This window comes from Xyrauchen texanus, chromosome 12 (assembly GCF_025860055.1).
Source record: "Xyrauchen texanus isolate HMW12.3.18 chromosome 12, RBS_HiC_50CHRs, whole genome shotgun sequence".
Taxonomy (NCBI): Eukaryota; Metazoa; Chordata; class Actinopteri; order Cypriniformes; family Catostomidae; genus Xyrauchen; species Xyrauchen texanus.
This window is the reverse complement of record NC_068287.1, coordinates 35,143,260-35,415,089: the sequence shown is the minus strand read 5'-3', so window position 1 is coordinate 35,415,089 and position 271,830 is coordinate 35,143,260. Positions and strand designations below refer to the sequence as shown.

Sequence of the window (271,830 nt, the reverse complement as noted above, 5' to 3'; positions counted from 1 at the left end):
TATATATATATATATATATATATATATATATATATATATATATACACACACCACCTCACTGCTGCTAAGCGTAGCTTGTTCTTCACATGGAAGGGACTCTTGTAGGGTTTCTGCACTGGAATATATATATCTTGGTTAATTTAAAATTGATCAGAAGAGGGTGCAAATGTAACGGTGGGCTGGAGTAAATGTCCAGTATCTACCTTTCAGAGAAAACCCCAAAGTTCTCCAGAAGAATAAGAGCCCACCATCTCCGTATGTTTGGAAAGTCGCACTGGAAGACAAAAATAGAGAAATCTTGATATTTCAACTGCTACAACATCATAGAGGTCAATTACTTGAACTGGTAATACAGATGTAAAATCAAAGGGTGCTCCCAAGACAAGATGTAGAGCATACTGGAAAACAGTAAAAATGAAGGAACATTATCTCTGTAAACGTCAAATTAAAAAAATTCTTCCTTGTTCCCTATTTAACAACTTTAAAAAATTTAAATAAAAACACCACCACACCAATCATTGGTTTAATTATATCAAAACAATACCTCACCATCAACATGAAGACTCCACAGTCTACACCACCAATCTGTTGGGGGATATCCTAAAAAAAAAAAAAACATGAGTTTATTAAGGGTTTGAAAAAAAAAAACTGTAAACTGTCTCTGTGGCACTATTAAAATGCCTGTGTTTGTTCTGAGCGACCTGCTTAGACCCACCACAACAACATTACTTGAATAATGGTGAGTTGGGGGCAGGATCTCTGACTGTTTGAACGACTGCAGATGGGGGGTGTATTCAGAAAGCTGTTTTGAAAACATAGTTTATTTTTGCAAATCCATTCATTGGCGGTTGTGTTGCAGAAATGACATATTAGAATGACAAGTAAATCATAATGTGATAATCTCAACTAAACAATCTCATTACAAAAGAGCAGTGATTAGTAATTTGTTGTAAATTACTTTGAGTAAATTACCCAACAATGCTCCTCACACCATGAGTCTTTTATTTACAAAGATATATATACAGTGCATCCGGAAAGTATTCACAGTGATTCACTTTTTCCACATTTTCTTATGTTACAGCCTTATTCTAAAATTGATTCAGTTCATTATTTTCAATCAGAAAATCAGAAAAGACCAATCAGGCCTGTAAGGTGGAGTGGCCAAACGGAAGCCACTCCTCAGTAAAAGGCACATGACAGCCCACCTGGAGTTTGCCAAAAGGCACCTGAAGGACTCAGAACATGAGAAAAAAAAATTCTCTGGTCTGATGAAACAAAGATTGAACTCTTTGGCCTGAATGGTAAGCGTAATGTCTGGAGGAAACCTCATCACCTGGCCAATATCATCCCTACAGTGAAGCATGGTGGTGGCAGCATCATGCTGTGGGGATGTTTTTCAGCGGCAGGAACTGGGAGACTAGTCAGGATCGAAGGAAAGATGAATGCAGCAATTTACAGAGACATCCTTGATGAAAACCTGCTCCAGAGCGCTCTGGACCTCAGACTGGGGTGAAGGTTCATTTTCCAACAGGACAACGACCCTAAGCACACAGCCAAGATAACAAAGGAGTGGCTACGGGACAACTCTGTGAATGTCCTTGAGTGGCCCAGCCAGAGCCCAGACTTTAACCCAATTGAACATCTCTGGAGAGATCTGAAAATGGCTGTGCACCGACACTTCCCATCCAACCTGATGGAGCTTGAGAGGTCCTGCAAAGAAGAATGGGAGAAACTGCCCAAAAATAGGTGTGCCAAGCTTCATACACAAAAAGACTTGAGGCTGTAATTGGTGCCAAAGGTGCTTCAACAAAGTATTGAGCAAAGGCTGTGAGTAATTATGTACATGTGATTTTATTTACATTTATGCATTTGGCAGACACTTTTATCCAAAGCGACTTACAGTGCACTTATTACAGGGACAATCCCTCCGGAGCAACCTGGAGTTAAGTGCCTTGCTCAAGGACACAATGGTGGTGACTGTGGGGATCGAACCAACAACCTTCTGATTAACAGTTATGTGCATTAGCCCACTACACCACCACCACTATTTGTATTTTATACATTTGCAAAGATTTCAAACAAACTTCTATCACGTTGTCATTATGGGGTATTGTTTGTAGAATTTTGAGGAAAATAATGAATTTAATCCATTTTGGAATAAGGCTGTAACATAACAAAATGTGGAAAAAGTGAAGCGTTGTGAATACTTTCCGGATGCACTGTATTGTATATTACTGTAAAATTATTTAAAATATTCATTTTATCAAGTTATATTCATAGTTTAACATTGAAGAATACACAACATGACATTACAATTAGAAGTTTAAAACATCATAAGACCTTAAAAATATTGAAAGCAATAAAGGGCTTATAATATTCATGTCAATGTGAGAAGATATTTACTCCTAAGGAAATCAAAATGCTGCACAATGACTGACAGAATGGTGTTTTTTGTTTGACTACTGTCTTTACTCTGTGTGTAATTCATAGAATGAGGCATCTGCATGTTAAAACTGCATTTTATAGTAATTAAACTGTGTGCAGGGTTAAGCGGGTTTTCATTAACTGGAATGTAATAGAACAGAATGGATGTGTGCATCTGTGTGCATCTGTGGAGAGGCGTGTACATGTTTGTGTGTGCTTGATTAAGTGTAACCCGAAGGCCAAGAGGAAATGTCTATTTTTTCCTTCTTTTCCTCAAGACAGATCTGGAAACCACAGTAAATGCACAAACCAATGTCAGCACTTGAAGGCTGTGTCTATTGTGTCTATGTGTTTGTGAGTGCCCTGACATAAAAAAAAAACACTATTCGAAGCAGGCATGCATATGCACACTCTATCATCCACCCCACCCTGACACACTTGCACAGACATACATACACCCACCCACAATTTTTGTAATTGTCACTGAAACTGCACTCTGAGTCCAAAGGAAGTGCTTTGAGAGAAACAGGAAGTGAACTGTAGGTCGTGGGGCTGAATGAGTTTTGAAACTATATCACGTCAGGAGAAAGATTAAATAACTGGAATGCTTTTTTTTTATCAGGTCAACAGCATTCTAGAAACACCGACAATAACTCACCGACTAATGGCTTTAGTGGTCTTAAAATCTTGGAAACCACCCAATGTCTCTCTGCTGTTTAGCTGCGTGAGCTCTGGTCTTAAATCTTTTGCAAACGAAGTCTGGTCTGGTGCTTGTGTGCCAGTCTAACTGCACCCACCAACGGGGATATAGATCCTTTAATAACTAAAGAGTCTGGCAAAGTCCTGCTGGCAGACAACACCTGTGTTGCCAAATTATATGAAATTAATTTACCTCAAATCATATGAAATATAAACATGGACGTCACACACTAGATTTGATTGTTTTCCTTAACTATGATTCAGGGGTGACTTTTATGAGGAATAATCAATTATTAACAGTGGTGTACTGACTGCAACTTTTCGGTAATTAGAACATCAGGTTTCATCTCTTTCCTGAGAGACAAATAAGGGGTATTAAAATTTTACGAGTATTTGTAGATTGATATAGATTATATTGGAAAAAGAGAGTGAGAAAGAGATCCTGAGTTAACCCCAGACCATAGCTCTGAGTAAATAGGCTTCCTCTGCAGTCTTGTTAGGCTGTAAGTGGCTTATGCTGTGAGTACAGCAATGCAGTTGATGCATTCTGGCCTGATATACTGTAGGTTGTGCATACATACTGTACTCACACAAGAAGGGCTGGAGTGCAGGAGGAAAATTAACTTTACACGGTCCCTTGAGATCTAGAGATGCAAGCTGCATGAACACACACACATTTTCAATTGTAAATTAAGTGGGCTACTTATACAAACTTGCTCAGACTTGTGCCACATACGTAACAAAAAATGGAAGACTCTTCTGTTTGTAGATGGATAAGACACTATATATCCACTGACTGTTCTCCCTGAGCCTGGACATGACCAACTGTCCTGCAAACAGACTTCTAACACATTTAGGGTTATTTCATGAGCAAGCTCGTTCAGTACTTCAGTGCCAAAAAAACAACAAAACAAAAAATTATAATAAGTAAGTACAATTAAATATATAAATAGGTACTGATTCCAAATTACATTACAAAAAATGCAATCGGTAACAATCTTATAAATTACTTTTGGATTACTTTCATCCTGTTTCAATTTTATGTCAGACGTATTTGAGTAGGATTTTACCATTTTAAAAAAAAAGTACAAAGAGGAAGAAATGTATTCCTTTCTTAATTACAAACAAAAAGAGCTCCTTATGACATTTTTAAAAAGCGCATTAAACATTACATGAATGAAATAAACATTAAATCTAACAGCAATGACTAGAGTTTATAATTCAAAACAATGAGACATCAAGTTAATTTTAATTGCATAAAACAATAGCAGCATTACGAACATTAATAACCATAAAATCAACCTAAAATGATCATAAAATGAAGAAAAATGAATGACCATAAAATCAACAGCAACGACTTGCCTAGGTCAAAGCTTCCATCTAAACACTTTTAACCCTTACTGCTTACTAATAGTCCATTGCCTATTCCAAAGCTGATAGATATAGATAGATATACTGTGACATGCTATATGACATTTAAACCTATTTTAACTATTATTTTAGCTATTTAAAAAGACAAACAGACAGACAGACAGACAGACTGTGACATCAAAAAAATGTTAGTGCTGTTTGCTGATGCAAGTATAACTATAAATAAATAATGTTTTGATTAGTTGTTCATTTTCATGGTATTACTTCCTTTTCATGGTATTACTAAATTTCCGCAGAAATTTAGTTTTTACAAATTGAGGTTTCACAATACTCAAGAAGGGAATGAGAGCATGTTTAAGTGGCTTACATTCTAAGTCTTTCAAAATCTCAAATCTTGGAAAAAATTTTTTTATCTTAAAATCAACATCTGCATCTAGGAAATGCTTAAAGGGCAATAAATTGCAACGTACTATAAGACGCCCAAGACAGCGCTACAGGGAGACAGGAAGGACAACTGATCATCCTCGCAGTGGCAGACCACGTGTAACAACACCTGCACAGGATCAGTACATACGAATATCACACCTGAGAGACAGGTACAGGATGACAACTACAACTTCCCGAGTTACACCAGGGGCCTGTACCATGAAGCCGGTTTAGGTGGCTAGCCAGCTATGTTCCAGTTTAGCTTCCGCCAACCCTGGGTTTTAGGTACTATGAAAGTAGCTCGGCTTTAATCGGTGTTCGTTGCCATGGTATCTTACGCTGCACGGCTAACCTGCTCCGGGGCAGGTTATGTTCTGGATTCAAGATCTCAGACTGAAGTTTGTCCAATCAGCTGTGAGCAAAGAAACATAGGTGACGCAGCTAATTCCCAGCGTCTGTTCTCTGCTGCAATGGCTTCACCTTTTCTCCCAAATCCTGTGGACATCTCCGCGCAAATTGTTAGACGAGCACTTCGTAGAGAAAGAGTTTTTAGGGACAGACAAAATCCATTTGACTTTCCCGATACTTACTTGTATGAAAGATACAGATTTTCCGCGGAAGGAATGTCTTATCTTTGTGAACTTCTTGAGCCGCACATAACAAATGTGACTCGTCGAAGCCATGCCCTTACTGTACCGCAAATGGTATGTATTGCGTTGCGTTTTTTGGCAAGTGGTACATACTTGTATGCGGTCGGTGATGCAGAGAATCTAGGGAAAAACACGGTCTGTCGGACCATTCGCAAGGTGGTCCTCGCTCTGCAGGGGTACATAAATAGCTTCATTGTGTTCCCTGGACATTTATCGACCATGTCCATAAAAGAGGGATTTTATAAAATTGCCGGTAAGATATCTTGATTGGGTGACATATGAACAAATTTAACCTTTCACGTTCGTTTTTTTTCTTCTGCAAAAAAGCACATTTCATACTTAGAAATATATAATGCAATAGTCTACAGTAGCTGTTAAGAATGATTTTAAATATATATATTTTTAATTCCTATGATAGGATTCCCTAGAGTCATAGGAGCAATAGACTGCACACATGTTGCAATCTCCACAGCTCTAGGAGAACATGAGGCAGATTATGTGAACAGAAAGTCCTTTCACAGCTTTAATGTTCAGGTATTTGAAAAATGTGAAGTTATTTTTATTTGCATTGAGATCAATCTTTAAATAAGTAACTAACAGATAGGACAATTATTTACTGTACATTTCATCTGCAGATGACTTGTGATCATGAATGCATGATCACAAGTTTGGATGCCAAATGGCCTGGCTCAGTGCATGACTCACGAATTTTCCGTGAGTCTATTTTGTGTCAGCGCTTTGAGGAAGGCAAGTTAAAATTGGTACAGTACACCTTAAAGTTTTAATTTGAAAAGCTTACACAATTTTTCCCTTTTCTGTTCTATGACAGGGCTTTTTGATGGCCTGTTGGTAGGAGATCGAGGTTATGCATGCCAGAGGTTTTGCTAACCCCTATCCTGACCCTCAGACAGGGCCACAAAACCGCTTCGATGTGGCCCTCAGTAAAACCAGGGTCAAGATCGAGATGACCTTTGGCATCCTAAAGGCACGTTTCAACTGCCTTAGGCATTTAAGAGTGTCACCAGAGCGGGCATCACAGATAGTGGCTGCATGTGCCATTCTGCACAATATAGCCACTATCAGAAAGGAGCGAGTACCACCACAAAACCAGCTTCTCCCTGATGAAATTGACCCCATCACAATTGACCACCCAGCTGGCGCAGCTGTCAGAGATGCAATCACAACACAATATTTTACTTAATAAAAGCACACTGACACTGCTGATAGGTCTCAAACTGTTTTATTGGTCATGTGGCTAGGGAGGAAAGAGAGAAAGAAAAATGACATTAATAAACATTCATAGTGTTCATACAGGGTAACTTGGTTAAAAAAAAAAAAAAAAAATTCACATACTGAGATCTGTTTTTTCCAGCTGTTTGATCTCCAATTTAATTTTTTTAATTTGGAGCCTCCTCAGCTCACAGTCCAGCTCCTTCAGTGAACAGTCTAGTTCTAGACTCCTTTTGTAAAGCCCATTGAGGTAGAGGCTTCAGTTTCTGGGGCAGGTTGTGAAAAATCCTACAATAAAAGAGATGTGTAAGAGCCAGTCATTTAATTATGACATTCAAATGTGTGCTATAATAAAAAGCCCAGTGCATTCACCTCAGCAACTGTCTCTGAAGACACAGACAGAGTGTCTTCATCATTTGGTTCACCCTATAAATTGAAGGCCAATTTAAATCAAAATTGTTATAAAGCAGGTTATGTTCATTGTGTTCTGTCTGGTGTACTGACCTCTGTGCAGGAGACTGTGTGCATGTGTGCTGGCTTCAACAGGGACACTGTATTTCCCTCTACTGTGCAGAACATAGAGTCAGCCATATTTAACTTTTTTTTTTTTAAACATTAGTAATGCATTGCACACACATACCCAGTGTCACTTGCTTAGAGGAGCCAGCACCAGGGTCAGACTGTACAGCACTTGCAATCCCATCCATAATCGGCCGCCCCTTGTTGTTACTCAGTGCCAACTCCTCCACCACAGTGTATTCTGGAGGAGGTGGCCCTCCCCTAGTTTTCCTTATGTCACACTTTTTTCTGTTTGCTGCAAACAAGTGTTTGTGATTAAATGTTCACAAAAGTAATAAAAGGTTTTGGTAAATACTCACCACTTTGAATTATATTTTTATATTTTGTTTTGATCTGCTGCCAAGAACGTTTGGAGTTGGGGTTGCATCTAAAAATCAATGAATATCAATCTTTCCTAGGATGTAATAGCCTAATACATTCACACTTTCTACACACACACACACACACACACTTATGTATGCATGTATATATATCAGCACGAATACACATTTTAATTTTAGCATTTAATAAATTTTTTATATGATTATCCTACATAAATTTACATTAATTGTTTAACTTAGCCTACGCATTAACGCAATCAACAATCTTCCTCCAAGATTGTTCTCTTGCTTTGGCAGCAGATACAGTGTTACTGCGTGCTTGAAAAACACTCCTATTCATATTTCTGAATAATAATCTCTTGCTCCTGCGCGGAAAAATATATAGCTCTCGCTATATCCATATCGAACGCGATTGGTTGTTCATCTTCTTCTTCTTCTTCTTCTTTAGAGTTTATCGGCAGCTTGCATCCATTAGCGTTGCACTACCGCCATCTTCCGGCTTTATTTCCTGTCATGTCCAGTTACATCATATTCTTCTCATCAGTCCTGTTCTTGATAAAAATAATAAAATATTTCCTCTGCTTTGTTCATTCTCCCCACTTTCCAGTATTTCCTTCATTCCTGTCCCTATTGCTCCAATTTTTCCTAGCTCTTCCATCATATTTTTCCTCTGTTCTTTATATTGTCTGCAACTCAACAACACATGCTCTATAGTTTCTGCAACCTGACAACAACCACAAAAACCAGTTGGGTGCTTCCCTATAATGTGTAGTGTGCTATTCAAATTACTGTGACCTATCCTTAATCTGGTCATAACTACTTCTTCTTTTCTATTCCCTCCCCTATTCTTCACAGCCCCAACTTTACTTTGAATAGCATATAAATGTCTCCCTTTAGTTTCCATATCCCACTGATGTTGCCATTCTCTAATGGCTTCTTTCCATATTATACTCTTTCCTTCAGACTTTGACAACTTAATATTTTCTTCAATATTCTCTTTTTTAACAGCTTGTTTGGCTAACTTGTCCACTCTCTCATTACCCACAATGCCGATATGAGCAGGAATCCAAGTCAATTGAATCTCATAACATTTCCCCCTTATTCTTGTGTATATTATCAATACTGAATACAGTAAATCCTGATGACTATTAGATATACCAGTCATGAGACTGTATAAAGCTGACACTGAATCACTTCCAATTAAAGCTTTTTTAATTTTGTTTTCCTCAATCCATTCTAGTGCCATCTTAATAGCGTATAATTCAACTGCATACACACTCAGATCATTTGTGGTTCGTCTGCTTATCTCACCTCTTTGGTTGAAAATGTAAACTGCAGCTCCAGTCTTTCCTGTTTCTGGATCCTTTGATCCGTCTGTATAAATCTGAATATACTCTTTATATTTAAAATCTATATTTCTATAAAATTCCGCTACCAGATCTATACTATTACTTACTAATTTAACTCGAAGTAATTTAAAATCAACTTCCATGGTTTCTAGCTTCCATACCGGTGTATCAGGCCATATTATAGTTGGGCAGAATTCCTTTTCATACACTCCCAATTCTCTAGCCGCCTCATCTCCGACCCACCCAAAACTGAACTTTTGTGCTCTCTCCCTTTCCCAATTATCTTGTAATATTATTTTAGTTGGATGACTATCTCCATGCCCTTTTAGATTTACCCAATAATTTACAAGAAATTGTTTACGTCGGATGTTCAATGGCATTTCTCCTGCTTCCACCTGTAGAGCACACACTGGTGATGTTTTAACTGCCCCTAGACATAATCTCAGTGCTTTAGCCTGCATTACATCAAGCCTCCTAAGTACAGATTTGGCTGCTGATCCATATGCCACACTTCCATAATCCATCCTTGATCTTATTAGATTTACATATATATATTTCAGTGATTTATACTCTGTTCCCCATTCTAGACCTGTTAAACATCTCATTAAATTTATTACTTTTTTACATTTGTCTTCTACATTTCTAATATGTTCTACCCAAGTTAACCTTGTGTCAAAGTGTACTCCTAAAAAGCGGAATGTTTTAACTCTCTCTAAATTACTTCCATATAGTTTTATATTAATATTTTCCTTGATTTTCTTCCCTGTAAAAAACATCACTTTAGTTTTCTCTATAGAAAATTTAACACCCCACTTTATTCCCCACTTCTCCACCTGCTGTATCCCTTCTTGTATTTTTTTAACTACATGTTCTGTATTTCTTCCTTTTTTCCATATTGCCCCATCATCCGCAAAAGTGATCTTCCCATACCTATTGGTATATTCACATATATGTCATTAATCATTACTGAAAATAATGTGGGACTTACAACACTCCCTGAGGAGTTCCGTTTTCTATAACATGTTCACTTGATAAGTCTGCCCCTATTTTAACCTGAATTGTTCTTCCTTCCAGGAAATCCTTTATCCAGTTAAGAAAATTTCCTCTAATTCCCATATTATACAATTTAATCATTAGTCCCTCTCTCCATAGCATATCATATGCTTTTTCTACATCGAAAAATACTGCCACTACTGTCTCTTTATTTACTTGTGCTTTTCTTATGTTATCTTCCAAACACAATACTGCATCCATAGTATTCCTTCCTCTTCTAAACCCACTTTGACATTCAACCACCATACCTCTTTTTTCCATAATATACATTAACCTCTCATTTATCATTCTTTCCATTAATTTACTGACATGAGATGTCAGAGCAATAGGTCTATAACTTGTGGGTTTACTAGCTTCTTTCCCAGGTTTTCTTATCGGCACAATAATTGCCTCCTTCCAGCTCTTTGGTAGTTTCCCTTCCTCCCACACTTTATTGTACAGCATCAACAACTTATTCTTCCCCTCCTCACTTAACTGTTTCAACATGCTATAACAAATGTCATCTTTTCCTGGTGCAGTCTTCCCAGTTTTGGCCATTGCTCTCTTTAATTCTCCCATGTTAAATAGTACATTTTGTTCATCCTCCACTTTCCCCATCTTCATAAGTACCTCTACATTTTCAGATTTAGTCTTCTCTCTGCCTCTCTTCCTTTCTTCCGATAAATTATTAGAGCTGTGCACATTGACAAATGTATTTGCTAACATTTCAGCCTTTTCCTTATTTGTCACTGCAATTTCATTTCCACTACTCAAAACTGGGTAACTCCAATCTCTCCTTACACCACCCATCTTTTTAATCATTGTCCACACCTCTCCAATCTGAGTTGTATTCCCAATTGAGCTACAATACTTCCTCCAATATGTTCTTTTTGCCTGTCTAATTGTTTTCCTTACTATTGCCTGAGCATATTTATATTGAACCATGTGCATAAAGTTATGAGTTCTTTTCATTATTTTAAATGCTTTGTTCCTATTTCTGACTGCTTCTTTACATTCCTCACCCCACCATGGTACGATTTTCCTCTTTATCTTACCTTTACTTTTTGGAATAGACTCCATTGCCGCTGTTATTATACCTTTCTTTATTTTATTTTCCAGTATCTCTATATCATCATTATACTCAATCTGGTTCAAACATCTATCACTTTCTTTCTGAAAATGTTCCCAATTAGCCTTCTCAAATATCCATCTTCCTCCTCTTCCTTCTATACTTTGAGATAATGAAATATTAATTTTACACAATACTGGATAATGATCACTTCCTATTGTCCCATCCTTATAGACACTCCAATTACATATCGCTGCCATACTACTGGACACCAGTGTGAGGTCAATTACAGATTCCTTCCCAGTACTAACCTCTATCCTGGTTTTACTTCCATCATTTAAACATACTAAGTTTTTCTCATCCAATAACTCTTCAATTACTTGTCCATTACTATCCATCTTCTCACTACCCCACAATGCATTATGCGCATTGAAATCCCCACACCATACAATATTATTATTGTCTTGCCCCTCTATTTCCTCAAAATTGTTTATATCTAATTTCCTACACGGATTGTAATAATTTATAACTACAATTTTTTTCCTTTCACCCCATGTTTCTACCACTACATATTCTTGCTCCTTTCCTACACCTAACACCCTATGCGGAATCCCTTGTCTTATAAATGTTATACATCCCCCTCCACCACCATTTTCCCTATCTTGTCTAACTGATACGTATCCATATATTATAAAGTCCAAATTAGGCTTTAACCAGGATTCCTGAATGCATATAACATCTGGCTTTTCTCTTCTACTCCTTATAAATTGCTTAAAATCCTGCCCATTTGCGATCAGGCTTCTTGCATTCCATTGAAGGATTAGCATTACAAAAATTATTAACCTATACATGTTGTCTCTTGACTCGACTGTACACTGAGTTCATCCCTCACTTCTTCCCACTTTAATCCTGTCATATCTAAGTGATGTATTGCTGCTTTAACAATAATCTGGATTCTTTCAGTTTTAGACCTGACTTCAGCTGTAGCATTTATCACCCCTGCTATGAATGTCACTATTTTCTTCTTCTCTTCCCATTTTTCCTTCTTTTCTTTGTGATCTTCCCTACTCACCCTTTTTATACTTTCTCCACTCTGATTCTTCTTTTCCTGCTCTGTTCTCTTAACAGCCTCAACATAAGAAATGTTTTCTTTTGATTTTATCTGTTGTACTTTAACTTCTTTTTTCATCACTTCACATCCCCAAAATGCCACACTATGATTCCCTCCACAGTTACAACACTTTGGTCTTACTTCTTCCCCACACTTTCCATATTCATGATCACCACTACACCTAGCACACCTCCTCTTTCCTTTACATACATTAGCCATATGTCCAAATTCCTGGCAATTATAACATCTCATTGGCTTAGGTACATACTCTCTTATGCTGTATCTCATAAATTCTTACTGCACTTTTAACTGATCTATTCTTCATTCTCAAGTTCTCCACCAACTCTTTCATATTTACAGTAATTGGAATTCCATATATCACTCCCTTACTTCCGCCATTTATTTTCTCCCCCACTCTTACTACTTTTACTATTTTTATTTTTCCAACACAACTCATCTTCTTTGCTTTTTCCATCTGTACTTCATTATTACATCCTACCAGTAGATTTCCATCTCCCAAAATTCTTGCATACTTCACTTCTCCTACTTTTTCTCTTATTACTTTAGTTAACTTAAGTGGATCCATTTTTTTAACTCCTCCTTCTCCCTCAAATCGTACCACTACATTAAACAATCTTATTTTAGGTTCCTTCCCTTCATCTTCTTCTCTTTCCGTCCCATTTGAACTGACACATTCTTATCCCTGCGCATTCTCCCTACTTCCTCCCACTCACTTTCCCTCCTCTCATCACTACCATTCCCCTCTGCTTCACTGTAATCCATACCATCCACCTGTATCCCTGCCACCCCTAGCAAGATTATTGGTTTAATGATCAACCAGAAGCTGTGAGACAGCACCGCTACCGGACCTATACAGGCCGTCGGCCGATGCTATCCCACACCACTTCCTAATCGACTCACCAACCAACAAGGTCGCACTTCGTTTTCCACCCAGTGCAAAAAAATTTTATTCCTCAGGTCTTAGATCCAGAATCAAGCCTTGCCAGCCCAGTCGACGGGAGGGACTCTGCTCCGGTGTCCAAATAAAATCAAAACTCTTTCCTCGTGCCGAACCTTCACCGGCCAACTTCAGACGTACAAACACGCAACCTCGTTCCCGCTGTCGATTGGTTGTTCAGTGTCGACGTCACTCTTTTATGTGCACGCGCATGTGGAGTAATCATAGCTTAAGGATCAAAGCCTGAGTTGACAGAGAATGTTGATGAGCTGCGTCATGGTACCAATAAAGCCTGATTGCATCGGTTTGGTTTTGTTGACTCAAAACCAATCCTGTAACCCCGAGTTTGTTCAACTACCATCATGGTACAGGCCCCTGGAATGCATAATCCCTCCATTAGTGCTCAGACTGTCCGCAATAAGCTGAGAGAGGCTGGACTGAGGGCTTGTAGGCCTGTTGTAAGGCACCGGAAGCAACGTTGCTTATGGGCACAAACCCCCCTTCACTGAACAAGACAGGACTGGCAAAATGTGGTCTTCACTGACGAGTCGCGGTTTTGTTTCACCAGAGGTGATGGTCAGACTCGCGTTTATCGTCGAAGGAATGAGCGTTACACCGAGGCCTGTACTCTGGAGCGGGATCGATTTGGAGGTGGAGGGTCCATCATGGTCTGGGGTGGTGTATCACAGCATCATTGGACTGAGCCTGTTGTCATTGCAGGCAATCTCAACACTGTGCGTTACAGGGAAGTCATCCTCCTCCCTAGTGTGGTACACTTCCTGCAGGCTCATCCTGACATGACCCTCCAGCATGACAATGCTATCATCCATACTGCTCGTTCTGTGCATGATTTCCTGCAAGACAGGAATGTCAATGTTCTGCCATGGCCAGCGAAAAGCCCGGATCTCAATCCCATTGAGCACATCTGGGACCTGTTGGATCAGAGGGTGAGGGCTCGGGCCCAGAAATGTCCGGGAACTTGCAAGTGCCATTGTTCAAGGACACATTATTCAATTTCTGTTAGTCACATGTCTGTGAAATTTGTTCAGTTTATGTCTGAGTTGTTGAATCTTTATATGTTCATACAAATATTTACTGAAATGTTTGCTGAAAATAAAAGCAGTTGAAATTGAGAGGACGTTTCTTTTAAATTTTTCTTCCTTTTTTTTTTTTAGTTTTGAGTTGACTTTGAGTTTATAATAATGCTTTTGAACCAACAAGAACAATAAACAAATCATTCTCGCATTCGTCCACAAATCTTGCAGTGCATTAAAGAAAGTAATATGAAAGGTAAAATTCATATTTCCACTTATAATAACATTCTGGATGTATTTTAGTATTCATTTAGAGTAAATTCGATTAAGTCACAGTTTCTTTCACACCACTTTCAATAGATATATCAAAAGATCAGTTAAACTGAGCAGAGCGCGTCTCCAAAGACACTGCTATACCAGTTATTACCAGCAGATGTCGGCATTACTACTAATATGACTGCGAAAATAAACTCCTAAAGATACAAAACTTTCGCCAGAACTAATTTGCCCATGACACATATTGAGCTCACTCGAACTTACTCAACACAAAGTTCGGTGTAATGCAGAACATTAGACCTTTTAATATCAATGTTTAGGAATAAGAGAAAAAACAGATTTGAAAATCATAACCATTGATTATGTAATAGTAGGGTAGACCAAGTACCTAACAAAGTAACACCTTATGCTATACCACAAAAATACTACCTTTTTTCACATGAGATGCCTTTATCTGTCTACCAACAAAGTATATGTCAAAAACCGACATAAGTTCCTATTTTCCACAATTACTAAGTGAAGCCAGCCAAGGTTTGCATTAGTTACAAATGTCCTAATGCTGGGTTACTGTTATAACACTCATTTGTAATGTGCTAAATAATGCGTTAGGCCTAACATAACTGAAATATACTGACACATTTTATACTCTGTGATATATATATATATACATGGTCTTCCAAACCCTGAAATGAGGTATCCTGTGACATTATACAAAAATAAAGATTTGTGTCTGTCTGTCAGTCTGCCTGTCAGTCTGCCTGTCCTGTATGTATAATGTATGTCTATCTTGTTTTCTACCAAATAATACATGAATTAATCTGTCTCTGTCTGGCTATCTTATCTACAGGGATTGGGAGGGTTACTTTTTAAATGTATTCCACTACAGATTACAGAATACATGCTGTAAAATGTAATATGTAACGTATTTCATTAGATTACTCAAGGTCAGTAATGTAATCTACAGTAAATACTTTGGATTACTTCTTCAGCACATTCTCTGAAAAAAGCCCAAATATCTTGTGCAATGTTGATTCTAAAACAAAATCAAACAAATTGATCTTGTTTTAAGAGTTTTTAGAGGATTTATGTACAGAAAAACAATACAAAGAGTTTTGCCCTAATATCAAAGGTCTTTCTAGAGAAAGAAATTCTGATCTATCATATATTGATAAATATATATACACTGGCAGTCAAAAGTTTGGAATAATCTACAGATTTAGCTGTTTCAGAAGGAAATTGGTACTTTAATTCACTAAAGTGATATTCAACTGATCGCATAGTCAGGACAGCTGAAAAACAGCACTATCACTATATGAAAAAGTAATTTTTAATCAAATCTAGACAGGCTCAATTTCCAGCAGCCATCACTACAACACTTTATCCTTGAGTAATCATGCTAAATTGCTAATTTGGTACTAAAAAATCACTTGAATTTTATCAAACACAGTGGAAATCTATTTGGTTCATTAAATGAAGCTTAACGTTGTTTTTGTGTTTGTTTTTGAATTGCCACAGTAAGCAATAGACGGACTTGTCTCAAGGTCAATATTAGGTCGAAAATGGCAAAAAAGAAACATCTTTCTCTAGAAACTCATTAGTCAATCATTGTTTTGAGGAATGAAGGCTATACAATGCTTGAAATTGCCAATAAACTGAAGATTTCATACAAAGGTGTACACTACAGTCTTCAAAGACAAAGAACAACTGGCTCTAACAAGGACAGAAAGAGATGTACAACTAAACAAGAGGATAAGTACACCAGAGTCTCTAGCTTGAGAAATAGATGGCTCACATGTCCTCAACTGACAGCTTCATTAAATTCTACCCGCTCAACACCAGTTTGATGTACAACAGTAAAGAGAAGACTCAGGGATGCAGGTCTTATGGGAAGAATTGCAAAGAAAAATCCACTTTTGAAACATAAAAACAAAAATTAAAGGTTAGAGTGTGCAAAGAAAAACAGACATTGGACAACAGATAATTGGGAAAGAGTGTTATGGATCTTAAACCCATTGAGCTTTTGTGGGATCAGCTAGACTGTAAGGTGCGTAAGAAGTGTCCTATAAGACAGCCACATCTATGGCAAGTGCTACAGGAAGTGTGGGGTGAAATGTCACCTGAGTATCTGAAAAAACTGACAGCTGGAATGCCAAGGATCTGCAAAGTTCTCATTACTGCATGTGGAGGATTTTTTTTGATGAGAACTCTTTTAAGTAGTTTAAGAAGTTCTGAATATTTTCAAATTGTAATAGTAATTTTTCATGTTATTTATGTCCTGGCAATACATTGTGATCAGTTGAATGCCACTTTGGTGAATAAAAAGTACCAATTTATTTCCTTAAGAGCAAAATCTGTAATTTTGGTCACCACTGTATATATACATTCTACCGGTCAAAGTTTTGAAACACTTGACTGAAATGGCTGGAAATAGCATTTTAGTTTAGCATAAAGTTTAATGTTCAGATTACAATTTTCGCAAGGTTAATTTCAATTTTTGCTTGTATTAATGTACAGAGTTGGGAAGTAATGGAATACATGTAATGGGATTACGCATTTAAAATACAAAATATGAATAACTGTATTCCACTACAGTTACAATGTAAATAGTCGATAATCAGAATACATTCAAAAAGTATTGAATACTTTAGAGATTACTTCACATTGTATTGCCCCTTGTTCCGTTTTATATTAGTTTATTCAGTTGGAAACATTTAATCTTTAAAATAAAGTGATCTGAGGAGCGTTTGAACAGGGCTGAAACACTTTCCTTATGATGTGTTACATTCATACGGGCAGACAGAGGGCTGTAAATCCAGTAAATACATGATTGCAAGGCTATATGGTCTGTCAATTTTAATGCGGTTTGAGTATTTTTACAAGGATGCTTATATGAGGAATACTAACCAATGTCACCCGTAGAATCATTTAGAAGCTACAAATAATATATTTTCTGCCTGATTCTATGAACATAATCCACAAACGATCGGAAGATGTTTTTGTGTACACTCTGAGAGATTTTAAAATAAGTTTGCAGCATAAATTGCCATTTGAATACTTAGCATTAAATCCAGGTAAAATGGTATTTCTGGCCATTAGATGCACCTGTTATGAGTTGAGATTATATTTTATAATAAATTCTATCAAGAAAATCCACATTTGATTTTTTTCCTCTAGTAAGACCTTTGATATTAGTACAAAGATGTATTGCAAAAATATTTCTCTTAATATGATTTTTTGCATTTTTCCCTGTAAACAAATCCAGTAAATCCTTAAAACAAATTTACTTGTGAAGCTACACTGCATAAGATATTTAGGCTTTTTCAAAGCATGTTGTTTTTATAAAAGTGCATTTTGTTTTATTGTACTGGCAGATTATTTCCAAGGTTTTGTACTTATTTATAGTCAAAAACAAGTGAAAAAATCTGCCAGTGACGAAAAAGTAATCCAAAGTATTTAGATTACGTTACTGAAAATAAGTAATCTTAACCGAATACGTTAAAAATTACATTTTGAAGCATATATTCTGAAATCTGTTGTGGAATACATTTTAAAAGTAACCCTCCAAACCCTCTGAATGTAACGCATCATAAGAAAGTGTTTCACCATTGTTCAAGTGCTCCTTGGATCACTCTAGGTCCTCATGGTGGCGTAGTGGCTCGCCTCAATCCGGGTCGTGGAGGACGAATCCCAGTTGCCTCTGCGTCTGAGACCGTCAATCCGTGCTTTTTATCACGTGGCTTGTTGAGCGTGTTACCGCTGAGACATAGCTTAGGAGACCTGGCTGGAGTCACTCAGCACACCCTGGGATTCAAACTTGCTGAGCTACCAAGCATGGATCACATCATTACTAATATTTTGTATTTTAAATGCGTAATCCCATTACTTGTACTCCCCAACCTTGCTTATCTAAGATTTCTGATGGAATTAAAGATGAACAAAACTCTTGAAGGTGCATTTGTTACCATATTTGTTATGCTGTGTGGAGTGTAACAACTGTCCCGTACTGAGCACCTTGCATGTTAGCTTGATTTTCTCAGTAACCTTGCATCCTTGCATGTCCCAAAATATGTTAATTTTAAGTAGACAAGTCAATAATGTCAACAAGCCAAGTTTCCATTCTTGGTCAGTCAGTCCTTTCATGGAGCGGACTTTACTCCATAAAGTGTTCTCCAGCACATCCCAAATACTTTCAATGTGGTTAAGGTCAGGAGTCTGTGGCATCCAATTCATGTGTGAAAATGATTCCTCATGCTTCCTGAACAACTCTTTCACAATTTGAGCACGATGAATCTTGGCATTGTCATCTTGGAATATGCCCATGCCATCAGGGAAGAAAAAAATCCTTTGATGGGAATATCTGGTCATTCAGTACATTCAGGTTGTCAGCTGACTTCATTTTATTGCTGCATCACGTTGCTGAGCCTATCATATCTATCATATCATCTAATATCACATTTACCCTCCTAGTTTTCATTGATGCAAAATCATTATAAAGGGATTAATGGAAAGGAGGAGGCAAGAACTGGCTTGATAATGTAAAAATAGTTTAATGAAGAACTAAACAAAAATACAAACACGCAAAGGACAATTGTCCGTAAATCTCTCTCTCTCTGTCGCACAGCAGCTTCCAGTCAGCCTTTATCCCTCTCTGAGTCTTAATTAGCCTGATTAGGGGCCGGCTCCGGGCCTGGCCCGCCCTCCGCCCTGTCACATTCCTCCCTCGTTCTCTCAGGATGGGGACCCCCAGCATTCCTCCCCATCTGCCGGCAGGTCATCCCCATCTACCTGGATGAGGGAGGGGACAAGGGGATGGAAACAAAAAAAAGGGTGGCACCTACACGCCGTAACGGCGATCGGATCAAATGAACAAAGCATTTTAAAAAGTGAGAGAAAGACCAACACGGAGTGGCAGTGGAAGAGAGAGAGGAAAAAAAAACATTTACTCGTTGATTTTCCGATATGCCATAGCTTGGTCCTCGGCCACTCCTCCACCCTCTAATGGACAACAGCTGCACCTCCCCGGACGGATCGGTGGAAGACCTCCGGCCCCTTGCGGACAGAACGCCCCACTGCGTTTTTGGTGGACGGTAGGGGTTTCCCCGCCCCTGGCAGCGGTAACCGCTCCAGGCGGTTAGTTGGGAGCCCCTCCTCCCCTCACGGTCAGTGGCCGTTCCTCCATTTCCAGGCGGCCGGGCTCCTCCGTCCTTCGCTGGAAGGCCGCGGCTGCTCCATTGGGGTGGATGGAAGTGGCGAGGATTCTACTACGGCGCATCCTTCCTCCTTCCCGGATTTCGGCACCAGTATAAAGGGGTTACTGGAAACGAGGTGGCGAGAACCGACTTGAGATAAATAATATTTTAATACGAAACCGAAACAAAAAGACAAAAAGGTGTCGGACAGCTGTCCGTAAATCTCTCTCTCTCTCCTCTGCAGCTTCCAGTCAGCCTTTATCCCTCTCTGAGGCTTGATTAGCCTGATTAGGGGCCGGGTGTGCGGAATCACGAACCGGCCCTGCCCTCTCCCATCGCGAACTTACTTGCTCTGTGTAGGGGCGATCGATCAGATACCCTGTCGTGCCGCCCCAGAGAGCATTGCTGCCCTAGGCGCCAACCTCTATCGCCTATCCCAGGATCCGCTACTGCATAACACTGCCTCCAGAGGCTTGTACAATGGGCTCTCTGCATGTCAGGTGCATCGTTTCTTGCTCTTCCATTCCAGTCTTTATTCTCCCTAGCAAATTGAAGCTGTTTTTTTCGATTAGCCTCACTAACAAGTAACTTGTGGCCACACAGGTGTTTAGTCCCAGCCTTGTAAGTTCTCATCGCATTGTGCATGTGGAAATGCTCTTACTTTCACTATTAAACATAGCCGTGAGTTGTACTGTCAATTTTTTATATTGTGACTTCACCAAGTGTTTTAGTGATCAATCACGATCATTCAAGATTTTTCTCCGACCACATTTCTTCCTTGAAGCTGATGGTTCAACACTATCCTTCCAGGTTTGAATAATGTGTTGTAGCATTCTTAACTTAATTCCAGTGATTGCAGCAATCTCTTAGTTGTCTTCTTTGCTTGATGCAGGCCAATAATTTGCCCCTTCTGAAACACAGTTACATCTTTTCCACATCTTATCCATGGGATAAGTCTTCAGAGATGGTTGTTTAAGAAATGAGAAGCTACACACTGCATCAGTTAGAGTTAAAAGAATTGTTGCCAACTAAACATATTCATCTCTGCAATAATGATCGATTAAGTATCTGCTTATTTAAATCCACAGGCGACTTGTTTTTTTTTTGTCAGGGCAGTGTAAATGTTCACACTGATAATGACTGTTCAGACGACTTGCACGGGAACTATTCAGTGTTACAACTGTACTCAGTTTACCCTAACACAGAACATTAGACCTTTTTAATTTAGAAATTAGCATAGAAAATTTTAAGTTTTATTTACACAAGAAAACTTTTTTAGCGTCATGGACTTTTTCATGACCGTGATAACCCTATATTGGGAGTGTCACACGTTTTCACGTGTGACAGGAGAAAGAGAGGTCATTTAATTAAAACCCTGCACAAACCACAGCAGTAATGAACGAACACAGTAAAGATAATTGTCATTCGAAGTCAAGAGTAGCCTACTGAACGCGAGGAGCTTGCGGCTCGTGACGCGCGAGAGGGGTGCGACTCAGCGCGTCGTGTCACCGTGGGAACCAGGAGACTGACAGGAGGACAGGGGAGGGGCACGCGCCAGTGTGAGTGGACTCTTTCCCTGGCACATACCCGTCCACTCAGAAACAGATCGCGTGGCGCGCACACTGTCTCACCTCAGCTTTATAAAGGACTGGTTTCAGGCAGCGTATGGTGATCGTTCAGCGCCAGGCGGGAAAACAGTGCTGATACTGATGATGATGGAGGGGCAGTGCAGTCGCTGTAAGATCGTGGTGGTCGGTGACACTCAGTGTGGGAAAACGGCGCTGCTGCATGTGTTCGCCAAGGACAGCTATCCAGAGGTGAGCTGATAATATCATTACATTAAAATATAAACTGAATGAAGTTAACTGAGTTAACGGAATTGAGACGAGTCATGATAGCCGCCAGAGTATTTTTTTCAGTTAATATATGACGGTTGGGCTTTCACAATAGGTCGTTACTGAAAAGTTTTTTTTATTTTTTATTTTATGATCCAAGTTAAAGGAATAGTTCACCGAAACACACTCACTTTCATGCCATCCCAGATGTGTTGGTCTTTCTTTTTCTGCTGAACACAAAAAAGGTTTTTAGAAGAATATCTCAGCTCTGTAGGTCCTTTAAATGCAAGTGAATGGTGACCAGGCCACTGAAGCTCCAAAAAGCACATAAAGGCAGCATAAAAGTAATCCAGAGGACTCCAGTGGTTAAATGTCTTCTGAAGCAATGCAATCACTTTGACTAAGAAAGAGATCAATATTTAAATCCTTTTTTACAATAAATTTCAACTTTCACATTCTAAAAGTGAAAGTGGAGATTATAGTAAAATAGGATTGAAATCTTATTCTGTTTCTTCTGAAGACATAGATTTAAGCACTGGCGTAATCTGTGTTCTGCAGAAGAAAGTCATACTGGGATGGCATGAGGGATGGCATTGCTATCTCTAGTGATAAGATAATTTTCATTTTTGGGTGGACTATCCCTTTAACACAATGTTATGAGTTAAATTACACGATGCCCAGTGCACGTGAAAGGGGCAGTTCACACCGAACGCAATAAAGCTAGACAGTGGTACAAAAGCGAGTCTCAAGGCATGTTTTTTAACAGTTGAAGTTCTTTCGAATTTTAGTCAACGCGGCGTCCTTCGCGAGACTCTGAAAAAAACAGCGGTACGCTGCATAACGGTCAAAGATGTCCGTCTAGCCCATGTTTGCATAAAAAAAAAAAAAAAAAACTAAGTAAAAACAGTGTGGATGGACTCAAGAACGGGTTTGGTGCATTCAAAAACAACTTGATTTAGCACAATGGGATGGAACAGAACATAGGGATCTTATTTTTCAAGTCAAATTTTTTGTTGACACGGCATCTTAAAACATAGCACGAACACTAAAAACACGTGAGACCACAGGCATCAGGACCCCCTATCTGAGGGTTGTTCCCTCTAAAATATCATTAAAATATGTGTATTGTAAATAATATAATGATATATTCTTAAAATAGTTGTTTAAGAAATAAAATAATACAAATGCAAACGGGGCAACAACAAAAAAAAACCCTTGGTGTCCCCTTCAAAAATTGCTCTTGAGAATTGTTATGTTTATTGCCCCCCTAGAATGGTACCTGTGGGTATCTACTGGTAAAGTGTCTTCTATTGGTGGCTTGCTATGTCTTGCAGACACATTATGGCCCAATACACTGTATGTAATGGAATCCAATACAAACCATTAAAGGGATATTCTTGGTTCAATAGTTAAGCCCAAGTGACAGCATTTGTGGCATACTGATATATTGATTACCACAAATTTTTTTAAAAATTTTTTACATTCACTTTCATTGTAAGTGCCCTATGCCTAACTGACCCTTTATTTTTAAAAAGGAAGAGTCTCTCTCTACATATATATATATATATATATATATATATATATATATATATATATATATATATATATATATATATATATATATGTATATTTATTTATTTTTGTTGTAATCAACATTATGCCACAAATGCTGTCAGTTGAGCTTAATTAAATCCTGATGTAAAATGGCCAAACAAATACACTAATGGTATCTGTAAATGAATTAGTACATAGACCAACAATTGAAAACAATAGCCCAGATGAAAAGCAACAACCAAAATATTTAAACATTGTTACAATATATATTTTTACCATAATGTCTCGCTGCACTGTAAATTTACTACATGTGACTCTGGTAGTCAAAGTAAGTTGATATCCAATAGTATATGATCACCAGTCATGTGACTTTTTTTGCTTTGACTAATTGAAAGATATTTCATTGCAGAGTTATGTGCCCACGGTGTTTGAAAATTACACGGCAAGCTTTGAGATCGATAAACACCGCATCGAGCTGAACATGTGGGACACATCAGGTGAGATCTGTTATACAGCCATGACATAAATCAAACAGTGACTCACAGTGACTGAAGCATCTTTTGGCTAGTTGGAGAGTGTTTATTTAGAAACCTCATTATCTGATAAAGAGTCCAAAAGACAATGTTATTGCTCAAAAGCTTCTCTTTCATTGCTCATGTCGTTTTACTTTAGTTTCAACTTTGTTGAAGGTGCTTCTCAAATTATTTGAAGAAATTGCTGACCTGTATTGAGGTCAGAGCTATTCAACTAAAGTTGGAATGGTCCTTTGGATGCTTTTTTAAGTTCCTAAGGGAATGTTTTCCTTTCCTGATGTTGTTATTGCTCTGTAGAGTTAGCTGGGTCAGACTGTATCCCTGTCAAGAGAAAATCTTCTCTTTACTGTTACTTTATTAAGGATGCTATTAAGGATGAATGATTGAGACATTAAATAGATCTTGTTTGTGATTTTCATACAGTAGTGCGAGAGTGTGTGACACATTAGAGAGAGATAAAAACAAAAGTTTACTATAACAAATCTTGGTGCCAGCCATGTCCACATATAGAGTACATTCCTGTCCCTGCTTGTAGCTGACCGCTGACCGCTCCCATGGCCTGGGCGACACCTTGTGTGTTTCTATGAGAGAGAAAATGAACATGGTTATTTGGTTCATGACAGTGACTCTCTGATCTCTGCTGCTGAGCCTTTTCAAGAGTGTTTCAGCACCATTTTCTCAGACATGTGGCGTCTGAACCACAAAGAGTCAGGTATCAGAACTGTCATTGCTTTGAAAAAACAATGCACAATAGACAATACAGGGTTTATGAATATAAAGTGGGATATGATCCTTTTATATTGCTCTTGTTATTGAGTTCTGGAAGGTATGGATGATATATTATATAAATGGCTTTATGTGCAGTCTACCTTCTCCTCTGTGCAGGGTTCCCACATGTTTTGAACGATGCATTTCTATTACTTTTTCTTGGCCTTTCCAGTAATTTGTAATTTTTGGGCTTTAAAATCCTTTCAATTCAGACAGATTTGGTAATGAATAATTTTGACAAATTTATGAACCACTTTTCATAAATCTATTTATTAAAAACAACCAACTCAATAGAACCATTCACATGTCTCACAAATGAATCATCACTATAATTTAAGCACAATTTATTCTACACACGAGCAATATACTATATAACGCATCAAAAATTTCTGAGTACAGCATAAATGGAAAAATACAGAGCCCCTTGGAGGACAGGGAGGTAATTTATTTTCAGAAATAGTTTTGCATTCCCTCGCAATACAAATTGCATTCACTCACAATTATGTTGGGTTCCATCCCTTACAAAAATTAACCATGGTTTTACTACAGTAACCATAGCAGATGGTATTAGTAGTAAAACCACAGTAACCAAAAAAGTTACAATGGTATTACTGCAGTAACCATATTTTGCCCATGATATTAGTAGTAAAACCATACTACAGAAAAACAAAACTATGGAAATAAAAATTATATTAATTCTGCCAAAAAACATAGTTACTATAGTTTTACTTTTAATAACACCATGGTTAATTTGTTGAACAAGTATTGTTTTTAAAACCATGACTTCCACCAAAAACAAAACATGCCCTCATAAATATTAACCATGGTTTTACTATAGTAAACCTGCAGCAACCCTATAACTTTTAGTGATACGAATCATGGTTTTAAAAAGCATTGTACAAGCACCACAGATTAACCCAAACTGACTTTTCTTTTGCTAAAATCGTTTTGTGCTTACTGAAATGCGAAACACTGCCCCCAGTGTTGTTTGGCGTTTGGGCACTGTGAGCTCCATTTTCTGTGAAATGTCCACTGAGGGTGACCAAAAGCGAGTTGTGAAGAGAGTTGTTTTCAGCTGTACAGGCTGTAATACAGTAAAGAGGATTGCATATTTTATAAACTGAACCCCCCAACTGAAACCCTAAACCTAACCATCAGTGGAGTAAAAAATATAATGTTAGAGTATGAAATGCACAATTCCAGTTGCGCCACAGGGGAAGGTAAACACACTGGAGCCGATACAAAAATTGGCATAATGTGGCCTAAAATAAATTCCCTCCCTATCCTCTAAGCTGAGGCTCCATAGAAAAATGTACCAAAAATGAGCCAAAAAATTATGACCACTCACAGGTGAAGCAAATAACATTGATCATTGTAACACAGTTAAAGGATGGGCAAGGAGGAGGCGAGAACCGGCTTGTCAACATAAATAATATTTTAATGAGAAACTTAAAACAAGGACATAAACACACACACACTACGGACATGCCCGTAATTCTCTCTCTCTCTCGAACCATCGTCACCGGCTGCCTTTAGGAACATGATGAAGAGTTCATGGTGTTGCCCTGCCCTCCGAATTCCCCAGATCTCAATCCGACTGGGCGTCTGTGGGATGTGCTGGAACAACAAGTCCGATCCATGGTGGCTCCACCTCACATCTTGCAGGATTTGAAGGATCTGCTGCTAATGTATTGGTGCCAGATACCACAGCATACCTTCATGAGTCCATACCTCAGTTCGTCAGCGCTGTTTTGGCAGCACGTGGATGACCAACAGCATATTAGGCATGTGGTCATAATGTTTTGGCTCATCATTGTATATTCACTATAGAAATGTCAATGACTTTTCAATAACTTCAAAAAAATCTGTTAATTTCCATGACTTTTACAGGTCGGGATAACACAATTTAAAAATTTCGCTGATATTTCCAGGATTTCTATGACAGTGAAACATTGTCTATGAAAACAAACCAACAAGTTAGCTACAACTCAAGCCACGTCTGTGTTCACGGCTGTGCGTGTGTGTTTGGACAGCACTGTCAGTGTAGATTTTAGCACACTTGGTGTTAAGCTACACCACTGCTGACACACACTCGCCCTGACACACACTTCAGGGGATTCTCAGCAAGTGTGACCCATAAATCCCTTGCTTTTGCATGTTTCCCCACCCTGCTATAAAAGTCCTTTACGGGAATTTTTTTCTTGTCATCTCCTTTTTTTTAAGCTCCTATGGGAACATTTTTCTCTCCTGCAGTTGCTGTTGGTCTGGAGTGTTTAGCTGGGTCAGACTGTAACCCTGTCGAAGCTCTCTCATACAGAGTCTGTGACACAAGATTTCATGTTTCAGCATGGGCCATTGAATGGTCTCCATTATCACGAATTTCAAATGGTTGTGAACTCTTTCATGTTTAAAAATAAGCTGGCTATTTTTTTGTTTGCAAAAGTGAACGTATATTTAGATAGTTTGTAATGGCCGATAGTTTCTTTCCAAATTGACCTACAAATAATGCACTCTAAGATGTTCTGACAGATGTTCCTTGTTGGCGCCATTAGACATAATTGAAGGCAAACAGAATAAAAGTTTGTAAATACTAAGCTGAAGCATTTTCCCAATAAATTTCCATATGCATTACCATTAGGTACATTGTATAAATTCTGCATCATTAGCGAAATAATTGCAGAATTAATGGCTGTTTTATGGTTGTTAATGAATAATTGTTGTTAAGAATTTTAACAACAATAATTTTAAAAGCCTATTGAAAATTGTAAAGGGATTTAGACGGGCAAGGAGGAGGCGAGAAGCGGCTTGACAATATAAATAATAGTTTTAATGATAAACTTCAACAAAAGACACAAACACACACATAATGGACATGCCCGTAAACTATCTCTCTCTCCCGCACCATCTTCCGCAGTTGGCCTTTATCCCTCTCGGAGGCTTGATTAGCCTGATAAGGGACCGGGTGTGTAGAATCACGAGCCGGCCCCGCCCTCCGTCCTGCCACAATCGTCTATTAATCAATTTCAGCACAAATGCATTCAGTAAAACAGGGTGTCTATACCAGGGGTACTCAACTTTGGAAAGCCAGGGGGCCAGAAAGCAGGATTCCTTTAGCTTCGAGGGCTGCACTCTTTTTTAAATTATATAAGAATTATTTTTTAAATATAATAAGGAAAGTAGATTATGCTAAATATTCTATTTAATACAGTGTGGTTCTTTGAAAAATAAAACTGTGAAATACATCATATTATTGAACATATAAAGGCCTTTATGGTGTTTTAATTGTTTTTAAAAGATCCAAACTTATAGAAGTAAGCTATTTTACTGCAGCAAAATGCACCATTGAGGAATCGCTGCATACCTACTTGCCGCCCATCACCACAAAAAATTACAATGTACAATTAAAACTGACTGGTTTCTTAAGGTAGTAATGGAAGCATCAGATTTATTTTCATTAATAAGCGGGTGTGGAAAAGAAACTAAGCGTGCATGTATAAGTGACAGAGTGCTCACAAACGCTTTCTATCAGCAGACACACAGAATGGCGCCACACTCATGTTAAGTAGCCTATAATCAGATTTATGTTTGCGTCTTTGTAGTTTAACTCATTGTTTTTATCCATTTTACATTTCTTTTCCTCTATAACGGTCCAGCAATTTACCCTCAGAAAACAGATGTGCATCCTTCACTTTCTTGCTTGTAAAGATGGAGCATTTTTTCTATAGAAGAACATTACATTTACTGCATAAACCATGATAGTGTGTTAAATTATAACAAGACAACAAGCATGATCCGCCAATCTCCCTGTATCTTCCACACTGACATGTCAGTTCTTGCCGGGAGAACATGCAGGTACTGTACATTCACCTGAAATCTCATCATCCCCAGTGTAGAGTTGTGTTATTTCCTGTATTCAGGTCATACAGGTTCCTGGGCACTGCCATCTCACTGGACCTGAGGTGGGAGGCCCACATAGACTCAATTTTGAAAAAGGCTGAGCAGAGGTTGTACTTACTTCACTAGTTGAAAAAAGTTCAACCTGCCACAGGCGTTGCTCATACAGTTCTACTCAGCAGTCATTGAGTCTGTCTTCTGCACTTCAATAACTGTCTGGTTTGGTTCAGCTAACAAATTGGACATCAGATGACTACAAAGAATAGTTCGGACTGCTGAGAGGATTACTGGCGCTCCCCTACCCACCCAACACTAGAACTGTTATCATCCAGTGTGATGATAAGGGCTGGTAAAACCACTCTTGTCCCCATTCACCCAGCACACTTCCTCTTCAAACTGTTGCCCTCTGGCCGGCGCTACAGAGCTTTGAGCACCAGCCACGCACAAGAACAGTTTTTTTCCTCAGGCCATTCACCTCATGAACAGTTAAACTGCCCCCAAATACTTTCCTTTTGTCAATCCAACCATGTGCAATTTTCAGCCCATCCATTCCTACTTATATCCATATTTCATTTGTATTCGTTAACATACATTACATCATTTGCATGTAACTGTATATCTGTATATAAAATGTTCAAACAACATTATAGCTCTATTGTGTATTTCTCTTTTTTTAATCTGTTATATCTTAAATCTGTAAAATATGTCATGTATACTGTATGTATATATGTTTAAATGTATATGTTTGTATGTATGTATATATGTTGCATTCTCTTTGCGCTGGAAGCTTCTGTAACCATGACAAATTCCTTGTTTGTGTAAGCATACTTGCCAATAAAGCTCATTCTGATTCTGTATTCACACAGGGTGTTATTATTTTACTAAATTTCAATGAAAAATTAAGGTTCAATATACCACAATCTATAATGTGAAGTTTAAATGAACTCAAATCTATTGATGTATTGAAAATACACTGAACTGAAAATATATTAAGAGGAAATTGCCACTTCTTAAGTGTATTATTTAAATGATATTTAAACAGTAGGCTGCATGCATACAGTGCATGCTTCATTCGTCAATTAAGAACATTTCTTAAAAATTGCTACCCTACTATTTTTGGAACATCAAACTAACATATGGTGCATTCAAGTACTCCTGGGAAGTTCATACGTACGAGGTCAGAAATGGTAAAAATGTGATGTGTGTTCAAGTGCTTGTGTCGGAAAGAACAGACCCGTTTTGCAATTTCATATTTCATCCTCTCATTTTTTACTTACTAGCAATGGCAGAAATCTTTTTTTAGCTCTAATTCAACAAAATGAAGAGCAAAGCCATGAGTTATGTGTGTAATGTATGCTTTATCTATCTAGTTTATCATTGTAGTGCGGCTACGATTGGAAATGTTGTTTTGTTGATAAAACAGTTTTATTGTTATTCTTCAATGAGTACAAAAAATGCATCAAATCTAAACTGCACAGCCAAAATCCTCCAGTAAAACTGAATTATTACCAATAACAATTTGTTTCCACCATGATTCTTACATAAACACACCCCCAACTTAAAGAAAATCCCAAGCAATTATGATTTTGCTGTCCCATTTATGTGCACTTAACTAGCAAATACAAAATCTGACATGACTTGAATGCACCAATACTAATTTTAATAGATCTCTAGTATAGAGTATGTAGGCTACTGTATACTGTGCACAGAAGTAGGCAAATGTTCTGTATACCCAGATGACTTTCTTCATTTGTCAAAATGTGCACACAGCACGCAGTACTACATCCCACAATGTAATGTACTTGACATGACCTTCCACTTCCAGTGTGATGAAGTAAAACCAAGCCAGAAGTGATATCAAATGGTATTTCTAAGATATCTTTCTTGACTCAATCATTTTCCCAATGTTAATACATACTTACAGAAAGTTTTGAAAAGTTTGTATTTCCAAGCTGATGACTGGATGCAGATTTCTGAAACGCAGGATGGCAGGGAACACTCATTCATATTTATGAGTAAAGCTCTACCTGATTTGTTAGGGTTAGGTTTAGGGCTTGGGTTAATACTGGGTTTTAGTTTTTTTTTATTTTATTTTATTTTCTCCCCAATTTGGAATGCCCAATTCCCAATGCGCTCTAGGTCCTCGTGGTGGCTTAGTGACTCGTCTCAATCCGGGTGGCGGAGGTCGAATCTCAGTGGCCTCCTCATCTGAAACTGTCAACCCGCGCATCTTATCATGTGGCTAGTTGAGCGTGTTACCGTGGACGTAGCTCATGTGGAGGCTTCACCTATTCTCCGTGGCATCCACACACAACTCACCACGTGCCCTACCGAGAGTGAGAACAACATTATAGTGACCATGAGGAGGTTAACCCATGTGACTTGCTTCCCTAGCAACCGAGCCAATTTGGTTGCTTAGGAGACCTGGCTGGTGTGGGTTATAGTTTATATATATATAAAAATAAATGTGTTTTCTGCCCATATAAATAACTGCTTTACCACACATTACCCTTTGGTCTGTTCATATATGTGAAAATGCAAACACGCATCAATATAAACACACATGTACACAGGTAATCACACTTTCTCTGATGCATCTAAATTAGGTGTATGTCAAAGTGTGTGAGAGAATATGTGTGGTGCTGCTGATCTAACTGTCACCTTTGTGCTGAAGGCTACATCTACAACAACTGGTAATGACATCCCATAGTGTTCTGCTTCACACACTCTCACACACACACACACACACACACACACACACACACACACACACACACACACACAGCGCTGCACAGCTGGCAAGAGGTGAACCCTGGGACTGAAGAGGAGATTGTTTACTGCCAAAGATTCAGGTCAGCATTTCACACAGACACACTTTTTAACAAGATACAAATTATGTCTAGCACTACAGACGAAGTCACAGTATTAACGGCTCGAACACAACACACAAAAAAGACAACAACAACTGGCCGAGAACTCAAGAAATGACATTTAACACCCACTACAAACAAGACAGGAAATGTATAACATTTGATTGTTAGATTGGCAGAAGACATTGACCATGCATGACGAGGTTTGATTTAACAAATAAATCCAAAAGGTGTGCGTGTGTGTGCCTCTTATATAGAGAACTGAAAAATAAAATCTGCATCCTTGTCCCTTTTGACTAGCACAAACACAAACTCGGGGATATACAGTGCCACTGAAAAGGATTTCACCTACGCCACACTTAAAAATTATTGAATGTCTTTGCATTATATAACAAAATATCAAACCAAGATTTCAGAGTCTATGTAATTTAACAGGGCCTGGGTTCAAATATTTTTAATTGGGCCCCCTCTTCCCCGGGCCTTTAGAAAAACAAAAAAATGCATTTCACAAAAAGAAGTTTGTTGGGTTTATATATATATAAAATAATTTGTATTGTATTTTTCCCAAATTAAGACACTAAATATTTCTATACTTTTGTTTGTGTATGTGGATATGTGGCTTGTGGAACATCAAATGCAATCAGATTCAGACATTTTTCAAAGGGATTGTTTACCCAAAAATTCAAATTCTTTCATCATTTACTCAAAGATTTTTAGAAGAATATTTCAGCTCTGTAGGTCCATACTATGCAAGTGAATGGTGGCCAGACCTTTCAGACTCCAAAAAAGCACAGAAACGCAGCATAAAATTAATCCATATGACTTCAGTGGTTAAATATATGTCTGGTGGTGTAGTGGTCTAAGCACATAACTGGTAATCTGGTAATCAGAAGGTTGCTGGTTCGATCCCCACAGCCACCACCATTGTGTCCTTGAGCAAGGCACTTAACTCCAGGTTGCTCTGAGGGGACTGTCCCTGTAATAAGGGCTCTGTAAGTTGCTTTGGATAAAAGTGTCTGCCAAATGCATAAATGTAAATGTAAACTTTCACATTGTGGAGATTTATAGTAAAAAGGATTACAATATTTATCTGTTAAATGTGAAAAGATCCAAATGAAAGTGAAAGGTGGCTGAGATAATAGTCTGCCTTACATCTCATAATGTGATACGGATTAGAAACAACATGGGTGAACAAATGAGGACAGAATTTTCACTTTTGTGTGAACTATTTCTTTAAGTGTCCAAAGTTGTCCAAATACGTTTGTGGGGCCACTGTATCACAAACAAGTAATAAAATAGCACAAGTAGCCGTTCTTTCCATTCCAGTCTATCTCTCAGAGCACTTTTATTAGATTCTTCTTATCCTCATTTGCACTGTAATCACTGCATCTCTAATTGTCTTTCTGAGTTGCTGACCATATTCTCTTGGCTGTGGTTGACAGATCTGCCAGAGGGGATTATGGGACTTGCGGCTCATTGGGTGGCTCTCCTGAGACCAGCCTACAATAACCGATAGCTTTGATCAACACTTTAAACACTCATTGTCAATCTCACACTTGCTCTCCCTTTACCTCTCTATGGATTTGTGTCCTCACTCGAGGGAAGGACAGCAGAGTGAGAGACAAAGGCAAAGTTAAAAAGAGAAGATGAGCAAAGACAGAGGGGATGCCATCCTCTGTCTGTTTTTTCTTTGTTCTGCAGAACACAAAGATTTTTTTATGTCAAGTCAATGGGGACCAACGCATTCAAGCTCGAAAAAGGACATAAAGACCACATAAAATGTAATCTATGTGACTCCTGTGGTTTAATCCATATTTACTGAAGCCATACAACTGATTTTGAGTGAGAACAGACCAAAATGTAACTTCCACTATATTTGACATCTGCAGTCTGCTAGGCACGATCATTGTTTGAAGTTTGATTACACTTCCTCGCACTTGGTGCAAAGTGCTGTACAAGCGCTGTTTGCATGTTCACATGCTGCACACATGCTCTCCAGATGGCAAGATTTATAGTGAAAAAGGAGTTACATTCTGGTGCGTTCACATTCAATACAGTTCATATCACTTCGGAGGACATGGATTAAACCACATGAGTCAAATGCGTTACCTTTAAGGCCCCGATACAGTTCCAGAGAAAATTCTTCTTTATTCTGTGGTAAAAAGAAGTTCTAAACAGCCGAGCAACAGTATACTGTTTACAAACATTCAGACACCTGCCACTCTGCTGTTGGAGGCATTTAGAGGAGCATTTAAATATGAGTATGCTCAGTAAAACCTTAACGAATGTGACATTAATATTATTTTATGCCTCATTCTATGAGTAGAATTCACTCCAAATCAGTAAAAGATGCTTTTTAACCACTCGATAATGATTTAAAGTAATACATGTCTATACGCAGAAAAAAAGAATTCATGATGCTAATGCGCTAACAAGATAAAAGCAGCCATAATATGCACCAATTACACTCTTTTGTTGTAATTTAAGATGACACTGATACTACAGCAAAGATAGGTTCATAAAAGAGTGTTAATATTCAGAATACAGACAAAAGAATGATGTTAAGAGAGGCTTATCTTTGGGCAGATGTGTGAATGGCTTTCGCTGCAGATGGCACATGAGTGAATGGGCACTTAAGAGTATTCAAATAGATTTGAATCCTTTTGTAGACTAATTAAACAAAAACAAAAAAATCACATGACATGGTCTTGCACGCTGGTGTGTTCATAATGAATACTGACTGAAAGCATAAACAAAGTAGTAGGTGGAGCTAGACACACCTACTGATGACGTGAACCAATGGCAGCAAGAAGGTGTTAAGCAGCCGGTTAGAAGCTTTCCTAAAAGTTCAACAAGCTGTTACGTACCACCAAAACGAATGCAAAAACACCCTCTATTTGGCGAGATTTTGTTCTAAATGACGTGTCACTCGTTTGTTCTTTGAGTTTGTATGAAGTATATCTGGGCCTTAACGCTGCGTTTATCTCCCTTTTGGAGCTTTGAAGTTTTGGAGCCCCTTGACTTGCATGTATCAATATATCCACATCATCCATCCATCCATCTTCAACCGCTTATCCGAAGTCGGGTCATGGGGGCAGCAGCTCCAGCAGGGGCCCCCAAACGTTCCTATCCCGAGCCACATTAACTAGCTCTGACTGGGGGACCCCGAGGCATTCCCAGGCCAGTGTTAAAAAGTAATCTCTCCACCTAGTCCTGGGTCTTCCCCGAGGTCTCCTCCCAGCTGGACATGCGTGAAACACCCCGGGGGCATCCTTACCAGATGCCCAAACCACCTCAACTGGCTCCTTTCGACGCAAAGGAGCAGCGGCTCTACTCCGAGCTCCTCACGGATGACTGAGCTCCTCACCCTATCTCTAAGGGAGAAGGCCGCCACCCTTCTGAGGAAACCCATTTCGACCACTTGTACTTGTGACCTAGTTCTTTTGGTCATAACCCAGCCTTCATGACCATAGGTGAGGGTAGGAATTAAAATTGACTGGTAGATCGAGAGCTTTGCCTTCTGGCTCAACTCTCTTTTTGTGACAACGGTGTGATAGAGCAAGTGCAATACCGCCCCTGCTGCCCTGATTCTCCGGCCAACCTCCCGCTCCATTGTCCCCTTACTCATGAACAAGACCTCGAGGTACTTGAACTCCTTCACTTGGGGCAATACCTCCTTCCCTACGCACTCCATTGGTTTCCTGCTGAGAACCATGGCCTCAGATTTAGAGATGCTAATCCTCATTCCAGCCGCTTCACACTCGACTGCAAGGCGATCCAGTGAGAGCTGAAGGTCACAGACCGATGATGACATGAAGACCACATCATCTGTAAAAAAGCAGCAATGAGATCTCCAGCCCACCGATCCGCACCCCTTCCCCACCCCGACTACGCCTCGATATCCTGTCCATGAATATCACAAACAGGATTGGTGACAAAGCGCAGCCCTGGCGGAGACCAACCCCCACATGGAACGAACTCGATTTCGTGCCGAGGACCCGGACAAAGCTCTCGCATTAGACGTACAGGGATTGGATTGCCCTAAGAAGGGACCACCTCACCACATACTTCCGCAGCACCTTCCACAGTATCTCCCGGGGGACCCCGTCATACGCCTTCTCCAGATCCACAAAACACATGTAGACTGGATGGGCATATCCACATCAAATCTCCATAAAAATATCTACTTGTGTTCCGCAGGAGAAAGAAAGTCATCCAAGTTTGATATATCTTAAGGGTGTGGAAATGAGAGAATTTTTGGCTGAAGTATTCTTTTAATCGTACAGCTTAGTTCACACATAGCATCAAAACAGAACTTTTCCGGTAATGTTAAACCTCCGGATAATTTGCTGATATTGTTCTATAATACCTGACCTCTAAAAAAAACCTTGTTTGTGTGAAAACATCATTAATACATGCATAAAATAGTGATTTTACCAAAGGTAATGGGTGATTTTAGGCATGACATGTAATGCACAATTTATTTTCAACAAAAATGTGTTAACTTTTGGTGGTTTGATTTAAATAATTAGTCTTAAAAAACTGCCTCTGTAATGGCAATGAAAGGTCAAATCGAGCGCATGTGCATTGCATTATGGGATACAGTTTTCCGTGCGGTCAGTGTACTTTCTTGTATACCAGGGAAGGACTGGGACGAGAAATCGGCCCAGGATTTTACATAGAAACTGGCCCAAAAGTTGTTGAGCCGGAGGGTGGGGGGGGTGGGGGGTGTCACTGTCAAAACTTGACAGCCCATTTCAGCTTATCGTGGCCCATTCAGCCCCGTTTCGCAGCCGGCCCACAGGGAAAATTCCCGAACTTCCCAATGGCCAGTCCTCGCTTGTTGTATACTGCACATTTTGGCATATGTAGTAAGTAATTTTGGTTACCATGTATACAGAAAATTTGCAGACTGTGCACAGTACACATTCACATACTATACATTGCAGAAATTATAAAGAATGTGAAATGAATTTGCTCCCTCTACATGTATCTTCCTCTCTCTGTCCTGTGGTGGAATTAAATTGACCTCTCCCTCCCGCTCAGGCACTCACTGCAGGAGCAACAACAGTCTTTATTATCATCTGTCCTGCTGTATTACCCCATGTACATAATTTGTGTGTGCCACAACATTTGTGATCACCAGTAGCATTGCTTTGCTCTTTGAGTAGAAGATCGATGTTATCATAATGAAGTGTTTTCATCCTGGCCCCTCACTGTGTGAATGTGTGCGTGTGTGTGTGTTTTGCAGGGTCCTCGTATTATGATAATGTACGGCCTCTGGCATATCCAGACTCTGATGCTGTGCTCATCTGTTTTGATATCAGCAGACCAGAGACCCTGGACAGCATCCCTAAAAAGGTCAGAATCTCGTCTCCTTGCCTCTCTTTTAATCTTCTCTGTTTTCCTTTCCTCTCTCTCATGATGAGACAAAAACATAATATATAGTGTATACTAGTAACAGTGCATTTTATAATGACATTGTGAAGTTGTTGTGAACATGCACACATTCTTCCCACCTTAGTCTCTTGCTTTGAAAACACAATGCAACTGTTGACTAAGAGAAGTTTTTGTTTGTGGGTTTTTGCAGTGGGAGAATGATGGCACAGTGGAGTTATGCAAAAACACAAGCTTTATCTGAACACAAATGTCAAAAATGTTGCTGTGATAAGGGTGTAGGTCTAGTGCTGAAGGGTTTGAGTGTGTTTCAGTTTTGAGTCTATACACGTCTGTATCTGTCTGGTGAGAATGAGATATTCCCATGATCTAGGTAGGATGGGTGGGCGGTATGATGAACAATATATATCACAGAATGAGTCATTTTATATCACGGTAATGGTATATATTACAATATGCAACCAGATCTGACTTTGACCCAGAAACACATTTTAAGTTTTAAGCTCTGAAATAAAAAGGAAAGTCTTAGCCAACATTTAAATGATTATATCTTGATTTGGAGTAGAAACTAAATGGTTCATTAGAAAGCTGAGACACTCAAAATGTGTTTTTGGGTCAAAGTGCCTCAAAACGATGGAACAGGTCACAGTATCATCATGAGCAGGTCACAGGTTACATAATTTGAAGCTTTCGCCTTTTATATCATTATAAACAATGCTGAGTAAAAATAAAACATTTCTGATTAATCGCAATCTTCATTTGAACAATCCTGATATCGATTCTTAATATCCCAAGATCAACCTTTACTTTTACTTTCAAGTTCACTTCAGTTTTGGTTGTGTTGATAATTATACCTAAATAAATAGCAATTGAACTGCATAATTTGGGTCCCGTTGTTCATTTTTAATAAATATTTTTGTAATGTACCAAGTTAAAATATTGCTTATATCATTTACAGAATTAGCTTTAAAAAAATTTTTAAATAGAATTTCTTACATATGTAAGAAAAATTGACATTGTTACTGAAATATACCCAAATGAATTAGAATCGAATAAAGTTATATCGGAGTCACAATAAGAGCTTGTGAATCAGAATTGAATCAAATCAAGAAATCTGTATCGATACCCAGCCCTACTTATAAATTTAATATTTATAATATTTTAATTTAAGTTTGCCTTACAAAAGTAAAAAGAATTTATATATATATATATATATATATATATATATATATATATATATATATATATATATATATATATATACACTCACCTAAAGTATTATTAGGAACACCATACTAATACTGTGTTTGACCCCTTTCGCCTTCAGAACTGCTTTAATTCTACGTGGCATTGATTCAACAAGGTGCTGAAAGCATTCTTTAGAAATGTTGGCCCATATTGATAGGATAGCATCTTGCAGTTGATGGAGATTTGTGGGATGCACATCCAGGGCATGAAGCTCCCTTTCCACCACATCCCAAAGATGCTCTATTGGGTTGAGATCTGGTGACTGTGGGGGCCATTTTAGTACAGTGAACTCATTGTCATGTTCAAGAAACCAATTTGAAATGATTCGAGCTTTGTGACATGGTGCATTATCCTGCTGGAAGTAGCCATCAGAGGATGGGTACATGGTGGCCATAAAGGGATGGACATGGTCAGAAACAATGCTCAGGTAGGCCGTGGCATTTAAACGATGCCCAATTGGCACTAAGGGGCCTAAAGTGTGCCAAGAAAACATCCCCCACACCATTACACCACCACCACCAGCCTGCACAGTGGTAACAAGGCATGATGGATCCATGTTCTCATTCTGTTTACGCCAAATTCTGACTCTACCATCTGAATGTCTCAACAGAAATCGAGACTCATCAGACCAGGCAACATTTTTCCAGTCTTCAACTGTCCAATTTTGGTGAGCTTTTGCAAATTGTAGCCTCTTTTTCCTATTTGTAGTGGAGATGAGTGGTACCTGGTGGGATCTTCTGCTGTTGTAGCCCATCCGCCTCAAGGTTGTGCGTGTTGTGGCTTCACAAATGCTTTGCTGCATACCTCGGTTGTAACGAGTGGTTATTTCAGGCAAAGTTGCTCTTCTATCAGCTTGAATCAGTCGGCCCATTCTCCTCTGACCTCTAGCATCAACAAGGCATTTTCGCCCACAGGACTGCCGCATACTGGATGTTTTTCCCTTTTCACACCATTCTTTGTAAACCCTAGAAATGGTTGTGCGTCAAAATCCCAGTAACTGAGCAGATTGTGAAATACTCAGACCGGCCCGTCTGGCACCAACAACCATGCCACGCTCAAAATTGCTTAAATCACCTTTCTTTCCCATTCTGACATTCAGTTTGGAGTTCAGGAGATTTTCTTGACCAGGACCACACCCTTAAATGCATTGAAGCAACTGCCATGTGATTGGTTGATTAGATAATTGCATTAATGAGAAATTGAACAGGTGTTCCTAATAATCCTTTAGGTGAGTGTATATACAATGGGCCGACTGATTCAAGCTGATAGAAGAGCAACTTTGCCTGAAATAACCTCTCGTTACAACCGAGGTATGCAGCAAAGCATTTGTGAAGCCACAACACGCACAACCTTGAGGCGGATGGGCTACAACAGCAGAAGATCCCACCAGGTACCACTCATCTCCACTACAAATAGGAAAAAGAGGCTACAATTTGCAAAAGCTCACCAAAATTGGACAGTTGAAGACTGGAAAAATGTTGCCTGGTCTGATGAGTCTCGATTTCTGTTGAGACATTCAGATGGTAGAGTCAGAATTTGGCGTAAACAGAATGAGAACATGGATCCATCATGCCTTGTTACCACTGTGCAGGCTGGTGGTGGTGGTGTAATGGTGTGGGGGATGTTTTCTTGGCACACTTTAGGCCCCTTAGTGCCAATTGGGCATCGTTTAAATGCCACGGCCTACCTGAGCATTGTTTCTGACCATGTCCATCCCTTTATGGCCACCATGTACCCATCCTCTGATGGCTACTTCCAGCAGGATAATGCACCATGTCACAAAGCTTGAATCATTTCAAATTGGTTTCTTGAACATGACAATGAGTTCACTGTACTAAAATGGCCCCCACAGTCACCAGATCTCAACCCAATAGAGCATCTTTGGGATGTGGTGGAACGGGAGCTTCGTGCCCTGGATGTGCATCCCACAAATCTCCATCAACTGCAAGATGCTATCCTATCAATATGGGCCAACATTTCTAAAGAATGCTTTCACACCTTGTTGAATCAATGCCACGTAGAATTAAGGCAGTTCTGAAGGCGAAAGGGGGTCAAACACAGTATTAGTATGGTGTTCCTAATAATCCTTTAGGTGAGTGTATATAATAAAACCCACTGTTTCTACCACAATGAATAGCTACAGTTATTGTTACTGCAATAAAAAAGTGGTCACTTGGTTTTATCCTCCCACTTTCATAAAATAAAAGTGATACAAAATGATAAAGATTTGGAACCATTCTTACACTGTTTGAAGGAGAACGATAACTAAATTATTATTAATTTACAGCACCAGTTGGTGGACACATCAAGGCCCAAATATACTTAATGAAAAATCGAAAATCTGACTTTTGTGTTTGTTTTGGTGGTTCGCAACAGCTTGATTATGTGTGATTATTCTGGCTGAGAGCGGCAGCGTGCACGCTTTCAAAGTTCTGTCTCGCCCACGCATGTGCTGTATGTGTGTGCGCGAAAGTGATCGCCACACGTGTTCTGCCGCTCTTATCCAGAAACATCAATGAAGTAAGTACACTTTTGAAAGTGCGTTCCCCAACTCTACACATTTTTAAATAGAACAAATGTTTTATCAGACTCACATTACTATGCAAAGCCATTTCTGACTGAAAATGTTGACTATATCAAGACAAAATCAAATATGCTATTTCAGGATATTTAAACTAATATGACAGATGAAATAGACCATGGGAATTGTACAACTCAGTCCATCACATATTTGTAGTGCAACCTCTGTGTGTTACCTGTACATTTATGCATTTGGCAGATGCTTTTATCCAAAGCAACTTACAGTGCACTTTTTACAGGAACAATCCCCCCCAAGCAACCTGGAGTTAAGTGCCTTGCTCAAGGACACAATGGTGGTGGCCATGGGGTTAGAACCTTTGACCTTCTGATTAACAGCCCTGTGCTTTAGCCACTACGCCACCACCACTCCTGTAAAGCTGGCACTTGCAAATGGCAAAAAAGTCTGAAAATACAATGAAGAACACAAGTGAGGGGAGAAGCCTCTATTCACCTATTATGTATACTAAATATAATGCGAAAAGAACAACACGTCAGCTCAAGGAGAGTTTGTCCAAAAAAAATTATAATAATAATAAATCTGGTTGTAATGACTAACGCAGCTTTCACTTTCTTTAGTCTATGTTTGAGTGTAAAAATCAACAAATAATTGGAAAATGTCAACAGAACGCAATAAGAAGTGTGTTGAAGGACAGTTTTGTCTTCGTACACCTAAAGCATATGCTTTCATTCTGAAACCACTTTGTAGTTTGTTCAGCAGGAAAGTAATCATAAAATATAGAGATGTTTTTGTTACATTTATATTGACAAATTGTGTTTTCTTAGTTGTGAAGGTTAACATAAGCTTAAAATATTGATGTTGAATTTATGGATGCAATTTTAATTCAGATTCAACCTGTTATGGACTCAGTCTTGAATCCGACTCGGCCCTTTTTGGACTCAGACTTGACTATGGTGGACTCAAACCCAACACCAGCCCATTCACTCTTTTGTTTTACATGCTGCTTCACACATATGCCATCTGCAGTGAAAGCCATTCACACATCTGCCCAAAGATAAGCCTCTCTTATCATCATTCTTTTGTCTTTATTCTGCCCATTAACACTCTTTTATAATCTTTGCAGTTGTATCAGTGTCATCATAAATAACAATAACAGAGTGTAATCAGTGTATATTATGGAAGCGTATAGTGTGTTAGTGCATTAGCATCATGAATTCAGAATGTAAACAAGACAGATTGCAACATTTTACTGCATATAATTACTTTCAATTCTTCATTGAGTGGTTAAAAGCATCTTTTTCTGATCTAGTGTTAATTCTACTCATAGAAAGAGGCATAAAGTCATTGATAACACATTTTGATGTCACATTAGTTTAGGTTTTTCTGTGCGTCCTCATATTTAAATGTACTTCTAAATGCCTCCCATAGCGGTGTGGCGGTTGTCTGAATGTTCGCAAACAGTGTACCGTTGCTCAGCATTTTCTATCTTCATTTTACCCCTGAACGAAGAAGAACTTCTCCAGAAGTATATCGGGGTATTCAGTCTACATGTAAAAATGTCAATCATGGTTACCATGTTAAATGTTATTAAGTGAAAATCACGGAACCTCGTTTCTAACGGGAAGACATGCAGGCTTGAGTGAGGTTTGAGATGCCATTTACTTGATAGATGTAAAACGGGAGGTGATGTCTCTCTCTTTGGCGTAGGCCCCGTCCAGCAGTCCAAGGTAGTTGTACCCGGAACCGTCATGTCCTGCCGGAGATAGGAGGCAGGGGCGAGGAGCCTACCCCCCTGCGGGACAGGGCTCAACTGGTGGTGGTGGGGAGGTGGAGGTTGCAGTGTTAGCACACCGAAACAGCAATGTGATAGATTGTGAGCGGACTTGTAAAGCATTGGCTTTTTTTTTGCGATTGGCTAGGAGTTACCCAGCTAATGATGTGATGATGTGCACCTGCTGGTCTTCCCGCTAGAACTACGCTCCACTTCCATTTATTATAGTGACAGAGATCTGAAGTAATGATTTCAAACACCACTCCAAATGCAATTCATCTTGGAAACCCCTCCTGATTCTGCATTCCTCAATCTTTTAACTTCTTACTGTTCGGTGTCCCTGCACACCAAACACATTGAAAATATTTTCCACCATAGACCACAGCATCTCACCTCTGATCCCTCCCACGGCTAAGCCACGGGGGTGGAGTTAAAGCCTGATGTGGAATGCTGAGAGGCCAACCATGGCCTCTGATTGGCCGGTTAAGGGTGGCATTTAAGGTTAAAGATCACAGTGCAGTTTTGATGGATGGCTGAACACATTCAGAATCTGTGAAATAGGTCCATAGCTGACATAGTTGAACCATAGCAGTGGCCAGTAGACTACACTCAAAAAACATCCATGCATTCTCACACACAGCCTGTTTTTATAACTGGCTCTGGATGGTTCTGCATTAGCAGGAATGTTCCTGAAAAGAGCCTACTAAGGGTCATTTTGAACCACAATACCTGTAAGCGGAGAGATTTGGAGTTGTTGTTGTTTGCAGTGCTGTAGTAAAGGTGTGAATACAGTCTCATTTTTAATTGTTTGTATCAAATCAGATTACAGCTGGACAATCTGCTTCCATTTACATTTACATTTATTCATTTGGCAGACACTTTTATCCAAAGCGACTTACAAAAGAGGAAAAACATCAGTGAATTATCTTAGGGAGACAGTGGTACAAAAAGTGCCATATTACAAAGTTTCACTATCATCATAATAGTATACAAAACAGATTTAAGTGCAACAAGAAATGTAAATATATATATATATATATATATATATATATATATATTTTTGTGACCGGTTAAGTGCTTTTGGAAAAGATGTGTTTTTAGCCGTTTTTTGAAGATAGAGAGTGAGTTAGCTTCCCGAATTGAGTTGGGAAGGTCATTCCACCACCGTGGTATGATGAAACTGAAAGTCCGGGGAAGTGTATTGGTGCCTCTTTGTTTTGGTACGACAAGGCGACGTTCCTTAGCCGACCGCAGGCTTCTGGCAGGAGTGTAGCTCTGCATAAATGTTTTTAGGTATGCTGGAGCAGACCCAGTGACTGTTTTGTATGCCAGCATCAGGGCCTTGAATTTAATACGTGCATGAACCGGCAGCCAGTGGAGAGAGACAAAAAGTGGTGTAACGTGCTCTCTTAGGTTCATTAAAGACCAGACGTGCTGCTGCATTCTGGATCATTTGGAGAGGTCTAATAGCACATGCAGGAAGGCCTGCAATGAGAGCGTTACAGTAGTCCAGTCTAGTTATGACAAGGGACTGAACGAGCAGTTGTGTGGCATGTACAGGGAGGAAGGGTCTTATCTTCCTGATATTGTAGAGTGTAAATCTACATGATCTTGCAGTCTTTGAAATGTGGTCTGTGAAATTTAGCTCATCATCAATGGTTACCCCTAGATTTCTGACCGTTTTGGAAGGTGAAACTGTAGTTGGACCCAGCTGCACCTCCCCTTTCCAGGCCACCTCAAAGGACCTTTCTGAGAGATAAGAGTTGAACCAGTCAAGCACAGTTCCAGTGATGGCCAGTTTAGAGAGGGTGGAGAGTAGGATCTGATGGTTGACTGTGTCAAAGGCAGCAGAAAGGTCCAGCAGTATCAGAACGGATGATCTGGATTCAGCTTTCGCCTGTCTCAGCGACTCAGTGACAGACAGCAGGGCAGTCTCAGTGGAGTGTCCACTTTTAAAGCCTGACTGATTGTCATCCAGCATCTTGTTCTGTGAGAGATTGGCAGATATCTGACTGAAAACTGCCCTTTCAAGTGTTTTTGCCATGAATGGGATGAGAGAGACTGATCTGTAGTGTTCTATCTGTGTGGGGTTAAGTGCAGGTTTTTTCAGCAGTGGGGTTACTCGAGCCTGCTTAAATGTAGTGGGAAAAGTGGCTGCAAGAAGGGATGTGTTAATTATGTGTGTAAGTGCCGGTAGGATGGACGGAGAGATGGCCTGGAGAAGGTGTGATGGAATGTGGTCAAGGGAACAGGTTGTGGGGTGATTGGAGAGGAGGAGTTTAGAGACCTCAGTGTCAGTTAAAGGAGAGAACATAGGGAAAGAAGAGTTGCATACAGGAGCCAGGTGTTTGACAGGATGTGGTGCAGTGAATGTATTGCTGATGGCTGTAACCTTATCAGTTATCAGCTTCCCATATTCTCTTACTCTCTCAGACAAATTTACATTACATTTCAGTGTATTAATTTAGCAGATGCTTTTATATAAAGTGACTTACGTTTGATAATTTGCAAGTACATTATGCACTAATGCACCCAGAAATTCTTTCTTTCTTTCTTTTGTACATTTAACAAATGTTTTTATATAAAGCAACTTGATGAAAATGACAAGTTCTTTGTTTTTTTTCAGTGGCTGGTTGAGGCTCAGGAGTATTGTCCTAATGCGAAGTTGGTGTTGGTTGGCTGTAAGCTGGATATGAGAACAGATGTCAGCACCTTACAAGAACTGTCTAAACAGAGGCTTATACCAGTCACACATGATCAGGTGAGCACAAACACACACACACACACACACACACACAAAGAGAATGACATTGGTGTTTAGGGGATGTGGCAAGCATAATAAACCGATAAATCCTATTTATAAGAGCATATACACACACTGAGCACGTTATTAGGGTCACCTGTATATCCTTATTCATTATCTAATCAGCCAATCATGTGGCAGCTGTGCAGTGCATAAAATCATGCAGATACAGGACAGGAGCTTCAGTTAATGTTCACATCAACCATCAGAATTGCTTTTTTTTTAAGAAAGGACAGAAGAGTCAATATGATTTTTTTTGGTAATCAACATTATGTCACAAATGCTGTCGACTGAGCTTAACTTGTATTGAACCCAAATATTATTTTAAGAGGTCCTGTGCTGCAACAAATATATTTTTAAATGTACAAATATTTCATAAGTCTCTTGATTAACATGAGCTCATAAAATCGGCATGTATAATTATAAAATAATTAGTTTTAGATTAAGTAAACAAAACTGTGCAAAAGTTTTAGGCACATAAGATGCTTCACAAAAAGTGGAGTGGTGGTGGTGTAGTGGTCTAAGCCACAGTACTGGTAATCAGAAGGATGTTGGTTCGATCCCCACAGCCACCACCATTGTGTCTTTGAGCAAGGCACTTAACTCCAGGTTGCTCTGGGGGGATTGTCCCTGTATGAAGGGCTCTGTAAGTCGCTTTGGATAAATATTTTATATTTTCAGCTTTAATGGGTCAATAGGAAATATACATTTTAGACTCACAAACAGTACTTTTGTAAATAGAAAAGATTAGAATAGAAGAACAGGAAGCCCTGCAACAGATTCCATGGTCCCCACTGAGCCCCCATTGAATATTGAGTCAGTCTGAGATTACATGAAGAGACAGAAGCAATTGAGACAGCATGAATAGATAGAAGAACTGTGGAGAATTCTCCAAGAAGCTTGGAAAAACTGTGTCCAGGTGTACCTAGAAGAATTGGTGCTGTTTTGAAGGCAAAGGTGGTCACACCGAATATTGATTTAGCTTTTTTTATGTTTACTGGACTTTGTATGAAGTTAATTGATAAATGAAAACTATCTATGTCATTATTTTTGAAGACATCCTCACTATGTAACAGTTTTTGCAAATGCCTAAAACTTTTGCACAGTACTGTATTTAATGTCACACTGCTGTCGCTGCTTAAAATGTCTACCCTTATATTGTGCTCGAGGCCTTTTTGTAAGCAAGTGCACACACACACACACACACACATAGTACACAAAAGCAATAAGCTATAGAGAGGTAGAGGAGCAGTAAATGTTCCCTCTATTTACATCAAAGCTTGCAGTCAACTGACTGTAGAACTGTAACCTTTTATTAAAAAACACATATCCTTATTTCAAAGGAATGACCTACAGAGAGCAGAATATATAGAGAGAGAATAGATAGATATACAGGGAGAGCAACATAAGCTGTAATGAACAAAGAGTGAAAGAAGGAAGGTCATGAAAAACCTGCTGAGAAAAAGAGAAAGCCTTTTATTTTTTGCCTTGACATTTGGTTCAGCCTGAGAGAGAAAGTAAGTAAGAGTGACAGGGAAAATGGGATAAAGAAAATGTTCTGTGATGTGTTTTTGATAGAGAAATGAAAAAGTAAATGCTCTTGGATACTTCTGACACAAGACAATGACCCTAACCCTGTCTTCCTCTCTTCATCTTAATCGTCCTGTCATCTCTTTGCCTCTCTCCATATTCATCTCTGTTTATCCTTCTCTGTCTCTCACTTTCTCACCCTCTCCTTCACGATCCACACTTTCTCTTTCATTTACTCAATCTGTTAACCTTTTTCTTTCTTTATTTCAGGGGAGTCTACGAGCACGGGAGTTGGGAGCAGTTGCGTATGTAGAGTGTTCTTCCCGTATGTGCGTGAACAGTGTACGAGACGTCTTTCACATCACCACGCTTGTGTCTGTCAGATGTGGCCCCGCCCCAAGCTTCAAGAGAAGCTCTTCACGGCACACTCTCAAGCACGTATCTAATCAGCCTCTACTGCCAGTCAGCTCGCAAGCCACGCCCGTTGAACCCGCCCCTACCCTCAGGGAGGACAGAGCCAAGAGCTGCACAATCATGTAGATTTAAAAGCACAAATGCACGCCCTCATGCACATCTGTACATGCACACACAGTCACAGTGGTGTGTATGAATTAAGAAGATATGTGCAGAAAAGAGACAGGCTCTCTGTATTTATGGAACACTGAGGGCCATATTTTCTCATATATGGCCCCTAGGACTGTACAGTTGTGTGAATATGTTATACAGAGGAGTTCTATTTATTAACTTTCACTTTGCTTTTATTTTTATCATTGTGATTTACGTTGCAGACCTAAGTGTCACAAAGTGTGTAAAGCAGATGAAAAAGAATAATAAAAAAAAAAAGATTTGGAATTTTATGTGTGGGCAATGTCTGTTTGAATATTTACATTCAAATAGTTACAATTATAGTATCAGATGGTAACACCATTTTTACATGACATTTGAAATAATCGTGTTATTCTCTACTTTTGATGTCAAACCATGAACAGGCATGCGTTCAACGCATGCACACATTGGATGAGCCGGTAAAAACTCTGGGTACGGTGTTTACATGCCACGTGAAATCGCCGTAATGGGCAAAAATCTACCCGTGTCGATTGGGTTATTCATGAGCTGTTTATGGCCTTAACGCTGATAAAGGAACGCTGTTTATTGCATTTACACGACTGCATGGGTTGTCGGCTTATTAAGCATAACTGGTTTAAGAGCGTGCACGTAATCGCACTCAATGTCATTTTTCTATTCTCATTTGCCCATTTGGGACACACAGAGAGCATGTTTACATGCACACCAATACGCTGATTACTCCCAAAAATCTGGCGAGGCAAGGCAAGAAAACCGAGTTTACATGAGATTTGAAATAATCGTGCTATTCTCTGCTTTTGATGTCAAACCGTGGCTCATTCACATTATGCCATGCAAAATTGCCGTAGTGGGCAAAAATCTATCCATGTCGACTGGTTTATTCTAACACGGTTTATGAACTTTTGGCCGTTTATTGCGTTTACATGATCACATGCGTTGTCGGCATATTATGCATGCTCGGAGTAAGAACATGCTCAATGATTAGCATTAGTGTAAGCAGAACAAAGACATCTGTGACTTCTGCTGTACGCTCTTTTACATGTATGACAGAACAATCAGTCATGTTCTGTAAAATCAAAAAGACTTCATTCATAATGAAATTCCAATGCAAATGAAGTGAATTATCTCAGGAATAACGGATTGTCATCTGAGTTTCTTTAAAGGGTTCATATCATGAGGATAATAAATTGTTTAGATAAAAGAGTTCATTGTTCTATGAAAACATACAGTGACTTTCATAACATTTTCCACAACTTGTGACAGAGGAAAACATTTGAGCACATGCACAATACCACTCACGACTATTTTTTTGCAGAAACTTGGCCCGTCCAGTCACAGTTAAGTAGTAAGGGAAAAGTTGTAGGACTGAATAATTATTCATTGAAAAAGCAATCGAGTATACAACTACAGATGTAGGTCAATTATAGCGTTCAGTTTATCTGTAAAATATCTATTGGTTGAGTTTTGTAACCAATCACAGATATGTCCATTGCTGGCTTTCTGTGTATTAAATTGATCAAAATGAATTGCAATGACAATATCAAGTGCAGCCCTAGCGGTTAATGAATCATCACAATATGATTTAACTTTTGTACACAGGCTGTTATTGATGGATGGGATGGTTAAAAACTGTATTGGAGCCATTTGCAAACCAGCTGCTCCTGGCCAAGTGCTGCTTCTCATTTCACATGAGTAGAGGGAGTTTACATCAGAGTTTTAAAGGCACAACAGCTCAAATAAATACATAAAAGTTGGGTACACTTTACCATCATGCCATAACAGATATGTATATCTTTCTTTCTTCTAAACAAAAAAAATATATATTTAGAAGAATATTTCAGCTCTGTAGGTCAATACAATGCAAGCGAATAATGACAAGACATTTCAAGCTCCAAAAATCACATAAAGGCAGCACAAATGTTATCCATATAATTCTAGTTTAATATAATGTATGTATTCTGAAGAAATTCAACCATTTTGGGTGATAAACAGATCAATATTTAAATCCCATTTCACAATAAATCTACACTTTCACTTACAGAATGTGAAATTGAAAGTGGAGATTTATAGTAAAATAGGACTTTTCTCACCCATAACTATTATACCACTTCAGAAGACATATATTAAACCACTGATGTCTTATGGATAACTTTTATGCAGCCTTTATGTGATTTTTGGAGATTGAATGGTCTGGTCACCGTGCACTTGCATTGATTGTATGGATCTACAGAGCAGAAATATTCTTCAAAAAATCTTCAAGAAAAAACAAAATACACATCTGGGATGGCATGAGGGCAAGTAAATGATGAGAGAATTTTCATTTTTGGGGGAACTATCCCATTAAAAAAAAACTTCACTAAAATTGTAAGTAGTTCTCTAGAAAATATTTAATAAATGTATTTCATTTAAAAATTAAAATACTTCAATTTTATTGACAGAAAATTATTTCAATTTCAAATGCTGTCCCTCAGTTTGTAAAAACAAACAAAAAAATCGTGATTACAGAAATGCACTTAAAATGAAAGTATATGCGGCACAGCATTGCAACGAAATAAACGTATGTATTACCATAATACTATGGTTAAACAAGAAACAAGTATGCTTACACATACAAGGAATTTGTCTTGATGACAGAAGCTTCCAGTGCACAACAAATACAACAACAAGACAGAGCTAATAAAAAATATAATACAAATTAAAATAAGTGAATAGAAATATAATGTATATATAAAACTACACAATAAGACAAATAATTTACATATGTACAAATACAAATCTATTGTATAAAGATAGTGCAAGGGAATGTAATGTGCAGAAGAGGTAGGATATGTTAAATCAACTTAATGGACTAAGCTGGTTATTGCACATAATTATTGCTCAATGTGGCAGTTTTAACTGTTCATGAGATGGATAGCCTGAGGGGAAAAAACTGTTCTTGTGCCTGACTGTTCTGGTGCTCAGTGCTCTGTAGCGCCGACCAGAAGTTCAGTTCAAAGAGGTAGTGGGCTGGGTGAGCGGGAGTGATTTTTCCAGCCCTTTTACTGTCGTTTGTAGTCTTCTGATGTCGTATTTGGTTGCTGAACCAAACCAGACAGTTACTGGAGTGGTGGTGGTGTAGTGGTCTAAAGCACATTACTGTTAATCTGGTAATCAGAAGGTCACTGGTTTGATCCCCACAGCCACCACCACCGTGTCCTTGAGCAAGGCACTTAACTCCAGGTTGCTCCGGGGGGATTGTCCCTGTAATAAGGGCTCTGTAAGTAGCTTTGGATAAAAGCGTCTGCCAAATGCATAAATGTAAATGTAAATGTAATTGCAGAAGACTGTATGTAAATGTAATTGAGTAGAACTGTATCAGCAGTGCCTGTGGCAGGTTGAACTTCCTCAACTGGTGAAGGAAGTACAACCTCTTCTGGGCCTTTTTCCCAATGGAGTCAATGTGGGTCTCCCACTTCAGGTCCTGTGAGATGGTAGTGCCCAGGAACCTGAATGACACCACACCACTGCTGCCACAGTGCTGTTCAGAATGTTGAGGGTGGGTAATACTGGTGTGTTCCTCCTGAAGTCCACAAACATCTCCACTGTTTTGAACATGTTCAGCTCAAGGCTGTTTTGACTGCACCAGACAGCCAGCTGTTCAACCTCCCTTCTGTATGCAGACTCATTGTCATCTCGGATGAGGCTGATGACAGTATTGTCATCTGAAAACTTCAGGAGCTTGACAGAGGTGTCCTTCGTGATGCAGTTGTTGGTGTACAGGGAGAAGAGAAGTGGGGACACCACACATCCCAGGGGGCACCAGTGCTGATCGTACAGGTGCTGGAAGTGAATTTCCCCATGCAGTCTCACTAACTGCATTAACATGATACTAGTGTCATCAAATCACTTTCTAACCTTGTCAGTGCCAATTTTTTAATCCAGTATTTCAACTCCTGTCATGACCATGTAAAGCCTCTCAAGTAGATATCATAAGTAATTATATGAGTTGGCAAAAAACATACAACTTTTACTCCCATAGAGAAAAATAAACCAACAAACGATTTTATTAAACATTTTCCTCAATTTAACCCCTAACATACACTGTAAAAAAAATCTGTAATGTTAATGGTAACAGACTGTAAAAATGATACAGAAAAAACTTTAATTGATTAACGAGTATTAACTGTAAAATATAAAGTATTTTTATGTATATATATTTTAAAAGTCAATACAGTAGACAGTACAGTAAATTTTTAAGATGTAAAAAGTATAATTTTCCTGTTTAATTAAAGGTCAAAATGTACATTGTTTAACTACAGAGTATATGTACTTTTTACAGTAAATTATTGTTAAAATTACAGTAAAAAAACAATAATCAGGCCTTCCCACAATTCCCTGCATGACCCATCATATTTCATTTTATTTTATGGGAATAGTTATGTTTCATCTTATTTTTAATATCAGTTATGTACATTGGGGTTCTGTTTTATATTTAATGTAGTTTAGTTCGTGATTGCTGCATTACTTTAATTTCACATGTGTTACTCACATGTGATGGTGTGTTACACTGAGCTCTGTATCTACATGTTTAATGGCCATTGCTCCTGCAAGAGGCACTATTGATGAAATTCATGTCTTCATGTGCCCTTCTGTAATTTTTATGTTATTTAACAATACCTTATTAGTAAAAAGTTTCAGAAGGTTAATATTAAGTTTATGACTTTTTTTTTTACTGTAAATCTAACATAATTATTATTTTTTTTTTACAGTGCCAATGTGGTCATGAAAATTACAACAGTTTTAAACTGTAAAATGTACACATTGTTCTGTAAAGTTGTTTACATTTTTACTGTATTTTTTACATATTTATTCTGGCAACCACAGCTGCCAGTTTTTTGTTTTGTTAAAACAACATGATTTTACAGTTTAGATCTAAACATTAAGTGTAACCCCTTACCCAAACCCAACAATGGTTGTCGTAGGAATTATTACTTGTTGTCATGAGACTGGGCTAACTACCTAAAAGGGACAAAACATAACTATTTGCAAAGTACTGTTTATTTTGATTCAATAACTTGAATAGAAGCAAGAAGAGGTGATTGTTCAAGCACAAATTAAAAACATTTATATATTGCTTTACACATTTCTATTTGAAAAACATTCATAATCCAATCTCAGAAAATGCAGCATTGCAATGTGCTGGATACAACAAACTGTTTGTAAATTCTCTTGGAGCCAGTTAGATGCACAAAAAACCACTAGTGCTTCGTTTATCAGAAATACGCAGTCATTGCCAAGGCAACTGTGTACTGCCCTTGTGACATCACAAATTTAGTGTGAGGGGAATGCTGTTGCCGTGGTTTCTGAAGGCCTTACGAAGAAGTCAGTTCTCTTATTTGAGCAAATAGAAAAATACATTTGAACATGCATGCATACACAGACACAAACAGAGGTTATACATCCAACCCTGGGTATAGTGTTAAAAGTGACAGTTGTGATAGAATGAGTTTTGTCTGAGTTTAAAGTGATAGTTCACCAAAAATGTTTTATCATTTACTCACCATCATACTGTTCCAAACTCAAAATTGTCATTTTTTGGTGAAATATCCCTTTAAACACTCACTTTTAAATGTTGTTTTTATTGAACATTGTTCACAAATGCTCAAATGCTGTCTCATGTCTCCAGCACACATACAAACAGAAACATGTGGCATGCATTTCTGGGAGCAGCAGGTAGATGAGTCTGCCAGCAACAGTCATGACCAACTGAGCCCCACAGCTCAGCCTGAGAGTAAGAGGATTATTCAATGTGTGTGTGTATGTTTGACTGCTCTCTGAATATTTAAATACGCATTCTTCCCTTCAAAGTGCTAACCAGTGTTTTGACTGTTGAATGTGAAATGCTCATTTCCCAAGCAAAAAAAGGAACAAATCTCAGGAGCATGTAAACACACACTGTATTTAAAGTGATTCACAATCCAAATATTTTAAAGTCCAGGCTGATCAAGTGTGTCTCTAGGGTGTGTTTGTGATAGAGTGTGCATATGTGTGACTGGCTGATCGTGTTGAATGGCAAAATCCACTTTTGTCTGCAGCAAACCAAAAGAACTGACAACAGGAGCGGGTTAACATTCGCATTTGTATTCCGGCCTCAAAATCTGTATTTCAATTGAGTTCACAGGTGCAACAACAGGCAAAGCAAACACAGATCTAAATATGAAATCCTCAGTGACAAGGTGACGTTGCTGTTCATCTGCCGTGCTCGGATTGTTTATGAGTTTATGTGCATTTGTTTTGTTACTCTTATGCCACCCCACTGTCTCTAACTTTTCTTCCTTGTAGTGTGATTTATGCTCTATTCAAAATGTAATGAGTTGCCTCGCTGCCTACGGCCTACATAAGCATATGTCTTCTGAAGGCACGGTCACGCACCTTCACATGGCGAAATTCGAAATTCGAAATACGAAATACAGTCATCTCAAAGCGATCGTGGATTTCACGTGGAGTTCATGTTTGTTGAACTTCGACAGGCAAATTTGTTGTGTTGATCAATAGGATGTTATTTGGTTTGGCAGTGACCTTTGTGTGGGCAGCTACATTGAATATTCACTATGGACAATGCTATCATTTTAGTGGCAAGTTTCTTTTTAACTTTACTCTCCAGAGTTTGAATTGCAGCATTAAAAAGAGGCTGCTTGGCAATCCGATTTTTACGGGTTTCACACACGCTTAACATCCGTCCACGGCTTCTTTGCCTGCGAAAATTCGCTGTGCAAAGGTAAATGTGACCGCTCCTCTGGCTATCTATCTATCTATCTATCTATCTATCTATCTATCTATCTATCTATCTATCTATCTATCTATCTATCTATCTATCTATATATATATATATGTGGCAGCGGGGGCGTGGTCAAGCGCCCGTCCGTGAGAGAAAAGCGGTAAGGGCGCTCACACCTGAGCTAAATTATTTCTAACACCTGTCTCTAATTGCAGTAGCTTGAGGAGCGCGGCATAAAAAGCAGCAGCAACAGAGCCCAAAGGAGAGCCCGACACAAAGGCCAAGAAGCTATTGTCTTATATTAGTGTGTGAATTAGTGTGGGAGAATTAAAAACAACCTTACCTGAACCCTGTTGCTGTTTCCGTCCCTTCCTCACTGGAAACTTGTTACACTGGTGCCGAAACCCGGGAATTTGCAGGAACAGTGGTCCAAAGCTATGGAACAGAGTCGCCCCATAGAGTCCTCCCAGCTGGCGGAAGTCCTCCAGTCCCTCGCTACGCTCCATCAGGCCCACCAACAGTCTCTGCTTGAGCTCCGACAGGACCAGGATCGTCGGTTCTTTGAGATCATGCGGGCTCAAGCAGAGGACCGGCTTGCCATCCGAGCCTCTCAGCCAGGAGGCTGCTCCAGACGCAGCCGCGACCCCGACACCAGCGCCACACTGCCCCCACCCGCGCTACAGAAGATGGGGTCGGCAGATGATCCAGAGGTGTTCCTGGAAATTTGGGGTTGGCCGCATGACCAGTGGGCAGCCCGCCTCGTCCCTCTCTTGTCCGGGGAAGCACAACTCGCGGCACAACAACTTCCGGCAACAAGCCTCCTGGCTTATACCGACTTGAGGAGAGCCATCCTGCAACGGGTTGGTCGGACCCCGGAAGAAAGTCGCCAGCTCTTCCGGGCCATGAAACTGGATAAATCCGACCGCCCGTTTGCGTTCGCCCAGCGGCTCCGTGATGCCTGTCGGAGGTGGCTGCTTGCGGGGGACCGCGACGTCGAGGAGCTCATCGATCAAGTGGTACTGGAGCAGTTTGTCCAGCGCTTGCCCCGGAAAACGGCGGAGTGGGTCCAGTGCCACCGCCTGGTGTCGCTGGAGGAAGCCGTACGACTCGCGGAGGACCACATGGCGGCGATTCCAAGGACGGATGAGCCCTCTCTCTCTCTCTCTCCCCTTCCCCTGTGTCTTCCCCTGTTTTTCTCCCCTCCCCTCTGCCCTCTCGCTCTGCTCTCTCCCCAGGGTCCGTTCCTGCCCCCCGCAGGCGCGGAGGATTCACGAGACCAACTTCCCGGCTGTGGGAGAACCCGCCTACCCCTTCCCCGTCCTTCAGCCACTCTCCTCCTCAGGTGGGGGCGCCCGCCAGCACGGGTGTGGCCGTGGTGCCTGGGCCGGTCTGCTGGAGGTGCGGAGACCCAGACCACTTCCGGGATCAGTGTCCGCTGATGGAAATAGGGACGGTGGTGCGGGTCTCCGACTTCCCACAGGCTGCCCCCGATCGGGCTAGAGCGTACCGTATTCCGGTAAGGATCCAGGGGGGTACATACCAAGCATTGTTGGATACTGGCTGTAACCAGACCACCATCCACCAACGCTTGGTTCAACCCGGGGCTTTTGGATCTAAACTGGTGAGGGTGAGGTGTGTGCATGGGGATGTTCACAAGTATCCCATGGTGACTTTGGCGATTAAATTCAGGGGAAAAAACCATAGTGTGGAGGCAGCGGTTAGTTCCCGCCTCACCCATCCGCTAATCTTGGGTACTGATTGGCTGAATTTCAAAGATATTTTAGAGGGTATTTGTGCGGATGGGTCCTGCATAAAGAGGTGTGCGGTGTGCGATGCTTTGGCAGGGGAGGCGGAACCGGGGCCGTCCTCGGCTGCTCGGAATGACGAGGGAAGGGGCGAGGTGGCCGCCCCTCCTCTCAGGGAATTCCCTGAGGGGGACTTCCCTCTAGAGCAGTCGCGGGACGAAACCCTTAAACATGCTCTTGGCCAAGTGAGAGTAATTGATGGTCAACAGCTCCGGCCGGGCGTCGCCATTGCATACCCATATTTTTCGCTTATTAAAGATTGGTTGTACAGAGTGACGCAGGACGCTCAAACAAAGGAGGAAGTGACACAATTATTGATTCCACGGAGCCGCCGGGAAATGGTTTTCCAGGCGGCTCACTATAATCCTATGGCCGGTCACCTCGGGGAAAGAAAGACACTTCTCCGTCTAATAGCCCATTTCTATTGGCCGGGCATTGGTGGTGACGTCCGCAGGTGGTGTGCGGCGTGCCGTGAATGTCAGTTGGTAAACCCACCGGCCACCCCAAAAGCGCCTTTGCGCCCCTTCCATTGATCGAGGTCCCTTCGAAAGAATTGGAATGGACCTCGCCGGGCCATTAGAACGGACAGCACGCGGACATCGCTTTGTGTTAGTCCTAGTGGATTATGCAACGCGATATCCGGAAGCAGTGCCCCTGAGCAACATCTCCGCGACGTAGTGTTGCAGGGGCACTCTTCAAAATAATCTCCGGTGGGGATTCCGAAAGAAATCCTCACCGATCAGGGCACAACGTTTATGTCACGTACACTTCAGCGAGCTTTACTGAACTATTGGGCATTAAGTCGATTCGCACTAGCGTTTACCATCCGCAGACTGATGGCCTAGTGGAGCGATTTAATAAAACACTAAAAAATATGATTCGTAAGTTCGTACACGAAGACGCTAGGAATTGGGATAGGTGGCTCGACCCCCTGTTATTCGCAGTATGGGAGGTCCCACAAGCCTCCACGGGGTTCTCACCGTTCGAGCTGCTGTACGGGCGACGCCCACACGGGGTCCTCGACGTCATCCGCGAAGCTTGGGAGGAGGGACCTTCTAATTGTAAAAATGAAATTCAATACGTTCTTGATCTTAGAGCAAAACTCCACACACTGGGGAAATTAACACAGGAGAATTTGCTCCAGGCTCAAGAACGCCAACGCCGGCTGTATGACAGGGGTGCTCAGCTACGGAATTCGCACCGGAGATAAAGTGCTTGTATTACTCCCAACATCGAGCTCGAAATTACTCGCCAAGTGGCAAGGACCCTTTGAGGTCACACGACGAGTAGGGGATCTCGATTATGAGGTTAAACGTACCGATAGAGGGGGCGCGCGTCAAATATATCACCTCAACCTCCTGAAATTGTGGAGAGAAGAGGCAGCCTCTGTGACGTTGGCAACGGTAGTTCCGGAGAGGGCGGAACTCGGACCGGAGGTAAACAAAGCCCGCAATCTCAACACCCCGGTTCCTTGGGGAGACCACCTCTCACCGTGCCAACTCGCAGAGGTTTCCGAATTACAAAAGGAGTTTGCAGACGTGTTTTCTCCTCTACCGGGCCGCACAAACATCATACATCACCATATCGAGACCGAGCCGGGCGTGGTGGTACGTTGCCGCCCCTATCACTTGCACGAACATAAAAAGAAAGTAGTTCGAGAAGAATTGGACGCGATGCTTGAGATGGGAGTAATAGAAGAATCCCACAGTGATTGGTCCAGCCCAGTCGTCCTTGTTCCCAAGAGCGATGGGTCTGTACGTTTCTGTGTGGATTATAGGAAAGTCAACGCGGTGTCTAAATTTGACGCGTAACCCAATGCCCCGTGTTGATGAACTGCTCAATCGGTTAGGTACGGCTCGATTTTATTCGACCTTGGATCTAACGACGGGTTATTGGCAGATCCCCTTGACACCAATTTCCCGTGAAAAAACGGCCTTCACCACGCCGTTCGGATTACACTAATTCGTGATGCTTCCTTTCGGTTTGTTCGCGGCACCAGCCACGTTTCAGCACCTCATGGATAGGATCCTCAGACCGCACACTGCTTACGCCGCTGCCAATCTAGACGATATCATCATTTATAGCAATGATTGGCAGCGGCACATGCAACATCTGAGGGCCGTCCTGAGATCGCTGCGGCGGGCGGGGCTCACGGCAAACCCGAAAAAGTGCGCGGTTGGGCGTGTGGAGGTACGGTATCTGGGGTTCCACTTGGGTCATGGCCAGGTGCGTCCCCAAATTGACAAGACCGCGGCGATTGTGACTTGCCCTAGACCCAATACCAAAAAGGGGGTGAGGCAGTTCCTGGGGCTGGCTGGCTATTACAGAAGATTTGTGCCTAATTATTCGGATGTCACCAGCCCGCTGACTGACCTCACTAAAAAGGGGGCTCCAGATCCGGTCCAATGGTCGGAGCAGTGCCAACAGGCGTTTACACAGATTAAAGCTGCACTTTGTGGGGGCCGCTTTTGCATGCACCTGACTTCTCTCTCCCTTTTGTTTTGCAGACGGATGCTTCAGACAGAGGGCTGGGGGCCGTACTCTCGCAGGTGGTGGAGGGAGAGGAGCGCCCGGTGCTGTACATTAGCCGGAAGCTCTCCTTGAGGGAGACTAAGTACAGCACCGTAGAGAAGGAGTGTTTGGCCATCAAGTGGGCGGTCCTCACCCTCCGATACTACCTGCTGGGGCGGGCCTTCACCCTCTGCTCGGATCACGCCCCACTGCAGTGGCTCCACCGCATGAAAGATACTAACGCCTGGATCACCCGTTAGTACCTGGCCCTCCAGCCTTTTAAGTTCAAGGTGGTCCAGAGACCGGGGGTGCAGATGGCTGCCGCTGACTTCCTCTCCAGAAATGGGGGGGGAGTGGTAGGCAGGCCGGATGACGCCCCGGCCTGAGTCGGGCGGTGGGGGTATGTGGCAGCGGAGGCGTGGTCAAGCGCCCGTCCGGGAGAGAAAAGCGGTAAGGGCGCTCACACCTGAGCTAAATTATTTCTAACACCTGTCTCTAATTGCAGTAGCTTGAGGAGAGCGGCATAAAAAGCAGCAGCAACAGAGCCCAAAGGAGAGCCTGACACAAAGGCCAAGAAGCTATTGTCTTATATTAGTGTGTGAATTAGTGTGGGAGAATTAAAAACAACCTTACCTGAACCCTGTTGCTGTTTCCGTCCCTTCCTCACTGGAAACTTGTTACAATATAATTTAATCTTGGATGGATTTTTCACTGAGCTAGTCCATATGCCAAGGATACACTCCACGCTGGCTAAATTAGGAAAAAATTAGGTATCTTAGGAAGCAGCATAATTAACATGTCTACCTTTGCATCAGCCTAGTGCCTACAATGCCTTAAAAACTCCATAATATCAAAACAAAGAATGTACCTTTTAGTTCAATGTGTTTGCACAGATTTTATATTTTATTATTCATGCTTTTTTTTTCATAACACCTCTAATTAAAACAAAACTCTAAATGTGTATATTTATATATTGATATAACTACATATTGTTATATAAACAACCGTCCAGTAATTACTCTGAATTCTTTGGTCATTTTAAGTCGGAGATGACATGACACAAATTAATGACTTGCGCTTCTGTAAGTTATTGATTCATTCAAAAGAATGGCTGATAAAAATATATGTTCTGCATAAAGTGCTGTATCTTTTGCAGTGTAGATTCAAAACAACCAACTAACAAGTGACATTTATTCAAGAACCAGACTACACTGGCAGTGTTGGTTGTAATTCAATTACAAAGGCCTTTGTGGATTCCGGGGCTGCCGGAAACTTTATGGATTTGGAAATTGCCAGACATCTTCAGGTGCCACTTACCAACATTGACAACCCCCTGATGATCACGGCATTGGATGGAAGGCCCCTGGGTTCTGGTCGGATGAGCCTGAGCACTATTCCTGTACATCTTCGGGATGGGGACACCAAGAAACTATACAGTTTTATGTAGTCAAGTCAGTAGAATTCCCATTAATCCTTGGTTTTCCTTGGCTAGCCCCTCATAACCCCCAGATTGACTAGTCCTCTGGCAAAGTTGTCAAATGGGGGCCTAACTGTGATAACATATGTCTCTGCTTCATCTCTTGAATTTCTTGTTTCTACCGGGGTTACCGCTGGGCTGTAAAAGACTACTCTGCTGTTATCCGGGACACCTCCAGAGTTATCCTGTGTTCCCCCTGACTATGCAGACCTGTTAGAAGTGTTCAGCAAGAGGAAGGCCTCGTCCTTATAATTGTGCAATTGACTTGTTACCTGGAACGTGCCCTCCAAGGGGAGACTATTTTCCCTTTCTCCACCAGAGAGGAAGGCCATGGAGGACTACATCCAGGAGGCCCTGTCATCTGGCTTTCTAAGTCCTTCGACTTCACTAGCAGGAGCTGGATTCTTCTTTGTTGCTAAGAAGGATGGGGGGGCTCCATCCCTGTATTGATTTCATGGGTCTCAATAAGATTACCATAAACAATCGTTATCCTCTTTCATTAATATCTACTGCTTTTGAGTTGCTTCAGGGGGCTACTGTATTCACTAAACTGAACCTTCACAATGCTTATCATCTAGTCCACATTCATGCTGTTGATGAATGGAAGACAGCTTTTAATACACCCACAGGCCACTATGAGTATAAAGTGATGCATTTCAGTTTGGTAAATGCTCCTGCAGTATTTCAAGCTTTGATTAATGACGTGTTAAGAGACATGCTGAACAGATTTGTATATTTGGATGATAATCTTATCTTTTCCAAGGACCTTCAGGAGCATGTGCAGCATGTTCACCTAGTACTCCAGCAACTCCTGAGTAACCATTTGTTCATCAAACTTGAGAAATGTGAATTCCATGTTCAAAAGGTTTCCTTTTTGGGCTTCATTGTTTCTACTGGTCATATCCAGATGGACCCTGCCAAAACCAAAGTGGTTGAAGATTGGCCTCAACCCACCTCCATCAAGCAGGTACAAGGTATTCTTGGCTTTTCCAGTTTCTATCGAAAGTTCATATGAAATTTCAGTGCCATTGCTGCTCCACTTACAACCCTCACTAGGAAGAACATTAAGGGTTTCCAGTGGACCGAGGAGGCTGAAAGGGCTTTCTGCAAATTAAAGGACAAATTTGCTTCAGTGCCCATTCTCATTATCCCAGATCCTGAGCTGCCCTTCATTGTCGAGGTGGATGCCTCTGAGGTAGAGGCCAGAGCTGTACTTTACCTGCGGGCCAGAAAAGACAACAGATTGCATCCTTGTGCCTTCTTTTCACACCAGCTCTCTTCTACTGAAATAAATTATGATATTGGGAACAGGGAGTTATTAGCAATCAAGCTAGCATTGGAAGAATTGAGGCACTGGTTGGAAGGGGCCAAACATCCCTTTGTCGTATGGACTGACCACAAGAATCTAGCTTCCATCCAAGAAGCCAAGAGACTGAACTCTCGCCAGGCCCGATGGGCACTATTCTTTATGTGCTTTGGCTTTGTTCTCTCCTATCGACCAGGTTCTAAGAATCAAAATCTTGATACTCTCTCCAGGCAGTTTGACCCACCCAACTTGATTTCAACCCCAGTGACGATCTGGGCGACCCCCCACCAAGAATCTGGCTCCAGTTAGATGGGGAACAGAGACCATAGTTAGAAAAGGACTAACCCAGGTAATGGGCCATCTGTCCATCTCTTTGTACCCAAAAGAGTGCGCTCTAATGTTTTGCAGTGGGGACATTCCTCATCAATCACAAGCCACCCAGGAGTCAGTTGGACTCTAGAGTTAATTTGCAGACACTTCTGGTGGCCAAAGATCGCTGATGACGTCAAATCCTTTGTTGCTGCCTGCCAATTTGTGCCCAGTATAAGGATTCCAGGTCTCATCCACAAGGTCACCTGCTTCCCCACCATGTCCCTGCTCAGCCTTGGTCACATATTTCCATGGACTTTGTAGCGGGCCTATCACCCTCCCAAGGTAACAAAGTGATTTTGGTAGTTGTGGATAGATTTTCAAAAGCTTGCCATCTTATACCATTGCCAAAACTTCCATCAGCCCCACAGACCACTGAGATTGTATTGCAGGATGTCTTTAGGTTGCATGGCTTTCCCCAAGATGTGGTTATAGATCGTGGCCCTCAGTTTGCATCCAGGTTCTGGAAGGCCTTCTGCCAGCTGATTGGGGCATCAGCCAGCCTGTCATCTGGGTTTCATCCCAAGTCTAATGGACAGACTGAAAGAAATGACCAAGCGATTGAGACAACCAAGAGATGTCTAACTTCGTCCAACCCAAAGTCCTGGAGCAAACACCTGATATGGGCAGAATTTGCCCAAAATATTCTTCGCGATTCCTCAGTGGGTATGCCTCCTTTTCATTGTCAATCAACCACCTATGTTCTCTGAGCAAGAGTCTGAGGTGGGAGTTCCAGCTGGCCAACAGCTGGTTCAACATTGCCGCAGGGTGTGGAGGAAGGCCCAAGCAGCGCTTCTGAAAACTTCACAGCTATAACAGCAACGGGCCAACCGTTGCCGCAGACCAGCAAAATCTCTATGTCCAGGGCAGAATGTCTGGCTGTCCAGTAAGGACCTTCCCCTCAGAGTTGAAGCATGCAAACTGACTCACAGATTAATTTGTCCCTTCACGGTTTAAGGAAAGTAAATCCTGTTTCCTACCGTCTCCTACTTCCCAAGTCTTTGCGCATACATCCCACCTTTCATGTTTCGCGCTTAAAACCTGTCAAATACAGTCCTTTGTCTCCTGCCACCAGGCCACCCCCACCACCACAGATCATTGATGGCCAGCCAGCATACAGGTTCAGGCAGAGATTGGACACTCGCCTGGTTCAGACGGCAGTTTCTAGTGGACTGGGAAGGATATCCCAAGGACTAGCCATATCCTGGATAAGAGATTGATCAAGGACTTTCATCGTCTCCACTCAACCTGAGCTGTTGGGAACATCAGGAGCGATTCCTAAAAGAGGGGGCTCTGTAATGTTTTGTCTGAAGCTCCTTGATTTCACCACTAGATGGCATTATTTAAACCCAGATTACTTCTCCTTTTGTTAAACGGTTGTAATGCTCTCACCTGTGTTGAATCACTCCAACTGATAAACCCTATTTAAGGCCACACTGCCTTTTTGTTCTTGTTTAGTCATGATGTTTGCCTAAGCATTGCCATTCCTAAGGATTTTTTGGGTTTGAGATTTCCTGTCTTCTGTTTTGTTCTTGGATAATCTGTTTTTTGTGTTACCTTTTGTGGATTGTGGACTTCTGGATTTATCTTTTGCATTGCCCCTCAAGGAGAGATATTTGAGGTACCCTGTAGCACATTGATCTAAAGTGCTGCCCAAGACTGTAGTTAGTGTTTTATATACATATAGATTCAGTAGTAGCAGTAGTGCTGCCGCTATACAGTTGTGGCCAAAAATATTGGCACCCTTGGTAAATATAAGCAAAGAAGGCTGTGTAAAATATTTCTTTATTGTTTATCCTTTTGATCTTTTGTGCAAAATATTTACAAAAATCTAACCTTTAATTTAAGTAAACTAATTGATAGTGGGAAATATTTTTCTCCAAAACACATTTGCCACAATTATTTGCACCCCTAGAAATTCTTATGAGTAAAACATATCTGAAGGATATTCCCGTTCATATTTTACATTTTTTAGTACACTTGGGTGAGTAGGAACCTGAAATTGTTCAGCCATGAGTTCTCATGAGGTTTTAAAGGGTTATAAATATGAGGTTGCACAGAAACCAAATTCCCTCAGTCACCTATAACAATGGGTAAGACCAAAGAATAAAGTTATATGCAGCAAAAGGTTGTTAAACTTTGAAAAAAAGTGGCTGTAAGAAAATGAGTGAGCTTTATTGCCTAGAATGCTTACAAGGAATTTGTCATGGTGACAGAAGCTTTCAGTGCACAGAGAATGCAACCATATACACTGGCGGCCAAAAGTTTGGAATAATGTACATATTTTGCTGTTTTGAAAGGAAATTGGTACTTTAATTCACCAAAGTGGCATTCAAAAGATAACAAAGTATAGTCAGGACATTACTGATGTAAAAATCAGCACCATTACTATTTGAAAAAATATATTTTTGATCAAACTAGAGAGGCCCCATTTCCAGCAGCCATCACTCCAACACCTTATCCTTGAGTAATCATGCTAAATTCCTAATTTGGTACTAGAAAATCACTTGCCATTATAACAAACACAATTGAAAGCTATTTTATTTGTTAAATGGATCTTAACATTGTTTTTGTGTTTGTTTTTGAATTGCCACAGTATACAATAGACTGGTATGTCTTCAGGACAATATTAGGTAAAAAATGGCAAAAAAAAGAAACAGCTTTCTCTAGAAACTCATCAGTCAATTTTTTTTGAACATTGAAAGCTATACAATGCTTGAAATTCCCAGAAAACTAAAGATACTGGCTCTAACAAGGACAGAAAGAGATGTGGAAGGCCAGATGTACAACTAAACAAGAGGATAAGTACATCAGTCTATAGTTTGAGAAATAGACGCCTTATGGGATTAAGTGCAAAGAAAAATCCACCTTTGAAACCGAAAAACAAAAAGAAAAGGTTAGAGCAGGCAAAAAAATTGCCCCGACATCTATGGCAAGTGCTACAGGAAACGTGGGGTGAAATGTCACCTGAGTATCTGGACAAATTGACAGCTAGAATGCCAAGAATCTGCAAAGCTGTCATTGATGCACATGGAGGATTTTTTGATGAGAAATCTTTGAAGTAGTTTAAGTAGTTCTGCATTATTTTTATTTTTTTTTTTCAAATTGTAATTTTTCACCTTAATGTCCTGACTATTGTGATCAGTTGAATGCCACTTTGGTGAATTTATTTCCATAAGAGTAAAATCTGTACATTATTCCAAACTTTTGGCCGCCAGTGTATACTGTATACATACATAACATAAAAAAAATAAGATGTAACAGATAAAAAGAGAAATATACAATGGAGCAATAATGTTGTTTAATAATTTATACACAGTTATGTGCAGGTGAAGTAATGCATTGAAAATACCCATTTCCACCATCTTGACAATAATTAAGTTCCTATCAACTGGAGATGTTAAGAATTGGCCTGGAAGAGGATGTGTGTCTATATTGTCTCCATGCATGGTGAGGAAGGTGGGGAACAGTGAAATCATGGGGTCTTCAAAATGGCTCAATATGCCTTCGACCAGACTTATGCTTGTGTGTGTTCGCTTGAGATTTGTGACAGTTCCATTCACGACTGATGTTGGAAACTCATATTTATGTCTGTGTGTGTTGGTTGACTGGTCATTGTAACTTCGTGAGGGTGCTTGTTGAACACTCACTATGCAGATTGAGGTTTACAGACACTAGAGTGATCTGAGTCTACAAGCACTCTTTGCTCTCTGTGTGTGTCCACACAAACACACACTTACTGTTTCTAAGTAAATACTGGTGGGGAAATGTTTGATTTGGTGTTGCCTTGGAAACTTTCTGTTCGTATATGTGTGTATGTGCATAACCTGACGTTGGAGTTCAGATGCTGAATGATGGATAAGAATTTTTATGTATTTTCCAGACTGATTTAGCTGCTTGTTTTTTTAGTATGCACAGAAAGTTTATTGGTGTCGCCCAGGCAACAGACCAAACCTGGTGTTGCAAGATACAAAACAAAAAGAGTAAAAACAGACAAAAGACAGAGAGATGAAAATAACATCTTTGAAGAGTGACACACACTTAACATGCACAAACACTTTTAACATCGAAAAGCAAATATTTAAATGTCCTCTCCCTCTTAGCCACGGTGCTGATTGGTCCACACAGATGTTCTCGCTGTCTCAATCTCAGAGACATGAGCGGTTAAAGGTGAAGGTTGAGTGACATTTTTTTTCTTTAGGAATGGAGTCTGTTACCAGTCTGTCTGACTCCTGAGACCGGTCAGGAGCGGGTCAAGGGTTAACATTATTCTGTTTGACGGTGTCAGATCATGAAACAAAGAATAAGAGTAACAGTACAGAAGCCAAGACATGACTGAACATTACATAAACACACACTGCACAAACTGACTTTAAAATGACTGGGGGGGGGAGGGGCTTGGGGGTGATGCTAATGTTAGTACTAATTAACATTCTGTGTGTTCAGTCCTTTTGTTTTGGAGAAAATTCCAAACAACTGTTTTGTTTGGGTCAAAAAATACCCAGCACACCTCTCTTTGGAATATATTGTGAACATGAACATTGACATGGCTTATTTTTTACACTAAACACAAAGATTTGTAAAATCACCACCTATGTCAGTGGTGAAGGGCTGTAAGCAAGCCTGAGTAACTAAATTAGAATGTTTTACTTAAAATTACCAAGGTTCGTTTTTAGCTGAATTCACATGCTCAACTTCCGCCCACATCGAGTTATTCACTCCTTAAGCGTTTTTGATAGGGATGCATGAAAATTTTTGGCCTGTACCGATACCGATTTTAACAAAAAAAACCTATAAGGCCGATAAACGATACTGACATTTTACAACTTGCCTTATTTTGACATCAGATCAATGTCAAATACTTAAAAAATTTACAAAGAGGTACAAAAGCTTTTTCACTGTTCTAACAATAAACAATTACCACTGGATATTGAATCTATTGAACATGGATCTTCTCGAGAGCCACAGTGAAAGATACAAAAAATAATTAAATATAATAACTTGATAGTGGTCACTACAGTGGACAGCTATTCAAAACCCATTTTCTTATATATGCATGAGTTTTGATGGTCTGGTTGCACATCAGCCACCCATTGGCCAGCTATTGCATCATCCCATACATTGCCACCCATTGGCCAGTCATTGTAAGTGCAACAAAATTTTCTCAACTCCAAGATGGCCGACGGAGTGCCAAAACGCCGGCTGGCGTAGGAATATCTTGCCAATCCTTCTATAGAAGGAGACCCTCGCAGGTAAATCAAATTAGGTAACATCAAGTAACTACTAAGGAGTACTGCAATTCTAAAAAAATGTAAGTATTGCATTTATTTTTGGAGGATATCTCAGAAGTCAAAGTATACTAGTTTCAAAGTGTTTTGGTTGGCTTACATCATCATGTAGCCTATAGGTAAGTGCCGATTTCACAACTGGCATGTCCATTTGTGTCATTGTTTCCCACATAAATGGAAGAACAATAAAAAATATTTATTTGACATGTTCTTAGAAGTTATTTCTCCATTTAATTTCTTTGAGTTATTACAAAGTGTGTTACTAATTAATTATAAATAAACCATCTGTTTTTCATATTGGCATTTTCATGGGTATTACCGATGTTTTGATGGTTTAAATTTGGTCAATAATTGGCCGATACGTTGCGGCAGCCGATACATCAGTGCATCCCTAGTTTTTGTATCCATCTTTTTCTGTAAGCACACATTAGATGGATGTTAAGCTCCAAAAATGGCCAAAAAGCACCATAAATGTAATCATACAACTTGTGCACTTTATTACAAGTCATCTGAAGCCTTACGATAGCTTTGTGTGAAAAACAGACATAACATTTATGTTATTAAGTGCATATTCGTATGTAAACTTGCTTAGTCAAGACACGTCATGCCAAGTTTGACATGAATGATACAAAATGCCATGGATTATTTTGTAGCTCGATACCAATTGAACCCCTTTTCTAATGGAAAAGAGCTGCTTGGACATTGGCTAAACATCTCATTTCGTGTTCCACGGAAGAAAGCAAATCATACAGGTTTGAAACAACATGAAGGAGAGTAACTGATGACAAGATTTTAATTTAGGTAAGTATTACTCTTTTAAAAGCAACTTAATATGATGAACTGTTATACACAGAGAGAGAGAGAGAGAGAGAGAGAGAGAGATCTGACCGCTGTGTGCCTAAAACTGAGACGAGGCTGAATGTAATTAGCTAGAACACCAGACATGGCCTCATACATCTTGGCTCTCAGCCAATCACATGCCCCCTGCTAGGTGACTGACACTGCTGGACTGCAGGCGGGGTCCCATATTGGCCAACAACTGCTGTTTTACAATATGTCCTGTTCCTCTGAGAGCAGGAGAAAAACAACACTCATTCACACATCAGACCTTTCCTCTCACTTATGATCACTCTACATGGTTTTCTTCCCTCCCCTCTGTCAGTCTGCAAGTAAAAAAGTATAGAAAAACACCAGGGAAATTAACGCGAATCAGTCAGCCTTCACACCTATGCTTGAACACAGCCTAAATCATCACCTGGAACTGTCTTTATAAACACACACACACCCACACCCAATTAGATTTGCCCTGCGCAAGGCTCTAGTTCAATCACACAAGTTCATTTCTGTTTGCTTTAGATCACACCATTGCTACAAAAACAAAGAGACAGATACGGTGTGCAGTATTGTGCTGCAGGGTTTATAGTATTGAGTTGACACCCACAGCTGCAGTCAGTGGGCAGCAGCTGCTGTCATACAAAAGTACACATTTGTATGCTTTGGGACAAAAAAATATAAAACTGAACAACTCTCTCTCTCTCTCTCTCTCTCTCTCTCTCTCTCTCTCTCTCTCTCTCTCTCTCTCTCTCTCTCTCTCTCTCTCTCTCTCTCTCTCTCTCTCTCTCTCTCTCTCTCTCTCTCTCTCTCTCTCTCTCTCTCTCTCTCTCTCTCTCTCTCTCTCTCTCTCTGCTGATAAACAGTTGAAGATGTGTTCAGTGAGATGCAGTGGTCTGGTGAGGCAGCTTATGTTGACAGAGCATCTAATCTAACCTCTCTTTCTCTCATTACATTTCCCACCTCTTTATATCAGACTTATAATCTATTTTTTTGTATTACATTTCTACCACTTCTATCTCTCTCTGTCTCTGTATTAACAAAAAAAAAAACTGATTTAAGCAAACTCGAAATGAATGGCGTAGGTTTGGTTTGAAAGTTGGTAGGAATAGTATTCAAAATGTTGGTATCAGGTAAATACAATAAAATAACTTTATTTCTTATTAAAGATTTATTTTTTGAAGGTTATATGCAACGCTAAGGTTAATGTGTAAAAATCTAATTAAATTATTTTCAATTAGATCTACATTGAAAAAACAATGATATCCAAGGGACATGAAGTGATTCTGTAAAATGTGTTCCAGCATCCCGCATTACACAAATGGAAATCCAATCAAAGGGTAGGCTAAATTAACAAGTTACATGTGCAAAATGACATCTCAAGATAAATTATGGGGAGAATGGAGCAGTGACACCACTTGACATTTTTCCACACTTTCTGCTTTCCAACTCCTTTCACTTCCATTTTGCGGGAGTCCCACATACTCATTTCTAATAGTGCTTATTTATATGTAGTTAAATATGTATCTGTAAAAGTTTGGGGGGGATCCTCAAACTAGATTGTGCAGCTTTAAAGCCCAGGGCACCTCCGGGAACCCCCTGGTAGTCAAGGGCCCCTGGGGACTGGCCCCATTGGCCCGGTTGGTAATCCGTCCCTGAACATATCAGAAGTGTGCCTAGTATTTTCTGCTCTCTGTACCTTTATACACTTTATGGATGACTTCCTTAAAATCATACCGCAAGTTAATTTGCGCTATGTCACAAAATTTGATTTATTGTCCAGCCTTACTGACCACCAAAAATATTTGTAATTTTGGATGGCACTTAATTCTCTTTGAGGTTATACTAGCATCTTAATATCATGCACCATTAATCCACCCCAATACTTGGCGCAGTCACTCAAATTCAAAGGTGTACAAGAGGGTGCTTATTGCAGGTAAATGTAGAATCCTCTATGCAAAACTCATTATTATTTTGACTTATTTTTGTATTATATATTATATCATTTAATTTTACAAAGTATTTTTTTATATATATTAAATATATTCTTGAAATATTTGTACACAAATGTTTGTTTAAATCTATTAATTTCAAGGATTGGACCTAAGATATAAATGGAATATCTAGAGAATTATAAATATCTTTATCTTTATGAGGTAATCACAAACGACTGTGATTGGTGCATCCTTAACAGCGGTGAGAAATCAGGTGCCAGGTGACAACGGCGTTTGTGCACTGGACAAGAGGTCGGACCATAATGTACACACGAATAATTTGACTGAGAAACGTTTTTCCTACCATCCCTACCTAAATCTACACCAATGCATAGCATAAACATGTTTTTAAAAATGCTCAAAACACCTTTAAGGCAAAAAAACAATAAAAAAAAAAAAGAATAATAAAAATAGTTATAAAAAAGAGAAACGGTGATGTTAAACAACATCAAGGCACTGTTACGATCCCTTGTTGTCTGCTCCGTGTTTTTTGTTTCACTCATCACTGATCACTCTCCATGTCACGTTTTCCTTGTTGTCCGCCCCGTGTTTCACTGTCCTTGTATAAACTACACTTCCCTTCATTCCCGATCCTCTTCACTGCCGCCTCTGTGTTATTGTCCGCAGCTGTTTGTTATTTTGTCATTATCGTGTCTGTTTATTTAAACCCCGCTGTTTTCCTTTTCCTTTGTCGATCGTTGACGTTTCATGTCCGTGCCGATGTTTACTCTTTGTCACTCGTGTTCGTTCGTGGTAACCCTGCCCTTCGTGGATGTTTTGTCAACCTGTGTTCACCTGTGTGTATTTTTGTGTTTGAGTTATTTTTTTCCCATCGTGGACTTTTCGTTTGTTCCTGAGTTTGTTTATTTCTGTTTTTGCTTTTGCTCGTTAATAAAGTACTGCGCTTAGATCTGAATCGTCCCATCTGCCTTCTCCTGCTTCCCACATCATAACAGAACGATCGACCCTACAATGGATCTAGCGGTTCAGCAAGCAAACTACCGTCTACTCTGTTTAAAGCAAGAAGACCGCCCTATAAAGGACCACATCCGCGATTTCCTTAACCTGGCGAGTGTTTCAGACTTCCCTGACTCCTCCCTTGTGGTCTTCTTCAGGGACAACCTGAGTGGCTGGCTGAAGGAGCGGTTGCCACCGGCAACGCGCTACTGGACGCTCCGTGACTTCATGGAGGCGACTTTACTGGTCTGCGGCTCACCGTTCACGTCGCTGAGGAGGACCCTACCTCTCCTCCCTCAGTGGTGACTCTCCAGTTACCCGTGGCGCTTCCTGTCACGCCAGCCCCATCTGTCAGCGAGCTCACCCCCACACCAGTCGCCTTCCACGAGCCAGCGCGGTCCACTTCGTCTGCCCGGAGGAGGAAGAGAAGACGGGCTTCCGCCTCCCAGCCATCGCCTGCCCCGGTCTGCGAGCCAGTGCCCACGCCAGCCATGGTCAGCAGGCCTGAGCCCACGCCAGCCATGGTCAGCGAGCCTGAGCCTACGTCAGCCATGGTCAGCGAGCCTGGAACCCCAAACGTCAGTGAGCCAGTGCCAGAAGCCTCATACGTCAGTGAGCCAGTGCCAGAAGTTTCAAATGTAAGAGAGCCAGCGCCTGTAGCCTCGACCGTCCCTGAGCCAGCGCCTGTAGCCTCGACCGTCCTTGAGCCAGCGCCTGTAGCCTCGACCGTGCCTGTAGCCTCGACCGTCCCTGAGCCAGCGCCTGTAGCCTCGACCGTCCCTGAGCCAGCGCCAGTGGCCAAGACCGTCCAAGAGCCAGCGCCAGTGGCCATGACCGTCCCAGAGCCAGCGCCAGTAGCCATGACCGTCCCAGAGCCAGCGCCAGTAGCCATGACCGTCCAAGAGCCAACGCCCCTCGAGCCTTCCAAGGCTCCGCCTCTCAAGTCTCTCGAGTCTTCCAGGGCTCCTCCTCCCGAGCCTCCCAGGGCTCCGCCTCCCAAGTCTCTCGAGTCTTCCAGGGCTCCGCCTCCCGAGCCTCCCAGGGCTCCGCCTCTCAAGTCTCTCGAGCCTCCCAGGGCTCCGACTCTCAAGCCTCTCGAGCCTTCCAGGGCTCCTCCTCCCGAGCCTCCCAGGGCTCCGCCTCCCAAGTCTCTCAAGTCTTCCAGGGCTCCTCCTCCCAAGCCTCCCAGGGCTCCGCCTCCCAAGTCTCTCGAGTCTTCCAGGGCTCTGCCTCTTGAGCCTTCCAGGGCTCCGCCTCTCGAGCTTCCCGAGCCTCCCAGGGCTCTGCCTCTCGAGCTTCTCGAGCCTTTCAGAACTCCGCCTCTCGAGCCTTCCTGGGCTCCGCCTCTCGAGCCTTCCAGGGCTCCGCCTCTCGAGCTTTCCGAGCCTCCCAGGGTTCTGCCTCTCAAGCTTCTCGAGCCTTTCAGAACTCCGCCTCTCGAGCCTCTCGAGCCTTTCAGAACTCCGCCTCTCAAGCCTCTCGAGCCTCCCAGGGCTCCGCCCCTCTCGAGCCTCTCGAGCCTCCCAGGGCTCCGCCCCTCAAGCCTCTCGGGCCCTCCAGGGCTCTGCCTCTCAAGCCTCTTGAGCCTTCCAGGGCTCCGCTTCCAGAGCCTCTTGAGTCTTCCACGGCTCCGCCTCCCGAGCCTCCAACGGCCCTTCTCCCCGAGCCTCCTACGGCTCTGCCTCCAGAGCCTCCTGCGGCTCTGCCTCCTGAGCCTCCCTCTGCTCCTCCTCCTGAGACTTCCTCGGCTCAGCCTCCTGAGCCTCCCAAGCCTTCCTCGGCTCCGCCTTCCTCGGCTCCACCTCCTGAGCCTCCCTCAGCTCCGCCTCCAGAACCTCCCACGGCTCTGCCTCCTGAGCCTCCTTCAGCTCCACCTCCTGAGCCTCCCGAGCCTCTTCCGGCTCCACCTGCTGAACCTCCCTCGGTTCTGCCTCCTGAGCCTCCCTCGGCTCCAACTCCCGACCCTCCTACGGCTCCACCTCCAGAGCCTCCTTCAGTTCCACCTCCTGAGCCTCCCCCGGCTCCGCCTCCAGTGGCTCCCTCAGCTCCGCCTTCTGAGCCTTCTAAGCCATTGCCTCCCTCGGCTCCGCCTCCCAAGCCTTCCTCGGCTCCGCCTCCCAGGCGTCCCTCGGCCGTGGCTCCCCCAGTGGCCACTCCTCCTCCCAGGCCCCCTGAACCGGCCCTTGCCCTACGGCCACCTCCTAGGCCACCTCAACCAGCCTCTGTCCTGTGGCCACCTCCCATGTCCCCTGAACCGGCCCGTGCCCTTTGGCCAGCTCCCGGGCCATCTAAACCAGCCTCTGTCCTGTGGCCACCTCCCAGGCCCCCTGAACCGGCCCTTGCCTTGTGGCCAGCTCCCGGGCCACCCAAACCTGTCCCCATAGCGTGGCTGTCTCCTAGACCACCTAAACCAGTCCCTACCCGGTGGATGCCCCCCAGGCCACCTGACCCTGGCCCCGTCTCACACCCCTGTGGACTGCCTGTCTGCCCTCTCGGCCTCCCTGGTCTGCCTGTCCGCCCCTTGTGCCTCCGTGGACTGCCTAATCGTCCCTTGTGCCTCCGTGGACTGCCTAATTGCCCCTTGTGCCTCCTTGGACTGTCTCTGTGTCCCTTGTGCCCCCTTTGGTCTGTCTGTTCTCCCCCAGTTCTAGCCCCTCTCTCCTTGAACATTTGGTTGTTTTTGTTATTCTTGTGTTTTTCAGGACCGTCTGGAATCCGGTCCTTTTGAGGGGGGTTATGTTATGTACGCCCCGTGTTTCACTGTCCTTGTATAAACTACACTTCCCTTCCCTTCATTCAAGTCAAGTGGTTTTTATTGTCGTTTCAACCATATACAGTTAGTACAGTACACAGCAAAACGAGACAACGTTCCTCCAGGACCATGGTGCTACATAAAAACAACAAAGGACCAACATAGGACCACATGAGACAACACAATGAAATAAAATACCTATATAAACTACCTATATATACCTATATAAAGTGCACGTGCGAACATGTGCAAAAAGTACAGGACAGTACAACAAATTACTGACAATGAACAGGACAATAGACAGTGCAGCGCCGACCAGTACTCAGTAGTGCAAAAAGATGACAGTTTCTAAAATGTAAACATAACATACTATGAGATAATGTTCTATGCACATAGCAGTTATTGAGGTAGCAGACAGTTATAAAGTGACAGTTATTAAAGTGCAACTCAGGACACGTGTGTGTCAAACCAGTCTCTGAGTATTGAGAAGTCTGATGGCTTGGGGAAGAAGCTGTTACACAGTCTGGCCGTGAGGGCCCGAATGCTTCGGTACCTCTTGCCAGACGGGAGGAGGGTAAAGAGTTTGTGTGAGGGGTGTGTGGGGTCAGTCCACAATGCTGGTTGCTTTGTGGATACAGTGTTTTTTGTAAATGTCTTTGATGGAGGGAAAAGAGACCCCAATGATCTTCTCAGCTGTCCTCACTATCCTCTGCAGGGCTTTGTGGTCCGAAACGGTGCAAGTCCCAAACCAGGCAGTGATGCAGCTGCTCAGGATGCTCTCAATAGTCCCTCTATAGAATGTAGTGAGGATGGGGGTTTGGAGATGTGCTTTCCTCAGCCTTCGAAGAAAGTAGAGACGCTGCTGGGCTTTCTTGGTGATAGAGCTGGTGTTGAGGGACCAGGTGAGGTTCTCCGCCAGGTGAACACCAAGAAATTTGGTGCTCTTGACGATCTCCACAGAGGAGCCGTCGATGTTCAGCGGAGTGTGTTCACCTTGTGCTCTCCTAAAGTCAACAACCATCTCTTTTGTTTTGTCGACATTTAGGGACAGGTTGTTGGCTCTACACCAGTTCGTCAGCCGCTGCACCTCCTCTCTGTATGCTGACTCGTTGTTCTTGCTGATGAGACCCACCACGGTCGTGTCATCGGCGAACTTGATGATGTGATTCGAGCTGTGCATTGCTGCACAGTCGTGAGTCAGCAGAGTGAACAGCAGTGGACTGAGCACACAGCCCTGGGGGCCCCAGTGCTCAGTGTGGTGGTGGTGGAGATGCTGTTCCCGATCCGGACTGACTGAGGTCTCCCAGTCAGGAAGTCCAGGATCCAGTTGCAGAGGGAGGTGTCCAGGCCCAGCAGGTTCAGCTTTCCAATCAGGTGCTGGGGAATGATTGTGTTGAATGCTGAGCTGAAATCTATGAACAGCATTCGAACGTATGAGTCCTTATTGTCTAGGTGGGTGAGGGCCAGATGGAGGGTTGTGGTGATGGCATCGTCCGTTGAGCGGTTTGAACGATCACGCAAACTGCAGTGGGTCTAGTGAGGGGGCAGCTAGGTCTTAATCTGCCTCATGACGAGCCTCTCGAAGCACTTCATGATGATGGGTGTAAGTGCGACGGGACGGTAGTCGTTGAGGCAGGACACTGAAGACTTCTTTGGCATGGGGATGATGGTGGTGGCCTTGAAGCACGTTGGAACAACGGCGCTGCTCAGAGAGATGTTGAAGATGTCGGTAAGAACATCTGCTAGCTGGTCTGCACATCCTCTGAGCACTCTGCCAGGAATGTTGTCTGGTCCAGCAGCCTTCCGTGGGTTGACTATACGTAGAGTTTTCCTCACATCTGCCGTGGTAAGACAGAGCACCTGGTCGTTGGGAGGAGGGGTGGACTTCCTCGCCATCACGTCGTTCTGCACTTCAAACCGAGCGTAGAAGTCGTTCAGCGCATCTGGAAGGGAGGCATCTTTGTCACAGGCAACTGATGTTGTCCTGTAGTTGGTGATGGCCTGGATGCCCTGCCACATGCGCCGCGTGTCACCGCTGTCCTGGAAGTGACTGTGGATTCTCTGGGCGTGTGCGCGCTTTGCCTCTCTGATTGCCCGTGACAGTTTGGCCCTAGCTGTTCTTAGGGCTGCCTTATCGCCTGCTCTGAAGGCGGAGTCTCGGGACCTCAGCAGCGTGCGCACCTCCGCAGTCATCCACGGCTTCTGGTTGGAGCGTGTGGTGATGGTCTTGGAGAAAGTGACATCATCAATGCACTTGCTGATGTAGCTGGTCACTGATGCTGTGTATTCCTCCAAGTTGGTAGAATCGCCATATGTTGCAGCCTCCCTGAACATGTGCCAGTCAGTACACTCAAAACAGTCCTGAAGAGCAGAGATGGCTCCTGCTGGCCAGGTTTTCACCTGCTTCTGAAGCGGTTTTGTGCGTCTGACTAGCCGGTCTGTATGCTGGAATTAACATAACAGAGATGTGGTCTGAGTAGCCGAGGTGGGGGTGGGGCTCCGCCCGTGCAGCGCCTGGAATGTTTGTGTAAACAAATCAAGCGCGTTCGCCCCTCTCGTTGCAAAGTCCACATACTGATGGAATTTAGGGAGCACTGTCTTGAGATTTGCATGGTTGAAATCTCCGGCGACAATAAACAGTCCGTCGGGGTGAGCGTTCTGCAGTTCGCTCATAGCCCCATACAGTTCACAGAGCGCTTCCTTAGCGTTAGCGCTGGGGGGAATGTAAACTCCGGTTATGCAAACAGTGGTGAATTCCCGTGGAATTCCTCTTCACTGCCGCCTCTGTGTTATTGTCCGCACCTGTTTGTTATTTTGTCATTATCGTGTTTGTTTATTTAAACCCCGCTGTTTTCCCTTTCCTTTGTCGATCGTTGACGTTTCATGTCCGTGCCGATGTTTACTCTTTGTCACTCGTGTTCATTCGTGGTAACCCTGCCCTTCGTGGATGTTTTGTCAACCTGTGTTCACCTGTGTGTATTTTTGTGTTTAAGTTTAGTTTTTTCCCATCGTGGACTTTTCGTTTGTTCCTGAGTTTGTTTATTTCTGTTTTTGCTTGTTAATAAAGTACTGCGCTTAGATCCGAATCTCCCGTTTGCCTTCTCCTGCTTCCCACATCATAACAGGCACTTACTGTCCCATATTTTGTGGCCCCCTCTATTTCTCAATTTTCAATGTTAAAATACTTTATTAGCAAGATTGTGTTTACATACAATATCGCCAAAGCATTAACACACAAAACAGATAACGACAAGGTAAAAAATAATAGTAATAGAACAGTAACAAATAACATTACAAATATAATGAATATAAGGTTCTCTCTCTCTCTCTCTCTCTCTCTCCTTATCCCTCTTAACACAAGTCTCTCTATTGACACTGATCACTTCACTTGATGAATTCTATTCACTTCTATTCAAGTTTTCTCTCCTCATCCCCTCTCTCTATTATCATTATCCAAGCATCTATGTATGTGTTGGTGTAAATTGGTGTTTAATGTTTGTAATTATACCAATATAGACTGCTAATGAGCTTACTGAAGCACAGACAACAGACACCAAACCCTGGCACGCACACACACACACACACACACAGATGCCGGGGGACGCCACAGGGAAGAGTGAAATTAACATAATCTATCCTATTCATGCTCACACTCTTGTCTTTGTTTGTAGTAAATGAACTCTAACCCCTTCAACATAGCTGTAAAAGAGCCACATACACACAGATCTCTGCTTCACAAAGAACAATCAGATGTGAAACTTTAACAAAACTAGGGGGAAGAATAGCAATGATAAAGACAGGAGATGTGATACCAGTGATAGACCAATAAATATCGGTGACTGATTAATCCTACAGTGGTAGGAAAAATATGTGAATTCTGTTAAATTAGCTTGTTTTCAGCATTAATTGGTCATACAATGTGAGCTCATCTTCACCAAAGTCACAAGTATAGACAAACAACAATGTGCTTAAGCTAACAACATGCAAACAATTATAATCTCATGTCTTTATTGAACACATCCCGTTAAACATTCATAGTGCTGTGGAAAAAGTTAGTGAACCCCTAAACTAAAGATGCCAACAACAGCTAATTAGAGTCAGGAATTGGCAAACCTGGCATCAAATTAATGAAATGATATTTGAGGAGTGGGTTAGAGCTACTTTGAAGAGCTTTGATATTCATCCATCCACAGTTCGACAAATTGTCTATAAATGGAGATGATTCAGTACTGTGCCTGCTATCCCTAGAAGTGGCCATCCAGCCAAGCCGACTCAAAGGGCACACCACAGACTGCTCATTGAGGTAAAAAGTACCCTATAGAGACAGCTAAAGGATTGAAGGAGTCATTGGAACTGGTTAACATCTCTGTTCATAAGTCAACTACAGTATACAGAACACATAAAACAGGCATGGTGTGAATGGCAAGCCACTGCTTTCCAACAAAAGCATTGCTGCACGCCTGAAGTTTGCCAAAAGCCACATTGACACTCCACAATGCTACTAGGAAAATGTTTTATGGATTGATAAAACTAAGGTTGAATTGTTTGGGAAGAACTCGCAGCACTGTGTATGAAGTAAAAAAGGGCACTGCATACCAACATGAAAACATCATCCCAGTGGTGAAGTATGGTGGAGGGAGCCTCATGATTTGGGTCTGCTTCGGGGCCTTGACCGCTTGCCATCATTGAGGAAATGTACTACAGAAATGGCTTAAAAAAAGAAAATTCCCCTTTTGGAGTGACCCAGTCAGACCCCAGACCCAATAGATATGCTGTGGAATAACCTCTAGAGAGCCGTTCACACCAGACATCCTAAGAATATGGCAGTTCTGTATGGAAGATCGGCCCAAAATTCCTTCTGAACATTGTGCAGGACTAATTCGCAGCTACCGGAAACACTTGGTTGAGGTTATTGCCGCCAAAGCAGGATCGACCATTTATTAAATCCAAGGGTTCACTAACTTTTTCTACAGCACTGTGAATGTTTAATGGGATGTGTCCAATAAAGACATGAAATATTATAATTTTTTATGTGTGTGTGTGTGTGCGTGTGTGTGTTTAGCTTAACAGCTTGTGTGGAGCGGATTCCCACTCATGGCCAACACCAGTGATGATTATCTGAACCGGTCCTGGGCCTCCCCTAGGTCGACTCAGCCTAAAATGAGTACCTGGTGCGGTGTGTAAAACATTGCCACTGGGGAAACAAAGGTGGTCTGGCGTGGTGCTGGCCACCCACCCCCTCGTGTACCGTTCCGGCCTTCATAGGTGCTTGCTAACAGCACTTGCCCCTACAGTCTGTTAAGGCTAAATGGGGGATCTTTTTTTTTTGGTGTGTGTTAGCTTAAGCACATTGTTGTTTGTCTATCCTTGTACTTTGATGAAGATGAGATCACATTTTCTGACCAATTAAAGCAGAAAACCATGCTAATTCCAAAGGGTTTACATACTTTTACTTGTCACGGTAGATGGCCAATTTGAGATTATCAGCTTTGTCTTGTAATAGTGGCCATTTGGACAATTAATCAAGTGGTCACGATTTGGCTGGTTAGCATGGTCCAGTTAGCCCCTGTTGGAAGATATCGTAACTATACCATTCTGTGATGACAAAAAGCCTTTTTTTTTCTATTTAAGGAGTTTCAAACATAGCTATGTGTTCTCATAAATGTTCTTTTTATAACCATATTATATTACAAGTAACGTATACTGTAATATACATCAATGAAGTGACACTCATTTTCTTGTCCAGATCTATTAAATGATTCAAAAATCTAATTCACACAAAATAATTACTGGAAAACACCTCTTCTGTGATTAACATGCTTTCAATACTGAGTTCAAAGTAATTTGGGGCTTTAAAAAATGCCATGTGGTGTAACCGTCCAGAGTTTAAAAAAGCTGACATTTTTTCAAAAGGAAACATCAGCGTGCGTTCTAAATAATCTGTTGTTATTATTTCTAAAAAAGCAGTGAAACAAATATCAAAATATGATACATATCTAAAAAAGTATTGTCCACCATATCAAAGTCATGTTGTGTAACCAATAATCAGGTAACATTAGACCTTTTAGACTCTCAAGACTGTTTGTGAAGATTGTTAAAAATATTTATTTTGTCATTCATCAACATTTTGATATTGTTATGAAAAGGCACATTTTGTTCAGGCCATTTGGTCACTGGGAAAACTTCTTGATATTTGTGACTCAAAAATATATTTGTTAAAAATAATTTTTCACCTTGAAATTGTTTTTTGAAATTAATGATTAAGTTGCATACACTCTTGCATACAGGTGCAAGGAAAGTATTTAATACAAATAAAAAAAAGCAATCAATAAACAGTAAAGTCATTAATTAAAAAAAATATAATTAAATGCTATAAATGTTTTAAAAACTTAAGAGTACATTTCTCTGAACCTGACACATGTTTTAAACAAGTTTTCTCATTTTTATTCCCTCAGACAAGCTTATTTATCGATGAACCCTATATTTGATCCAAAATTGAAATATGTATTTGCATCAACAAGAGTGTATATCTATACTGTACGTGTGTGTTTCTGTTTGGTGACGAGTAATATAGGGTGGTTAGGTTTATTAATATGCATCTGGGAAGGACACTTTTCCATCCCAATCTTAAACTATTGAGAATCCTAGTCTGCCCCCTAGCGGCAAATGCTGTTTAATGCAACTGTTTAAACACATGCACAACCAATCCATCCATCCAGTGTTGGGCAAGCTGCTCAAAATATAGCTAGCTAAACTACTAAACAGGAAAAAATTAGCTAAACTAAGCTAAATAGAATACTATTGTTTAACTTTAGAGAAAGTAGTTACACTATAAATGGATAAAGAAGATTGCTACACTTAGCATGAGCTACTTCATATTTTTGTAAATATGAGATTTTAAATGGCAGTAGTGTTTCTATATTCCTGTTACTCCAAGATACTTCCAAAGAATATGGAACTTAGACATATGTCCAAAAACATAGTAAATCCGTAGTAGTTTTTGGTAGGCTACTGTGTAAGTTTTGTAAGTGTTTTCGTGTATTGTTTGATTTGACACCTTCTAGGTTGGAAAATGTCTTTACATGCCAAACAGAGTTGTTCAAAAGCGGCACATGCAGGTGTTGAACTTTATAAAGACCACCTTCATCGCTGACAGGTGATATGACACATTGGCAGCCTTTGTTTCAATCAGTGGCGGATTTAAGCATGGGCGACATGGGCAGTCGCCCAGCGACATAAATTGCACGAGGCGGTGGCAATTTTGGGGACGTTCTCATTTAGAATCAAATGCCAAGGTCAACAAATTTGGAGGCATGTTGAAGCGGGTTTCGCCCAGGGCGCCAAACAAGCTAGAACTGCTACTGGTTTCAATTGATTGTTGGTAAATATTCACTTCGTCCAGTGCTCTTTGTACATATCCTGTTACTGTTTTGCTGAGAGTGCTCCAAACGATGCAGTCCATTAGCGGATCGATTCATTGAAAAGAACCGATTCAAACTAATTATTCATTCACGAAGTGTCACTTTTCTAAATAGCCGACAGGAAATACTTGCTACATGACTCAATTGCATATGCAGCGTTGTAGCAATTGTAAACGCTACCCCGCTACTTAATCGATAAATTAGCTTTGTTAATAAAACCTTTCATTAAAAACTAGCAACGTTACTATGTCGCTAAAATGTAGTTCAGGGGTATCCAATGGGCACGAGCCTGTCAAGGTAGGTTTTTGATTCATCCCACTTGAGTCTTTTGAATCTTTTCTCAAAAGAGTTGTTCAGATTCTTTCACCTGTGCGGTTAATAACCATTTGTGAAATAACGGAGTCATTGAATCATTGATTCAACTGATTCATTTAAACAACACAGAGTCGTTCACGAACGAAACCTGAAAGGCTGAAAAGCTCTGATGTAGTTTAACTAATAGCTTCAATATTTGTACTGTAGCAAAGCTACTGCCCAACACTGCTTTCATTCATTCATTCATCCATCCACCTTATATGCATTATCAACCTATTATAACTGTAATTCATCCAGTGTGTGACGAACCAGTGAGCACTGTCTAATTCTACATGGAGGGTGGGACATAATCAAACACATCCAGAAAATTAACAAGACATGTGACTTATTCATTAGGATTATTTTTCTCCAGGAGTGACTATTTGCACCCAGGTGTACATAATACCTGCCACCAAGCTCAGCTATTTGCACCCCAGTCGTCTGTTAGAAAAATATTTACACAAAGATCTGCATTATAAGTGTTGCTTTAGTGGCATGGGGTGGAATGCTGGTAAGACCTTTGCCTTTTCGACCCAGGTTCGATTCCGCATTTGTCGCTCTCTTTTTCCATGCTGTTTTCTGTCTTCTCTCTTAATAATTTCTTTAATACTACTAATACATATAAATGCATATAAAAGTAGTTTTCCCTACAATTTTTGGGGATGAAACTATATATTTAATGCAATTAACAACAGTAATACAGTGTTTATTTAGTAACTATGACATTGTGGTTACTATGATTTTACTACAAAACACTATGGTGATACTATGGTTACTGTAGATAAACCATGGTCAGTTTTTCTAAAGGAAGGTTAAGGTTAGGTTTAGGGGTTGGTGTAGTGTGTCCGTGGGACACGCTGCAGTGATGTCCCTATACTGTACTGTATGTTAGTATTTAATTAGGGGTTTAAATAGTATCTGCCACTGTTTGCACTGTGTACCATTATTTGTACAAGTGTTGAGGTGCAAATAATATTTGCCACTATTTGCACTGGGGTGTAAATAGCATACCTTTTTTTTTCCACTCCAGCTCCAAATTATCTTAAAAAGTAATATTTCATTTGTCACTTTTGTATGGAGAAATAAAACTTTACTGTGAAGACACATATTTCCAGCAGTCACATAGCAAACATATTCTTTATTCGTTTTTAAACAAATTCATAAAACAAAATATTCAAAACGAACAAATAGAAAAATGAACATTTTTCATTGTATTCACAGGGACTGAAGATGATTCATTTTCTTTCTTACAGTCAAACAAAATAAAGTGTTTCCCATAACCTGTTTATTTGGCGTTCAGGGCTAATTCAATCTGAACCAATGAAACAAACAAAAAAATTTTTTTGCATAATAACACGACCATGGTGTGCAATACCATGATTGCAGTGAATGACATCAAATTCCTTGTCTGTCATTAGTCATTTAATATTCTAATGTGATGAAACAGCTGTTTGAGCTCAGTGTGCTGTAATGCAATTTCAGGTCATGTGTGACATACCTTTGGCACATGTGAATTAAGTATTCTAGCTCAGATTATGTCATGTCTACACCGTTTTACACTGATATTAAAAAGGTAATTTTCATACAAATCTGTTTTTATATTTATAACTGCAATGCTAAGCAAAATGATGTTTCGACAGTAAGCTACAATGATAAAGTGTAAAGAACAGCCTATAATGCAGAATTGGTGCCACATCTACCCTCAAATTAACAAAATCTTGCAGCAGATATAAGCAAAGTCAGCACTGATATATGGAAGCTCTGGATACTGATTCATATAAGTGGTGCTTGCTGAGGCAAGCGTCATTATTTGTGAAGATTTCCGATGCAAGCATAACTATTATTATTGCTCATAATCAAATGTGGCTTGTAACAGAGATTTGTGCCATTACTTTTCTAAGTGATCCGACTTACAATGAGGAAACAAGCACAAGGCTTACATTGAAAGAGAGACATGAGCTATATCTAGGAACCAGAATATCATAGAGATTTGGGAATGGGCTCTTTTGGACAAGCACATAACAAATACTCCTAAAATGTTAGCAACCACATAGCAATGCACTAAAACACTCACAACACCCTAGCATCATGGCGGTGACTTTTATACTGGCAAGCACCATTGATTTCTTCATAAAATTTAAATGTTTATTTTAATTTAATACTAATGGACTTCCAAATGCAGAGACTGTATGTTGTTCCTAAAATGCATGAGAAACCAGGAGGGTCCTTGCCTTTTGGACCATTGTGACCAATATATGATCATTCTGGACACATTTGGAATTTTTTGACTTGATTTTAAGTAGAAAATTCTTTTAGAAATGTTATTTGTGCAAATATCCAGCAAGAAGCAGTAAAGTAATTCCCCTTTCAGTCACCAGCACTTCCCGTAACTCCTGCTCGGCTAAAATCACTTTTTCTTCCAAGCCCCACCTCTTACTGTCCTTCTCTCCATCTTCTCCCCTCTTTTCAAACCCCCATTCAATCCCTTTACCATTCTTTCTCTCTCACACATCTTTTTTTCTCTGTCTCTCTCTAGACTTGCCCTCTTTGCTCCGGAGTTCTGATTGGTTCCAGACCTTCCACTCGCTGACTCGACATTCCACAGCTGGCCACGGCACCGTTTCAACCCAAGGCCTTTCCAAGAGTTGAAAGGAAAAAAAGAAGGCCAAGAAAAAAAAGTGAGAGTTAAGAATGGAAAAGAATAAGAGAAAGAAGATAGGGTAGCACAATATAGAGGAGAAAATGAAAGACACTTGGATGAATTACTTGGTGCAGATTATAGCTCATCATAATGGCTGCGATCAACCAAACAGTGAGATTAGCCATACCATTGGGTAGCCCTGCATTCACCATGTGATTAGAGAGAGATACTGTGGTGCTTTTAACAGGCTCACTCTTATGCACTTTCATCTATCTATTTCTGTCCTAAGCTTTTTTTCCCCTCCGTTCTGCACCACTAAACTTCAAACAGGCTGTAGTTTCATTTGATCTGTAATTACTGTCATTATAATTTTCAGACAGCTTTGTGAGGGACCTGGATTCTGACCCAGAGAATGTTGCACATTAGCTGCACAAATTTTAAAAAGCTAAAAAAATGTGTCACAAATAATAACGTTAAAAGTCACAGTCTGAAAAAAAAAAAAAAGAAAATACTGTTGTGGTGTATCCTTTTGGTTGAAAGTATGTGCTTATGGAGTGTGTACACTAATGAGCCAAAACATTATGACCACTCACAGGTGAAGCGAATAACGTTGATCATCTCCTAAAAAGGCCACTTGTCAATGTCTGGGTAGATTAGATCCTAAGCAAACAATCAGTTCTCGTGGTCAATGCGTTGAATGCAGGAGAAATGGGCAGGAGTAAAGACCTGAGTGACTTTGATTAGGGCCAAATTGTTATGGCTAGATGACTGGGTCAGAGCATCTCTGAAACAGCAAGGCTTGTGGAGTGCTCCAGTTCAGCAGTGGCTAGTACCTACTGACAGTGCTCCGAGGAATGACAAACTGGCGGCAGGGTGTTGGGCGCCCAAGTCTCATCGATGTGCGAAGGCAAGGCTCTGCTGTCTGGTCCGAACCGAGAGAAGGTCTACTGTGGCACAAGTCTCAGAAATGTGAACAATGAGTACTGGAGGAATGTGTTACAATACACAGTGCATCACAACCTGTGCATATGGGGCTGTGTAGCCGCAGACCGGTAAGAGTGCCCATGATGACCCCTGTCCACCGTCGAAAGCGCCTACAATGGGCACGTGCATGTCGGATCTGGACCTTGAAACAGTGAAGAAGGTCACCTGGTCTGATGAGTCCCATTTTCGTTTACATCATGTCGATGGCCATGTACATGTGCGCCGTTTACCTGAGGAAGTGATGGCACCACGATGCACTGTAGGAAGATGACAAGCCGGCAGAGGGAGTGTGATGCTCTGGCCAATATTCTGCTGGTAATCCCTGGCCATTCACGTGGACGTCAATTTGACATATTTGACAACTACCTAAGCATTGTTGCAGACCTGCTTCCCCTTTATGGCAATGGTATTCCCTAATGGCAGTGGCTTCTTTCAGCAGGATAATTCGCCCTGCCGCACTGCACATATTGTACAGGAATGGTTTGAGGAACATGACGAAGAGTTCAAAAGTTCCAAATTCCCCGGATCTCAATCCAATTGAGCTTCTGTGGGATGTGCTGGACCAACAAGTCTGATCCAAAGTGGCTCCACCTAGTATTTATGCCAGATACCACAGGACACCTTCAGGGGTGTGGTAGAGTCCATGCCCCGGTGGGTTGGCGCTGTTGCATGTGGAGGACCAAAAGCATATTATGTGGTCATAATGTTTTGGCTCATCAGTGTGTGTGTGTGTGTGTGTGTGTGTGTGTGTGTGTGTGTGTGTGTGTGTGTGTTTTTGTACTTGGCTCTAATTTGGGGATAAAATTGTCCTGCAAATCTTCCCTTTGGAGACATCCTCATTTGGAAAATCGATTCATAAAGCAAAAACGTATTTTTCAGATTAAAAAAGGTGGGTGTGGGTTAGACTATAGTTAGATTAGATCATAATTAGATTTATCTATAAACAATTGATGTATATTGCATGTCCCGATTTAGACAGCTAAATGTGTGTGTATTTGTGCGCTCTGATCTATAGAAGTTCAAGTCAATGTGATTTATTTTTTTTTATGGGGGGGAGTTTGTTCCCTTTTGGCACTAAAGCATATCTATAGTATGCCATTAAGAACATGAAAACATATGATTACAAACTGCATTTCCATAACCACATAATTACCCAACCCAAACAGCCCATCTGAGACAGTGGAATTTGATTGGTTGACAAAGGTTTAGATGGGATGTGATCTGCCCCTACTGAATGGATGTACTTTCAGATAAAAGAGTTTGCTTCTGTTTATTCTGATTGGTCCTCTGCTGCGCTCTACACGGATCTCTCAATGTCTCTAAAAAAAACACAAAAACTTTTCCTTAAAATGTAAATTCTCTCAGTCAGTTGCTGTCTTAGCAGATTTGTTTTCCTTGATATTCCGAATCAGTTCGAACACATCCAGCATTATTCTCCCTGTTCGTTTAACTCCATGTCTGAAACAAGAATGTTTTTTTCCATTTCATCTGAGGGTGCAGAGTTAGTGCGGCTATACCGAGCACTCTCAAAGGAACCTGTGGATCCAAAGCTCCGCCTGCGAGACAGATAAAACCCGCCCACCACCAAAGCAATGAGAAGCAGAGCTGCAACCAGGACCTGAATTAATACATGGATATGGTCGGCCTCAACTGTAGACAAAAAAAGAGAGACAATTTAGCCATCTAGTAATATTCAAATTAAGCAGTATCCAAAAATATATTTATTTTAATGTTGTAAACATGTTTTAGGTACCGGTACATGCTGTATATGAGGTGTAAATATATGACTAGAACTTACAGTGGACTACAGGATCTGCTGAGGGTCCTAATGAAAAGGAGAAATTAAACAAAAAAAGCAAATCTGAAGCAAAATATGAAATGTATCACTATTACAGTATTTCTTTTTTAAAATGGGTCATATTGATTGACACGTTATTTTATCAATATATTTTTGAGGCATAGATATATTAACATTAGCTGACATTTAAATTAGAAGCCTAATTTGCATGCTTTCCTATTCACTCAGTTGGGCTTTTGTTTAATGTCTGGCATAATAGTGTTGGGAGACCACAAGGGGGTGATATAACATTTACTGAAGCAGGTTGCAAGGCACAGGTATCACAACACAAGAGTTCCCTGCACAGAATGCATACACACAAAAGCTGCAAAGGTTTTTGTACTTGAATGGAGAATGAAAAGTGACATTGGTGAGTTTGCAGGTTAGTGTATGAAACTGGTTTATCTGTGCAAACTGAACGAATATAAATTATTATGCAATTTCTCTGTGTGTAGCCATGAAGAGGTTTCATTCAAGTTTTCAAACCACAAAAAGACACTTGTAACTGAAAATACATTGTGTAGCAGGCTACATGAAAGATGCATATGCACAATATATCATCCACTGATGGCTAGAGTAAATAAGTTACACACTTTGGCGCTGCAGATGTTTGGCTGGCAGCTGTCAGCTGAGGACATGTGAGGTGTCTATTTCTCAAACTAGAGACTCTGATGTACTTATCCTCTTATTTAGTTGTACATCTGGCCTTCCACATCTATTTCTGTCCTTGTTAGAGTCAGTTGTCCTTTGTCTTTGAAGACTGTAGTGTACACTTTTGTATGAAATCTTCAGTTTTTTGGCAATTTCAAGCATTGTATAGCCTTCATTCTTTAAAACAATGATTGACTGATGAGTTTCTAGAGAAAGCTTGTTTCTTTCTGCCATTTTTGACCTAATATTTATCTTAAGACATTCCAGTCTATTGCTTACTGTGGCAACTCAAAAACAAACACAAAGACAATGTTAAGCATCATTTAACAAACCAAATAGCTTTCAACTGTGTTTGATATAATGGCAAGTGATTTTCTAGAACCAAATGATCAATTTAGCATGATTGCTCAAGGATAAGGGGTTGGAGTGATGGCTGCTGGAAATGAGGCCTGTCTAGATTTGATTAAAAATGACTTTCCAAATAGTGACGGTGAAAGCCACTTTGATTAATTAAAATACCAATTTCTTTCCGAAACAGCAAATTATCTACATTATTCCAAACTTTTGGCTGCCAGTGTATATTGATAATCATCAGGAAAGTCTTCCGATTATAGATGTGTGAAAAAGGCATCGATCCCAAGCCTAAATGCAATGTCAAGTCTATTAAGCACATTTCTTGTCATAATTCTTGTTTAATTCCTTTGAAATTAAATGTCCAATTTGTACTGAATTGATCGGGAACTTGGTGAAAATAAACTTTAGCCACGCTTTCATAAAGAAGTGTACATTTTTACCTCGTGGCCGCTTACAGATGACACCATGTGTGCGATTTTTGCAGGAGCCAGGCCTCCAGAGGCCCGTGTTGCTCTGAACCCAGAAGCAGCTGTTGGCAGAGAGCATGCTCAGGTTAGCGTCCTGCTGCTCCCAGTTACTGTAGTCCACCACCTCACTGTCAGACCACTCCAGATTGCCCTCTGTACACACACACACACACACACACACACACACACACACACACACACACACACACGTCTAGATAAATGAGATACAAACTGATGGTCAATAGATTAAACAAGTGTTTTTAGTTAAAGTTCTTGCCTTTGGAGTTAAAGATCATTCCGAGCCAAGCGCCATGAGCCTGCTCTTGAAAACTCTGAATGTGTTCCCACACAAAACCATTCTCGTTTTCATCTAGTATTGACAAGAGCTTTGCTCCCACTGAAAAATTAAATAACAAGATTATAAAGTTTCTTGTTAGCGTAATATATTCCTGTGCTCAGTCTTTTCTCTGTGTTTTACAATACTTGTTAGTGTGCACGTTACCTTTGCTACAGGTGCGTATGGACTCGTGTTTAAATTGCAGCTCGTGCAGGACAAACGAGTAGCAATGATTTCTAAAAGGAATCCAGGACCAGTTACCTACAGCCTGTGGGCAAAAACCTGGATACATCCACCTGTGGTCTATCGTTCTCTCTGACAGAAAGACAGAAATTGGAAAATACTTTTAGAATACCTTCACATTTGTGTGCAAATAACTTTTATATTTTGAAACACGCCCACCAAGTCTCTATCAGACAGACCAGACAAACAAGCTATAGAAAGCAAGCATACTGCATACTTCACCTCATTTACTGAATATGGCCTATTACATTTCAAATTGTATGTGAAACAGTACACATTATGTAGCGATAAACTTTTAAAACAGTAGTATGCTTCATTTTTGTCACAAGACATTAGCAGGGTTTGGAATGGCATACTACCCATTCTACATTTATTTCTTCTGCCATATCAATGTGTGTAAGAGTAGTATTGAAGTACGCTATTTTGAACTTGGCCATTATTACATTTGCCACATGACCTCATTAAGTGCAAGTTTAATTCCACAAGTGGCATCCAATATTCATCTTGTAAACAAAAAAAAGTCATCTCTTATTGGTAATCCATGCATACTGAGGATTCTAATACTAACCCCAGTATGCACGCTGTATATTTGTATACTGCAGGAATAGTAAGAATAGTATGGTAGCGTGTTATTATGAATGCAGCCAAAGGCTGTGTCTGGAATGGAATGCTAGCAAATAGTAATAATAATGTTTGATTAAAAGACATCTGGACTAAAATTCATGTTTCATTTAATGGTGTCTTTAACATTTTGCAATCCATTCAAATAATGAATGGAGAAGGAAAGGCTAAAATGAATTGCCTACGGTTCATTCGTCACACTGGAATTGCAAAATTGTGAACATACTGTAACATTTTCTTACCTGTATTAATTTCACAGATGGCTGCATTTAATTTTGTATTACAAGCTGCCACAGACCACTGGCCCTCAACGGTCATGTGACCACATCCATACATATGATTGGGCTCTCCATCCCGCCAGTCACTAAAAGTGATCTCCTCTTCGCCCAACCACGTGTAGCTTCGCCCCTAGTAATACAACAAACATTTGCTGAAGCTCGGACATGTCAAAGGTAGTAATATCGCTTAAATATACAACACACAAACAATGTCACTCACCCCATCATTATGTAGAGCAATCCAGGCGGGTTTGCGGAGTGTGTTGAGTAGGAGGGTGAGGTAAGCGTGCTGTCGAGGGTCCTGTACTACAGCTAGTGTTCCATTAACAGATTCACACACTTGCAAAGCTGAATGCCAATCAAGACGCTTCTGAATAATCCGGTACTGGATGCCAGCAAATTCTAATGGGCCATCTAACACTGGGGGAAGAGGGTCCCAACCAGGGGGCAAGCCAGTGTCTGCAAACACATAAACTACTAGTCAAAAGTTTGGACACATCCATAATCCCTCAATTATTTATGATGCATTAGTTAGGTAAGCTGGAACCAGAAACACTTCTCATATTTTATAACTCTGCTTCAAAATAAAATGAATGGCATCTAAGCTAATACTATACATTTTTCCCTGTCTCATCCTCTGGATACATATCCCATGGTTACCAGTGCCCAACAAATTCAGCTTTAGTCCATCCCAATGTCCCAATCACACCGCTGTGTCGCTGAGCGATGACTACTAACAGCAGCCTGTGCCAGCAGGACAGTGAGGTACGATTTGATGATCACTGTCTGCATCACTTCAGTCTACAATGGAATTCACAGCCTGCACCTCGATCTTAGGATGGACTTAACCGAATATTAACTGTCACAAGCTTGAAGCAGGACTGCAAGGTGCACCTCACTGACCACTGCCTGCATCTTCTTGGTCGTAGGATGGACTACACAACAAATAACTGCTATCAACTGCAATTCAATGGAACAGCAAGTAACACTTCTCTGACAACTGCTTGAATCACTTTTCAAGGTTTTATTTTTTCGTCTTCTATCTGTTAGCTAACATCTTATGGTGTTTTGGTTTCCTTGCTACTGTCGCTTTTGGCTTGCTCTATGGGGGCCTAAAGACAAATAATTGTAAAGGAATATTAGGGGTTCAATACAAGTTAAGATCAGTCAACAGCATATGTGGCATTATATTGATTATCAAAAACGTATTTTGACTTGCCCATTTCTTTCAAAAAAGCAAAGATCTGAGGCCAGTGAGACACTTACAATGAAAGTGAATGGGGCCAATCTGTAAACATTAAAATACTAAACATTAAAGACATAAACAATATACATGTTAACATGATATTAGTGTGATAAAATCACTTACTAACCTTTTATGTGTAAAGTTATAGCCAATTTTACAACTTCATTGTCATGATGAGGTAATGTCAACAAACACTAAAATCTTAAAATGAAATGACGATTTTAACTTTACAGCTAAAAATTAACATGATTTTTAACAGAAGAATTAATGTAAGTGCTTTTATAAAATTCTAAGCTTCACATTTCAGCCTTTAAACCCTCCAAAAATTGGCCCCATTTACTTCCATTGTAAGTGCCTCACTGTAACCTATATATATATATATATATATATATATATATATATATATATATATATATATATATATATATATATATATACTATATATATATATACACACACACACACACACACACACACACACACACATACACACACACGCACCTAAAGGATTATTAGGAACACCATACTAATACTGTGTTTGACCCCCTTTCAGCCTTCAGAACTGCCTTAATTCTACGTGGCATTGATTCAACAAGGTGCTGAAAGCATTCTTTAGAAATGTTGGCCCATATTGATAGGAGAGCATCTTGCAGTTGATGGAGATTTGTGGGATGCACATCCAGGGCACGAAGCTCCCGTTCCACCACATCCCAAAGATGCTCTATTGGGTTAAGATCTGGTGACTGTGGGGGCCATTTTAATACAGTGAACTCATTGTCATGTTCAAGAAACCAATTTGAAATGATTCAAGCTTTGTGACATGGTGCATTATCCTGCTGGAATTAGCCATCAGAGGATGGGTACATGGTGGCCATAAAGGGATGGACATGGTCAGAAACAATGCTCAGGTAGGCCGTGGCATTTAAATGATGCCCAATTGGCACTAAGGGGCCTAAAGTGTGCCAAGAAAACATCCCCCACACCATTACACCACCACCACCAGCCTGCACAGTGGTAACAAGGCATGATGGATCCATGTTCTCATTCTGTTTACGCCAAATTCTGACTCTACCATCTGAATGTCTCAACAGAAATCGAGACTCATCAGACCAGGCAACATTTTTCCAGTCTTCAACTGTCCAATTTTGGTGAGCTCTTGCAAATTGTAGCCTCTTTTTCCTATTTGTAGTGGAGATGAGTGGTACCCGGTGGGGTCTTCTGCTGTTGTAGCCCATCCGCCTCAAGGTTGTGCGTGTTGTGGCTTCACAAATGCTTTGCTGCATACCTCGGTTGTAACGAGTGTTTATTTCAGGCAAAGTTGCTCTTCTATCAGCTTGAATCAGTCGGCCCATTCTCCTCTGACCTCTAGCATCAACAAGGCATTTTCAGCCCACAGGACTGCCGCATACTGGATGTTTTTCCCTTTTCACACCATTCTTTGTAAACCCTAGAAATGGTTGTGTGTGAAAATCCCAGTAACTGAGCAGATTGTGAAATACTCAGACCGGCCCGTCTGGCACCAACAACCATGCCACGCTCAAACTTGCTTAAATCACCTTTCTTTCCCATTCTGACATTCAGTTTGGAGTTCAGGAGATTGTCTTGACCAGGACCACACCCCTAAATGCATTGAAGCAACTGCCAGGTTGATTAGATAATTGCATTAATGAGAAATTGAACAGGTGTTCCTCATAATCCTTTAGGTGAGTGTGTGTGTGTATATATATATATATATATATATATATATATATATATATATATATATATATATATAGAAAAGGAGGGATGAGTCAAAATTATTTTTTGTGGCAATCAACATTATGCCACAAATGTTGTTGATTGAGCTTAACTTGTACTGAACCCGGAATATTCCTTTAAGGTCTGATTTTCAATGACGTTTTTTTTTTAATAAAACAGCTCAATTAGGATTCTAAGTCTTTTATGACAGTACAGACATAACAGCATACTTTTCTTGTAAAGCAGCTTTGAAACTATTTGTATTGTGAAAAGTGCCCAAATAAAAATGACTTGACAAAGTAGCCACGCTTTGCCTAGATTACAGCTCTGCACACTCTGGGCATTCTCTCCTGAGATGTTTTTTTATACAGTATTGAAGGAGTTTTGGCAGCTTTGCCTAACTGTTTGGTCCAACTCATCCATTAAAAAAAATCATTATATATATATATATATATATATATATATATATATATATATATATATATATATATATATATATATATATATATATATATATATATATATAGGCTTTGTAAACAAATTCATAAATGTGCACAAATTATATTTGTCTATAAAACTAATTTCAAAGAATTTAAACACAATCCTTTAGATAAAAATGTTTTACAAACATGGAAATTTAATGCAACGCATATTTGTGTGTGTGTGATTGAATTTGCGATGCTCCTGTACCTTTGTCCTTCATGCAGATGAAGCCATGTTTCTCTGCATCGCACTTTCGAGATGCCCACATGCCCATCCTCCGGTGAGGACTACCATGGAGGAGCACTATGCAGTTACCCTAATGACACACACATGCATGTTGACCATAAAGAGGAAGAGAGAGAGGTTGGGGCAGTCAGACACATAAAATGCTTAAAAGTGACATGGGATGGATGGATGGACTAGTACCGGGCTTTTATTATGTCTGTTGTCCACTGGTTCTCCGGGGGCCCAGTTAGTGTAGCTCAGAAACCCAGGTTCAAACCACCTGAACTGAGCCAGTGAATCTGAGGTGAGCCCCACCCACACATGAAAACTGCTATTTGGTAGCAGAGTTACAAGGAATGCTGAGGAGAGAGAAAGAAATATAGCTCAAAATAAAACAAGTTAATTCAACACAAAACATGTATGTTAATACATCTGTGTGTATGTGTTCGCTGTACCCTGCACTATGTGATTTGGCACTGCCACTAATGTTGCTCTTTGTGTCAGACAGGTCTTTGAAGCAGCCTCCCACGTACTACGACGTGACACCTCCTCTCCAAACACTTTGTAACACTGCAAGTATGAAAATGAATGAGAAAACAGAATGCTGATAGAACATATGAGAATGATAATTCTGTCAATGTAACCATTTTTGACCTTATACAGTGCATCTGGAAATTATTCACAGCGCTTCACTTTTTCCACATTTTGTTATGTTACAGCCTTATTCCAAAATTGATTAAATTCATTATTTTCCTAAAAAATCTACAAACAATACCCCATAATGACAACGTGAAAGAAGTTTGTTTGAAATCTTTGCAAATTTAATAAAAATAAAAAAACGAACATAATGTACATAAGTATTCACAGCCTTTGCTCAATACTTTTTTTTGAAGCACATTTGGCACCAATTACAGCCTCAAGTCTTTTTGTGTATGATGCTACAAGCTTGGCACACCTATTTTTGGGTAGTTTCTCCCATTCTTCTTTGCAGGACCTCTCAAGCTCCATCAGGTTGGATGGGGAGCATCAGTGCACAGACATTTTCAGATCTCTCCAGAGATGTTTAATTGGGTTAAAGTCTGGGCTCTGGCTGGGCCACTCAAGGACATTCACAGAGTTGTCCCGTAGCCACTCCTTTGTTATCTTGGCTGTGTGCTTAGGGTCGTTGTCCTGTTGGAAGATGAACCTTCGCCCCAGTCTGAGGTCCAGAGCGCTCTGGAGAAGGTTTTCATCAAGGATGTCTCTGTACATCGCTGTATTACTGACTAGTCTCCCAGTTCCTGCCGCTGAAAAACATCCCCACAGCATGATGCTGCCACCACCATGCTTCACTGTAGGGATGATATTGGCCAGGTAATGAGCGGTGCCTGGTTTCCTCCAGACATGACACTTGCCATTCAGGCCAAAAAGTTAAATCTTTGTTTCATTAGACCAGAGAATTTTGTTTCTCATGGTCTGAGTGTCCTTCAGGTGCATTTTGGCAAACTCCAGGTGGGTTGTCATGTTTCTGGGGAGTGGCTTCTGTCTGGATGCTTCAGAGTGCTGCAGAGATGGTTGTTCTTCTGGATGGCTCTCCTCCCTCCACAGAGAAATGCTGGAGCTCTGTCAGATGACCTGACTAAGGCCCTTTTCCCCGATCGCTCAGTTTGGCCGGGCGGCCAGCTCTAGGAAGAGTCCTGGTGGTTCCAAACTTCTTCCATTTACGGATGATGGGGCCACTGTGCTCATTGGGACCTTCGACATTTTTCTGTACCCTTCCCCAGATCTGTGCCTCGATACAATCCTGTCTCTGAGGTCTTCAGACAATTCCTTGGACTTCATGGCTTGTTTGTGCTCCGACATGCACTGTTAACTGTGGGACCTTATATAGACAGGTGTGTGCCTTTCCAAATCATGTTCAACTGAATTTACCACAAGTGGACTCCAATCAAGTTGTAGAAACATCTCAAGGATGATTAGTGGAAACAGGATGCACCTGAGCTCAATTTTGAGTGTCATGGCAAAGGCTGTGAATACTTATGTACATGTGATTTTTTTTCGTTTTTTATTTTTAATAAATTTGAAAAGATTTTAAACAAACTTCTTTCAGGTTGTCATTATGGGGTATTGTTTGTAGAATTTTGAGGAAAATAATGAATTTAATCCATTTTGGACTAAGGCTGTAGCATAACACAGTGTGGAAAAAGTGCAGCGTTGTGAATAATTTCCAGATGCACTGTATTTCTTCTAAGTATTACATTTTTTAAAAACAAAAATAGATAGCACAGCTAAGTCTAAAACTATGAAGTTGTAGTGGTTTAAGCTAATATTAAGTTTCTGTTTTCACCTTGTGTAGGAAAGGGCTCCAGCCCTGGGGGCAGCCGGCAGGTGTGAGAGGAGGAGAAGGTGTAGGAGGGGTGGTACCCGTCACATTTACCCTCTTACACACGTATGGAAGATCAGCGTGACACCTCTGATCTGACCACTCACCTGAGAGAGGAAGACAGTATCTCAGCATGTGAATCAGCTACTTTAAACAGGCCACATATTATCCCCAACATTTTCTTGACATAAACATTTCAGAATTGTATAGATTCAAATATCATTAACATTGAGACTGCCTTTTATTTAGGAAACAGCATTTGTTCATGCTTGAAGTGTGCTTAAAGGTGCCGTAAGCCATTTTTTCTGGTTCTGGTCGGAGGAGTGGCCTGCACTTTTTTAGCCAATCAGAGAATGCTCACTGTCTCTCTGCCTTTTATGTGCTCAAGTTTGCTGACATGTCTTTGGAAGGTGGGGTTTTGAAGCTATTGAATGTATGGGGTGAGTCTAATTCAGTGCCTAAATCTAGAAGAAACACCTAAAATGGCTTATATCACTTTTAAGCTTAAACATGTGCTGTCAAATCCCTTGCGTGTCCAATCAAGGTGAAAATGACATTTTCTATTTGAGTGTGTAAAGGTGAGTGAGTGTTGTCAAACCTTTGGAGGCTGAGATTTGGACACATTTGGGCTCTTTGCTAATTGGTCGTGGCTGTCCGAGACCCCAGGACACATAGTTGAGTACCGAGTGATCAGACCACCTAAATCGCCCATCACTCTTAAAAGTGTGTAGCCCCACCCACCACAGATCATTTTCTTGGCGGGCCATCTTAATACAGTGAAACAAAGACATAAAAAATGTTAAGCCCTGATGGCTAAATGTATGCCAGAGCACATTCAGTGCCATAGTCTTAAAAGACAGTATGTGTCTGTTGTGTGTCTTCTATGCATGTGTGTGTACCTTGCGTAAAGTGCCAACCAAAAACTGATTCTCCTTAGGAGAGTGCATGGAGACTAGTGAGGCGTCAAACCAGGAGCAGATCCTCTGAGCCTGGTCCCATGTGGAGCGGTGCTCAAACATTTTATACTGAGCCTCCTCAAAGTCAACCCACTCTACACCAGTGTCTACACAGAATCAAAATAATTTGTTAACCACACATATGTTAACCTGTTTCCATAACCTATATTATAGACTTATATGTTTCTAAAGGTGAAAAAGGGAGGATAGCATTTTCAAAGGCAATTGTAAGTATAATCCAGAGGTCAGATTTTAGACATGCATTGTGACACACCTTCATGGCTCTCAGGTTCCTCTTCCACCTTTCCTGCAGCACACATTAAATAAAAGTTAACAGGCCATTTAGGGGTCATTTAAAATGTACAGGCATTAATGTTTGTGGCTACCTTTTGGAATTTTGCAGATCCAGTCAAGCTCAGAGTCGCAATATGACACCAGCCAGTTGGTATCAGCCATGTTAGCTGCTCCACACTCAGCAGAGCCATAATTCCCTCTGCCAAAATTCTGATAGGTCACCTGAAAGAAAAGAATCAGAAAAATTTGTTATGTTAGTATTAAATGACTTTTTATTATGATTATTTTATTATACAAGGATAGTATACCATACAAAAAGCACAATGGTGGTACCACTGTATAGTGATGGTAACAGATGTTAATATTATGGTTCTTTAACCCTTAAATGCATGGGCATTTCACTAAAAACACGTACATTTACGGGTCTTAAGAGACCCGGCATTTACACTGTATATCTATCACAAATGGATCTACAAAATGCCCAGATATAATACAATTTTTTCAAGACTATTAGGATTAAAATATTTTGATGTTTTATTTTTCATATATCAATTAGACAATGCAACAAATCAGGACAAATCTAGAACAGGATACATTACTTTCACACTGAAATTTCATGAGACGCAGCTGGCTTTCAAACACATATTCAGCAACACATAACGCATAGTCCACACAAAAGCTGCACATTAGCTACACATGTGATTTTCTCAGGCACTTATTAAGTCTAAATAGATGCACAAATTACATAGTTTCAGTCGTAAACCCAAATGACAATAGTCACATAATACTATTCATGTGTTGTACTTGCTATAGTTGGTTCTTCATCAAATAGCAATGTCAAATGTGAATCAAGTCAATCACTGAAAAAACAGCACCACCTTGAGTAAGAAAAATCATGTATAATATGCACGTGTTCATTCATAAGGAATATGGACAATTCCCCACTGTTGTTAATTCATTGTTGCACAGATAAATCAGTGTGATTTAGTATCTATTTGAGATAAATATAGTACCCAGTTCTATTGAGATAAAAAATAAATAGATATCATGTGATTGTAAACTGATATAAATATGAAATAATCATAAAATAGAATTTATTCAAGTGAAAAAATAGAAAGGAAAAAAAAAATGACACTATCACATACATTATCTAGGGTCTCTAATGACCCTTTACACTTTTGGTACTCAAGCCATTATAAAAAAAAAAAATGTGTGTGTGTGTGTGTTATATTATTAATAAGAGAATTGGTTGAGGAATACTACAGAGGTGTGGGCACAACTCCAAAAAATGGATGAGTAACAGGATGGAATATGGTTCCGGGCCACTTAAGACCCGAGGTATGCATTTAAGGGTTAATATGTACTGTACTATGGTACTACAAAGAATACAATGGTACCTTTTGTTAGTTATCTTTTTAATTTTATGGACCTGTAGTACATTAAAATACTTTGCTTCAACATCAAATTAAGTAACTTACGGCTGATCCATCACTCCATGTCCAACTGTCACTATTCCGGCGGGAAATTCCTATCCATAGCCAGTGCTGCTCGTGATCCTCTGCCTCCCTGCATACAAGCCAATCAAAAGGTTGCACTGTTAGGGGCTGATCATACTGAACACATTTTTGTGTTTGTCTGCACAATTATTTTTCTATCTAAACATGGGGCTAGACAGACGTTCTTTTTTTTAGTGTCTCGTACAAGAGCGCTGTTTGTTTTAGACACCCTGACAAGTTTGAAATAACTTATACTTTTAAAAAAGCATCTGAAGTTGCAATGCATCTAGCCTTATTAGTGCAAGAACACATTTGGCTTATTGGTCCCTAAGATACTAAGGTGAATTAGAGATACAAAACTATTTAGCCAAATGAATGAATACTTAACCAACAAACAAACCTATAATGTCAAAGCAATAATAAGGTTCTATCACATGCATTATATAGGCCACATTTAATTTTCTTCCCTCATAATGTGTCCATTAATTGTGTGGAGTCAAAAACAGTCATTAATTGCTACTGTATCTTTAATACTTCTATATGTAAATTAGTATTCATTTGAAAATGTGGGTGGGCACACATTAATGATTGTGACATAATAACATTGTGATTTCTGAATGCCTGTTTTTGCTACCAAGTTTCAATAAATGGTCTGGGTAGCCTGGGAAGGGAGCTTTACACATCACATACACATACTTACCCAAAGGTCTCATGAAGAATCTGGAAGACAAAGGCCTCGTCCTCCAGTGTGATAAAGCTTGCAAGCTGAGCTCCATGTTTCTGGCAGAACTTGTGAGCTTGAATCCAAGTCAACCTCTTCTCCAAAGCACCTGCATGAAAGACCTACGAGAGCACAGCAATGAGTTAAAGGGATAGTTCACAGAGAAAAAAAAAGAAGATATATATAATCACTATTATTATTATTTCCAAGCCCATGACTTTTTTCTTCTACACACACACGCACGCACAGTATAATGGCTAGAATTACAGCCTCAGCATTAGTCACAATTCACTTTTATTGTACTGGGGACATTTTTTTATGAAAGTTAATGGTGACTGAGACTAACAATCTGCCTGACACAGAAATCGAAAGTCATACATGTTTGGATCAGCATAAATGTTTTTTGAAACGTACATGTGAATACAGACATACCTTGTAGCAGTGGCGGAGTGTGTTGGTGCTCTTCCATCCTGAAGGGCAAGCTCCCGTCAGGGAGGGCGTAGGCTGAGGAACAGGAGGGCTGGGGATGAAAGAGGAGTCCAAGTTCTGTTTGCAAATGTATTTGGAGCGGACACTGGCACAGTCCTTCACCTCCCACAGGCCCATAGCCTGACCCGCCACCATCACCACACAGCCTCCCTTTACCTGCGCTGCGAGACCAGAGGACAGGACATCAGCAGGCCCATCATTAGCTTTAATATGATTTAGTACCAAAGGATAAAGGAAATAATGCATAGACACACACTATTCAGCACTTTAAAGAATCTGATTGGTTGAGTTTGCTTGTTCAATTTAGTCAATTAAAATGAGCTAATGCAACACAATTCTTGAATATTTTGCCACAATTTAATTTAATTGTATACAATTCATTTAAATTAGCAAAATGGAAGTTTACTTAATCAATTGCCTTTGGGATTATGAATTATTTTCTTTGGCCAAATCTGGAGGTACAGAAATCGAGACCCAGACCAAATTGGAAAAAAATGTTGTGTTATTTTTTTTCATCTAACAACATCTGTCCATGTAGTACTCAACAAAATAAAAATGATGGTAATATCTTATTATATGCCATTATTATTTCAAATGTGTAATGGTATTATGAAGAAATATAATGTAGCACATCATATTTGTTTTATGACGGTTTATGTGTGCAGGTGACCAGGATTCAAATCCTGATCGGTCCATTTCATGTTTATTGCATCTAGTAGGCACAAAAAAATGAATTTAGGTTTGTATATTAAGCCTTAAATCTGTTTCTGTACCTGGCTCATCTCTGTTCCAGTTAGTGTATGCGAGTTCCTTTCCTGTGATCCAGTGAAATGGGCCGGTGCTGTTCTCATTATACAGGCCGAGCCAGAACTGATCGTCAGAACGGCCAAACACCAGACTGCTCACAAACGCCTGCTCAAATCTGGACACGCGCACATTTGCACTTCATTAATTACTTCATAATTCGTTTATTTTGGGAAAGAACTTCCATTTCAGAAAGTATTCAACCAGTCCATGTTCGAAGGCTTGTGTCCTGTACCTGTTATTAATAATGACAAGTGTGGCATTGTTGCTAGCGCACATTCCTTTGGCATCATTGAAGGATAACGATTCTTCCCCAACCTTGAAACAGTTAGGACTGTGCAATCTCCAGCCCTGAAAAGGGTTAACCAGACAGAGAATGAGATTATGCATTATGATGCATTATTAGACTTGCTTGAGAAGTAATGAATTGGTAGAACCTGCATAGAAGATACATGTTGTATTTTAGAGGCTGGTTTGACCACAACTGGCTTACTTAAAAGTGAGATGTCATTTTTAATTATTGAAATACTTTCTCATATTCCAGTTGAATGTGCAGTGACAACTACAGGAATATACAAAAAGCCATTGTAAGTTGATTCTGTGGCACTCTCAAAACTTTGTTCTGTTTGTTTGAGCAATGGGACGTGTTAACTTACGGCTCAACTGAATGGGGGAGTTTGTTCATATTCATAAAACTGTTCATATTCATAAAATATGAACAGTCATATTTTAGCAATTTTGCGAGCTCATATGCACAGTTACCTGATCTGCATAATACCTTTAGAGAACGGGATAATAAACCAGCGCAGACAGCACATGCAAATGACTGCCGCTTTTACCAGGTGCAGTTCATTCTTTATGAATTCCCCCATCCTCTTTAAATGTATTAACCAACAAGCCCTTGTTAAATTAAATTTTCTCTTCATTTACTCGCCATCATGCCATCCCAGACGTGTGTGACTTTCTTTTTTTCTGCAAAACACAAAAAAATATTTTTGGAGAATGTCTCAGCTCTGTAAGTCCATAAAATGCAAGTGAATGGTGACCAAAACTTTGTAGCTCCAAAAAGTACAAAGTAATCCATAAGACTCCAGTGGTTTAATCCATGCCTTCTGAAGTGATCCAATCAGTTTTGGGAGAGAACAGACCAAAATGTAATTCCTTTTTCACTGTACATCTTGCCATTGCACAATCATGACTCCTTCCAAGTGCTTGACACATGCGCAGAGCGTTTAATGGTGCTAGGAAGTGATATAGAGCTTATAATCATGATTGCCATAAGCCTGCTGATGTCAAGATTTGTCTGTTCTCACCCAAAACCGATTGGATCGCTTCAGGAGACATGGATAAGACCACTCAAGTTTTATGGATTAACATTATGCTGCATTTTTGGTGCTTCAAAGTTTTGGTCACCATTTACTTGCATTGTATGGACATACAGAGATCTAATATATTTTTCTAAACATCTGTGTTTGTGTTCTGCAGAAGAAAGAAAGTCATACACATCTGGGATGGCATGAGGGTGAGTAAATGAGTGAGTGATGAGAGAATTTTCATTTCAGGGTGAACTATTCCTTTAACCAGCAAAAGTTTCACTAAGTTTACCAACAATGCTTTCATGGTCACCCGGTTTTACCAGAAACCCCCTGTTGGTTTTTCAAGTGAACTGAATGGCTATGTTTGTCCAGCAGCTAAACCAGCACCAAAACACCACTAACCAGCATAAACCAGTCTGGACCTGCATAAAATTTGTGCTGTTCTCCCAAAAGAGGAATTTGCTTGTACAGCCCAATACCTTTTGGCAAAAAGAGCAAATGAAAAACTTCACACTAACAATGTACACACGCACACGCACACGCACACACACACACACACACACACACACACACACACACACACACACACACACACACACACACACACACACTGAAGGAATGTATTCATTTTACACGTCAGCACTTGGCAAGAAGCGGTAACATGACCTGTCTGCCGCCTGTCTGCTCTACTGTTTAAGACATCATGCATGGACAGATGTGCTTTCTCATTGCCTGACAATGATGAACTCACAATGACTCCACATTCAGCTGTATATTCCAAAAATCAATATGAAAGTTTTAAACAAGATTTGCATTTGCAGACGGAAACACCAGTGCTTAGAGGGCAGCAAAACAATTTAAAAAGAGCTTTTAGGTAAAATGAGTTTGTAAAGTTGTAAACACAAATGAAGGGAGAAGAGAAATTGAGAGATGATATAGATAAAATATAAATATATTATACAATGCAGTTTGCATATAGATGTAAGAAAGACCAATCACAATGGAGTATGCAAATATAACAATGATGTCATCACTGGCAATTACATTTGGAATTACATTTGGAATATAACAATGATGTCATCACTGGCAATTACATTTGGAATGCTGATTTTGAACATTCTAACAATGTAAGTAAAAGGGAGATATTCAAAATATAATCTGAAATGTCCAAAAAAATATCAGGGTAACCGTAATGTGCAAAAGTTTTAGGCACTTGTGAAAAATGTTCCATAGTGAAGATGACTTCAAATATAATGCCAAATAATAGTTTAAATTGATCAAATAACATCATACAAAGTCCAGTAAACATAAAAAAGCTAAATCAATATTTGGTGTGACCACCTTTGCCTTCAAAACAGCAGCAGTTCCCCTAGGTACACCTGGACACAGTTTTCTTGGTTGTTGGCAGATAGGATGTTCCAAGATTCTTGGAGAATTCTCCACAGTTCTTTTATCTGTTTAGTATGTCTTAATTGCTTCTGTCATTTCATGTAATCCCAGACTGACTCCATCTGTTGCAATTTTGCTGCTGTATGCAAATATTGAATATTTTGGATTCTTTTTTGTTTTTTTATTCTAAAAGTGTAAATAATTTATTTTGGGGTATGGTTAGGCAATGGTAATTATAATAGGCTTTACATTGAAACAATAGAAGTCTATGGTAAGTCCTCATTTACATAGTGAACGTGTGAGTGTGAGCGTGTCAGACTTCACTGTTTACTGTATGCTTGTGGCAGGTCTGGGGTTACTGACCACATCTGGATTTATAACAGCATGACACAGCGGCGACTGTGAATAGAGTCTTTATGCAGAGAGAAAGACAGAAAGTGAAAAAGGCAGAAAGTATGTGGGGGAAAAATCTAGCTAAATACTACTAACAAACAGAGCACTGTAGGAGCTACAGAGAACAAAAGGAGAAATGATAATTAGAGGATTAAAACAAATGAAAGAAGGAAGAATGATGAATACAAATGAAACATGGAAAGAAAGAAAAAAACAGGGTGAAAGAAATGAGCCATTTACCTTTTTGCAGCCATGGTCTTGTACAGGGCCTTCAGCTTTCTGAGCAGCTTTCTTACAGATGGATGGCAAAGAGTAATTACATGGGCTATCATTCCAGCGTCCCTCCTACAAACACACACACACACACGCACGCACACACACACACACACACACACACACACACACACACACACACACACACACACACACACACACACACACACACACACACACACACACACACACACACACACACACACACTGAGGGGTTATCATTATGAAGCTATGGCCTCAGAGCTGTTATAAATGAAGTCTTTAAAGATAAAGAAAAACAGATTCATATTCATTAACATCACTTTGACATTTGTAAAGCGACAATGTTTGCTAAAACACACACTGCATTAACATACTGCACCTTAAACCGCAACACACTACAGATTATGGTCACAAAAACAGTCTAAAAAATGTCCTTGTCATATTTCACCCAAAAATCACGAAAAGCAATAAGGACCATTAGGTTAAGCACTGTGACATTAAAATGCAGGTGGAAATCAATGAACGAGAATACAAATGAGATTTCAAAACTCCAGTGAATGATTGAAGATTACAAGTGAATATTGCTCTGTTCTTTACGCAAAGCTATAAAATAGCTTTAGAATATAGCACACAAGTCATATGGAGCTACTTTTATGGTGCGTTTTCTGTGCTTGACATACAGTTAGGTCCATAAATATTGGGACATCGACACAATTCTAATCTTTTTGGCTCTATACACCACCACAATGGATTTGAAATGAAACGAACAAGATGTGCTTTAACTGCAGACTTTCAGCTTTAATTTGAGGGTATTTACATCCAAATCAGGTGAACAGTGTAGGAATTACAACAGTTTGTATATGTGCCTCCCACTTTTTAAGGGACCAATAGTAATGGGACAATTGGCTGCTCAGCTGTTCCATGGCCAGGTGTGTGTTATTCCCTCATTATCCCATTTACAAGGAGCAGATAAAAGGTCCAGAGTTCATTTCAAGTGTGCTATTTGTATTTGGATCTCAATATGAGATCCAAAGAGCTGTCACTATCAGTGAAGCCATCATTAGGCTGAAAAATCACAACAAACCCATCAGAGAGATACCAAAAACATTAGGTGTGGCCAAATCAACTGTTTGGAACATTGTTAAAAAGAAAGAACGCACCGGTGAGCTCAGCAACACCAAAAGACCCGGAAGACCACGGAAAACAACTGTGGTGGATGACCGAAGAATTCTTTCCCTGGTGAAGAAAACACCCTTCACAACAGTTGGCCAGATCAAGAACACTCTCCAGGAGGTAGGTGTATGTGTGTCAAAGTCAACAATCAAGAGAAGACTTCACCAGAGTGAATACAGAGGGTTCACCACAAGATGTAAACCATTGGTGAGCCTCAAAAACAGGAAGGCCAGATTAGAGTTTGCCAAACAACATCTAAAAAAAGTTCTGGAACAACATCCTATGGACAGATGAGACAAAGATCAACTTTTACCAAAGTGATGGGAAGAGAAGAGTATGGAGAAGTAAAGGAACTGCTCATGATCCAAAGCATACCACCTCATCAGTGAAGCATGGTGGTGGTAGTGTCATGGCGTGGGCATGTATGGCTGCCAATGGAACTGGTTCTCTTGTATTTATTGATGATGTGACTGCTGACAAAAGCAGCAGGATGAATTCTGAAGTGTTTCTGGCAATATTATCTGCTCATATTCAGCCAAAAGCTTCAGAACTCATTGGACGGTGCTTCACAGTACAGATGGACAATGACCCGAAGCATACTGCGAAAGCAACCAAAGAGTTTTTTAAGGGAAAGAAGTGGAATGTTATGCAATGGCCAAGTCAATCACCTGACCTGAATCTGATTGAGCAAGCATTTCACTTGCTGAAGACAAAACTGAAGGGAAAATGCCCCAAGAACAAGCAGGAACTGAAGACAGTTGCAGTAGAGGCCTGGCAGAGCATCACCAGGGATGAAACCCAGCGTCTGGTGATGTCGATGCGTTCCAGACTTCAGGCTGTAATTGACTGCAAAGGATTTGCAACCAAGTATTAAAAAGTGAAAGTTTGATTTATGATTGTTAATCTGTCCCATTACTTCTGGTCCCTTAAAAAGTGGGAGGCACATATACAAACTGTTGTAATTTCTACACCGTTCACCTGATTTGGATGTAAATACCCTCAAATTAAAGCTGAAAGTCTGCAGTTTAAGCACATCTTGTTCGTTTAATTTCAAATCCATTGTGGTGGTGTATAGAGCCAAAAAGATTAGAATTGTGTCGATGTCCCAATATTTATGGACCTGACTGTATGTGGTCACTGTCAACTGTCCTTTTATTGAAAAGAGCTGTATAAAGATTTTTCAAAATTTGGTGGGTGAAGCATGTGGGTTTGGAATCACATGAGGGTGAAAAAAGGCCTTTTGGATGAATTATTCCATAGTGACTTATCAATATAGAGTATTCAGTGGTCATAAATCTGCAGGATCAGTGGGGTACTCACAGGACCCCAGATAGTGACGCAATCCTCATTGACATTTCGGAAGTTGTTGGGTTCAAACGGGTGCCAGTAGGTGAAGATGACTGGAGTTCGATCAGTCCATTCAAAGTTCATTTGCATAGCTGTATCATGCAAACCAATCCACAACTCTTCTATATCTAAGAGACAGGAGGAGAGAGAAAGAGTCTGAATACAGCATAGAGATTGTGTGTGTGAATTTACTGTACCATTCTTGCTAAGTGTACTGAAAGCTGACATGTGAATTGCTTGTTTCTCTATATATGTATATGTATGCAAGGGCGAAACTGCCCATTTGTTGAGGTGTATGCAACAAATGTTTACACAGCATTTTATTTCTTTATGCACACTCCAAAAGGCATCTAGTCAGGATATAAACACATTTAAAACCCATAAAAATCTCATAAAAACATAAATTAACAGAATGTATTATTTAAAATTGTGCTTTGTAGGCTTTATAGGACATGCATTTTACAAATATTTATGATTTTGGTGCCCCATTTTGTGTTGCATACACTCATTTTGCACCCAAGCTTGTATAAATATTTTCTTATGTATACCTCTCTTCATATTCTTAGTAATAAATTCGAGCTCTGGGAGGGTGTGAATGCTAACGAGGTTAGCCTCCATCTTCTGGCACATTTTGTGGGCGGATTTCCACTCTAGGTTTTCTGAGTTCAGCCTATAGCAGCCCGCCTGGAAGTTCTGCCAGCCCACATCACACTGGTACTGCCCATCATCCGCCCAGGAGTCTGTAAACCCCACAAGAACACACATAAACACGCAAAGACACACTGTTTTGGTTTGAAAAAAAAAAACAAAAAAAAACACGAAAAACAACGTCTGAGTGATGTTATTGATCTGAAGATCAAGTCTGTAGTAGAGTATTTCCACATTTCTAAGTCAAAACTAAAATGTAAACAATAAAATAATGATTCAAAATGTAAACACCAATTTCAGTAGCACATTTAGTTGCTATTTTCAACACATTGAAAACATTAGACAATGACTTAAGGGAGCAATTTTCTTGGTGACAATTTTTAATGCAGCTTAAAGGGATCATGACAAGAAGAATCCTTAATCCTTTGACATTCATTTCTCATTGTACTATAACATACTGTAAGTTTCAAAACTTCCTCCTCAATGCAAAAATAGCATTTGTTGAAACCAAGCTGCCAAAACAACCCGTTCTCTACTTCCTCCACATTGTGATGTCACACTGTGGTAGACGTTTGCACCTGGCCACGTCCACAACAACAAATTAAAGGATTAGTTCACCCAAAAGTGATAATTCTCTCATAATTTACTCACCTTTAAGCCATCCCAGATGTGCATGTCTTCTTTAGCAGAATCAAAATGAGATTGTTATAATATTATATATCGATTTGCTTCAGAAGACATTCATTGATCGACTGGAGTCATGCTGAAGAAGGAATGACATACACATCTGGGATGGCTTTAAGGTGAGTAAATCATGAGAGAATTATAATTTTTGGGTGAACTAATCCTTTAAAGCCTACTTTACCTTATCACTTCTGTAGCGTACCCAGTAGTGGTGAACAGTAAGATGGCAAGTAAAAAGCAGATCAGTCAAGAGCAGAGAGTAAATCATAACAGGTGGTGTTTACTGTTAACTCTTAAAGGAGCTTTTCTTGTTGAGTTCAAAGCTACGATTGATGGTGGCATTGACTCTCTGATGCACATCATCAATGCAGCTTCACGATTGCTGTAGAAAAGAGGATAGCCACAATATACTGGCAGAGTAATATTGGGGAGGATGAATGATTTAGAGATTTAATGCGCATAGCAATGAATATGCAACGTTTAATGTTACTTGAATTGGTGCTATTTTAGTATATTTCTATCTTTATACTGTAGAAGTCTTTGTTTGGAAAATGTTAATAAAACATTACATTGTTAAATATTGTATCGTTTTGTTTTCTTTCCTAAAATGGAAATAAATGCATTTTGACAAGAAAAGATAACGTTTTTAAGTTCAGTAAAACATTAAAAATGACAAATCCCAAATTCAAATCATAAAAACACATGTGTATTAAATACATTTTGAAAATTGGATGGGATCTAGGACCTTTATGCAGTGCATGCCACTCTGTAGACTGTAAGTCTATCAATCAAAGCCTAATTTTTATTAGTGTCAAAAAAATACATATGGGGCTATGCCAAATTATTTCTATTGGAGATGTTGCCACTATTTTATTGTAGATACATCTCTGCGGCATGCCATTTCATAAAACATTGGCCATTGCAAAAAGTGGCAATTTATCACCGTAAAATGATCTCCCAGACAGAAGAAAAATTTGAGGTGGACCAGTATAATCCAAACTAAGAACAGTCTACTTCTCAACATGCAAACTTGACCCAAATTACATGACTGAGCCAGACAAGGTTTACCTCTGAAATAAATCATTTCATTTTTAATTATTATAAAGTAGAACTGTAAACAGCAGTAACATTAATACATAACATTCTTAAGTGATCCTCACACCACAAACCGTGCATAAACACACGGAGACACATACCTGTGGTGAAGGGGTCAAGAGTGGCGTTGGGTCGTTTCTTGCAGATATAAGGCAAAGCCACTGAACAGTCTCGGTTGTGCCAGCGTCCCTGAGCATCAGTGCTGATCACTCCACAGTTCTCCTCCTCGTCATAGCTTGGCATGTCTACAACACACATACTGGATAAAAATATATCCTCCCTCTAGTCTGTATGAAATTCTGGTCCATAGAAATGGCCCCAGGAGCAAGCAATAGAAATAGTGATGCTTACCATAACAAGCACTACTAATAATATTTAAAAATAAAAAGCCAATAATATTTACTATAAAGCTGGTTTATTATAATAAAACGTACTGATTGTGTTGTTTGTGCTTTGATTGTCAAGAGTAGGTGTGGTTATATGAGAGTGTGGCTGTAAAGGGGGTGAACTCACCCGTTTCCCAGTTTAGGTATTTGAGAGGGGCGGAGTCAGCCCACTGCCAGCCACCATTGAGGTCTACATCATTTAAACCCATCCACAGGGTGGAACTGTACCCAGTAAGCAAACCTACAGTACACACACACTTTATAACACATTCCAAAGAGTTTTAAACCAAAATAAGAGTACATTAAATGAGAATGCTGCCTCTTATTGAGCATTTCCTTTGAGCAATTCCCCTCCATCTCCACATGCCCAAACATTGCAATAATGTAATGAATGTGATTGCATCATCATCATCTCTCACCATTAATATAGATTTGTTCCTCTAATTTAATGATGCTGAGCAGGTCTGCTCCCTGCTGCTGGCAACTAGTTCGTGCTTCACTCCAGGACCGCGTGGCCTGGAAGTTAAACTGGTAACAGTTATCCATCAATGGGCTTATGTCCCAGAACGTCTCACAGTCAGAACCTTAAAAATAAAGAGAGAGAGAGAGAGAGAGAGAGGGAATAGATGAAGAAAGATAGATAAAAAGTGAAGGAGGGATAACAAAAACAAAAGACCAGGAAAATATTCACTGTGATATACAGTAGTGTCACATTCGAGTCGTCAACATCTGGCTGAGTCCGAAACCAATGTTTCATTTATGGTTTGTGTATCATCCTGTCTATTATGATGCTTCTGCTGTCTGGCGATTTTTCAAAGCAGAATAGACGTATCCTTCATTGCCTATAATATGCAGAAACTTGGCATTGGGGCACCACAAGTGTTGTTTGCTCTCGCATGATAAATTGCTTGTGATGTCCCTCATTTTTAAGTTTCTTTGGATGAAAACATTTTCTAAATGATTAAATGTAAGTGTAAATGTATTATTTTGAATGTATGAAATATGTGCGATTCAGCAGTTAGTAAAAAAAAAATGTATGGCATCTGATAGAGGTTGAAAGAAGTAAATTAATTCATAAATGTTAATTTCTTTCAATTATGATTCCATTTGTACTGAGAAATAAGCCCTGGTCGGTGCCACATCCTGTCAAAATGTTGTATTTGAACCAATTTTTATAATTTAGTTATTAACTTTTAAATGTGTTTTACTTTTTTTGAGAGCTTATATATTCAGCTATAACTCAACAAATATTCAACATAAATTATATTAAAGTAAATTCATCCTTAAACTATTTATGGTGATTAATTGAATGTTTCAGGACAATTGACTGCTCTCTTCTTAATTAGAACAAATTTGTCAAAGGTCAGATGCTCAAAGACTAAAATGAGGAAATGGATTTAAGAAAAAGGAATTTACAGGGGCTTGGGTAGCTCAGAGGGTATTGACACTGACTACCACCCCTAGAGTTGCGAGTTCAAATCCAGGGTGTGCTGAGGGACTCCAGCCAGGTCCTCTAAGCAACCACATTGGCCTGGTTGCTAGGAAGGGTAGAGTCACATGGGGTAACCTCCTCGTGGTCACGATTAGTGGTTCTCCCTCTCAATGGGGCGCCTGGTAAGTTGTGCGTGGATCACGGAGAACAGCATGAGCCTCCACATGCTGCGAGTCTACGTGGTGTCATGCACATTGTGCCACGTGATAAGATGCACGGATTGACTGTCTCAGAAGTGGAGGCAACTGAGACTTGTCCTCCGCCACCCGGATTGAGGCGAGTAACTACGCCACCATGAGGACCTAGTAAGTAGTGGGAATTGGGCATTCCAAATTGGGGTGAAAAGGGGATAAAAGAAAAAAAAGAAAAGAAAAAAGGAAAAAGGAATTCACCTAGGATAAGGATTTAACTAAGAGGATATTTGCACAAAGTAAAAAGCAACAAAAAGCATCTTCTTTGCACTAAGTGCAAATAGCCTCTAACGCTAATGCAAGCATACGTGGAGAGATGTGGTCCTCAAGACAAGAGGTTTAACACCAGGTGAGTTCAGTTGTTATTGTTGCGAGTACAGCAGTTTACCATCTTTTGCTATGTTTTGTTTATGAACATAAATGAAGTTGTCTAAAACACAATTTAATTTGATAAATAGATAGAATTTCATGCACTCACACAGCAAAATTCCATCAAATTGAATTGTTTTATAAAAATAAAATAATTTAATTTTCAGTAGCATCACATCTTAGGGTAAAGTGACCAATCTGTGTCCCCTTTAAAATTTAAAATGCCCCCTCAGGTAAATTATCCTGGCACCAACTCCTAAATATTTCCTTGGTTATGTCTAAAGTTCACTTGAATTCGAATTTGATTTTTCCTTGGAAGCTGATCTGAAACATGTTTGCTCCGGAGGTGGCTTCAAACAAAAACACGGTATATTAAATATATGAATAGTTTTCATCATTTACTCTCATTCCATCTCAGATATACATGACTTTCGTTCTTCTGAAAAATACAAATGAATATTTTTAGAAGATTATTTTAGCTTTGTAGATCCATGCAATACAAGTGAATGGTGATCAGACCTTTCAAGCTCCAGAAAGCACATAAAAGCTGCATAAATGTAATCCAAAAAACTCAAACAAAAAGGTTTCATGTATGTCTTCTGAAGTGATGAAATCTATTAAAAAAAGTGATTTTACTATAAATCTCCAAAAGTAAAAGTGGAGATTTATAGTAAAAAAGGACTTCAATATTGAACTGTTTCTTACCCACACTTATTATATCGCTTCTAAAGACATGTATTTAACCACTGGAGTCATATGGATTAATTTAAATGTTGCTTTTATGTGCTTTTTGGAGCTTTGACCATTAATTGGGACCATTAATTTGCATTGTATGTCCCACAGAGCTGAGATATTTTTCTAAAAATAGTTTGTGTTCAGCAGAAGAAAGTTCACTCAAAAAAAACGTACTCTCTCGAAGTCATTGACTCATTTATCAGTGTGGAAACAAGGAAGCTGCCTTTAGTTTCGGACAGAGGCCCTGATTTTAACAAGCCAGTTAAACAGGATTTGAGATGAGAAAGATTTCTGAGCAAAATTCACTCACTTTTCACTGGGCAGAAGCCCCAGCGTTGGTCTTTTCCGTAATCGTGGGTAGTGGCACACCAGTGAAAGCCGTCCTCCCTGCCCACACTGGTGCAGCTGTGGAACCACTGGCCATCATACAGGAAGGGAAAGTAACAGGGACTGCCTTGAGAGTTGCCTTGGATGGTATAGATTGCTATGAAGTAGTAGACAAATACAACTGTAACTCCTAGAATGCACTGAACTTGGAAAATTCCAATTCCTTGTAGCCACTGCATCTTTTTTAATTGTTAACTAAAATATGCTTATATGAAGCAACAGAACACGGAAGACACAATTATTTCGTCATTCCCACTATTGTTAACTTAATTCCCAGAGAATGACTCATATGGATAAAAGTGTCTGCAAAATGAATACAAGAAATGGACATACAAAAGTATTTTTACAAAAGTGTGAATACAAATATTTATGCAAAGTAACATTTTTAAATCAAACAACAGAAACATTTCAAATGTACATTTTGTATGAACAATTCCTTCAGCAAAAAAAGTAGTTTAGATACTAGTGTTTCCCCACTAGTATCTCTATAGATGTTATGTTAGAATGTTAAAAGGCATGTTAAAATAGATGTTACCTGGCTAATGGTGATATAGACAGTAAGAAGTACAGTTACAAATGAAATACTCTTCAGAAAATCAGACTGTGTTATAACATGACCTTAAACCACCATAATCAAAATTGCATATTGTCATGCTACCCAAGCAAAAAAACATGGATATAGTCATTACAGAAAATGCAAATATGATTTTTCAGTCAATAAGTAAACTGTTTCAATTTTACAGCAGTTTTGCTGTTGTTATGATTCAGTCCACATCTTGTATTCTGTCAGCTGTATAAAAGAATCAACATATATAACCTGACATCGTCTTTGAAGTGTAAAGGCAGTTGAAGTTAAATAGATGCAAGAAAGAACTAGAAAAGAAGAGTTTGTCAAGGCAAACATTGATGTTGCTTTGAAAAAGGCTTGAAACTGAAAGTTACAAAGGACTGAATTTTTAAAGCAGTTTAAAAAGCCTTGATGTTTGAAGGATGTACAGGCATTATATACTTACATAATCTCTATACAGTCCCAACACAACACTGGGTTAAATAATAGGTAGATAGACAGACAGCATGGATGGACGGACAGATGGACAGACAGACATATAGATAGACAAAAATGAAGTGAAGAAAATAAAGACAGAAAATTTGTATTTACTATCAAGAGAGGTGGTATAGGTCAATGGTGAAGCAGCCGACTGCAGTAAAACATAGGCTACTTCATAGTCAGATCATGTCTTAGCAGATTTAAGGAAGAGAAACAGAATTTTCACTATTTCCCTTTTTGCATTTTCACACTTTCTTCCTCCGAGTTGCCCCTCTGTAGGAATGCAGCTGTTACTATAGAAACCCCTGGGCATTCTGTCTGACTGTAAAGATTAGTTCAGTCAACAAAGACAGAGGAAATGAGAGACACCGAGAGAGAGCACATCGGTGTGAAGGAAGAGAAGTTAAACTAAGAGAAAAAGAAGCATAAATAAAAACGGGATATATCAGACTGAGGAATGGCGAGAAAGAGTGTGTTGTGTTCCTGTTCTACTGCTGCTGCAGTTCAGAGCTGCGGAAAAAGTAGGACACTCAATAAAAACAGACACGCTTAACTCTCACTCTCTCTAACTCTCTAACTCTCTCTCTCTCTCTCTCTCATGCAGTTTAATACTTGCATACACAAACAGCTCAGTGTTAGCATGATCTCAGTGGCAAATCTTTGTCAAGAAAACTCCAGAACCGACTTGCCACAGCAATGATACCAGCAAACACAGAGGTGAGAGAAAAGAGAGGGAGAGGTGTGTAGCTGGGGTCGACAAATAATGATGCCCAAAACCGGGAATAAGGAATTTAAAAACTAGAAAACTATATCATTTTTGTAAAATATTTGTATGCTTCTTAAAGAATTGTTACATGTTCAATAGAGTTATGCTCAATCGACAGCATCTGTGGCATTATGTTGATTAGCAAAAAATACATAAAAAATTAAGTATCAATCTATATATATATATATATATTACTCACCCCTCATTTATTTTTTATTTTTATAAAGGAAGGCATTTACAATGGAAATGAATGGGGCCAGTCCATAAAAAGTGACCATGTTTACATGACCTTAAGAAAATGGTTTATTCCAGGGGTTTGCAGAAAGCAGTGTTCTGAAACGTCATATAAACAAGAATGCAGTTTTCCTAAGGACATTTAAGGGATTAAGAGAAAGCAGTTTATCACACCTGGGTTTGTCCTGGAAAACACAATTTATGCTGCCATTTAAATGCATAAGTAGCATTTTACATGTTTTTGGAGAGTGCGAACAGCGGATGGAACAGACAGGATAACTAACGTCATATGATGGAGCCCAGCAACAAGTCAACTCAGCATAAAGAATTAAACATTTCTGGGAGTGCAGTAGGAAAAGCACACACACTATAAAAAAAATACCAATTTATACACACCAATTTAAAATGCAGACTATTGTCCATCACCTCCATGTCCGAGTTTGAAATAAAAGGGAAAGCCCACTATTGCAGAGCAATTCCGCTACAGGTTGCGGTGGAAAGTTAAGGAAACAAACACAGCAACAACTCTAAAATATCTGGAAATAAAGTGAAGCAACAGAATAAAATAGTGAAGTCTTCCTCAGTTGCCATGTTTGATATTTACACAAGCGTTGCAGGGAAATTATGTTGCAGTGAAGAAAGCCGCTTTATGATTGAGTCACATGTATACAGGAGTAAAGAGAAAGCTGAGAACACAGTGCATATATACGCATATGCCAATTGAGTCTTAAGCAGCTTTCTCCCAATAAATAGGTTTCTGGTGTCCATGTAAACAAGCTCAGTAAAATACACGTCGTTTCAAAAGTATAGCCACAAAACATTATACATGTTATCATGATTTTAGTGTGATAAGATCACATACTAACCTAATCTGTATAATGTTATATCCAATTACAGGGGATTACAGGGTTTCGTTATGACAACAAAGTAGCAACATTGGAAATAACGTTACTAAGATAAATATAACCACAAATTTAGCATTTTTTTTTAATAAAGGAGGTAAGAGTCTAAATAATTTTTTGTGGTAGTCAACATTGTGCCACAAATGTTTTCGACTGAGCTTAATTTTTATTGAACCCAGAACATTCCTTTAATTAAGCTCAAGGTTAATTAAGTAATAAAGGCATGAGAGGCTGTGATATCTTGTGCGTTTGCGATTTCTCAGGGCCAGTCTTCTCTGCTGGAGTAACATGCCTAATAAATATATATTTTTCATCCTTTCATTCTCATTGACCTTTTTGCCTATGTATTTTCAACTCTTTCCACTCCTACTTTATCTACAAACGAATAGAAAAAAAAAGTTTATCAAATCAGAATTTATTCCTCGATGCTTACAAGCAAAGTATGACAACTGTTTCACAAATCGTATCCTTAGCCGAAGCAGTGCGGGTATCTGAGCTACACCCCGTCAGGCCTTCAGAATTTCTGCAGAATCCCTCAACACTGCAAATGAATGAGCAACTAAAGTCAGCTTGTCAGATTCATCAGCCAATCAGATTGATATATTTATTTGTTCTTGGTGGGTTTGATCTTTAGGATATGTCCCAGTCCAGGCCTTCTAACTGGCCTTGAGTGATGCAATCACGCTTTAAGTGATGGATGTAATTTGAAAGCAAAGTGTGTGAGATCTTGCTGACGAGTCGGCTGTCATTAGTGCTGGTATTTCCATTGAGAAAGAGATCCTTATGGATTTAAAAACCTGAGATGTTCTGCATGATCGTGTGATTGATTAATTAAACAGGAGAGGAGGACAGATTTTCACTTCAATAAAGAAGTGCTTTTTGCATTGTTATTGCAACATCAGGAGTTTTGTAATTGTAAATTAGGCTGCTTGAGCATTCAATGCCAGATCAAGTTTTGAAAACTAACCGTGTACCCTGACGAAATTTTGCAAGCAATATTTTAATCGCAAATATTATTAGAGAGCTTTTTCTTGGAATTAGACCTCCTTGGTTGTGGCTTTCTAGCATGGACATATTTTTAAAATGTCAATTGGTATTATTAGTTGACTGCGATGTAATGTATGATATGGTATACGGTGTCTTAATAATTGTGAAACAGTGTTTTCTTAATGTCATGAATTACACTGAAAGCCTAGACTTAAAATGCATGGGCCGCAGCTGATATTGTGAAAATAGTCTCAGCTGAACGGCATTCAGTGAATAGGTCAGAGCTGTGCTTAATCATGAATTAAGCATGGATGTTGACCAATCAGCATCAAGGACTGGAACTATACGTTTTATTATGTGCATTTTAAACTACATGTTTGTATACAATGAATTCTCCCTCCCAAGGTGTCAACAACCAGTTACTAAATACAATGATTCAAATATCACATTAAATTCAGACTTTCAGCTCACAACTCATCTAAAAGCATAACTTCTTTTGCTTTGGCGCTTTAAATTCCAATGCAGAACAACAGTGTTCCATCTACACTGGCGGAAGGATGCAGAAACATTAATGGAACATAAAATCATGAAAAATACTTGGATCAAGTAATATATATATTTATTTTAAATGGAGCTAGTTCTAGAACCAGTTCTTGATTCCCAATCCTAGTGGAGATACTTGCCAAGAACAGACAAGGGAAAAATTATTATCAAAATGGAATATATCAAAGCCTACTGCAAAACCACGTTATCCGTCACTGGTAATGCACAGACCTGCAATGATGTAGGAAACCTCAAAACCTTTTTAAAACCAAGTCTGGTGAATGTGAAACTATTCATAATCATTATCATTTTGTTCAATAACATCTTTATCCAGAGCAATAGAAAATGTTCTCAATCATTATGAAACAACATAGCAAAATGTAATTACTGTGGGATAATGAATGACTATGATTTCAGACCTAAATGAGTAAACTATGAGACAGAGTGTCTCAGGAACTCAAGACTGTGAGATGACTGTGCCTCAGCAATCTATACTAACACGGCTGCCTTTTAATTACCTTCCCTTTTTGGTGGGTAGCCAATCAGTAATTTAGATTTGCCTTTGGCAAAAAATAAATAAGTCCACCCTCATGGAGAACATCCTAGTCTAAATATTACTGAGGGCCAGAAGACATATGGGCTTGTTTAGACTTCCTTTCCTCTGTCCAGACTAAATTTCGTTGCCCTTGTTTCTTTAATAAATCCCTCCTTTCTCAATTTCCTTCCCATTTACTCACCTATAATATATATTCTTCAATGAATCTCACAGTGAATTCTGAAACAGTACAAAATCACTATTAAATCACAAAGAAAGAAAGAAAGAAAGAAAGAAAGAAAGAAAGAAAGAAAGAAAATGTAATGTACTAACCTCGGTACGACCTGGAACATAGGTCCTGATTGTCATCATAGACTCGCCACAGTAACTTTTCAGGGGGTGGTCTTGCAGGTGGGGTGGTGGCGGCAGAGATATTGCCGCTGTTGAGAAGCAATTCAGGAGAGGGCAAGTAGGTGTCCAGTATCTCCAAGAACTTGCTGCAGCTCCAGGTCCAGCGGACCCGTGGAGGCTCATAGTCGCACCGAAACATACCCAGTGGAGATCTGTCGCCCAATGAGCTCACGTTGCCCACAGTGATCCCCAGGCAGAGGGAGGAACCAATGTTGAAGAGCCGCCCTCTAGACACCCATTTCCAAAGCTGGGCGACACCCGTGCAGGAAGAGGAAAGGTAGAGCATGTGATCTCGTACCCCCAAGCAGCCCAGTGCCCCCTCATGAAAAAATTTAAAATTGTCTGTTCCATCTGTATGTGCTATGGAAAAGAGAGAGAGTGATACACAGAAAGAGAGAAAGGGAATAGTTATTAAAGGAATATTATAGATAGTTACATTTTGTTAAGCCATACTATAGCTGTGGAGAAAAATAAAAAGCTGTGTGAGGAAATTTAGGTCATTATTTATTGATGATAAAAAGCTACTGACTAAGTTCTGAAATGGACTACAAGAGTTGTATGGACTTCAAAGTTTATATACCCTAAAATCAACCCCATACTGCTGAATCACTGACAAGCGCCATACCCCATCAGACATTTCTGCATCAATTCAACTATGATCACCTTTTCTTCTAGCGCTACTGATAGCGTGTTTGTGAGAGAAACTTCCAAAACATAAGTCCTGTCCTGTAGGAATTAGGAAGCAGTGTTAGCGCCAACTGTAATATTATACAAAACTATTATATTTAACCACAATCTTTCATGCGTGTTTCATTCTATTTAACATACACATTATGCAAAACTTCTACTGTATTCAATAAATAAATGTATGCATTACATATTATACAATTTTAAAAAATACAACTCGCTTTTGGCGCCACTCTGAGGATAATTCACCAGGTGTCGATACGTTCAACAACATTTCCAGCTACGACCACTGGGGGCAGTGCTTCAAATTTAGGATAACACAGACCAATTTCAGGAGCTGAAGTTTAGACCTATTCAATAAAAAGGTTATACAGGTAAATAATGACAGAAATTTCAGTTTCTGGTGAATTATTCCTTTAAAAGGTGCAGTATGTAAGATTCAGAAACCCGTGTTATTAATGACACCTATGGCCATTAATGAACTGCAGCCAGATACCTGATTCTTGTGTACGCGCCTGTTTAGTTGCAAGAAATCAGCTCACACAGTTATTTTTGGAACCCATTCAACTTAAATATTATTATCATTTGTTTACAAATTATTATTATTAATAATATATTAAAATAGTAATATATCTCAATCGTGCACCTTTTGTCACGGATCCACTCTCTCTTTCTTCCTCACTGCAGTCACAGTGCTCACTCTCCCCTGAGTTCTGATTACATGCACCTGCATACCATTAGAGGCTAATCAGTGCATATATACCCCACTTTCACACAAACTCTTTGGCTGTGTCTCGTTTGGAAGGATGCATCCTCCAGAGGTTGCATTGTCGGCCGCATACGTCATCGAGGCGGTCTTGTTATTTAATTTTTTTATAGGGAATGCCAAAAAGGTTAACAATTGTATAAATGTAAGTGCATATACATAAAAAGGAGAAAAAAAAATGAAACAATACAGCCTCAATGACTTATGAGGCAGACAAATGCGACCTCCGGAGGACGCAGCCTTCAAAAAGAGGCACAGCCTTTGTGTGAGGCTCCAGACCTTTCTACTATGTCAAACATAACCTGTGTCTTCATTATTGCCTGCAAGTATCATAAGACTGTTGTGAGTGACTATACCCTGTCTGGATATTTCTCACCAGCTGTTTGCCACTCTTCTCAACTACATTTACTCACAATGTTTACATCACTGTTTCAATCATCTGTTCAATAAACCCTGCTACTGAGTTCATATCTCTGCCTCCATGACACCTTTAATATTTAAACCCTTTCGCTTTCATTTTGACATTCTGAACTCTCCAGGAAGTCCTGTATGTGCCTGTTTGTAGGCAAGTTCACAGTAGTTTAGTTTGCTTCTTATACAAATTCTGGTAAAAATGGACCTTCAGTGTCGTTCTAAATGCATATTCTAAGTGCACCGAACTTTTGAGCATCTACATCTGAGATGTTGTTTGTGAGTAGTGCTCAAATATTGCAGACCGCTGTGAAGGCTAAAAAATAGGCACATGTGTGAGTAAACAGAGCAACGCTTTTCAATAATGTGCTGGAGCTGCGTGTGCATTTTATATATTAACTTATTAAACAGTCTTTTGTGATTCACAGAGCTATTGCACATCTTCAAGTGGCTTTGTACAAAATGCACGAGTCAAATTAACTACATTAATTGTGTTTTAATGGTTCTTTTGTCATTTTTGGAGCTTGACAGTAATGAACATGACTAACAAACAGTATCGGACTCGTTGGACCGATACCAGGTATCAGATCGGTGCATCCCTAGTATTTGCTTACATTTATCCTACATACCTGACTTTTAGTATAAAGAGAATATTGTTGAAATTATTTGAAAGTTACGAAGCAATGTAGCTTGTAATTCGTCAGCGTTAGCAGGCAAGATCAAGTTAGCTAAAATTACACAGATCAATCCTTATGGCACTATATTTCACATGCTTTGCAGTTATGTAAGCTTACCTGTCCAATAAGAACGCCAATTCAGGGTCAGTTGACATAAACGTCACATCCTTTGGATTTTCCAAGCAAAAGGGACGAGCTCCGTTTGCATGAAAATCAGTCTAGAGGCTTTAATAGGCAAAGGGAAGGGTTAATTTTTTACGTTGCGTTACAAGCCGTTCACACATCAGCTTGAAAATTGTTACATATTGCACATTTATCCCACCCCATCTTAGACGATAAATTTGATATCCGTGAAATTTAAAGTGTGGAAAAAAGAAAGCAATTAATAACAATGGTATGATCATCAAGACCCCATCAAAGTCAAATGAAGGCTAGTGTTATATCAATTGCTGATGGTGTTTTGATGGCAAACATAAACATTTACATAGGTTTCTAATGGTTTTACCCAACATTAGACTAAACGACTGATCCGACAGACAAAATTTGTCTCAAATTTCAAGTCATGAGTCGAAACTGTGTTTTTGTCTCACAACTATTTTCATTGTATATTATTACTGAAGTAGGATAAGCAAACCCCCTTTTCACCCACTCACATGTTCAACAAAAAGAATATCGTAGCCAACACAAGCAAAGCGCAAATCATGTATACGCAGTCCCACAGTTCTTTGTTGTAGGATTTTTTGTGTGTTATCTACACCTATGAATATAGACTTGATTTGGTTGCTAAACACTGACTTCAGATGAAAAGTCATTGTTTAAGGCAAATCTAGAGTTTCAGGTTAGTGCATTCTGGATTTCATAACAGCTGCTTTACTATGGCATACAGTGAATTCCAAATTAAGCATTTCATGCTGTGTTCTTTTACTTTCTGTTTTCATCTCTTTAGACTGTGGTTTTGGAACACATATGTCTGACTGCAAAATATAGGTAATCATTTACGAAAACAAAAAAAGCACTAAGGCAGTGGTGATATTTGGCAATATTCCTCGTGTAAGCACACACATTTATCCCAGTTTCACAATGGAATGTGAACCCCCTGCACCCATACATTATAGAGATGTGTACCGTATACTCACATTAGAGTAAGGATAAACACATATACCTGATTATGACCATGTATGTGTTATTTAGATCAGTAGTTCTCAACTGGTTTTGCTTCAAGACCCAGATTTTATATTGGGCATCAAGTGACATCCCATCACAGAATCAAAATTGTTTATCGTAGAAAAATAAAACTTAAATGTCCTTAAAATCAAACATTTAAATTAATGAATATTATGCGTATTGTATGTTTGTGAACAGTCACAAGAACTGTTATTGAAGGATGGGGCAGTTAAAACACAACTGGACTGCAAATCCATAAGTAAAGAATTTAATTCATGAATATTTCACATATCATGACTGTTTGATAGTTTATAATGCTGTTTGAGTGAACAGTTTAATATATTCAGATTTAATGTGTTGGATGTGTTATATTTTAATCTTAAAATTTAGTGCTATAAAAGTGGTGTACTGCATTTTAAATATGGCTCTATTGGAAGGGCTGCTTGATGTTAGCGAATCAATTAGCCACTGTTGGGCCATTTACATTGAAGTCTTAAAGGGCCAGACAGCTTAAAACCGAGCGTTTTAGACAGACGGCCAGAGACGGGGTGGAAAATTATTAAATATGACTAAATTATGAATGTTTTTGTGCATAAAAACTATACTAATATTATAAATGGAGTGGTGGTGGTGTAGTGGATTAAAGCACATAACCGGTAATCAGAAGGTTGCTGGTTCGATCCCCACAGCCACCACCATTGGGTCCTTGAGCAAGGCACATAACTCCAGGTTGCTCCGTGGGGACTGTCCCTGTAATAAGTGCACTGTAAGTCGCTTTGGATAAAAGCGTCTGCCAAATGCATAAACGTAAATGGACCACAGGAAAGATAATAAAATTATTTAAAATAAATAAATAAATAAATAAATATGTCATGACCCCTTTAAGCCTTTATTTTGAAGAATTTAATAAAAAAATTATATTTACATATTGAAAAAACTAAAAAATATTGATTTATGATCCTTATTATGTTTAGCAAAAATATATCTGCTACTTCCCACAAAATATTATTTTTCAACAGCTTATGTAAAATATAATAAGTATGGTACATATTTATGTCTATGACACATACATTAAATGCACATTTTACAGTAGATCGAAATTGATCATTTGATGCTGTCCTTGACAACAGAACACAAATGGAGAAATCCTGAATCATATAAAAGTGAAGAAATCCAATTAGGACAACTCTTTCCATGAGGCTATGATTCCACGTATTAATGACATTCAATCCGTGACAAACCAGGATTAAAACAGGATTCTGTCTATGCTTTTCTGCTTCTCTCTGCCTTCAGAACAGCAAAAGAATCTTGGGCATCATGTGACCTGAACAATCCATGTGATTGGTGGAGGCAAGACCCTAGGGAGCTATATTTCAGAAGGAAGGGTGGTACAAAAAGCGTGGTCACAAACATCAAAGCGTTTTTTTCCACTACATCCGACAGATGAAGGGAAAGCATAAATTAGTCATTAGATACGAGTAGGCTCAGACATTTCTTGAGCATCTTCTTAATGTTTTTATAAAGAATCAGGGCATTAATGAGACTGGCTAATTAAAATAAAAATGATATTTTAATGATGTTTCATAGTAATAAGATCATACATAAACAGATTTATAATGAGCTATATAATTACCAAATTCATAAAGTAAAATAGAAGACATATGTGTTATACATATGCAATTACACATCTATTACATGTACCATGTACCAATACCTTATGCCTTCAATATATACTTATCAAGTCTGATCTTGATCCTATTATTTTTGTTTGATGTATGCTAATCTGATTAAGTATACTTTGGCTTTATCAGGGAGCTAGCAATCAACTAAAGCTTATTCTTATTTTTCTCACTGCAGGCCAAGTGAAAGGAAATAAATGAAATGTATGTTTTCTGCGGTTTTCTTGAGGTGGAAGGGCATAGTGGTTAAAACTTAAGCCAGATAACCAGAAGGCTGCTGGTTCAATCCCTGCAAGGAGTGTGCTAAGAGCCATCATCATAATTGTGCCCTGGGGTATTGTCCCTGTAATAAGTGTACTGTCACTAAGAACAGAAGCATCTCCTAAATGACCTCTAACTTCCACAACTATGGTGTAACATGAAACACAATATCACCATAACAGCTGGCCCAGGAAGTCACATAAGCAGTAAACAATGTATAAAAAAAGAGTGAATTGATAATGCGGGTAGACACGTTGCAATGTGAAGGGTTTAATGTCATTAAAGTGACTGTAAAGCGGCAGAAAATGTGTGAAAAGATAAATAAATATGTTGCATTATGAGTAGCCTACTTTTTGTGTACTGGCACATATATTGAGTAGGGCTTGGTAAAAATACATTTTCTGGTGCATCGCAATCTTCTTTCGAACAGCATTGATATCGAATTTTAAATCCCAAGATCTACCTTTCTCAACCCTCTACAATGTGAGAAAATCACTCACATTTGCAACCAAATTTCAAGCTATGTAACTAAAAAGATATGATTAACCACTGGCTAAATGTTCTCACCAGTGATTGAGTAGTATAGTGGCGAAAAAGTTTACCACGAGATCCTTTTGCTGCATGTTGAGAGTAAAGATTGGGTTGACTTGTTCCGTGTAATGTGTGTCCAAAGACGAAATCCATGCAATCAATTTTTCATTGAATAATGTCCCTTTTAATATCCTTTCTGTTCTTTACGCACCAAAAACAACAAAAAAAATAGAATCATTTCATTTTAATCACACATAGCATGGATGAAGCCATGTGACTCCTCGCTTGTTAATATGCGCTCAACAAAAATACTTCTGTTATATGCTCGCTGACCTGCCACTATTCTTAAAAAGACAGTACCGTTTTAGCACGCGTTTACAAATCAAATGTAAATACTTGTAAATATTACAAACTATGCAATTTGTAACAAATGTATATAAGCACTTTCAATACATATTAAAGGAATACACAGAATTTGTACATTTTGAAAAAAATCAAATGTGACCAAAAAACTAATAACAAAATTAAAAAAAAATTACATTTACCAAGTTAGTAGGTTCCCTGTATAATTAACAGTATTAGCTGAGAGAAATGACTTTCATATGGATGCAAGCAAAATGGACATCGCAACTGAAATATGAATTGGAACTGAAACTAAATCAAATTCTAATCAAATCAAGAGCTTCTGAATGAAAATTAAATCAGGAAATCTGTATAAATACCTTCCCCTAATGTCGATAATATAATTTTATATAACACCCAGCCCAAGTGTACAGTCCATAAGATGTTTGTCAGTCACAATTCGTATGAGATTATTCGCACAAAAACGTACAACTTGCATATCATCCAATCACATATGCTTCACAAACACACATTCGGAAGTGTTGCTTTCTTCCATTTTACACATCAGCCCTATTAACATTAATGTCATGGTTTGTTTGCACTCTATGGTTAGGTTTAGGGATGGGTTATGGGTTAAAGATACAAAAACAGTTTTGGATCAACATGGATCAAATGCCACATCGGGAACTACAAGGACAAGAGGGAAGCGTCTCTCATTGGTGGGTGTAAAACTCATACGATTTTGTACAATTTAATTCACCACCTTGAGCTATTGTGACAAATTCTCGTGAGATCTGTTTGGAGTAGTCTGACTATTGAGTAGTCTGACAGCTTACAGGAAGAACTTATTTATCAGTCTGTGGTTTTGGCATTAATGCTTCTTAATCCAGATGGTTAGGCATGGAGGAAGCTGCACAGCCATATGAATTATTTCAGATCATTAGTTATATAATGCTGATGATGACATTGATACAACTAGCGTGGGTGAAATCTGTGCAGGCTTTTCTTCACATTTGATGAAATGTTCCTGATAAATTGTTGTTGCGTATTTAAGGATCTAAAGTGGAAAAAAACGGGTCTGATGTAAGATTTCCCGTCTGAAACAGTCAAGTTAGCACATAAACAATGTACGCCACATCACTTAATCGGAGCAGAAAGCTAACTAGCACTTTAGAAGCGGATTGGTTGTTGCCTGAGGAGGAATGCCATTACCATAGCAATTAGCCATGTTCTGAGTCTAACAAGGGTCAGGGGTTGTACACTAAAAAACTGTTTTGCTGATTTTACAGACTAACTTTCATGAAACAGAGACTTTATACTTTAACGTATGGAACTATACTTTTGAACCTTCTTCAAATCGCTTATGTCTAACTGGAACACCGCTCACGTTTGCCAACATATTAAAAACTATTTGATGAGAATTCTGAATTTGGGGTGCAAATCCCATAAAAATAAGAACAAAAAAGAAAACATAGAAGAAACCAGCTCTAAGTAGGGGGGACCAGTAGTCCATAGAAGGGTGTATGAGCTTAGTCATGTGGTGGTATGTGGTTTTCTTGAACCCTGATTCTGAGCTACCAAAGCAAATCTTTTATTATTATGACAGATGTATTTTTGTTTCTCCTTCCCCATTTTTCGGGAGGGGAGATATAATACGGGAGAGTCCAGAAAAACATTGAGTTGGGGGGAGTGAGGTAACAAGCCAGCTGGGAGACAGGGAGGAGAAAGGGAGCAAAAGAGTGCAAAAAGAGGTCAGGGTTTTTGCATAGATTATCCTTTTGTTCTGTAAACACAGAGGTTGACCAACACACAGGAAATTCCGGCCGGCATTTGTTTGTCTGCTCCCGATCCAACCCCAAATAAGCTAGAAACAGATCTAAAGTAAATGTTTACTCCCAGGTTTGGGTGTAAACCCCACTAACCTACACTGCTTCTTTTATCTATTGTATTTTAATATTCTCTGTTTATTGAGTTTTACCTCCTGGGACCCAGCAATTCATTTTTGTCCTCTCGAGGACATCATTTTTTGTGAATATCTCTGAGTGCATACAGTATATGCCATTTTTATACAGTGAATCTTGTGCTCTAAACACTAAAATAACATTTAAAAATCCTTTCACAGTAACTGCCATTATGCTGGGTCTCATGAGAGCCAAAGAGCCAAAAACTCAATGATAACACTGAACTCAATGGCCTTTTCATGTTACCTGAAATTCACATTAAAGCTGATTTTTGGATGTATAAATACTTGTCTTTCTCCTACCCAGTGTTCATTTTTACACAATTATTGAGTCTTCTGGATGAAAATGTCCTTTAAAACTACAGTCAATTTTTCGTTATGTCATTAAATCTTTTTAGTCAGATTTACTCTTACTAAAATACCATATAATTTTACTCAATGAAAATATTATATTTTAGTTGATAATTATGTGCAAACTGTCAAACTGTAACAGTCCAATCTTTAATAAACTATTCAAACATTTATATATCGTGAATATCATGAAATAATAGCATATAATGAATATACTGAACTTTTAGCTAATCTTTATAAGTTAGTTTGCTGTATTCTGAATTCGTCATGCTTTAATTTCCCACATTTTAGACAGTTTAGGATATTTCATCGCGTGTAGCATGTTATTTCCAGAAACAACGTATTCACAACACAAGTTACGCAATGCATGTTACGGATATAATGGCTAGCATTTAGTTCAAGTCCACCTGTTCACTCACTTAATTTCTGTGCAGATGTAAGATGTAATATTACATACAATATGTACATACATACATACGTTGTGATTATTATCATGTATGAATGCAAGAAAGTAAGTCATATCTGGGGTGGCATAAGGGTGATTAAATAATAAGAGAATTTCATTATTTGGTTAACTACCCCTTTTAAAGAATTACATTTTAACAGTAAGAATACACATATTTTTGTCCATAATAATGAAGGCAGTTTCAAGGATCGGGTATCTGTGCTAGCCTGCAAAGTTACAGTTGCTCTAAAACACAAATATAAATGGGGTGATAAAGCATAATTCATTCAGAATTCAGAATCTGAATTTCCTTAGATTGCCACTACAGCAGTCTCCCCCAGTCAGATTTTAGATGACGTGTTTTGGGGTGTTTAACAACAGTGCAAGGTTCCTCTAAACGTCGTTCTTTTCTTTCTTGTTTAATAGGGTCGTGACAGTCCCTGGCAGAGAGGTGCAAAAATGTATCCTGTGTATCTGCTGAACTGTGGAGTTCAGAGAGGCACTAAAAACGACATAAGACCACCGAGACGGTGGACAGCAGTCAGCTGTGCTCATTATTGTATAATCGGATAATTTAGGGCACATCTGCTCGTGGGTTGAAGCAAATAAAGCACACGAGAACACAGTTTAACAGGGCAGTGAGAAACCAACAGTGCTTCTGCAAACAAGCATTACGAATGACCATTTAAAATGGACAAAAATGTCCTTTCACACACTAAAATTTGCGCTATAAAACATAAAAGCAGAGCACTCCCCTCCCCCTGCTCCCTCTTCCTCCTCTCACATCTGGATCCACTCAGAGATTGGACTTTCGTGGCATTCCTTCACATCAGTGCAGCCACAGAGCCGACACAACACCACAGCTCTCCAAATAAAACCAAACCCTCATTATTAGTATTGTTTTTAAATCACAGAACTCTTCAATAACCATTACAACAAAAAAGAGAGAAAAGGCAGAAGGTCAAAATGAGGTGTTAGTGAACTTATGGATTTCTAAGTCTCATTAAAACATTATTTACACTTTGACTAGTTGATTAATTTGTCGACTAACAATATCAAACAGTGTATGTATACGCATCACAAGAGATGTTTATCATATAGCCTACCACAGTGTCATTTCCTCAAATTCTGTTTTGTTTTTAATAGAATTATGTGGTGGAAATGATAGTGATGGAAATGACATGTGAAAGTTTTTGAAATAAAATGGTCGACTCCTTTGTCTTGCTGAGGCTTATTTCATAGCTAACATTTAATGTATCCTTAATACACACAACTAAATAATTGTCACATTTTCTGCATAATTTGGCAACATTAAAGCTTGATTGGAAATGATGACCAATAAAATATTCAGCTCACAAGTGATATTTCCCTTTTTTTTTTTTTTTTTCAAACATCATTTGTCTCATATTTCATCTCACGCTCTTCACTGACACTTTCGTCGACTTTGTTAACTTTTAAAAAAAATTTTAAAGGGGCTACATTTTTTGGTGTGTTGGAAATGACGACACAGACGTTTAATATCTAAAGTCTGGGTCTGGGACATGGTAAAAACAATACAATCTAAAGGCTGTCCAAAAAAGGCATTTAAAGGTCCAAAATATATGACGATGGCTTGGTAACAGTTTCTAGGTCCGTTTTTATGTGACCTTCACATAACAAAACAAAAAAGGTTTAAATCTGTTTTTACTGAAAAAAACAACAACTCTGGGACTTGAAATTGCCCACAGTTGCAGAAGACACCCAGTGAACCATAATGAACCATTACAAATGTTTCCTACCTGAGTGCACGGTGCTCCACTCCAGGCTTAACACCAAAAATAAATATAAAGTGCATCTGCAAACAATCATACACGGGCGTCTCCAATTGCACTCCCGGTTTCCGTTGCCGTGTTGATGCATGCCCGCGGAAAGGTGAAACGAAGAGAACAACGGCTAATTTGCCCCTCTCCTGTAGAGAGAAAAGCAGGAATGGAGAAGGAGAGAAGGATGTCAGCGTGGCTATGTGGACTGTGATGAGCTCGGAGTGAATGAACTGCACACATCGCACACTTTCACCGCACACGCGCACAGTCAGTCCTGTGCAAGTGAAGGAAGGCGGAGAAATGAGTTTGAATGACAAACCGACCGACACCCGGGATAGATAGAGTGGTAGAGAATTTATTAGAAGTTAGAAACTTTTGCCTCTGAGGAAATTCACAAATCAGGACTGAGACGAAATTTATCCGTTTTTAGGACTGTAGCCTAATTGGTTTGTCTTAAAAAAAAAAATTTTTAAATAACAATAATAATAATAAAAATCCCAGATTTCCTTGAACCGCAAACTATGCGGTCTGAGATCAAAAGTTATCGTTCATTGTGTCGTTTATATTTGCTCTTTAGCGTTACTGACTCATTCAACACAGGTTTCACTTGAGGGAAGAAAATGCAAACTTGGAAGTCTACTTTGACCAAATAAGAAGGAATTTCCCTCATAGCACACGTACGTCACCCAGACGTGCGTTTACATTGTTTGCTCATCTGCAAAACGTCTAGAGGCATGCCAATAAGTCTCGGATGGCAATTAAATATTCAGCAGATGTCTTTGTGACGTTTATGATTTAGAATGTTTGTAAATCTGATCATTTAAAGATGTTTAGCCGGCGTTAATTTTATTGGAATGCTCAGAATCTCAGAGATGTATTATGTGTTATATGGGTAATGAATTAAGTAAATGTTCCAACTTATTTCTGGCAAGAAGCTGAGGTACAATATGTTCCATTGCAACTACATTTACACAGGCCATGAATTAAAGTTGAATTAAAATGTGTAACGATGTGTGATTGTGCTTCTTCTTAATGCAGATGACCCGGGTTCAATTCCACCTTTTGTCCCACTATTTCCCCATTTCCTGTTTTTATATTTCCTTTAATAATAAATAATAAATTAATATAAAGATTGGTTGCCTTGCAGTGTTTGGTCATAGTGAAGGATGGGGAGATGAGAGAAAGGTTTGATCTGATTATGAAAATTATGTTTCAAATCAGCAATAAAATTGTATAATATTGGAATCATAAATTGTCCTTCTTTACCTCATATTATGCTAAAACACGCAATTTTCCCGGCTTGTAAAGCTAATGCGCATGTGGGTTAGCTAAGTGATTGACAGGCAATGTCTGTATCTAAAAGGTGATTGGCTCTTTTACCTGTAAGGTGGGACTTCCTTTCTACATCCATTGACCGTTGACCTCTAGAGCTTCTTGGTTGAGCGTTCCGATTTCTCCCATTCATTTTAAATAGAAGTGGCCCATGCTCTGGTTGAGTGGATAGTTTCGGCGCAGCCTATTCTTTTCCTTGCGGCTCACACTGAACACAACGGCTCTGGGTGCAGTAGACAATTAAAATAATCAGGAGATTATAGAAAAGAAACAAAAGCAGAAAAAAATATTTTTACCAAACCTACAGTACTCTACAATGCCTGCATGCATTGGACTTTTGCCAGTGTTGTATAGCCTACATATAGAGACAGTTTTGAAGAGGCGGATCACTGGTATTCAGTCATATCAACTTTATTTTTAAAGCACATTTATATACAACAACAGTTAAACCAAAGTGCTGTACAAAATAGATAAAAGAGTGACATAGTATAAACAAATATCTAAAACAATCAAGTTTTATATAAAACGACTCTAGATATTATTAAAAGATATGGAAGGCAGATAAGTTTTAAGAGAAGTCTTAAAATTAGACAAGGATGGGGCCAACCTCACACGAGTAGGGAGACTGTTCCAAAGCTTGGAGGCAACAACAGAGAATGCTCGATCTCTCTTAGACTTGTAACGACAGCGGGGAACAGATAGAAAAAGTTGGTTACAAGATCTCAGCATTCTAGGAGGTGAGTATGGGTTAAAAAAAGTCACAAATTAATTGTGGAACATGACTAGACAGGGCTTTGGAGACACAGATCAAAATTTTTAAATCACATCTATACCTGAATGGTAGCCAGTGCAGGGAAGCCAGTACAGGTGTAATGTGCTCAGTTTATCTAGTCCCCATTAAAAATCTTGCTGCAACTGAGAAAAGGATGACTGAGGCAAGCCAACATACAGGGAAATGCAATAATCCAGCCGTGAGGTAATGAGAGCATGGACTACAGTTTCAAGATCTTGACTAGTAAGAACATGTTTCAACATTGTAATTGATCTTAACTGGAAAAAACATCCTCTCGTAACGGCACATATTTGTCTTTCGAAAAGTAATGATGTGTCAAAAATGACCCCAAGATTTTTGACATTCTTATGTGTCTAAGGTAATAGAGGCCCTAACTGGGCTTCGATGACAGAGGACGAACCAGGCGGGCCAAAGATCATCACTTCCGTCTTGGTTTCATTTAATTGCAGAAAGTTATCTGCCATCCAACATCTAATTTCCTCAAAACACTAAAATACAAAACACTTTAAATTAGATGCAGCAGAGCAGCTACTACCAGGTCTGACTGGCAAATGAAATTGGGAGTCGTCAGCATAGCAGTGATAGGATATATTGAACTTCTGAAAAATGGTGCGCAGTGGAAGAGTGAACAATGATGGTCCCAGAATAGAGCCCTCGGGCACACCACATGATAGTGGGGCTGTTGAGGTGGAACAATATCAGAAACTGCTCTCTTTTAGTTAGGAGGCAAACCACTGCAGAGCCAGACCCTGAATACCAGCAATACACTCCAGCCTTTTATATGATCAATAGTGTCAAATGCTGATCCAATAAAACTACATGATCCCAAATCAAGAGTGAGCAAAATATCATTAGTGACCTTCAGGAGCTTCTGTGCTATGAAACATTCTGAAGCCAGACTGATATTTATCCAAAATGTTGAAGGAGTAAAAATATGTGTTTAGCTGAGAATAAACAACCTCTTTCAGCCGCTTAGAAATGAACAGCAAATTGGAGATGGGCCTATAGTTGGTATATACAGTAGGATCAAGATGTGGTTTTTTGAGCAATTGCAGTTGCATGTTTATCTCTAACTGGAACTACCCCACTAGCTAGTAAGCTATTGATAATAGGGCTAAATGTAGCAAAACATTTTTGAATAAACCTGGAGGCAGAACATCAGCCTTGCCATTAGAACTCTTCATCACAGACACCAAATCAACAAGGTGGGCTGAGGAGACTGTCTGAAATCATGTTGAACAGCCAAGAGACTGAGCTACCAGTGGTAAATGAAATTTCAAGGGCTTAATAGAGGCCTTAATTTCTTGGACTTTATAGTTAGAAAAGTGCAGACATTTTTCACAGGTCTCAGCGTACACCTCCTGAGAGGCAACTGACATGGGAAGTAGCACAGATTCAGTCGCTCTTAAACAGCACTTTAGGCCTGTTCACATTTTCTGAAATCAATTTAGAAAGGAAATTTAATTTGGCCAATTTCACAGATTTTTTTTTTATAGTTATTTAAACAGGCTCTTGGAATCTTGTATGCCTGGAGACCTGGAGCTTGTCTTTCTTCCACTTACTCTCAGCCTTTCAGCACTCTTGTCTGAGAGAATGGGTGGTGTCATTAAAACAAGGTGGGGACCCTTATGCTTAGTTTTCCTGGGTTTAACAGGAGCAACAACATTTAAAGCAGAAGAACATGATTTATTGAAAGTTTCAATCAGCTCCTCAGTATCCAACCCTATAAGAGCATAGTTAGAAAAATTAGCTTGATAGTAATCTACAGATTGTCCGGCCGTTGCCATAGGGACCTAAAAAAGAGACGTGGCCAATGTGAAATCCCAAACGTGACACGTTGCTCACGCCTCGCTCATGCCCCTCTCAAAGAGTGTGTGAATCCGGTGTTTAGCAGCACTTACGAGATGGGGTGTTCAAGCAAAAACTTGTTTTGTTTCGCTTCAACCCATTAGCATATTACACATTCTGCATAGGGCACCATCTTACCCGAGGGGGTTACCAAAAACCCAGGAGCAGCGCTCGCACCACGCATCGCATTTTGGACGGGGTTACCGGAAGCGACGCCAAATATAGATACCAAGCACCAAGCAATCGACAGAATGGCCCATTGCTCGTCACAAATGCTTAGGACAACAACAACAACAACAAAAACTCTGATTAACATACTCTGTGTCTCAATCAGCTCCATATGTCGTGGATCAGTATTTAGTGAACACGAATTGGGGCACTGGCAAGGGTACTGATCCACTGAAAATTGGGACACTTATGATGCTGATCCCTTTGGTAAATATGTTTGTCTTCTCAACATGAAACTAATGTGGAAATACTGACAAACATGAAAGTTGTTTGTAACCTTGCCTAGGCGCCGAAATGTATTAAATATTACAGAACGTAATTATAGAAATAATTATGGCTTTAGTAAGACTGAGTTTCAGATGTTTCAGATCATAGAGATTAATGAAAGTGGCGCAATAAATGGACGTAACGTGAATGAACGCTAGGTGAATCATAAGTGACTCACGTAGCCTAAAGTTTTTTGGCTGGAAACTGAACAAATGAACAAAATAACTGGACAAGAATGACCGGCATTTGTTTTTAACTACTCATAGACCTGTCTAAATATTAATAGATCATCTGGTTAGAATTCAAGGCACTATACTTTATGCAGCCTTAATGCCATTATGCATCATGCAATTTGTTACTGTCTTGTAAAAAGACATAGGCAAGCCGATTTGAAACATCCATCGGAGGAAGAAAGAAGAGGAGGAGGAAGAGGGAGAGGTAATCTCTCATTGCACACTCTAATCTCTAACCACATTTTAATTATTAATTAGGTGTATTTTTTTTATGTTTTAAACTTATTGATAGGAGAGCATCTTGATAGGAGAGCATCTTGCAGTTGATGGAGATTTGTGGGATGCACATCCAGGGCACGAAGCTCCCGTTCCACCACATCCCAAAGATGCTCTATTGGGTTGAGATCTGGTGACTGTGGGGGCCATTTGTAGTACAGTGAACTCATTGTCATGTTCAAGAAACCAATTTGAAATGATTCGAGCTTTGTGACATGGTGCATTATCCTGCTGGAAGTAGCCATCAGAGGATGGGTACATGGTGACCATAAAGGGATGGACATGGTCAGAAACAATGCTCAGGTAGGCCGTGGCATTTAAACGATGCCCAATTGGCACAAAGGGGCCTAAAGTGTGCCAAGAAAACATCCCCCATACCATTACACCACCACCACCAGCCTGCACAGTGGTAACAAGGCAAGATGGATCCATGTTCTCATTCTGTTTACGCCAAATTCTGACTCTACCATCTGAATGTCTCAACAGAAATCGAGACTCATCAGACCAGGCAACATTCTTCCAGTCTTCAACTGTCCAATTTTGGTGAGCTCTTGCAAATTGTAGCCTCTTTTTCCTATTTGTAGTGGAGATGAGTGGTACCCGGTGGGGTCTTCTGCTGTTGTAGCCCATCCTCCTCAAGGTTGTGCGTGTTGTGGCTTCACAAATGCTTTGCTGCATACCTCGGTTGTAACGAGTGGTTATTTCAGGCAAAGTTGCTCTTCTATCAGCTTGAATCAGTTGGCCCATTCTCCTCTGACCTCTTGCATCAACAAGGCATTTTTGCCCACAGGACTGCCGCATACTGGATATTTTTCCCTTTTCACACCATTCTTTGTAAACCCTAGAAATGGTTGTGTGTGAAAATCTCAGTAACTGAGCAGATTGTGAAATACTCAGACCGGCCCATCTGGCACCAACAACCATGCCATGCTCAAAATTGCTTAAATCACCTTTCTTTCCCATTCTGACATTCAGTTTGGAGTTCAGGAGATTGTCTTGACCAGGACCACACCCGTAAATGCATTAAAGCAACTGCCATGTGATTGGTTGATTAGATAATTGCATTAATGAGAAATTGAACAGGTGTTCCTAATAATCCTTTAGGTGACTGTATATATATTTGAAAACTGTATTTTGTGTTTACTCAGGCTGCCTTTGTTTTATATTTCGTTTGAAGATTAGAACACTTTAGTAACAATAATAGAAGGTACAGTATCACTGTACCTTCAGCCCCATTTCTGTTTGGAGGACTCCGATGAAATGCATATTTTCTTCTACTGCGAACTCTTCAGACATGTTTTTAAGTTCTGTTCTCTGGTTTGTGTGCAGCTGTGTTGTTTTCTGTCGTTAATATCGCTAGTGGTCCTGTTGAAGCAGCCCATCTCATGCATGCTGTGTAACTACTGTTGCTCTCGTGCTAGAAGCTGTAAAGCTCGAGTGCAGACTCATGAACGCACCCAGGAGATCAATGGTCAGTGAACATTTTTACTAAATAATACATTACATTTCAGTTTGTTTCGCATTAATGAACCATAAACTTGTATGACATCACGGAGCATATTTTTTCCCCCACAATTTCTCCCTTTGTGTTAAGAAAAATAAATTCATACAAAACTGTTCAGGTAGTAGTCCACAAATCCAGAAGAGAATTTGCCATGGGTTCCCTTGGGATTTTCTTATGGGTTTTTGAACTTAAGAGTAAAATAAGGTCGGTGTTAAGATATTACTCGATACGTGGACTTTTGTTTCTACAGCATAAATTACACACTTTCAGACCTCAAACGTTAACTTTGAAGCTGTATTAAATTACGTACTTTAATAAAACATGGCAGCTTCACATTTGAGGTATGAAAAGGTGTATTTTATGTTGTAGATCAAAACCTCAATGTATCGTCAAGTAATGTTTTTACTTACCAAAGACCTTATTTTACTCAGTTTAAAAACCCCATTATAAAAACTCATAGGAAAATCCAGAGGGAACCAATTGCAAATTAGACTTCCGGTTTTGCCTACAAATTGACGTCACGGCAGAACAGCTCTATAGGGTTGTAACACAGGGGTGAGTAAACAATTACCACATTTTCAGTTTTGGGTGAACTGTCATAATCTTTAAAGCAGAGAAGGCCTTTTGTGGGTTTGTTTACATTTGAAATTTTGACAACTGGAGTTCGAATTAACGAGCATTCCGTTGGCCCATTAAAACATTCTGTCAATGTAAGTCTATGGGATGTTTTCCCATTTTTGACTGTCCACTGTGTGAAAAAAATAAATCTGATCTGTTAAAAAGACATCGCACACTATTCCAGAACAATCTGAAGGTCTTTGCTTAGTTTGGTAGATGTAGCTTGAAAGCTCTTGGAGGAGTGTAAAACATTTTGGTCTCGGTTTAGGGATTTAGAAAAAACCCTAAAAAGTTCATAGGATGTCGGCTCTGTTGAATCAACATAAGCTATTCTGGCAAGCCAGTTAAAATACACACCAAATTCAAAACACATTTTGATAAATTACAATTTAAGATCAAAATAATTAAATCAAACACAGCTGCCAAATCGAAGATCTGAAAATGACCGTTCAAGTGACATAGCAGAATTAAAAATTGTTTAATACCTTTTAGTCAAAAATAAAAAAGGCAACATAAATTTTGTGGTTTTCCAGTATCTGGAAACAAAATAAACCAGACACAACACAATGTTTATAACCAATAGTATTTAATTCTCACTCCCAGTTCTGCCCTGTACCCCTGATCTAGCTTTGCCCCCTCTAGTGAGTTCTTTCCCACAGTTGAACAGGGTCTGGCAATTAGCCATTTCACCAGACTTAAACATATGAGTGTGTATTTTTGAATGCATTTGAGTCTGTTTTTATGAGAGGTTAAACATTTTCAATCAATTAAAGGAAAATCAAATCTAACTTAACATCAGTTTTGAACATTAGAGTCTCTCCAATTACACAATGAGAAACAGAACACTTGGGGCCATTGGTTAGTGTCGCTAAAACAATCTAAAAGGATATTCTCCCTAAAATGCACTTTCATAACAGCATAAAGCAAAAAACAAAACAAAAAACTTAAACAGCACCACCTTCTGGTTGGAGCTCAGCTTTGGTCATAGGAATACGAGGGGTAAAAACAAAAAACAAATAGGACAAAGACAAATGTCAAACAGACAACTGACCTAGTCCTGTCCTTTAGATTTCTCATACAGTACAAATATCTGATTCCCAGCACGTAAAATTAGCTAACCTAGAGGTCCAGTGATGCTGATTCGGTCTCAGCATTTATCATTTCATCTGAAAACATTTCAGAAAGACCTTTTGATTTGATAATGAAACTGGAGTTAACTATTGATGCACCAACTGACACAACTGTCAGTATTGCTTCACAAGTTCACGGACCTGTTCCGGAGGCAGAAGAAAAATGAAGAAAGAGGCAGGGATGGAATTTGTTGTCAGCAGGGCATCTGTAGATTCTTTAGAAATATCATACACTTGAATGCATCTTACAATGAGCGGGCTTGTCTCAGCAAATAAAAACATCTAAAGGTTGCCTTTTAAAGAAAAATCAAGCTGACCTTGTTATAAATACGTCTATATGTGTGTATGCAGGTATTGATGTTGTGGGGTGCAGGGCATATACCAGTCTCTTCCCACTTTCTGAGCCATTGCAGTTCTGGCATTACTCGCACAGGTAATACACCCTTATCTTGAATTCCGCTTTCTCTGACTCCCTCTGGGGGCGTTTCACTACCCACCCATTACAAAAATAAAATAAAACAAGCCTCAAGACACCTGGGAGAGGAAGAAGGGTGGAGGGGGATGCATCTTGTCTCCATCCCTCTCTGTCCCCTTCCTCCTGCTCCCTCGCTTGGCAGGTAGGGGTTGGAATCCCCTTCCAGTGCACTGCAGAGAGGTGTGGAGCAAATGCAATGGCCCCACCCCCTCTGTGCCAATCAAAACAAGCGAGGATGGGCGGGGTTCTCAATTTGAGGCGCTGCTGTTGGAAGAGCTGGAGGTGGAGGCGATGGCCATGCTGTTGTTACCGGTGGCGGCCACTGACTTGCGTATATGTGGGAGGAGGTAAGGATCACTGGCCAGCTGGTGAACGTCGATACGGTCCTCCTTGCGGTACACCAGACATCTGCGAATGAAGGCCTACAGCAGACAAGGTAGAGAACTGGTTACATTTTTAGTTCCCTTTCATTAGCTACAATTCAGTTTATGATGGCATTTCAAAGCCATGTAGGGCTGCCACCATTACTCGATTTAATTCAAATACTCCATTTAAAAAATTGTATTGCAAAATTGCCAAATCGACAAATCAAAAATAAGGTGGAAGTGACGCAGTCCACGGATGAGGGTCCAAACACATAATAAGGTGTCAGCTGTGAAGAACACCACATTAGATTTGAAAAACTGTCAACCTGAAAAACCATAACCTAATTTTTTTTATACAGCACACATTATAGATCTGATTTGGGTGTCTGTTGGCACAAAAAAAAACACTACTTCAATTTGCTATGGAGCATAAAGATTGGACTGTGGAGCAATGGAAAAAGGCAACATGGTATGATGAGTCCAGATTTACCCTATTCCAAAGCAATGAGCGTGTCAGGGTATGAAGAGATGTACCCGTCAGGGATGGTGCCCACTGTACAAACCTCTGGAGGCAGTGTTATGATCTGGGGTTGCTTCAGTTGGTCAGGTCTAGGCTCACCAATGTTATGTGGCAATAAAATGAAGTCAATGGATTTTTTTCTTCCCTGACAACACTGATGACAATGTCAAGATTCATCAGGCTCAAATTGTGAAAGAGTGGTTCAGGGAACATAAAGAATCATTTTCACACATGATTTGGCCACCACAAATTCCTGACCTTAACCCCATTAGAAGTCTTTGGGATGTGCTGGAGAAGACTTTACTCTCAATTAAATTTATGCATTTGGCAGACACTTTTATCCAAAGTGACTTACAGTGCACTTATTACAGACAATCCCCCCCCAAAGCAACCTGGAGTTAAGTGCCTTGCTCAAGGACACAATGGTGGTGGCTGTGGGGATTGAACTGGCAACCTTCTGTTGACCAGTTCTGTGCTTTAGCCCACTACACCACCACCACTCTGACTCTCACCACCACACAACTCCCATGAATCTCCCGTCATCAATACAAGATCTCTGCCAAAAATATATGCAACTCTGGATGGAAATAAATGTTGTGACGTTGCATAAGGCTGTTGAAACAATGCCATGATGAATGCATGCCGTAATCAAAGCTAAAGGCGGTCCAACAAATATTAGAATATGCAACTTTTTTTCTGGCCAGACTGTGTATTTAAAAGGATTTTTTTTTTAAACATTTTTAACGGAAGCACACAATGAAGATTAGTGTTCCAGAGACATTACCGAATATAAGCCAATCTGACTCACTAGTCAGTATTATGGCAAGTCTCCCCGCAACAGAAACAGTCAAATGGCAGAATCCCACAAGTGAAACTTAAAATGTCTAAGTCATGGAAGCACTTAAAAATGTTAAAGAAGGTCATTAAGTATAAAAATAAATGTCCCCAGGTTGACTTGTCATGTGCTCTGACAGATTGCTTGCGCTATTCAATGGAGTCGAGACGTTTTCCCCAGAGGAAAACGTACTTATTCTTATCTGTAAACGTTAGGAGTATTACATTTTGTAATACAGTTTGTCCAAATATGTCAGTCACCATTAAACAAACCACTTCATACAGCAAGGTTATGTGCATGCCTGTCACCAAAGGAATAGAAAGAGGGTAAAATAATTTTTACCAAAAATATTAATTTTGATCACGTTAGTTACTGAATGTTAAATTTAGGTTTCAAAATAACCATATAGTTAATTAATATCTTACATGCAAGGCAAGGAACAATATCGTTATAATTTAGATTAGCTTTTTACGGACTTTAATAAGCATATTGCTTAATGTAGAACAATGGGCAAGATGCTAAGTTTTTGAATAAAATACAGGAAATAAAATGTGTATTTAAATAGAAGAAATAATAAACAGATAGACCGATTATTAAAATAGTTATTAGACGGAGCCCGTATTTTGACTGACTTTTTTTTCTTTTCTGAGTATGTTTTAAAAGGCAAAGCAGGCATTTTATGCCAATCTAATGGTAAAATAAAACATTATTGTGTATGCAAGTCAAAAACATCCATGTAAAGCAGGCGTAACCATAAAAATGTCAAATCTTAAATTTGGGTCTGTCAATTTTCAGAACAGGGCAGGATTTACATTTAGACAATTAAGACAGAAAAGATAACAAATGAAGCCAAATTTCATGTTCTTTTTAAAAACACGAGTGCCTGGCAGTAAGGCTGTCAAAATAAAATTCGAAATTTGAATATTCAATAAAAATACACATTCAAATTTTGGATGTGTGCCAAGCACTGATGATGACTTATGGGTTGTTCAGACCGATCACATTCTTGGGCTAAAACAGATGCATTGCAAAGTGTAACTCAGAATGCAGGTGTCTCAAGGCGTGTTTAAAAGCTGAATTTCCTTTTAATTTGACACAGCGTCTAACAAAAATGCATAGATTCTGCTGAAAAAAAAAAACAAATAACAAAAACGAGACTGTGCAACAGTTAAAGATGTCCGCCTAGCGCATGATTGGATAAAAAATTTAAAGAGAGAGACTCGAGTAAACTCGAGTAGGTGGAGGTCTTTGGCAGGTTGTGTCTTGACAATGCCTTGGCTTGCTCTTAGGAGCATCTTGCTAATAAGAGCACACTGTGGTACTGCCGGCATTATGAAGCTTTGTAGTACTATGGCACGGGCATATGCTACTGTGCAATACTAAGGTAACATAGAACTCTATTTAAGCGTTTCTTTTATCGTTTTATTTTTTACTTAAGATTTGAGAATATGAACTGGCTAAATATTGACTTTATCATTTACACAATTTTGTTGTGTAACAGCCAGATACATTCTTTGCAGTAAACAATAGGGGTACGGATTGGCTTATATTGATCAATTGTGCCCTCTTGTGGACGAAGACAACACCTGTTAAAAAATCGTATGACTTTCCCCCCCTACCTGAAATAACTATAAAAATATGATTTTTTTTGTCATTTGAGAATCTAAAGATTTTTAAACTGCAGGCAACACCTTCATGAGGCAATTCCAATCTAAAGGAGTACTGTGAGCCAACTCTTGTTTCATGATGCTCTGGGAACACACCAAACACTAGACAAAAAACACGTTCAAGTAGAAATACCTTAGCCTCAGGCGATACTCCTGGTTTGGGAGGAAACTGCACCTCTGTGGCTTTGAGAATAGTGTTCTCCTGGAGGATGTCCTGTTGGGACTGATTATGACCAAACGGCTGTGTGGAGAAGAGAAATATATCTCAATGGACAGTGAAAGCACAGAAGAGAAATATATCTCAATGGACAGTGAAAGCACAGCCAGTATTTGAAAATGTGTCTGTGTTTGTCTTTTACCTTCTTTCCATAGAGGCACTGGTAGAAGATTACTCCAACAGACCAAACGTCCACTTTGTTGGAGATCTTGGGTGGCTCTTTTCCAACCACAAAGCATTCTGGGGGAAGATACCTGGAGCACAGAGATGAGTTTTCCATTAAGCACTTCTTTTCCTGAAGTCAAACTATACAAGATCACTAACACTAAAGCATAGTGTACACTACATGACTCAAGCTCATTTTCTGAGTCGGTGACTGGTCCGCGACGAGAAGTCTCAGTTCCCACAACCGATGGTCGTGTAGTGTGCACACTTCTGCGACATGCCCAGACTTATCGCAGAGACGAAGATGAATTTCAAACCTTCTTGATATCTAGATGTTGTCAGATGTGCACACCGTTTTTTTTTTTCTTTTTGTTCTGTGCAAATCAGTGCAATCAACTGTTGCAAGCCCTTTCATGTGGTTGACATGTTTTCAGGAATAAGCTTTAATGTTGCTATGTGCTTGAGTTTGTTACTTAATTTTGGGCTTGTATCTTTAAGATGCATTTGGTCAATCAGTTTGAGCTATTGCCGGTTATGTGAGGATTTAAATTATTTTTTTTAAATACATGCACAGGAACTTCACAGATCTTCCTCCATATGCCTGAGATCAACATGCACTGACAGAGTTGAGAAGCACACACATCAGGCATTCCACTAAAATATCTCAGATTTCTGCTCTAAACGTCACGTTTGTGCTCATATTATGCTTACATACTTTTATCATCATCATGCAGTTATACACTGATGTAATGATTGATGTATCCCATCATGAAATCAGAGACTTTCTCCTCAAAATACAAACATAAGTAGTTAAAAGAGATGACCAGGTCTACTTGTGATTGGATAAAACAAAACACATCTTCAAATCCCGGTGTAAAAGCAGGGTTTCATCCGGGACAAATGGTTGTGTAGTGCGGTGGTTCTCAACCCTGTTCCTGGAGGCCCCTCAAAACTGCACAATTTGGTTATCTCCCTAATCAAACACACGTGATTCAACTCATCAGTTCATTAGTGGAGACTCCAAGACCTTAATTGGGTGTGTCAGAAAAGGGAGATATACAAATGTGCAATGTTGGGGGGCCTCCAGCAACAGGGTTGAGAACCACTGGTGTATTTGATACACCCAGTAGTGTAGTGTGCGCACCACCATGACCAAACATAAAAGACTGTTAGTTGTTAAGTGTGCGCAGATCACCCAAGTTGCGTAGTGCGCTTGGCTTTAGGTGAAGGGTGTAATTTCTGCACCACAAATGGAATTGCAAAAATAATGACTGCTTTCAACCAGCTTTCCCCAACACTTGCCCAGTCTACCACTGAGGAGATTAGGTAAGTAAATGTATAAATCCACAATCAATTTAAAGTATATGTACACTCACCTAAAGGATTATTAGGAACACCTGTTCAATTTCTCATTAATGCAATTATCTAATCAACCAATCACGTGGCAGTTGCTTCAATGCATTTAGGGGTGTGGTCCTAGTCAAGACAATCTCCTGAACTCCAAACTGGATGTCAGAATGGGAAAGAAAGGTGATTTAAGCAATTTTGAGCGTGGCATGGTTGTTGGTGCCAGACAGGCCGGTCTGAGTATTTCACAATCTGCTCAGTTACTGGGATTTTCACGCACAACCATTTCTAGGGTTTACAAAGAATGGTGTGAAAAGGGAAAAATATCCAGTATGCGGCAGTCCTGTGGGCGAAAATGCCTTGTTGATGCTAGAGGTCAGAGGAGAATGGGCCGACTGATTCAAGCTGATAGAAGAGCAACTTTGCCTGAAATAACCACTTGTTACAACCGAGGTATGCAGCAAATTTGTGAAGCCACAACACGCACAACCTTGAGGCGGATGGGCTACAACAGCAGAAGACCCCACCGGGTACCACTCATCTCCACTACAAATAGGAAAAAGAGGCTACAATTTGAAAGAGCTCACCAAAATTGGACAGTTGAAGACTGGAAAAATGTTGCCTGGTCTGATGAGTCTCGTGTACTCATTATCCTCTGATGGCTAATTCCAGCAGGATAATGCACCATGTCACAAAGCTCGAATCATTTCAAATTGGTTTCTTGAACATGACAATGAGTTCACTGTACTAAAATGGCCCCCACAGTCACCAGATCTCAACCCAATAGAGCATCTTTGGGATGTGGTGGAACGGGAGCTTCGTGCCCTGGATGTGCATCCCACAAATCTCCATCAACTGCAAGATGCTCTCCTATCAATATGGGCCAACATTTCTAAAGAATGCTTTCAGCACCTTGTTGAATCAATGCCACGGAGAATTAAGGCAGTTCTGAAGGCGAAAGGGGGTCAAACACAGTATTAGTATGGTGTTCCTAATAATCCTTTAGGTGAGTGTATATGTGGGAATCAACTCACCAGTATGTCCCTGCCCCCTGTGATGTCAGCTCCATGCCATCAACCCCATAGTTGTCATCGTCCATGATCTTGGACAGGCCGAAGTCTGTGATTTTTATCTCTCCGCATGCTGTGCCATTTACCAGCAGGATGTTACCTAGCCGATCACAAAGGTTAATGCTCAACAGAGGAGTTGAACAGTAGCTAAAGCATATAACACCTCAGTATATTAAGTGAAAGCTTTGGGTACCTGGTTTGAGGTCATAATGGATGATCGGTGGGCGGATCTCATTTAGGTACTTGAGGGCATTGACAACCTGCATGATGATGGATCGGGCCTCTTTCTCAGACATCAGCTTGTGTTGCTTTAGGTAGAAATCCAGATCGTTCCCCTCACAGTACTCCAGAACAGTGCAGAATCTACACACATCCCACATGAGATTAAGTTATTTTTTTATAAATGTATATAGAAAATTAGTGCAAGTGATGCAATTTGGCTTTAAATCAAAGAAAACCATCAGGAAATCCTTCTTTTGCAAATCAACAATATTAGAGCAAGGTCACTCACGAGTCAGTATCCAGGGAGAAGTAGTCATAGAGTTTGACTATTCTGGGATGGTCCAGCTCCTTATGGATCCTATATTCTCGACATGCATGCCTGAAACAACATCAACAGGAATTTGAAAATGTTTTATTTATTTTTTTTATAGTTTAGTACATTTTTCACTAGGCATGGCACCAGAGTACCAGAGTTCTTATAATGATCAGTCATGAAAACTTCATGAACAGGTATAAAAGAAGACTAAAGTTGACAAAAAAAGACAGATATTTTAAAGGTGCACTTTAAATATCAGTAACTTTTGTCTTTGTGTCATTTACACCAACACCTAGCAGGTTGGATGCAGCATTATTTAAAATCAATAGTTTTAAGTTTCAGATGCCATTGTAGAAATTTAGTATTCACAGTCAGCCATGATCATTTTAATCAATGAATGAAAGTGTCAAATAACAGGACGGTACTGAGATTAAAAGAGTAGTATTCGGCTGGTCATGTGATTCAAAAATGGCTGCCCCCATGTGCAGACCCTCTACATGTAGAATAAAACAGCTTTTATAAGGTTACTGATATGAATGGAGTCGTCTTTTTAATGCGAGTGGTCATGATTTCCAACACATATTGCAAAATTACAATTTATTAAGGAGTACAACTTTTTTATTCGGCTGGTCATGTGATTCAAAAATGGCTGCCCCCATGTGCAGACCCTCTACATGTAGAATAAAACAGCTTTTATAAGGTTACTGATATGACTGGAGTCATCTTTTTAATGCGAGTGGTCATGATTTCCAACACATATTGCAAAATTACAATTTATTAAGGAGTACAACTTTTTTAAAGAGGAAAAAATAACTGAGCACAACTTTGGTGAATGTCTCTTTGTATTTGCTCAATCAGCCACAACACTAAAACCACCTGCCTAATATTGTGTAGGTCCCCCTAATGCCACCAAAACTGCACCAACCCAAGCATTCTGAGATGTTATTCTTCTCACCACAATTGTACAGAGTGGTTATCTAAATCAGTTCCAACCAATCTGGCCATTCTCTGTTGACCTCTCTCATTAACAAGGTATTTCCATCCACAGAATTACCACTCATGGATGTTTTTTGTTTTTGGCACCATTTGGAGTAAATTCTAGAGATTGTTGTGTGTGAAAATCCCAGGAGATCAGTAGATACAGAAATACTCATATCAGCCCATCTGGCACCAACAATCATGCCACAGTCTAAATCACCAAGATCACATTTCCCCCATTCTGATGTTGACGTGAACATTAACTGAAGCTCCTGACCCATATCTGCATGACTTTATGCACTGCTGCCACAAGATTGGCTGATTAGATAACCACATGGATGATTGTTGGTGCCAGATGGGCTGGTTTGAGTATTTCTGTAACTGCAGATCTCCTGGGATTTTTACAAACAACAGTCTCTAGAATTTACTCCAAATGGTGCCAAAAACAAAAAGCATCCAGTGAGCAGCAGTTCTGTGGATGGAAATACCTTGTTGAAGAGAGAGGTCAACAGAGAATGGGCAGACCGGTTTGAACTGACAAAGTCTACAATTGTGGTGCAAAGAACATCATCTCAGAATGCTATTCTAAGATGCGAATTGGCACTGTTTTGCCGGCATGAGGGGACCTGTTTTTAGCTTGGTTTAGAAAGACTTTCTGGGACACCCATGTGTCTAAATTGACATAATTTAGGAACAGCAAGCTCCTTACTAAACCATAAAATGCAAAATAATTGAAGCTATACAAAATACACAGACTAAATAAGGATGGCAAAGCTGTTTGCATTGGACTCACTTGTGATAGTTCTCTTTCTTCTCATCTCTCCAGTTCTTATTGAGCTGGTGAATTTTCACAGCAACGTACCTCTGCTCAGTTAAATCAAAGGCCTGAAGACAGTAAAGAATGAAAATCAAATAGACAAATAGACTTTGCATGTATCAAAAACAGCAACAACAATCAAACATCCAGTGATAAGCAGATAAGTTGGCCGATATTTGCCCATTTTCTGATCATCATTCTTAATTCATAATGGATGGATAAAGATATTCTACACAATATTTACACAATTCATAATTAAATTGGAGCATTTATGTAAATTAATAAATTGCATTAGCCTATATCATACATTTATTGGCATTGAATCTGCCATTGTTCATTCCACTCCCCACTAGTTATTGATTGGGATTGGCATCGGCCATCAAAAAAATAAATAAATCCACATTTCTCACCACAGATCTCCTCTCACCTTGTATACCTCACTGAAGCCTCCTCTACCAAGCAAATGCAAGAGCAAGTAACGGTCATTTAACGTGGGATGATCTTTGAACCTAGTAGTCGTAAAAACAAAAAAATTGCATCATGATTTAATAAATAAATACACCGCAGATATGTTCAAACGCTGAAAAACATACAGTAGCCCTTTAAACATAAACCCTCAGAGGTCTTAAAGTGATAGTTCACCCATAAATTACAATTCTCATAATTTACTCACCCTTATGCCATACTAGATGTGTATGACTTACTTTCTTCAGCTCAACACACACAAAGATCTTTATATATAGAATATATTAGCTCTGAAGGTCCACTTGCAATGCAAGTGAATGGTTACCAGAACTTTCAAGCTTTTGGGTTTTGGACCCTGTTGATTTACATTGTGTTGAAATTCAGAGCGGAAATATTCTTCTAAAACTCTGTGTTCTGTAGAGGATAGAAAGTCATACACATCTAGGATAACATGAGGTTAAGTAAATGAAGCATTTTTGGGTGAACTATCCCTTTAAGATCTCAGCATAGCATAATACTTTAAAGCTAGAGCAGTGTAGAAAAGATTGTCGAGAGTGCATACTGGGAGTTATCTTCGTTGTGAATTCTCTTGAGCTCTCGGATGTGAAGATTACGCACACGTTCCAATCTTTCCAGCTCCACCTGAATCTCTGCCTCCTCCTGTCACACAGATACAGCACGAAGACCTAATGATGCATTTCCATGGCAACAAGAATTTGATAACACATGCTATGAATCTGAAGATATGAATACCTTCTTGAGGTGGCCAAGTCTCAGTTTGAAGATTTCTTCTTGTTCGTGGTATTCTGCTAATGATAACCTGTGGTCACAATAAATAAACAATATAAACAAAACAAAATAAAATCCAAATAAGGAAATTCCAAAACAGTACAATCCAAGCTCACATTTCATTCTCTGCACCGTTGCTCTTGCTCTTGCGTTTGTTGGGTTCTATGTTGGGGGGAGGAGTCTGACTGGCGTTGGGTGGTTTCTTCTTCATCAGCAGTTTCCTCTGCCTCTCGATGTCCTCTCTCTGACCGTTCACTCTCTCCTGTTGTCTACACGCAGACAGAAGTATTAGATTAAATTCTGACAATTGATTTCTGGTAACAGCTTTCCATATTTTTTATTTATTGAATATGAATGTTCGGCATGAAAAATATATGGTTTATACCAGAGGTCACTAATAGGCGGACCGCGGTCCGGATCCGGACCCAGCCGCCGTTCTGTCCGGACCCGGACCAATAACCCATAAATTATTGAGAATTATTGACTTTTGACGGAGCGTTTCTATTTCAACCCGCGCAGCTTTTCTAGCATTTATGGTACTGGTTTAGCACGGCCCAGGAAACTCACAGACCAATAGCATGCGTTGTAAATCATGTCATGTGATGTTACTCGAATCAGCGAGAGATACACACACAGGGAGAGACGAAACGAAAGAGAGACGACGTTTCACATGGCGTGCTCTAAAAAAAGAAAAGTGGACAGCGAAAACAGAGCTTTTAATCAAGAATGGACAGATTCTTACATGTTCATTCTTCCCACAGGCAGTTCAAAACCGGTATGTCTCATATGTTCAGAGACTGTCGCGATTATTAAAAGCGGCAATGTGAAGCGCCATTATGAGACAAAGCACAAATCTTTTGACCAAACATACCCACTTAAATCCGAACTGAGGGGACAGAAAATGAACGATCTAAAAGCCCAATATGATCGATCCAGCAGAATCCTAACACATTCATTCACTGCCCAACAACGTGCTAACGAATGTTCCCTTAAAGTTGCTTGGATTTTGGGCAAACATAAAAAACCATTTACTGATGGAGGGGTTGTCAAGGAGTGCATGAGTGCGGTAGCTGAAACCTTATTTGAGGGAAAACAAAAAGACGACATGTGTGTAAAAATCAAGCAAATTCCTATGTCAGCATCATCAGACACAAAGAAAACAGAAATATTAACCGATGATGTGCTAGCTCAGCTGTATGAAGCAATTCACAAGGCACCATGCATAGGCTTAGCTGTAGATGAGTCCACTGATGTGTCTGACAATGCTCAGCTGTTAGTTTTTGTAAGGTTCTTCAACAAAGACAAGGAAGATTTCTGTGAAGACCTGTTAGGTGTCACACCCCTTCAGACCAGTACAAGAGGAGAGGACATCTACCTGGCCATAAAGGAGATGTTAATGAAGAGGGCAATAGAGCTGAAACAAGTGGTTTCAATAACCACAGATGGAGCCCCTGCCATGGTAGGGACAGAGAGAGGAGCTGTGGCAAGAATGAAAGAGGACAATCCTAAACTCATCTCTTACCATTGCATAATTCATCAGTCAGTCCTGTGCTCCACCCTGTCAGACGAGTATGCTGAGGTGATGAACACAATGATGAGAATGATAAACTTTCTCAGAGCTTCCTCTTCCCATCAGCATCACATGCTCAGGGAATTCCTCAGAGATGTTGATGCAAATGCTGATGGCCTTCTGCTACACAACAATGTAAGATGGCTCAGCAAAGTAGGGTGTTGGAGCGCTTTTGGTCCATCCGAGGGGAAATCGTAGCTTTCTTGACACAGCTGAAGAGCCAGAAGACAACAACATTTTCTCTCTTTTTGGAGGATGACAAGAAGATGGATATTGTGGCTTTTTTGGTTGATATCACTTCACACCTGAATGAACTGAATTTAAAGCTACAGGGCAAGGACAATTCAGTTTGTGATCTGATGACAGCTGTCTGCTCCTTTCACAGGAAACTTGTGTTGTTTAGGGAAGACCTGCAGGGAGACTGTGCACACTTCCCAACTGTGAAGGAACAGGTTCAGGGTGAGAGAGATGTGTCTTTTGTTGACTTTGTTGACAAGCTGATTGTAAACTTCAGCAAGCATTTTGACAACTTCAGCCTTGGACAGCAGCTCACCCTGTTTATTCAGAACCCATTCCTCATCACAGATGTCAGGGGGTTCTCAAAGGAAGTCACACTGCTCTTCAAGTGGGCAAATGCTGGGCCTCTCCAGATGCAACTGGTCGATCTCCAAGCAGATGTGGCCTTGAAAGAGCATTTTGGAAAAACTGATCCTGCCACTTTCTGGCTTAAAATGGTCTCAGAGACCGCTTTCCCAGGTCTGAGGAAAGTAGCCTTGTACATCTTTACCATGTTTGGCTCCACATACAACTGTGAGGCAGCTTTCTCCACAATAAACATTAAAAGCAAATATCGATCCAGGATCACCAATGAGCACCTACACATGTGTATGAGGATGGCACTGACACCATTCCAGCCCAGATTTAAAATCCTGGCAGGACAAGCAAGGGCTCACTTTTCTCACTAAGCAAGAGAAAGTGTGGAAGTGGGATATAAAAGGGAAAGAAAGAGAAAAGGAGGTGTTAAAGCTGTTCAATTGTTTATATGTGTTGAGATTGTTTATTATAAAATGTGTTTAAACTTAAGATGTGAAGGAGTTAACTAAAAAGTAAAAGGGAAACTCAAGCTATACTTTTTATTTCATTTTTCTATTTTTTCTATATTTTTTTATTTTGAGATGCACATTTTTCAAAAGCTCTCTGTTGTGTTTTATTAGTTTATAATTTATTTTTAAATGCAGCCTTTATTTTATTTAAATTGATGAGTACTTATTATTTATGATCCCTACAGCTCAATATATAAACTGACAATAAATATTGTTGAAATATTATTGAATTGTACTTTTATTTTATTTGACAGTCGTCTGTTGACTAGGCTACTTACATATTTTCATACAACTACTAGGCTGTGGCACTGAATGATAACGTAAGTTAGTCATTGTGATGTTGCGGACCTTTGGTTGATGAAATTTCCTTTAACTGGACCTCTTAGAATTTTAATTGAATACCCCTGGTTTATACACTCCCGTCACACAAAATCCAATATATTGTCCTGATCCATCATAGGATTGTCAACTGGTCCATGAGTAAAAATACATGATTCAGGGCTCCATACTAAAAAAAATATTTCAGAGCCATTGGCTCCTCAACTGAAACATTAAGGAGCCAAATGGCTGTTTTTATTCACCAAATCGTATAATTGCTCGATTTAGTCTATGTGCAGATCTCCTCCATCGCACAAGAAAAACTCATCAATGGAGGAGACTGGTAAATATTATGATGTTCCATGCTACAGTCCCCGATGTTTGACGTCATCATTGTGAGTGTCGCATTAAGAGTGATGCAAAAGACCATTTGAAATCCGAATTGAGCAGCCAGAGCGTCCGGAATGAGACGCATCTGAAATAAATCTGATTTCAAATAGCATTTAAAATCACCTCCCGACGTGGTTTGAATCAGATTCGGAAAAATCAGATTTCATGCGTTTTTTTGCTGTTCAGACTATCAAAAACTCATCTGAATATCACTATCATACAATCTGGATATGCAAAAAATCTGATTTTAGTGGCAGTGTGAACAAGGCCTTAGATTGTTGTTCAGAAACAAGATTGAAAGCAGAAGAAATAGAAAGACATCTGATAACCCATTAATCGGAGGTTTAATAAACAGTATATATATATATCGAGAAGATACAAATATATAAGTGGTGCAGGCCTTTTAATTATGAAGACTGAAATACACATCAGACTCCTATTTTGAAATGTCTGCACTCCCAGTTGTGAACACACTGACAAATGATTCGTTGAGAAAGTGACTGATTCAAATGCTAACCTGAGCTCCCGAGTTCACACCTTCAGTTCTTTTTGGGCGATTCATGAAAAAGACCCAGTTCAAAAGAGCCATTTGTTTACGACTCTCTCACACTGGGTTTGTTGTTGAGTGCGATGCAGCAAGCTCATCACAACAGAACAGGTGAAAAGTGGCTCGAGATACACTGGTGGTGTGTGCTCTAAAGATGTTTTCAATAACTCAAGATGATATCTGACGAAACCGCATATGAATGCAAACAACCCGACTGTCGCCAATGGTGACTACATTTTAAATTATTGTTGCAATCAATTATTTTTGTTGGAGTCTGGGGCCCTGTGTTTACATTACAGCACTTAACCTGGTTTTGAGAGGACAGTATGGTGTCCATGTTAGGAGGCCTTCAAAGGTCTATGAATGCGTGTGTGTGTTTATGAGAGCACCCAGAAGGATCCTGAAAGCAGCACATTTATTCACCGCCATACCTGATCTACCTGATCTACTTTTTAGTAATTATTGTACTGTCCTGTACATTTTGCACACGTTTGCACGTGCACTTTATGTAGGAGTGTAGGTCTTATTTAGTCCGTGTAGTCTCATGTGGTTCTGTGTTTGTCCTATGTTGATTTATGTAGCATCATGGTTCTGGAGGAACGTTGTCTCGTTTCGCTGTGTACTATACTAACTGTATATGGTTGAACGACAATAAAAAACACTTGACTTGACGTACATGTATGAGGTGCAAGTATGTGTATTTATGCCAAACTTCACCAGGCTCTTAAGTTTGAGTGTGTGTGTATGTGTGTCTTACATACTTGACTAGGTTCTGAAAGGCATAGCCATCTGTCCACTGCTCGGTAAATGATGCTCCGTGTCGTACAGTGGTGAAATGGCCCAGGCGCAGCCGGTCCTGCATGCTTTTTTCCCTGCATGCAATTTTCTCCTGCTTGGACTGAAAACACACCCACAATTCAGGAATTACATAAAATACGCTAGATGCAACAAACCCAATCTGCCTACACAAACACAAACTTTTGAAGGTGCACTCAGTGGCATGTGTGTTTATGTTGTGCTGACAATTTGCGACATAGATGTAGCATCATGCAAAAAAAGTTCTGAATTACCAATGTTGTTGTAAATGCACTACTAGCAGCCAGCTATGATTAAAGTGGATTATCACATACAAACAATTACAATCTATGCAAACATCCCACAAACATATTAACCATTGTTTACCCACTGTGTACACAATCCTACCTTCTCAATAAGCAGTTTCTTGCTCATGGTCACACATTTGTTGAGACGTTCTTTACATCGTTCCAGCATCTTCTGTTGCTCATCAATCTGTCTGCGCAGGTCACAATTCACCTACAGTGCACACAAACACATGATTTAATTAATATTTAAGACTGTAAGACTCATAAGGTATAATTCAGACACACACCCTACCTTTACCAAGACTTTAACAGTATTTTCTGTTTCCACAGGCCCCATTTATACATAACCGGCAAAGTTGCTGGCCTACAGGATTAGTTCTCCCAAAAGTAAAAATAAATCTCATATTTACTCACCCTCATGCCATCCCAGATATACATGACCTTCTTTCTTCTGCTGAACACAAACAAAGATTTTTAAAAGAATATTTCAACTCTGTAGGTCCATACAATGCATGTGAATAGTTACCAACATTTTAAAGCTCCAAGAAGCACAAAAGGCAGCATAAGTGTGGGTGAGAAACAGATAAATATCGAAGTTCTTTTAAAACAAACAATCCCCCACTTTCACATTATTTATTTTTTGGCAATTTGCATTGTTCGTGCATATCACCACCTACAGGGCAGGGAGGAGAATTTGTAGTAAAAAAGGACTTCATTTGATCCGTTTCTCACACACCTATCATAACGCTTCTGAACATATCGACTTAACCATAGACGTCTTATTGATTACTTTTATGCTGTCTTTATTTACTTTTTAGAGCTTCACATTTCTGGCCACCATTCATTGCATTGTATGGACCTATAGAGCTGAAATTTTCTTCTAAATATCTTTGTGTTTTGCAGAAGAAATTAATTAATTTGGGATGCCATGAGAAGAAAGAATTTTCATTTTTAGGTGAACTATCCCTTTAACTCTTTCCCCGCCAGCGTTTTTAAAAAAAAGTTGCCAGCCACCGCCAGGGTTTTTGACGATTTTCGCTAAACTTTAATGGCCCGCAGAATATTTTCTTCCATGAATATATGAAGATGCTATATATCAAAATAAAGATCTGAGCCTCTGCTTTTAGGCAAAAAAAAACGATTTTATTTTATTTTCATTTGTTCTTTTTTTATTGCCACTTGAACAGAGGTAGGTTTTGTCAAAAACAACATTTCAGACAAAAAGCTGAGAAAAATGCATGTTTATGTCTGATATTTTGAGCTTCTCAATACTCCACTTCTTCATGTTTGAGACGATCGCAGTCTGTTTCTTTGATCAAAGAGTTGCGTACTCTTTCAAAACATGCGTGCAGGTCTTCCTTACCGTATACCACCTAAAACACGAATACCCGGAAAATTCCGTGTTTGGCGGGGAAGCGTTTTTTCATAAAACCCGGAAAATTCCGTGTTTGGCGGGGAAAGAGTTAAGGGGTTTGTAAAATTGCCTGAACATTTCTATAATGATACTGTGTGTGTACATATTTGTAACATTAAAATGAAAATTCTCTCATTATTCACTTACCCTAATGCCATCACAGAAGTGTATGACTGTCTTTCTTCAGCAGAACACAAATGAAGATTTCTAGAAGATAGAGCTCTGGCAGGTCCTTATAATGGATGAACATTGGTGCCAGCACTTGGTCCAAAAGTCACATTTAGGCAGAAAAAAGTAATCCAAAAAGCACTTTCTGCCAGCAGCTGATGCAAAGCGTGATGTAAACGCATCGGCGAGTTCACGTGAGAATTCGGAAGCAGCGCTTACAACAGATGAACAAAAGTCACGCAAGAGCTTGGCCATTTCAAACAGCATCAGAGCTCTGGATGGAAGCACCGATTATCGACTTATACATAAACCTATCGATTAGCTTCAGAAGACATTTACTTATCGACTGGAGTCTCATGAATTATTTTTATGCTGCTTAAATATGACTTTTGGACAGTCAAATTTCTGGCACCCATGTACTTCCATTATAAGGACATGACAGAGCTCTATCTTCTTCTGAAAATCTTAATTTGTGTTCTTTTGAAGAAAGACAGTCATACATATCTGGAATGGCATCAAGGTAAGTAAATAATCAGAGAATTTTCATTTTTGGGTGAACTAATCCTTTAATGGTTTAAGAAAAATTCTAAAGGACCTGCCACAATTACTCCAAGCGGTTTACTTGTAGGCCCATGTGACGTGGAAATCTATAATCTTGATTTAGCTATTGCAGAAAGAAATTATGTCAAATTGACAATGTAAAATAATGCATGGTTGGTTAAAAATACATTCTAGAGAGTTGTACTGTCATTTTGGTGGTGGTTGCGAGAATATATCTAAAACACTGAAAACCATTGTTAAATAACAGTTTACTGAAAAAAGTAAATCAGGCAATTATACAGCCATTTAACAGGTCTAATTTTTAAAAGTAGATGCTGTGTATTGTACAGAAAGAAAAAAAAAATCAAGTCAACAAATGTGTGCGTGTTATGAATACCCTGAGCAGATCATCAATTCGACCCTCTTTCTTCTCCAAATCTGAACTCTTGCTGCTCTCCAGAGCTGCTAACTTCTCAATCGTCAACTCAGACTGAGAAAAAGCAAATAAAAGTGTGGGGGATAGAGATAGGATTTAAAAGTGTCTGTGTGAAAGTATTTTTGGCAGCATGTGTTAGTGTCAGAAATTAACTCCTATATTTAGGGGCTATATTTGCCCTGGGTTTGATTTTCAGGGGCATATTTACATTTATGAGAGCATATTTCTTTTTCCAGCCATTTAAAACAAACTGTGTCACATCCATTTATGATAAATATCTAAATGTATTATATTAATTTACAGTGCATTCAGACCCCTTAATGTTTTTCATATTTTGTTGCGTTACAGCTTTATGCTAAAATGCTTTAAATAATGTTTTTCCACATCAATCTACACTCCAAACCCAATTTTTATATATTTATTAAAAAGAAAAAACTGGGGGCCTGGGTAGCTCAGCAAGTAAAGATGCTGACTACCACCCCTGGAGTCAGGAGTTTGAATCCAGGGTGTGCTGAGTGACTCCAGTCTGGTCTCCTAAACAACCAAATTGGCCCGGTTGCCAGGGAGGGTAGAGTCACATGGGGTAACCTCCTCATGGTCGCTATAATATGGTTCGTTCTAGGTGGGGTGCATGGTGAGTTGTGCATGGATGCTGCGGTGGATAGCGTGAAGCCTCCACACGCGCCACGTCTCCACGGTAGCAAGCTCAACAAGCCATGTGATAAGATGCGCGGGTTGACTGTCGTGGAGGCAACTGAGATTCATCCTCCACAACCCGGATTGAGGTGAGTTACTATGCCACCACGAGGGACTTACAGCGCACTGGGAATTGGGCATTCCAAATTGGGGAGAACATTGAAATATCACAGTGATTTAAGTATTTAGATCCTTTGCTATGACACTTGAAATTTAGCTCAGGTGCATCCCATTTCTCTGGATCATCTTAGAGATGTTTCTACACTTTTATTTGAGTCCACCTGTGGCAAATTCAATTGATTTGACATGATTTGGAAAGGCACACACCTGTCTATATAAAGTCTCGCTGCTGATAATCCATATCAGAGCAAAAACCAAGCCAGGAGGTCAAAGGAACTGCCTGCAGAGCTAAGAGACAGAATTGTGCAGAGGCACAGATCTGGAGAAGGCATAAAACAAATACAATAATAATAATAATAATAATAATAATGCTAAATCAAAGATTCACAACAACACAGTGGCCTCCATTATTCTTAAATGGAAGTTTGGAACAACCAGGACTCTTCCTAGAGCTGGCCGCCACCGATCTGGGCTTTATGGCAGAGTGGCCAGACGGAAGCCTCTCCTCAGTGCAACACATAAAAAAAGCACATAAAGGACTCTCAGAATGTGAGAAACAAGATTCTTTGGTCTGATGAAATAAAGATTGAACTATTTGGCCTCAATTCCAAATGTCATATCTGGAGGAAACCAGGCACCGCTCATCACCTGCGCAATACCATCCCAACGGTGAAGTATAGCGGTGTTAGCATTCTGTGTGGATACTTTTCAGCGGCAGGGACTGGTCAGGGTTGAAGGCATCCTTTATTGATATTTGGGTCCAGAGCACCCAGGACCTCAGACTGGGCCAAAGGGTTACTTTCCAACAGGAGACTTACCCCAAGCACACAGCCAAGACTACGCAAGGGTGGCTTAGGGACAACTCTGTGAATGTCCTTGAGTGGCCCAGCCAGAGCCCGGACATCAACATCTCAGGAGAGACCTGAAAATTGCTGTCCATCGATGGTCCCCATCCAACCTGACAGAGTGGATCTGCAGAAAAGGATGGCAGAACATCCCCAAATCCAGGTGTGCAAAACTTGTTGCATAATACTCAAAATCTTGAGGCTGTAATCGCTGCCAAAGATGCTTCAACTAAGTACTAAGTAAGGGGTCTGAATACTTATGTCAAAGTGATATCAGTTTCTTCTTTTTAATACATTTGCAAAGTTATCAAAAATCTGGTTTTTGATTTGTCATCATGGGGTATGGAGTGTAGATTGATGTGGGGGAGAAAAATTAAAATCATAATTAAAAAGCATTTTAGCATAAGGCTGCAACATAACAAAATGTAAAAACAATTAAGGGGTCTGAATACTTTCTGAATGCACTTTATACAAATTCTCAAGATTAATAATGTATTACCTCCTCCCCTAAGAATTAAATCAACATATGCCATAGCATGTATAACTAGGACTATAATAGAATATATAGCACTGTAGCAGATGCTATGAATACAAAAAACAAATCATTACTACCCAATTTGTAATTTTGGGAGCATTTTTTCCCCCAGAGCCTCCCTTAATTTCTGACCCTGGTGTGTTACCTGTGTGGCTCGATGCTGAGCGTGGGTCGAGACTGGCTTGTGGGAACAGGAGGAGTGGGAGTGGTCTGTGTTTGCGGAGTTGATAGAGGAGGGGCTTCCTTGCTGCACCTGTCCATAAAAAGCCCAAAACACATTTCCATCAACACAAACAGTCTAAGAGGTTCACCTGCCTCTGCACAGGGTCAACTTCTGATGTATTGAACAAATATGCTAATATCGATGCATCAATGATTTGATAGTGAATAATGACTCAAATTTCTGTTCCTCACACAAAGATATCATATGGTTTCACAGACATGGAATATAGTTGACAAGGTGTATAGAATTTTAAGATACTTTAATGGTGTAGGTAGGTGAAATTTATGTATATTTGTCCTTTTTGGAGTTTGACAGCTGTGGTTACCATACACTGTCATTGTATTGAAATCAAGCTATGGAAAGATACTTAAATTCTTTTGCCTTCAATGGAGAAAATAAAAGCATGTTTGGAATGAAATAAGGGTGAGTACATCATTACAGAATTGTCTTTTTTGGGAGGACTATTCCTTTAAATGGCATTTTGGTTTTGCTGCATAATCAAAACTGATTTGTAGGAGAATCATCCAATTTCACTGGTTCTAGTATCAATGACAGTATTTACTTAGTGACATTTCTATCAAGACTATATTGTATCTACCACTGAACGAATGGTGGAAAAAAGAGAGATATCATGGCCCTGACTGTATGAAAGACACTCACGGCAGCAGGAGGGTTGGAGAGAGAATGCTGAGGAGAGGAACGCACCACTGGAGGAATGCCACGCGCTGGACTAGTTCCGGTAACACTACCCCCTGCAAACTAAACACAAACACAGCCAGTTAAAAGATTCGATCAGAGAAAATTAGTGTGGAAATCTATTACTTCAGATTCAGTGTGATGTTAACTCCAGAATGAGTGTTAAAAGGCAATTAATTACCCATAAATGAGCATGCACACCAGCCTACCTCAAAATAATCACTAATTTTGTGCCCCCTTCCACCTCCTTTGCCTGGGAAAAAAATGAGAGCCACAGTAAGAAATAACACTCCCTTACCTATCTTTCACTTGCAGCACATGGTTATTCAAGGATTAAACTTGTGTGCTTGGAATATAAAAGGACGATAACACAAATCAACCGCTCCTGTTAAGAAACACTTGTAGAACCAGTGCACTCTGCCTTGGTCAACATGCCAGCAAAGCTACCCAAATCCACTCACCTTGGCTGTCAAAAGGGTCTCCTTTCCTTTTACGTGTTCTCTGGTCATTCGATTTCTTCTCCGGGGTCTGAGCAGGAAGACAGAGAGAGGAAAGTGAGACTGACAGGCAATTACAAGAATCCATGGCATCACCCCTTTCTTCAACCCCGTTCATAAAAATTTCAATTTTCAAAATTGTTGGTTTCATTGAAATAATACAGGCTACTAGTAGTGTCTGTTATTATAGACTGTACTTTACTGTAGAATGCGTAATCTGAACTGCAACTCTGTACATATTGTAAATGGGACATTCCGGCATTGAAACTTTGGAAAAATAATACTTACGCTTCACGTTTTATCATTACAAGGACATATTTATTAGTCATACTGGTCAAGCTAAATTACTAATGGCCATCCAGTTAAACGGGCAGCATCAGGGTGGACATTCAGTGGATAAATGAGCCACTACATGGTCTGTGATTGATATCTAGGAAACATATTTGTAAACTAATATTTATGAATTTATTTCGGTTTATATAAATACTGTACATTGAAATGTTAAAATTATATTAATTTCCCATAATGGGGTGGCCATGTTATGCTTGACCACATATGACTAACACCACAAAATAAAGGAAAACATAAAAGAATTGAGATATAAACTTCAAATAATTCAGTCACTTTGCAGAATGGCTGATGTCCACCTCCAGTGTGTGTGTGATGTCACTTCCTAACGTATATCTTCAATGAAAGGTCATGGTATAAGGACATAACAGGGTGCACAATAAATTAAGGGAAACACCAATATCATTGTTAAAATGACACATTCACCACAAATGAATCCATGTTCGTGAGAGAATGTAACCCTAAACTCTTACCTGTATGTGGGGGGAAAAAAAATTGAAATCCAACAATTTAGCATTTATTTTTGTCAAAGCTGTTTGATGTGCAGTTTTTGGGAGATGAGGAAGGCTATTTAATGTTTAACTTTTTAATTATAAAAAGGCTTTCATTTTAACAAGCCTATCAAAATTGTAATCGGGTGAAATTAAACAACATAAATTCCAACTGCACGAGATGCTGCTTAACATTGAAAAACAGCTTGGACGGATGCAAAAATATGTTCAGTGTGAACATCCCCTACTAAACTTAAAATGACAAATGCTTTACTACAATGACCAGGAAGAAGAAGAAATAGTGAAAATAGTGTATTTCTCATTGGATTAGTGTCATTGTTCTGGCAGTAAATAGTATTTAACATAAGGGAAACGTAAGAAAATCATGTTAAGTGTTATAACTAAACATTTCTTTTGAATGAATGCAGTTTTTATTACCGCTCTCTCTCTCTTCCAGAATATGCAATAAAATGTAATGGCATGCATATCATGAATAGGTGCGTTTACTGTGATTTTAAAATCCCTATGGTGGGAAACAATTAACATGCACTCGAAAGCATGATTTTGATCTTCCCATTAAGACTTTGGGAAACATGTTGATACTTGAATTGGTACTATTTTAGTGCATATATCTCTTTATACTGATTACCTAAATGAAGAAAACTTAAACTAAATGCATTTTGACAGGAAAAGTATATATAGTCAAATTTGAGCACTTTTCAAATTTGAGATTAATCATGATCAACTATGAGAAATCATGTGATTAAATATTTTAAATTGACAGACAGCACTAAAATTTGACCATTTAACAAAATCCAGATGTCAAAAATTCAGGAGACAGTCTTTTCAAACAGAAGTCCATCGTGGACATGGCACCAGATACAACATTTAAATATCAAAATTTGAGTCCAACTTCCCTGACTGTTGGTATGAAATATTAGTTGACAATTAAGTGACAACACATAGGATGGACACAGCAGAGAGATAATTTGGATATCAGCGCGGGAAGATTCCATTACTGACTCGATGTTTCACATCACAAGCGCCAAATGTGTACTAACCTCCATCTCTTTGTCACTGAGGGAGCCCACGCTGCACAGGCTCTGGTTAGACGACTCGTTGTTTCCAGAACCCTGCAGAGAGGAAGACAAAAGGTAAATAGCTTTGCATTTCCTGAAGGAAGAACCAGTGAATGCAAGGCAGCAAAAGAATTTTAGGATTTGGTTCTGTGTAAATGAAATGCCACATCAGTTTTGCTGTTGTCATGACACAGAGCGATTTCTGTCAGCTGAATATGAGAATCAACACATTATGTGACAAGATCTTTGCAGCATAAAGATGGTGCTCTCTCTTTAATGATCCTTTGATATGTCAAATACACTTGTGTAAATAAAGCCATCCTGTTGAGCTAAACTTGCAATAGGACACAGATGAAGAGTGACAGATGCTGGTCAATCTGGTCTGGTCAGACTAAAACCCTTCACAATCCAATAACACAGTGATAAACACTCTAGTGCATGCCCCAAAAAGACAAATACAATCAAACACATTCACAGGGCAAATGTTTTCCATGAATTGCATCCTAATTTAGTCAATATGTGAGAGGGAATAAGAGATCAATGTCCGAGGCTGTCAACCCTCTCGTATTCATAAAGGGGTCATGAAATGCTTTTTTTTTTGTTATATCTAGTTTTATTATCTTTCCTGAGGTCCACTGATAATGCAAGTAAACCTTTTGATTTGCACCAAAACAGTTATAATATAGTACTATAAAATCATGTTGCACTGTCCTTGGTCTTCTGTCTGAAATGCTAGTTTATGCCGCAAGCGCCTGCTTTAAACTTAGACATAAACGCCCACTGTTATGATTGGCTTACATCTTGTAGCCCCTTCAAATTCAGCAAACTCAATCGGAAGAGAATGAACAAGCTCCACAACATTATACCACTAAATGTCAGGATTTACACAATGCACATCCAACACATTGCATTAGAATATATTAAACTGTTCATCTCAAGCACAACTGTTAACCCTCACACCCGGTCTACAACAGATGCAAGAGTCTCGTCAAATGCAGTATAACCCATTATAGTCACTGATGCGGTCTACCATGGAAGCATCCGTTGCAACGCATCACGTTGAGCCAACAGTAAACAGATGCATCGTACCATTTTGTGCTACACATGGTGGTGCTACTGCCAACATCAAAAATAAACTGTTTATAAAGTTTGTCTCTACACACCCGGTATAAACAGAATGTTAGCACCATAAACTCACACACACAGTCATGACATATTAAATATTCATGAATGTTTACTCAAGGTTTTTACGAATGCGTCCAAGTGTTTTTATGCATCATTCTATCGTGCTTTCAAACACCAACAACTAAAAACAGCGCGTAAAGAACACATCCATGATGCATTCTCCTCTTCAGAGTTGTAACTTAACACCGCATCTTTTAAAAGTGGCCTGAGATATGAATCAAACAGTCAAATAAATCTGTCTGCGCACGTTTATGTAGAAAAACACACTTAACTGTGTAAGTCCACTTAGGATGAATCTCCCATGACAGGCCCCATTTCTCTTTTCTTCACCTGTGTGACTGACTGAGCACCAGTGGGTGGGGCCAAGGGTGCAATGATGGAAAAATAGGCATTGCATATGCAGATGTATTTGATCCTTCCTATGTCACAAGTTCCACAAATTCCAAATGAGTCATTTTTGCAACTTGGTTCAAGTAAATTCTCTTTTCTATTAAGAAGTTTTCGGGGGATGGGCAGCTCAGTTAGTATTGACGCTGCCTACCACCCCTGGAGTCCTGAGTTCGAATCCAGGACGTGCTGTGTGACTCCAGCCAGGTCTCCTAAGCAACCAAATTGTTCCGGTTGCTAGGAAGGGTAAAGTTACATGGCTAACCTCCTCGTGGTCGCGATAATGTGTGGTTCTCGCTCTTGGTGAGGCACGTAGTGAGTTGTGCGTGAATGCTGCAGAGAATAGCTTGGAACACGTGCTACGTCTCCTTGGTAACACACTCAACAAGCCACGTGATAAAAAGTGCGGACTGAGATTCATCCTAGACCACCCGGATTGAGGCGAGTCACTACGCCACCATGAGGACTTAAAAGCGCATTGGGCATTCCAAAAAGGATAGGAAAAAAAAAAAAGTTAATGCCGACCACCACACCTGGAGTTTCGAGTTTGAATCCAGGGTGTGCCGAGTGACTCCAGCCAGGTCTCCTACGCAAAAAAATTGACACGGTTGCTAGGAGGGTAGTTACATGGGGTAACCTCCTCGTGGTCGTGATTAAGTGGTTCTCTCGCTCAATGGGGCACATGGCAAGTTGTGCGTGGATCACAGAGAACAGCATGAACCTCCACATGCTGCGAGTCTCCGCGGTGTCAAGCACAGCAAGCCACGTGATAAAATGCGTGGATTGACTATCTCAGAAGCGGAGGCAACTGAAACTTGTCCTCCACCACCCGGATTGAGGTGAGTAACCACACCATCACGAGGGCCAAGTAAGTAGTAGGAATTGGGCATGCCAAATTGGGATCAAATAAAATAAAATAAAAAAGTTTTTAGTTCTGAAAATGACAGTATGTTTTTAATAGTACAATGCCCTCTTATATGTCAAAAGATGAAGCAAAATGTTATTCATCATGTCATGACCTCTTCAACAGGTGAGTTGTTTTGAGTAGACAAGTGGGATGCTGCTTTGACTCTGCTATATTCTTTTGATAAAACGCTGACATTCCAGAACTAAAGCCCAGTTCAAACTGCACAATTTTTTTGTCAGACTGTACAATATGAACCTAGTAAAGCTGCAAAGACAGACATTAGGCCTTTCCTCACAATTGACAACATTGACTGGGCAACAGTCAACACTGCAGTACACATCACGTTGTCTCATCCACATGCTGGGTTAAAGAGGACAACATGGAATGCCCATTCTACAATGTGAATTCTAGGTAATTTTGATAATATGATCATAATGTGAAGACAACGCTAGCCAACACCATAATTGTTTGGCATTTCACACAGACAAGCTAATATCAACATTTTTAGCTGAACGTTACTGTCGCTCTCTCGCTCACACACACTCCAATTGTTGTTGGCACATTGACTGAGTCATCAGATGTTGCGTTTCTATTGTTTGTTTATTAGTCAGGCATCGTACGATTTTTCACACTGCAGGTTTTTGACTCAAAAGATCTGATAGTGTCAGACTTTAGGAGCCTTAAGATCATCGTAAGGGCAATTAATCGGCCATCGGTGAGCATGTCAGACTAAACTATGCAAAACTGATGATTTCTCCCGACAACCAAAGAATTACCATAGGATTCCCAAAATTTGTCTCAGACGTCAGAAACGTAGTGAAAATCGTACATTGTGAACCAGGCTTAAAAGAAGTTCACCCAAAAATAAAACTTCTCTCATCATTTACTTACCCTCATGCCATCCCAGATGTGAAGTGTTCTGCTGAAGGAAGAAAACCAAACGAAGATTTTTAGAAGAATATCTCAACTCTGTAGGTCCATAAAAAGCAATGGGACACTTTAAACACTTTAAAGCTCTAAAAAGCACAGACAATCATTAAATAAGTTATCCATATGACTATCCATAAACGAGTGGTTTAATTATTGTCGCATGTCATCTCGTTTCACGTATACCCCATTTAACGGGAATTGGGGGTGGGACATGTCGAACGATTAGACATGATTTTAAAAATAGCCAATATCCTTTAATTTACAGCCACTGCCACTCATCTTTCCACCATGCTGCTCATGTCAGAGTCACTTACTGGAGAAACTTAAGAAGCGATCTCAAAACCGACCAACTTTTCTTAAGTTTTGAGAAGTGAATGATCAAACTCTTACAGGAGGGTCAGGAATTGGCTGGTTAGCAGGTTTGCCACCCAATGGCAAAAATCATGTTTCTCCACAGATAGCCATTCAAAAATAGCCGTGTTTTATGACAAAATAAAAAACTATTCCAAGAACCATTTAAATGTAAATTATTTCATTAAATTATAGCACATCGTCATCAAGTGACAGATTGTTTTTGAAGGGCTCTTAAAAACATGAAATGGATTTATATGTTTCCCTATCTATTCCCATTGAAAAGAAAATAAGAACTGTCAATTTTGAAATCATGATGACTTGGTTGTATGGTGTCATTTCTTGCTTGACCATGACAATGCGATTACGTCAAGCGAGAGGCAGCATCAACAGAGTCCCCTTGTCGACGCACATCAGAGAGCAATTATATAATTAAACAATTATAGTGGAAAGGACTTTAAATATTGATCCGTTTCTCACCCAAAGCAATCGTTTAGCTTTAGAAGACAGTAATTTAACCACTGGAGACACATGGATTACTTTTACAGTGATTGTCTGTGCTTTTTTTTAGCTTTAAAGTGTTGATCACGATCCACTTGCATAGGAACAACAGAGCAGAGATATTCTTCTAAAAATCTTAATTTGTGTTCTGCTGAAGAAAGTCATACACATCTGGGATGGCATTATGAGAATTTTAATTTTTGTGTTAACTAACCCTTTAACAGTACACTGAATGACATTTGAACATTTGTGGAAAATTTTAATTGACAGCAATGAGGTCAAGAAGCTCAAGGCCTAAACCAGGTGTAGGCAACCTATGGCACGTGTGCCAACATCGGCACGTGAAGGGGTAATCACTGGCACGTCAGCAAAGGCGAGCGAGGAGTAGACCATTTTATTTATATAAATTCTGCACCTGCATTCTAATCCACATCTTGAAGTAATCCTTCCTCATGAGCTGAATGGGAGGCTAAACAAAAAGTCAACAGACTCACTAAACAAGTATACCCAACAGACTCATGCACTCATGGGGGGTTAATGCCTTTTCTGCATATCGTGGCGTCATTTTGTGGTCCGTTCTGCATAACGCGCCGGCTCATTTTAGCTTATCGCGGCCCATTCAGCACGGTTCGTGGCCGACCCACTGGCCCGCTCGGTTCTCCCGATGGCCAGTCCACCCCTGATCAGCCCCAAAGTGCGACGACCCACCGGGTAAATGTCCGGTATGCCAGATTACCAGTCCAGCCCTGGCAGTGATTATCATAAACAAATAGAGATGGGGTGATTGGGAAGAAACATTTCAGCATTAGACCGAACAGACCTTGGCAACTCCGACTCCAGTGAAACGTGCCTCCAGCAGCTCCTGCCTGCGAGGATCCAAGCTGTGCAATTCCTCCATCATGGCTGCAAGAGAGAGAGGGAGAGAGATTGAATTTGCATTATGTAGCCATAGTGATGCTGACAGATTAACAGGACAGTAATGTGTGTGTGTGACATGTTGAATCATGTGTCCCCAATGCATATTTTCGAGACCATTCTGAGATTTCATGACTCAGCCCTCCCCACCTCAATCATTAGCTCACTCACTCCTACCAAAAGCCATGTCTTAGAAGATCCTCAATGGTGAAAAACATCATGATCATGCAAGATCTTTGGACACAGACACATTGAAGTCCATGTAATCTATAGGCTAGTTCATTTAATAACAGTTTCTTGTTTGCAATAACAAAGATTGGCCTGCTCATTTTTAACCAAATAATATAGTTTATACAAATAATATACCATACAATATCATTAATATGACCAGTGGAGGAGAGTGAGGGCAAAAGAAAAAACAAAAATATTCCTAGAAATTGATACCTCACCTTCTCACTTCTTAACTAGCCAACCAAACTATTAGAGCCACCAGAGTTATTTTTAGTTAAATTACATCCACTGCAGGTCAAACGAGTTTTAAACCTCCACTTTCAAGAAAGCCAAATAACAAGTTAACATTTGTCAGTATACTGTCTGTTTTTATTTTACTTGATGAATTAGAGCGGCTACTAAGCGAACATTTGACCAGCATCTTTAGAGGTGTGATTGATTAAAATGATCACTAACTTTATAAGAAATCCAGTAGAAATAAAATTTTAAACAAATAGAGTCATAAATGATCGAAACACAAGAAAGCATATCTAAATATTATCCAAGTCTCTATTTACCCCTGGGTATTGCTTCCATTGTCTGATGTTCCTTTACAACCCTGCAATATTCTCTCTTAACCCCCTTTAACTCCACATCTGCGTTTGTACCTGTGATATCGATGTCGTTTCTACCTCTTGCGGTTTTATTTGATCTCTTTTCCTGAACTGTTCTCCTCCTGTGATCTCCCGTCTCGCCCTTCCCGTCTCAGCCCGACATCTCGTCGCTAGGCCTCAGCCGAATCCCCGACCCTCGCCTGCGCTCGGTGCCTGCTGTGTCGTTAGGGGACGCCAGCTCCGCGTCCTACTGTGGGCCGAGGACAGCGAGACCTCAGAGACCTTGTTATGGGACTTGATCTCCCGAACCCGCCTTTCTCTTGCTGGCGTTATACAATATCTATTTTCTACCCAATTTAAGGCATATGGCACCACGCAGGAGATTCACAGCAAATTATGTCTCCTACAAAATGATTAAATTCAATTCGAAAGGAATAAATATTGATGTTGTTCTGAGATATTTGGTTTCTCTTGTTTGTCTTCGCTGCTCCGGGTCAACACCGAACCGGGATCGAGTCCTGGAATGAAAAATCAACTCTTTAAAATCCGTTTCGCCTGAACATGACCTTTGGGAAATATCGGAAGATGTAGACTAAAATAATCCTTACTCCACTCCGATCCGCGAAATCACAATCGATTAGGTTCGGTTCTCAAATTTTTCAATGTAAACAATAATCGGTAAATCTCAAATTATCTCGTGAGATTGTGCAAGACTTTTCTACCTCTCGGCCACGCCCATTTCCACCATCCAACACTTATCAATGAAAACTTTTCTATTTTTTTTTAATTATGTGTTTTAAGCAGTGTGTAGGCAGCAATGGTAAAAAGTCTTTTCAAAAGGTACACTGGAAACACCATGGTGCTATGGTGGTATCAGATGTTAATACCATATTTTGAGTAACCATATTTATATACAATATGTCCAAAAATCATGGTAGCACCAAGGTACGTTTTATAAAAATTTTGCAAAGCTCAGTAGTCAATACTTGCAAATATATGTGCTGGGAGACAAAAGTTATAGCCAAATAACCTACATCAGGCTCAACGTAAACACTAATAAGTGATGACATTGAAGTACTTTCTCATATATAATATACAATACTATGACAGCCAACTGTCTCTGTATGTTTACAGATCCTTACATACACCGGATCTTTTTCAGCTTTTTGCTTGTGGGGTGCAGACTGTAGATTCATTATGGTACATTTGAAAGAAAATTAAAGGGATAAGTCACCCAAAAACGTAAAATCCTCACATCATGTACTCACCCTCATGTCATCCCAGATGTGTATGAAGTTGTTCTTTTGCTGAACACAAAGATTTTTTGTAGAAAATCTCAGCTTTGTGTGTCCATACAATACAAGTGAATGTTGACCAGATCTTTCAAGCTCCAAAAAATCACATAAATTAATCCAAAGTAATCCATATTACTCCAGTGGTTAAATTCATGTCTTCAGAAGTCATATGATAGATGTGTGTGAGATTTTAAGTCATTTTTTACTATAAATCTCCACTTTCAGAATGTAAAAGTGAAAGTGGAGATTTATAGTAAATAAACAAAACAAAAAAAAGGACTTACATATAGAACAGTTTCTCACCCAATTGATTGCATTCAGAAAATGTAAATTATATCACTGGATTCGAATGGATTCATTTTATGCTGCATTTATCTGCTTTTTGGAGCTTCAAATTCTTTGTCACCATTCACTTGAATTGAAAAGACCTACAGAGGCAAAATATTCTTCTAAAAATCTTAATTTGTGTTCAGGATAAGATAGTCAAACACATCTAGGATGACATGAGGGTGAATAAATGAGAGAATTTTCATTTTGGGATGAACTACTACTTTCATTTAAATCACTCGGTTATGTGTCCTGTGACAAATAAAACCCATAATTACATCACTATGAGTTACTGACAATTGGAAAGAGCAAAGATGACTTAAGGCTGAGCACTCTTTTGAAGGGGATCAGTAAATTGAATACGAGTTGGGAGGATGTTTTGAGCAGATGTGAATATTTGTGAACAAATGATGCAGGATAAAGGGCATAGAAACTAGAAGAGGATAAACACCTAGATCAAGTTAAATACATTTGACACAGTGACTCATTTTGTCAAAGATTCGGTTGTTCGTTTTATGTTGTTACGCATATTGGTATCATGTTAGATGTTGCAGTGCATGTGCACAAAGCTTCATGCAACCTGTTAAATTAAGAATTGTAATACTATGAACGTACTGACATAGAGCACTTGTAAGGTTAAACACAGGTCTGTCATATACAGTAATTTTGCTATTACAGTTTAATTAATTTTTTTATTGTAGAATGCTGTCCTTGCTTGTATCAGAAGTAGGGAAGTGCCACAGTGTTTGACTAATTCACTAGTCATCTAACAACTGACTAGTTGGGGTATTGGGGATTAGTGGGTTCTGGTGGGGTAGACTACTAACATTAATATTTTTAGCGGTGGTTTTAATGGGAGATGCACTTCTCAAACTAACGCAACTTTCTCTAGAAAGTTTTTGCGTGATAACTTGCTGCACTTAGCGTCCATATATCCCTCTGAAATGCACCTGATTGGGATCAAGTAAACATAGCACAGCCTAATTATACATTATTATCCTTAACACAGACTAGCCGTTCAAACTACCGACCGACAAGTCTTATGACATTTGGTAGTTTTGCACATCCCTAATCAGAAGGATGTATATTACAATTCTAATGTAAATTAATAGCTAATAATAACACTAATATTCTTGATGTGTCCTTTAAAAAAAAAAGTCATTTTTGTTCTTATCAACCACAAAACTAACAAGAATACTTAATTAAACCCAAGGAGCCAATAAATAATGGTAAAAGGGAGAAACACTAGAAATGTAAAGTGTCTTCAGTTGCTTTTAAACTGATAAGCTAACAGTCAGAGAGAAGCTTTGGCATTTATTTTACACCATCCTGTAGTTTATTAATAAGAGTATAAGTCTTTAAAAAGTCTGTAAGATGAACACAGTCTGAAGTCCGCATGTGATTCTTGAGACTGGAAGTCCTCCATCAACATTTCCCAGTAGGCTGCATAAGACTGAGTCATGATCTTCTTGAGCATACTTTCATATCGAATACATCAGCACTGCAATCCTCTAAGCTGCAGCAACCTGTCCATCATTCTAAAAATGGCTCATCGTTCAGGAGTCATGTCACAACATTGTAAGATTCTCATGGATCAGCTCAGATCTCGATCTCTCCACTTAAGCAGACTTGATTCTAATGGGGTGCCAGTGCCTTGCGATACTTGCATTGTACCCAAACTCTGTACATAGTCAGCTGCTTTCCTCTGTTCACCTGTAAGCGCCGGTCCACTAAGTTTTGCACCTTCTCCAGACCAGCACTGGAGAACAGATCATGCAGCTCATCTGGAATAAGAAATGCAGACAGGAAGATGACAAATTGAATGACAGACAGTCAGAATAAGCCAAAAATCCCTGTAAATACATGTCATCATATTGCATCCATATTTGGCAATAATTTATTGAGCAACCTTGATTTATCAAGAGAGGTTTTCGTATGATGAAAGAGTGTACATTTGTTACATTCAAGGACGTGCATTTACCTTGTGTGAAAAAATAGACACGTGTTCCATCCCCTCTAACGTAGAAATTTTCAGACAAGCAACGCCCTGATTGAGTAAAGAGTAAGCAATTATTTGTGCACACTCACTATGCAGTCAGACACAGCTAAACCAGCCAGTAAGCCAATAATCTCAGTGACAGGCATGATCTACTGATCCTCTGATTGGTGAGCAAACGCACAGACACACACTAATAAATTAGAATTCTAAGAAAAATACATATATTTTTAATAATGTATGGACTTTCCACAATGGCATAACATCTACCTTTTTTGAAACGAAGCTGTGCCATGTCATAGCGGCCATAGTCTCTCAATAAAAGTACTCCTCCTGGTTTCAGCAATCGTGCTAAACTATTAATAGAGCTCTGCATCCTGAAAGAGAATGAGTTAATGTATTGATTAGTGGTCGAAAGACACGTTAAAATATCCATCATCCTGTGGCCAATGGACACATATTTATATCCATTATATTATTATGGTGTAATGTACTGTCAGTATCAGGGTCGTGATCAACCTGTCAGTGTTTATTTTGGTGATGACGATCGGCTAACTTAACATTTTCCACTTATACATGGCTACTTAAATAAATAAATGGACATGAACTAGTGAAGAGTTTAAATTATTTAATATTTGAGATGGAAGTTTTATGAATCACTCAATCACTGGTTTGCCTCGAACAATGATCATTACAGTTTAGCGATTTCAAGTATTCCCAAGTTGTGTGTAATAAATACGGCAGTAGATTTAGTGTTAATTCAGTGCAAATCATTATATAAAAAATAACGCATTAAAAACATTCTATGCAATTCAAGTTTGAAGTACCACCAGTTTTCAACAGAGGGCAGAAAGCTACATTTGTGCTGTATAGGCTACGCGCAGCTGTACTCGGTGCTTCTCAATGGGAAGGCTGCAGCCTTGTTAGGCTGGATATTTCGGCTGCCATGTCATCAAACACCAACGAAGGCCGTCTTAATTGTGTGGGGGTGAAGGCGTGGGCATTGTCAATATGGCTTCGAGATATGAAATTAAATTCTTCCGTCCAGCTGTTGTTAAATTTACATGTATATTTTGTTTTTATACATGTTCTCCTCCCATCTGCCAGTGATGCTTGATTCAACTTCCCGCGTCTACCTGCGCAGATATCAACAGCGCAACAGGGTTGTAGGTTGCCAGGTTGAGGTCACAAATGGGTTGTAATTTGAATGATGTGTCGGTTGTGTGAGTAGGATGCGTTTCATACAAATCTGGCAACTGGACAACCTTGGAACAATAATATATTGATGTGATTATTCATATAACGAGGTTTGGGCCATACAAATTACAGGAGTTTCCTGGGAGAAATAACAAAACGGGAGGGGGGGTGGGAGAGTTGACAGGTATAGCCTAGAATACAGCCTCAGAAGGACTGGTCTAGGAAGGACACAGCCTAACTAGGCTGCAGCCTTCTGTTTGAGGAAAAACCCTCAAGCTTGCTCGTCACTAGCAGTGTTGGGTAAGTTACTCAACAAATGTCAAATTGGGTAAGCTACTCCACTACAAATGACTACTTCTCTAAAATCTAATCAGATTACTTAACTGATTCCTTTATCTAAAAAGCAATCATATTACTAATTATTTTACTTTTAAGTTACTTTCTAAAACATTTTCTTAAAGTTTTTGGTTTTCCGTTCAAATTAAAAAGTCTATATTTAGGGCACAATGAAATTCGTTTTTTAATTTCTTTTCTTTTTACAAATTCCATTTTATTTTTTCCCAAATTCCGTGTTTTCTGTTTTATTTTCTCTGAATTCCGAGTTTTAAGGTTTAATTACATTTCATCTTTAATACTGTCATATCAAAATTATTTATTGATGAAAACATAATTACTTTTCAACATACCATTGCATTATTTTTTATCAAATTAAGAGCTTCTATACTGATCCTCACAGCATAATCCAAAACCCAGAATTTGAGTTATGCATTTATTTTCTCAAATACAGTGCAGTACAGTAGAGCATCACAGCCGATTTCATCCGTTCTACTTCCACAAGACTGAGCCATTGGATTAGCCACGTCACCTTTTTTCAAAACCCTGCACATCAAAGATACCTAATGAGCTTTATTGAGAGCAGATATATGTATGCCTCAATAATTCGGTGCAACTACAGTACTATGAGAATGCACAAAATGATTGACAGTTCAGATATCTCAGGACACTTATTTCATTAATATCTTTCAAAGTAGGAAATATTTTTGCATACCTTTTTTTGAAAGAAATTGCTTACAGCACCATTAATGAAAGCAGAAAGTAAACTCTTTTGAGATTTTGTAATTATTATTGATATATTACTATTATTATTATTATTACTACAACATTGAATATTACATTTTACTAAACAGAAGTAAATATTAGTCACGTTTGTTTCAATTTTAGGAGTCTAGTTAAATGGAGAATCGTTTTGGCAGAAAACCGGATGATATTGACGAATTCTCATCTCCAGAAAAGCAGTCCGCTATAAGTCCACAAAAGGTTATGATGATTTCTTATACAGTGAATGAAGTGATCAATAATTATGTGATTAGTGTATAAGAAGTGGCTTCTCACTTTCACTTACTGATGAAGCTGCTCAGCAAGACCATATAGAATATTTGTTTAATTGAAACTTAGCCTTTTGTGGTTTAATCATCCCACTAGGACTTATCACAATTTTAATTGGATTGTCCATTTATACATTCATTTTATATAAATATTTAATACATAATAAATAAATTTCTGTGACATTCCACGTTCTATAGTTAATTCTGTTTTTATTACTGGATTCCAAAAATACGTCTATGTTTTCCGCAACACGGAAATCATAGAGCCCTATATATTTCCTCCTTGCTCATCATCACACACCCTTCCAACACTGGTCACTAGCGACAGCACAAAATGAGAACACGTTCTTTCAATGCTAATCGGAGCACAATTACAAATGCACGTTTTTTAACTATGTTTAACTTAGACAGCGATCTATAAACGTGCAACCAAAGTGAGACTCTTCAAAAGTGTCCATCTGACCAGTGGAGTAACTTCGATTTTACGGACCCCAATGCATAACACCCTCAGTCACTACATGATTTTTGGTTGGATTTTGCGGTTGCAGACAGATGTCCGAGGTCAATGAAAAAAACGGATCAGAGCCAAAACGATGCTCGCTACAATCTGCGATGCTTGTTCAGTATGAGCAGTTCAGCGACGTGATCTGAGCCAGTCTTGAGCTGTCACAGATGCTGCAATATTTTCAAGTATGTTTGATATTATCTCCACATAATCTTGTAGTGTGAGTAATGCAGCGATAACGGCGAACTGCTCCAGCCAATCAGATCTCTTCATGCATCTTTGTACAGGAATGGAAAGCCACAAATTTGATCAAAATTGTGTTTTATGGTTTATAACTAACAAGAATTAATTTTTAACAAATAAATAAATGATCCTGTGATCACTCTAATTTCTCGCATTAAATTATGCGAGACATTTTTTTTCCCCACTGTTGGTAGGGGATGCCTCTTGGTCAAAGATCTTGTAGTTTGTGCACCTCGTCTGAGATCTGTTGGGTAGTTTGTGCACCTCGTCTGAGATCTGTTGTGTAGTATGTGCGCTGCTACGACAAGAAAACTTGTGGTGTGAAGTACAGAGATTCAGGTAGTCTGATAGTAGTGTAGAGAAAGCGTGGCTTTAGGTGCTCAATGAAAACAAATCACTTCAGGCATTGTACACAAAATGTGTCACTGCTCACTCAGGGTGTCATCAAAACTTACTTTTGAGGATGCAGGGCAGAGAGCACGAATATGAGGACAATGACATCCAGACTCTGGTCTGGAATCGGATACTTTGCAGACATGTCACTCATATCATGGACAAAAGCGTGACAGCGTGACAGGTCATACTCTGGATTCGACTGCCAAAAAATAAATAGAAAAAATCATAAATCGACACCCAATATGAATGCTGAATATGGATGGATTTATAATTAATAAAAGCAGCCAGGTGTCATTTTCTCTCACTTACTTTGACATGGTCAACAGCTGTGCTGGAGAAATCACAACAGTAAACATAGAGTCCTGGGTCACTGTAAAACAGAAAGCGAAAATGCCCTTTTATTACATTTACCTTTATGCATTTGGCAGACGCTTTTATCCAAAGCGACTTACAGTGCGCTTATTACAGGGACAATCCCCCCGGAGCAACCTGGAGTTAAGTGCCTTGCTCAAGGACACAATGGTGGTGGCTATGGGGATCGAACCAGCGACCTTCTTATTAACAGTTTTGTACTTTAGCCCACTATGCCACCACTTACCGGTACTCTCTGTTAACACACTCTGTTTATATGTGACACAAACACTGAAGATAGGGATCTAGTTGGTTTATATCTGAACTCACTCACTTGTTAGTTTTCAAAATGGGAAAGACTGTATTGCCTACTCCACATCCTACCTAAAAACAAAAACACACACACAAAATCCAAAGGGTGAGTGTTTCTATCCACTGTACTGTCGGCACAATAAATCATATCTTGCATTTAAGAACACACCTCTAGGATACGAAAGGATGCTGAGGCTCCAGGAAATTCGGCATCTGTATGAGACAAGGGAACATCTCCACTATTTAATAAAAGTTTGGGTTCTTGATCTGCGGTTCCCTTCTCTCTATTGTCCTGTGGAACCTTTTGTTGAGGGGCAAGCTCAGGGAACTCTGTAAAGAGCCAGTGGCGATCCTTGAAAAAGCGGTTTTCGTGTATGGTGTAAAAGTCGTTCCAGAACTCATTGGCCTTGCTGTCAAACTTCTCTGATGGAAAAATATGAATGAAGAGAAGATTTAGAAAAAAAATCCCTTCTAGCCAGAAGAAGGTTAAATGTAGAGGTAGATTGGGTTTTACAGTCAAGAAGATCAACTAATGTTTTACTAATAATTATTAAATGTGAGATAGATCATTTAGATTAGGGTCACTCTATTCTGTTTGGTACAGAGATAAATCATATTTTTAAAAAATTATAAAATAGCCCTAATCCTAATGTATTCATACCTTGTGTTTCTGCTGGGAGAGGTTGACAGTTTTCCTGAACTTTTTTTCTGGCAGCATCCTCCTGCTCTACTGACCACTCCACATTATCCCTACAAGAGGTGAAAGTCAGATGTCAGAGTGAGCGAAAAACCAAGAAAACTGGGGTTCCATGATTCTTCCGAGCATAGAATTACAAAATTTGTAAATTCCCTGATATTTCCAGGTTCTCCATAAATGTGTGTACAATCCCTTCTCAAATGAACAGCTACAGCCAGCCAGCTTAGGCTGGTTTTATCTGTATTTATTTTTTAAATTGAATTTTTTCTGTAACAATATACAATAAGGTTCCATTTGTTAACATTAGTCAATTCATTAGCTATCAAGGAACAATATTTTACAGCATTTGTTAATCTTTGTTAATGCAAGATAATACAAATAAAATTGTTCATTGTTAGTTCATAGTGCATTAACTAATGTTAACATGTAAAAAATGTATTACTAAAAATTTCTCATTATTTACTCACCCTCATGCCATCCCAGATGTGTACGACTTTCTTAGATTTTTTTGAAGAATTTTTCAGCTCTGTAGGTCCTTTTAATGCAAGTGAATGGCGACCAGAACTTTGTAGCTTCAAAAATTACATATGCACCATAAAATAATCCATATGACTCCACTCCAGTGGATAAATCTATATCTTTAGAAGTGATATGATAGCTGTGGGTGAGAAACAGATCAATATCCAAGTCTTTTTTTACCCTACATCGCCACTTTCACTTTCAGATGCGAAAGTGGAGATTTATAGTAAAATAGCCTTAAATATTGCTATGGTTCTCACACACACCTATCATATTAGATTATAGAACACTAGAGTCTTATGGATTACTTTTATTTTTACTTACTGATTTTTGGAGCTTAAAAGTTCTGGCCACCATTCACCTGCATTGTATGGACCTACAGAGCAGAGATATTCTTCTAAAAATCTATGTTTGTGTTCAGCAGAAGACATAGATTTCTGGGATGGCATGATAATGCAAGGATTTACATTTTTGGGTGAACTAACCCTTTAAACAAGATTAATAAATGCTGTAAAAGTATTGTTCATTGTTAGTTTATGATAACTAATGTTGTTAACTAATGTTAACAAATGAAACCATATTGCAAAGTGTTGCCATTTTTTCCAGCAAGGGTGTGGAATGTTTTGGATCACCACAAACACTGACCTAATCCTTTCTCGAATACCCATAAGACTTGGTGAATTTAGCTTTGAGCTATCTGTCTTCTAAAGCCAAATATTGACGTTCTGGTCGAAAAATCCAGAAAATAAAGACAAACTCACCTGTAGTGTAAGTTCTTGAATTCTGGACTGGAGTGTGTGAATAAGAGAAGCTGTACAACTTACCACGCGTTGTGCTGAAACACCTGACGCGGGTCTGTGAGGAAGCGAGTGCCAAACTGCGGTCGTTTCTGGTCTTCAGCTGAATTCTCCGTTGGTCCATTTACAGTTTCTGGCATTTTTTCTCCGGTGGAAGGCTCAGTAACAACGGCAGGAGACGCCATGGTCATACAAACCGGATACACATGGTTGTTCAGCCTAATTTAGTTACTCACCAGGAAATATCGCCACCGATCGACCGTTCTTAGTATAGACTGTTCGTTATGAGGCAACTTTAGGGGATACCCAAAAAGGGAAATTCTGTCAATATTTACTCACTTCCACGTCATTCTAAATTAGAATACATAAGGAGAAGTTTCTTTAAAGAAAATTATTTTCTGAGATTTTCAAAGGGATAGTGATGAAAAAAAAAATCACAATTATCAAATGTTTTACTCACCCTCATGCCATCCCAGATATGTATGACTTACTTTCTTCTGCTGAACAGAAACAAAGATTATTAGAAGCATTTTCAGCTCTGAATGTCCATACAAGGCAAGTGACTAGTGACCAGAACATAGAAGGTCTTTAAATCTCCCAATTCACTTTCACATTCTTCTTTTGTTTTTGGAAATTTGAATTCATTGTGACCCACACCTATCATATCACTTACAAAGAAATGTATTTAACCACTGGTTTCGTATGGATTACTTTATGTGCTTTTTGGACCTTCAATGTTCTGGCCACAATTCACTTGCATTGTATGGACCTACAGAGCTTAAATGCTCTTCTAATAATCTTTGTTTCTGGTCAGCAGAAGATAGTAAGTCATACACATCTGGGATGGTATGAGGGTGAGTAAATGATGAGAAATTTTCATTTTTGGATGAACTATGCCTTTAAGCCATACAATAGCTTTGTGTACTGTAAGGAACAGACCAAAAACATTATTATACACAGAAAATGTCTGAAAATTCAATGTATCATTATTGTCAAGTGCACAAAAAACTCATCATCACAGATCATTCACATATTACCTATAGTAGCAACAACAACAACAACAACAAATCCCTTCACATTTCATATCCATACACATCCATTATCCCATTACCAAAAAATATTATTATTCACATACTGCATGGCATGACATTAAAAGCAATGGTTATATTTACAGTGTGTGGCACTGTCACCTCTCAGCTAGAAGGTCATCAGTCCGAGTCCCGGCTCAACCTGGGCCTGCATGTTCTCCCCATGTTCCTGTGGGTTTCCTCTGGGTGATCCGGTTTCCCCCACAGTCCAAAGACATGCAGGTCAAATGAATTGGAGACTCACGCCTACTCAGTGAGAGTGTGAATGTGTTTGTGTGTGTTAGCCCTGTGGTGGACTGGCCACTGGTCCAGGGTGTTTCCCTGCCTTTGGCCTGAGACAGCGGGGACAGGCTCCAGCACTGCCTGTGACACTGCATAGGACAAGTGGCTTTAGAAGATGGATGGATGATTATATTTCATCAATCAACACATATGCTATTGTTCTGGATAGCTAATAAAAAAATTCAGAACATGACCAGAGAACCTTTCGTGCAATTGCTGCCAGAAGAGTTCAGTGAAATCTCAGAAGCAAGTGCATATCTTGTATCTATGGCAACAGCGTTTCGGAGAATACAAGAATTTGTCAAGCTAAGCCTGGAAGAAGCATATCCTTTACATCTCGTTCTGACACTTTTGAACATCATAAACATTACAAGACATTTGTCTTTAGTCACATCATTCATATTAGAACAATCTTTCCTTTTTGATGCACCAATGAATACAGCTGTGATTGTTAGAGACATGAAATGTTGTTGATGATCATTATTTGTGCCTGACTGGACTATGACAGTTTCCCACATCTTCTCTTCAAACTTGGCACATTCATGGCGGTGATGAATCTTTTCTGGATATACCGTTCCTTTTAATGACTGTCAGCCAGTTACAGACAGTAACTGTAGGGTTATTTGCAGAGTAACTCTGAATAACAATTGACAACTTCATGTCACACTCTCCGCCACTTCCATCCCCTACTTCTCCTGGTTCCTCAACAATTGGGTGATTGGATTTTCAGGGAGTATGTACCCCTGAAATTAGGAAAATGAATAATATTTTCTTGGTTTTAAAATATTAGAAGTTGGAAGATAAACATGTCTGAATTTGCTTAACTGGCAGCTTTGTTTCATTCCGTAAAGTTAGATAACCTAAAAATACAGGTATTATGATGGGGTGTGTTAACATGAGAAGGAGAATGTCTATATATTCTTCACCATTGAACATGAGAATATCATTTGTGGGATTTGAAATCGGAATTTGGAAACATAACTTGATTGTGAAGTGCACAATCATTTCGAGTGTATGGATCACAGACTCAGCGTGCAGTTCAACAAAAAAAAAATTATTAAAAACAAAACCACAAAACCCAACCAATAAAAAATCAAGACCTCTAGTCATCACAACCACAAGAATGAAAATATGCATCTTACTATAAAGGTGTACTCAGTCATTTTTTTCTCTTTAAAAAGACGTCTTAAAGACATAAATTGTCATTTTTATATATATGTATACTTGCTTCATTTCAGTAATCACCATGTTTTTAGACACTTTCATTCATGGATTGAATTAATAATGCCCTACTCTGAATAGGGCATTTCTACAAAGGCAATAGTAACTGAAAACTACTGAATTTGAATGATGCTGCATCCAGGCCTCCAAGTGTCAGTGCAACACGAGGAGTGTTCCTTTAAAGCAGTGGTGGCTCAGTGGTTGAGGCTCAGGGTTACTGACCAGAAGTTTGGGGGTTCAAGCCCCAGCACCATCAAGATGCCACTGTAGGGCCCTTGAGCAAGGCACTGTAAGTTGCTTTGGATAAAAGTGTCTGCCAAATGCATAAATATAAATGTAAAGCAGAAGTATTAAATGTCTGCACCAGTTGCACCACTGAATGCAAAATTTCAATTTCAAAAAGCTTTCTGAATACAGCCCCATTTTCCGTTGATCATTTAAATAGATAGTCCTGCCCCCAACTCACACAGCAATGAGTCCAATGCTGTTGTGTCAGTATGGGCTGCTCAAAACAGAAGAATTGTTATAGAAACACAGTGTTTAGAAAAAAATATGCTACACATGGCTTACTTAAACTACATCCAAATGAATCTGGATATGTTTGAAAACAGCATTTTCTTTTTTTCGAAACGCTCTCCATCCACACAGCGTTTTCCAAAAGTTGCTCGTCCACACTAAAACTTATGAAAACGCTGAAATCCCCGTACTGCACGTGCAGAAAATCTGCGTTCTTTGTACGGTCTGAAACGCAATTGTCCTTGTGTTCCGTCGCCTGACAGCAATTCCGAGTAAACTTCCCGCCGCCTTTGAAGGAATGTCATGTGAAGGTTATACAAAGTAACATTCATCTTCAACAAAGCTATCAAAGTGAAAAGCAGACACAACAATGCTGCTGAAACATGGGACACCATCATGATTGTTTTGGGTTGAATAGATAACATGACTGCATTGCATGACAATAAATATATCATTGTTTTCAGATATTAGTTTCCTACTCTGTAGTTTCCTTGTAATTAAGAGCTGATATTTTCAGTTTCACAAGATGACATTTCTGGTTTATTTTTCAATTGCTTTTTCTCACCAGCTGTCTGCAGAGGTGTTTCCAGCATTGAAGGACATCCGGGGTTTAGCCCAGACCATTTTATTTTCACACTAGCAACCACTTCCCTGTAGTCCAAAGCTGGTGAGAGGGTATTCTTTGAGTTTTGCTCTGGCTGGGCCTGTTTCTACAGTTCCTAAATCTTCCACTCTAGTACTATCCTCGACTAACTCATCCTCTCTCCTCCCTGAATCATCTGTGATGCAAAAGAACAGATACAGCACATAACTTATTGCAAATCAGCTTCAAACAACATGTCAAATTGTAGACCAATACCATTGAAGAAGAGCAGATCAGTGGGACTGCCCTAATATCTATCATGATTCTTGAATTTTCATGTACATTAACATAAAGTCATCACAAAAGAGTTATATTATAGTGAGTAAAGTGAAGTAAAAAATTTTTTTTAATATAAATAATTTGTATTTTTTGACATAAACAGTCAAAATGATGTATAAGATAAGTTAAAGCAATACATGAATGACTTTAGTCTAAGTTCATTGACACACCATGGCATCGAACTGTAAATAATTCTCCATGTTCATCTGTCAAAATCCTTTCGTTAGGATCATTGGGATAAACAATGTTTCACTTTTAACTTTCTCTAAAGTAAAGTGACTGATTAAATGTTACCAGTTTCCATGCCTGATTCTGGCACATCTTTGCTACCCTCAAAGTGTATATTTACTACAAACTAATATCACAAAACAAGTCACACTTACATTTTATGCTAATGCTTATTGGTTATCCTTAGAGAAAATAACACCTGATATACAAGAAAATTATGCTCCGAACGGGAGTCGAACTACGGTCTGCGGTGTGAGAGGCGGATGCGCTAACCACGAGGCTACATCATGTGATATCAGTTGGTAGTGGATGTCTTGAGGTTCAGGCTTTAGACTTTAAGGACAAAAACAAATGTGAATTCTTACCCACTGACTTCTTTCGGAAATTTTAGAAGCCTCATTTGCTTCATTTCTGCTGTCTTTCCTGCTAACTGCTGTTAACTCGCCACTAAGTAACGTAAGTTGATGTCAGCTCCTCCCCTATCTGCTGCATATTCAACAGAGAGGAAGAAACGGAGTCGCCCATAGGCTACCGACAGCAAAGGAACTTATTCTATAAGCTAGATTATGCCTATGTCTATTTTTACAGGCTGTATGCAGTATGTGCAAAGCCAAAGCACAATGAAATAAGGCAACTTATGATTTGGGGGGTTTACATAGGCTATTGTCTGGTTTCATATTTGTCAGTCAACTTTTCAAAATTCATTCGGGGCTACAATCAAAACATTCAGGGCTGAAGCCCCGGCATAATCGGCTGCCGCCGCCTCTGGCTGTCTGTACAAGGCAGATTTTCACACATGAAGTGTGCATGCATGCTGTTGTTGTTTCATGCACAGTTACTCATATCTTGGTCATGGGTCAACTTTGAGATGCCTCAACACCGCGGAAATGTCCTCACATACCCTTGCCCTGCCTAGTATTTCTCAAGCATCATGTCTTGGCTTGAAATTGGGGGTGGATGGATGGGCTGTAAGAAATGCCTTAAACATAGAGAGAAGATTGACAAGTCAGAAATGTTTCTGCATAAGGCCTGTCAGAGTTTGGCTTCTCTATGATAAGCAGATCCTGCCAGGAAGACAGCATCTGATTCTATTTAGGTAATTGTAGTGATTCTCCTGCTGACATAGCACACTACCTATGTTTGTAAGTACAGTACAATCTGATTGTATTTCCTGCTGACAAGAAGCACTACCAATATTTTACACAAGGCTGTAGCACATTCTTGGAAATATTTTCTTTTTCACCCAAAATGAAAATGTAATAGCAGAATGTTCATGCAATTTTCTTTTTATTTATGTAAAAACTAAACTATACAGTATATATTAATTATTTTAACTTGAGTATTTTTCTCAAGATATATGCTGAATGGGTTATTTATGCAACACCAGTGGTGAATTCTCAGGACCAGCAAAGCCTTCTCTGCTGGCCTAACATGCCAAATAAATAAATATTTTTCATCCTTTCATTCTCAATCACCTTTTTGTATTTTTAATCGCTTTCCACATACAAACAAATAGAGAAAAACTAAAAGTTTATCCAGTCAGAATGTATTTCTTGATGCTAACAAGCAAAGTATGACAACTGTTTCACAAATCACATGCCCCAAGCAGCGCATGAGTTTGAGCTCCACCCCGTCAGGCCTTCAGAATTTCTGCAGAATCCCTCAACAGTGTAAATGAATGAGCATCTAAAGTCAGATTGTCGGATTCAACAGCAAACCAGATTGATTTAGTTGTTTTTGTTGGGTGTGATCTTTAGGATATGTCCTGGTCGAGGCCTTCTAGCTCGCCTTGAGTGACGCAATCACGCTTTAAGTGACGTAATTTCAAAGCGAAGAGGCAAGATTGTCATCACTGCTGCTATCGCCATTGAGATAGAGATCCTTATGGATTTAAAAACAAGAGATGTTCTGCATTACCCTGTGATTGCTTAATTTATTAAACAGGAAAGGTACATTTTTAAGTGCTTTTTGTATTGTTATTGCAACATCGGGAGTTTTCTAAGTTTAAATTAAGCTGTTTGAGCATTCAGTGTCAGATCAAGTTTTGAAAAGTAGTGCTGCGTTCCAGTCAACTCAGAACGTCGGATTTTACAACTTGAAAAAGTGCAATGGATGCATCTTGAAGTCAGAATTACAACTTGTATGCTCTTACAGAAATTCTCGAATCCGATTTCATCGAGATGCAGGGGCATGATGTCACACAAACATTTCGACACTCAGGGAGATATACAAAGTAAGTGATAAACATTCACTTTATTAAGTAATATCGGTAAATGAGTTCATTTCCACATTACAAGAAATTAAAGTTTGTTTAACAAATGCCTGCAGAAAAAGGTGTATAAAACATGATAATCTATTTTGATAACCGTACACCTGAAGCACAAATGCTAGCGCTGCAGCCTTGTTTATCAGTTGGGTGGCTAGGAGACATCTCTAATGAGAGTCAAACCCACTGGATCTATTTATATATATATATATATATATATATATATATATATATATATATATATATATATATATATATATATATATATATAGATCAGTGGTCAAACCTCAAACGGGAGCGTTGCAGTTCCTAATATCGGGGAATGGAATGCATTTTTGGTTCAGAGAAATCAAGTAGGAATATTTAAATATATAATATTATTATATATATATTCCAGGTATTATAGACCTCCTTGGTATATTCATATGATTATGATTTATGATGATTGTGAAAATTATGATTTTTGATGTTCATTTCACAAAACACTCATGGTGCAGTTAAAATTAGGCTTGCTTGAGCATTAAGTGTCTAGAATTTGAATGCCCGGCCCATGGCTGTGCAACACTGTTCGTAAGCCAGAGTTTGTTGAAGTTAATGATCTTTGTCTGCTTTGTAGGAAATGACTTTTGAATTTGCTGACATACCACACACTGATCTAGGAGAGGAAATGACAAACCAGTCCTCTATGAAAGCGCTTGACATTCGCTAGATATAGAAGGAAATAATAGCAAACATCCTAAACCAAACTGCACCCAAGCCTGACAAGCAGTTAAACCCCTTTGAGAACCCTTACCTTTCTTGTTCAGCATTAAACCTCATTCTAACCCTCACACTTACTTATTAATAGTTATATTCACTTATCTTAAAATTTCAAATTATTAATCATAATATTTAAGATGAGAATTGTGGGACAAAAAATATTTTACCAAGGTATCTTTAGTGTAAACTGCACAGTTCTTACAGTAAATTATTGTAGAGTTCACAAGTACCAAGTATTCAAAGCATCACTGCTTTTTAGAAGAATTTATCAGCTTTCAATGCAAGTGAATGGGTACCAAAATTTGAAGCTCCTAAATGCACATAAAGGCAGCATAAAAGTAATCCATACGACTCCAGTGGTTCAAAAGTTATATGATAGTTGTGGGTGAGAAACAGATCAATATTTATTTTCTATAAATTCTCTTCCCTTCCCAGTAGGTGGCGATATGCACGAAGGATGCAAATCACCAAAAATAAAAGAAGAATGTGAAAGTGAAATGAGGAGACCGTTAGTAAAAAATGACATAATATTGATCTGTTTCTCATCCGCACCCATCATATTGCTTCCAAAGGTATGGATTTAACCACTGAAGTCTTATGGATTACTTTTATGCTGCCTATGTGCTTTTTGGAGTATGGACCTATGTATGGACCTACAGAGCTGAAACATTCTGCTACAAACCTTTGTTTGTGTTCAGCATAAGAAAGTCAGTCACACATCTGGGATGGCATTAGGGTGAGTAAATGATTAGACCATTTTTTTTATTTTTTATCACTTTGTTGAAAAGTACTTAAAATTGCTAATAATAAAAAAAAGAATACAAGCAGTGCAACACAAAATGTAATTAGTGGAGGAATGTACAGTAAGGACAGAATAGTTTAAAATTCTCACCATAAGCAATTTAAGTCACAGCATTGTCATTAGGGCTGGGATAAACGATTATTTTTTAAACGATTAATCTAGCGATTATTTTTTCGATGCATCGATTAATCTAACGATTAATTTTTCAGTCCGATTCGATTTCGATTCGATTAATCGACTTGTGACAACACCGGTAATACCGGTTTCATTGGGGGTGGGGGTGTATAAAATGTAAAAAAAAAAAAAAAAAAAAACATTTGCCGGGAGTTTCATTGACTGGCGATCTGATCAATCAATCATAATACGCCATTTTTGTCCGACAAAGTAGTCAGGAGAGAGAAGATTAACGTCGGTGGATTTGAATAATGAATTGTAGGCTACTGTACTGACGTCTTTCCGCGTTTAAAACAACAATCCTTCTGATGTAGGCTACATTCATGTTTAGCCTATTTGATGCTATAAATTAACCAAGGAAAAGATGATCGGTTCACGAGCAGCTTTAACTGAGGCAATCTGTCACGACACATTATAGTAAGATCCACAAAATAGTAGGCCTATTTATGGTTTAATTTTCTTTGAATGACCAAATTTGAAAGTTGAGACTTTATTAAATGTTACCTGCTTGGTCCTGTCTGTCAGCGCGTTGTCAGTGTCCTCTATGTATTTTTCACGACATTCATTCATAGATGTAAGCGCATTATTAATAGCTATAAGCGAAAACTTTAGGTGTCGACAACGTATTATAGCCTACTCCAACATCGAGTGCAAAGTGGGGAGTTGAAAAAAAACTTACGGTGCTCTGTCATCTGCTGGTGCATTGCCGTGGTGCTAGAATGGAAGGCCATCTCCATTTTGCAAAGACGACATATCACGGAATTGTTTCCTTTTAAATTAAATAATTCCCATACTTTAGAGGAACGAGTGCATGCCGCCTTGCACTTCTATAGGCTGAGGAGCCACTCGTGTTGGCGCCGGCGCCGCCATCTTTGTTTTGGGTCTGACAATTCGACGCGCATATTTTGCGTCGACGTCATCCTAGCCCTAGCGCTGGTGCATTGCCGTGGTGCTAGAATGGAAAGCCATCTCCATTTTGCAAAGACGACATATCACATAATTTTTTCCTTTTAAATTAAAGAATTCCCACATTTAGATGAACGAGTGCGTGCCGCCTTGCACTTCTGGTAGTCTGAGGAGCCACTCGTTTTGCTTCTATTCTCCGGCGCCGCCATCTTTGTTTTGGTCTGACGAATCGACGCGCATATTTTGCGTCGACGTCATCGATTACGTCGACGCGTCGTCCCAGCCCTATATATGCTGTATTATCGCCAAGATATTAAAGACACATACAGTATAACAATATATATTATTCTCAAGATATCACATTCTCTTCCATCATCACTGTAAGAAAATAAAATACAACAGGGCTCAACAGAACCTTACAATCACTACCGTGGCAACAAAAGTATCAGAATACTTCAATGAAATTCCAGTGTATATTATACATGATCATGGCACTGTTTAATGGCTGAATCTGACTGGTTGACACATGTTCAAAAGCTGATTAGTGGACCCTTTTTACATTTTCAGGTTTGGAATGTGGAAGTTAACTATTGCATGGTAAGCTTCTATAGAGGCGAATGGGTATGAATATTAATTTGGCTTCAACAGGAAAAGAAAAGATCCACTATTACATTTCATCAACTTTCCACAAGAGAAAAAATATAGAGTGTTGGATTTTGACAGTAAAAAGCGAAAAGTTTTACTTAAAAATTGACTTTCAGTAACTGTATCAGAAACCCCAATCGCAGCTATGGTAAGCAGGATTTTTAAACTAATTTAAGGTAATATAACTCAAAGATTAATGTTACAAATTTACATTTGCTAGATTTAAGGTGGGAAAATTCATCACAATTTGTGAATAAGGTCCATTACACACCGGTGAAGTAGATTTGAGCTTGCTGACCACATTACAGATCTATATCACCTTGCCACAATTTTTTCAAGTTTCAGCTTGGATTGTTTCTAAGCAAGATACTTAACTTATAAGCAAGCACGTCTTAGAGATGAAAACCTGAAAAATGTCTTAAGATAAACATGTACATGTGGTAATTGTGCTATACGCGGTTGACTGTGCAGTTATTGAAAATTTAATACTTATGTTACCATTTCAGATGCGCATTACATTTCCAATAATCCAATGGTTTGTCTTTGGTTTGTGTAGCATGACTGTTCACACATGCCACTGTTTTTACATGTCACACTTAATGCCTTATTTCCACACTTAGGACTTTTTAAAAAATTAGTCATATGTCTTATTTGACAATCTAAGAGTATTCCTATTAGTGCAATATTTACATAACTGCATTTATCCCCTCGGTTCTTGACAGACAAAAGCCTGGATGAATCCAGCTGTGATTGGTTGAGAAACTGTTAATGATATGATCATTAGCCATCTTTGACAGAAGCAGATGACATGTCATTCATTACTGCCACGATATGCTACATTTTGGAAGGTGCTGGTGGCTCCCTTGTAGAGCGGATTATTAGCCTAAAAGACAAAAGAGAACTTCATTAATGACAAGTGTTAACCTCATAGTTATTAATAGTGAAAGTTTGCGTGATCTATCACTTGGTGTCAAAATTTAGTTGAATGATGTTGACAACCAAGAATCGTTTACTGCAGGGTTTAGGGAGATATTTTCTCTTATCTATCTTAAGTGTTTTTGCAAAATCATGTCACATTTCCAGTAAAAATGTTCTGGAATCTATGATTGTGCCATTTGTGCGTGCAGGATAGTTTGAGAGGAAGAGACAGGCTGATAATACTTATCAGGAAGTGTCTGCTTTAGCAGATTGCTGGTTTTGAACACTTAACTGCATGGATGTTAAACCAAGCAACATCTTTAGAGAGCCAGCACGTACAGTATATCTATCCAAAATGGATCTACAAAAAAATGCCCAGATAGTGTCACATTTTCAAAACATTTTCAGGACGATTAGAAAAGAATAGAATACATTCTGATATAGTATTTTGATGTTCTATTTTTAAGAGATGATGCAACAAATATTAAAACAGGATTCATTACTTTCACAGTGAAATTTCTTTAGATGCAACTGGCTGTCAAATACATATTGAGCTACACATAAGCTACACATATGTATTTTCTCAGGCACTTTTTCAGTCTAAATAGACTCACAACTTACATAATTTCAGTAGTATACCCAAATGACAATGGTCACATAATACTGTTCATGTGTTGTACTTGCTATAGTTTGTTTCTTCATCGAATAGAAATGTCAAATGTGAATCAAGTCAGTCACTGACACATTAGAAGTATGAGTAAGAAATAGCTTGTACTGTATGTGTACAAGCATAGGGAATACTAAATATTCACCATTGTTGTTAATTCATTGTTGCTGGTCATTCATGTGATATAGTAGTAATTTGTATGAATATACTGTAGTACACATTTGTCTTGTAATAAACAAATAACTATATGTCATGTGATAGTAAAATTGTATAGAAATAAAATAATCATAAAAATATGATTTATGGAAAAATAAATAAAAAAGAAAAAAAGCACTATTACATATAGATGGTAATTTTGCCATTTTTTTGTTTGTTTGTTTTGTTATACTATTCAGAAGAGAAAGGTAGAGGAATACTAAAGAGGAGTGGGCATAACTCCTAAAAATGGATAGTATAAGGGGTGGAATGAGGTCCTGGGTCCCTACATATGCATTAAAGGGTTAATGAATATGTGAAACAGAACACTTTATTCAATAATAAATATTGTAATTAGTAGTATGCTACACTGCAGTGTGCACTGTTGTATACTGTATATGTCACCGGTACTATTTGACCCGCCCAGAGTAGGATTCGAACCGGCGACCCCCAGTCAGACAAGCCAGCAAGGAGGCTATAAAGCCAAGATCTCTAGCCTCGGTCGCTAGTGTGCTCAGTTGCGCTTAAGGTCAGGAAAATGAGGGTTACACACTGCACAGCTACATACCAGCTGATTACCTTAACACATATTTTGGCTGTTTTTTCAGCACAGTATTAAGAACATGCTATATACTGCAGAAATAATAAGAGTAATATGGTAATATGCTATATATAGTTTGGTGTGTGGGGTGTGTGTGTGTGTGTGTGTGTGTCTGTCTCACCGCTTCCCACTTAGCCTTGGCTTTCTCCTCCTCAAACTTGATATATTCACTGCGGTCATGAATAGTGATCAGGAGCTTCCAAACCAAGAGTGCAGCCAGTCCCAGCAACAGAATAGCACCAGTCACAGCGAGAACAACCACCAAAACATCAGGACCCTTAGGACACTCTATAAAAATAGACCAGCAATGACCGAGAGAATAAAGGGATTATTCATAAAGAAAGGTTCTGATCTTTGGTTTGGTTTCTGGGTAAAGGAAAAGTGTGTAGTTTCTGCACCTCTAGCAGCATCAAACAGAATTACAAAAATATTGACAAGTCTCAGACACTTTATACTGTTCTTAATCACTTCCCTATCTTCCATTGCTCAAACAGGTAACCTCACTGTAAACTAATTCCATTGGTCGAGCCAATATTGTGCCTGCTCAAACAAGTTATTCTGTCCAAATATACTGTATGACATGTATTCTATTGCTTCTGTAAGTGTGTTTTTTATCTCTGTGCATTTTGGTGGGCAATATACCAGATTAAAGATATATTTTTTTTAATTTACATTTTATGTACTGTTTCTACAATGTGCAAATGAGAAAGTTTGTTGGAAAAAAATTCTGCATACCCGCTACCCTTAGTTACTGCTGCTAGCGCTGTCAAACTTTGCTACTAGCGTTTGTTCTGCTGCTAGCAAACATTGAGAGAGAAGCCTTAGGATTTAATTAATTACAATAGCTATTAGTATCATCTGAGCTCACAATGCATTTACAGTATATCTAGTAGTTGTATTTAGTCTATGGAACAAAATGTGAAATTGGAATATATGTACAATGGAGAGGGGTGCTTCAGAATTAAATCAAATGCTTATTATGTTCAATTTTCCATAGCAATGTACATGCATGACTGTTAAAAAGTGTGTGAAAGGCATACCTTTACTTTGAATTTTGAAAATGTCCAGATTTTAAATCACTTTTGCATGTAAATGTGTAAATTGGTATAATAACTAATTTACAACAGTTTGTTACGGTCCTCGAATCTGATTGGACGAGAGACGTTTCATGAGCACTGATGGTCTAACACCATCAGCACTCTGACGCTTCACTGTGTGTATCACTCCGCTTGTGTTCGTGCTGTTCTAAACTAAAGTGTAAGAGTAGCGCAGATCTGTTAAGAGTTACTGTATAAGTGTCTCTTTCATGTATTTTTTTTATTTTTATTTTTTAACAAGTCGTGATACTATTTCTGAAGTTACATTTTTGAATTACTAACAAAGTCTTGGATGCATTATTTGGTTTGAACCAGCAATGTCAGATTCTGATTCGCCGTATAATAAAGTAGTTCCATGCACAAATGCATTTTTATGGCCGTACTCATTTTAATACCGTTCCTCATTTTTTAAATGTACTTGTTCATTGAACTGTTGTATATAAGCAATATCACACTTGCAATCGTGCTATATAGCCCTAAATCAGCACTGCTGTGATTACCTGTGGCCGAATCACAGCAATACTGATGTAGGGCCATAACGCACGCTTGTTCGTGTGAATTTGCTTAATTATCACCCAAAATATTTTTATAAAATCATGATTTAAATTTTTCCTTAAATTACCCAGTCCTATATTGTGTTTGTGTGTGAGTTTTAGGTTAATCAAACTGCTCAATAAGATCTTGCATCAAGTGAAATGTTTGGCAACTACATGTCACATTATGTCTCTCTCTGTCCCCCCTCTCCTCTCACCTGGCTCTTTAACAAGATAGAGGAAGGATTTTCCACTGGCATCTTCATAATACTGGAAGTTCTGAACACAGTCGTTCTCATCCTTGTAGCTGCAGTTCACTGCATTCTTTTCATGAAAGACTGGAGAGAACAGAGGTTAAAATCAACTTCAAAAGTGAAACAACCAAACAAAATCCTTGCTTGACAGTAAGAACTTGAGGTTAACATTAATTGAAATTGTGGTAAATAATGTCATTATAATGGAAATAATATTGTAGCTATTTAATGTAGCTTCAATTTATATATTGTGTCTGTGACTTGGAGATGTATTCTGCTGCACACATAAATTGCATTTTGAAGCATATGGAATCCAGTACTCTTCATTGGAATTTATACCCTATTGTGGTTGGTTGGATGTTGGTGATATATGTTGTAGGTGTTCTGGTTTGAGATTTGAGATTACCAAGCTCATCCACTGGCAAAATATCGTCTCTACAGATGTGATTACAGTTCTTCTCATACAGATCCCCTCTCTTATAGTGCTTACACTCGACACACTCCCTGCAGATACACACAGACCCACATAAATCCAACTTGCATAAATGGATGAAAAGAAATCAATCTTGTGTATAGATTTGTATATATGTACACCTGGCTGAATCTCATGAAAACTGATGAAATGAAATGTATATATATATATATGTATATGTATATATATATGTATATGTATATATTGAGGTACAGTATGGTAATATCATTTAATGTATATGCAATTAAGTGTATGTAATATTATGTGAAGTATGTCATTTTTGGTCCCCTGGAAGATTAGCTGACTGCCATGGCATCCACTAATAGTGATTCTTTAAAAAACAATAATATAAAAAATAAAAAAAAAACATACACAGTATTAGGAACTAAGGGTATGCAGACTTTTGAACATGGGTCATTTAATTTTTTTTCTTTGTTGCCATGTTTTGTTTTATGAATGTGCCATCATTCTGTTATAACCTACAGTGGAATATGAATCCCATAAGAAATAAAAGAAATGTGTTTTGCCTGCTAACTCATATTTTCTTTAAAAATCTTACATATTTCTCCAAGGGTATGCAAACTTTTGAGCACAACTGTACTAGGCAGAGTAACTGTCACAGTAACCATTCACTTTCATTGTATGGGAAAAAGATATCTAACATCCCCTTATGTATTGATGACAGAATTTTATTTCTTCAAAGCAAAAATCTAATAAGTCAATCACACATCTGTGAATTTCAACTGTTGTTTAAACCAAACATCCAAATGGTAAATAAATATTATTTTTGGGTAATAAAATAGACTTTGACATTGCTAAAAATGTAAGTTGTTTCAGCATCTGAAAAGTGTGTTCAATAAAGTGACAACTGAGTGTATATTGGGTCAATTATATGAGTTATTCAAAAATACATAAAAAATGTAATTCACACAAAACCATTACTTGATTACAGCTCTCCTATGATGAACATGTTTTTAATTACGGAGTTCAAAGTCATTTTGATATTTTATTTCTTGGGCTTAAAGGGATAGTTCACCCAAAAATTTTAATTCTCTCATAATTTACTCTCCCTCATGCCATCCCAGATCTGTATGACTTTCTTTCTTATGATGAACACAAATTAAGATTTTTAGAAGAATATCTCAGTTTATAATCCATACAATGTAATGTCATTTTTAACTCTAAATCTCGACTTTCACGTTTACATCTTGAAGACACATGTGGTGACTGTTTAGTTTCTCTTTCACATCTGAAAGTGAAAGTGGAGATTTAGAGTAAAAAAGGACTTACATTTTGAACTGTTTCTCTCCCACATCTATCATATCTATCAAAACCTAAAAACACATATTTTGTTAATTATTAGAAATCAGCAGAACAAAGCAAAACCTGCCGATATACATACACTGTGAAACTCACTTTTTGATGGTACAAGCATCAGGGCAGGTGGGGCACTTCTCGCAGGTTAATCCATAGGCTCCTGGCTGAGTGCACTCACAGACACCACAAACACAGTGGCCACGCCCACTACAAAGCATCCCTCCACTCCCCATACAGTTGTCTGTGCGGGTCGAGCAGTCACAGCTCTCACCGTCCCACCCAGGGTTACACTGACAGGACCCACAGTTGCACTCACCATTACCTAATGGACATAACATACACAAACATTACCTTTTATTAGCCTGCCAAAATAATCTGATTACATTGCTCAAGGATATCATGAAGATTACCATCATATAATATGATGTTACTTAATTGCTTAATGTTTGTTATTGGAGCACCAAGCTTTACAGTAAAACATCAACATATTTCACAAGTCAACACATTAGTTTCAACACTCAATACATCAGAGGAGATTTCCAAAATCCTTACAGCAGGAGGAGTACAGCAGTGCATCATCAGATGTTCTCAGACTGGTTTGCCTTCTTGTGTGTGTTTGTGTCAACTTTGTGTTTGTTTAATATATACCCAGGTGGTACACTTACACTACCATTCAATAGTTTGGGGTCACTTGACTGAAATGTTTCTCATGATCTTAAAAACCTTTTGATCTGAAGGCGTATACTTAAATGTGTGAAATTAATTTTGTAGACAAAAATATAATTGCCAAAATATTAATTTAATTACAAAACTAAAATTTTATTTTAAAAAATTATGTTTTTGAAATGGTTGGCTTGGACCGAATAATTAAGAAAAGCAGCCAAGTAGTGCCCAGCATAGATGGGAACTCCTTCAATACTGTTTAAAAAGCATTCCAGGGTGATTCCTCAAGAAGTTGTTTGAGAAAATGTCAAGAGTACATGTCTGCACATTCTAGGCAAAGGGTGACTACTTTGAAGATGCTAAAATATAACACAGATTTGATTTATTTTGGATTTTTTTTTTTCACAACATAATTCCCATATTTCCATTTCTGTTATTCCATAGTTGTGACAACTTTACTCTCATCCTAAAATGTGGAGAGAGAAAAAATTATAATAGAGAATGAGTAAGTGACTTTTGAACGGTAGTGTACTTATACTGGTTTAATGTAGTTTACACACACACACACACACACACACACACACACACACACACACACACACACACACACACACACACACACACACAGACACCAACTCAAGGATATCTAAGATAATGAGCTATTGTCTAAGAAACCCATTTTCACAATGCAGTATGTGATTCCTATGTGGATGCGCTCAAATACACACACAGTTATATAGCGGTATTTAGACATTTAAACATATGAATGTTTTTACATTTGCATTATTTTAATTGGCAATTATTTTACAGAAATATAGCACAAACACTTTTCAAGCAAACTATCTCACCAAAAGAAGTTTGTTAGTTTTCAAATGATAAAAAAATAATAGCTATACTGCATATTTTAAAAACTAGACAAAAAGGGGCACTTTTAAAACTTGGGCATTGGCTTTAAAGGATGATGTCATTAAAAAAGCCTTGAAACTAGTTGGTGATAAGTTCGTGATAAATGGCAAAGAAAAGTGAAGTTAGCATCATTTATTTGCAGATGCCACTTGGTTTAATATTTTACATCTAATGCTAAGAAATTCATGCATTGTAAAGTGTACTTAAAGCGGTAGTTTTTATTTTATATATTTTTGGCCACTGTATACTTTACATATACCACATGTTTAGCTTTTTAACAAACTAGTATGTCATTATCTGGATTTGAGCAAAGTCATTCAACTGCAGTGTTGGGTAACATTACATTTAAATGTAACTTGTTAGAATATTGTGTTACTCCTTAAAAAATTAATGTAGTTAATTAAATTATTTATATTTGTTAATAGAAAGTTAAGTGTTACTTTACTTTTGTGTTACTTTTTTCTCACAGACACTTTCTTTTCAGCTATGCTTTGCATTCCATACAAATAAGCTGTGCATTGCATACAAGAGACATAACAGGCCATGCTGGCTACTGTACAAATCTCATGTCAAAACAACATAGTATACAAACAGATACTTAGGAAGTAGGTCTTTGCGTAATATTTATAATAATTAATTTGTTTTTCCATCAACATGGCAGCCAACATGAATAACCACTGACAAATGCAACAAAGTTCAACATCTGAACCTGCATCATATGTCATCATACGAAGTGCTCATCGACAATGCCAGAGTCAACTTGAGATGTTCTTTAGAAGTCAGGATACAATTCAGTGGGGAATACCAGGCTAACATGTTCAAGGAATAAGTCTGATGATTAAATTCATATTTTTCACATAAGTCTTCTCAGTGCAGCTTGTTTTGAGTTGATCTACGATGCATACAGAGGCCACAACTTCAAAGGCGCATTTTGATACAACTTGAATGGAATCTTTTTAATGATACCAAAATGTAATAAAAAGTGTTTGTTTCATGAATCAAACTACTTGTTGATTATAAAACAAAAATGTAGAATATATCTAGAAACTAAGACATTTTCTCTGGGTATACAATCGATTTTGAACATTGCTCGGAGCCACAGATCCAGAGTCTTTTCTCATCCCATTCTCCCAGTTAATGGAGCTGTTACACAGAGCAGTTCGGCTGTATTTCACCCTGTGTATCATGTTTTGTCCAGTGGAAGACTAGTCTTATAATCCCTCTGCCTAAAAGTGTATACTTTTTTAATGCAGTGTGTATTAACACATGAATCAACCATGTTTCACTCAACCAAATGTTGACCTCATACATTACACGTTAACGAGTTGATTGACAGGCAATGTCTGTATCTAAAAGGTGATTGGCTCTTTTACCTGCAAGGTTGGTCTTCCTTACTACATCCATTGACGGTTGGATGCTAGAGCTTCTTGGTTGGGCACTCTAATTTCTGCCATACATTTAAATAGAAGTGACACGTCTCTGCTAAAAACTCTTTGGCCTCCCAATCCATAGAACTACTATGCCCATCATGCACTACATCTCCTCCCCGAAGTTTGCACACTTTTACTCCTGATTTCTAGCAATACAGGGACAGTAGAAGTGTACAAAAGCAACGCGTTACTTTATTTAAAAAGTAGCTCATATATTATGGTCTAAAATAAAAAAAAACATTGTGTTACTTTACCTGTTAACGTGTGTTACTTTTATCACATTACCCCCAACACTGACCTGAAACAAACTGAACTGAATAATGTGACTGAGGCTCTAGGCTGATGGGCAAGTCTAAATAGGTGATGTGCACAGACTTGCAAAATTGAAGACCTTCATTCCATAACATGTAAAAGCATTTATCTATTATTTATCTAAGTCAGTCTGAGTCACTGTTTGGCTCTATATGTGGATCACATTACCTAATATGGTGAAACACAGACCCTGTGGTGAGCTGAGAAGCTATACCCAGAAGCAGCACTAAATGATCCAGGAACATCATTGGGTATATGGCAACAACAGAAGTTATGACTAATCCTCACAATAATGCAATCCTTAAAGGTGCAGTATGTACCAATTTTCATGAAATGTGAACGGCTTGTAACGCAACATAAAAAATGAGCCCTTCCCAGACTTCCTAGGTTGCCCATTAAAGCCTGTAGACTGATGTGAAGGAAGCGGGTCGGTTTTGCCTGGAAAATCAAAAGGAAAATCAAAAGGCTTCCGAGAGCCTTGCTTCAGTGCTTCTCTTCCGCTATTCATGATCGTGGTCCAGCAAAAACTAGAGTGAACATCGAAAGGGCATTTGATTCCTGGAGGTACCTTCATTTGGTTTTGGGGATCAAAACCGACCCCGCATTGGCTGAATCTGAATCTTCTTATTGGACAGGTAAGCTTACATAACTGCAAAGCATGTGAAATACAGTGCCATAAGGATTGATCTGTGTAATTTTAGCTAACTTGATTTTGCCTGTATACGCTATCGAATTGCAAGCTACATTGCTTTGTAACTTTCAAATAATTTCAATGATCTTCTCTTTACATTAAAAGTCAGTTATACAGGATCAATTTAAGCAAATACGCTGGTTTCTTGATCGTAGGACAACATATGATAAACAAAACATATAAAAGTGCAACATAACAGTGCAGTGCAACAGTAAACCGTCTGGTATAGTTTGGTAGTATGTAGCTGTATGTGTGGATGAGTATGCTATGTTAGCTGATAAGTAGTTTTAGTTTAGTCTCAAAGTTTGTAGTAAAACAATCATAACTGTGTAATTTTAATTATGCTACCTCATCTGTCAGCATGATGCTGGTGAATCACGTTCAGCCTCTTTGTACTTTACGTCACTGTTTTGGCCAATGCTCCCTGTCTCAAGTCCCTATGGAGTGTATGCACGAGCGTGAGCATGAGCAACAGGCAGCTGGTTGCAGTTCACTTAACGGCCACAGGTGTCATTAATAACAATGGTTTCTGAATCTTACATACTGGAATCTTTATATAGTTTTCTACTATCACAATAGTACAATTAAGTGAAAATTTCAAGATGTTTCAAAACATATTCCCTTGGCAATGTTGTTTGAAAATAAATGTATAGGTTTTTCCTGTTTTCGTTAATACGTTTCTTTTTTTAATAATCCTTTTAGTCTTTTGTAATATTCCTTTAAAAGGTGTATTTTTTTAATAATTTTTTTCACTCTAGTGTCACCAAAAGAATTGTAAAATAATTTCTGTAAAACTCAGAGAGGCTTCCTGAACAGTCTTCCTGGACACTCCCCCATTTATCAGTCAGATGTAAAAAATTGCGCGACTGTGGTGTTATTTTTGCAAAATGACATTGCGTTGTTCATTACAGCAAGAGGGTTCACCCACAAGAGGAGGAGGAGGAAGAGGAGAGGGGTCCCCATATCAGTGTCTGTTGCCGCTTTCCAGTAGGGGTCTGAGTCCGCTTCAGCTGCTGCCCAGTCTGATCCCTATCCAGTGGCCTGTCATGTCCAGTCAGACCCCAGTCCAGTGGCCGCCAACGTCCGGCCTGAACTCTGTCCAGCGGCCGCTACATCCAGTCAGACATCTGCCCAGCAGTCGTCCACATCCAGTCAGACCCCTGTCCAGCAGTCAACAATGTCTAGTCAGTCCAACTCCCTGCGTCTGTCCGGTCGAGCAAGTAAAATTATCTTTTACTTGCCCCTTCAAAAATCCACTTGTCCCGGACAAGATGACAAGCGTTAATATCAATCCCTGAAAATGCCTCATCTGTTATCATATTTTCAAAAGATATGGCCAGACGTGAAGTCCACAAATAATGTCAGAGCGACAGCAGTAGGAACTCCCACTGTCGACTTCACAGTACAGAGACTAGCGACATCAAAAGTCGCTGCATGTGTGTATGGGGCTTAAGTCTCACTGACAGAACTTGTATGGCAGGGTGAGGCGGGGTCAATGTCAAAGGCAGAGTTTTGTTTTGTTGAGCTAGTTAGACTCCTTGCTTGTGAAATGGGAGGGTTTGTGACGTTGGCACCTGGGCGGCGTATTAAGGACGGGTTTTAGGGCAATGTTGTGGGGATATTGGCCCGATGGTGGGAATGCAGATACATTTTGGTTTAGCGGCTCAAGGTCCAAGGCTATTGGCCCAAGATGACCAGTTGATAGCACTGGATCGCACTGGCCCACGGTGGAAAAACGGCTATTGTTGTTGTATAGAACCTATAGTATTCACCAGTAAACTGCAATAATACGTATTGTAGAACCCACATAAAAATCATTTAGCAAAAATGTTGGTATAGTTATGAGATTCTATGAGACCAGGTAGCTCATAGGTAATTTGGACAAAAAGATAGCCCCATTCCAAACTCATGCTATTGGTTGAGCCAATGTTGCAGTGCCGGACTGGTCAGGACACTCAAACAAATAGAGCAGTGTTTCCCAAACTGGAGTACGCGTACACCTGGGGGTACGTGAGGTGACAATGTGGGTACGCGAATGACATTCTGAGATTTACCGTTCTTTCAATTTCATCACAGTCTAAAATAACATTCAAACCCAGTTCATGTATTTCTCACTGGCAAAAATTATTTTGTGTGCCCTCTAGTGTAGTAGATAATTATGCAATGAAATAACCTGATATTTTGCAGTTAAAAAATGCATTTACTCATGCGTCATGCGTCACACAAGTATCTTTTTTTCGCCAGCCAAGCCCAGTGCTAGGTGACGTAGCTAAGTGATAGCAAGTAAAATACTTCACTGTTTTACCAGACTCGCACATGTCAGTCGTCCACGATTTTATTTTTTATTTATTTATTTATTTTCTGCAGTTTAAAACATAATTTGTATTTAAGGTAAGATGCATAGGGAGTTTTGATTCTGATGGTATAAGTTCATAAGCTTTGATGTCAGGTGTCAGAAATTCAGCAGCACCAAATAATTTCCATATTCACACGCTGTAATTTTCAATCACATTTGCTCGCAAAGTAGAGACCTGTTTTTACATTGTTGCATGATGTTTTTTCAGCAAATTAGCTCAACCTGTGTCAAAATGTGACATAAAAAGCCCCTTGAGTTGACCGCGCAATTGCACAGATGCGGCAATGCCGTACCTGCAATGATGCGCAATTCCAGGCACAGAACCGAACGCTATTCTTGCATACAGCGACGCAATGAGGGGGTAATTTTCAAGTTATGCAGATTGTATCATATCTAGCATTCCCATCTCAATCGGTAAGCCATTTGTTCAGTATACGTATATGATTAATATAACATGTAAAAACATGTACAAATATAACAAGTTGTTTTACAAAGATAATTGTGTTAAACAGACACATTTTCCAATGACTTGGTGTGAATTTTATCTATGCGTTAGAGAGAGGGTATGCGAAAGGATGTTGAATGTTTGAAGCGGTAAGCCACTGTAAAAAGTTTGGGAACCACTGAAATAGAGTTTTGATAGTGCCACAGATAAAGCCAAATTGTTTAAATTTTTGCATCCTGTTGTCACTAAAAAAGATACTGAGCATGTGTGCATGATTAACCTCACCTGAACAAAGCTGTCCTTTGGAACGGATGCAATTGAAGTCATCACATTCGCAGTATGGCCCCCAAACCTTCCCAAAATCACTTGAGCGACAGCTACATTGGCCACACACACAGTCTCCCCGTCCGCTACAGACCGGTGTCTCTGGGTTGGGGCTACAGCGGTCTTGCTGGGTTGGGTTATATTCCCCCTCAGAGCACTCGCATCGAGAGCCCAGTCTGCCCGGATTGCACAGGCACACGCCACACTCAAGGGTACCATTGCCGTGGTGACAGGAGGGGCTGTTGGGTTCAGAGGACAGCTGACAGTTGCAGTCACAATCAAAGTCAACAGTCACCTGCAGTGCATCTTTGAAGCCAATTGGTTTCACAGTGAAGGTATGACTCTTTTCTTTGGGACAACCGTGTAGTTTTGCCTCAATGCTAAATGAGACCTGAGAGAGATTAAGATAGAAAGCAAAGGTAAAGAATATATTCCTTGTATTACAAAAACAAACAAAAAACAAAACAAACAAACAAAAAAAACTTTAAATTGTTTAAATTGCTCATATAAAAAATAACCTCATATTGTTTTTAAAAACTGGATAATTCCTGGAACTGCCATTCATTTTTAAAAACTGTCTGTGCAGTTTAACATAATAGCTGGCTAATTGAGTTTGCATTTGTAACACACCAAGCATCAACAGTGCACTTATTACATGGACAATTCCCCCTGGGCAACCTGGAGTTAAGTGGCTTGCTCAAGCACATGGTGGTGGCTGTGGGAATTGAACCAGCAACATTCTGCTTACTAGAGCTGTGCTTTAACCCACTATGCTGCAACCAACACCATTCCCAATTTAAGAAGTTGCAATTTAAATTTGTACTCTTGCATTTTTTATTTACATTTGTATGAACAAGGCCTTCTTGAGTGTATGCATCAGGTACTGACCTTATCTCCAATCTTGAGTCCGGCACAGGATCGGACCCCTGTGGTGACCACTCCATCCAGACAGGTTGCATTGATGAACAGAGATAACTCATCTGGCACACCCAAAAGCTCTAATTCAACTTTGGATCTTATACTCTGCAAAGCAAAAGGATATATAGATAAAAGATTCAGAGTCCAGATTTGCCCTATTCCAAAGTGATCGGTGCATCAGGGTAAGAAGGGAAGCACATGAAGGGATGCACCATGCATAGTGCCCACTGTACCAGCCTCTGGAGGCAGTGTTATGATCTGGGGTTACTTCAATTGATCAGGTCTAGGTTCAGCAACATTATGCAACAAAACAATTAAGTTAGCAGAATGTTCTGAATGACCAGATTATACCATCAATGGATTTTTTCTTCCCTGACAGCACGGGTATATTCCAGGAAGACAATGCTAAGATTCATCGAGCTAAAATTGTGAAAGAGTTGTTCAGGGAGCATGAGGAATAATTTTCACATATGAATTGGCCACCACAGAGTCCTGACATTAACTGGTCTGCAGATTTGAAAGTGATTTGGATGGTCCCCCCCATGATGTACGTGCTGCTTTCACAACTGTCACGTCAATAACGCCGCCATTTCCCCATTTATGTGAGAATGAAAATTAATAAAAATAATATATATTATATATTCTTATATTTTCTTAGGAGTGCCAACCCTTCTAAATTGTTTTGCTATTATTATTTCTGGATTGTGCATTTATTATTCACTGTACTGCCTAAATTCCATCAAAATGTATCATGCCCCACAAGAGGAGGAAAGATTTTAGACCAAGTCTACACAAATATAGCTGATGCATACAAAGCTGCTCCCCTCCCCCATCTAGGACACTCAGATCACCTCTCTTTGTTTCTACTGCCCAAATATTTAGCACTCATCAAACGTGTGAAACCAACAGTAAGGACAGTCAAAGTGTGGCCAGAGGGAGCTGACTGGAGCAGCAGCATTTTGGAAACACTGACTGGAGAGTGTTCGCAACTCAAATGTCTCCTCCGTTCTGGACTGTATCAACTCAAACATCAACAGTGTCACCACCCTCAAACGGATTACCACTTTCCCTAATCAGAAGCCATGGATGAACAGTGAAGTCAAACTCCTGCTGAAAGCACAAGACATTGCATTCAGATCAGGTGATGCTCAAGCCTATAGCTCATCCAGGGCTAACCTGAATATGCGCATCAAAAAGGCCAAGCACAACCACAAGCTAAGGATTGAGGATCACTTCAAGAACAACTCTGACCCCCGACGCATATGGCAAGGCATCCAGGCCATCACAGACTACAAAGCTACTAACTCCACCCCCCCTGTCACCGACACCTCCTTGCCTGATGAGCTGAGCAGCACCGATGTGTGTGTGGCACTGAGCAGGATTAATGCACGCAAGGCTGCTGGTCCTGATGGTATCCCCGGACGCGTACTCAGGGCCTGTGCTGTGCAGCTGACTGAGGTTTGGACTGACATATTTAATCTGTCACTAGCCCAAGCAGCTGTCCAGTTGCACTCACCCCCATCATTATGAAGTGCTTCGAGAGGCTGGTCCTGGCCCATCTCAAGACCTGCTTACCACCCTCACTGGACCACTTCAATTCGCCTACCGTCAGAACAGGAGCACAGAGGATGCCATATCTACTACAATTCACTCTGCCCTATCCCACCTTGACAATAGAAACACCTATGTGAGAATGCTGTTCATTGACTTTAGTTCAGCATTCAACACCATCTTCCCCTCCAAACTGATCACCAAACTCAGTGAACTGGGCATCAATTCCTCCCTCTGTAACTGGATTCTGGACTTCCTAACCAACAGACCTCAGTCTGTTAGGTTAGATAATCACACCTCCTCAACCATCACCCTGAACACCAGCGTACCACAGGGATGTGTGCTGAGCCCTCTCCTTTACTCCGTCTTCACTTACGAATGCACACCTGTACACGGCTCTAACACCATTGTCAAGTTTGCAGACGACACTACGGTGATTGGTCTCATCAGCAACAACGATGAGACGGCCTACAGGGAGGAGGTCCAGCACCTACCATCTTGGTGGACTGACAACAACCTGGCTCTCAACACTAAGAAGACCAAAGAGCTCATTGTGGACTTCAGGAAGTCTAAAGCTGGCACACACACACACACTCATTCTCATCAACGGGACTGACGTGGAGCGTGTCACCAGCTTCAAGTTTCTGGGTGTCCACATCTCTGAGGACCTCTCTTGGACCCTCAACACCTCTACCCTGATCAAGAAGGCTCACCAGCATCTCTTCTTTCTGAGGAGACTCAAGAATGTCCACCTGTCTCCTCAGATCCTGGTGAACTTTTACCGTTGCACCATTGAGAGCATCCTCACCAACTGTGTCACAGTTTGGTATAGCAACTGCTCTGCCCATGACCGGAAAGCACTGCAGAGGGTGGCGAAAACTGCCCAATGCATCACCGGTTCCTCACTCCCCTCCATCGAGGCCATCCAGGGCAAAAGATGCTTGCATAAGCCACGCAGCATCATCAAAGACTGTTCCCGCCCCAACCACAAACTGTTCACCCCACTCCCCTCCGGGAGGCGTTTCAGGTCCCTCCACACCCGAACCAGCAGGTTCAGAGGAAGCTTCTTTCATGCGGCTGTCACCCTACTGAACTCTAGCTCTGCATCCAGTTGTCTTTGTACTTGTACTCTACACAATGACAATAAAGTTGAATCTAATCTAAAATCTAAATTCACAGAGGTTTTACAAAGTGTGTGGTCTCCCAAAAACGTGTGTTTATTTTTGTAACAATCGTAACGCAAGCTACTTTTCATATCTAAAAAAAACTTGTCTATACTGAAATGTTTCCATCTGCAGGGGTCTGTGATTATACATATAAACTGTTTGACATACTGGTAAAGAGTACTTTTTATTTTAATCTAAAATTCACATTTTCCATGCAAATGTCACATCCATAACACTGGAATTGCCCTAATTCATTGCATACAGTCCATTTACACTACCAAATTCTTATGTATTTGCCATCGTTATGTAAGGCCAGATGTACAACTAAACAAGAGGATAAGTACATCAGAGTCTATAGTTTGAGAAATAGACACCTCACATGACAGCTTCATTGAATTCTACCCGCTCAACACTAGTTTGATGTACAACAGTAAAGAGAAGACTCAGGGGTGCAGGCCTTATGGGAAGAATTGCAAAGAAAAAGACACTTTTGAAACAGAAAAACAAAAAGAAAAGGTTAGCGTGCACAAAGAAACACAGACATTGGACAACCGATAATTGGAAATTAGTGTTATGATCTTAAACCCATTGAGCTTTTGTGGGATCAGCTGGGTCTGAGTATCTGGACAAACTGACAGCTAGAATGCCAAGGATCTGCAAAGCTGTCATTGCTGCACTTGGAGTATTGTTTGATGAGAACACTTTGAAGTAGATTAAGAAGTTCTGAAAATCCTTCAAATTGTGAAAGTACATTTTCACATTATTAATGTCCTGACTATACATTGTGATCAACTGAATGCCACTTTGTTGAATAAAAGTACAAATTTCAAAATCTGTACATTATTCCAAACTTTTGTATATATATATATAAAATAGTATGCAGTAGGCAGTACATTAGTATTCCATTTTGAACACACCTTAAGTTAATATACATTTTTAATAGACATTGTGCTTTCATTTGGTTATTACAGGACAGATATAAAGTCCTCATAAACATTGGGTTCTCGCAACAACTAAGAGGTTATACATTTCTAACAAATTGACTTACAGCATAAGCGTCCAGAATGAGTTGAACAACATTTCCTGAGTCTTTAGAGAGGGTTCCGACCGCAGAGCCAGGAATCAGCTCACTGTAATTCTGAGAATGGAGGAAATGTGATAGAGTCCCACAAATTTAGTTGTCTTTGTCCAAAGGTTTGCATGCTGTATGGAAGTGTGTTATACAGTATACATGTGTGTAAATATAGGAACTTACACGATATAGTGACACCATATTGACGGTAACAGCAAAGATGAGGTTGATATTATTTTCAGATATCTTGTCTGTGATCAGACCAAGTGAAGGGTAGTCCTACAACACACACACACTTTCAAAAATCTATATATTGCCAATATATCAAAAAAAGCATTTGGACACTTAAGAAACATTTAAAATATAGGAATGTCTTGAAATAAAAAAATTAAAAAAATAAGCTGGTGAAGCTTGTTGACCAGCATGGTCTTTCTGATAAAGCTAGTTAAGCTAGTTTAAAATCCTGGTGTGGACACCAGCACACCAGCATTCCATGCTGGGGAATCAGCACCCAAAACACCACATAAGATGTTTTTTTGCTGGTCTTTTCAGCAAAGTTAAGAGAACTGACATTTTTAAGTGTGACTTAATTATCAAAAAGTGTCCAAATAAAATGGGCTCACCAGTGTAGTGGACATGTCATATTCATTGTCTTTGTTGATGTGGCACTTCCCATCGTGGGGCTGGACGATTCCAGCGAGTCTAGCATCCAAAGCCAAATGGCTCCTATCATCACTTGTGAATACCAGCAAATGAGATGCATCGGGCCTCCATCCAATATTATCCTGGAAGAGAGAGAAAGGTGATTGAGTGAGGGAAAATCATAAATTAGAAGAACAAACCAAGAGAATGTGTGTATTTTTAGATAACAAAATGTCCCATTTGTGTAATAGATGCATATTTGTCAGTTTCTCTTTGTATCTGCTTGTTTGTGTCACCTTGCATACTACTGCTTGCATGATAGCATCAAATCCACCTTCTGGCGCATCTCTGTTTCTGGACACTTTCTGTTTCTTAACTTCCTCTGTGAACCGTTCTACTTGCTCCGTCAGAGACAGTATGTTACGATAGCCAAATTGTGGAGGGCAAGGTTCAGAAGACCTATAACAACCAGAACACAGCAGACAGACATAAATCTCTTAAATTGGTTGGCTGATCTGATTTTCAAGTGCTCACCCTGCTGAAAAGACCAGCATAAATTTCCAAAACACAGCTGCTGTAGCTGGTCAACCGTTGTCTTCCTGGTGAAGCTGGTTGACCAAGGAAGTTTTGCTGTGTAATCTAATTAAAAAGCCTAATGGAGACACCAGCACACCATCATCCAATCTAATTTAAAAATATAATTCATGTAAGAGTTTAGACCAACTTGATTGTGAGCGCAATATAATTTTTTTATTTAACCACCTTCTGGCATAAAGATGTTATCTGCTGAAATGCTCACTGAACAAATTATTGAATTAAATAACACACAGAAGGGGAGTTATACAAATATGTGATGAGTCCCAATGCTTTTTATTTCCCTTTTTTAATGATACGATATTGATATCATTGATATACATTGATATAATGAACTACTTCGGGTTGTTATGACAGCCAACAACAGCTAAAGTTGAGCCTGATTGAGAACTAATTTTTACTCCAACTAACACTTGTTCTCCACCTGGATCACTCATTTCGGTAGTTTTTACGTTGCTTCTTATGGAGACCAAAAACAGAAAACATTCTAGCAGCAATCAGAATCATCATGGCACTTCCAATTGGTTGATCAAGAAAACTGTAGATACTACATATAAACACGACTGCTTAGCCAATCAGATTTGAGGATCAGATGTTGTACAAAGCATAAGTAGGTGACCATGTATTCAGGTCTTTTCAGCAGGGCATTTACACGCCAATGTGTAAACATTTTAAGACCAAATTTAGCTTACTTATGGCAAGGATTCTTGATGACTTCTTCAGAGTAAATATACATGTAAGGTGAGAGGGTTTTGTCTACAAAAGCTCCAAATCCCATGCGCAGATTACTGGTGACACTGCGTAGAGCACGTGGAAGATCATTTCCAAGAGCATAAAGCTTTTGCAAGTCATCCCTCATGGTATTGGTCATGTCCATTAGGTAATACAGATCCACTGGGTAATCAGCAACTTGCTTCACAGTGACGGAGAAATGCTTTGAATCATCTAAAAGACAGTAAGTTAGTGTTAGATGACTTCAAATGGCTTCTTTTTTAATGGTAGGCCAATCGTGATCTTGTGAAAGGCTCAGGCTATATGTCTCAGATAATTTTATGGTATCTATGAAACCTTTTTACAGACTGTGATGATGCATTTCCACCTTCTAGCAACCATTTTTTATTTGACATTTTTTAATCATTAAGTGTAAATATATAACATTACTCATTGTGTGATTTTACCCTTGCATTAGTTTAACACTGCTGCAATGGGGTTTCAAATACAGCTGCTGAGGGACAGACAGTACATTTGGTAACTTTCTCTCTTCTGACATCCGATATCCAACTCTCTCTATTCATTTCTCTTTTGGAAAATTTGGGAAACATAATAGTGGATTTTCACTGTCCCTGTTGTAGCTAATAGGAATGCAAAAATTATATTTCTTGCTGTCTCCTATTCACCAAAATGGACCCTTTTCACAGGGTCGTCATAGTTGGGTAAAACTATATCGGCGATCAGGAAGAACAGTAATAACCAGTGCCACTACAGTGTTCCTATTTGCACAAAGTCTAAAAGAATCTGGATTTGTTTTTCCATGAATTTCCAAAATAGGCTGAAATTTGTTCAAGCTTGGTGGGTTCAGACAATTAAATGTGAAGGAGACAACTTTGTTATTAAGCGAGGAAGCACTTTCGTCTGTGGACAGCATTTTCAAGAAGAGCACTTACAGCACTATGAAAACACATATACCCCTGCAGCGGCCATAGTTGCGTTTTCCCAACTATGACGACTTCTGCTTCGTGAATATGGAAGTGTGAAAAGGGTCCATAGACGTTCACCCCATTATAGTTTACTTCTGCATACCAAACTTGTAATGTGAAAAGGGTCCATAGGCAATCGTTGATCCATAAATTCAAATGTGAAAATATATCATATACAATCACAAAGCACACATATCAATTTTATCTTGAGATTTGCTCTTGGATTTTAAAATCATAGTTAAAGATGACTTTTACTATGTTAAAATACGTTCTCCTATCCCAGCTTAATATGCAGAGACAACTATAAGTAAGCAATTCATACTGTAGTTTTTTCCCCCTCGAAAACTGTAAACAATGTGGCGCTATCAAAATTGCTCTGTTTGTTTTGAGCTGACCATCCAGCCTGACACAACAACAACAACTCAACCAGTGGCGTGAGTTTAGGGTGGGGCTAACTATATGTTCAATCAAGGGCAGAGGGGGAGAAATTACACACTTCAACTTTAACCATTCTGTGTTCTGTTTGAGTTCTGACCCCAAGGGTTAAATATGTCATTACAACAGAGAATTGCAAAAAGTAACTGTAATATTAATTAATTTTGGAAATATAAATTCATATATTTAGGAGGTACATTTTTGAAAGAATATGTCTCTTTTTGTAGAAATATCATACCTGGCCTAAGGGTGAGGTGGATTTTTTGTGGTTGGATCTGAGTGATTTCACTGGCTGAACCCCCTGCCTTGTAACTCAGGGGGCGGTCCTCTAGTATCTTCATGCTGCTAACTGGATACTCAATAAGCTTCACGCCACAACCAGACTGAATGAGATTGTCTCTCAGATCACACCGAGACAAACTTGATCCTCCTTTTCCGAAGATCTAACACACACACACACATGCATAACAACAACTTTAAGAGTGAGTCAGTTTAAGCAGCCATTTATAGTATTAGGCGTGAGGAAAAATATAGATTTTCCGATGCCTCGCGACATTCATTTGATCAATCCCTATATCGGTTCTTAAATTGCAAGATCGATTTTCAGAGTGTACCAAGTTAGATGGTTCACTGTATAATTAACAGCACGTGTGTTTGCTTGTGTATGTGGATGAATTTGTGTTTATTACCTCCTGAGCACACCAGGCACATGTTGGATGGATAGACAGACATTCTTTACATGTGCTTACTCCTCTAGAAGTGCATATGTTAGAGCCTGAAAACAAGACCAAACATGGTTTAAAACTGCTTCTTTCTACTAAGTGGTTCTCAACTGGTTATGCCTCAGGACCCAGATTTTACTTTGGAAATTAAGTGGTCACCCAACACAGTAACGCAGTTGTTTATAACACCAAAGTAAAGAAAAATGTCCTTCCTACTGCAACCGCAGCATATGTTTATTTTCAAGGTTTTTGAGGATGACAGCATGTCATGCAACTTGACCGTGTTTCCATTTGCCTCTATTTGGCTGGCTTCTTCCAAGTGACAGAGGAATTTGCACTAAAATACAAGAGATTGATTGTACCTTTGATATCAACAACAAAAGTTATTAGAAGTGGTTTCTCCTCCCTTTTAAAACTTTTAAATTGCAATTGTAAAGTATGTGTGGGTAGTGATCCACCAGTTGAAAACCACTGCTTTAAAATGTAAACTTTGTTTGTCTTATATTGTGTCCTTCAGGTTCTGTTTTACAACCTCTCAGACATTTAGAAAAATATACGTTTTTTTAAGGTTTGCTGGTCTCTGCAAACTGCAAAGGAGAAAATTCTGCTAAGCAGAGCTTCTCAAAATCCTAACAAATAATCAAATGCAAGACATTTACAGTTTTTCTGCAAACACCTTTCAGATCACCTTTATCTTTATCAAGTGTGATTATGAAGGATGACTGCTTTTAACAGCAGTGTCATTTTTTATATATCTTCAATAATTAAACAAACAGTAACAAAAGGCAAACTTACTTGCAGCTACAGAAACTAAAACTAAAACAGGTATCCAAACTTCCATGAAAGTAAATCCCATTTTAATAGATCCAACCTAAAGAGCCAACAAGTCTCCTGTCTCCTCTCTGACTGATTCTCTGGTGTTCAAAATGGGAGTGGAAACAGCCATCGTTTCAACCTAGACAAGTAAGGACAGATGACGCAATTATTACAGAATTTCGCAAACACACAATGCTTTACATGTGTTTCAAGGAAATGTGTAACCACAGGCAAGTTGAAACTCATCAAATGAACATTGAATGACAGTTCAAGGACATTTTTCAACTCACTAAACATATATTGTAGCTAAAGGTACAATATGGATCTCAATTACTTTTATACTACACCTTCCACTGCTTTTTATAAATGTTACACCCTTCAATAGAATAATCAAATAATAAACTTCTTGATCAAAATAATCAAACTTCTTGGCACAATCAGTCTTTTACAGTTTTATTTTATTTTCAAAATTTTTTTTTATCTCATATATTTATCTGTTTATTAAATTTACATTAAATAGTATTGTTTGAAAAATAACTCGACATTCTGACATTCTGATGCTGGTGTACAGTACAGTACTCAAACCTTGCCACCTCATCAGCATCCATGCTGAAGTTGGTGTTGGGTACCATCTAGTGGTATTATTAATGTTTTACAAAAGCTTTATGTCCATTGCTTTCACTACACAATTTATGCACTTCACATCTGCATGAGACACAATGTTTTCTGATGTAAGGTCTACTACAGAAAGACAGATTAGTTCATTTCAACGAGATCAAAAAAATGCTTTTTAGCTCTAAACATGACAGACTGATCTCATGAAAATAACGTGACTGGCTAAATAATATTGACACAAATTATATTACGTGGTTCCTTACAGGTATTGCGGCAGTTCTGATGTGAAATGTCCACTGTGTGGCACTCAAATAAATTTTGTTCCTAACAGATGAGGTTTTTAAGGTTAACTCTCTATCGAGTTTCAAATCAACAAATCAGACCATCTTACCCTAAACCTTAAACCTAAACCTAACCAATAGTGTCATAAAAAGTAAATGTGACATGAAAAACATAATTGCTGAAGCAATCACATAATTTGATGGTGCTTTGTCGGAATTGTGTGGGCTCTGCAGGATTCTTGCGATTCGATGAAACGATTAACTGTCTTAAGATAGCATTGCATGAGGAAGAGGGTGAAAAATAAGTGTTTATTAACTGATCATTTACTGTTTTACTCATGATATGTGATTCTACATGATTCTAGTGTTCATTTCACCAGGAAACTGACGTGATATGTACTACGCAAAAAATGAAAAGTAAAAATCATTTAGCAAAACACAACATTATACTAATGTGATAATTTGATAATTTGTGTTTATGCTTCTTATCATAGAAACCTTTTGGTCTAAAGCCTTAAAAGCCTTTTAGTTTTGTAGACAAATATAAATTGTGATTTATTTATTTTTACACAAATATCTTTCTCAGTTTATTTTAGTTATCTATTTTTTAATAGATGCATTGGACCAAACAATAAAGGAAAATAAATCAACAAGCGGGCAGCATACATACTGCTATAAAGTTTAAAAAGAATCTCAGGAGGAGGATACCTCATTATATTGGTTTAGAGAATGCTCAGAGTGTGCAGAGCTGTCATCTAGGGAAAGGCTAGTTTAACACTTAAACGCATACTTGGGGTTTTTTAGTGACCCAGGACCTCATTCTACCCTCTGTGCCTCATTCATTTTTTGATTTGTGATCAAACCTCTTTAGTATTCCTCAATTTTTCTCTTACAAATAGTAACACACACACACAATGTTTTTTCTAAATAATTTACCAAAAGGCTTTGACCGTTATCATACATCTAGCAACACTTTTAAAAGAAGCAATGTCAAGTTAAAACTCTAAAATGGAGACACCCATTGTGTTTCATTCAGCTGCTCTGTCTCTGTGTTGTTGTGCTGTTTGAAGACATCCTGGACTGTTTTTGCACCCATCTGTGCTATTTTTAATTATAAACATCTTTGATCATTTTGATGCGTTTCCGGCGATGTGTGTAAACAAACAGGGAAAATGTGAGATGTGAAAGCGTCTCTGCTTTGGTCTGTTGAAGCACCCAACATCATTGTGTACTGTATTATGTTTGTGTATTTAGAAGATTTCAGTGTGAATTGCTTGTGAAACAGTCACAATATCATTCAAGCTTGGCAAAGGAACTGTTATTGAAAGATGGGCAGGTAAAATTGGACTATTGGACTATTACTGAAAAACTACGTAACCAATTTCATTCATGAATATTTAATATGTCATGACTGTTTGATAGTTTAACCTGTGCTTGAATGAACAGGATAAACTATACGTTTTATACATTCAGATGAAATATGTTAGGTGTGCATTATGTGTTAACCATGAAATGTAGTTTTAATGTTGTGTGGAGTTGGTTAGTTTTCTTTGGATTGCGTTTCAAATATTCCTGTATTGGAAGGGTTGCATGATGCTAGCTAATCTCAACAGTGGCAGTTTACATTGAAGCCTTAAAGGGCCAGGCAGACAGGGATGGAAAATTATTATATATGCAGTGTTGGTGAGTAGCTAACTACATGTATCGACACTACTAACTTAACTACATTTATCAGTAGCTTGACAGTAGCTCAGCTGCTTTTAAAACAGAATAGCTTTTCCAGTAGTGAACTACTTTTTCCAGCCAGTAGCGGTGTAGCGTGACCAAACGCTACATCATGTTGGTCAGATTATAACTAATATCCTTCCTTATTGCATAGAAGCCAAATTTTACTGGCAAAACGTCAGATGGTCTGGCAGCATATTTCTGTCTGCTGATCAGAATCAGGCAGCATCTTCTTTTATAATGGCAGATCACAAATGAAAATAGTGAAATATTGTCATCTACTGAAACCGTATTACAGCTCACTTGAATAAGAATAGCTTATCTGATGGTTAAGAAAAGAACACCATTTTATTCTTCTTTGTAACAAAGCATGTTTCAGAATTTTTTTGTCTGAAGAGCCATACCACAAACGAATAATTTACTATTTTCAAAAACAAAGTTTTTCAATAAAATAAAATGTTTATATCGCTCATAGTCTACTCAAAAACAAACAAATATGCAAACATTAATAGGTAACATGTTGCAATATTGAATTGAGTACACATATTTGTGCGGGTCTTTTTGGGCTGGGCAATATGTAAAAATTATTATAAAATATTGTGATATTTTGTGATATATTTTGTTATATGGCCAAAATCGGTGAATATTTTTGCTGTACTGATTTTGCTTTAAAATTGTAATTAATTTATTGAAACACAAAAAACTTTTTTTCAAAATTAAATTTTCAAATTCAAATAGCACTTTAAACGAAACAAAAATAAATCAATTAAAACCACCTCCCCAAATCTAAACATTTACCATATCCAACGACCCCATTTGCCATCACGCAAGTATCAGTATGCGGCAACAGGTGTTAATTAAGAACTAAAGACAATTATAAATGTAAAGATTATTATAATAATCATCATAATAAATAAGCCTAAAACAATTCCCTTGTGTTCCCAAAAAAGGCTGCAAAATGCTGTGTGATCTTATTGAATGTGTTTGTATTGCGTTTGTTAATACAGTTAATGCTGCCTAAAGAAAAGAAAATAGAACAAAAATTAGGTTCAAGGTGAACATGTCTTGTATTTCATTATGATTTAATCACTTTAGTCTTTGTTTCTTTAATATAAAGATACCTGTATATTATGTATTACTCAACCTGCAGAGTTGCGTTCACAATGTGTAAGAGTGAACTGCTACGTCACAGTACCTCACAAGATGATCGGAGATCATTTGCAGCATTCTCATAGACTACACTATTCTTGCAAACAGTTTAAGTTGAATTAAACTGATAAAAAGTAGTGATCACTCTTTGCACGTCTCTGAACAAAGAGAGAATCAGACAAGAGCATTGACGGCTTTTCTTTTGTCTGTTTTTAAAAATATAATAAAGTGTGTTTCTTCAAGCACGTCTATTTGACTAACGGCATTTCTTGTCATGTGTCACTCGAGACGTCTTACAGGTCATCCACCTGTTGCAGGTTGATGAGCAAAATTGCTCAAGCATGAAATACATTTGGACGAGGAGGTCACTAACTGGATTGAATCTCGTCCCATTTTTATTCACATATTATCCACACTAAATATTATGTGACAAGAACAAAAAAGGCCAGCACAAGGACAGTTTGTCATAGAAATGTGATCTTTAGGGAAGAGGGCTACACCTGGCCACAGCAGGACTGAAAAGTGTGAAGTATAATATCAAAAAGTCTTTTTTAATGGCATCTGATCTTTTTTGTTTTTATTTTATACTGTTGTATTTTATTTTATGGCCATTATTAACTGTATTAATGTTACTATTCATTAAATGTATTAAATGCATTTTCGGGTTCTACTCCCGAAAACAGTACAGAGCAGGTGGTGCAGCTGTAAATATCTATAGAACCGAGATCTGGGAATCCCAAAATATTTAACCAAATTTCAAAGGGTCTCAACACTCCTCTCTCATATAGGTCACAGAGTGTAGTAACCTCCCTCATAATCCACTCTGACCAGCAGAAAGAGGACTTATCAATACATAATTTTGGGTTCAACCATTTGTTCTAGGCAACATTTAAATAAATGTCCGAATTAAACACTCTGGACACTTTTGTCCATACCGAGTGCAAATGTGAAATAATTGGGTGTAACTTAAGTTTTTGCAATGCCAAAATAGGGGAAAGAACTTCCTGTTCAATACAAAACCAGGGAGGGGCTCTCTCAGTTGGAAGTGACCAGTGATCCAAATGTCTGAGACTGAATGCATAATAATAAAACTAAATCTTGGGTAGGCCTAGCCCAACTTTGCCAATCGGCCTATGCAACTTACTGAATTGTAATCTGGGACTTTTACCATTACAAATGAAGGACTTCTCTATGCTATCAAATTTCTTGAAATAAGAGAGGGGGACATATACAGGGAGAGACTGTAGCAGGTAGTTGAATTTTGGAATACAATTACTTTTAATATCATTACCCTTCCAATCATAGATAAATGTAGTGAAGCCCACCTGCCCATATCACTCGAAAACCACTTTATTAAGTCAAAAGTAACTCTAAATAAATCAGCCTAGTCGACTATGTGACTCTGAAAAGTCACTTCTGATTGGCGCAGGACACCTTTGGGGATGCAGCCAATTTTAGTGGTCTTCTCTGGATCTCTTCAGAACCAGATCCATGCCATGTGAGGTCCAAGGAAGCTCGGGACTCGAAGTCCAGAGGACGCCTCTCAATCTCTATGGTTTAGAGAAGGTCTCACTTCAAAGCCAACCTCATCATTCATACAGACAATAACAATCCGATCTTACAGAGGTCCAAAACATTGATGGAATGAACTTTCGACCAAGAGCCAAGAACTAAGCAACACAAAGAACGCAAAGAAACACAAAGACACGCAAGTACATCTGCAATATTGTGCTCAAAGTGCTGGTGTATTAGTTAAATAGTTTGGGTTGTCCGATAGCATATCGATGTGGACTCAAATAAGGTTAAATGGTTCTTCAGGCAATGTCAACAGACTCCATAAAGTTCATTTTCATTGTATTGATCATTTATTTCACATTCTGTCACTCTTCTCACCAACCTGTCTCATGTATATACACTCACCTAAAGGATTATTAGGAACACCATACTAATACTGTGTTTGACCCCTTTCGCCTTCAGAACTGCCTTAATTCTACGTGGCATTGATTCAACAAGGTGCTGAAAGCATTCTTTAGAAATGTTGGCCCATATTGATAGGATAGCATCTTGCAGTTGATGGAGATTTGTGGGATGCACATCCAGGGCACGAACCTCCCGTTCCACCACATCCCAAAGATGCTCTATTGGGTTGAGATCTGGTGACTGTGGGGGCCATTTTAGTACAGTGAACTCATTGTCATGTTCAAGAAACCAATTTGAAATGATTCGAGCTTTGTGACATGGTGCATTATCCTGCTGGAAGTAGCCATCAGAGGATGGGTACATGGTGGCCATAAAGGGATGGACGTGGTCAGAAACAATGCTCAGGTAGGCCGTGGCATTTAAACGATGCCCAATTGGCACTAAGGGGCCTAAAGTGTGCCAAGAAAACATCCCCCACACCATTACACCACCACCACCAGCCTGCACAGTGGTAACAAGGCATGATGGATCCATGTTCTCATTCTGTTTAAACCAAATTCTGACTCTACCATCTGAATGTCTCAACAGAAATCGAGACTCATCAGACCAGGCAACATTTTTCCAGTCTTCAACTGTCCAATTTTGGTGAGCTCTTGCAAATTGTAGCCTCTTTTTCCTATTTGTAGTGGAGATGAGTGGTACCCGGTGGGGTCTTCTGCTGTTGTAGCCCATCCGCCTCAAGGTTGTGCATGTTGTGGCTTCACAAATGCTTTGCTGCATACCTCGGTTGTAACGAGTGGTTATTTCAGGCAAAGTTGCTCTTCTATCAGCTTGAATCAGTCGGCCCATTCTCCTCTGACCTCTAGCATCAACAAGGCATTTTCAGCCCACAGGACTGCCGCATACTGAATGTTTTTCCCTTTTCACACCATTCTTTGTAAACCCTAGAAATGGTTGTGCGTGAAAATCCCAGTAACTGAGCAGATTGTGAAATACTCAGACCGGCCCGTCTGGCACCAACAACCATGCCACGCTCAAAATAGCTTAAATCACCTTTCTTTCCCATTCTGACATTCAGTTTGGAGTTCAGGAGATTGTCTTGACCAGGACCACACCCCTAAATGCATTGAAGCAACTGCCATGTGATTGGTTGATTAGATAATTGCATTAATGAGAAATTGAACAGGTGTTCCTAATAATCCTTCAGGTGAGTGTATATATATATATATATGTTAGATTAGATGTGTGTTTAGAATAGTAATAAAGTTTGTCTGTATTCAAAGATGATTGTGGTATATTTTGATAAATAATCTCATCCCTGTTTCTAAAAGATTTAGCTTCAGAGCTGTACTTAAATACGTGTGATATTATTCTCAATAAGACATGAGAGTAATATCACTCCAATAAGAAAATCATAATACCCTTATTAAGCCAATTCCGTTCAGTAGAAATTGTGAGCGGATACAACGAGACGTTGTATTACAATTTTAATGGTGGAGAATTTTATTCAGACAAATAATCTAGTTATTTGTCATTTATCTCATTTATAATGGTTGTCGAACGCGACTGATTCCATTATAAATTACCTTACATAGTAATGTAGAATCAGGACAGTTTAATTTAGTTCATAGCTCACATATTTCGAGACCCCAAATTCCCTTAAATATGATGGGGTGAGAATGAGGGCATATTAACGGTTCCAGTCTATATTCATCAGTACCAAATATCATACACCTTATATATTTCAGGCTACAAGCTGTGTCCACTTCAATCACTCAACTCCTTTTCTTTTGTGGAGGAGTCAGGTAGGCTTTTCACTTTACCCAGTTGTATTAGTGTTCTCAGTGCCTCAGTTCATGGCCTACCCAGGTGGGGTGAGTTAGCTCCCCTTTCAGTGCACTTATAGTAAGCTTTATCTTTTGAATTTTACACCTTCAGAGTTTATCACAGTCTACCTTATTTAGAGCTTTATTAGTACCAGAGCTTTATCAGTACCAGTGATTTATTAGCGCTGTAATATCACTTTATTTGTACTTCATTAGCCCTTTATAAGCACTTTATTAGTACTTTATTAACCCATTATTAGTAGACTTTATTCTAATCTGGGGTACATATCTCTCACTGCCCACATCTTATTACAACTTGAGAAAAAACTTTGACCATCTTTATTAAGTGTGTCAGGATATTTTTATAGAGACCTTTACTATGATCAATATTTGATAATACACTTTTAATGGATTCTTCATTTGGAGTAAAAGTTAAGAACAGGCTGGAGATTAAATTATCAAAGACAGAGAAATCCAATAATTATGGACCTCACTCTTTTATTTATATTCTGTGAGCAAAAAGCTGAATATACCTATTTAGCAGTTCAATACTGCGAGTACCATGGACCAGACCACAAAAATAATACTGGAAGCTTTCTCTCAGTCAGGTGTAAGTGTCTATAGCAGATCAACCCATAAATGTTTTTTTTTAATGAAAGTAAAAAGTATTAGCATACATTTTACTTAAGTATTCAAAGTCAAAAGTAACTTTTTTCCTAGCAAGAATGAAATCAAGAGAGGAGATTGTGTGATTAGAGGATTGTTAAATTCGATTGGTTTGATTAGTCGCCATTTTACTGTCTCTGACATTCACAACCTGGTCAAAAAAATGTGTTACAGTTAATAATTTTTGTTTCAGAAATTTTGTTTTTCATTTCACATGTGCTTTTTTATGACACTATTGGTTAGGTTTAAGGTTTAGGATAGGGTGGTTGGTAGGTTTTGTTAATTTAAATCTTGATAGAACATTAAGCTTAAAAACCTCATCTGTTTTATTGAATATTTCTACGTATCCCAAGGTCAAATCAGATCTGAAATTCCACCTCTGCAGATGGACGGAACTCCACACAGCCAGTACAAATCCCCCCAAAAATGTAATAAAAAAAAAAAAAAAAACGTTTTTTTATTAAGTATTTTTACTCAATTATTTTACTCCCCTGGAAGTGAAAGTGAATATTGGTAAGCATGTTACAGTATCTTCAGAAAAAAATGTAACTTCAAAACACATCACAATCAGTAAACACATGAGTAATATTAGATGAATTAAAGCATGACAACCAATATAAGCTATATATTTTAGCAAGATTATTTGTAATTCAGCTACTATAGGCTAACCCAAACCCTAAAATACAACTTTTGTTTATTATATGACATTATTTGTTCCTTTTTTAAACATCTTTCGTTATGTCCCTCCAAAGTGATTTCATCAGGTTTTGCTTTCCTTCTGGGGAAACTTTCAGAACCCAAGCAGGAAAGCAAACACACACCGTGAAACTCACTTTTTGATGGTTCAAACATCAGGGCAGGTGGGGCACTTCTCGCAAGTTAATCCATAGGCTTCTGGAGTGCACACACAGACACCACAAACACAGTGGCCACGCCCACTACAAAGCATCCCTCCACTCCCCATACAGTTGTCTGTGCGGGTCGAGCAGTCACAGCTCTCACCGACCCATCCAGGCTTACACTGACAGGACCCACAGTTGCACTCACCATTACCTAATGGACATAACATACACAAACATTACCTTTTATTAGCCTGCCAAAATAATCTGAGGACATTGCTCAAGGATATCATGAAGATTACCATCATATAATATGATGTTACTTAATTGCTTAATGTTTGTTATTGGAGCACCAAGCTTTACAGTAAAACATCAACACATTTCACAAGTCAACACATTAGTTTCAACACTCAATACATCAGAGGAGATTTCCAAAATCCTTACAGCAGGAGGAGTACAGCAGTGCATCATCAGATGTTCTCAGACCGGTTTGCCTTCTTATTTGTGTGTGTGCGTGTGTGTGTGCCAACTTTGTGTTTGTTTCCATTATATATACCCAGAGGGCACATTTGCTGATACTAATTTCATGTAGTACAAACAAACACACACACACACACACACACACACACACACACCACACACACACACACACACACACACACACACACACACACACACACACACACCATAAGATTTTGATTAAGATTATGAGTAATTGTCTAGAAAACATTTGCACAGTGCAGTACATGATTCCTACATGTTTTCTCTCATACATGCTAACACACACACACACACACACCATAAGATTATGAGTAATTGTCTAGAAAACATTTGCACAGTACAGTACATGATTCCTACATGGTTTCTCTCTTACATGCTAACAAACACACACACACACACTTTCATCGTCTTTCATCAAATGCACAATGATGACTTTAAGGCAACATTGATATTACAGCTTCATTTTCTGTTACAGCATAAATTTAACACTGCTTTGAATCGATGTGTAGTCAAAAGGGCTATACAAATAAAAATAACTTGACTTTACACACACAGACATATATACATAGTAGTATTAGACACTTATTCCACATAAAAATGTATGAATATATTTGCATTATATAGGGAAATATCAAACCAAGTGGCAATTATTTTAAAGAAATATAGCACACACATTTTAAGCAAAATATCTCACCAACAGAACTTTCAAATTATAAAACAGTATATGTATAGTGCATATATTAGAAATTAAGACAAAAAGGATTACTTTTTAATCTTTGGGCATTGACTTGAGCCATCCATTAAATATGATCTTGGAACAAGTTGGTAATTGACAAATGGCAAAGAAAAGTTAGCATAATCTATTTGCAGATGCCACTTGGTTTGATATTTTACACCTAATGCAATATAATGTTTACATTGTAAAGTGTGCTTAAAGCATTTATAAACTATTTGTAGCCACTGTATCCTTTACAGCACACTTTTTAACAAGCTTGTATGTCATTATCTGCATTTAAGCAAAGTCATTCAACTGAAGAACGAACACTACATAAACAAACTGAATAATGTGACTGGTGCTCTAGGCTTATGGGGGAGTCTAAGTAGGTGATATGAACAGATATACAAAATTGAAAACCATAATTCCATAACATTTCATAAATCTAGCATTTCTAAGTCAGTCTGAGCTGCTGTTTGGCTCTATATGTGGATCACATTACCTAATATGGTGAAACACAGACCCTGTGATGAGGTAAGAAGCTATACCCAGAAGCAGCACTAAATGATCCAGGATCATCAATGGGTATATGGCAAGAATATGTTTTGTATAATCATAAAAAAAACAATCCTTCAACTGCTGCATTATTCCTGCAGTACATTTTCATGCTCAATCATGTAAATCTTAATATATTGGATACAAATTAAGCAGGAAAACAGAAATTAACTGTTTTCGTCTATCACAATAGGTTTTTTATAATTTCACTTCATTACTTTGATCAGATGTTGTCATTCTTGCTGTATCCAAGAGTGCTATGCATAACGTTTTATTAAGAAAGTTATTAAGAAAAATTCCAGATGTTTCTTATTTTTTTTCAGTGATATTGTTTTAATTGGTAATAAATCTGTAGATCAGTGTCACTTTCATCCTAGAATTAATTTGTAATATTCCTTTTTAGGTTTTATTTTTATGTGATTTTTATCACTTTATTGTCACCAAACTAATTTGTAAAAATAATTATCTGTAAAACTCAGAGAGGCTTCCTGAATAGACTTCATAAACACTCCCCCATTTGCAGCCTGATCTCATGAAAATAATGTGAGGCGACATTTTTGCTAACAAAAAGATAGTCCTGCCCCAACCTCGTGCTAATGGTTGAGCCAATGTTGCAGTGTCGGGCTGGTCAGGACACTCAAATAAATAATGTTTTGATAGTGCCACAGATAAAGCCATAGTGTTTACATTTTAGCATCCTGTTGTCATTATAAAAGACACTGTGCATGTGTGCTTGATTAACCTCACCTGAACAAAGCTGTCCTTTGGATCGGTGGCAATTGAAGTCATCACATTCGCAGTATGTCCCCCAAAACTTTCCAAAATCACTTGAGTGACAGCTACATTGGCCACACACACAGTCTCCTCGTCCGCTACAGACTGGTGTCTCTAGTTTGGGAATACAGTATAGCTCGCTGGTTTTATGTTCCTCCAAAGAGCACTCGCATTGAGAGCCCACTCGGCCTGGATCGCACAGGCAGACGCCACACTCAAGGGTACCCTTGCCGTGGTGACAGGAGGGGCTGTTGGGTTCAGAGGACAGCTGACAGTTGCAGTCACAATCAAAGTCAACAGTCACCTGCAGTGCATCTTTTAAGCCCACTGGTTTCACAGTGAAGGTATGACTCTTCTCTTTGGGACAGCCGTATAGTTTCGCCTCAATGGTGAATGAAACCTGAGAGAGGAAAAAGCAAAGACACAGAATATAATGCTTGTATAACAAAAAACAGTGTTTATATTCAACATGCAAAAAAAGAATAATAATAAAAAAAAGATCCTCAGATAGTGTTTAAAAATGGCATAATTCCTGGACCTGCCATTAATTTTTATAAACTTTCTTTGTGCAGTTTGACAGAATAGCAGGTTAGTTGAGTCCAAGATGGACTTGATCTATTATCTTGATCTTGACTCATTTTTGTGTTTTTTAGAAATTTAGAATTGAAATAGAATTTTGGAGTCTGACCAAGGCCTAATTGAGTGTATGCATCAGGTACTGACCATATCTCCAATCTTTAGTCCGGAGCAGGATCGGACCCCTGTGATGGCCTCTCCATCCAGACAGGTTGCAGTAATGGACAGAGATAACTCATCTGGCACACCCAACAGTTCCAACTCAACTTTGGACCTGATCTTCTGAAAAGCCATAGGACTTATAGATTAAAGATCAAAATCTACTGCCACAGCAGCTTATTATCTCTAAATATTTCTCGGTTATTGCATACGGTCTAGTCTATGGTGCTTTTGAACGGGCCCCCTTATGTCACTTAATTCAACACAACGTTGAGTGAGTGTCAGAAGGGGAATATCACGGTTACTGTTGTAACTTCCGTTCTCTGAGGGAGGGAACGAGATTTTGTGTCCCTTCTGCCACGACATTGGACCTACCACTGTAGTTTTACAGATTCTGTAATTTTGCAGAATGCATCACAAGCTACCAATATAAGCTGTATTTAGTCACAGCACTCTTACACAAATGGTTTCCACATAGTATTTATTAATACAATTCAGTACTGAGACACAAACTCCAAATATTTTCTACACCCTCGTTATAACGAGACAAGTATTCTCATGCCAATATAATACATCATTAATTGAATTACACAATTAAGTTTGGAGATTTCAGGTGCCTCCTTATTCACATGAAAAACTATCATTTTAAAATAATGTTATATATATGAACAGGCCAGCCCAGAAGTTATTGGCGCCCTATGTGAGATTTTAGATTGTCACCACTGGCTGACATCTTGTGCTTGTCAAATTCAGTAGTATTTTCAGATTTATTTATTTTTTGCCATTGATACATACAAATGCAAGCTCAGGTTACATACAGATGTTGCACTATGATTTTTTGATGGAGCCAGTTGTAAAATTTCAATCGGTGCCTTCAAAACTGCTCCTGCAGGAGCACCATTTACCATTCTGAATTATATTCTACATTGCCACAGCAGTGTTTTCAAACTGCTCCTACAGGAGTTCTTTTTACTTTTCTATCTCAACAACTCCACTGCCACAGCAGTGCTTTCACTCTGCTTCTGCAGGAGCATCTTTTACATTTCTATCTCAACTATTCCACTGCTGCAGCAGTACTATCAGAATACAGAATACGCTTGTGATTAACAACAATTTAGAGGTTATATTAATTCCTGGCAAAGTGACTTACAGCATAAGCATCCAGAAGGGGTTGAACAACATTTCCTGAGTCTTTAGAGATGGTTTTGACCACAGAGCCAGGAATCAGCTCACTGTAATTCTGCGGGAATGGAGGAAACAATATATAATCCCATAATTTTTTATGTCTCTGTGCAATTGTTTGCATGCTGTATGGATGTTTGTTTTATATATATATATATATATATATATATATATATGTGTGTGTGTGTGTGTGTGTGTGTGTGTGTGTGTGTGTGTGTGTGAGCGTGTATTTATCACTTTGTGGGGACCAAATGTCCCCATAAGGATAGTAAAACCCGAAATTTTTGACCTTGTGGGGACATTTTGTCGGTCCCCATGAGGAAAACCGCTTATAAATCATACTAAATTATGTTTTTTGAAAATGTAAAAATGCAGAAAGTTTTCTGTGAGGTTTAGGTTTAGGGGTAGGGTTAGGTTTAGGGGATAGAATATAAAGTTTGTACAGTATAAAAACCATTATGTCTATGGAAAGTCCCCATAAAACATGGAAACACAATGTGTGTGTGTGTGTGTGTGTGTGTGTGTGTGTGTGTGTGTGTGTGTGTGTGTGTGTGTGTGTGTGTGTGTGTGTGTAAATACAGAACCTTACATGATATACTGACACCAAATTGCTGGTAACAGCAAAAACTAGGTTGATATTATTTTCAGATATCTTGTCTGTGATCAGAAGTGAAGGGTAGTCCTACAACACAAACATAGACACTTTCAAAAATCAACATACTGCTAATATATAAAACTGGTTTATATTTGTATAAGTGGCCTAAAAAAAGCATTTGGGCACTTAAGCAACATTTCAAAAAGTAAGAATGTCTTGGAATAACAAAACATCAAACCAAGCAGCATTTATTTTAAAGGGGTCATGTCATGAGGAATTAAATTAGTCTTTGATATTTTGACATATAGGAGGTCATTCTACAATAAAAACATACTGAATTTCAAAACTTAATCCACAATTAAATAAAAGCATTTATTGAAACTAAGCATCAAAAACGTCTTATTCTCTATGTCTGCAACTATCCTACATCATTAAGTGGCCCATTATTTCATGACCAACTCTACAGCAACAACATCAATGCGTTCTTTACATCATTGCACTCTTGGCCCCTCCCAATGGTGCTCAGTTTGTACTCAGGGAGAGAGAGCAGGACAAACAAGCCTAGTGTAGCCTAACTATTCCTGAACACCAAAGGGGACCCATCTGGACTATTTTGAATAATTTTTATATATAAACATGCACTACACAGACGTCCGTCACAGACTACACAGACCGTTGACATGTATCTCGGGCCACCTTTAAAAAACGCAGTGTCAAGTTACAACTCTGTAAACGAGAAGCCATTCAGTTTCATTCAGCTGCTGTGCCTCTTATTGTTTTGAGCACAAGCGTGACATGGATGCGTTCTCACACCCATCTGTGCTATTTTTATTTATTGGTTTATGTAAACATGCACTAGACAGACGTCTTTGACCGTCGTTATGTGTTTCCGGCGATGTGCATTTCAGTGCAGGATGATACTGGAAGCTGGATATGTGTGCATCTAGTTCGTACCATGATTTGGACTATGTATGTGCATCATGTGGATGTGTCTTCAGCATATTTCAGCATGTATTGCATGCTTTTTATAATATCAGTGTGGACTGCTTGTTAACCAGTAAAATGATTCGAGCTTTGCAAAGGAATTGTTATTGAAGGATGGGGCAGTTAAAAACACATGGACCCGATTGCAAAACCGTAAGCAAACATGAATATTTAATATTTCATTATTCTTTGATGACTACTTGAGGTATTGATTGCATTCCTGACACACTGTCTACACTAGGCACGTCCGACTCAGTTGACGTGATGCAATGGCTTGAGGCTGTCTACCATGGATGCATCAACAAGAACTTTCTAAACCGAAGTCATCTTTTTTTGTATTGTTGGTGGTAGTAGCGCCAGTCTGTGCAGCACAAAATAGAATGGGACACACGTTTACTGTTGGTGCGACCTGCCACAACAGACACTTCCAATGTAGACAGCATCCTTGTTCATAATGGGTTCTATTGCTTTTGACATGACATGCCTTTTGCATCTGGTGTAGACAGGGTGTGAGTGTTAACAGATGTACTTGAGATGAACAGTATAATATCTTCTGATGCAATGTGTTAGATGTGCGTTGTATGCAAACCCTTTTAATAATACTGTGAAGCTTGTTCATTCTCTTCCGACTGAGTTTAAAATATGGCTGTAGTTGCGGGGTTTCATGATGTGAGCTGGTCAAAACAGTTACATTTAAGTTTTAAGGAGGCGCTTAGGCCAAAACCGAGTGTTTCAGTCAGAGGGCCAGAGACAGAATGGAAAATTATCATATATTACTAATGTTTTGGTGCAAAAGAAATCTTTACTAACATTAGAAGTGGACCACAGGGAAGATAATAAAACTATTTAAAAAAAGAGCATTTCATGACCCCTTCAAAAATAATTAGCACAAACACATATTTCAAACTAAAACTAAGTTTATGTTTAAATGATAAAACAATAGAAATAGATATATTGTGAAGTCAAGTAGTATTTAGACACTTTGTGGAACATGTCTATCCACCTGTGGTTACTTTGCAAGAACACCTATGTGAACTTCAAGAGAACTGACATTTTAAGTGTGACTTAAGTATCCAAAAGTGTCCAAATACACTTGGCACACCTGTGTTGGGGACATGTCGTATTCATTGTCTTTGTTCATATGGCACTCCCCATCATGGGGCTGAACGATTCCAGTGTCATTCAAAGCCAAATGGCTCCGATCATCACTTGTGAATACCAGCAAATGAAATGCATTTGGCCTCCATCCAATGTTATCCTGGAAGAGAGAAAGGTGATTGAGAGAGGGAAAATCATAAATTAGAAGAATAAACAAAAACAAAATTAGAGAGTGAAAGGAGTTGAGCTATTCAGGTGTATTTTTAGATAAAAAAAAAATTCCCATCTGTGTAATAGATGCATATTTGTCAGTTTCTCTTTGTTTCTGCTTGTGTGTGTGTCACCTTGCATACTACTGCTTGCATGATAGCATCAAATCCACCTTTTGGTGCATCTCTGTTTCTGGACACTTTCTGTTTCTTAACTTCCTCTGTGAACTGTTCTACTTGCTCCGTCAGAGGCAGTACGTTACGATAGACAAATTGTGGAGGGCAAGTTTCAGAAGACCTACACAAACCAGAACACAGCAGACAGACAGAAATCTCTTAAATTGATTGGCAGTTTTCATTTTCAAATGCTTACCCTGCTGAAAAGACCAGCCTGAATTTCCAAAATGCAGCTTGTGAAGCTGGTTGACAAAGTCTTGCTAGTTAATCTAATTAAGAAGCATAAAGACAAAGATACACTTCATACAAAATAGAACAACGAACGGGTATGATGTAATTTAAAACAAAATTTGGTCAAAAAGACCAAAGTTTGTGTTTGTTTCAGTGGTTAATAACAGATTGCTTGGGCAAACTTTTAGGAAAAATTATTACCGGTGTTGTGTCGTATTGTGTTCTCCATGGGAATCTGTTTCCCCCTAGCCTGATAGGGTATGGGGTTATGGTTATGGTTATGGTTATGTTAGGGTTAGGGTAGGGTAGGTTACGGTAGGGTATGGTAGGGAAGGGGTAGGGTAGGGTAGGGTAGGGTATGTTAGTGTTAGGGTTGGGTTGGGTTAGGGTAGGTAGGGTAGATTAGCGTAGGGTAGGTTAGGGTACGGTAGGGTATGGTAGGGTAGGGTTAGGCTTAGGTTTGTGCAGGAGAGAATGCATTTGGACAGCGGAGAATGATACCGTCAGTTACTTTTCCCCCCATACAGATCTGCTGGGGGGGAAACAGAGATCGACACAACTCCGGCTGCTAAAAACCTTCCTACTGCCATTGGTCTGGTCCACATCATCGGTAGGTGGGACCTTCACCAGCATGCAGATTTATTAACGAACTGGTGCAAATTTACCTACATCTGTACAATCGTTCACATAGCGATATTTTCCAAGAGCATGTCAAGTGATTTTTTTTGTTTAATTTGTCTAGAAAAGGAATCAAATCCACTCAAATACTCTCAAGTGCCAATTCATTCATGTGCCATCTGAAGCAAAAGCCGTTCACACATCTGTCTAAAGTAAGATTTGCCTATCACCATTCTGATCCTACTGCAAGAAGAGTGTTAATACTCAGAATAGTGTAATTATAAATTACAATAACAGAGTGTAATCGGCACATTTATGGACGCGTATAGCATTTAAGCACATTAGCGTCATGAATTCACAATGTAAACATAAACAAATTAAACATTTTCTACTGCTTATACCATATAGTACTTTAAATTGTCATTGTTTACATTTACATTTACATTTATGCATTTGGCAGATGCTTATTACAGGGACAATCCCCCCGGAGCAACCTGGAGTTAAGTGCCTTGCTCAAGGACACAATGGTGGTGGCTGTGGGGATCGAATCGGCAACCTTCTGATTAACAGTTATGTGCTTTAGCCCACTACACCACCACCACTCTATCGTGTGGTTAAAAAAGATTATTTTACTGATCTAGTGTGAATTCTACTCATAGAATGAGACATGAATTATTTAGACATCATTATTACTGTTTCTATTTACCCCTGAACTTCTCCGGGAGTATATCAGGGCCTTAATGGAGACACCAGCACACCATCGTCCCATGCTTGAATTTAGTGATAGAACACAATCAAAAGTTCAGACCAACAGCACGATTGTGAGTGTGATTATACAACAGTTTTAACAAAAAATTGTCAAGTTAGTTCATGCATTTCTTCTCCGCCAACTGGTCAAAGCATCAAGAAGCATTTTGCTCTCTGCACAGCGCACATAAGGGGCTTTTCCACTGCACGGTACAATTCGACTCGAAGTGTCTCAGCTGTTGCCGCACACGGCTACCACCGGACCTACCAACAGTGTAGGGAAAAGTAAAAAAATAAATAAAAGTGACTACAGAACCATTAAGGAAAAGTGGAAGAGGTTAGACCAAATGGACGCTATCTAAACCGGCAAACAATGGGAGGGAGAGTGCCATGGACTCAGCCACGATGGAGGATGGTACATTTTGTTATGTTAACTCTATACTTAGCTTGAAAGCTTCACTTTATTTAGTTGACTAGCTACTGGAAGCTTGCTTCTAAAACAACCCTGCCAATTTAACTGTTACACTTGAGTAAAATCACCATGCAACAAGATTACGATTCAACTTTATTGTCATTGTGCAGAGTACAGGTACAGAGCCAATGAAATGCAGTTGTTTTTATCCCAAATAAGCTGGGGTCAAAGCGCAGGATCAGCCATGAAACAGCACCCCTAGAGCAGATAGGGTCAAGGGCCTTGCTCAAGGGCCCAACAGTGGTATCTTGGCAGTGCTGGGGCTTAAACCCCCGACCTTTCGGTTAGTAACCCAGAGCCTTAACCGCTGAGCCACCACTGGCCCCGTAACAACTGCTTTATGCAGCACAATGAGCTAGTAGCTAACAGCTAGCAGTTGTGTTATTGTTTTGGTCAGTTTGTGTCATGTTAGTAGAAGTGGCGCAACTATGACGATCAGCCTATAATCCCAACCACGTTGAGATGGCACTAAACTGCAGTGGAAATGCAAGCTCAGAAAAGCGAGTAGAGTTGAGGCGAGTCGAACCATAACGTGCAGTGGAAAAGTGCCAATAGTTGAGTTTCACTCATAAACGAATCAGTGTTATGAACTGTTGTAGAAATTTTGATGCTCATTGATCAGTAATAGTCATTATAGGGGAATGCCTCTGTGTCTGAGGGATGCAGAGGGGGAGGATCTGCTTATGTCAGAAAACCTTGCGATAAAAGAGTATAAAATACAAGTCAGCCCTCCCCTCTGGGTCCCACTCATGGCACAGATCAACTCCTGTGTAATGACCGGGTCCTTCTTGCAAGAATAAATAATTTTAAAAGACTGTTTGAGTCTGAGTGTCTCTTAGGCAGTGATAATGGTTGGTTGATAATTTTTTGCCACAACAATTTGGTGTCAGAATAGTGGGATTCCTTGGAAGTGCCTTCTGGACCTGAGTGCGGACGGTGTTTGGCCACCTGGACTGAGAAGTTCCAGCTCTACCTCGTAAGTTTTAAGAGAGAGGGGCCGACCGCACCAGGGCCAGGAGAAACTCCACTGGAATCAAATGAAAACGAACCCGTGGCAACCCAAATATCTCTGGTAAGGGACGACTAAATTATTTTCTTTTGGTATGAAAGTGAGTGAACCATATTGGCTGAGACTGTTTTGAGTGTGGTCCAAGTGCAAGAAGTTCTCGACTACAAACCGAGATCTATGTTCTGTGGAGCAAGTGCAAGAAGTTCTCGACCAGAAACTGAGACCCTTACAGGTCAAGAAGTTTTCTAACAGGGACTGAGTTCTCGCATAAATTGAGTAGGTACAAGAAGTTTGCTAACAGAGACTGAGTTCTGGGGAAAAAAAAAAAGAATTTGTTAAATTGTTGCCGTAATTAACAAAGCACTAGGGAGAGCACCCTTAGCTGATCTTGGGTTAAAAATCAGATCTGTTGGAGACGTCCGACAGATGATAAGACGTGCGTTGTGCGTCGAACAGTAACCCACAGAGAAACAGAAACAGCCAGTATGAGGAAATCTCAAAGCAAGCTTGCTAAATTTGATACACCGGTTTTCTGTCAAATGAGGGAAAAAACTATAGGAGTATCAGTGGAACAGGGCAGCGGGGCACAAAAAGGTTGTTGTGGCTGCGTTCAACATGTGTGCAAAGAATGTGAACAGGCAGTGGGCTGTTGCTTTAAGGAAGCAGATAGAAGAGAACAAAAGCAAATGCAGAAAGAATTAGCATGTAGGGTTGAACATGTGGAATGTAAAATAAAATGTGTGAAAGATCAGTTTGTGTGTCAGCACCACCAGAACATTTTTATTTATTTATTCTTTTGAAAAGTATGTTTGTGTTTTCCCACATGCAACGACGATTGTGCTGGTGTCGCCGGCATACAAACATCACTATCCCGTGGCAGAGCTGAAAGCCCTGAAACTGAACCCTGACCTCGACTGCTCTCCGCCTAGAAGACAAGCACCACAAGAAGCTTCTCCCCTCTCTGACAGTGAAGGAGACCTGAATGAACTTTTTTCTCCTGAGACCTGAGATCGCACAAGCAGTGAAAGCAAGTTACATTGAAAGGAGCGGGCGATTGACCTCCACCCTGGCACACGCTGTACATGCAGAGCAACAGCTGCTGACAAAGAAAGACAAAGTCAAGGCGAAGGGAGAGATCTTCAGCTGGCGACTGCAGTCTAATGTCAGCACATCGAAACCACAGCAGAAGTGGGCCGACAGAAAGAAGAAAGTCTACAGAAACCAGCGGAAGTGGAATTGCGGCTTGTGTGAGACTGTCAGGAGAAGAAAAAGGCAGACTGAGGAGGATAGGAGAGCAGCGAAGGTGGGGGCCGGAGACAGGGCGATCGGCTGCTGGCTACAGGACAGGGAAGTGAACATATTTTTACACACAGACAACACACACACACATACACTGACTTACTCACTGCTCTCTGCAATGAAGACAATGCTTGCAAATCTTTCAGTGTGACTGATGAAGTTTTATGTGATAATGTTTCGGATGAATGTTTGAGAATGTACAAAAGTTCAGGGTTTTTACAAATGCAGAGGTATCAAATGTTAGTTGATGGGACATTAGTAAACTTTTTGGTAGATTCTGGGGCTGGCCATACTACGATACGATCATGTGACTTGCCATGTGTCCCAAAATTGACAGGTTCAGTGCATAAAGAGCACTTTGGCCTAGGGCCATTTGATTTCTGAAAAATTCACAGTGCCCTTAGAGTATGAAAGGAGAAGGGGAGAACATTTAAACATGCGTATTTGTGTTCACCAGCTTGTCCGGTACCTCTAATGGTCAGAGATTTAATGTGTGAATTAAATTTGACCCTTACTTCCTTTGGAATTAGCATTGAGGAAGAACCACAAATATGTTGTTCTAAATTTGAACCGCAGTGGGCTTATGAATGGTGTGTGAAAAATGATGATTGGGCAAAAATTATCTTGAAATGGGCAAAAGATCGAACAATGTCATTTAACACAGAAAACATGACGCCTGACCAATTGCATTGCACGTCACATGTTGTAATTGAACGTGAACTGTAATCTGAGGAGGGGTGGTTTAACGGGGCAGAAAATGAGAGTGTGAAATTTTATAAGATTTTCTGGGCAGAGAATGTGTGTGTGTGCTCTCAGCTTGCCTGACAGGAAAACAAATGCAGTTCTATTTTGATAGCAGGGAACACTGAGGCACCCTAATCAGTGATCAAGGCCAAAGAGCAGCTGTGAGCAGATTTGGGCCCCTTTGTGAGAGAATGCATTAAAGCAACAGATTGGGCTAAATAATTGCAGAAGTGAAACACAGCAAAAGTATAGGAGCATTTATGTCAAAATGTGATTTTGAGATCGAGGTACAGAGAAATGTAACTGCTATTGTGGAGAGTGCGGTGGAGAAACATGGAAGGGGGCTCTGACAGAAGTACCTCCTATGTTATGGGTTAAACACAAATATGATGTGGGTTTAATCAAAGGATGTGAACCGGTTGTAATCACCCCAAAATCTGATTACAGACCGTGTCAAGTGCAATGCCCCCTAAAAGAGGAGGCATTGCAGGGTATTATGCCAGTTTTTGACTCCTTGTTGAAGGAGGGCATAATTATAACATGTCATGATTCTCCAGTGCACACTCCAATCTTCCCTGTGAAGACAAATCTGTGCATGTGATGAAGCTATGTGTGTGACGGACTCTGTGTCTCTCTTGAAGCACTTAGAACAGGAGGGACACAGAGTCAGTCTTTCGAAATTGCAGTTTGTGAAACAGGAAATAAAGTTTCTGGGTCATGTCATCAGACCAAACAGTAAATCCATCTGTGACAAACGGGTGCAGGCCATAAAAGATGTGCCAAAACCAATTACGAAAAAAACAACTACTGTCATTTTTGGGCACGTGTGCTTACTGTCGTACATTTATTCCTAATTATGACATTCTTGAACAGCCTTTGCAAGCCCTGATGACAGGGAAAGGGCTGAGGTCACGTGACAAGCTTGCTTGGACAAGCGAAGCCGAAGAGGCATTTGCTAACATGAAAGTGCAAATGGCTCTGGCTCCCACTTTGGGTTTACCAGATGTAAATAAACCATTTGTTCAGATGACTGATGAGAAAAATGGGTTTATGACTTCTGTTCTTTTGCAGACTCATGGAGACAGACTGCGACCTGTGGCATATTTCTCAACCAAACTTGACACAGTAGCAGCAGGGTTGCCACACTGTTTGAGGGCTGTGGCGGCTGCTGAACTGGCAGTACTGGCATCCAGGGAATTTGTGGGGTATTCTGATTTAATTTTGATGGTTCCACACGCAGTCTCCATGATTTTGCAAGAGCAAAGAACGTCACATTTATCTACAGCCCGATGGCTGAGGTACCACACAATTTTATTGGACATGCCAAACATAACTGTTAAAAGATGCACAACTGTGAATCCCTGCCACACTCCTCCTGACAGAGGAGGATGGCGAGGGACCTCACTGTTGTCTGTCGGCGCTTGAACAAGTGTGCACACCACGCCCAGATCTATTAGACACGCCATTAGACAATTGTGACAATATCCTCTTTGTGGATGGGTCAGCTTCCAAAGATCCACAAACAGGAAAGAATAAAGGTTGGTTACGCGATAACCACTGAATTTGAGGTCGTGACATCTGGCAAACTGCCATCAAATTTTTCAGCTCAGGCAGCTGAACTGGTTGCTTTAACAGAAGCATGTAAACTTAGGGCAGACAAATGTGTGACAATTTACACAGATTCGCGTTATGCCTTTGGGGTAACACAAGATTTTGGTGCTTTATGGAAGCACAGAAAATCTCTGAAGTCAGATGGTCAACTAATATTAAATGCGTCTCTTGTGTCTGAGCTTTTGGATGCCGTTCTTGTACCAGACAAGGTCGCGATTTGCAAATGCGCAGCGCACACTAATGATAACAGTTCAGTATCAACAGGAAACGGACGAGCAGACGCGGCAGCGAAGGACGCGGCAGCGATGGAGAAAAAAAAACTACGTGTGCTTTGATATCTGACAATAACCTCAACATTTCTTCTTGTTTACAGAGCATGCAGACTTTTTCCACAGGCAAGGAGAAAACCCGATGGAAGGCAGCTGGCTGTGGCTCTAGGGAGAACGTGTGGATGAGCTGTGATGGCATGCTTTGTTTACCCAATCACTTCTTTCCTCATTATGGAAAGTTGATACATGGGTTAGACCATGTATCAAAAGAGGGGATGGTTGCACAAATGAAAGAATTGTGGTTTACAAAGGGTTTCACAATATTTGCTGAAAACTTTTGCAAAAATGTGTTATTTGTAACACACATAATGTGGCAAGAGGGATAAAAACACCCAAAGTATCTCAACCACCATCAGGGGGGCCTTTTGAGTATCTGATGATGGATTTTATCGAGTTAACCCCTTGTGGGAAACAGAAATACTGCCTGGTGATGGTTGACATGTGGTCCAAATGGGTTGAGGTCTTCCCAACCTCGAAACAAGACTCGGCAGCAGTAGCGAAGGCTCTTTTAACTGAGATTGTTCCGAGGTGGGGAATTCCAAGGAAAATCAGCTCGGACAATGGGACACACTTTGTCAATGAAGCAATAAAGCAGGTGGGTCAGTTTTTGGGAATTGACATGAGAACACACTGCAGTTATTGAGAGGGAGAATCAAACAATCAAGAAAAATTGGCTAAGTGCTGTGAGGAAACTGGGCTCACATGGGTTAAAGCACTCCCAATTGTGTTGATGTACACCAGAATGAGAAAAAGAGTCAAAACAAATTTAAGTCCATTTGAAATACTCTTTGGTAGACCACCATTCATGGGAATAGAAAGGGGTAGACAAAGGCTGCCATCAACAGATCTGTGTGAGAATGACATGTTGAATTATTGCAAAGAAATGTCTTCTTTGTTGCCCAATGTTTGTGTTCAGGTGAAAAGCTGCATAAGATCAGGCCTGGCGATTTTGTTGTGATTCGTGACCTGAGGAGAAAGAGCTGGAAGGCCAAAAGTTGGCTGGCACCATTCCAAGTGCTACTAACGACTCACACGCCAGTGAAGGTCGCAGAGAGAGCTACGTGGGGGTTCATGCCAACCATCGCAGGAGAATCAGCAACAGGAAGAGATTGTTCCGAGTGAATGTCAATAAACGCCGAAGTCAAGTCTGAACACCAAGTACCACTATCAGTGGAAGAGCAAGGCCAACCACAGAGGATAACACAGACTGTGTGCAGAGTGGACCCCATCGTGTGGTCACAAGCAGTAATCATCATGAAAAGGTACGAACTGAAAAGAATTCAAGAACAATGCGAGACGGTTTAAAGCAGGATGGTCTGACTGCAGGGTCAGAATCAACGTGAAGGTCAGAACAGCGGACAATTGTACAGCCGTCATCAACGACAAAGAAGTCAACTTCACATGCCCATTCAGCAAGCCACATGAAACTTCACCTGCAGCTGTGTGGCAACAGGGCATTTCATCGGATGCCAAAGAAATGGGCAGGGTGTTGTTATCCAGCGTTAATGAATGTGGGTACATCTGTGTATTTGCCAAACAGGGCACCCGGGGTGGGAAGGGAAAAAAGAAATGTTGAAATTTTGCCTGGGGTATTGCCAAAGCACTATGCAGGGTACACATTATCCGATCCGTGGACGACGCCTGGAGCAAATGTGGGGTGGTCATTGTTTTTAGGGGTGGGTACAACGGTAACAATTAAAAAGATAAATGGGCTAGCATGGACCGTATTAGCAATAGCTAATAGCACAGAAAATGCTTTGACAATGATAAATGATGAAATGAAACAGTTAAGAGATGCAGTCATTCAAAACAGGTTGGTTTTTTACATGTTAACTGCAGAGAAAGGGGGAGTTTGCAAAATGTTCTTAGGAATGTCTTGTTGTTTCAATATTCCAGATTACAGTGACAACATCACAAATGTAATTGAACACATGAGAAAAGCCGTACAGGAGCCAGAACATATTGAAAGTACATGGGTTACTTGGGTTATGAATCTCTGGGGAGGATGGGGGTATTGGCTGATTCAAACTGTGTTACCAATTGCGGTGATAGGACTGTTAATATTGTTATGTTTACCATGCATCATAACGTGTGTTTCCAGCTCAGTACAGAGACTGGTTAAAGCAGGGGTGTCTGTTCAAATGGTAAAAATGACAGTATATCCAGAGGATGATGAAAACAAATATGATGATACAAGTAGCGAGAGCTACTGTGAAAATGAGGTATGTCTTTTCTTTCTGAGAATGTTTTGATCGGTAAGGGTTATAAGCAGCTGTCATCCGTGTTACGAGATGACGTACAAGGAGAGGGTTTGAAATGAGGGATTTTATTATACTTTATTCTTTGTATTTTTATAGCCTGCTGACATAACCAGAATGTTAAATTGATGTGTTTTTCCTACTTAATCTGTACACTATTTCTTGTTTATACTGAGGTGACTGAGGGTCTGATTTTATGTCAGACGTGGAGTAACGGTGTTTACTCATTTAGCCCGGCTTCAGATAAAGTCTTTACTTGCTTGCTAATACTTAAGGGGACTATCCCCACAAAAAAAACCTAAGCTGTTTATTTTTTCTTCCTTTCCAAATGTTATTTCACAAATGTTTAAGAGAGTGATCATTTATGCGAAAATCAGAGATGAAGAGTGTAAGTGTGATGATATGACTTAAAATTTGTCTTATTGTTTATTATTGCGATTGAGTAATCTGAATGATAAAAAGCAGGGAATTGTTGTAGAAATTTTGATGCTCATTGATCAGTAATAGTCATTATAGGGGAATGACTCTGTGTCTGAGGGATGCAGAGGGGGAGGATCTGCTTCTGTCAGAAAACCTTGGGATAAAAGAGTATAAAATACAAGTCAGCCCTCCCCTCTGGGTCCCACTCATGGCACAGATCAACTCCTGTGTAATGACCGGGTCCTTCTTGCAAGAATAAATAATTTTAAAAGACTGTTTGAGTCTGAGTGTCTCTTATGCAGTGATAATGGTTGGTTGATAATTTTTTGCCACAACAGAACAAATCTTTTAATCTCTGTACTTTTTAATGACTCACAACATAGAATACACTAATTTGTCACCACCTACTGACAAGGATGGACTAAGAACTGAGAGGCCCATGGGATATACACCATGGAGGCCCCCCATGCCCAGTGATAATAATAATAATGATAATGATGCATGACTCTAGTAGACTCTAGAACTTTATGAGCTCTACAGGACACTTGGCAGATTTGATTGAATTTTTCAAACTGAAATTAGAAAAGTTGGGAAAACTTAATAGTAATTATTACAGTGAAAAATGTGAGCAATATCTTACACAGCAAATTAAATGTACTTCTGGGGGGCCTGGGTAGCTCAGCGAGTAAAGACGCTGACTACCACCCCTAGACCAGTGAGTTCGAATCCATGGCATGCTGAGTGACTCCAGCCAGGTCTCCTAAGCAACCAAATTGGCCCGGTTGCGAGGGAGGATAGAGTCACATGGGGTAACCTCCTTGTGGTTGCTATAAAGTGGTCCACTCTCGGTGGGGCGCGTGGTGAGTTGTGCATGGATACCGCAGAGAATTGTATGAAGCCTCCACATATGTCTCCGCAGTAACACGCTCAACAAGCCGTGTTATAAGATGAGCGGATTGATGGTCTCAGATGCGGAGGAAACTGAGATTTGTCCTTCACCACCCGGATTGAGGCGAGTCACTACGCCACCACAAGGACTTAGAGTACATTGGGAATTGGGTATGCCAAATTGGGGAGAAAAAGGGCGGGTAAATAATAAATAAATAAATGTTCTTCTGAATTATGAACCGAACCAAAAACATGTGTCATTAATAGGGATGTGCACGAATAGTCTGAATTCTGTTAACTGTTATATGCGACTCTATTTGAATTCCTATTCGGTTATTCTACACATGTAATAGAGGTCTTCAACCCCATCTAAGCACGACGATACCCAACAAACCTTTGTGTTTTGGGCCAGGTTCGGGTCAGATTTTCAAGTAGGCAAGTTGGGGGCTGTTCACACAAGCGTCTGCACTATTTTTTAAATAGTTTTTCTCAGTAAACACGCACTGGACGGACGTCTTTGATAGTTGTGCCACATCACTCTTTTTTAACTTCCCAAATTTTTTTAAACACTATATTCAATTAAAAAGAACTTCCTTTTCTACGCCCTTGGACAAAGCAAAAGTTGCTGACCATCTGTGCTGGTCTTTTCAGCTGGCCATTTACACGCCAATGTGAAATAGTTTGAGACTTTGGCTTACTTATGGCAAGGATTCCTGATGACTTCTTCAGAGGAAATGGAAGGTGACTGGGTTTTGTCTACAAAAGCTCCAACTCCCATGCGCAGATTACTGGTGACACCGCGTAGAGCACGTGGAAGATCATTGCCAAGAGCATAAAGCTTTTGCAAGTCATCCTTCATGGTATTGGTCATGTCCATTAGGTAATACAGATCCACTGGGTAATCAGCAACTTGTTTCACAGTGACAGTGAAATTTTTAGAATCATCTTAAAGACAGAAAAGATAACATTAGATGACTTCAAATTACTTCTTTTTTTTATATTCAAAATAATCTTGTGAAAGGATCAGGCTATGTCAACAGAAAAATTTTATGGTATATATGGATCCTTTTAACAGATAATGTAAACTTAAATGTAGCAAAATTGTTCTGTTTGTTTTGAACTGACCATCCAGCCTGACACAACAACAACAACTCAACCAATGGTGTGAGTTTAGGGTGGGGCCAACCACATGTTCAATCAAGGGCAGAGGGGGAGAAATGACACACTTCAACTTTAACCATTCTGTGTTCTGTTTGAGGTCTGACCCCAAGGTAGGTTGACCATCTGTCCTCTTTTTCCTGGACATGTCCTCTTTTTCGGACCTTAAAAAAACCGTCCGGCCGGGATTTCAAAATTTGCGAAAATGTCCGGGATTTGGCTTTAGTTGCATTATGATATGCATCTGGTCTAATACTTAATTGTGTGCACGTGCATATTTGCATTGCTTTAACACCTCTTTGTAAGTCCCGCCTTCTTGCACACCAATTGGTCGATCATAAGAGGCTTGCAGCAACTATTGGCCAAATTCCTGCCTGTCAATCTCTCAGCGAACGCGTGAAGTGCTGTTGTGTTTGGCATCAAACAGATGCTTGACAGTAGCAGCAAATGACAGCTGAGTGGAAACAATACCCAAACGAAAGTGCACATTTACAGAAGATTTGCACAAAAAATTCCCATGCTTTCTCCCAGGTTGAGATCCATGGGAAGCAGAATGTTTGACATGTAAAGCTGCACTTATGTGTCAGTTGCTAATAAAGGTGCAAGTGATTTAGAAACACACATTTGCTCTGTGAAGCATAAAGGGTTAAAAAAGCTTCATTTTCCATGGCCATTCAAAATAATAGTAATAGTATATGAAGAAAACGTTGTCCTCTTTTTGGTAAACCAGAATATGGTCACCCTACCCCAAAGGTTAAATATGTCATTACAACAGAGAATTGCAAATAGAAAACAAAAAAGAGTAACAGTAATATTAATTAATTTTGGAAATATGAATTCATATATTTAGGAGGTACATTTATGAAAGAATATGTCTCTTTTTGTAGAAATATCATACCTGGCCTAAGGGTGAGGTGGATTTTTTGTGGTTGGATCTGAGTGATTTCACTGGCTGAACCCCCTGCCTTGTCACTCAGGGGGCGGTCCTCTAGTATCTTCATGCTGCTAACTGGATACTCAATAAACTTCACGCCACAACCAGACTGAATGAGATTGTCTCTCAGATCACACCGAGACAAACTTGATCCTCCTTTTCTGAAGATCTAACACACACACACATGCATAACAACAACTTTAAGAGTGAGTCAATTTAAGCAGCCCCTATTATATGGGTTGGGGAAAAACATAGATTTTCCGATGCCTCGCAACCTTTATTCGAACGATCCTCAATATTGATTCTTAAATCCAAAGATCGATTTTCAGAATGTATCAGGTTAGATGGTTTCCTGTATAATGAACAGTATTAGCAAGAATTTCTCACTAATTATCTATTAGCTATTTGCATAGTTAATGCTAGAGAGGTTATTTCATAGGTAATAAAAATGGGCATCATCATCATCATCATCGAATCAAGAGCTTGTAAATTGGAATCAAATCAAATTGGGAAATCTGTTTCAATACCTAGCCCTAGCTGCACATTTCTGTGTCTATGCATGTGTGTTTGCTTGTGTATGTGGATGAATTTGTGTTTATTACCTCCTGAGCACACCAGGCACATGTTGGATGGATAGACAGACATTCTTTACATGTGCTTACTCCTCTAGAAGTGCATATGTTAGAGCCTGAAAACAAGACCAAACATGGTTTAGCATTCCTTCTAGCTACTCAGTGGTTCTCAACTGATTATGCCTCAGGACCCAGATTTTACTTTGGACATCAAGTGGTGACCCAACACAGTATCCATGTTTTTTTAAAGACCCAAACGTAAACAAAGTGTCATTAAAATGTTAGTTAAAATGTAAAAAAAATTATTAAAGGAATAGTTCACCCAAAAATGAAAAATCTCTCATAACTGACTTTCCCTCATGCATTCCAGCTGTGTATGACAATAATTTGACATTCCAAAAAGCACATAAATGCAGCATAAAAGTAATCCATATGACTCCAGTGGTTAAATACATATCTTCAGAAGAGATATGATAGATGTGGGTGAGAACCAGAACAATATTTTCCCATTTGCTCCCTGCCCAGTAGGTTGCGTGCATGAAGAATGTGAATCACCAAAAACAAAGAAAGAATAATGTGAAAGTGAAAGGTAAAGTGGAGATTGATTGAGCAGAGAGGAGCATTTAAATAGAAAAATTGACTTAAATATGATCTGTTTTTCCACACACACTTATCATATCACTTCTGAAGACATTGATTTAACCACTGGAGTCAAATGGATTACTTTTATGCTGAAATTTGGCACACATTCACTTGCATTGTATGGACCAAAAGAGCTGAGATGTTTGTTTAAAAATCTTAATTTGAGTTCTGCTGAAGAAAGAAATTCATACATTGAGATGGCATAAGGGTGAGTATATTATGAGAGAAGTTTCATTTTTGGTGAATTATTACTTTAATATTCCTTTTACTTACTGCAACTTTAGCAGTTTTGTTTGTTTTCAAGGTTCTTTAATATAGGGGCACGTAACTCTACCTGACCGTCTTTTCATTTGCCTAATTTGGCTTGCTTCTACCAAGTAAAGGGACAACGGGGGGCATTAATCTGGCAAGAACATCTTCCCCAGTCAGACAAATAGGGAGCCTATTGCCCACCGTAAAAGTCAAAATACTCCCCCAAAGATCACAATCTAGTACAGGCCGTGCCTGCCTATTTGTGAGAAGTGACCCACCAGTTAAAAACCACTGCTTGAGAATTAAGATGTTATTTGTTTTTTATTGTGTCCTTCAGGTTCTATTTTTCAATCTTTCAATCTAATAAAGATTGTTTTTAGGTTAGATGGTATCTAAACTGCAAAGGATAAAATTGTGCTTATTTGAGATTCTGAAAATTCTAACAAATAATCAAATCCATGAGATAAAAAAAAACTTTTTAATCATGTCTTCATTAATTAAACAAACAATAAAAAGTGGCAAACTTACTTGCAGCTACAGAAACTAGAACTAAAACAGGTATCCAAAATTTCAAGAAAGTAAATCCCATTTTAATAGATCCAAGCTACAGAACTGACAACATCTGCTGTGGGAGTCACCTGTCTCCTCTCTGATTGATTCTCTGGTTTTCAAACCGGGAGTGGAAATTGTCATGATTTCTACTGAGACAAGTAAGAACAGATGACCCCATGCATTCCAGCATTTCGCTGGAAATTTTCACATTTCAAGCGTTAAGGAACTGTAACCACACGCAAGTTGACTCTGGGGTCATTGACTCTGCGATCAATGAACGAACGGCGCCTGGTTGTCCCATCGCATATAGAGGCACAGAGTCTATTTCATAATCATTCTCTTCTCTGTTCCTCTTTGGCAGAATGAGCTTCCAACCTCCACATGATTTGCTGAATACATCTCAACATTCATGAACCAGCTGAGCCCACACTGTACTTACTTCATAAACAATCAAATTAAAATTATTTACTATTTAATTATTTTATAATTTATTATAACTTATTTGTGCAATTTTCTAATCAGCCAATCGTTTGGCTGCAGCGCAATGCATAATATCATCAGATACAGGTCAGGAGCTTCTGTTAATGTTCACATCAACTATCAGAATGGGAAAAAATTTAATCTCAGTGATTTCGACCATGGCTGCTTTGATTATTTCTGTAATTTTCAAGCACAACAGACTCTACATTCTACTAAGAATGGTGCCAAAAACTAAAAATATCCAGTGAGAAGCAGTTCTGAGAATGGAAGCGCCTTGTTGATGAAAGAGGTCAACAGAAAATGGCCAGACTGGTTCGAGCTGACAGAAAGGCTACAGTAACTCAGATAACCATTCTGTACAATTGTAGTGAGCAGAATAGCATCTCAGAATGCACAACACATCGAACCTTGAGGCGGATGGGCTAAAACTGCAAAAGACCACATTGGGCACTTTATGGACCATAGTGTTCATAATAAAGTGTAAGTGAGTGTATTTCTCTGTTTATTTAGTTTATATTGAATACTTTTGCTTGAAAAAAATAGCTCTTAACATTCTGATAATAGTGTATTAAATGTTGCCACCTCCTCAGGCTACATGCTTAAGCTGGTCTTGGGTACCATCTAGTTGTATTATTAACATTTTGCAAAAGCTTTTTGTCCATAGTTTTTACTGCATGTTTTGACACAATTTAGGCAATTCTGCATGAGACACAATTGTACAAGATGTAACTTCTATTTGAATAAGTATTGGCTATTAATTTCATTGAGATCAAAGACTTGCACTAACATGATTTTTTAGCTCAAAACATGCCTGAAATAGTAGTAAATGGCAGCACGATGTCATGAAAATTATGTGACCATTGTGAGTATTTAGCAAAATGACCCTATCCTAAACCTTAAACCTAACCGATGGTTTAATAAAAAGTAACTGCGACACGAAAAACACAATTGCTAAAGCAATCATGTAATATATTGTGCTTCTTGACATATTGACTCACATGCTCTGCAGGATTTGGACCTCGGCTCTCTGCATCGCTAGTGCAAAGCTTCATCAGTTGAGCTAGCGCACAATATAATAATGCTTGAACAAGCCATGTAAATGTTAAAATGTATCACTTTACAAGTCATGCATTATAGTAGAAGTGTTTAGATGTTATAAGATATTCATTGTGTGAGGAACCGGGCAAAAAAGTAAGTGTATTTGAACTAATAATCTGCTGTTTTACTCATGATTTGTGTGAAAGGGAAGAAAAGTAATTGTTGAATAGTGCCTCTAGTGTTAAATTGCTCTATGCAAATTACAATTAACTTCAATAACCGATGCAAAACCAATGTTTTTTTAGTTTAACATTTAGATTACTAATAAAAATGTAAGCATGATAATGGTGCAGAATGTGTAATAGTGAAACCTCAATTGTGTCATGAAAAAAGAAAGTATCCTATGTGAGAGAATATAACTGTCGTCCTTCTTCAATAATAAATGGGCTGTTGTGTCTGAAAACAGTTTTTATATCAGATGTCATCAGTGGGGTAAACAGTAGCTACACTTTCTTTTTTATCAGTGGGTGACCATAGTTTGCAGACAGAACTGAGACAAAGTACACAGTAAAAAAGGGGCATATCCGCCTACTCATTTGGAAATGTTCTTAATATTAAAAGCAGGCTCACAATGACTAATCCAATCACAATGGAGATTCATTTGTTTATAGATGTTATGAAGTGCCAAATATGACTGAAATTAAATAAATTATTTTGTTACTAAATACGCATCTTGTTGCCTCAAAAGTGCATATAGGTTAACCAATTTTGCTCTATGACTATTGCCCCCCTATCTACTCTATATCTCTAAAATCCCCCACTCCACCTTTTTCTTAAAGATGAAATTTTAATCAAAATATCCTTCCGTTATTACTTCTTTTCACATAAATGATGTTGTTCCATCAAAATTCAGTAAAATTAAATGTTTTTCCCCCAATCTTGATACACTTTGCAATCAGATAAACAAATAAAATTACATTAAAAATTGAATTTTTAAAAATTCCTTCGTAGGGGCCTTAAGCCCCATTGTATCACTGTAAAAAACTGCCAGGATTTGACCAGATTTAACAGTAATTTCTTACAATAGAATACTGTTTTCAGAATATTACTGTAAAATCAATGCAGGCTAGGAAATATTCCAGTCACAACACAATAAATTACTGTGAAAAAAGAAATCAGAATATCAAACTGCATTATGGGAAAGTGGTCAACCTTAAGGTGTTTAGTGTTCCGTTTGAATGGGACCTTATCTTATTATCTCTCAGATGGTGGAATTGTGTCAAAGAACACCATTTTTTATATTGTGATGTAGCCTACGGAGAAACTTAGTCAGAAGAAATCAGTAAGTCTGCGAGAAAACAGTGAGATTTAATGGTTGACTTTATGCTTGACTATAATGTATAGTGTGCATTATATGATGCATTTGAAAGTAAAGAAATAGTATACATTTAAATAAACAATGAGGGAGGGAATGTTTGCAAAGTTAGGCTGTAATATGATTGGTTTTATCTCTCACAAACATTTTACTTGTCAATCAGGCACACAAGATATCCACACTCAGCATGCAAACTCAACAATGGTGGCATTAACACTGTAGATAAAAAGCACATTTGATCATTTTGACACTATAATGCAGCATTGCTACATTACAGTAATTTCTTGGTCCTGTTCATTGTGAAGTCACAATATACAGCTGTCTTTTAATTTTCATAAAATTACTGTAAAATATATTGTGAAAGTCATGCAACTAGGAGCCAAGAATTTACAGTATACTTACACTCAAATGTTTTACAGTGGCCCTAACATTTACATGATGACTTGCTTTATCCTGTATATCCATTTAACCTAAATGCCTATATACAAAAATAACTACAAAACTATGCAAAGTTTTCAACGCTTGTTAGATCTAGCTAAAGCTGGCTAAATTGGCCAGTTATTTCAGTTAGATATAGTTCTCCATGGCTGACTTTTGGAAGAAAATGAAAGAACGCAAATGTATTTTTAAAAGACATTTTTATTCAAAGCATGCTGCACTACTTCAAGTTGTAATATTGTTAACAAAATACTCCATGCAGCATTGAGGTCATATTTAGAAAGTGCTGGACGCACCGAGCATCGCGCATGCTGAGGAGAGAGACGTCAGCCCGAGTCATTAAAGAAACAGAAACGTGCAGATGAGCGGTTCTCCCCCTCGCGTGCCCTCGGTCACAAGTTAAACTCGAAGAAAAATACATTCGGACATTTTCAAGTTAAAAACACTTGAGATGCAAGGTGCAAAAAAGTAACCGTTCACCAAAAATGTCTTGTACTAACATAATTACATACTCCGCTTTAATCTGAGGTAAAAACGTCTAAACACTTCACTATAAAGTCTATATACAAATCGTAATGCACACGCAAAATTACCATTTGGCTAATATCATTAGGCTAATACAAAGAGCTACGTAAACATGAATAAACAATACATTCGCATTTCGTAAACGTGCAATTTCGTAACATTTCGTCAATATCTTTGAAAACGTTTTTCTTCGTAGAACAAAAGGGAGTAAAAATGTAAGTTGCATATCTTCGTGCCCAACAATCTGAGAACAATTGGGTGCCACTCGCCATCATGTAGCACCTGGCATTCGACCTGCAGCCCCGTTTCAGGTGACGCTCGTGACTAACTCAGTCCGATCATCACCGCCTCGACGTCTTTGGATGGTCTCCGGTCCTTGACCAGAAAGTTTATCATACTTTCGGACTTGATCATGAGGTTGCAACCAAGGAAAAAGATCCCGAACATCACCGTGAGCGACAGGACGCACAGCACCGCGATCTGCACCACGCGCGTCACGAACAGCTTGCGCTCATCTTGCGCGAGAACTAAAGACCCGCCACCGTCGTTCGCGGTCACTTCGCTCCCGTTACCCGTGAAGCAACCAACCAGTGTCCCCGCCAGTTCTTGACTGCGGTTGAGCAAAGCTCCGCGCGTAAAGACAGTGTGGTTAAAGAAGGTGACGTTCATCCTTAACAAGCAGGCAAAACACTGAAGATGAGGTTTGTGGACGATCAAGCCACTATAAAGGCAACTGCCTGTTGAGTTGGACAAGTTTCATTAGAGTCAGAAAGTAATATAAGGATCATTTGTTATGGTTCACACCATCAATGCACAAGCAAATGGTCGAAAAAGTGCCTCTTTTCTGTTGTGCGCTCTCACAGTAACACTCTTGACTGTCAACAAGTTGTCTTCAGAAGCAAGATTAGTGCACAAAGCATTGGCAGAACAGCTCAGCTGAGACCTGTGTGTGTGGTTCATGTAGAAAGGGGTGGGGGATAAGAAAGAGAGCAAGCAGTATGGATGTCGCCAGGGAGACTGTTCTCTGTCAAAGCTGGAGAGGATGTTCCAGTCAATGGTGATTTGATCCACTGATCAAAAATGTCAACCCATGTTCGGTCTGGAAAATCACCATTAGTCCATGCATGGAGCTAGATTCACCTCTATGATCTTGTAAAGAATGTGTGTTTTCATTTCATCTTAATGAGCTCTGTTGTGCCAAGAGCAGAGGTCAAAAGGTCAGTACAGCCCAAAATATCACAACAATTATGAATTCAAAACCCATTATATTGATTTACACAATGGACCGTATATTCTCCAGTGAAACTGTAACAATAATAATTTGAAAAAGTGAAGACAGTGCGAGAGATGTTGCCAGGCAAGTTTGTTGAGAGAGCGCGGGCGGCGGGTGGTGGCTGGCAAATGTCACACTGACAGAGAAAACAGTGGGAGAGAAGACCGGAAATAAGTGTCGATAAAACCAGAGCAAACTTTTCTGCGAAGTCGTTGAGCAGCTCTGCGCTCACTTTTGATTCTTCACTTCCTTAGCCAAAAAGAGAGAAAACGTTATTAATTAATAGAGGCGCTGAAATAATTACATTATTACAGGATTATTCTACTTTTAAGACAGATAGAATTGTATGCTTAAAGGCTGTTTTCTGTTCGTCAGACCTGTCAAAATAGCCTACAACAATCATTTGCTGGTTAGTCAAAAGTGTGCAATTAATATGCTTAAAGGTCACTTAGGGTGCTTTCACACTAGCACTTTTGGTGCGCACCCGGGATCGAATTCATTTGGATAATGTGAACGTTGTTTTCCGGGTAACTCGGATGTGCATTTGTGAACCACACCCGAGTCGACCTGAAAAGGTGGTCTGGGGTATGGTTCATGTGAACTCTGTGACGGTTCGCTGATATGAATGCAATCAAACCAAATTGCGGAAGTGAACCGCATGCGATGATGTGTAATTTGCTTTTTACAGGTTTGAGATCGCAATTATTAAGGTATAATGCATTTCTCACCTGCTTGTGTCCAAATACACTGCCTTCAGTGAGCAACACATCCGCGTGCTCGCAGCAAATAAACGCAAATATTCATCGCGTCATTGCACATTCAATGCTTCTGTGGAAGAATATCACAAGTGTTATTCTGAGCATGGCAAGTTTTCGTGGTATATCCAAAGATAAAAACGTTAATACTTCTTGTATTGGCTGCTTGTACTCACGTTAATGACGTAATCGGACCCAAATAACATGATGGGTACACAGACCAGTGCGGGCAGTGGGAGGTGGAGGAAACAAACTCTGGTTCGGTCCAAGCAATCAAACCAAATGTGAATGCACCCTTACACAGATACATTAATTGACAAACCCTTCAGCATTATGATGTGACCCAAATAGATTATTGCTTGTAAAGTAATTAGCACTGTTCTGAATCTAAATTAAGTAAGAATGCTGTTTCTGGTAATGTTTTTCAAATCCCTTCTGCATACTCCCAGTGCTGGGTAGATTACTTTTGAAAAGGCCAATGGCGTTTTCAATGTTCACTTTTGGTTGGTCGCTGCGGGCCTCCTTTCACCCCGGCCCAAGTAAGGCTGCACACCCTGCACTGGCTGATGTTACACCACTGCTTTGGATTTGTCATTGCACATTTTGATGTAAACCTAATCATTCGTTTTAAATGTATTAAGGTTAATACGCACCCTCTTTTTGAGCACAAACCATGAAAATGACATACCTGAATGGTTGTATTTACTGGACCCGTTAGAGCAGTGGTTGGGAACCTATGGCTCGTGAGCCACATGTGGTTCTTTGTTAAAAATCAGATGGCTCGCTGGTCTCTCACCATTCACCAACACATGAACATTTAAAACTTTATAGAGAGACTTTTCTGATTTTATGAACGTTTGTTATTTTTTATGTGCAACCGTGATATAGCACCCGCAAAATGCGAGGAGACTCAATCCAGTTCGCGAGCTCCTCTCCAAATGTATTTCATGCATGAGTAATTTTGCTCATCTACCTGCAAAAGGTGGGTGACCTGTAAGATGTCTCGAAGTGACACATGACAAGAAATGCTGTTTGAAGAAACACACTTTATTATATTTTTAAAAACAGACAAAAGAAAAGCCGTCAATGTTCGTGTCTGATTCACTATTTAGAGGGGTGCAACGGGACCCTGTCTCATGAAACAAGCGTGTGTAAAGAGTTATCACCCCCTTTTCTCTGTTTCATTCAACTGAAACTGTTTGCAAGAATAGTGTAGTCTATGAGAATGCTGCACATGATCTCCGATCATCTCGTGAGGTACTGTGACGTAGCAGTTCACTCTTACACATTGTGAACGCAACTCTGCAGGTTCAGTAATAAATACAGGTATCTTTATATTAAAGAAACAAAGACGAAAGTGATTAAATCATAAGGTAATACAAGACAGGTTCAACTTGATCCTAAAATTGAGTTCTATTTTTTTTCTTTAAGGCAGCATAAATATGACCAAAACGGAATACAAACACATTTTGTGGTTTGTGGGAGTGGTGGTGGTGGCGTAGTGGGCTAAAGCGCATAACTGTTCATCAGAAGGTCTCAGGTTCAAACCCCACAGCCACCACCATTGTATCCTTGAGCAAGGCACTTAACTCCAGGTTGCTCCAGGGGGATTGTCCCTGTAGTAAGTGCACTGTAAGTCGCTTTGGATAAAAGCGTCTGCCAAATGTGTAAATGTAAATTTGATAAGAACACACATTTTTGGGAACACAATATTATTTAGGCTTATTTATTATTAATGATTATAATTGTCTTTAGTTCTTAAGTTGTATGCTAGTAATTTTTCACCTGTTGCTGCATACTGATACTTGATGGATGGCAAATGGAGCCGTTGGAGATGGTAAATGTTTGGATTTGGGGAGGTGGTTATATAGAGGATGTTTTTATCACTTTGTTATTTGTTTTGCTTTTTCGTTTTGTATAAAGTGCAAAATTTGAATTTAGAAATGTCTTTTCGTGAGTTTTTTGTGTTTCAATAAATCAATAAAAATTTTAAAGCAAAAATATTCACCGACCTTGGAGATTGATCATATAATCGAATATATATTTTAAATTCGATTATCATTAAAATGTTTTTTTTTTTACATATCGTCAAGCCCAAAAGGGAAGTTACATTTTTTATGAAGTAAAATGAAGTAATTTTATGGAGACCCACACAAACACGTGTACTCAATTCAATATTGCAACATGTTACCTATTAATGTTTGCATATTTGTTTGTTTTTGAGTAGTCTATGAGCGATATAAACATTTTATTTTATTGAAAAACTTTGTTTTTGAAAATAACATCAACCAAAATTTTTTAAATTGGCTCTTTATTGAAAAAAGGTTCCTGACCCCTGCTTTAGAGTATGGACACAGTTGTAGTATCTGTCTAAAGAAGTTATGTTTCAAATTTGAAGATGATCTAACAAAAACTGAGGTTCCTGCAAGCTTTTTTCTGTGTAAAATCGCTGGAAGCATACAGAGTAAAATTAAGACTCCGACACAAAATCTGACTGCACTACTTGAATATTATGAATAAAACTACCCCTTTTAGACTTTGCAGACAGGCTCATTTTGTTTACGAGACTCTAATATATAGTTTTACAACATGAATACTGCTCAGATTGCATAGTTTGTTGAAGAACAATGACAAAGGGTAAATCTTTCAGGTGAGATCTCATGTAAACATTGGAGAATATATCAATATTTCTCAGATTTATACACTTTTATGGACAAAAAGTGCTATTGGATGTTTTTCAATGAACGCTTGACATGGACCATTGACCCAAGTGTGGCGAATCTGGCGATTGCGTTTTCATAACAAAGGTATGAAGTCCTGTTTTGATATTGTTTTCATTTGTACTCCTGGCACAAATAAGAGCATTGCTATCGTGAAACAGAGATCGAATATCAATGTTGAACCCTTAGACCTTTGAAATGATGTATAATTTGTTAACATTCATTACATTTACAGACGGTAAATTATATATAAAACTTAAGCAGAGTGACGTCACCACCGCATGTGGGGAATTGCGTATCAACAGGTTAAGTACCCATTTATACTTGTTTAATTTATAATTAGCGAACAATATACATGGACCCACTTTATATTAGGTGTCTTTAAATACTATGTACTTTAGCATTTGATACAATGTACTTATATGCTACATACATATTCTTGCTTTGTACTTACATTTTGAGGTCCTGTATTTAAATACATCTGTAGTTACACAGTTGTCCTTACCCTTAATCCTAAACCGAACCCTAACCTTATAGGGCTAGTTAAATTTTCTCATCATTATCTCACTTTATAAGAATATTTCAGCTCTGTAGGTCCATACTGTGCAAGTAAATGGTAGACAGATCTTTGAAGCTCCAAAAATCTCATTAAGGCGGCATAAACATAATCCATCAGACTCAAGTGGTCTGTAACGAGAGGCAGACGAAGAGTGAGGATCTACGTGCAGTTCTTTTTAATGAGATGAGCAAAAAGGGTGAACAGGATAACTAAAATAAAATAACACCAGGAACAAACAAAACAACCACGATTGGAAAACACAACATAAACATGAAAAACCATCAAAGGAGAGTACGGGCAGGATTTAAACATACAGACTATCATGACATGCACAAACATCAACGATCGACAAGGGAATGTAGAACAAACAGGGTTTATATACACTGGAGACATGATGATGACAAACGACAATCAGGTGAGCACAATGACACAGGGCTGGCAGTGATGAGGGCCGGGGATCATGGGAAGTGTAGTTTTAGACAAAGACAAGTGAAACCCCGGGCAGACAACAAGGGAATCGTGACATAACCCCCCTCAAAGGAGCGGCTTCCAGACGCTAGGAGGCACAGGGAGAAAGGCACAGGCAGAAAGGCAGTAGGAGGCACAGGGGGGCAGAAAGGCAGTCCAAGGAGGCACAGGGGGCAGACAGGCAGTCCAAGGGGGCACAGGGGGCAGACAGGCAGTCTAAGGTGGCCACAAGAGGACTGGATCAGGTGGCCTGGGAGCTGGCCACAGAGCAAAGACAGGTTCAGGAGGCCTGGGAGGCGGCCTCAGGACCACATCCATGGGGAACTCCGAGGGCGGAGCCGAGGTAGGTGGAGCCGTGGACCGCTCAGGAGGCGGAGCCGAGGAATGGTCGGGTGGTTCTGGAGGCGGAGCCGAGGGAGGTGGCGCCTTAGGAGGCTCTAGAGGCGGAGACCTGTAAGGCTCTGGAGGCGGAGCCGAGGGACGTGGCGCCGTAGGAGGCTCTAGAGGCGAAGACCTGGAAGGCTCTGGAGGCGGAGCCGAGGGAGGTGGCGCCATAGGAGGCTCTAGAAGCGAAGACCTGGAAGGCTCTGGAGGCGGCGCCGTAGGAGGCTCTAGAAGCGAAGACCTGGAAGGCTCTGGAGGCTCAGGATGCTCGGGAGGCAGAGCTGTAGGAGGCTCTGGGGGCGGAGCCGTAGGGGGCTCTGGGGGCGGAGCCCTGGGTGGCTCGAGAGACTTGAGAGGCGGAGCCCTGGGAGGCTCGAGAGACTTGAGAGGCGGAGCCCTGGGAAGCTGGGGAGGCTCGAGAGGCGGAGCTCTGGGTGGCTCGAGAGGCGGAGCACTGGAAGGCTCGAGAGGCGGAGCCCTGGAAGGCTCGAGAGGCGGAGCCCTGGGAAGCTCGAGAGGCGGAGCCCTGGGTGGCTTGAGAGACTTGAGAGGCGGAGCCCTGGGAGGCTCGGGAGGCGGAGCCCTAGAAGGCTCGGGAGGCTCGAGAGGAGGAGCCCTGGGAGGCTTGAGAGACTAGAGAGGCGGAGCCCTGGGAGGATTGAGAGGTGGAGCCCTGGGAAGCTCGAGAGGCGGAGCCCTGGGTGGCTCGAGAGGCAGAGCCCTGGAAGGCTCGAGAGGCGGAGCCCTGGGTGGCTCAAGAGACTTGAGAGGCAGAGCCCTGAGAGGCTCGGGAGGCGGAGCCCTGTAAGACTCGAGAGGAGGAGCCCTGGAAGACTCGAGAGGTGGAGCCCTGGGAGGCCCGAGAGGCGTGAGAGGCGGAGCCCTGGGAGGCGGAGCCCTGGGAGGCTCGGGAGGCGGAGCCCTGGAAAGCTCGCGATGCGCTGGCTCTTGGACAGTCATGGCTACAGTTGCTGGCTCTGGGACGGTCGAGGCCACTGGTGCTGGCTCTGGGACGGTCGAGGCTACTGGTGCTGGCTCTGGGATGGTCGAGGCTACTGGCACTGGCTCACTAACGTTCGAGGCTACAGGCACTGGCTCACTGACGTTCGAGGCTACAGGCACTGGCTCACTGACGTGCGAGGCTACAGGCACTGGCTCACTGACGTGCGAGGCTACAGGCACTGGCTCACTGATGTTCGAGGCTACAGGCACTGGCTCACTGACGTTCGGGGCTGCAGGCATTGGCCATGGTAGGCGGAGGCTGGAGAGCAGAGGCCTTTCTTCTCCTCCAGGCGGACAATGTTGGCAGCGCTGGCTCGTTGCTCAAGGCAGGCGTGGGGGTTGGCTTGCTGGCAGGTGGAGCAGGCGAAACAGGACGAGACATGGACGACTGGAGGGTCACCACTGTGGGAGGAGAGGCAGGATCCTCCTCCACTACACCCACGGTGAATGGCGAGCCACATGCCAGCAGCGTCTCCTCCACAAAATCGCGGTGGCAACCGCTCCTTGAGCGAACCGGCCAGGCCGGCCCAGAAGAACACCACCAGGGAGGAGTCAGGGAAGTCGGTGGCACTCGCCAGGTCCAGGAAGTCTCTAATATGATCCTCCGCAGGGCGGCTTCCTTGCCTCAAATCCAAGAGGCGGCAGCTTGCGAGAGAATGGACCGCTAGATCCATTGCGGGTCGATCGTTCTGTAACGTTTGGCAGACGAGGAGTGAGGATCTACGTGCAGTTCTTTTTAATGATGAGCAAAAAGGTGAACAGGATAACTAAAATAAAATACAGACATGGTCTTCTGAAGTGATGTAATCCTTTTTTTTTACTATAAATCTCCACATTTAACTTTTTAACTTTTACTTTCAGTATGTGAAAAAGAATGTAACAAATGGTTGCTGAGATGAGACAGGAGATGAAGGATCTATGTGCAGGCTTTAATAAAAATGATGACAGTCAAACAACAAATGGAATTCAAAACAACAGCAAACAAGAACTGACAAAGGAATGCAAAAACTAAAGGGTATTTTTACAAACAAAAGCTAATGAGGGAATGGAAAACAGGTGATACAATCAGGAACTTATGGCAGTGATGAGGGCAGTGTATGATGCGAAACGTAGTCCAGGGGAAACACTTCAAAATAAGAGTCCCAGGAAACATGAGGGAGACAGACTGTGACATAATCCCCCCTTTAAGGGGTGACTCCTGATTGGGTCAGGCGGCGGAACCACTGGAGGAGGAGTCTCTGAGGGAGCGGGCAGAACTACTAGAAGAGGTGTCTCTGGGGGAGCGGGCGGAGCTGTGGAAGACTCTGAGGGCAGAGACGGGAGAGGCTCAACGAAGGCAGGCGGAGAGGCTCGAGGGGTGGAGCCATGGAAGGCACAGCCGTGGAATGCTTGAGGGGCGGAGCCATGGAAGGCGGAACTGTGGGAGGCTCAAAGAGAGCTGGCAACGACTGGGGAATGACCTCCGTGGTCATGAGCACGGGCAGCGACAGGGGAGATGGTGTCCTTTTCAATCTCCTTTTCTGGACAGCTGGGAGCATAGTTATGGGAGCGGGCGAGGCCACAAGCATTGGCTCTGGTATTGTTGACGCTAAAGGCATGGGCGCTAGCTTGTTGGCCGTGCCAGGCTTTGGCGCTGGCTTGTTGGTCGTGGAAGGCATGAGCGCTGGCAAGGAGCCACGGAAGGCGTGGAGAAAGGAGCCGTGGATGGCGTGGAGCAAGGAGCCGTGGAAGGCTTGTAGCAAGGAGCTGTGGATACAGGTTTTGGCCCAGGGTTCCCACCATAATCCACTGTGAAAGGGGAACTGCAAAGTTCTAGAGCCTTCTCAACATATTCACCGAGCATTCAGTGAGGATCAGCTGGAGGCATCAGTTCCTTTAGTGCACCATTCATACCGGTCCAAAAGAAAACCACCAAAGAGCAGTCTGGATAGTGCACTAAATTTGCTAGTTCTAAGAACTCACGGTCGTGATCCTCAACTGGAACAATCAGGAATAGATGGCAGTGATGATGTCAGTGCATGATGAGAAACCGACCGGGGGAAACACGGAGTCCTAGGAATCACGACGGAGACTGTGACAACCTTTACCCTAAACCTTAACCCTACCCCTAAACCTACCCGTACCTCAACTTCAGCTGCAGCAAATGTGAATTTTGTGAGAATTTTGCAGGACAACATGAAGTTAAACAATAAGGGCATTGTATTGTATGTAGTGCATGTATTGGAGCTTCAGTTAATGTTCACATCAACCAACAGAATGGGCAAAAACATTTATTTCAGTGATTTGGAATTGTGGCATGATTGTTGGTTCCAGATGGGCTGGTTTGAGTATTTCTGAAACTGGTGATCTCCTGGGATTTTCAAGCACAACAGTCTCTAAAATTTACTCCGAATGGTGCCACAACCAAAACACATCAAGTGAGCGGTAGTTCTGTGGACGGAAATGCCTTGTTGATGAGTAAATGGCCAGACTGGTTCAAACTTACAGTCTATAGTAACTCAGATAACAGCTCTGTACAATTGTGGTGAGAAGAATAGCATCTCAGGATGCTATTCTGAGATGCAGGTTGGCGCTGTTTTGTCGGCACGAGGGGTACACATATGTATTAAAATATATTTAACTTAAGCATATTTAGATATTGATGTTTCTCCATGCACCTTAGCAACAGGCAACCTTTACAAATAGTGACAGAAGGTTGGTTATATTTGTTGGAAAAATAGAGAGAGGAAGGTAATGAGAAGAAGGAATAGAGACATAGGAGGTTGCAGGGTGAATGGCCAGAAAAGTGAGGAGATGTTTACACTTAACTGAGGATATTGGCAGCCTAGCAACAAAATTTAAGATGTCCCCCTTTCAACCAAGTTGGCTTCACTACTTTTCGTAATGCGCATACACATACAAACAATAACTACTGGCTAACTTTAACAACACAACAAACCAGCAACATAGAATTTGAGATGATTGCCAAGCAAATACACTACAGGACACTCTGTTTTCTAGCTGTTCTCTAGCTGTTAATTATTTCGGTTGATTCAACTCAGGGACTGTAGACAACAGAAAGAACACAAATGCTTAACGTTCCTTTGCCACATAGTTACAACTGTTTGTGGGGGGTTCATACCCCCTTGCTGTCTCTTTCTCTTTGTTCCTCGGTCTAAATGGCACTTTCCTGAGATCACCCAGGGAGATGCATTAGCAGTCTAGCACTAAACAAAAGACCTAGAGAGTTTTCACAGCATGGCACTGTGTATGTGCTCACTTCTGTTTCTAACTTTATGTGAGTTTATGTAAGAGAGTTGGCTTTTCATTACGCTGAATTTAAAAAAAATGATATTCACAGACTAAGTAGAATTAGATACTACATCCATTACAGCTAGGCATTAAGCTGTAAGTGTGCACTGTAAAATGTTTGCTGTAAGTTTTATAGTAACTTAATGGCAGCTGGATGCCAGTAAGTTACTGTAAAATTATTTACAGTATGATTATTGTATTTACATTTACAGTAATATTACTGTATTTTCATTTACAGTGTATTTACCGTATTTTCATTTACAGCATATTTACTGTATTTTCATTTACAGTGTATTTACTGTATTTTCATTTATAATTTATTTAAATTTACATTTTATTTAGTTAAGATTTAATTAGTATTTTTTTGTATAACTTTTTTTACCCGTAAGAAAATATAATTGTAGCAACAATGGGTTGCCCCCCCAAATCCCAATTACTCATGCACATAATTATACATTTATTGTCTTTGTTGAACATTTACTTAGTAAAACAATTCCTTGGTATCTGTAATGTAACATAGCTAAAACTTACACATTTGTGAAACAAGTCATAATAAAATGCAATAAAAACATCAGTTTGTTGTTACTTTTAAGTAATTTTGCCAATAAAATCAACAATCTCTCTGATGAGAGATGCCACAGGGAGATTCAGACTGATGCTTTTGCTTTGCATCCTCTTTCAAGATTTTTGGCTGACGTGTGACTTGATTGGCATTTGGTGCCATCAGGGTTGATTCTCGGAATGAACCTGCAAGCACAAGAAAAAATACATTATTTCTCAAACCAGTGTTTCTCCAACTGTCAGAACTCCATAATGTATGCACTTTGGGGCCAATAAAAGCAATATGCACTGAATACCTACAGGTAAAGTACATAATTAGTTGAAGATCCATGACATTCAAATCAATGAAGCTCCATCCATTACAACAAAATATAATTTGGGTTACATTATGCTGCAACAACCCTCATTTGGAAAATAAAGTCCTTTTTAAAAAATATTAAAAAAAAGATTTATAGACTAATTAACCTAACATACATGTGGGAAAAAAGTATAGCAATGGGAGGAAACTCAAAGAAAGGCCCTAGCTGGCCGGCACATGCATATGCAGGATGTTCTTACTTCGAGGCTGCCCTTTTTCAACCTAGACAGGTTGTCATTACAACGAAATCACTGTCCATTTTCCCACCATCCCTCATCTACTACATTGATGGTTAATATCAAAATGAGAATCAGAATCAACTTTAATGGCCAAGCATTTGAACACATAAAAGGAATTTCACCATAGTTTTTTCATTGCTCTCAATGTGCTTACACAGGATTTATATAATGTTTGATCAATAAAATATATATCAAAGTGGATTGACTCTAACCCTAACCCAAATTAGAAATATAAATTCTGTGCAATGTGTTGTCACACTGTCATATAACAATTGGTGTTATTCTGCTTTTGAATTATTTAATGATGTACGAACCTCTGAATAAACTCCAGTGTACTGGCCCCCTCTTCCTGGTACTGCATATTGAATACATAGTAGCAGCCAAACAGGACAGCTAATGCTGATGAAAAATCTGTTAGCTCCTGCGGATGGATGATGACTCTGCCCTCCATAGTTAGCATCCATGTTTTTGCTTGGAGAACCGAATCTCCTGTAACAAACAGGGGCGTAGCACCAAATTTTGGGCCCTGGGTACAAACCATCTTGCTGGGCCCCCGTACCAAATATGTATGTATAGAAAACTGACTTCTAAGGGGCCCCCCCTGCCTCGGGCCCTGGGTACTCGGTACCCTTTACTCCCCCAGTCCGACGCCCCTGGTAACAAACACCATCACAACAGCTTTTTAGTATTGTTACAGGCTATGTTCAGGCTATGCGTAAGAGCTTAAAGCTGGTGTTGTACAGACCCACCATCTGATGATAATCTCAGCCATAGTATCAATTAATTAAATAATTTGATCAATAATAATTTTAAATAGCCTTACCAAGTGCAATCACCTTAGGATGCTGGGAACAGTGAAGCTTCTCTCTACATCTGCTGGAGTTGCAGTGACCTAAGTGCAGCAATTAACAAAAAGTAGGGAAAGAAAGTATTAAATATATAGAGAACATACTTGTGTCTTTCTTTCCAATACTTTCCAATAGGCTCCTCTATAAAGGTTATGCTTATATGTCACTAAGCGTTATATCTTGTGATACAACCCCTTGACCAGCTATGTCTGCCTACTGTATCTTGCAATTCACAGTTAAATTATATAACAGGCTTATTACCTGTAAAGGTTGATTTTTTTTAATGATGCAAATAAAATGGTCCCTCAAATGCATGACACATGTATACAAAACAGGAATAGTCTTTGAAATGTCAAACTATGATTCTAATTACAATCAATATTCTCTAGAAACAGCTGTTCAAATTAACATTAATGCTTACATCAGCCCAAAGAAAGAGTGAATCCACCCTCTCTCTGAAGTACGTCATTGTGGTAATCATAGATGAAAACTGCAAGGTCAAGTTGACAAATCTAGAATTAGTCAGGTTCCTATGTATTTTGATATGGTGGTAAAACCAGGAAAGCGTTCACACAGATAAATTACATTGTTTGCACACAAATCTCGTGGTCATTTTTACAATAACCACCAACTAGTTGCTCGAAAAATATCAACCACGAAACAATGCTATGAAGGCTGCTGATTTAATTGCAATGTTTTAATATTAAAGTCAAATACATTGGTTTAAGCGCCAGTTTCTTTATCTTTTGTTTGTCTGCTTAACTTACCTTTACGACGGAAACACCAGAAAAGACAAAAGACACCTCCAATCTGGGACTCGAACATGATCCAGACCACAACCTTGAAAATAAAAATATAATAAAATAATATATTATATTCTCATAAAATAATAATAATAAACTCCGCTTGAACATCAATCAATATAGTGTTGCCTAACACTCTTTAGTATTTCACACTAGCTTTTTACGTTAATTTAAACACACCTCCTGCTTAGCTAACGTTAAAGCGGTACAGGAACACACAAAAGTTGTGTTTCTCTGTTTAACTAAGTGTTTCTTCACCTAATTTATTTGATATTAATTTATTCACCAGCTGATAATATCACCGTTATGACGTCAATCACCGACAACTCCTAGCCAACAGCCAAAAAAACGGGCGCCTAAAGACAAAAAGATACTGTTAATAAAACTCTCTTTAATCAGGTGACGCACGTTAGTATGTTGTTAACATTACAAGTGCTTGTCAAAGTCAAGACATTGACTATGAGAACTGATTTAGCACTTAACATCTAATCAACCCAGACCTTGACATGTGGCGTAGTCAGGAGATGATCAACGTTATTCGCTTCACTGTGGGTGGTCATAATGTTTTGGCACATTAGTGTATGTACTGTATATACAGCAATCAGTTTTGCAATTGCAAATTTTGCAAGAGACATTAGTATCTATTACTTTATTCTGACAATAGGCCAACAGGATATAATGTACCAAATTTTACTAAATATTCCTCTTTTTTTTTTTTTTATAAACACAGTGCAATGTAATGATATCAGTTAAGTTTACATTAATGATAAAGTTTTTGCATTTTTGTAACAATTAACGAAAGGAGGAAGCTGGGGCCGGCTTGACAAAACACGTTGGCATTTATTGTTGCACTTTTCAGACGCACACAATAACACACTGCTTCACACAACGTTATGCTTTTCATCTTCACTACAGATAAAATCCATTGGCTTGTCAGCTCAACACAACACAGACAATGCTCGGCCCACCCTGCTCGCCACAAAGTTATTTCTACTTTTTATTAAGTCATACAAATATCTATAAACTATAAGAACTAAAACATATAAAACATGATAAAACAATGATCAAGACTAAATTAATGCAAACTGAAAGACATAAAAACATATTAATATGACAGTAAGAAAAAAGAACAATGAAATAAATTAAATAAAAATTGAAAGCTTAATGCTTGCCGAAAATATATCTCTATCACCATCTAGCTTTATGAAATATTATAGTTTAGTATACTGTATAGTGTAGTATAAAGTATGTAGCTTTGAAGCCATAGCCATGTATATCTCCTACATTATGTATCCTTACCTGGCGCATGTCCGAAACGGAAATGAAATTTTGAATAATGACAAGTATAAATAGTAGTCCCCCCAATTCCTCTGCAGCTGACTTTACATTTATATTATATTTACATGTTACATAACAATTTGTACTGTTATGGTTATGTTTGCATGAAAAGAAATACCAGTACAAGGCTACTTATAACGTCTGCAACAGCATGGAGGCCCCCTCGTGGATTGGGGTCCCTACGCAACTTGCGTAGTATGCGTATAGGAAGGACCAGCACTGCTTTAGGGCTCTTATCACAGGACACACTTTTGCTTTCTGTCTGCACTATTTTTATTTGTCTACGTACACATGCGTTTGATAAACGCCATAAGCACTGCATTTGTAGGACGTGTCAATTTAAATGTAGCTTTAACCTTTCAGAAACTAGTCTTGTTATATCCAGTTGCTCCTTTCAGCTGTATTTGAATGCAAGAACACCTCCTGCTGAAATGAGGCTCATTTTTTGCCCTAGCTCTCAGTAAGTGTGGTTTGTTGCTTCTACATCTTTTTACTGAATTTACGTACCTTCAGGGAAATTTTGTTTTACATGTGTCTTTTTTTAATTGTAATTAATTCTTATAAATTAATTATGGTAACAAGGTTAAGGATGGGAAAGGAGGTGGCGGGAACCGGCTGAACATTCGAAGTAATATTATAATTAAATGAAAAGACAAAATTACCCCTCAAACGCACAAACGGCACCCCTGTCTTCGGCTGATTAGCCCGATTCTCCCCGCCCTCCTACTCGTCACACTCCTCAATCCTTTGCCTCATGCCGGGGAACCCTCCTTTCCGGCTGGGGTGGCGCTGCCCTTCTGGCCCCGCCTGCTGGCATGCTTTCCCCTCCTCTCTCTAGAAGACAGCGGGACAAGTGGAGAGAAAAATAAAAACAAAAAAAGAGGAGAGGAGAGGGAAAGGAAAAGGTGGGGCAACAGTGAGAGAGAGAGAGCGAGAGAGAGAGTGAGTGAGTGAGTGAAAGAGAGAGAGAGAGTGAGTGAGTGAGTGAGAGAGTGAGAGAGAGAGAGAGAGAGAGTGAGAGAGCGAGAGAGAGAAAAACTTGCTCGCCAGTTCCCAGACATGGCATAGCCTGGAACGCCTCTCCGAGTTTTGGCGGCTAGTAGGGAGCCCCTCTGCCCCTGGCAGCGGCTCCACCGCTTCAGGCAGCCGGCATCAAGTCCCTCCTCCCCTCTAGCCGAGGCAGATTGCAGTGGCAAGGACTTCACAAAAGCACATCCCTCCTCCTTCCCAGGCTTCGGCACCAATGTAACAAGGTTAAAATAGGAAAGGAGGAGGCAGGAACCGGTTAAACGGTCCAAATTATATTTAATGAAACAAAATGACACACAACACAAATACACACATGGCACCTGCATGTGGCTCTCTCGAACTGCCACATCCCGCTGCACTTATTCCTCTCCTTGGCTGATTAGCCCGATTGGGGCGTGCATAGTCACAGCCCGGCCCCGCCCTCCTCCTCATTACAATTATATTATTAATTCACACTAAATGAACATATTAAAAATCGATAGCCCTTTCAAAATGTAAAAATGCAAAAATGTTTGTGTGTGAGTTAGGTTTAGGAGATAGAAAATATAATTAGCCCAGTATAAAAACAGTAGAAGTCAATGCACGTGCACAAATACACATGTGGTTTTGCAAGCACTTGTGTGTTTCTGTTTTCAGTGCTTTGTCTTTCATAGGAATGCAGTGTGCATGGGTGAGATCAGTAGATGATGATGCTTTAATTTAGACAGACTTGCTCAGTGAGGAGCACTTTTATTGCAGAGATCAGGCCACTCTACACGCTCCCACACACACAAACACAGACTTTCTACTGTATGTCACTTTCAGCACTCTGCTGGGAGAACACGTCACACACACTTACTTCACCTGGTCAAAGATCAGTTTCTCCAGCAGCATTCAATCCAAACAAGCATTATGTGTTATTAACCCACGCTGACCTCAGATCAGGTCTGCAGCGCAAACAAGTTTTTAAGAATTTCTTTCTAAACATAGTGTGTGCATGAATGAAAGTGGTGTCACAGGTGAGTAACAGAAATAATTCAAGAAGTATTGTCAAGAGAAATAAAACACAATCACTTGCGTACACACACAAAGGTACAGATCAATCCGGTGTACTGTGGCTTATCCCTCTACCTCTCTATCTCAAACACACAATTCCACAATTCCAGCACACAAGGCAGTAACTAAGCAACAGGCCAGAGAGGGAAAAAAAAGAGAGAAACAGAAAAGATGGGGTGACAGAATCACTGGGTCCAGTGGTATCTGCAGTTTCTATAGCATTGATCTAATCAGGCCCCATCAGTCTATGTTTTTTAACCTCTTGTTATTTCTACCAACCTCTTTTCTTAATAGGAAATACTGAGATATCATGATAGGAACCATGCTGTCCCATAGGGGCTGGATTCTTCATGTAATATAATGCTTATTTGTATGTTTTCCTGTGTTGTCCTGTCTTTCCTTCTTTCACTTCCTCTCCTCTTATCTCAGTGGCATTGCTAGTTAAGTTGATAGACAAATGTAAATGAAAAAGACTCATTTACACAGTGGCGGGCCATGCATTAAAAATCTAGGCCTTCAGTGTGATTCATGCCATTAAGAAAACACAGTTTTACAGTGAAGAATGAATGAATGCCTTTGGGCATCATACATCATGTCGCAGCTAACTAATAATACCAATTGACATTTATAAACATGTCCACGCACGAAAGCCAGAACTTGAAATTACATTTAATGCTCAAGCAAGCCTAATTTTAACTGCAGCATGACTGTTTTAGGAAATTAACGTCTCCCAAACAGACATTCAAAAATCATAATTTTTCATATGAATCTACCAAGGAGGTCTATAATACCGGGAAAATTCTATCTAATAAAATTAGCGATTTAAATGTTGCTTGCAATAAATGTAGTTTCGTCAGGGTACACGGTTATGCAGCGTTCCATTAAAGTATGATGTGGGATATTCCTACTTGATATCTCCTATAAAAAATGTATTCCATTCCCCGATATTCGGAAGATGATGTTTAAGAAACAAAACTGCAACCCTCCCATTAGCTTAGCAGAGTTTGACTCTCATTAGAGATGTCTCCTAGCAACCCAGCTGATAAAAAATGTTGTCTTCAAGATGCATTCCATTGCACTTTCACTAGTAGGAAGTTGTAAAATCCGACTTTGAGTTGACTGGAACGCAGCACTACTTTTCAAAACTTGATCGGACAATGAATGCTCAAACAGCTTAATTTACACTTAGAAAACTCCTGAATTTGCAATAACAATGCAAAAAGCACTCACCAATTAGCTTGAAGTGAAAATCAGTCCTCCTTTCCTGTTTAATAAATTAAGCAATCACAGGGTCATGCAGAACATCTCTGTGTTTTTAAATCCATAAGGATCTCTATCTCAATGGCGATAGCAGCAGTGATGACAATCTTGCCTCTTCGCTTTCAAATTACGTCACTTAAAGTGTGATTGCGTCACTCAAGGCGAGCTAGAAGGCCTCGACCGGGACATATCCTAAAGATCACACCCAACAAAAACAACTAAATCAATCTGGTTTGCTGTTGAATCCGACAATCTGACTTTAGATGCTCATTCATTTACACTGTTGAGGGATTCTGCAGAAATTCTGAAGGCCTGACGGGGTGGAGCTCAAACTCATGCGCTGCTTGGGGCATGTGATTTGTGAAACAGTTGTCATACTTTGCTTGTTAGCATCAAGAAATACATTCTGACTGGATAAACGTTTAGTTTTTCTCTATTTGTTTGTAGATTAATTAAGAGTGGAAAGCGATACATAGGCAAAAAGGTGATTGAGAATGAAAGAATTACATTTTTTGTATTTATTTGGCATGTTAGGCCAGCAGAGAAGGCTTTGCTGGCCCAGAGAATTCACCACATGATGTGAGATCAGAGATAGTATGGATGTCTTGCCCCTCAAAACACCCAGAAAACCCTCCATTAATGATAACAAATTGAATCTTGATGTATAATTCAGCTGCAATGTTTTAAGCTTTTGACCAGCAAGTGGCATTTGATCTAATAATTCAACTCTATTTTCTAGCTGATTGCTTATCATAACAACAAACTGTTTAAATTTTATTCAATGAGTGTTATGAACATGTTATTAATTCATTCATAATTTTACAAAAACATTTCAACAAAACATCTGTTGATCTACGTGTTAAGAAAGAGGGAACGAGAACAAAATTATTTGTGTGATGTGTTCAAGTTTTATACCTGTACATTTATGTGGATGAGTCACAAAGCAGAATAAATGTGGACAATGTTTATCACCCACAGCATCAGTTGTTTTTTGTTTAAAAGTTACTTTTGATCATATTAATAAGAAAATTAATACTATCATTAATCTTATGACTTTTTGATCTTTTATTTTGAGGAGCAGTTCTCTTTTTCTTCTTAATGTGATAATTAAAGAATGGCAGAGAGTGTGCCCCTTACATGCATTTACAGAATATTTGTTTATTACATGATTCTGCAGTTTTTTCTATGCTATTTAAAATCCAATTGTACATTTATATACAGTGCATATGTAAAATGTGTAATTTTTGTATTTTATTAATCTATCTATTAAACAAATTCATAATATGCAATAAACTGTTAAGCATTGTAGCTAATATGAGTGTAGTTGTCACGATTCCCTTGTTGTCTGCCCTGGGTTTCACTTGTCATTGTTAAATGTACTACACTTCCCAGAATCCACCTGCCATCACCACTGCCATTTTGTTCATTGTTCTCACCTGTGTCTAATTCAGTCATCACTCCCTGGTTATTTAAGCCCTGCTTTTTGTTCACTCCTTGTCGTTCGTTGAATGTTGTCAAGTCTGATCTGTGTTTCCCTGCCTCAAGCTGAGCAGACTGCAGTTGGCTTGTGAAACCGCTAGATCCATGGTTGGTCGTTCGTTCTGTTACAAATGAGGCAGCGAGGAGAGAGGATCTAAATGCAGGCTTCTTTATTTATTAAACAAACACAAAGGGAAAAACCCTCGATGGGGAAACAAACATAAACTAAGAACTCAGGCAGAGAAACACAGATCAGGCTTGACAACATTCAACGAACGACAAGGAGTGAACAAAAAGCAGGGCTTAAATAACCAGGGAGTGATGACTGAATTAGACACAGGTGAGAACAATGAACAAAATGGCAGTGGTGATGGCAGGTGGATTCTGGGAAGTGTAGGTCATTTAACAATGACAAGTGAAACCCAGGGCAGACAACAAGGGAATTGTGACAGTAGTAATGTTAACACGTTATCTTGTATTAACATATATAGCCTACATACAAATTATTGGTTATTTTTTTAATTTGTGTATTAAAATGTGCTTTTCGGTGTATAGTGAAATTCTTTTCCTACTTAGAAATATAAATTTAAATGATTTGATATCGTGAGAAAAAGGCAGCACCAACAACAACAAAAAAAGCGCATCGAAAACTTGCAGGGGTGCAATAACAAGCAGTATTTCACAAACTTTAATTGCATAAGTTAAATTAAACATAAATATATATATATTTTTTTTCTTTTCTTTTTTTTCTGGGATTATCCCTGTTTTTGTCCATCTGTCCTGGAAAATCTATATTCTGTTACGCAAAATGTAGTTGAACATTTTCTTGACGTATTAACCCATATGAGCACTCTTCAAGGAGAAGAAACTGATCAAACACGCTCTCCTCTTAAACCGTTCTCTTGATTAATTTGAAAGTAAGATTCATTTTAGGTGATGGGTTAATTTGGACTAATCGTGTATGTATGAATCGCTCCTAAACCGTGCTTTCCCTCTCATAGGAAGCATTGAGAATTTTGATTTACTGAATCAGTTGAGTTGGATTATTCATGAAGATGAATATGTATATATGTATATGTTTATATATATAGAGGACTGGATGGGAACACAACCCAGGCCAGATTTAAACCCAGGTCTTCCACATGAGTAACAAAACTCAACGTGTCAAAGCACTCAAACTGACCGCAAGGCCACAGATCTGATATAAATGTTAAAGTTTCAATCAAAGCCACACAGAAGGTGACATACATGTCAATGTCAATAACAACTGCTACTTTAATAAGTGTGTGCACATGTGTGCTTGGGTGAAAATGACACACTGACAGACAGCTTTTTGTACTGGATGAAACTGATGCTATTATAGTGGATTACTGTGTGTGTGTTTGTGAGTTTATAAGTGTTAGTTGTCTCAGTTTGAAGGCACACGAGTGAGATCATTACTTTTTAAAATAGTAACTGCAAATTAACTCAATATTCCAAAGCTTCACTAACATATCTTGTAAGAATGCACACACACACACACACACACACACACACACAGTCATCGCCACCTAAAACCACCTACACAATCGCAGGTTAGGGTTGCCATGGCAACCAAAAGAGATAATGGCCATATAGTTGGGCACATGCCGCAGAGTGAGTGAGTGAGTGTGTGTGTGTGTGTGTGTGTGAGAGAGAGAGAGAGATGCATGCATCAAAAAGTCACTGACACTAAATGGTTGAAGGCTTGTCTTCTGTTATTAAACCAGTTTAGACCTTAGCACTGACCTTAAAGGAATATTCCGAGTTGAGTGCAAGTGAAGCTCAATCGACAGCATTTGTGGAAAAATGTTGATTACCACAAATAATTATTTTGACTTTCTTAAAAATATATAAATAAATAAATCTGGGTAACAGTGAGTCACTTACACTGGAAGTGAATGGGGTCAATCCATAAACATTAAAATACTCAATGTTTCAAAAGTATAGACACAAGAAGTAAACAATAAGCCTGTTAACATGATTTTAGTGTGATAAAGTGTGTAAAGAGATTCCAAAAGGTTCAAAATTACAACTTTGTTGCCATGATGACATTAAACCCTACCTCAGTGTAACCTCGATTTTCGCTCTATTTTTATATTTTTTTTAAAGAAAAGGAGGAGCGAACTGAAATATATATTTGTGGTAATCAACAAAATGTCACAAATGCTGTCGATTGAGTTTAACTTGTATTGAACACTGAATATTCATTTATGCAAGTGTTTTTTATGCAAAATGTATTCATATGGCAAATAAGACCGTAAAACACCTTTACAGTACAATGCCATGCCATTTACTCCACTCTTTTGGACATACTGTATGTTGATCTATCAGAATCTATGGTTGAGTTAAAAAAATTACTTACTGTACTAACATAGTGGTAAAATGATTAATGTTGCAATCCAGCTGTCCTGACACGCTATAAATGATCCATCTATCCATCCATCTTCAACCGCTTATCCGAAGTCGGGTCGCAGGAGCAGCTGCTCCAGCAGGGGGCCCCAAACTTCCCTATCCTGAGCCACATTAACCAGCTCTGACTGGGGGACCCCGAGGCGTTCCCAGGCCAGTTTGGAGATGTAAACTCTCCACCTAATCCTGGGTCTTCCCCGAGGCCTCCTCCCAGCTGGACGTGCCTGAAACACCTCCCTAGGGAGGCGGCCAGGGGGCAGCCTTACCAGATGCCCAAACCACCTCAACTGACTCCTTTCGACGCAAAGGAGCAGCGGCTCTACTCCGAGCTCCTCATGGATGACTGAGCTCCTCACCCTATCTCTAAGGGAGAAGCCCGCCACCCTTCTGAGGAAGCCCATTTCGGCCGCTTGTACTCGTGACCTAGTTCTTTCGGTCATGACCCAGCCTTCATGACCACAGGTGAGGGTAGGAACAAAAATTGACCGGTAGATCGAGAGCTTTGCCTTTCGGCTCAGCTCTCTTTTCGTGACAACAGTGCGATAGAGCGAGTGCAATACCGCCCCCGCTGCCCCGATTCTCCCCAATACCTCCTTCCCTACCTGGAGTACGCACTCCATCGGTTTCCTGCTGAGAACCATGGCCTCAGATTTAGAGGGGCTAATCCTCATCCCAGCTGCTTCACACTCGACTGCCAAGCGATCCAATGAGAGCTGAAGGTCACGGACCGATGATGACATGAAGACAACATCATCTGCAAAAAGCAGCGATGAGATCCCCAGCCCACCGAACCGCACACCTTCCCCACCCCAACTACGCCTCGATATCCTGTCCATGAATATCACAAACAGGATTGGTGACAAAGCGCAGCCTTGGCGGAGACCAACCCCCACATGGAATGAACTCGACTTTGCGCCGAGGACCTGGACACAGCTCTCGCTTTGGACGTACAGGGATTGGATCACCCTAAGAAGGGACCCCCCCCCACCCCGTACTCCCGCAGCACCTCCCACAGTCTCTCCCGGGGGACCCGGTCATACACCTTCTCCAGATCCACAAAACACATGTAGACCGGATGGGCATACTCCCAGGCCCCCTCCAGGATCCTTGCGAGAGTAAAGATCTGGTCCGTTGTTCCACAGCCAGGACGAAAACCGCATTGTTCCTCTTCAATCCGAGGTTCGACAATCGGCCGAACCCTCCTCTCCAGCACCTTGGAGTAAACTTTACCAGGGAGGCTGAGAAGTGTGATACCCCTGTAGTTGGCACACACTCTCTGATCCCCCTTTTGAAGAGGGAACCACCACCCCATTCTGCCACTCCTTAGGCACTGTCCCAGATTTCCACGCAATGTTGAAGAGGCGTGGCCATCCATGACACCCCCTCCACATCCAAGGCTTTCAGCATTTCTGGTCGGATCTCATCAATCCCCGGGGCTTTGCCACTGTGGAGTTGTTTGACTACCTCAGTGACCTCCCCCAGGGAAATAGAATCTGATCCCCCATCAACCTCCGGCTCTGCCTCTAGCATAGAGGGCGTGTTGGGATTTAGGAGTTCTTCAAAGTGTTCCTTCCACCGCCCAATAACCCCCTCGGTTGAGGTCAACAGCGTCCCATCTTTGCTGTATACAGCTTGGATGGTTCCCCGTTTCCCCCTCCTAAGGTGGCGGACGGTTCTCCAGAAGCACCTTGGTGCGGACCGAAAGTCCTTCTCCATGGCTTCTCCGAACTTTTCCCACACCCACTGCTTTGCCTCCCTCACGGCCGAGGCCGCAGCCCTTCGGGCCTGTCGGTACCTTGCAACTGCCTCCGGAGACCTCCGGGACAACAAATCCCGGAAGGCCTCTTTCTTCAGTCGGACGGCTTCCCTGACCACCAGTGTCCACCACGGTGTTCGAGGGTTACCACCCCTTGCGGCACCTAAAACCTTTAGGCCGCAGCTCTCCACCGCGGCTTCGGCAATGGAAGCTTTGAACATTGCCCACTCCGGTTCAATGTCCCCAACCTCCGCAGGGATGCCTGAAAAGCTCCGCCGGAGGTGTGAGTTGAAGATCTCACGGACAGGGACCTCCTCCAAACGTTCCCAGTTCACCCGCACTACTCGCTTGGGCTTTCCACACCCCCTGACCCAACTCACCACCAGATGGTGATCGGTTGACAGCTCTGCCCCTCACTTCACCCGAGTGTCCAAAACATATGGCCTCAGAACCGACGACTCGATTACAAAATCGATCATCGACCTTCGGCTATAAATGATGTATCTTATTATTTCATCAATAAAACATGGATAAATTTGTGCTATGAGGATGAAGTAGGTTAAGGTTGTGTGTGTGTGTGTGTGTGTGTGTGTGGAGTGAAGTGACGATTTTAAGGAATCAAGAAATGAGAGCGAAAGGCTCATGTATCTAAATTCCTCTTATCGTAACTTTGCATTGATTTTTCTCTATCAGACTTTTGTGAACAGATTTAAAAAGTGCAAGTGTGTAGATACAAGCAGCTCAAACAGAAGACATCTGGCTAAATGTTCTACTTTATATCTCAGATCCAACTGCACTCATAATAAATTAATCTTTCTTTCGTTCTCTTTCTCTTTTTCTCATCTTGTTTCTCAATGCCCCCACAGTGACAGGGCTTTTAAAAATAGCCACTCTTCCTCCTGATTACAGCACGTGCCTTGATTAATTACAGTGTTTGAGGTGTGGGGTGGGTGTGATCATTATGGGAGAGGAGAATTGAAATGATAGAGACAACTGGAGAGTGGGAGCAGACTGAAGAGAATATGCAGTGCTTTCATTAAACGCTTGTGCCTGAAAAAGTTTGGGAACACCTCTTGCTACTGAAAAAAATGGGATGCTTCATCAGGGTCCAGTGCATGGATATTGAAAACAAACACACTTACAGATAAAGGCTAAAGCTGAATATATTGATGGAGTAAAAATCGAATAGTAAGAAATATTAATAACACAAGCTTTACATCAATCGATCAATACAAGTAAATAATATTTTAAATTAGTGTAGCTGGGTGACTGATCACAGAAGGTGAATTTCTGAGCTTTTTTTTTTTTTCTCATGTGCACAACATTAATGGGATAGTTCACCCAAAAATAAAACATCATGCCATCGCAGATGTGTATGACTTTCTTTCTTCTGCTGAACACAAACTAAGATTTTTAGAAGAATATTTCAGCTCTGTTTGTCCTTATAATTCAAGTAAATGGTGACCAGACCAAAAATCACATAAAGCCACATAAAAGTAATCCATAAGATTCCAGTGTTTTAATCCATGTCTTCAGATGTGAAATAATAGGTGTGGGTGAGAAACAGATCCATATTTATGTCCTTTTTACTATAAATCTCCACTTTCACTTTCACCTTCAAAATGTAAAAGTGGAGATTGATAGTAAAAATGACTGTACCCCGTAAAGTCTGAAATATATCATAGTTCAATTCAGCACATCTAATACAATATGAATAAAATATTTATTTCAAACAATTTTTTCATATCGTTACCTTCCTAAAATAATGTCCTTAGTCATTTTTTTTTTTTTGCCTAAATCATCTCCTCATGATACTGGCCATCTCTGGTAAAATTTCTGAAAAACCTGAAAAAATTACATAGGACATTATTTAAGAAGGTGACATATGAAATATGTCTTTATGCACCAAACACTATTGACATTTAAAAAAAGGGAAATTGTAAAACTTTTTCGCTGGGTCTCAGGAACAAGTAAGATGACTTGATAAAAGCTTGTAATGTAAAATAAGGAGATCTTTATAATGACAGAGCAGGCTGCAAATATGAAAATACACAGAAATAAATATATCTTAAAAATCTGAATTTTCAAAGCTCTGTGATTTTTTTTTTTTTTTTTTTGGTAGGCATGAATGGAATGGTGATAAGACAGATATACCTCAAAAGCCTAGTGATTTCCTAATGAAGGCAGGTTTTCAATAAAATAATATAAAAAATATGAACCAAACACAAGTTGCTTATATTTGGCAAATACTTATTTTAAAATATCAGTAACAATATAATCATTACTGTCACTAAGTCTGCCACCATTTTAAATAGATCGATAGAAACAATGAAACTACTTTTTTCCCCAAATAACCATTAGATTGTGCCATAAACATGTGAAATTTACATATCATAGTTTGGCTTGTCAGCTTAACAGAGAGTGAAACAGGAGCCATCAAACGTTGTGTATCATATTTTATACACACAGCTTTATAGGTATAAATATTTATCTGTTTCTTACCCACACCTGTCAAATCACCTTTGAAGATATGGATTTAACCACTTGAGTCTAATTACTTCAAAAGGTCTGGTCAGTATTTACTTGCATTGTAAGGAACAACAGAGCTGAAATATTCTCCTAAAAATCTTTTTTTGTGTTCAGCAGAAGAAAGAAGTCATACACATCTGGGATGGTATGAGGGCGAGTAAATGATGAGAGAATTTTCATTTTTGGGTGAACTATCCCTTTAAATCATGGACACTAAAAAGCAAGTCAAGCACTGCCAAAGTGTCAAATATTTTTATAGGCCTACTGGGAAATTATATTTTATTTATAACTCGACCCCAAAGGCTAACCAACTGTGAACTGAACGGTGAACCACCAGATTCTACTGTACACAGGAACTGCGCTTGGATGGTTTGAGTCATACCTTACAGGCAGATCCTTCAAGGCAGAGCTCCTGGTCCAACCTTTGGTCATTTCAAGCCTGGACTACTGTAATGCCCTGTTGGCCGGTCTACCAGCTAGCACGATTAAGCCACTGCAGATGGTCCAGAACATTGCAGCACGTCTTCAATCAGCCAAAAAGCGCTCACGTCACCCCACTCTTGATTTCTGTCCACTTTCTGACAGTAGCTCTACACATCACATTCAAGGCTTTGGCTCTAGCCTTCAAGACAGCTAATGGAACAGCTCCCTCTTATGTCAGTTCACTCCTCCCGGTCTATGTCTCAACTCGCTCTCTGTGGTAAATGAATGAGCAGCACCTGGTGGTCCCATCGCAAAGACGCACAAAGTCTATTTCACGATCATTCACTTTCTCTGTTCCTCTGTGGAGTGAGCTTCCAACCTCCACACGATCTGATACCATCTCAGCATTCAAGAAACAGCTGAATACATATCTGATCTGTGAGCACTTAACTAATCCACACACTAAATACTCTACTTAAAATAAATAAATAATTAATTTGTCTGTCTCTTTCATATGCACAAGCATCTTTACTACTCCAGTCACTGTGTGAACTTGGTAGTGTGATACTGAAGATATTGTTGAATTTTTATGAGACAAATTGCTTATTTTGTTCCTTATTTCTAAGTTTCTTTGGATAAAAGCATCTGCTACATGACTAAATGTAAGTGTAATTAATTCAGGTTTAAATTATTTTTTTATTTGATGGATAATTCTAAATGCCGTCCATTATTTTGACAGATAAAAAAGAAACACGAAAATAATTTAAACCTAGTGCATCAGTTTTTTCTTATATCAAACCAATGTATAGACAACACTTCAAAGCAATGTCATACAATTCATTGAAATGATGAACGGTGCACTTTAACTAATGTAACCAGCAACACATTAGAATAAAATGAGCTTTTAATGAAATTATTTGAGAAATGTGTAACGGGTCTATTAGTTTTTCTTCTCAAAATGTAATAAACTAAAACTTAACAGGAACATTTCTACTTGAGTTAAGCATGTAGAAGTATACCAGAAATCTACTTACAGTAACTAGTTGATCAACTGTTAAGGCATTAGTCCTCAGTTGGCTCATTTCTTTGTTAAAAACGTATTATAGGGCTTTTTAGTTCAGTTAATACTTATGGTTCATTACAAGTTACACTCAATCGACAACATTTGTGTCATAATGTTGATTATCACAGAAAAATATTTCAACTTGTCGCTCCTTTTCTTAAACAAAATGCAAAAATCTAAGTTACAGTGAGGCGCTTACAGTGGAAGTGAATGGGGCCAATGTTTGGAGGGTTTAAAGGCAGAAATGTGAAGCTTATAAATTTTATAAAAGCACACATTCATTATTTTGTAAAACCTTGTGTATTATTTGAGCTTGTAAAGCTGGCTTTAACTTTACACATAAAAGGTTAGTAGTTGATTTTATTATACTTAAATCATGTTAACACACATATTGTTGATGTCTTATAGTTATACTT

The 271,830-nt window shown here is 39.5% G+C and overlaps 6 protein-coding genes and 1 pseudogene across 11 annotated transcripts; 2 read left to right on the top strand and 5 right to left on the bottom strand.

The window, feature by feature from the left end:
* Window positions 1–5,390: 5,390 nt before the first annotated feature.
* Window positions 5,391–6,930, top strand: LOC127652589 (putative nuclease HARBI1; annotated as a pseudogene).
* A 14,403-nt stretch (window positions 6,931–21,333) lies between these two features.
* On the top strand, window positions 21,334–47,289 carry rnd2 (Rho family GTPase 2). The gene is made up of 5 exons (XM_052138822.1): window positions 21,334–21,534; window positions 23,516–23,603; window positions 36,423–36,532; window positions 44,753–44,887; window positions 46,730–47,289. The coding sequence occupies exons 1-5, from the start codon at window positions 21,427–21,429 to the stop codon at window positions 46,997–46,999; spliced, it is 711 nt and encodes a 236-aa protein (XP_051994782.1). The 5' UTR covers window positions 21,334–21,426; the 3' UTR covers window positions 47,000–47,289.
* A 34,695-nt stretch (window positions 47,290–81,984) lies between these two features.
* On the bottom strand, window positions 81,985–128,712 carry mrc2 (mannose receptor, C type 2). The gene is made up of 29 exons (XM_052138790.1): window positions 128,431–128,712; window positions 117,301–117,738; window positions 111,876–112,049; window positions 109,198–109,362; window positions 108,906–109,019; window positions 108,494–108,637; window positions 106,514–106,705; window positions 105,939–106,093; window positions 103,431–103,535; window positions 100,328–100,443; window positions 100,062–100,210; window positions 99,232–99,449; window positions 98,779–98,921; window positions 98,061–98,148; window positions 96,675–96,804; window positions 96,563–96,595; window positions 96,232–96,395; window positions 95,931–96,099; window positions 95,297–95,439; window positions 93,426–93,540; window positions 93,172–93,329; window positions 92,953–93,061; window positions 89,500–89,738; window positions 89,244–89,409; window positions 88,303–88,452; window positions 88,078–88,197; window positions 87,774–87,953; window positions 86,290–86,316; window positions 81,985–86,141 (listed from the first exon to the last, which is right to left on the bottom strand). The coding sequence occupies exons 1-29, from the start codon at window positions 128,549–128,551 to the stop codon at window positions 85,921–85,923; spliced, it is 4,446 nt and encodes a 1,481-aa protein (XP_051994750.1). The 5' UTR covers window positions 128,552–128,712; the 3' UTR covers window positions 81,985–85,920.
* Window positions 128,713–135,803: 7,091 nt separating this feature from the next.
* On the bottom strand, window positions 135,804–166,742 carry tlk2 (tousled-like kinase 2). Of its 2 annotated transcripts, XM_052138772.1 has the most exons (22): window positions 166,659–166,739; window positions 166,105–166,568; window positions 165,132–165,214; window positions 160,033–160,104; window positions 158,097–158,163; window positions 157,845–157,888; window positions 157,600–157,698; window positions 156,862–156,969; window positions 154,482–154,574; window positions 152,063–152,173; window positions 151,621–151,757; window positions 147,048–147,200; window positions 146,896–146,962; window positions 146,705–146,802; window positions 146,105–146,186; window positions 145,654–145,745; window positions 143,856–143,945; window positions 143,538–143,707; window positions 143,309–143,444; window positions 140,905–141,016; window positions 140,679–140,786; window positions 135,804–137,580 (listed from the first exon to the last, which is right to left on the bottom strand). In XM_052138772.1, exons 3-22 carry the CDS (start codon window positions 165,210–165,212, stop codon window positions 137,407–137,409), a joined length of 2,094 nt encoding a protein of 697 aa, XP_051994732.1. In that variant the 5' UTR covers window positions 165,213–165,214; window positions 166,105–166,568; window positions 166,659–166,739; the 3' UTR covers window positions 135,804–137,406. The 2 variants fall into 2 exon arrangements, with proteins under 2 accessions (XP_051994732.1, XP_051994731.1); XM_052138771.1 differs by having other exon boundaries at window positions 166,105–166,742.
* A 193-nt stretch (window positions 166,743–166,935) lies between these two features.
* On the bottom strand, window positions 166,936–176,499 carry mettl2a (methyltransferase 2A, methylcytidine). Its single transcript, XM_052138773.1, has 9 exons — window positions 176,098–176,499; window positions 174,719–174,807; window positions 174,227–174,480; window positions 174,080–174,129; window positions 173,704–173,764; window positions 173,454–173,593; window positions 169,939–170,045; window positions 169,654–169,719; window positions 166,936–169,456 (listed from the first exon to the last, which is right to left on the bottom strand). Exons 1-9 carry the CDS (start codon window positions 176,259–176,261, stop codon window positions 169,308–169,310), a joined length of 1,080 nt encoding a protein of 359 aa, XP_051994733.1. The 5' UTR covers window positions 176,262–176,499; the 3' UTR covers window positions 166,936–169,307.
* Window positions 176,500–184,059: 7,560 nt separating this feature from the next.
* Window positions 184,060–240,126, bottom strand: itgb3a (integrin beta 3a). Of its 5 annotated transcripts, none has more exons than XM_052138770.1 (15): window positions 239,932–240,126; window positions 238,540–238,625; window positions 237,902–238,106; window positions 236,544–236,790; window positions 225,178–225,340; window positions 224,838–224,993; window positions 222,746–222,838; window positions 222,125–222,214; window positions 220,963–221,097; window positions 220,213–220,639; window positions 192,033–192,255; window positions 190,551–190,648; window positions 190,109–190,228; window positions 188,382–188,548; window positions 184,060–186,762 (listed from the first exon to the last, which is right to left on the bottom strand). In XM_052138770.1, exons 1-15 carry the CDS (start codon window positions 239,990–239,992, stop codon window positions 186,691–186,693), a joined length of 2,343 nt encoding a protein of 780 aa, XP_051994730.1. In that variant the 5' UTR covers window positions 239,993–240,126; the 3' UTR covers window positions 184,060–186,690. The 5 variants fall into 5 exon arrangements, with proteins under 5 accessions (XP_051994730.1, XP_051994726.1, XP_051994727.1 ...); XM_052138766.1 differs by lacking the exons at window positions 220,213–220,639; window positions 220,963–221,097; window positions 222,125–222,214; ... (2 more) ...; window positions 225,178–225,340; window positions 236,544–236,790 and adding exons at window positions 199,022–199,451; window positions 199,949–200,083; window positions 203,744–203,833; ... (2 more) ...; window positions 204,706–204,868; window positions 205,696–205,948; XM_052138767.1 differs by lacking the exons at window positions 220,213–220,639; window positions 220,963–221,097; window positions 222,125–222,214; ... (3 more) ...; window positions 236,544–236,790; window positions 237,902–238,106 and adding exons at window positions 199,022–199,451; window positions 199,949–200,083; window positions 203,744–203,833; ... (3 more) ...; window positions 205,696–205,948; window positions 207,374–207,578.
* A 4,009-nt stretch (window positions 240,127–244,135) lies between these two features.
* Window positions 244,136–244,494, bottom strand: LOC127653459 (reprimo-like protein). The gene has a single exon (XM_052140160.1). It carries the CDS (start codon window positions 244,478–244,480, stop codon window positions 244,136–244,138), a length of 345 nt encoding a protein of 114 aa, XP_051996120.1. The 5' UTR covers window positions 244,481–244,494.
* Window positions 244,495–271,830: the final 27,336 nt, after the last annotated feature.

Coding starts and splice junctions, on each gene's coding strand:
- rnd2 (XM_052138822.1), top strand. CDS start 21,427: ATGATGATGGAGGGGCAGTGCAGTCGCTGTAAGATCGTGGTGGTCGGT. Junction 21,535..23,515: donor CCAAGGACAGCTATCCAGAG/GTGAGCTGATAA, acceptor ATTTCATTGCAG/AGTTATGTGCCCACGGTGTT. Junction 36,533..44,752: donor TGGACAGCATCCCTAAAAAG/GTCAGAATCTCG, acceptor GTTTTTTTTCAG/TGGCTGGTTGAGGCTCAGGA.
- mrc2 (XM_052138790.1), bottom strand. CDS start 128,551: ATGCATCAACACGGCAACGGAAACCGGGAGTGCAATTGGAGACGCCCG. Junction 103,536..105,938: donor GCGTCACTATCTGGGGTCCT/GTGAGTACCCCA, acceptor GTGTGTTTGTAG/GAGGGACGCTGGAATGATAG. Junction 93,330..93,425: donor GCCAAATCACATAGTGCAGG/GTACAGCGAACA, acceptor CTCTCTCCTCAG/CATTCCTTGTAACTCTGCTA.
- tlk2 (XM_052138771.1), bottom strand. CDS start 165,212: ATGATGGAGGAATTGCACAGCTTGGATCCTCGCAGGCAGGAGCTGCTG. Junction 157,699..157,844: donor AAATTAGTGATTATTTTGAG/GTAGGCTGGTGT, acceptor GTTTGTGTTTAG/TTTGCAGGGGGTAGTGTTAC. Junction 154,575..156,861: donor CTCAGCATCGAGCCACACAG/GTAACACACCAG, acceptor GCTTTTTCTCAG/TCTGAGTTGACGATTGAGAA.
- mettl2a (XM_052138773.1), bottom strand. CDS start 176,261: ATGACCATGGCGTCTCCTGCCGTTGTTACTGAGCCTTCCACCGGAGAA. Junction 173,594..173,703: donor CAGCTGTTGACCATGTCAAA/GTAAGTGAGAGA, acceptor ATTTTTTGGCAG/TCGAATCCAGAGTATGACCT. Junction 169,457..169,653: donor TGTCTATTTTTTCACACAAG/GTAAATGCACGT, acceptor TTCTTATTCCAG/ATGAGCTGCATGATCTGTTC.
- itgb3a (XM_052138766.1), bottom strand. CDS start 239,992: ATGGGATTTACTTTCTTGAAATTTTGGATACCTGTTTTAGTTCTAGTT. Junction 204,553..204,705: donor TGCAAGCAGTAGTATGCAAG/GTGACACAAACA, acceptor TCTCTCTTCCAG/GATAATATTGGATGGAGGCC. Junction 188,549..190,108: donor CTATCTTGTTAAAGAGCCAG/GTGAGAGGAGAG, acceptor CTATTTTTATAG/AGTGTCCTAAGGGTCCTGAT.
- LOC127653459 (XM_052140160.1), bottom strand. CDS start 244,480: ATGAACGTCACCTTCTTTAACCACACTGTCTTTACGCGCGGAGCTTTG.